General features: G+C 41.1%; 6 protein-coding genes across 10 annotated transcripts in view; all 6 read left to right on the top strand.

Moving 5' to 3' along the window:
• LOC139339993 (diacylglycerol kinase beta) overlaps positions 1-41,188 on the top strand; it is a 106,930-nt gene extending 65,742 nt beyond the window's left edge. For all 4 annotated transcript variants that reach the window (XM_070975521.1, XM_070975522.1, XM_070975519.1 and 1 more), the window contains 6 exons: positions 5,522-5,586; positions 12,522-12,612; positions 18,839-19,040; positions 38,405-38,525; positions 40,473-40,533; positions 40,971-41,188. In XM_070975521.1, the coding sequence (XP_070831622.1) occupies positions 5,522-5,586; positions 12,522-12,612; positions 18,839-19,040; positions 38,405-38,525; positions 40,473-40,533; positions 40,971-41,069 (639 nt within the window). In that variant the 3' untranslated portion in view covers positions 41,070-41,188. The remainder of the gene's footprint in view (positions 1-5,521; positions 5,587-12,521; positions 12,613-18,838; positions 19,041-38,404; positions 38,526-40,472; positions 40,534-40,970) is intronic.
• A 12,052-nt stretch (positions 41,189-53,240) lies between these two features.
• etv5a (ETS variant transcription factor 5a) lies at positions 53,241-65,075 on the top strand. 2 transcript variants are annotated; one of them, XM_070975381.1, is made up of 13 exons: positions 53,241-53,383; positions 55,129-55,266; positions 55,467-55,560; positions 55,695-55,742; positions 56,358-56,408; positions 58,268-58,391; positions 58,525-58,827; positions 58,932-59,254; positions 61,091-61,153; positions 61,595-61,663; positions 61,964-62,133; positions 62,280-62,381; positions 62,876-65,075. In XM_070975381.1, exons 2-13 carry the CDS (start codon positions 55,219-55,221, stop codon positions 63,104-63,106), a joined length of 1,626 nt encoding a protein of 541 aa, XP_070831482.1. In that variant the 5' UTR covers positions 53,241-53,383; positions 55,129-55,218; the 3' UTR covers positions 63,107-65,075. The 2 variants fall into 2 exon arrangements, with proteins under 2 accessions (XP_070831482.1, XP_070831481.1); XM_070975380.1 differs by having other exon boundaries at positions 62,280-62,387.
• Positions 65,076-77,846: 12,771 nt separating this feature from the next.
• On the top strand, positions 77,847-82,975 carry rbm44 (RNA binding motif protein 44). Its single transcript, XM_070976509.1, is given in 16 exon segments — positions 77,847-77,914; positions 78,321-78,741; positions 78,827-78,888; positions 78,986-79,095; positions 79,098-79,134; positions 79,308-79,473; positions 79,590-79,621; positions 79,741-79,807; positions 79,930-80,047; positions 80,141-80,269; positions 80,377-80,444; positions 80,622-80,695; positions 81,011-81,239; positions 81,815-82,087; positions 82,336-82,606; positions 82,770-82,975. Coding segments are annotated over 16 exon segments (2,331 nt in total).
• itgb5 (integrin, beta 5) lies at positions 82,633-130,006 on the top strand. The gene is made up of 16 exons (XM_070975632.1): positions 82,633-83,280; positions 84,238-84,323; positions 84,482-84,689; positions 84,829-85,078; positions 86,059-86,227; positions 87,645-87,806; positions 89,497-89,592; positions 89,701-89,790; positions 91,771-91,905; positions 97,230-97,404; positions 98,040-98,294; positions 116,356-116,578; positions 117,838-117,938; positions 126,628-126,747; positions 127,597-127,763; positions 129,089-130,006. The coding sequence occupies exons 1-16, from the start codon at positions 83,202-83,204 to the stop codon at positions 129,182-129,184; spliced, it is 2,412 nt and encodes an 803-aa protein (XP_070831733.1). The 5' UTR covers positions 82,633-83,201; the 3' UTR covers positions 129,185-130,006.
• A 14,472-nt stretch (positions 130,007-144,478) lies between these two features.
• tnfaip6 (tumor necrosis factor, alpha-induced protein 6) lies at positions 144,479-157,456 on the top strand. The gene is made up of 6 exons (XM_070976267.1): positions 144,479-144,638; positions 146,130-146,267; positions 147,054-147,215; positions 154,257-154,485; positions 156,028-156,068; positions 156,204-157,456. Exons 1-6 carry the CDS (start codon positions 144,539-144,541, stop codon positions 156,323-156,325), a joined length of 792 nt encoding a protein of 263 aa, XP_070832368.1. The 5' UTR covers positions 144,479-144,538; the 3' UTR covers positions 156,326-157,456.
• Positions 157,457-158,721: 1,265 nt separating this feature from the next.
• On the top strand, positions 158,722-184,072 carry rif1 (replication timing regulatory factor 1). Its single transcript, XM_070975749.1, has 35 exons — positions 158,722-158,916; positions 160,613-160,749; positions 160,862-160,940; positions 161,064-161,160; positions 161,277-161,407; positions 161,498-161,592; positions 163,891-164,080; positions 164,279-164,371; positions 164,888-165,026; positions 165,134-165,285; positions 166,268-166,334; positions 166,506-166,682; positions 167,083-167,193; positions 168,698-168,760; positions 169,529-169,629; positions 170,107-170,193; positions 170,294-170,367; positions 171,897-172,077; positions 172,657-172,764; positions 172,924-173,073; positions 173,480-173,579; positions 173,666-173,955; positions 174,053-174,255; positions 174,572-174,665; positions 174,755-174,886; positions 175,166-175,308; positions 175,401-175,490; positions 175,592-175,649; positions 177,323-180,481; positions 180,614-180,742; positions 180,860-180,946; positions 181,559-181,674; positions 181,805-181,955; positions 182,053-182,179; positions 183,061-184,072. The coding sequence occupies exons 2-35, from the start codon at positions 160,634-160,636 to the stop codon at positions 183,348-183,350; spliced, it is 7,380 nt and encodes a 2,459-aa protein (XP_070831850.1). The 5' UTR covers positions 158,722-158,916; positions 160,613-160,633; the 3' UTR covers positions 183,351-184,072.
• The last annotated feature ends 47,500 nt before the right edge of the window (positions 184,073-231,572 follow it).

Raw genomic sequence — 231,572 nt, 5'->3', positions numbered from 1 at the left:
TAAAATGTCTGTGTGTGTGTGTGTGTGTGTGTGTGTGTGTGTGTGTGTGTGTGTGTGTGTGTGTGTGTGTGTGTGTGTGTGAGAGAGAGAGAGAGAGAGAGAGAGAGAGAGAGAGAGAGAGAGAGAGAGAGAGAGAGATGGAGTAGCGCTGGCACAGACTGAAGGTCAGGGGAAGTATCAGTGACAGGAAGTAAGCGCCTGCCAGGTTCAGGCCAGGTTACCACAGTAATGAATGACCGTGCTGAGTGACACCTGGCTGGTCTTAAAGATAGGAGGAATGGCACTCAAAAACACATGCATGGTCAAACACATGGACACACAAGCCCATTCACACAAACCTAGACTGGTGTGCAAAAGTACACGACATCACCTATTTCATATTGTGCCCAATTCAAACCACCTGAAGGAGCACAGAAAAAAACATTAAATAAAAATTGTCTTTCTTATCAAAACACACTGTGTATCCTTCAGGTCTAACAAATATGTTGAATGGATATCTCTCCTCATAAAACATTTGCTACATCTTTAATATTTTGAAACAGACATGGTTTCCATCAATGTTTGCTGGCTTTGTCTCGCTGCATTTCTCTGCACTTTACCACTCCAGCTGTTGATCAGTGGAATGATGTGAATCCTTTAGCAGGTATTTCTATCATGATTCCCACATCCTCTTGCACAAACACAAGATGATATATATACAGAAGTTACATACTGGCATATATATGTACAAACAAACATAGGACCCACCCTCAAAAATCTTGCTCCACTGAGAAAAACTCCTCTTCAGACACTCTAGGATCCTTCATCTGTTCATGCATTTTCAGGCTTTACTTTTTTGAACAGACTTTAAATCTTCAAAAACAAAGGTTCATGTTATGTTCATTCCCATATACACACCGCTATATCAGCCTATTGTTATGACAAACAATCTGTTTAGCTTGCCAGTAATACAGAACCATAGCATATGAGAGATGTGAGGGTGACTGTGGCATTTCTCTTTGACGTTAAGCTCATCAAGCCCCTTACCAGAGGCCAGTGAAACATAATAGGGGTGAACTGAGAACCTATTTCTCCAGTGGGTGCTGTGGGTCCCACTGAGGTGACATTTTCCAGCCACTGTTTTTGTTGTTTTTATCGTTTGTCTCTCTCTCTCTCTCTCTCTCTCTCTCTCTCTCTCTCTCTCTCTCTTTTCCCTTCCTACTTTTCACATCACTCATCCAATAGCACCTCCTCTTGCCCCCACACAACATGTGCAAAACTTCAAACGGCAAGATCAAAACAACCTTCATCACACAGGCAACTATAGGCGATGGGAAATGTCACATATTGTTACAGCCAGATTTTTCAGGGGGACAATACATAAAAGTGGGACTGGTCAGTGATTGCCTGCAGCAGGAGACTGAGAGCAGCTTTAGTGACATGTTTTGGAAAGCTTTGTGGCCACTTTGTCATTGTTTGGCCCTGATCCACATGCTGTGTGCCACACACTGCCCATGTTGTACCTAAATTAGTGAAAATGTAACTCCCTGTTTTGCTCACACGTGACAAAGGCTCCTCAGGCAAGTTGTAAACAACTTACCCACACGGATATGTCCCATGTTTTTCTTTTATGTATGCTTGTTGTTGGGATAAGTAACCTTGCCATGAGAATCAGCTTTTTAGTTTGAGCTCTGTGGGCAAAGTCAGTCTCTTGTGTCCTGGGATCATTGAAGAAAAGTGGTTCATCTGTGATGTCTCCTCACTCCCATGGTTCCAGGATCAAGTTCTCAGCCAGTTGAAGCAGCAGATGCAGCTCTATTTTAAGATCTGATATTTGCTGATGCTGTGAGATGTCAGCACATCGCAGTAGTGTCTGGTTGAAGAGGTGTGCTGCAGCAGGCCAGTAGCACCAGTTGTTTTTTGAGGGTGACAAGTGAGGATGTGTATAATTGTCCACCTGTCTGGTCACAACCTTCCATTCTCCTTGTTGCAGAGCAGTGAAACACCTGCACAAGTAGGCAGGGTGCCAAGCTGTCATCACAGATGCTTTTGCTTGTCAAAGTTGCAAGGCTCTCTTACCTGCCCAATTCACAGGAAGTGGATATAACAGATAAACTGTCTAAGATGTCCTTGTTTTACCATGAAATGAAATAAAGCATGGGTGACATACACTACCAGGAAGTGGAAATATAGGAATAAACATTTGCCTCTTAAACAGCAGCTTGCTCATTTGCCTGTTATTTCCTATTGGCAGCTTAACACCTGATGGCGAGCCAGGTGGGTAATATTAGCATTCTGTGTGATGTCACATTGTGTCATTTATAGTTGTTGCTATTCATTTTTGGCCTTTGTACCCCTTTCACGTTCCACATTTATCTTCCCTTCATTATAAAATGTACATAACATTTTTTGCTTATAAAAGTTTGAGTATCAGTAGAGTACTCGTATCTCAAGCTTTATCTTTTATGGTGACAATAATAATTGGCTATGAATGTGTTACCTAAAATTGTCCTTAAGTGAATCAGGAGATCAGTGAACACCTAACTTGGAGGTTTGAGTGAGAGATACCTCAGAAAATAAAGGATTTTTGTGAACCCAAGCCCAATGTCGAAGTGTCACAACACCTGTGAAAAGTACAGTTTCAACCTCAGCGGCTTACTTGCTTATCTCATGAAAGCATAAATCCATCAGTTCTCTAAAATTACAGATGCATAGGCATCATTTTCTTCATCAGCTTCTGCATATTGAAGTGCTTTTGCTGAAAAAGAAGAAAACTGACAAATTCTAACATTTTGTAGATGAGTTGTATTCTGTGTGGTGTGAAAAAGTACCAGCTTGTACATGAACAGAATATAATGACCACAGCACAATGAAAGATATATTCTAGTGTCCTTGATTAAATGACATTACTTGATTTAGACCCAATTATGTATAAACCACTTGTTTGAAGTTGAAGGCTAATGCATGTTTTATTGCTGGTTATGAGAACTGCCTAGGTATTTGTATAACAAGACTCCATCATTTTCTGTCTCCACATGTAATGAGTATGGGTTTGGGACAGAAAATAGATTTTTGGTGTGGTTCTAAATCATGTCTTACTGATTTGACAATGTCTACATGTCTGTATCGTCTTAGTGCATTAACTTTTGGAAGTGAGTTGCGATGTGTCATATTTTGTCTCTGTGAAGCACTTTAAACAGAACCAGATGATGTTATAATACAATGAAACAGTGAAAGGATGAGTCCTTCACTCTGCCCTCTTACATTAACATCATTACTAACGCTACCATTAGAGTGACACTTTACTACTTTACTATGGTGCTGTCTACCATCTCCATTACATGAGCCACATATAGGAATTACATCTGCGTTAGCTACAGTATATGACTTCCTCTGACATATGGTTGATATAATCTTTATAATCTCCATTCATCTTGAACTTCTTATTTACGTACAGAGGCTGTTTATCTGTGGCAGACAGATCACATCCTCAGGCCTGAGTGGAGAAGAAGCAGCTCTGGTCAAGATCAGCCTATGCTCAAATTAAGACTGTTCTGGTTAATTGATCACAAATGTCCAGAATGCTGCTGTATGTCCTGCATAGAATACTATAGCCTGTGTAAAGGAGGCATGGAGGGATGTTAATGACATATTTTTGCTGCTGTAGCCTTTATGTTATCATAGCAGCATTCACCTGAATTATCTGCCATATCGGAAGTCTTACAGACAACAGCCCACGTTTACATAAGATAAAATAGGACTTTATTGATCCCACACTGGAGGAAAATAAATAAATAAATAAATAAATAAATAAAATGTGTGTGTGTGTGTGTGTGTGTGTGTGTGTGTGTGTGTGTGTGTGTGTGTGTGTGTGTGTGTGTGTGTGTGTGTGTATAGTCCATGCCAAAGAATCCTACTGCCATGCCTACATAAGAGAGATGCATATCTTTACATCTAGATTCTTGTCATTTATTTGACTTCTAGAATATTAATACAGTAAAAAGCACCAAAGCACAAAGGAGATGTAAAACAGATGTGAAACACTGATGATGCTGTTGTGACAGCATGGTCCCCTGGTGTTGTTTATGTTTGTCTATGAGTGAGGTCATCCTGAGGCTGCTCTTAGGTTGGCTACACTCACCTCTGCCCCAGAGGTCAGAGGTTAAACACATGGGGAGAGGAAGGCTGGCTCCAGCCTGAGCCCTGCTCAGATCAACTTGTTACCTTTCATTCAATGCTGCACTGTGTCAAACGTTAGAGCCCAATTCTATTTAGTAATTTACACCATCTTCCAACTTCACACTGAAATAGTGCAGTACAGGACAAGGAGCTATGATGACAATGACAACTGCATTTCAAGGAAAATAGACGGGCAGGGTTTACTGTGGTAGTTTGGGCCAGAATGCCATTTGGTTAGCAATAAATTGTGTACTTGTACCACTGTCAGTTTGAGATCGTGGACCTGTCAGCTTAGGTGGTAAAATCCAGTGCCACATATACATACGGTGGAAGTAGAGTTGCAAATAACAGTTATTTTAATCACTGATTCATTTGTATATTATTTTCCTGATTAGCTCATGAATCAATTTGGGTATTAAAAAGAAATACCCATGAGAATTTCCCAGAGCCTTCTTATCTAAAATCTATCTTCTAATGTTTTGTCCACACAAAAGTCAAAATTTCAAAGATTTATTATAATAATATGTAATTAATTTAATTCAGTTAATCATTCAATCATTTCAGCATCTTGGATGCAGGTAAATCAGCCTACACATAGTAGGTAACTCTTTGACGCCAAACACAGTCATTACGGAATATTAGGATACTAATATCTGATGTTTACCTTTATTGCACCTCAAAAATAAAAAAAATATTGGCCAAATCTACAACAGTAGAGGGGTACATTCAAAACTGGACTGTATGCACCAGCCAGAAACCAGAAAGCAGAAAAGAATTCATTAATTGCCAAGTATGATTTTATACATATGAGGAATTTGTTTTGGTGAAGTTGGTGCATGACACTTCCACTAAAAAAATAAGCTATTAAAGAAGTAAAAAATATAACAATATAAATATATATACACAAGTCTGTTTTTTTTTTTGTTTTGTTTTTTTTCTGGAAACACAGTCTGTTTTTTCAGAAAGAAGTCCAAGCTGAGCGTTAATGTAACGCATAGAGTTATGGCAATGTCAGTGTGACAGATGAGGCAGAGGTGAAGTGTGCACAGTGAGTACAGCTTGGAAATGGTCAGATGATAAAATTGAGGCCACACAGATCCTTGTGGTTGCTCTGCACAGATGCAGAGAATATACATTAGCTTTACAACAAAGACCATCATTTTCGTTAATAAATGTGGAAAAAGCTCTTGTTTTTTGATGTAAGGGTGTGTGCTCTAAAATTGAAGGGTTGGTTGAAATGGAAGAGTAACATCTTACACACTGGCACAACAGTGCCTTGGCATTTGACTTCCAGCAAGCTGTGATAATGTGTAGGTTTGTCTGATACTGCAGCTAATGTTGTCTCCTCTGCTCTCTCCTACAGGATGCCTCCATCGCCCATCGCTTTCATCTGATGCGGGAAAAGCACCCTGAGAAGTTCAACAGCAGGTGAGAGGATAGGATAGTTTGAGAACAGCTACAAGGAATAAAGCACACTGGCACTGAGTAGTCGATGAGAGGTATAGTTGTATTTCACATGATGCTCTGCTGGTCAAAAGGACTGGTGACCTTCCCCACCATCTTAACACCATTAGCTAACAAGCAACCTCATAACCAACAAGTGACCTCGCACTTTAATCTAGGAACCCAATACCACACTGAGCTGCAGTGGTCAGCAATCAATAACAGGACAAAACTTGCCTGCATAGCATAATCAATATATTGGCAGTGCCTTGTTTGTGTTAAAACTGAACTGAGTTATGACATGAGAGTGTGAAGCCAAAGTCCAACCAGGCTGGAGCCATGGTTTCCATCATCCAGCCACACATGTTTGCAATGCCAACAATTACTTGTCTGTTAATGTTTCTGTTTCTGTTTGTTTGTTCAGATAAGCTTCTAAACTCATGAAAAAATGAGGATTTATTTGTCAAAAAAAAACAATGCTGTGACATTGCAGGAGAACAGAATGAAGACAGTTATGACATAAATTGAGGTTCACTATCTAATAGCAGGAGGTATATTCAAAGGTCAGGCATGCTGACAAGTGCTCCGCCATCTAATTAATTGTTATACAATACTGGAAGCTGCCTCAGTCTGACCAGAAAGAGAGAGATGTCAGCAGAGAGTGACAGGGATCCGGAGCCAGATGAGGAGAAATGCCTCACGATGATGCACTGCCCACAGCAGCACAAGTGAGATAAAGCTAGCCAAGTTTCGACGTGGGGTGGTCCATTACAAGACAGGGGGTGTGAACATGCTCCTACCCAGTGGGTGGTGGTATACACATTTTTCTTTGGCCATTAACTGCCAACATGAGATACATCAAGTGGTAGAGGAATGTGTTTCTTGAGGCTGTAGTTAGGCTGATTAGCACTGCAATTAGTTATGCAAGTATGTGAACACCAAATTTCATGGGAACCCATCCAATAGTTTTTGAGACATTTCACTTTCGCAACAATATGTATCAACCGGGCAGTGGAGATCACTGAAGTCTTTGGGATTCATCCTCAGGCGACCATGAATGTCTGTACAAAGTTTCTTTACAGTCCAGAAGTTGTTGTTGTATTTGAGCCTGTATGAAAGTGGTCGACTGACTGACATTGACATTCATAGAGCAACACTGTTAGCATGGCTGAAAATACTTAAAACACATTAATGAGCTACACTGTTTGCTATGCTGCTGTTTCCTTCATTATGAGCAACATGGGCATTGTATTTGATTCAGTCAGTCCTTTCTGATATGTATGTCTTTGGGAACTAACAATTGTTAATTTTGGTCTTTTCATGAGATTTGCTGATATCATCAACAATTGCCAGCCTTGCCTTTAAAATATAAACAATAACCACCCTCGGCCCCAAAACCAATACCATACATAAATATCAGAGGTAGTGGGGGAAACAGTATTTGATGTGTCCCTGCTGTATTTACAACAGCCTTTTGCTGTGGCCACATTTGTCTCTGGCAACTCATTCAGATGGACATTTGAGAACAAACAGCAGCTGTATGCACACAGCCTCTGTAGACAGATACTGGAGCTCTGAGGTGAATCACTGGTGATGAGTACAATATATGGTGCTGCTTGGCTCGGCTCACTTCAGAGGCCAACCTGTTGTCTTTGCTGTAGCCTGAGGCTGAGGTGTGTGTGTGTGTGTGTGTGTGTGTGTGTGTGTGTGTGTGTGTGTGTGTGTGTGTGTGTGTGTGTGTGTGTGTGTGTGTGTGTGTGTGTGTGTGTGTAAAAGAGTTGGTGTGTTTATGAATGTGTTCATGCTCTCAACTGTCTCAAAGGCAACCTCTGTGCAGAGCTTTGACCGGCGTCAGCAATGCCTATGCATGCAGACTTGCACTAATCATTTGCTTAAAAGCCATTATGTGTATAATGTACACGGTGTGTATTTGTGTTTAAGTAAACACAGAACAGAGAGGGTGTGGCTCTGAATGTTTGAAATCACAAGTTAATCAAACAGCAAGAGCTTTGTGTACTTTTACTTTGTTGGACTATTCCATAAAGTGTAAAGGCTTGTTTTGAATGTCACAGAGACTTGGGAACTGGCTCTCTGAGTGGCTCTGAATGTTCAGCTGGTGTGTCAAGTTGTTTACATGATGACAACAACATGTATGCTGCTGCTTCGTCCACAGTTAGTAAGTCTACATACTGTGGAAAATCAATCTTCAACTGATCAATCAATCTCTTTTAGATTCAATAATTTAAGCTTAGGTTTCAATCCCATTTCTGTGTTGAGCATCACAGGCAGAAGGAAGACAGGATGAAAAAAGATGAAAGGAAGATACCTCTGTTCCCTGAGGGCCCTCTCTTTGATCCATTAAACAAAGGCCAGAGTTAAAAGATGTAAAGCATTTATGTGGAGAGCAGAACATATTCAGCACACACAAACTCAGCAGTAACCTATAAAGCTCTATTTCTTTTCTTCAGAATGTGCTTCACTGTTGCTCTTTGATGGCTCAAACTACTTCCTTTCTACAGATGGATGGCTCCATCTCTGTGAGAGGCACTAGTGGCTCCAATCCAACGATAGCTCCAAGTGTGCAAGTGTTCGCAAAATATGAACTGCACTGACACTCACCCCTGCACAAAATAAGAACAACAGTCTAGTGCACACTATTTACAGTAAACCAACACTGGAGGTTATTGTTCTTCTGCAGTCCTTCCAGCGAACAACAGACAGCTGATGGACAACTGCAACTGTTCTGTTGTTATCTGACTGATGTCTTGGCACACTATCTGTCCTTTTTACAGTTTGAATTGAAGGAGAACGAGCTGTTTTTCCTGTCTGGGTGAGCAGATGATAAATCACCTTTGACCTGGTGAGAGAGGCATCATGTGAGCTACATGTGCTCCATTGTCCTCCCTGCCACTCACAATCCCACATTGTCTTTATGTGTCTCTCTCAGACACTCACACCACACACCATCCCCCGTCTGTTGACTAGCACATACAGCCCCCACCCCTTAGTGCCTCCCTCCCATCACAGGCCTGTTGGACAGAGGGGATGTGTGACTCCTGACACCTCATCCTGCAGAGCTCCATGAGCACTAAACGGCCACAGTAGCTAGACCTCCAGGAGCCCAAAGTCCAGGAGCCCAGGAGAGGTGCGGGGAAAAGATAATGAATCTAGAAAGGTGTCTTCTGATTTTGGCCTCAAATCTGCATTTGTGCACATTCTATCTAGAGATATAATGCATTTCTTGAACATAGTATTTCAACGCATGATTTTCCTTTCTTGAAATGAAAAGAGTATGTTGACCCAGTAAGAATATTTCCCAAAAGTGATGGGGTGAGTGGGGGCTAGGTGGGGGCTTAGCAGTGTAGTATGACAATGTGGGGAGATGGGGGCAGAAACAGATCAACACACTGACCATCACAATTACATCAGCCACTTTTATCTTGCATGGATACTACTGACATTTCACTTTAGCACTACTTGACTTTCAGTCAGTTGTACGCCATGTGCATTTGCTTCTATCTGTCACATGTCTACCAAAACCATGTCAACAAAGATTATTACCAAATGAATGTGTATCACTCATGAATATTGAAATGGTCTTGTATGAAGGACATACAAGCATTCAAGCAGACATTCACAAGATGCCTTTCAGGGCTTCTTTTGTCATTAGGACATGCATATATATACACATGCAACTGCTCGCACATATACATGACCCTGGTCAAAGACATTTTTCCTCTGCTGCGACTCAGATGTATTTCTTATTTAGACACGTCTGACCTTATTCATTGACAGAAATCTATTGCAAAATCCACTGTTTCAGTAGTCGCAGTGCAATAATAGTAATGGTGATGATGGTAATAAAAGTAAGAAAAAGGAGAAGAAAGGTGAATAATATATGTTAAAGTACGCTGAACATTCCTTTTTCTCAAAGTAAAAACTATATTCATGCTTGGTGTTTGTAAATGTAGTCACCATTAGCTTTCTTCATAAACTGCTTTGTGAAGCCTGAAGAACAGATCACTGACACCTGGATTAACATCTATAATCTTGACCTCATGGCCAGTGTTGTCTCTCCTGTTTGGGATTCTGTTGATCAAGTTGGAGGACTGTCTTTGCAGGTGTGCTCTGTCCATTCAGCCGTGCTGTCACGCATCAGGTCTTGTTTGCAAGTGGACATCTGGTGGGTTTGCTTTGCCACTCAGCGGTGGTGATAGGGGTTGTGTTAATGCTGGTCACTTGGGTCACCCAATTTCAGAAGATTAATAAAGGGGGAGGAGGGGCAGGAAAGAGGTGGTGGGGTCACAAGGTCACTGCTCATATTAGGGATTAAAGGAGATGCTTATCTGTGAGGGAGGGGTACCAGGGTAGGAGGGACACAATGGCAGAGATAGCTACTGTAGATACAGCATACAGGCAGAGAGTTGTGGAGCCCCCGAGCTATGCTGAAGGACCTGAACAATGTTTTCATAACAACATAATTCCAACTTCCACCTTCTTACTATTTTGCCAGATTCTCAAATGGAATGTGATCCCACCAGTTCCTTGAATTCTCTTTGAAATGTTACTGTTTGAAAGTTCTCATACAAACCATCTGTACTGCGCAGCATTAATAAGCACTTTGCTCTGTTAGGATATCAGCTGTCAGCTCTTGCAAGCACAGCGTCAAACACTAAACCATCCCTTCAGCAGTGCAGCACCCTTACGGACTTAACTGGAGACAAAAAGTGTCCTCCTTGTCATAATTGGAATTTGTCGAGCCCATTTCACCAGTTTTGATGCAGAAACATGGGAATAATGCAGGAAAGGCTTATGGAAGTATTCTGTCTCCCTGTTGCACTCTCTGTCCATAAGAGAGGGGGAAAGCATGAGTTAATTGCATTTCTTACAGGCCGTCTCAAGTGGAAGCAGCTTAATGAGGTTAGGCAGCTCGCCTCATTGAGAATTGCAACTGTTCCTAATTGTGATCTCAAATATGCTCATAATCCCCTGATTTGACAGCAGCAGAGCTTTCTGGGGAGGTATTAAGGCGATAGAGAAAGAACAAGGGACAGAAAGACAATTAGCAGGAAGAAAAACATGGGAACAAGTACAGCAGCTTATGAGATTTCAGTTACAAGTAAAATAAACAGTTATGAATTAAGTTAATGCTTTGTGTGATGTCTACTGTACAGTTTAGGTTCATGTTGAGTATATGTTCTATCTGGAGTGAAAAAAGTAACAGAACAACCATGTCAGCAGTGTGATGTTTTTTAGGTTGTGTTCCATGCCCACATGATACTGAGCTGTTGTGTCAATAGCTGTGTTATCAGTATTGGCAGCATGTCTACATGCCAGTAAACTTACTGTCATATTATGAAGTTTGTTATTTCTAGAGTAATGCAGGGTGAGACATCAGTTATACTGGTTGTCAGGTTTTGGGGTTTTGGGGGGGGGGCACATCCTTTACAAAAAGGTGAAGAAAATTATTCAATTGGCTTGAGCGGGGGGGTTATAAAGGTGGAGGTTTCTTGTTCTTGAGAACACTTATTTGTGATGAAAAATTCTAAAATCATGGTTAATTTACAGTACTTGGCTTTTCCCAGATGTATTCTTGCTCAACTGTCATCACATCACCCATGCACAGGAATCTGGTCATATGATAATGCAGGAGAGCCCATGACCCCAAAGATTGTGGTGTATGAGATCACTTGCAGCAGCTGTGGTGAAGGTGACATTGAGGAAACAGCAAGGACCCTGGGAGCACCGGAGGCAGACAACATCAGCTGCCTGTGAACACCAGACTGAAAACACTAACTGCGTCAAGTTATCGAATGGAGTCAGATGACGTCTGGAGACAAACCAAGGAGGCTGTTCACATCAGATGCTGAGGACCATCTTTGAAGACAGACCGGGTCATGATTATCACCGTGCTTAAAATAGCTTCTAAAAGCTGCTAGCATGGCTGCAGACTCTTCATCTTGTTATGACATATTATGTAGTGAGGTTAGGTCTAATTTTAGTACTTTAAATCTTACAGTCATTCAGTGTGAGGTGTGGTGTAATTGCTGTCTTGATAACTTTTTCGTTTTTTTTTTTTTAAATATGTCTTTTGGTATGGTGTGTTTTTGGCAATTGTTTTGTTTTGTTTGTCTCATGGGTTACTTTGTTGGTTGTTTCATGTATGGAGTTATTTCATATGTTTTCCGAGCTTTGTGCTTGGCTTCAACCATCAATGTTTCATCAGTTTCTGTTGATATTTGCAGATTGGTCAAGGTGGACTTCACCTTGACTGTCACCTCTGTTATTCAGACACTGTCCAGTCCCAAAACTGCAACAAATCACATCAGGATGAAAACAAAACTGCATCCATCAGGTCACCTCTGACAAATCCTCTGCAGGGCAGAAATGAACTATTGCCCAGTCATTCCTGTGGGTTGCTTTGGATATTGTGAATCACAATAATATTTACCCTCATCTTATAGTCTCCACCAGCAATGTTTCCCACTGGGTCCCGTCCAGAGGCTATGTTGACTTTTCAACTCAACTCTAAGGGCACTGTTGCAACTGTGTGCGTTGTCTCAATGAAAGAGCGGACAACAGCAGAACGCCTGTGTGACAGATGGTGTGGTTAACTTTTTGTGGTTCAGTATCTGGCAAGCAATGCTGCCAGTGTCTCCACTTCAAGGCTTTAGGGTGCATTGATGGAGCTTTGACCTCTGTGGTCGCATGGCCGCGAGCTGTCATGAGCTGTCAGATTCAAAATGTGAGATGACTCAAGGCACCGGACAACTTCAATATGTGTTCAGTGCACCCTAAACAAATCATGCTGCAGGCTCACAACACTGTACTCATTTGCAAGTTAAAATTAGGTCTGGGAATCTTTTCTGTTGTGCTCGTCAAAAACATGTCTGTCCTCTGTTTCCCCTCTCACTCCTCAGAATGAAGAACAAGCTCTGGTACTTTGAGTTTGGCACCACAGAGACCATATCTGCCACCTGCAAGAAGCTCAACGAATGCATAGAAGTCGAGGTGAGTCACAGTCTTATCAAAGCTGTTTTCACAGAAGCAGAGTGGATGACTAAAAGTGATGGGTTGTTTCAGTGACAGAGATGAGGAAAGATGTCTTTAAACTCCCAATATACTGTATTTGATGAAAAAAAAAAAGAACTAAAATATGGAACATCTGGTGTACACAACATGTCAAGAAGTTAGCTTTTTATCTTTTTGCTGACAGACTTTAAAGTGCTGTTATTCTTTTATGTTTTTCTAAAAAGAATTGCAGAAATTTCCAACAAAGTAGTTTTCTCATATTAATGAGGTAGGCTATTCATAGCACATCATCAGATTAATGTTCCATAAAGTCACTGATTGCCTCATTCTGTCATACAGCACTGCATAATCTGTCACCTGGGTGCTTAAAGCACAGCAAGACTCCAAGAAAACACAAGAAACACACCTTTTCAGGAACTGTTAGGGTAACTCTTAAAACTGTTACCCATCTCAAAGGGTTCATGTTCCCTCCATGCATTAAAGTAATTTTAACAAAAAAAAAATCCAGTTTGACCATCTTTGGAATTTTGTTCATATTTATTGTCAGAAAAAGATGCCATTAGTTAGGGAATGTCTTAATTTACAACTATATTTAGATATCTTGTATTCATCTCCATATGTATTTGTCTTCTCATAAATATTGCCTTCATCAATATAGAGCTCTACTACTTTCTTTAAGGCCACAAGTCTGTTGGTTCCTACTAAAGACATAATTATTCCAGTATGGATGATACTGTGGCATGTAGCAGTGAGGTTGCAGACTGCAAAGGCACAGGCCACCATACAGAAAAAATTTGGAAAATAATGGAGCTCTATGGCGCAGAAGAATGAGATACAGGTATAACACGCAGACAGTTGTGAGATGATGATTGACAGTGTGGTTGACTCATTGTATAGAATGTCTTGAGACTTATTCATTAAGCTAAATATGCTTAATCTGCTCTCATTCAGCTCATTCATTAGCATTTCTCATATTTGTCATTGTATGGTGTGATAGTTTCCTATTGTTATCATCAGAAAAATATTTGTAATCATTGATTATGACAGGCCCTACAAGGCTTAAAAGCAACTTCGTAACATCCTCCAAAGTTACTGACTAGACTGAGGAGAGTAGAAATCACAAATAACCCCCACTAATCTGAACTACACTTTATATGTCAGTGTTTTTTTTTCATGAAAGGTACATGGGAGCCTCTTAGAAGGTATCATGTAATGTTTCCTCTCATAGGCGGTCTGTACATAAAAGCTTTTGTCTGAAGTTGTTTTGTAAAACAGCTCTTCCATGTGAATGCACATGGGGAGATGAGGACGTGTTTACCACTGAGAGGGGTTTGATTTCCACATAAGGTGACATCATGTTTAATAAGAAACTGGGGAAAATCTGTGGCAGGCAGCAAATCATAAGGGTGGTCAGGTGATGTGCACAGGCAGGACACCTTTGGGAGGTGATCTAGTGAGAGGAGCTGTACCTCAGGGTAGAAATGGCAGACACACACACGCAGAGAGAGACTGGAGAGTGGAGAGCCAAAGGCAGAAATGGACAGAAAAGGAGAGAGTGCAGGTGTCATGTTGACAGTTTTTACTGTGAAGCAGCTGTATTAATTGTTGGGCTTGTATTACTATGACCTTACAAGGGAGAACTGGAATTTTGACAAGGGAAACAGCAGAAAGCAGCAACACCAATGGGAGTGAGTGTGACAGTGTGGGAGTGTACAAACATTTTTGTATCTTAGTGGTTCAAATGTAAGACTGTATTTCTTTTCCAGAAATTACACAAAAGAAAGGTTGTTCTAAAGCTCAAGTGCAAAAGTGACAATACATGCATGTGTTTGAAGGTAGTGTACACTGCATAAAGGTAAATGAAAATATATGTACAGGATGTGAAAGCAGCATGAATGTACGTCTACTGGATTACTGGTTCAGGAAAGGTATGAACCAAAGAACAGTCTGAACACCTCTATACACACTTTACAGAGTTGTCCAGAATCTGAAGTTGCAAGTCGGGTTAGCTATCATTGTGTGTGTACGTTTTCGCATTTGCAGTACATATGTGCAGGCACAAGTATGTAGCTTAATCCAGTGTTATTTAGCTTTTCACACGCACACTTTATGTGATGGTTTGCCTGCATGTTTTGAGCACACAGTGAAGTACATTTGCGGCTGCTTTGACTCAGCATGAATCAGCCGTGCATGCTGAGTCATAGCAATATGTTGTTGACATTCTCTGGTGTGTTTGAATTATTTGATGAACCCAGATGAGGCTAGACACAATGTAATTCAAAGTTAGGCTAAGTGTGCCAAATATCATATATTTACTATATATATCCATTAGTATCATACAGTACGTATTGACATTTGGCAACTTATTTTATTGCCGTCTGTTTTGCTGCTTCACACAACTATTCACTTGGCTTTGGTCCAGGTAAAGCATCAGGCCAAAATAAATCTTACAGTCTTAAACGAATCACTGGTGTGCAAAGTAGTTCCAAGCATAGACAGTTATGTTACTCTGATACAGCAACTGATACACTGCAGCTGTAATATCTTAGCCACTTAGATGTTAGCATTAGCTTCCTCTCAGTACATTCAAATGCACACAAGAAGCTATGTTACTCAGAGAAACACTGTAGTAACCTTGTAGTAACTCTTAATCCACATTAATGCATCAGACCATTAATCTGACACCTACAACAAACACTATTTTGGACACTAATGGCGCATTTCCATTACACAGTTCCAGCTCTACACGACTCGGTTCTACTCTACTCTACTTGGTTTGGTTGAATTTCAATTACAATTGAGTACTTCATAGTACCTCCTCAACGTAGGCGGGGTCGTCATACCACGGCTGTGCGAAACTGCCATGACGTCAATTTGTACGCGACGCAAACAGAGCTGACAAACAATGGAGGACATCGAGGCGATGTTATATTCTTTCATCTGTCACCAAACCCAGAAAAGTCTGGACCTCGTCGACGGACCACGGTGATATTTTACCAGCAGCCATTTCCCTCAAGTGAGAATAAAGAATAAAGTCAGCGGTTGCTGTTGCCCGGCGTTACAATGGAGGGGGCGGGATTGTTTTTCCGGTGTTGGATGTCGCAGACCAGTGACAACACTCTCTGGCCAATCAGTGGCCGACAGGCTGTTGACGTCACACATATAGTATCCCTTCTACTTGCTTGGAACCTCGCCAGAGCAGGTACTGAAAATAGTATCAGGTACCAGGTAGTATCCCTAATGGAAAAACAAAACAACCGGGTAGAGTAGAGTCGAGTCGAGCCGCGCTAGTGGAAATGTGGCATTACTTATTTTAACTGTAGTTGACCCTGTTGATCAGATTTATTTATAGGACCAAAGCCCTTCAAAGAGTAGCAAAGGGAGCTTTGATGGGGCCTTGACACAGGTGGTGGCGAGTTAGTGGAGGGGCTAAGCTACAAAGCTGCATAGATTTCAGTGACAGTACAGAGACAAAACAAGCAAGGTGATTTAATATATTTCAGCAGGGGAGGACTAAGAATAGCCTTGAGTGAATCCCAGTAAAATCATTGGATAATAAGCCCCAGATTGATGACAAAATAGCACCAGTTTAGCTTAAACTGGACACTACCTCATGAGTTTTTCATTTTCTTGAGGACCAACACAACAGGACGGGCTCTGTTGTGAGAGCATAGCTTTTCCCTCCTGCAAGAGTACTCCAAAGCAACTCTGACTGTCAGTCCTGCCTCATCTTATGTCAATAGAACATGTAAATCCTACATTAATTACCTTAAAACTGGTTCTGAATGACCTCAAATGATCCACTTAACTTGGTAGTTTGCCAAAAATTGAAACAAAACTTTTCCACCCGACTTCTATGTATTCATCCTCATTGTTATTTTGTGACTTGCCAATGTCTGAAGATATCTGGTGAAGAAATGTTTGCCTACACAGTTGAGCTTATGGCATTTGACATTGAAAACATCAACACAGTTTCAAGGACTGACTTTGTACCACAATACATTTCTTTGTAAAGATGGACACAATGCATGATGTATCATATTAGTTTGCTTCTGTGCTTCAAATCCCAGAAAACTCTTCAAGACCTTTTTCTACCTGCTCTGGTCCCCACCTCCTACTCTTCCTTCCACACATCTCCCCAAAGAGGATTCTGCTGCTTTCTTAAAAAAAAAAAAAAGCAATATCCCTCACTACCTAAGACACTAGAGTGTACTGCTTTCAACCAACTGTCCGCTTACTGCTCATAGAACAATCTTTCAGACTAAAGGTGGCCACTCAACTGAAATGGCCCTCCTTGCAATGGCAGAAGCTCTGCATCTTGCTCCATGCCATGTGAACTCTCTTTGCTCTGACCTCAATGTTAGGCAGAACACCTGAATGATTTCTTAGGACCAAATAAAGCAGACCAGAGAGGGATTTTATCATCCCTTAACAACAATAATTTATTTTAAACAAGAACTGTGCAACAAAAAACACACTCATAAAGAGTGGACAAAAACAAACACAAAGCACACTCAAAGGAGTGGAAAAGGAACCAAATAAAGCGCACCCAAAGGTGAGTGGAAATAAACAAAGGGAGCTCCAACAAATCGGGTTTCTGAGGTAAGGCACATGCTGACAAGGCAGGCAAACAACTGAAACACAAAGCACACTGGCAGTCCAACAAAGCTAAACATTAGCACGACTCACAAGGAGAGAAGATAGCAAACGTAGTACTCACACGGAATGAACAAAGACAGCGTCAAGAATTCAGGACAGGAGAGATCTCTCCCCTTTTATCCTGTGCCTAATCATGCTTTGTCATGGTTAACAACCAAATCCCTCCTCCCACATTTTGGGCATCTCAGGCCGTGCACTCTCCCTGTTGCATCCTACCTGAAGGGTAGCAACGTCCAGGTGACAGAAAAGGATCATGTCTAAAACACAGAATGCTCTCTCCTCATCCCTCTTCTCTTCATCTTCTACACTCATATGGCTTCTCCTACCACTGCTATGCTGATGACAGCCAGCTATTTTTGTGATTCCCCCATGTGACATGTGTAGGTTTGCTTGGCTGACATCAGACATGCAGGTGGAGTGGATGTCAAGACACCACATAAAGGTCTTAAAGAGACTTGTCAGTCACCGTTGACCGTCAAGTCTGGTGGTGCCAACTAGAATAGTGATGAATCTGGGAGTTGATAATCTTTGAATCAGGATGATTCAAAGCTCTTCTTTGTTCTGACTGTAACGAGAAGTCAGGGCAGCGGGGTGGAGTGTACAGACTGCATGCAATGATGTATCAAGTCAAAGGATTCTATTAATTTTCTATGGAGAGCAGGAGACATCGCCACGCGGTGCTTGATGGATATACCGCAGTGAGTTGATGGACCGTCCGCCATATCTGTATTTGAATAAACATGACTTGACCTCAACTTTATCTAAATGAGTCTGTGGCACAACACACCAGGCTCAAGAAACTGGGATCAAACTGTCAAGCACTGAACATACTGCAGTTCCATCCATCCATCCATTATCTATACCGCCTATCCCTTTCGGGGTTGCGGGGGGCTGGAGCCTATCCCAGCTACAATGGGCGAGAGGCGGGGTACACCCTGAGCCGGTCGCCAGCCGATTGCAGGGCCACATACAAGGACAAACAAACATTCACACTCACACTCACACCTACGGACAATTTAGAGTCATCAATCAACCTAATGAGCATGTTTTTGGTCTGTGGGAGGAAGCCGGAGTACCCGGAGAGAACCCACGCATGCACGGGAAGAACATGCAAACTTCACACAGAAAGGCCCCGTCTGACCTGGGGATCGAACCGGCAACCTTCTTGCTGTGAGGCACGCGCACTACCTGCTGCGCCACCGTGCAGCCCCATACTGCAGTTATTTATTTAAAAGGGATAAACCAATTTTGAATCTTGCTTTTGCTCTTGTCGTTAGAATGTACTTATTGTAGGTTGCTTGGCATCTACCAAATTAATATAATGCAATATTACCATGGTGGCTGTCATCTCGCAGCTTCTGTCCACGTACAGGGGAATGAGGACGAAGCTTTTATGTCTTTGTCAGTCAGTGATAAGCAGAGTACTCATGTCAGATTGAATTTATTGTGTGTTCTGAGATTCTGTCTTGAATGTTTCTTCATAATTATTTGTCTTTGTCTTTCTTCTTTCTGTCTGTTTTTGTCTACTCTGTTATTTCCTCCTTAGTGTGATGGGATCATCTTGGACCTCAGCAACACCTCCTTAGAAGGCATTGCTGTGCTCAACATTCCCAGCATGCACGGTGGCTCCAACTTGTGGGGTGAGTCAAAGAAGAGGAGGAGCTACAACCGCATGAGCAAGAAGGTTCCTGACAGGATGCCTGCCAGCACCGTCACAGATGCTAAAGAACTCAAATTTTGCATGCAAGGTGAGTCAAAGGGGATGAATGAGGACACAACTTTTTTTTCTATGAAAAATCTCTTCATGCCCTTAAAAAATGGTCTGAACATGGGGCATTGTGTTGTTGAAAGAGAACAAAGATTCAATATTCAATATTCCTTTATTAGTCCCGCAAGGGGAAATTCCAGTTTACAGCAGCACCAATAAAGCGGATAGAGTAAAAACAATAAGTATATACAAAAGAGTGTAATAAAAAAAAAAAAACATCATCTTAAGAAATAATAAATAGTATTTACAGACTGTTATGTACAGGTTGGATTGCATAGATTATAGCACAGATTATTGCATAATTCACACATTACTTGGAGCAGTTTTTGTTGTGTAGTCTGACAGCTGCAGGAAGGAATGACCTACGATACCGCTCCTTCACACACTTTGTATGTAGCATCCTGTCACTGATGGAGCTCCTCAGTGCAGTGAGTGATAATGCATTTTCTTTGATAAAATCCATAACAATATCACCCAGATTAATTCAGTGGTATGCAGTGATGTCACAGTGTAATGATGTCATCAGATAAACAGAGTTGTGCAGAATTGAACAGTCTCATGGTTCCATCCCCGGCTTCTCCATGTCAAAGTGTCCTTGGCCAAGATACAGAGCTGATGCTGTGTCATCAATGTGTGAATGTGTGCGTGTGAAAGGGTGAATGTGGCATGTGTTGTGAAGGGCTTTGAATGGTCAAAGTAGTGTAGAAAAGCACCAGAAAAATGCATTCAGTCTGTGTTTTCAGCTTTATACATGCATAGGTAGCCAGCCTCTGAGTGACGCACGTTGAATTTCAGCCACAGGATGTCTGTCAGGAGGGGCAAACAGAGAGATACAGCTGCAAATCTGTGCCCATCTTTGAAATATCTCTCTGAACAGAGACCTTGGTGCAACCTAGATGGATATTAATTCAACTCAATGCTGACTCTATTCAATAAATCACTTGTCCAGCTAATGATTATCGAACATCAAACTAACTTTGGCCTAGTGTTTGACTTGCACTGCTGCTTATATGGTAACTTTTTCTTCTCTCATTCCCATCTGATAGTGACTGATTGAGCTGTTTGTGAGTATATTTACATTCATGAAAGTATAGTATATTGCTTTAGACCTTAAAGCTGCATTAGGTAAGATCGAGAAGAGAGCAGACTTAGCCTGAAAATTTGAACCAACACAAGTTCCATGTCACTAACCCCTCCCTCTCTGCTGCACTCATGCCCTGCCTCCAAGCCCCTCCTCCCTGCAGTGTCTGTACGGCTGCCATGACAACCAGTAACATTAGCCTCAGCATCGGAAACAAGCTAACTCTGCCCAGCCATTACATCACAGTAGCTAACATACCGTACACGCTGCAGAGTGTTACTGTAACAATCACCATATTAGCTTTATGGTTATTTGTTTTCTTAGCCGTATATGCGGTTGTTGGCAGCAGCGGTATGGGCAGTTTCCCCTTTGCGGGTGGCTGTTGCTCCACCATAGCTCTCACTAGCCTATTGACTCCGCTCATGGCTGGCAGCATGAGCGGAGGGAGGGGGCGATTTGCAGCATGTGTGAGTAGTGATTGACAGATGTCAGACACACCCTCAGATGCTCCTCTGGCTCTGATTGGTTGTTTTGAATGGCCCGTGTCTCAGTTTATATATTTGCTTAGTTATCTGTATATATATTTTGTTTAGTTATCTGTATATATATTTTGTGTGTGTGTGTGTGTGTGTGTGTGTGTGTGTATATATTTCTCTTTTAATTGCATATACATGTTTATATCTTCTTACATGTTTATCTCTTCTTTCTCTTCTATATCTCTTCTACCTCTTCTTCATCTCTTCTATTTCTTCTATTCTTTTAAGGAGTACTGTGACAAAAACAATTTCTTCTGGGATCAATAAAGGATATCTGATTCTGATCCTGATTCTGATTGCGTCAGGCGCGGTGGATTCTTGCAAATCGCAGTAGGAGCAGTAGGTGGGACCAATGGAGCCGGGTTTTTTCACAGATTACATGTACTGCTGTCTGGACATAGGGACAGTTTTAGAAAATATGACAAAAAAATTACTTTCATACAAGTTACCTACTGCAGCTTTAAGAGTCAGGTGGTGCACCCCCATATATAGTAATAATGCTATGGGAAACCCTGCTCTGTATTATCAGTGATATTATGCTATATCAAAGATACAATCAATGAGTTGATGACATAACACTGCCTATAATCATCTGGTCCATGGTGTCTGACCCTTTAGTGGTTGCTTGATGTGTGGCAGCAGCTTGTTCGTGGTTCATACTAAAATCGCAACAGAATAGGCTGCAACTGAATGTGGTTTACAGTGGTACATTCTTTTCATTTTTCTCAACTTCAATAATGTTTCTTGAAAATCATGTATTTGTAGATGCACTGGTAATTCCAATAGTGTTTTTCTGATTATTGCTCTGTGTAATTAGACATCCATGTACTATGTTCTACAATGTTTGGACACTGCTGCTTTCACCTTCATATCTTGGCCTTTGATTCTTAATGGTTTAGCTTTAAATTGCTGTAGCTGGTGCTCAAAAAGAGCTGCTTCTTAAGAAAGTCCAGTTTGTATAAAAAATGTTTGATATTTTGGATGCTTTGACAATTGTGACACTCTGGACGATGATATTTCAGCAGTTTGTGACACCAGTAGATAGACACTGTGCATGCTCACTACTTGAGTGTTGAGTTTATCTGCTTTCACGTAAAGTTCAGTTTACTCATCACAAGGAGTATTACTCTGCTTAGAAAACAGTTGTATAATGTCCTCTGTGGCTTTGGAGCTGTCAAGAGTAAAAGAACCAGGAGATGTCTTGCATTTTGCTTTGGGCACTGCAATTTTTAAACAGAGAGCCTGCATTACACAGATATGTGGACTTTGACAGATATGAGCATTTAACAAACTGGTCGGGTCTTGCAGAAAGATGGTTGCATTTTGGGAAATTTAACACTCAGCATTTTTGGAGCTCAAACTATATTAGGCCATGGCTGGTTGCTTCTCCAGAGCTGGTGGTGCAGCTCCTGGTGGTGGGTCCTTTGGACCAACCATGGAAGAGGTTGACTAAACATTGCATCACTTCAGCTTCTGCTTATCGAACAATGTTTTCAAAGAAAGTAACCCTCTTGCCGCACAAGCTTAAGAGTGTAATTTCTACAATTTTTTGACAGAAAGCCTGCATTACACAGATATGTGGAGTTCGACAGATGAGCATTTAACACACCAGTCAGGTCTTGCAGAAAGATGGTTGCATTTTGCAAAATGTAACACCCAGCATTTTTGGAGCTCAAACTATATTAGGGAGTGAAAGTCAGGATATACACTCCTGATCAAAATTTTAAAACCAGTTGAAAAATTGCAAGAATTTACATTTTGCACTGTTGGATCTTAAGAAGGTTCTAAGTAGAACTTCAAAATGCAAAAAGAAGAAAAAAAAAATTGAGTAAGCAATTTATTGCAAAAAGTATTAAACTAAAATAGGCAGTTCATCAGCTGATCAAAAGTTTAAGACCATATCTCAAAAAAAACCTAACCCCCCCCTAAAATAGTAATGAAATTTTCAAAAAAGGACTCAGTAATGAGTAGCTGTGCCATTGTTGTTAATCACCTCAAAAATTCGTTTTGGCATACTTGATGCTAGTGTTTCCAGGAGGCTAGTGGGAATGTTGCTCCAAGTGGTGAAGATGGCTTCACAGAGGGCATCCACTGTCTGGAACTGGTGTCCATTTTTATAAACTTCCCTTGCCATCCAACCCCAAATGTTCTCAATTGGATTTAGATCAGGGAACATGCAGGACGGTGCAAAAGAGTGATGTTATTTCTCTGGAAGAAGTCCTTTGTCAGGCGGGCACTGTGAACTGCAGCGTTGTCCTGTCGAAAAACCCAGTCATTACCACACAGACGATGGCCTTCAGTCATGAGGGATGCCCCCTGCAACATCTCCACATAGCCAGCTGCCGTTTGATGCCTCTGCACAACCTGAAGCTCCATTGTTCCATTGAAGGAAAAAGCCCCCAGATCATGATGACGCCCCCTCCACTGTGCCGTGTAGAAAACATCTCAGGTGGGATCTCCTTGTCATGCCAGTAACGTTGGAAGCCAGCAAGACTGTTAAGGTTAAATTTTTCTCATCAGAGAATAAAACTTTCTCCCACCTTTTAGTGTCCCATGTTTGGTGCTCTTGTGCAAACTCCAAACGGGCAATTTTGTGCCATTGAAGGAGACGAGGCCTTTGAAGATGTTTATTGTTCTTAAAACCCTTCTCTTGCAGATGCCTTCTGATGGTTATGGGACTGCAGTTGGCACCAGTGACAAGCTTAATTTGGGCTGAGGATTGTCCCGTGTCTTGACGGACAGCCAATTGGATCCTCCAGCTCAGGGCCGGTGAAATTTCTTTGGGTCTCCCACTTGACTCTTTTGTTCCATAACCCTCAGGATCTTTTAAGAAGTTCAAAATGACTGTCTTACTGCGTCCAACCTTAGCAGCAATGGCACGCTGCGAGCGGCCTTGCTTATGCAGCTCAACAATCTGACCGCGTTCAAAAAGAGAAAGCTTTTTTGCCTTTGCCATCAGGAGGTCATGACAGTGTGGATACCTGACAGAAAATGACACTGAACCCACATTTTTGCGAAGATTTGGGCTTTTAAATGCTGTGGTCTTAAACCTTTGATCAGCTAATGAACAGCCTATTTCAGTTTAATTTTTTTTGTCTCACTCCCATTTCTTCTTTTTGCATTTTGAAGATGTACTTAGAACCTTCTTAAGATCCAACAGTGCAAAATGTAAATTCTTGCAATTTTTCAACTGGTCTTAAAATTTTGATCAGGAGTGTATTGGCCTCTGACGCCTTGATTTTCTTTCTGAAATCTGTCTCATATGTGATCCCTGACTTCAAGGAAATAAGGATTTTATTTTACTAGCCAACTCTTGAGCAATTTTCCTATCTCTCTGTAAAGAGGAAATTATTATTTATGATGTGGGACATGTTTTTCATCACTTGTGTGTGACTTACAAGTGACATGTCCAGGAAAGGACTTTACTCACATCACCATGCCTGTTCTCTTCTTCTTCTTGTATTCCATCAGGAAGTTTTGCTATGTAAGAGCAAATCAAGAGTAGCACGAATGTCTCAAAAATTTGTCCTAAGATAAATCAGAACATTTAAATACATTACCACCAATAAAATGGATAATATTGGCAATAAAGCAAACAATGATGTTCACTCTATATTTTGAAATGTAGTTAAATGTAAATGTATACAACTGTATACAGTATTTTTGCCAATCATGAGCAAAGTGGTATCCAAAAAAGCCAATCAAATTGAGATAAGAACAAAAAAAAACCCAAAAAACCCTCAACCATTATTTATGCATATGACTGTTTGGTTTTACCAGTATACATTTTTACAATATGGTTAATCTCCAGAATGAGTTATTTCAAACCTGCTGTTTCAGCCTGTTTGATGTCCACAAACACAGAAAATAATCTATGCTTTCACCAAGGTTTTCTCGATTCATCCCACTTCTGTCTCTCTCACCTACTTTGACTCTATGTCTTTGCTGACTGAACTAAACCTTGTTTCCATGGAGACCTCAGGGCTATACTGAAGTAAAGACTAGAGGAGAGGAAAAGCTAGACACAGGAGGAATGGAAGACACAGAGTGAAGACATAGTGAAAGAAACTGTTTATAAGATAAAATATGGATGGCTTATATCAGTCACTTTCAGTCACGTGTGTTTGCAGCTGACGGACTTTATCCGGACTTCTCAAAATCTGGACCTCTGTCTGCATCCAGACACATTGGAGAGTCAATCTGGACCCAGCCCATATTGTCAAATGGCAGCCAGCAGGTCACATCTGGCCGGTAAAGGTTCCCATTCAGCTCACAGAATATTAATGAATTCAGAAAATGTGCACATTGAATGTTACTCCCCTGTTCAAGAGGCCAGGTCCATCCTGAAAGTGACCATTAATGACTTTTTCAACCACTAGCAATGAGTTTAAAAGCCCATAATTTGTAGTTTACCCGTTCTACTGAATTGGACACTCAGGGAGAATCACTAATTACATGCAAGAGGCATCATATATGTATATATATACTTAGACAAAGGCCATTCAGAGGGAGGAGTTGTGCAGTTTGATGGCCACAGGCAGGAATGATTTCCTGTGGCGTTCAGTCTTGCATTTTGGTGGGATGAGTCTCTCACTGTAAGAACTTTTGTGTTTTTATGAAGTGGGTGTCAGACATTGTCCAAGATAGTCCGTAGCTTGGTCAGCATCTTCCTCTCTGACACCACCGTCAGAGAGTCACACTCCTTCCCCACAACGTCACTGGCCTTGCGGATCAGTTTGTTGAGTCTGTTGGCATCTGCCATCCTCAGCCTACTGCCCCAGCATGCAACAGCATAGAGAATAGCACTAGCCACCACAGACTCATAGAAAATCCTGAGCATAGTCCGGTAGATGTTAAAGGACCTCAGTTGCCTCTGAGAGAGTCGACTCTGGCCCTTCCTTTAGAGAGCATCAGTGTTCTTTGCCCAGTCCAGTTTATTGTTAATATGTACCCCCCACAATGTCCACACTGACCCCCTGAATGGAAACAGGGGTCACCGGTGCCTTGGTTCTCCTCAGGTCCACTACCAGTTCCTTAGTCTTTGCCACGTTTAATTGCAGATGGTTCTGCTCACACCATGTGACAAAGTTATCCAGCCCTGTATTCATCCTCATCACCCACCCACCCTCATTGCAGAGTCATCAGAAAACTTCTGAAGGTGGCAGGTCTCTGTGCAATAGTTGAAGTCCGTGGTGTACAGGGTGAAGAGGAAGGGAGAGAGAACAGTCCCCTGCGGGGCCCCAGTGTTGCTGACCACTCTGTCTGACACACAGTGTTGCAGGCGCACATACTGTGGTCTGCCAGTCAGGTAGTCCACAATCCAGGACACTAGAGGGGTGTCCACCTGCATCGCTGTCAGCATCGTTCTAAAAATGATTATTTTGAACTTGTTAAATGTATTATGGGTGGAACTGGGACTGTTGCAATTTTAGTCCCAGAAACTGCTCTTGAAGGAACCAAAATGTTCAAAATGTTTCCACTATGGTCTATAGACTAACAATGATTAAGCAAATAGGTCCACTAATGTATGAAAAGGTGACAGCTGTTTTTACACATAATTTTTGCACAGAACTTATACAACAAAGTATATGTCACTGTATGCCATATGTTTTCTTCTCTCTATGTTGATGTATTGAAGCACAAAAAACAAATTGGTTTGTGGCTGATGATTTTTAAAAATGATGTTAGAAATAAAATGCTGCAAGTAGTCAGCCAGTCAGAAATGTTCAGCACTGCAAGCCCCATCCCAAAACCTCCTGCACTCTTGGAAAGTTCTTCACCCTGAACAGGGTTTGGAGATTGCAATAGGTTTCCCAGAGCTTATTTTCGACCTGTGTCCCTGTGGTGAAAATGTGGCTATAGTGGTTGAAACAATTATAAAAAAAAAATTGGTATAAAAATTTTAAATAGGTAAAATAGGCTATAGGTGAAAATTGTTTTATAATCCTGTTCATTAACTTTATGCAGTTTTCAAACTTATGGACTCAAACAGCCGCCTTTCACTGTGAACTGAACCTCACATCACATGCAGGTGTTGCCCAGCATTATTCAGTGGCTGAAAAGACTTTCCTCGTACAACAGAAACACAGTTGTTCTCTGCTCCACTCTGCTACATAAAAGGACTTCCAACAAAATGGAGAAAACGTTGATTGTGCAGTCACCATCTTCCCAATTCTGTATTATACAACTTTACCTGATACCTGGACTTGAATAAGTAAAATGGTCCTTGGAAACACATTGCCTTTCACTGTCCCTGTTACCAATGTCTCTCCTGTAGGAGATCCTACAGTGGCTTCTAAAATGCGAAAAACATGAAAGGCTCTTTTTAGTGCAGCTGTTTAGTGGTTTTCTGTTCATAAAAACAGTCAGTATGTGAGGGGTGTCACAGTCTGCCAGCTTCTTGTCCACTGCCACGCTCTCTCTCATCTGCACACCTGCTCAGCCAGCGCACACCTGATGCTAATCACAATCAGTGCCATACTTAAGCCGCTTCCTCCCACTCACTCTTCGCCAGATTGTTCTAGCTCTCATGCAAGACTCTCCAGCGTACACCTTCAGACAGATCCCCTGGTTTCGACCCAGCCTGCCTTCGACCTCGTCTGCTCTCCTGTTTCCTATTTCTGTGACCCTGACTACGAGTTTCGTCTTGCCCCCTCTGGACCACAGTATCGGAGAGTCTGGTCTTCAGTAATCTTAATGGTTAAATCCACCAGTTTCACTCATGAAGTCTTGAAGGCTTGAGAATTCAAACATTTAGCAGAAAGCATTTACAAACGTGTGAAATGTCAATGATGGGGGTATTTAGTAGGCAGTGAGTGTCTTACGAAATTGCATTGCATTGCATTTTGGTTAAAGGTGAAGATATTTTGGCTTTTGTTGCTTTGATTTTGACTTTAAATCAGTCTCTTGTGAGTCCCCAACTTAATGAAAGTGTAATGCTAAATTGCTAGAGTGCTCCACCAAGACATAGCATCATTTAGAAACACATTTACAGTACAATTAAAGAATTTCTAATCACCATGTGATTTGAGGCCCTTTTTTAAGACCCCACCATCCTGTTCTGCTGCCCCTGTCTCAGTTCATCTAAAGATTCTGGCTCCATGGGATCATTCAGTCTCAATGCTCAGGTATTTATAGCCACAGAACCCAGAGCAGACTTGTACACACTGCACTGTGTATACATGCACATACATACATGTACGTGTGAGAACCTTTGCAGCCACTGACTGCTTTCATGATGTAGATCATCAGCCTGGTCTTAACTCTTGACCTAAATCCAGTCTATAATTCCAAAGTAGCCTCTTAAAGAAGTGAAGACGAACAAACTGTCCTCACTTTTCCTTATCTCATTACACAGACTGACCAGAAAAAATACATAAACCCATGCACATTGCAATGTAATGTTTGTGTATACCTTGAGGTAATGTTTGAGGCTTTAGTTTGTAGAAGTGTTGCATTGGAATGTGCATGTTACGAGGTTACTTAATATTATACTTAATAATACTATCAAGAAATGGCTGAATTTGATAACTGAATATTCATTTTAGTCATTTATCAAAGGAAAAATGCTGCCCAGTACCTATTTCAGGCTTTTCCAATGTGAAAAAAGGAGACTGGGTTTTGGTCTGACAAGTATTTCATCCCCTTAGGCTGTTGGAAATTGTAGTGGTTGTTTTTTCACTTTTTGTTAATTGTTCAATCGAAAACCAATCAACTGCATCATTGATCATGAAAACAATATTTCAATTCAATATTCAATATTCCTTTATTCGTCCCGCAAGGAGAAATTCCAATAGGAACAGAATTGGAACAAAATATTTGGAAACCCCACACAGTTAAACCCCAAAACAAGCACAGAGTTCACTGTAAGAAATTCCCCTGTTAAATTACAGTAAACTACTGGCAGCTACAGTTGCCAACATGAAACTGTCATTTTACAGAGCAAAATTCGTGGTTTCTTCTAGTTGTTTCGCACATTAATATGATGCCATTGGTGCTTGAATGAGTTTGTGCTTACACTTACAGTTGAGTACGCCTTTTAATGTGGTCCAGAACACATTTGCGTACAAAATCCAAAAAGATTGTGACCATTTGCAGTGAAGACCACCTCTGAATGCAGTCTGAGTGGACAAATCTCAGTGTGTTCTTGGGTGCATTCGCACCTGTACTTTGAGCTGTCCATTTGTGATCCGATCACCCAAGATGCACATTAATCCTCGGTGTAAACACGGTCTAAAATATGGATGTTTTGATAATTTACACACATGTATACATACTGTACATTCATTTATTTTTATATGAGTCAAGAGCATAAAGTTTGGGCCACTAGCTTCATCTGTTAGAGATAGCTTTAGTAAAATATCTAAATATTTCTGTGTGAATTCATTCAGATTGTGCGTGTGATGGAATCTTTGTGCTCCAGAGTTGTCCCTCAGGATTTAACCCTTATTAAATTAGCTTCTCCTACTAATGCTATTTGGAAATAGGGCTCAGAGACAAGTGCTCTAGTTTCTGAGAGAAACTGAGTGTCTCCATGCAAGGTGTGCATTTTATGTGTCTCAGTTTCTGCGTGCCTTAGAGCGTGTTTGTGCTCGTGTGCTTCTGCCAGTGTGTATGCGTGTCTGCATGTTTATCATTCAACTAATTGTTTATGGCAGTTGCTTTCTCTGGCGCAATAAACTAAAGCTTTTAAATCCATTTGCTGCAGATAATGCAATCAGCCAGGGTTACCCAGAGTGAGTGAAAGACGCCCTGGGCACTTCTGACCTCAGTGATGAAACTTCAGTCCTCTGAGTCATTGTGTTTCTGCTCTGGTTTTTGTTCTGCATGGGCAGAAACGACAACTCAGACAGACACACAGAGAAAGCCTATAGTAATGTGTTATTGTATAAAATGTAATACAGTCAGTTGCGTCATTGAAATTTGAATGTTGCATATATTGCCCAGTTTAAACAACACTGGAAGTACCTGCTTAACTGCAGCCTCCGATGGGTCTAAAACCTCAAGATCTATTCTCTTATTTTCTTGCACACCACTTTCTTTTTCTTCTTGTCATGAATTCCCAAGATATATGTTTTTTAGAAGATAAGACACTTCCAACTGCCCAATGCATTTTAAAGAATTACTTCACACTCATTCTGAACACTAAAATTCAGTGTCAGGTCAGGTACCCATTTACAAAAAGAACTGATGCAAGTCAGGTTCAAATGGGCTCAGGTCAAATGTCAGCGCAGACATTCTGGAAGTGCCTCGTCACTAACCTAAAGCAAGGTTAGGTTAGTGGATAACATAACTCAAAAACACCATCTTTTAATGTGCTTCTCTGTGTTGTGAACTCATCTTCAAGAGCACTTTCTCTTCTAGCATCAAGCTATAAATTACACTCAATAAAAGAAAAGCCTAGAGTGGACATCAATCTTACGGATTCCAAGTATGCTGTGGTGCAAAGAAAAAGTCAACCTGTCTGAATTTGGAATTGAAGTGGGGTCAAAAGTCCAAAGACAACAGTCAGAGTAGGGGAGGAAAGCATAAAGTGGGCCAGAGCTGCTGACTGGAACAGGATTCACGTACATAGGCCCCAGTGTCAACCCATCCCATCACCATGCTCCTCCTCCTCAAATTTTATCTCTGCACCATCGCTCCCCTCCCCTGTTTATTTCCTCCCTGCTCCTGGATCAGATTTCCTCAACTTCCTCCTGTGGATTGGGCTGGAAATGATGCACATAAATAAAGTGGATGCAGTGAGCAATAGTTACAGAGATAGAAATGTGGGTATTGTACCAAGAGTATGCTGTAAAATGTGCTGGGCAGCAGTACTCATTAGCATACAATTACAAGTAGTACAAGAAATTAGAATTTGAAAGTCAGTAGTTACTAAAGTTACTAATCTCAGAAGCCCTTGTGTGATGACAGCGTGTTTTTGGTCTTATCATCTGCGGTGGGAACTAAGTACATTTACTGAAGAACATACTTCAGCACCATTATGATTCACTTCTACTTTACGTGGATATCTCCATTTTCAGCTAGATTTCACAAGGAAATGTTGTACTTTTTACATTCATCTGACAGTTGTTACTTTCCAGAATCTTACACTGAAAACCTGTAATGAGTTTCTAAAACCATACACTGTCAAGGATTGAACCACCATAATTTCCATTTACTCCAGCTCCTCAAAGATACAACAACTGAGAAGCATACCAACAACAGCTAGTTTAGCCCCAGTGACTGCATGCAACTCCCCAAGTGTTCTGTCCTCACTGATGCCGTTGGGTTAAAAAACCCTCCAACTCTGGACCAAAACCAGCTGGAATGGAGCAAACCAGTGGCCAGCCAACCAGGTGTGAACATACAACTTTGGGGTTGGCAGAAGACTTATTTTTCTCCTCTCCACATCTTTTGTCCTGTGCCAAGCTAACACCCCCCACACCTGTCTGTCCACTGATTACACAGAACTGAAGCTGACATCAGCCATCCATCAGACTCCTGGGGAAACAGCAAACAGGTAGAGAGCAAAAATGTCGATAGAACAGAGTGTTACTAAGATCAGAAACTAAAGTAATTACTGAATTTCAAATAGTAATCCTTCATCCTGTTTCTTCCTGATGAAAAGGAACCTAATCACTGGTCAATGCTAGCAGTCACATCTGTCAAGATAGCCGTTGTTGGTCAGTAGACAACCAGACTGTGGACTGTCTGGTTAACCACAATGTCTTCTTTTTTATTTCTACAAAAATGAAAATGCCTCCACCCCTGCACATCACAGAAAATGTGACGTGGGTGTAGTAGCTTTAACATCATTGGAAAGCACCTTTGATGGAGCCGAGCTAACTGATTACTTCTGATGAGTAATAAATAAAAAAAGTGATGTTAATCCTCTTTCAATCAGTAATTATTAACTAATTCTAAATTTCAAAAAAAGTTGTTCAACTCTGGCAGAACATTGGTGCTGTTTTTTTTTAGAAACCTGCTATTTCAGGTATGTTCTGACCAGGTTCCCACTGCGTCTCCCCTCCATGACTCATTTGTTTTCTTTCCCTGCTTGTCCGACTCTCTCCTCCCTCTCCTGTTCCACCCATCACACCCCCAAGCTCTTTCCCTCCCTTCACCTTGCCTTCACTTGCTCCTACTTCCTTGCTTCCTGAGGTCTACAAACGTCCCCCCACCCTCGCCACCCCCCACCCCCACCAACAGTCAAGCTGTGACACATCATGAAGGAGGCTATATTAGGCCGATCACATCCAGAGACTGCATATTGTTTTCTTCTCACGCATCAGAAACAGCAGACTATAATTACTTTGATTCACCCCCACCGGACTGTATAGCTGGAAATAGTTCCTATATGAAGCTGCTAAGCTCTCAGTGGATGGTGGGAGTGTGCATGACCTTCCAGTCAGTCATTTACTCAAAGTTAATGAATGACAAATGACTGATCCTTCAAGAGGCCAGTCACTTTCAAACAGGATGGGAATGGAAAAGATGACATGGGGCATTTCTTAAAGCTTCTTTAAACACCAAAGAGGACTAATGTGTTCTTTCCCATGATTGTTTCTCTCCCATCTGGAAAATTTTCATGACAGTTTTTTTCTGGACAAAACTGTGACAGAAATATAGAAGTAAATTTCACCATCTGGGTGCTAACAGTCCATGCAAGGGTTCAGTAACATGGTGTGTGTGTGTGTGTGAGGTGTATTTTTGTACTGCATCATAGTAACATAGTGTTCTTTGTCAAATGGCCAAGTGCTCTCCCCCATACCTTTACCTCCGTTGGTGCTGGCGAGGTGAGCTGCAGTTCCTCTTGACCATCTGCCATAACTCTGGCCACCCTCAGACAATAACAGGCCGGTCAGGGAGGGAGGGCAAGTGGGCGGTGGAAGGATACACAAATATGCCTGCTTGTAATTATAGCCCAACACCTCAAGCTATCGCACAATGAAAGCTGCAGCTAGTCCTTGCTGGGATTTATAATTCATCTTTCCACTTCTAATTGAAGGGTTTTATAAATCACTGAATCTGTATTTTTATTAATGTCAACAAATCTCATGACAAGACCAAATCAACAGGAAATGCATCCTGATAACAAGTGTTGTATGTGCAGCCAAAGGTGTACAGAAGCTTATTCGCCTCTGCTGTAGACTTCCATTGCTACTTAATGACGTTCCTTTATTACACTGATACACCAACATGATGCAGTAAATTCTCATCAGAGCACAAAAACTGTGTTCTTCTTCTGTGACTGAAAACAGTCCCAAACAAATGTACTATTTACTTATGGCTGAATAGCATTAGCTAAAAACTGCAGAGCCCACATATAGGTTGTGTCACTCACACTCCCTTTCCAAACTCCTGAAGCAGTCAGAATCATTTTCTTTGGCTGTGTCTTTTGACTTTTTGATCTCCTCATCATGACATTCATTTGCTGCTTGACAGATGATTCAGTCCAAGGTCCATTTCCATTGTTTTCACTCGTCAGGAATTAAAATCCACCGTGGTAACAAAAACACATTACACGAGCCATCATCTTTGTCTTGGAACACTGTCAGGTCTCACTAACTCTAGCAGAACTTTAGGCTTAGCAATACAACAAACTATCTGATGTGACAGTGTCGGTATCTGGCTAATTAGCTACCTAGCCTGCAACCTGACATTAGCTGTGCGTCTTTCCCCTGTGAACTCTTGTTTAGTTACTCGCTGAACAAGCTACATGTGCAGGACAAGACACATGTTGATCGATAAGATGGAGATTAAGCAGGAAAGGCAGTTCACTGACATTACTACTTTATGCAAAGTCCAGTTTGCTTTATTGAAATAAAGTCTCCATCCAAACACCAAATACCAAACAGTGTTCCAGCTTCTAGTGTTCTAGCTTCTAGCTTCTAGTTCTAGTTTTTGTTTCATAATTATATACATGTAGATTTTACATTTTAATTATGAATAAACTATGTTTCATTTATCTTAGTACATGTGTATATGATTCAACAATTCCGATCAGTCTGACATTTAGATGATATTCTGTCATAATGTATTTAGAAATATCATACCAAGTCCCTATGAAGCAGGATTTTTAAAATATGAATTTAAAAATGAATTTTAAGTGACTTCAGTTTGCCTGCACAGCAGAGAAAACAGTGCAGCACAGCAGTGACGATTCTCGCTGCCCGCTGCTGGCAAAGCAATGCCATCCCATCCCAGAATGCACTGTGGCTGCGTTATGTAAGAGGCTGTTCTATTCTATTCTTAGCTCTACCTCACTGAGAAGTAACAGTGCTGGTTGCCTGAGAGTCAAAAGCGCAGAGATCTGATGAGGCGGGAATCATCACTGAGGTGAGAACCAGCACAGTGGGCTATTCTGCCATCATGCTCTCACACTAGGACACGGGCAGGATGGCATGCCCATTTTTGGTATTTGGAGGAAGTCGAAATGTATAGGTGGGTGTGCAAAGGAGGGGGATTTATATATTTAATAGTCTAACAGGAAGAGGATACATAAATAGTACTGTTTTAAAATCCTAAAATAGGATGTCTACACTCAGTAGAATATCTTTACACTTCTTTCTTCAAACCTTGCAGTGTAAGCCTTCACACTCCCTATCTTTCAATTGCAGAAAATAACAGACTGTGTCCATCTTTACATCCAGCCTTCTTCTTAATCCCCATCTGTCATGTGTATCCATTGTATCACTAGTGTGCCCCCCCCTTCTCTTGATCCCTTAGTCTCCAACTGTCCGTTTTTTTCTTAATGGATGTCCAATCCTATTATAATTATTTCCTGGAAAGGTCTGCAGAGACAGAGATGCATATGGTGAACATGTGTCTACTCCTGTGTAACAGCATGCAGACTAAACTTGAAGCACAATGTCTGTATTTGATGCAGGATAATGAACATGTGATTAGTATTGTACAGTATTGTCATTTAGGACACTGAGATTATGTATTTTTCTGGGAATTTAAGAGTTGTAGGTAACTGGGGGTTCATTCTTTTGGATCTAAAGAAATAAATGATTCTATATCAAATTTTATCAGAGGCAATGTGGAGAAAGATTTGAAACAGCATTTAGAGCTTTATGTTGGGAATACAGTTAAAGCTGCACTTGTCAATATCTTTATATTATCAATGGGTGAAATTACTGTATGTAATGTGAAAGGGTTCACTTGTGGTGACAAATTTACAGAGAATTATTAACCAACCTCACCTCCAAGGAGCATTTTAGTGTGTTGCAACTCTTTTGTTTTTGTTTTAAGGCCTGGAAAATTTGTCTGGCTTTCAACTAGCTCTGACAAACCCACTGCACACTACTGTGCCCGCCCACCAGCAAATGGTAAACACACAAGATTAGTGGTTAGCTGGTGAAGAAAGTCAAGTTCTCAGCAGCTTAAGAAGATGTTTCCCTCAAGAGTTGATGGAGACGAAAAACTTAAAGAGCTTAAATACTGTCCAGGAAATCAGTTATTGCAGGTACTGTATAAACTCTCTAAGAAAAGCTTGTACAGTTTTCCAGATTCCAATATTTTGTAGACTCAGTGTATAAAAACAGGACCTAAACAAATACAGTGTATACAGAATTGTACCTGGACAGTGTGGAAGAAACTTTGAAACAGCATGTCAATCTTTATTTAAAACCCCTTTTTTTCACGTCATAAATGTTGCTCACAACATCTCTTATAGTGTTGTAATAATGCGATGTCAATTCTGTAGCAACTGTAAGGTAACTGTTGAAGCCTTTCACATTCGTCACACACACCTCTGTACTAATACACGTGCCTCAAGCATTTAAATCTTCAGAGGACTGAAAAAAACAAAGTGCAGCCTTTGAGTGTTTTTAAACGTTTGATCCTTAGACTGCTCTGGCATTTTCTTTTGAATTGTCATCTGAAATATTAAAGTGCCAGTGACTCAGCAACAGCAAACTTACTCCCATCTAAACCTTGATCATCTTTGAAGCTAGGCACGACATGGCAGCACTTTCTAAATGCCACACATGCAGGTCCACACTTGTGCTTTTACACATGTGAAATGAAACAAACTACATTATGATAAAACACACACCACCCGGCTGCTTTGTGTTGTTTCACTTAGAGAATAATTGATGAAGAGAAATAACCAATTTTTTAAATTAGTCAAGGGATTTGTTTACAAGTCAATATTTAATAGATGTGTTGCCTACAGTTACAGTGAATTAGCATGTAAATCTATACTTACAGTATGTCGCGATATTTAAAAATCTTTTTACTTTTTTCCAAATGTGAAAGTGACGCAGGCTTGTCCTGAGCCCTGTGTTGCATCAGGCTTTTGGAGAGCATGTTTCATCTCCAGAGCAAAGCAAAACACACATCAGTTTCTTGTTTGTAGTCTGAAACAAAGCCAACAAGGTGAGCCAGTGCGACAGCATTGGGAAATTATTAGCATTGTTTACACTGTAACAGACAGACAGAACTGCAGCGTGTGGCTCCAGTCACAACAGGCAGCACTGCCAGTCGTAGCTTGTCTGGGCTGAAGGAGTGAGACCCTCAGGAAATGGTCTGACTGTTCTCCTGCTGCACTGAAGCAAACTCTGCTAGAGCCATTACATGACATACACTCATTACCTTTATATTTATCTAGATCATCTGTACTTTTATTTATTTATTTTTTAATTTTTTTGCGTCTTGCATTAACATTTGAAGCATGTAATTATAAGGAAGCATTCACAATTTGGAGAACTGCAATTTTAATGGATCATAATAGTCGGAGAGGTCATTCTCTCTCTCTTGTAAGATGATTTTTTGACATTTGAAGTGTGAAGAGTTCTGTTTTTCTGTGCTGAACAAAGACAGAAAAACAATCAGGGGAAACCCAGTGTTTTTCATGTGCATGTGAAAGGACTGTTCAGGTATTCAGCCAGCACCAGCCTGCCTGAATAAAGTTAATCAACTCTCAGAGTGCCACACTAACCTGCATGATTAGCCGTGGAGAATGGGTTACAGAGGCAGAGACTTGTCTCAGTTCGGGTTTTTGGTTTTGTTTTGTTTTTTTGTTTTGTTTTTTGTTTTTCTGTGTGTGTGTGTGTGTGTGTGTGTGTGTGTGTGTGTGTGTGTAAGGCCAGACCACACTGTCCAATAATCAGAACAAACAGAACAAGAATAATGGAAAAATCTGACTGTTGTCTAGTAGTACTCTCTGTCAGTGTGGTCAGCTCAGGCAGCTTGGTTCCTGTTACCATGTACCAAGTAGATGATTTACCACAAACACAGTTGTATAAGCTGGTATGAGATTTGATTCTGTGGTAGCACCTCACAAATTATCACACTGGCTGTGAAGACGAAATATTTCTCAGATTTCTCTCTATTAATTCATTTCACAAAGCATTTGTAAAACCTGTGAAGTTGCTGGAGCCACACAAACACAGCATTTCTCTATCATATTAGGTTATGTATGAGCTAGTGTGTATTGAATGCAAAATGTCAAATGACATCATGGCTGACCTTTAAGATCATGTCTGTAAATATTGACTATTAGGCATCACACTTTTCCGAGAACACAAAGGAAAAAAAATCATAGAGTCGAAGATAATACGGAGGATCTGTTAAAAGGTCTGACACTCAGAATCGTAGTGAACAACTCCTCTGCTGTTTCTTTCTGTTATTTAACCATGTGAAAGTCTCTTTGAGATTGTCATGACATGCCATGCATGCAAGTAAAGTGTGTTTGGAATCTGGTGTATGGAGCTTTAGGGTGAGTCTCAGCTCATTTTTAGCTGTCCAACCACTGTCTGCCCACTGTACACTAGCTACTGAATATCATGGAGCATTTAGCAGCTACAGAGTCACACTTTTCCCTCAGGAGAGAAAAAGATGGACGGGTGGCCAGTAACATGACTCCAATTGAATGATTATGTTGTTCTCTAACTGTTGGATGGATTTTTACACTGCTCCAAAGTTGCCATAACTATCTGCATCTGTTATTGCAGGTTTAAGTGGGCCTAAGTACCTTTAAAAAAAAACAACAAAAAAAAAACCCCAAAACAATTAAATCCCCCAAATGGCAAAATGATTAATAAGTAATGCTATAATCATTTGGGAATAATGACAAAATTGGAGTATTACCATTTTTGTTTGTTTTTCTGTTGTCTGTTTGTGTTTCTCCTAAGTCCTTGCTGCTGCTACATCTCACCTATTTAGAGGGTAGATAAGGTAAACTAACCAACCAGAATGAGTCACTATTGTCCCTAAAAGAACATTTTTGTTAGTTTTGTTTTTGAAATAAATCTTGATTTTTATTTATAGAGTAGCTGGTCTGAATGACCACTCTCCCAAACACTGGACTGAAAAAATGTGATTGCCGGATTGTCCATTTAGTAAAATTCCAAAAACTGATGCAGCCCCTTGTTTTCCATATTTGCTAAGTATCATTCGGAACAGCTCCACAGACAGTTTGCGACATACAAATACAACCAGTTGTGCTTGATGGGGCCAAGCTGGTACCACAACTTCTGGATATATAATCTGGGTCTCTTCAGTTGGGGACAAGAGCAATCCACCCACACTACCACACCACCAAGGAACAACTACCTTAACTGATTTTAGTAATTTACCTTTACCTATACCTATAATCGACTTATCTGTGAAAAATGATTGTTTGTTTTTTTCAGTGGAAAAAATGACATTCTCCTCTACATATATTTTTGAGATTCTCTGTGATTCTCTGTCTCTGTCTCTGTCTCACACACTTCCTCTGTAACACTCTCCATCCAGACTTCAGTGACCAGCTGTTGGAGGTGGTTGGCCTGGAAGGGGCAATAGAGATGGGACAGATCTACACTGGACTGAAGAGTGCAGGACGCAGACTGGCTCAGTGTGCCAACGTCACCATCAGGTCAGAATCTCCCATCATTTAGCTGCTTCTTCCATCTTTTCGCTCCCTCCTGTCACCTTCTGATGTCCACTCTCCATCTTGCTCTTCATCTGTATCGTGTTCACTACCCTCCTCCCCTTTTCCATCCTGGTCAACCAACTGGAAGCTGTACTTTCTGCACAAAATGAATCCAATTCCATTCTATACATGTATGATCAAAAATGTATGTGTTTTTGTGCATTTGAAGGCTACAATCCCTGCAGTATTCAAACAATAACATGCCTGTACCTAATAAATTATATATTTCAGTTGCATGCTCTCCTAAGTGAGCTGTTGCGGCTGAGAACTGACTCACAGTCTGACTTCACTGACTTTAATCTGTCCGTAGTATTGAGTTCTGATGCCAGTTTTGGATTTGGTTCCAAGTTCGCTCAATACTTTGTTCTAAATAATTTGCAAAGCTCTGATGCTAATGAATCTCCTCTCCTTCCTTCCTCTTTGTATTAGTAAGGAACATTCGGGTTGAAGGTGTCTCATTTTTTAGCTGATGTTGTTTCTCGCTATTACTTATGGCATCATCTGGAGCTAATCAATATTAATCCTACAAGTAAAGCACAAATTATACTTTCAACATCCCCTGTAAGGGTGAAAGGGTCTGCGTCATGTGACTTTGTCATCTGCCCATGTCCACAAGAGCCTGCACAGTCAATCGACCAATCAAACAAACAGTACACGTCCGCTATTCGTGTCACTGTCCCTTTTAGAATATTTGTGGCTTCTAACTCTGACAAGATCAACAGGCCATGCCATGTACTCCATTAGAAGGGGTTCATGAAAATACTCATCTATTGCCTGCTCAACAAATTAACCAAGATGCCATTCTGACTGAATAACGACACCAAACGTTTGAGAAGCACTGTGTGGAAGCATTGTGAATTCAGCACTGCTAACTTTTAAAATGCAATTACCTTTCAGTAACGTTACTATAACAACAGTTCTACACTGTAGAAAGGATTAGGACACATGGGTTGCATTCAAATGATTTCAAACAAATTATGTTTCTATATTTTAGCTGCTGCACTATTTCATTTCTCATATTCTAATTCTATTTAACCAAGGTGAATTTTAATGCATATTTGTATTTGCCTGAGATCTAAGAATTAGATCAGAGAGTGAACATTATTTAGGGGACCACAGCGAACTGTCTTCTCAGCCAAAAACAGCTGATTAGTGAACCATGATTATTTGAGGTTTTGCTGATTACTGTATTCAGAGCTTTTAGTTACTAACAAATGCTCAAAACTGTCCTGAAGTAATTTGATAAGGAAATAGAAAGGATTGGATATAATAAGTGTATCTGATAATGGATTCAGATTCAATCAAATTCTATCACACTCAGGGGCACTGTGGCCACTTCTTGGTTCAGAGGCATTTTTTTTATTCAGAGAAAGTGACTTTAATGTAGATGTTCTTGTTGTTCTTGTAAGATTCAGTCCTTTACTTTAATTGTACAGTGAGCATATACCAAAGAAAGAAGTGACATTTACAAGTTGTGCTCTCACTTGTTCAGCAAACTGCCCCTAATATTTTCCTAGACCAGAATTAAAAGGGCATTCATCACAGTCATTCTCCCATACTGTGTTTCTGTAGCCGGAGAGGCATGCATGAAAGTCTTAAACCAACTTTTGTGTGTGTGTGTGTGTGTGTGTGTGTGTGTGTGTGTGTGTGTGTGCGTGTGAGTGTGTGTGTGTCTGTGTGTGTCTGTGTCTGTGTGTGTGCGTATATACAGTGGGTCTGTGAGTTTAAAGAGTGGGGGCCTGTCTGGGAATGGGTCTCATGGGAACAAAAGATGCAGTGTTTGACCCTGTCCTCGGACAGTGTGAACAGGCCTCCCGTGCCTCAGAGGTGTGTGTGATCTGACCTTCACAACCTCCAACCCCCCCCCCCCCCCCCCCCTTCTCTTTACAGGACGTCCCGACGGTTGCCCATGCAGATTGATGGCGAGCCCTGGATGCAAACCCCCTGCACGGTGAGAGTTACATCAGTGTCACTGCTCCCATGTTAAAAAATGTTTTAAAGTCAAAATGATTGTTTTTCAGCCTTTGTGCTTCTTGCCTCATTTCCCTGCTTTTGTTTATCTTCCTCCTCTGCACACCACTCGCCTAAACATTGTCATGTCATCAACTACCACAGACCAGCTATACTCTTCATAGAAAAGGAAGAAATCAGCTCTATTCACCCTCACAGCATTTCAGCCATTTTTCATTTTGTCAGAGTTGATCCTCATGGAGACAGAAGATAAAAAGCTAATTTTTGTGTTATGTGAGTTATTTGCATGGTCACAGTGAGTAGTTCTGTAACAATCTGTTGTAAAGAGCCAGGAAGTGATTCAAAAATGATATTGAGAACAGACTGCTGTACAAACATAACACTTTTATCATGTCCTCCTCTGTCTAATTCTTACAGATCAGGATCACGCACAAGAACCAGGTCCCCATTTTACTGGGCCCACCTCAGAAGACACCTTTCTTTTTCTTTAAGAAACACAACCGGAGCCGCGACTAGGACACAAAAAAAACAAAAAAACATTCACATGTACAGTACATATATGCACACACATGTCACCCACCATATAGGCAGCTCCATCAAATGACTGGTGCACTGTTCCCAGGTTGGAGTTTGAAAGTGGGAAGCTCATTAACAGGATCATATTAACAAGTGGAGCATTCTTTAAGTCAGGATACCTACGGATAATTCATTCGCAAAGGATCCTGCAGTGACCGCACCTGAAATGGAAAGACTCAACATACAGTGCCGACCTGTTCCTGAACCATTACCCTCTAGTCTCCAAACCCCTGTCCCTGCCCTGGATTTAGCCACAGCCACTTGCAACAGCCAACTCTCTCAGTCCAAGCCACCCCCTGCCCAAAGAATTGAGCCATATGTCAGTACTGCACTGCCTGCTAAACACAACTTTGGCTGCTGGGATTCCCTCACAGCCCTCAAATGAAGTAAAGGAAGAAATAATGAAGGGATGGAAAGGAAGGAGCAGGGTGTATGATGAGCCAGTACAGGAAGAAAGAGCCACAGAAACAATACAGTCAGAAAGAGAAGGTTAAGTGAGAGTGATGTGGCAGTAATCATTGTTGTTTACAAGGGCAGTTAGTAAATAGAGTAAGATCCACCTCTTAGTTAAAGCACTTGTATGAATAATGAAACAGCGGTTGCTTGTAAGAGTGCTCAGTCCAGGGCCTCCCCACAGATTGACAGCACGACACGGTCGAGAGGAGCAGAGTGGTGCTGGAAAAGCCGCATCCATTATTGACTTACTTTGTTTGTGGGTTGATGGCATTGGGGCGTAAGAGTGGCCTGGAATGGGTGGAAACATGCAGGGATTTTAGCGCCTTAGCATCACTGGCTTACAAGAAAAGTTCCTTCAAAGCATACTTACAGATTGTGTAGATGATCTGGCTGTAGACTTAAGGCAGAGGAAGTGCTTGTCCACTTGTGCACAGTTATCTTTAAATTGGCCAGAGTCTAAATTGAAAGTAGAGATTGCAGTTCAGGGACATTGCAGTTAATCGTTGCTTAAAACGTATTTGTCCTCTGTGGTACCACTACCATCCAAATCAAATCAGCAACAGCTCCTGTGCGCCATATGCCATAGGGCACTTGTAGTGGGTCCAGGATTGAAATAAATCCCCTGTGTAACAGCAGGGCCCCCAGGGTCTTTATTTACCAGAGCATTGACAGGGGCACTAAATTTATCTCTCTATTTCAGGGAGGGTCCATCTCTCCTCCAAGGAAACCCTACGCCTTATTACCGTGTCAAACATCAACTCACAATGTCAAGTGTGCTGTTAGAGTGCAAATCCCAGAGCCTACACCTACTGAAACATGCTGGGTGGCATTAATACATTCATAATTTAAGATGTGACGGTTACAGAGAAATTGACAGAAGTGGATGAATTGTATTTTCACCAGAGAGGATGGAAGATGGCAATCAGAGACCAGCGATTTGAGTTCAGCATTTATAAAGAATGTATCCATATTACTGTCCCCACAATATGGCAAATGATATTAAACAGAATGTGCAGAAAGAGTATATGTATATTTCTGGAAAGTAGGCGCAGCTCACTTATACTGTACACACGAATGTGTTTTTAATATATCATTGTTATTAATGTGTAAATCTTAGCATAGAGGGGTTCACAGCAGTATTCTTTACTGTATAGAGCTGCTACACTCGCTCTCTGAAGACACTTTTCCACGTTGTCTAATTCAGATTATTTTTACTTGAATTTAGTCTTCTGTCATCTCTTAACTTGGCTTGCTTGTAGGAGAAAGAAAGGAACAGCAAATGCCTCAAAATTACAGACTGTGTGACAAAATGATCTCATGGTTCACAGACTACTTTTTTCAGAGCTTTATACATGGCCTGAATGAGCCATCTCAAGTACTTGTACTGTGTATTGGTTAAAAGTAGAACTAGACCAATAATAGAGCTTATTACAGATATATCGTGTTAGTGTATATGTTGGCTGAAAAGAAACAAAAATTTACAGTACATAAAACTATCATTTTTAGGCAATTTAACAAAAAAGAGACTGCAGTCCTGCTAGCAGCTCTAGTATAGCTGAGTATAGCTGTGCTTTGAGCCAAATGCTTATGTCAGCATCCTATCATGCTTACAGACACAATGCTAGCATGTTTATACTACGCAAGTAGTGTTTACCATGTTTTCTATTTTAGTTTACCAAATTAGCATGCTAATGTTTGCTAATTAGCACTAAGCACGATGGGATGGGATGGGATGGGATGGGATGGGATGGGTGTGTCATTAGTTATGCAAGTGTTTGTATCAAAGTAGTCTTGCATAGCAAAACCAATCTCCACAGCCCGGTGTTCCCATTATCTGGTGTAAGGGAAAAACACTTGATCACAATTGTCACATCGTGCAGAGTCTAAAAAAATAGTGTTGAGGGGTATTTGTTTTGGTAGAAAATTTGCACATTGGGAGGCGAGGCCTAGCATTAAAATGGCAAAATTCCTGCAAAAGAAACATAGTGTTTGTGTGTCTTCACAAGCATTCACCAAAAGAACCAAGCCATCCAGCCTTATTGTGAATCAGACTAGTATCAGTATTGGACAAATTACAAGTTTGACAAGCTGATGGCACTAGATTATAAATTAAGGTATTATTTAAGTTTTAATAATTTTTCCAGAGAGGAACATTAATGTCTGTACTATATTTCATGGCGATCCATTGAGTAGTTGAGACATTTCACTCAAAGCCACAAATCTGAAACTCATGAAGGCACTAGAGGGGGATCACCAAAGTCAGTAGGATTTTCATTTTGTGAACATGAATATTGTTGCAGAATTTCAAGGCAATGCAACCAATAACTGATATTTCAGTCTGTGTCCAAGTGGTGGACCGAGTGACTAACAAACTGAAATTGGAAACAGTGTCTCCATTACATAGTTGGTGCTCCAAAATCATCTGTTAACTGTAAAATGTCGAATTTGAAAGTCTTGATCACAATTCTTAGAATGAAGAAATGTTTATAAAAAAAACAAAAACAAAGAACAGATATATCATATATTTGTAATTCACAAACATTGATATCAGCCCCAGAAAAAGGTTGCAGGTAAACCTAATACACAGACCTTGAGCTGAGATTATTTCGTCACACACACTCTATGGTAAAGAATTTCATGTTCAAGAAAATTGCATAAAATCTGATCTCAATCCAAACTGACTTGTGCACACTGGTAACTTCAAATGTCAAACTCAAAGAGAATGCAGATGGTATGAATGATCTCTGTGATGTGAGTTAGACGTTTGTGGAAAATTGTCTTGCACCCTGCTGGAAAAAAGTGTTTACACTGCAGGGCAGAGGGAGAGTCGTGAGATGTTCTGATGGTACAAACTGAGCTCCACCGTTGGGTCAGGCTTTAATGCCTTTAGACCCTGGTTCCCTTTAAAATACATTGAGTTGTTGCTCTGGCACCCAGGCCCCATCAAAACAGATAGTCCTATAGTGTATCCTCATACACTAAAGGTATTTACCAAACCAGATGTGATTTTGGTTCCCTCCAGACAGCAACGTCAGCTGGGAGGAAAGCCATGTAACATACCTGACATAACCTTAATACTAAGGCAACACTGTGGGAATGTCACAAGATAAGAAATTGTAGTTGTCATTGGAGCCTGGGTGCCAAGAGAGCTCAGTGGGATAAGTGTGCATGTTTACAGTTACTTTACATTTATTGAAAGAATGGTTTTAGATAGCTGTATTACTACGTGTATATATTTGTTTATAACATTTTATCTGAAGTTAACTTACATCACCGCATGCCTGCTGAAACAAAAGGAGAGTGAACAAAAAGAAGAGTGTGGATCAGACTATTCAAACTTATTTCTTGTCTTAAAAATTATCCAACATATTTATTTGTTGTGGTTTTCATTTTTTGGCAGCATGTTTATGGTCATGTGCAAGAAAAGGCAGGGAAGAAGCTATCTTGTTACATTAAAAAAAAAAAAAAAATCCCACATGAAGTTCCATTCCAACATCTATTTGTGATTTAGTGTCAAATCAAAGGGCAGCAACATGAAAGCCCACACAAATCCTGTCTGTAAATCATGTTTGTTCCTGTCCTTTGAAGTAATCAATTGCCTTAACAGATAAATGACCCAGTGTGTGCTCTACAGGGCTCACACAGAACACAGAGAAACATAGAAATCATCAAATGACATAGAAACAATGATTATTTACAGCAACATTTTCATTTATATGTTGCACTAAAAATTACCAAAGTTATTTGCTTTAGCCCTCATTGTCGACACCTGACCCACAGCATTTAGAGAGACAAAACACAGATGAATTTATCAGTATTTGGCAACCCAGCATTTTTGTGTCATCCTAACCTTCAGTTAGTAGCAGCAGTTGGCTACATCATGTTAATGGACTGGTGTTATTTGCTGCAACTGAGCTTACATTTATCAGCAAACAAGGCAGGTGATACCTGTGTCCATCTTTATCTGCAGGTTGAGTGTTCTGAAATACGTTATGTTTGAAAAAAGGCAGCAAATCCCATGAAAAAAAAGAGCTAAACCAATAATGCATCTATCTCTCAATATTCTCATCTGTGGCTACTAAACCATCAATTCTTTCTGCATTTGTTCTTACTGAATGCTCTAAAAACATATGTCTTGTTTCAAAAGGCTCAGTAATTTCATAAAAACAGCTGCGCGCTGTAGTTTTTAGCAAACATCAAATGGTAAATTTGGTGGGGACTATTTTCAGCACTATACATGTGCTGCTCTGTTGAGTATATCTGGAGGCAGGGTCACGTTTGTGGGACTGACAGTGCCCATATCAGGCCTAATGATGGAACATGCCACCCAGTGCAAAAGTGTGGCTCACTGAGGTGTTTTTAATAGTTTTTGGACAAAAAATTAAATCTGTGTCACAGTGAATGAATCTGTATAAGGCAATATTTGCTTAGTAAGATAAATTAATTGTTGTCAATTCTTATCACTGGCCTTATTCTTTAGTTCATTTTGCTACCATTGAGATATTTGATAACTGACTGGTTGTCAAGCATTCAAAAGGCACATCACCAGGTTCAGTACAACTGTAAGACAAATCCAGCCCTGGATGCTCAGATAAATCAAGCAGTGGTGCTCATTCCAGAAGCTATTTTGAGTCATTTTATCGCTTTAGCCAGCCTGGTTTACTTTGTCTTCAGTTTGAGATTCCTTGTATCCTGAGAAAGATATTCAGTAAAAGGACAACAAGCTTGTCACATTCAGACGGCTATATCTCTAGTTACCAGTAAGGTTTCCAGTTGTTAAAGGAGAGTCTAACCCCTTATGCAAAACAAATTAAAAACACATGGCTCTCTGGTCTACTCAAGCTGCTGTTGGTGGAAAAGTTGGTAACTCTGCCTCTTTGATTTCTCCTTGTGTGATCTTTGAAATGCAGATTAGCAAGTGAGGAGAGAATGTCTTGGAAACCGATCCATCGCAAACATCTGTCTCAGTCATTCTGCAGAAATATGTTTATCCATCTTCTTGCAGAGAGTTAGATGAACATATTGATGCCACTGTTATGTCAGTGCGTTTAGTACAGAGCTGGAGGTGATTAGATTAGTTTGGGACGAAGACTGGAAGCAGGTCTGATCTGGCTCTGTTAAGATTCAAAACCTGACTCCCAACAACTCTAAAGTTCACTCATTAACCTGTTGTGTTTCATTTGCTCAATCTGTACACAAACAGAAATATAGAAACAGCATGTTTTGATTTTTATGGGGAGTTATGTAGTGTAGCTATTTCTTGATGCAGCTCAGCAGTTCTCAGTTCTCATCCTCTGAGAGCTCCTGGGAAATTATGTCACAGTCAAGTGAGATTGTTCAAAACATATCTATGAGCAGCCAAATGGGAAATTTGAAGTGAACTTTGAAGAGTGGAGAAATTTTAGATTTGGGAAATTAGTAATCCTGACTGAAATATTGGGAATTTCTGACAAATAAAATATCTTGCATTCGGCACAGAGAAATTCAGAAGTGTGAAGCAATGGCTCCACAGCTACATTACATAAAATAAAGTCAGATGTTAAAACTAATGCAACCAATTCTGCTACTTTAAAACAAGCTAAAAACTGTTTATTTTCACTTGGTGACAAAAACCTATAAATACATTACACAGCAAAAGAAGCTAATTAATGATATTTGTGTGGCTGCAAGGTCAGGAGTTCATCATTTTATAATGATACATGAAAACTACCAAATGGGAACTACCGCTGTGCCATTCTTCTGCATGAATGCAGCATTACTGCTACTGGATGTTAGCCAAGAAACAGTCTCAGTGGAATAACTCCCAGTAAGACCACAAATTGTGACACTTTCACAAAGTTGTCTTTTTTTTCCTTTTTTTTAAGAGATGACGTAATAGAGATACAGTAAGTTAATTAGTGAACTTTGCAGGTGTTGATTGGTGGGTTTTTGAACTGAGCCAGCATATGTAGCTGTTCTGTCTTTATGCTAAGCTAAATCACCAACAGGCTCCTGTCTATGAAAGTGGTGTCAATCTTTTCCTCAACTGCAGCATTCATGTCATATCAAGTTATCATAGTTGTCATTAGTGTCAACATCCAAGTGTTATCATGATTGTGACAGTTGGATTTTTCTGAAAGCTCCGATATATTCATATAGATCTGAACAAACTAAACAAAGCTGTTGTTGAATACAATTTAAGCCAAAGACAATGGATGTCTTGTCATCGTGTCGAGGCTTAGTATCTTCAAGCCTCATGGGACAGCTCTGCAGTCATTTTAAGTTGTCCTGTCGTAAATCATAAACATGGGAGTTTTTTTCATCCCAACCATCCATCTGACATAAAGTGAATAAGCAAATTTACCAAGATGTTGAACTAAGTTTTTTAACGTTCCTATATAACCTTTAATATCTGGGGTCCTGTGTGATTTATTACTAGCACCACACAACTCTGTGTTCTTAATTAGCAGCGCCTTCATTAATCAACAGAATCGTAGACTTTTGTTTCCATCCGCTCCCCACGTGTGGAACTCTCTCAGGCCCCTCCCCCCACCTATTGACTTGGTCCGACCCCCTCCAAGGCAGAGGTGTCTCATACTGTCCTGACTGGTATGATCCAGTTCTCTTCCTGGGACTGATTAGCAGTGAGTGACATCAGAGGCACAGATACAGCAGAGGCCCAGCAGTGTATTGTTGCTCTACATGTACACTAAATTATTAACTCATAGAACAAGGGTTTACACAGTGGATCACAAATCAGATCCCACATATCACAGCAGCAACGTCATCACGCTGCTTCAGGGGATTATTACAGGGTAGGAAAAAGCTACTGAATGTAACCAGGACAGTTAATCATATGATCTGATTTCTGTACATCTGTGACATGAACCTTCCCCCTCAGGCTCAGTGTGGCGGGGTGGGGGACTATCAGCACACAGAGGGTCAAGGGCAGACCATCCCCCAATGTGTCCCGGACAGGATTGGATGAAAGAGGTTGAAAATCAATATGTCCAGCCTCTGCAGTCTGCCCTGTGTCTGTCTCTACAGTATGTCACCCTCACTGTTTTTCCAAATAAAGTGAGGTGATTGAATATGCATTTCTCCCTTTTTTCCTCAAACTAATGACCATACCTGGATTCCTGCTGAAGATTTGGATTGGACGGTAGCATATATTTACTCACTTGTGATCACATCAGACTGTCTCAGATACTGTCCATTAGTGCAAACTGGTAAAGACAGAAACCTGATTTTCTTTATCTTCATGGATCTTTTGAATACAAAGACATCCATCAACACCTGTGAGTCGCTTACGACATTAAACAGACTGAGAGGAAAACTGCAATGACAATGACTGAGTGAACAATGATGAGACAATGGTTTGAGGAAGGTTGCATTTTCCTTTTGGAGTCCAGAGTTCAGAGGGTTGCAAAAATAACAGTAACATCTAACAATATTAGGTAATGTCATCCTATACAACAGAATATGAACCAACTCTTCTCTGATGCAGCGTTAACAATGGTTTAATATTTTAAAGTGTAACAGGAGGAAGAAGTATTCACATCCTTTAGTTAATAGGTAAGTAGAAATCCTCTCATAAAATGGCATTTAATTATGTAAGTATGAAGAGCTAAATTAATTTAAAGCATCGAAAGTAGAAATACTTATAAGACAGAAAAACAGTCCCTGTGAGTGTTTACCATTGTGGGTGCTCTTAGGGCTTTTCCTCTCCGACCATATACATATGTAGCTAAATTTATATATTTAACAATTAGCTTTTACTAGCTAAAGTAATTAGCTAAATAACTGGCTGCTCTTGTGCACTTATCAAACAGGCAACTCAAAACTTGGTCAAGATTTAGTTGAGAATATGAGAATTTTGGAAATTTGGAATTTGGAATTTAAAAAAGTAATGCAAAATCATTTCAAACTTAAGAATCTCTGCAACGTGTCATTTTTAGGCTACCCATTGTATCAGCACAGCTATGTGGATGGTTGGTCTGCCACTTTCTTACAGACTGAAATATTTCAATAACTATGGAATGGATTGCCAAAACATTTTGTACAGAAATTCATCAAAATATTAGCATTGTCATTACATTTTGGTATGCTGATGTTAGCATTTACCTCAAAGCACTGCTGTGCTTATTACAGTCTCACAGAGTGACTAGCGTGGTTGTAGACTTGTAGTCTTGTTAAAAGTTAGATGTGCATATTGGTTTCAAGTATTTTGTGTCAGTCAGTTCAAATCTTACACCTCAAAGCAAAGAAAAGAATTACAGAGAAAAATTCTAAACTAATTGCAATAGAACAAAGGAAAGGTTAAGGAGCTCCTCGTCATTTAGATAACCTTCCAGTAGCTATCTACAGAGCAAGCAAAAGCAGAGTGAGAGAAAGAGAGTGAGGGGGAAAGACAGAGAACTGGGAAGAGAAGAGAAAATGTCAAAGAAGAAGGAGGCAGTGAATTAAGAATGGGAGCGAGACAAGAGAGATAATAAAAGAAAGCATGGTTATACAACTCAGAGCCTCAGAAGAGTCTGCCTTTGGCAAGGCTTCTTGAGTATGGCTGCTAAGATAACAAGGCAGGAATTATCTCCCAAAGTGCTATTAATAGCAGGCAAGTCACATCTTGTCCCTCAGTGAGAGAGCATCCTGCGCCCAGAGGCACTACTTTGCCATTTTGACTCTTTGAAATGTGCATTTTGACAGACATTTTCTAGCTAGGACAGACTGCTAAGTCTCTCACCAATTGCTCTCTCACCAATTTCTGCCTCTTCATCACAGGCGGTTGTTTTACTGTGATAAGACTAAAGGTCAGGTTCACTGAGCACTAAGAATAGCCTATATAAGAGTTTGAATTCTAAAAGAAAAAATCTCCATGTATATGTACATTTGTGTAATGCTAGTGACACAGTGACAGTTAACAGAGCAATCCCACCACAAGGTCCCTGGAGTAGTTGTTCTAGAGCTCTTAGTCATTTTAAATGGAAACTCTCGGGAATTTTACATATCTACATATCTACTACATATAACTACTGCATATGTAACAAAAAAAAAAGAAAAAAGTTGAATTTGAAAATCTGATAAATTGCTTCAAGTGCTGTCACTTCAGTCAGCTTCAGCTGGGTCTGACAATGAAAAAAGCTTAGCGGACCTCTGTAGCCCACTCGTTATCTCTGCTTGAATCTAGAGACTCCGTTACTCCCAAAGACACCGAAGTCTCTGACCTAACTGTCAGCAGTCAGAGTTGCATTTTGGAGAATGTAGCTACCAGGTTTTAACAAGGAAGAAGAATGTGTGGAATGGAAAACACGATATCTCTGGTATCTCACTACCACTGTTGTGATTTTGATTACTATTAAGCTTGAAACATCTACAATTCAGTGACAACTGCGTAAACTCTACCACCTGATGACAACTTTGATCAAAAGCTGTACAGTTACAAAATAAACCTTGCATTTTCCTTGGAAAGGAAGAGCTTTCAACCTCAGACCATAGGACTGTTGTAGATTGTCTACTCAGCAAATTGGCTTTACCTGCTCCTGAAGGATCAAGGTTCAGAGGCTCCAGGTGTAGTGTTTTTGTGGCATTCTCACCTGGAGGATTCTTAGCATCAGGATTAGCCCACATTACACCCAGGCAGCACTGCTGACCTGGCTGTTATGTCAGTGTCACACTAACCTACAGTAGTAGTCTCTGAGGGAACAGGAAATTGGCGGTTTAAATCTTGCCTGGCCTCCACGACGCCCACTCTCACAGTCGGAGTCATCCAGAAAGAGAAGTATGTACACAAGCAGCATGTCACCCTTTGCATATGGCACATTTATTTAAGGAAAGAGTAAGAACAGCAACACAATGTGTTCACTCTCCACACGCCTCCAAGTGACCACCCACCACATCCGCACTGTGAAGAGGTGCACCATACAGTGGACCTGCAGGCAGTTGCTTTTGAAATAGCCTCACTGAGATATGTCCTCTGCTATTTAATGCTTCACACACATGTACAATTGAATTTCACTGTGGATTTTTAAGCCCTCTCACCTCCACTTTTTTTCAGTGCTACATCTCCAAGTGGAGCCTATACCCTGAAAGACAAGCTGTTTGCCTTTGGCCTTCGTCCTCTGGGACGGCCAACAAAGATAGCACTGTATGCTATGTGTCAACTACATGTGTGTTTGCCTGTTCTTACCATTATTGCTACTGTAGCAGGCCCATAATCTCTGCATCATGGAAGAAGGGATTTGCAGTGACATAGAGTTTATATGAGGGATTCCTAATTTGGTCACTGAGGTGATAATGACAAAGTTTATTTATGTATGACCTCTAACCTTTGGGTTTCAACAGCCATTCCTTTACACACATTAGTGAGCAAACAGTCACACACAAGTCATGATATCTTTTGATAGATAGATAGATAGATAGATAGATAGATAGATAGATAGATAGATAGATAGATAGATAGATAGATAGATAGATAGATAGATAGATAGATAGATAGATAGATAGATAGATAGATAGATAGATAGAAAACACTGCTGCCTGGCTTTTAACAAGTACTAAGAAAAGTGACCACATCACTTTGTTACCTGCTTTAGAATTAAGTGATGGTATTTGTTGTAATTGTATGTATTACTTTTGGATTTTATTTTTTTTTTATGTTTACTTTGTAACTTTAAAGCACTTTGTAACTTTGGAAGTTGACCTTTTGACATTGCAGTTGTTGCTAGAAAAGAATAATGATCAAAAATGGAAATGGTTCGTCCTCTGGGCAGCTAATTCATAGCAATCTGCCATGGAAAATGTGGAAATTGGATTTCATATGTTTGGGTAAAACTGTAAATTGTACAATATCTATACATTTTAATTCAATCTGACCAGTTCTTGTCTACGCATCTTACTCTGCACCATAGTGACAGACAGATTTACTAACTCACCTTTTCACATCTCCATTTACAGTGCAAGACAGCTCTTACATAAAACTTATTAGATTATGTGCAAATATAATTACTGATACGAGTTATAATTTATATTTGTTTATAGATAAATAGAGAATTCAGGATTTTGTATTGAAAAAGCAGTGAACAAACAAATGTGAACATTTAAAAAAGGCCAGTAATACTTGTAATTGGACAGCAGGAGTTTAGATGCAGGTGCTAAGTAACATTTATGGTTTGAGGTATTTAACTTCTGTAATTCCTATAATCCATTCATTTCTATCATTTAGCCTGCTTTAACTACATTTTCTTTTTTTATGTCCATATTAACCATCCATCATTTGCGACCTTCTCCTGAAAGACATCTCTGTTGCATTACTGTCAAAATCAGCTTTACATTAAGATCATAATGATATGTTCTGTGGTGTACAGTGTAGAAACTGACGTTGCTCCAACAGCCTCTGTGTAGGTTTCCAACTTTAGTGTGTTTCCATTACAGCTGGCCCTTTAAAAACAAAACTTGGCATTGATGGTTGAAAAAAATGTGAATGAAATCCAGCCATTCATAAAAATAGGCCACTGCTGCGCTGTGATTGGCCCAACCGAGACTCATGCATAATTCATTAGCTCCGGAGAAGCTATTGGCCTCTTGCTTAATCGACAGGGTCAATCAACCAATCAGCGTGTGTCTCTGCGTGCCGCTCGAGCCCAGGGGAAAACCGACCGGGCCATTAACGAAAAGCTCAGTCAAGTTTTGTGAGTCGAAGGAGGCACATCAGTTTATCCGTGCGCAGACGACTACGCGACTATCGACACATTGTTTTTTTTATTTGTGGATATTTCCATCGCATTCTTTCGATATAGAGGAGATACATATACACAGACAAGGTAAGCTGTAGTATGTATTTGGGCGATAACTTGCTTTTATGAAGTATGACTAGATATCTTCTAACGCTCTTTAGACTACAAACAAGCGCAACGCCATCTTATTTAATGATATTTACTTTGGCAACCATTTTATATCAGCTTCGGTCTTCGTAAAATAGCCGTATGTCGTATTTAAGTCCAGCGTGTGTTGTATGTGGTCCCTGGTTTATTTGCGTGGATATTGGCTTTGGCTTATCAGCGCGGTCAGGCGACTGTTTGTGATTTTATGAATGGACGGGGCATTTTTTTTCTCCCTCTGTGTTTCCACACGGGTCGAGTTTCACCTCATTGAGAAAAACAAGGGAGGGATGGGTGGGGGAAGGGCGGGGAGGAGGAGGGGGAGGAGGAGGCAGGGGTGTCGGGTGATCGCCGTCCCCGAGCTTCGGCTGCAACACAAAAGTTTTCACAAAAATGAAGCTGTTTTTGTAACGTTGCCGCAGTGAGAAAAGTTGGCCTGAATTACGCAGGATCCAAGTTTGGGAATTTGTAGTCGAAATCACAGGATAACGGTGATGCCTGTCCGTGATAAACTTTGGCAAGTTTTTGGTGCGTTTAGGGACCATATTACACATTTCATTTATATTGTTCTCGAGGTTCAGTCTAATCTGAATATTGTACACGTCATTACTATAGTTGTTTTTGATAATACAATAACTTAAGTCCTTACACTAAAATCTCCCCTTGTGCAGTTATAGTTTCAATGTTTGACTTATTTTAAACTATGTGTAGATTGCATGCCACAGCAAGGCCTATAAAGTTGACAATGTTAACGTCCTACTTTTGATTTGATTGATGTGCTTTGTGAACATATGCCACACATGAAGGTATGTTTGAGGATTTAATGTATTAAGTGGTATCTGTGCTCCCTGCCTGTAATTATTGCCCAGCAGCTATCCTGTATTCGTCATCCATTAACAGGAGATAGAGGAGTGAGTCATATCACTCTGCTGAGGGAGACATGAGAATGGAGGGCAGTCGTCAGTGCTTGAGTGTTGTGTTGTGTTATTGCTGTTAAATGGGAACTTTTTTGTTCATAGTATTTCTAACTTTCTAGTATTGTACACAGGGGAGCAGGGAGTTTGGGTTCTGTTCTGTTGTCAGCCTCTGTAAGACACTAATCAGCTCTTTGACTGACCTTCCTTCTATCTTGTTTGGAAGGCTTTGCTGTGCACGCCATACACAGACTCTGAAGAGTCACATTTCCAAGTCGTTCACTCACGATCTGCAGGCTGATTATAGTGGAAAGTAATGCCCACAGATGGCCAGTGAGCGCTTATGTAACTGTCTCCTGTATAACTACATGTGTTCCATAATGACTGTGTGTTTGAGTTGTGCAGCATCCTCTCGCTCTGCATCACTCTGTTCAAAGGGCTGTTTGTTGGTTAAATAAAGGACTGGAAGAAGATGGTGGCCTTGTTGTAGCATCAGAATATGATGCGGAGTGCCAGTTGTGCTGCTACATAAACACATAACCATATAATGAAGCCCAGCACACAGTATGGCCTCAAAAATGAAATGATAACCAAAGTGAATCACAACCCCTTTGACACAGTCTAACAAAAAATGATCTATCATACTTACTAGTGAGATGATGTTTTTGTAAAGACTTTATTTTAATATTTTTCAAAGATGGTGTTTCTTGCTGTGAAAGTATGAGTAGCTTTGTTTCCCCTGCTTTATGTTTCCACTTTCAATCTGTTTTCCAGTGACCCACAAAGTGACCCAGGCACTGTCGCTTTAAAGCGAACACCTCCCCTCCCCCCAATATTGGAGCCCCCCCCCATCACCCAGATAACATGGACGGATTTTGTGACCAGCAAGTCCCATTTATGGTCCCACCCAGCGTAAGTGGACACATGCCAGCATCAACCATCACATCCTCGCACCCACCCATGGCTCTGTGTTATGGGTGGACCTCCTTATGGTCACTGTAGATCACTGTACATTTATAGTAGACTTGAATACCATCTGCATTGTCCATTGGGAGGGAAGTGACATCTTCTGTTGATGGCCTGACATTTCTTCATCTTCTCTTTCCCATCAGCACAAGTCTCATGTTGAGGAACCATCTCACAACAGGCCTCTAAACGACAGGAAAAGGAAATTTGTCGACACAGAGCTTGCCCAGGACACAGAAGGTAACTGGTGTGTTATGATGTGAATAAGTGTAAATGTTAGATGCCACAAACAAATGTGCGAGTATCCCTGTAAGTATTATGTTAATGGTTTGATGGGGACCCACACTCAATATCTTTCACTACTTGATTTCCAGAACTCTTTCAAGACCTCAGTCAGCTGCAAGAGATTTGGATTGCAGAAGGTGAGTTCTATATTAATTTTATGATATTTTCATCTTTCAAAGTTTCCTCCAATGTTTTCTGATGCCTTGCCCCTTTGCATAGAAAGTCCTCCATTTATTTGACACTGCAAAATCATTTCAGTGGAATCATTTGGGTTTTGTGAAAGTTCTGTTTTACGTCACTCCACTACAACCATTCACAGCGTTTTGGAGTGTGGGGAAACATCTTATCTCGTAGTTCTTTGTTTGGAAATGATGAACATGATGAAATTAGGCAAGTTTTCTGATTAAAGATTAACTTGATAAAGAATGTGAAATATTGCTGTTTTTGTGCAAGTAACTAGAGCACGAAGAGCAAAGTCCTATGCATGAGAAACTGCTGCCCAAGACCACTTTTGGATTCCCCAGAAGTTAGCTTTTATTACTTGCTCACTTTCTCCCTTTTTACATTACAATTTCTTTATATTATTGTTAGTTTTGTCTCTTTGTCTTGTTTTTCTTTCCCTTGTCTTGCCTTTTGTTCACACTTCTTGGACACATAGAAGTGTCAGTGATAGGTTGCTGGCTGTAGAGAGGTCAGAGGGGGAATGTGTTTGATTGTTCTCACATGTGCGTCATTCTCCTGTGTCTTCACAGCCCAGGTGCCCGATGACGAACAGTTTGTCCCAGATTTCCAGTCGGATAGCCGTGAGTACCTGATTTCTGTTGTTCACCTTTAATAGCTGTGAGTCTGTATGTGTTCCCTGAACAGAATCTGTAACTGCCGGTTAGATATCAGGCAAATCTGCTGATGATTAGGATCTTTTAGTTCAGCAGAGATTCAGATAGCGGTGGCAATTCAGTCTGATAATGAAGTTATTTTTTAGCAGCACTGGATCAGATATTTTTACCACTCTAAACATTGCATTCATTTATTTTTATCAACATTTCTTTATCCCGCCAAGCACAAACATCGTTCTTCATCTTCAAAACACAGCTCTGGGAACGGCTGCTCTCTTCCTTCCTCCCTCCATTTTGAGTTTAATCAGCCGATTGGCATGGGGCATCACATGAGCCAAGCTCCTAATCTGATTTCACACTTTCCCGCACTCAGGCCCTGCTGCTGAAGTGGGCTGGATTCCAGTGAATAGGGCAGCTTCAGAGCTGCCTGTTTCAGTCCTGCTCCCCAGAACTCACATCCTGAAAACTGTCTGCACCACATCCCCCAAACTGCTCCATAGAGCCTCCAGGCTGCAGCTGAGGGATACATTTAAATTATGCCCGATGGAGTGCTTTATGATCGATCCCCCCACCCCCTCTGTCTTTCTGAGTTTATGTTTTCATCTGATGCGTAGGAGGTGGAGACAGGGTGTGGTTGCTGCCTGCTTTTGGCAGGGCTGCCTTTTTAAAATCTTGGTTAATGTGGCAAACAAAGCTGCAAACTGACCACTTGCCCACAGTGCTGTGGCATGTTATTGATGTTGATGCATTGACATGTATATATTTATACAGATGGCCCCATCCAAGCTTGGTGCATATGTCGTTTTATACTGTATGTAGTTGGATGATTTGGAGGAAGTCCTTGACCTTGTACTGTGTGTGTCTCTGGGTATGTGTCAGATACAGACAAGTGAGTTTAGCAGTTGCTTCTGTTGCTAGGCCGCAGGCCACTTTCTCTCACAAACTGCCTATTCACCAAAAGCAGATTTTCTGATATGAGCTACAGTCAGTTGGACATCATGTGGGGTGAACCACTGGTGCACCAACCCAGGCCTGAACTATGTATAATTTAGCTCTTTAGTGGAGGAGCACTCTCAGTTTCTCATTTGGATGTTTCGGATGTTTTAACTGAGTTGGTGCAGGCGAGGAGTTTGCATGTTGGATGCTTGTTCTTCTACTGCCTTCCTGTCGAGAGTAAGAAAAGATGCCTAATCTCCCCATTATTTACTGTGCTCTCTGTTTGAGGAGTCTCACTCGAGCCATTAGGTTTCACAGTGCACACAAGGGAGCTCACGTGCCCATTGTTAGCCCTGCTTAGGTCCATCAGCACCATGGGTGATTTATTTGGCTCCTGCTCCTCTGTGCCCAGGGATCTAGTTTCTGCCTGGTTATTATGCGGCGCCCCGGAAACTGCAGCCAATACGCAGAAAGCTGCAGCTAGTGTCTAATGGTTACAGCACGGGAGAAGAAAATCATTCACCGCCATTAGATTACAGCCACACTGACTCATGGGTATTGGTATTGGCCTGCCCTAATGGGAATCAGATGATAAGTTTGATAGCTTTTGTGTGTATAGTGCATTTAGTATCGTGCTACCTAACAGTGGTGGATAGATGGTTGTTTTCAGAGCCCAGAGACGACCATCATTAGGACAGATGATAAATTGCTAAGTGGCTCTGTCAGTTGAGGGAATACACAGACATTGTCCATACATCCATTTGTCCATCGGTTCCAAATGTGGTTAAGATAACTGCTGCACTTCTGTTTATGCCTTCAATTAGGTGATATCTGGAGTTTATCTAATGCACTCAGTTGTGTTTCTTCTCTGTATATCTCCTCGTATCTAGTGATGTTTCATGGCCCGCCACCAGCCAAGATCAAGCGAGAGCTGACTCCCTCCAAAGAGCTTTCTCCCTGTCGCCAGGACAGGAGTCCCATGCCCTACGGAGAGAAGTGCCTTTACAGCTACAGGTATGTAGTGGGTATATACATTTGTAGTCAGCCAGTCTGCCAAGAGCAAGGCAGTAGACACTGAATACTGTACTGATTAGCTATACCTCTGTGATTTAAGTTTTTTTTGTGTGTCCCATCTCACCATCCACAGTGCCTGTGACAGGAAGCCCACTCCTGGGTTCAAGCCATTAACTCCCCCCTCAACACCAGTCTCTCCTTGTGGCCCTACCAGCACAGCAGGAACGCACCCACTGAGTGAGCAAAGCCCCCCTCCTCACCCCCATGTAGCCAATCCGACCCCAAGGCCACATCCAGTACACGTGCAACAGTCTGTAACGGCAAGCATAGGATCTCCCAACCAGCAAGTACTCCCAGTCCACAGCCACAGCCCACCCTTCGCTGTGCCCTGTGCACCCATCAACCAGGATGCCAACCACTTCACACCTGAGCACAGGTGAGCACTCACAGTTCAACATCTTAATCTTTAGCTTTCACATTTAGGTATTTCAGAAAAGAGACTTGATCACGTTCTCTTGCCATTTTCCCGTGTATCTGTAGGTTCCAGAGGCAGATGTCAGAGCCATGTCTACCTTTCCCCCCATCAGAGAGTCAAGGGCGCCCCCAGTTCTTGCCCCAGCCTGCCAGCACCAACAACAACAGTTTGCAACGTGACAGCCGGCCACCATACCACCGGCAGATGTCAGAGCCATTGGTAGCTGTGCCTCCCCAGGGTTTCAAGCAAGAGCTCATCGACCCACGATACACTGAGCAGGGTGTCCCCACCATGGGCCCTCCAGGTCCACCTCCAGGCCCTCCGCATCAGGCTTCTTTCCACCCCATGGCCATCAAGCAGGAGCCTCGAGACTTCTGCTTCGACTCTGGTGAGTAGCAGGGTTTAGAGAAGAGTTGTAGTCCACAGGAAAGAGTCCATTACCTCTCAAGATGTCCCCGTGAAGCTTTCTGCATATATTCTATTACTTCTTTGAACAAGCTCAGCATTGGTCGCTGTGTGAAAGTAACTGTCCAGGGCTATGTGCAAGTGGAGTGGGCAGAGGCTGAGGAATGTGCCTGGCCATGTTTGTTCTGGGCACTAACACATGCCTCTGACTTTTAGCATGCAGCAGAGGCCTTGGTGCACAGGTGTTCATTTCACACAAACACTCTCAGCGCGCGTGTTAGTGCCTCAAAGCCTAATCCGCATCATTCCTCCAGAGTCAATGCCAGTAAAGTAAAAGTGGGTCTTTTAGCTCAGCCTAAGCCTCCAAGGGCAAATAGTAAGTGGGTCATCCAGCCAGGTGCAAAAAACCTCTTCACGAGCCTACCTGGAATAGATCTAGGCTAGTGCCCTCAGAGGACTTTGTGACCTGCAGCACAGCAAGTTGATTGTAACAGCCCGGTAATTCTCAACTTGTATTTACAGAATACACACTCTCCAAAAAGTCTTGTCAAACAGTCATGACAGAGATGCTGTTTACTCACATGGCATAAATCAAACAAGCCAGAGCTACTGTCGGTGAATTTTTTTATCCTAACGCCCACACACCCAGCTGTTGTCCCTGCTCTGATGCATTAACATCCTCTTTTCCTGAAACTGCAACTTTTTTTAATCTTCTCTCACTCGCTCACTCTCATATTCTCTCATTCCTTTTCTGCCTGGTGGGTGACCGGCTGGCCGGGCAGTGATGTAATGACAAATCCTCTTAGCTTCTTATGGCCTTTAAATACCTACGTCACAGAGGCCCAGTACCTCTAGATAGATGGAAGAAGTGCATGTTCGGCATACCGACATAGAACATAATGTTACCACAGCATTGGTGGTCCACAGACCACAGACAGAATGACAATACCATTTATGTAGATACAAAGCCACAACTTGAATCCATGCATTGTAAGCGTTTGACACAAGTTTCCAGAGTTTTTCTTTCGTTCCATCTTTCTTCTCTGTTTCTCTTCATGCATGGTAAGACACTTCCTGCAAACTTTGCGTGTGAGAACAAGAGGAGACAGAGAGTTAAGGAAACACTTGCTCAAGATTGATCTCTGGCAGTCTTATCAATAGAAAGGAAACAAAATAATGGATTGCAGTGGAGATGGTTGGTACTCACTGCAGAGATGCTGAGAACGGAAGACAGGCCGGCCTCAACCCCTCAGGGGAAGGACTGGTGTAGCTTGATTGTCATTGAGATTTAAAACAGCAACCATAGTGCTAATCTTATTTACAAGCTTGGTGGACATGCAAGAGATGTTGTGTGTGTGTGTGTGTGTGTGTGTGTGTGTGTGTGTGTGTGTGTGTGTGTGTGTGTGTGTGTGTGTGTGTGTGTGTGTGTGTGTGTGTGTGTGTGTGTGTGTGTGTGTGTGTGTGTGTGTGTGTTTGGTGTTGGGCATTTTTCCACCCAGTCATTGGAGCTGTAGATGAACATGGTCATTGGTTGGCCAGGAAAGCAGCCGCCATGTGTCTTGACAGTTTATACCAATGCTAAATATTTATCAATGGAACATAACACACTAATCTAGCTTGGACTGAATGTCTCCTCCATAAACATAGAGCAAACCAGACAAACTGCAGTTAAGTATCAAAGCCATGTAACCATGATCACAGTGGCAGTGATCCAAATATATCTGTCAGCTGCCATGTGGATTTTGATGTATTACGCATTTGATATGACAGTGAGGATGTCTCTGGTCTAAATTTATAAATTCTTCTTCTTTGTTTACAGAAGTGCCGAACTGTCAGTCATCATTTGGAAGAGCAGGGAGCTTCTACCAAAATAGCCATGAAAGTAAGTTGAGATTATTGTCTGTTTTTGTCTTTTTACATCTCAGATGTTTGAATTATTTAATTTGTGATGTCCATTCTCTGTGACCCTGAACCTCGTGACTTATCGAGCTGCTGAGAGCTCAGCATTGGTGATAGGTGAAAGAATAGCCATCAGCAGCGCTGAAATGACAGCTCAAGTCGAAGTGAATCTATTAATGAATCCTGTGTAGCTGCTCCACACAGTGCATTTCTCGCATCAGCAGCTGGCAGGAGCTCAGCACAATACAAGCCTCCACCCTTGGGATGCTGCCCAGCTATGTATATTGCTTAGCATGCTGTTTGAATCTCTGGATTGAACATGGTCAGAGGCCTTCATGTCAGAGCGAAAGCCTGTTTCCCACACTCTATCTGCTGTCACACTTCCATCCACTTAATGTTGCATTTCCTTTCTTTTAAATTCCAGGTTTCTCCTTTGACAGGGATCCTCAGCTGTACTTTGACGATACCTGTGTGGTCCCTGAGAGATTAGAAGGTAAACTATAAAAAATGTTGAGTATAAAGCTAGGGTTAGCATAAAAGAACTCAGTATTGCATGTCCATAAAGTGGGCTACTGTGGGCATTTTCTGGGACAGAGTCCAGTTCTTTGACTGTTCATGGTGCATAATGAACAGCAAGTCCACTTCACAGTGACCATCTGGCAGGAATGTCTCACCACACTGTGGAGTACAGTCCTGACTGACATTTTTCTTTTTCTTCACTCTTTTCCCTTCTGCCTCTTTTTATTCCTCTATCCTCTCCTCTGCTGCTGTTTTCCTCCTCTTCCACTCCCAGGTAAAGTAAAGCAGGAACCTTCTGTCTATAGAGACGGGCCTCCCTACCAGCGCCGTGGCTCCCTGCAGCTCTGGCAGTTCCTGGTCACATTACTGGATGATCCAGCTAATGGCCACTTCATAGCCTGGACTGGTCGTGGCATGGAGTTCAAGCTCATTGAGCCTGAGGAGGTCAGTCCCCACTGTCCACAGCTGGACTTATGTCTTCTGCCCAGTCCTACTATTGCGTGTGGTGTGTATAGTGTGTAGTCTATGGATTCATGGTGAGCTAATAAATTACATATCAGTTCTCAGATGTGTGTCTTGTGTGGTCTCAGGTGGCTCGCCGTTGGGGCATCCAGAAGAACAGACCGGCCATGAACTATGACAAGCTTAGCCGCTCATTGCGTTACTACTATGAGAAGGGCATCATGCAGAAGGTAAAGGCACGTTTACCTTTTTGTTTTCTCTCCCTCCATCCTCTTACCTCAGCAACTTTGTGTGCTACCAGGGGGCTAAAATAGTCCAGTTAGTGCTATTTGATTAAAACAGTCGGGGGTGCTCTGATGTAGACTTTTATCACAGCCAGCAGCTAAATAGTTGCACTGAATGCTAGCCTGCTGGATACATTTCTTCTTGTACCAAATGTATTAGTCTACTTATGTTTAGTGTTTGCTGTCTCAGGTATCAGCGAGATCCAGATCAACATTTTAGTCTTGAATTTAATTTGAAAAGATAAGATGTATGGGTATGGGTGGATCAGTCAGGGAAAATGTACAGGAGTCACACAACTTAACTGTTGGGTCAAGAATCTGTAAAGAAAATGACACATTTACAATATGATGTTATGATGGTATACATTCAAAATATACAAGCAGTATTAAACAGGGGGTTTCATATGTGAGTCAATTATGTGTTTTGTCCTGTTTCTCAGGTGGCTGGTGAGAGGTATGTCTACAAGTTTGTGTGTGACCCTGAGGCTCTCTTCTCCATGGCCTTCCCTGACAACCAGAGGCCCAACCTGAAGGTTGACCCAGACAGCCTGCCGGGGCTGGACGACGACACTGTGCCCCTCACCCACTATGACGAATCTGCTCCGTACCTGCTGGACGTCGGGGAGCAGTGTGTGGCAGGCTTGCCCTTCCCAGACAGTTACAGCTACTAACAAGACGCAGGGTCCTGATGCACAGCACACATGTACACACAAACACTCTCAAAGTCTCTTGACGCCCACTCTAAAAATCCAGAGCTGGAACTGCTGAGCTGCTTGGACTGAAAACCTTGCACTCTGCTCCTTCATGGTTCCTTCTCCTGCTCCCTGGAAAACCTTCATAAAACTCTGTAAGCTCCCAAGCTAAGAATGAATGAGGGAAAAACCTGCGACAGCTCCTCTGCTACGCCATCATATGAGAGAGAGAGAGGGAAAGGGAAAGAGTTGTGAAACCAGTGAGGGTGAACTGGACTGGGAAGCTGTGCCCAACCTTACAAGCTTCCTAAAGTAAGGCAAGGGGCTGCTGTTGCTATGGAGACCAAATGAAGTGAGGCCACATGCCGCCAACTTTAAAAGAATGGACACATCCCCTTTGTACAAGACTGAAAGAGTTGTTGCATTTATGAGTTTGTGACAATCTGCTTTTCTTAAAAACAATCAAATAGCCAACAGAGTAAGAATTAAGTAAAAAATCAAATGAGATATTCTAAATGCAGCACTATTCTATAGATGCCTTTTTGGGTCCCCCTCCCCATTTCTGTCACCACATCTGAACTACAAGATCCGTGAAAGGGCTTTAATTTGCAAAGACGGATTGACGAGAAACAAAACAACACACCATATTTTACACTCACAAATCAGTTTGTTTCCTGTAGATAGGACTACATTTTTTTTAGTATGCCAGCTGTTCTACTGTTCTGTTAAAACTTTAGAGACCCAGACCTCAGGTTTCTGGGGCTTTCCTGTACTTCTGGCTAGTTGGTTGGGCTGCTTTCATGTAAATGTTACGTTCTTTCATCGTTCTGCCCATGTATGAGATTGTATCTGCTTCCCTTTAGAGACTGCACCCCATGGTAGGAGCCCTCAGTCTATACAGTACACTCCTCATGTCTGTTCACCATTGCTGGGTCTTTTTATTGCTCAAGTGTAGAGATGATTAGCACTCCATCTCCTCCATTTCAAAAGGGATACATGACGCAAGTACATATTCTCCCAGAGGGGTTGATAATTCCTAAAAGCCTAAGAAGTTATCATGTATGGTAAATGGTCACATTTTGTATTTCTGTCTGGGTGCTTACTGTTTCCTTGGCAGTGTACTAGTTTCTCTGATGCACCAGTATGGCAGGAGCATCAGGACGTTGCATGCAAAAAAAAAAAGAAGGGTGGCATTTTGACACCCTCTTTTGGACATCTCTCTGCCAATCACAAGTTGTCAACAGGGGACTTCTGCTTCTCTTTGCATGGTGTAATCAGTCAAGAGTGTGTGTCCACTAACATATCGCTTTACTGTCTTTGGACAAAGAAGATATTTGTGATATTCTCTGCATTTTTTTGTGTTCATTATATATGTTTCTGAATGGGGGCAAAGACAAACGTATATAAAGTATATATTTTTGCTATAAGGCTGCATTTGTTTTGATTTTAATGTATAAGCTGTATAGTTCTGGCTCTACTAGACATGTACCTTTTTAAAACTAACCTTGATCCTTATGATGCTACTACTGCAGACTGTTTCTTTAAGAGGCCTCTGTAATGGGTTGGAGAATGAATGAGAAGATGTTATTATCTGTGTGTGTGTGTGTGTGTGTGTGTGTGTGTGTGTGTGTGTGTGTGTGTGTGTGTGTGTGTGTGTGTGTGTGTGTGTGTGTGTGTGTGTGTGTGTGTGTGTGTGTGTGTGTGTGTGTGTGTGTGTGTGTGTGTGTGTGTGTGTGTGTGTGTGTCTCGTCTGTCTGTCTGTCTGTAAAGGCCAGAGTTCCAGCAAAGGCCTCAGTGAAGACACACATTATATCATGGGATCCAGCCCAGGCATGGGGATTGTCTGCACTTGTATAGGCTTCAGTCCCCTCCCCTCACAATGTGTTTCTTACACTGCTGAGTTTATTATAATCTGTACTGGGTACAATAAACAGTCCTTTATGCTTCACTGCCTGCAGTCCTGGTGTGTTTCATCATCCCCCCCACCCCCCCTTCTTGCACTCAGTCAGCTGACTGGCTACTGAGGTCTGGCAGTCACTGTGCTTGACCTGGCTGATTTCTGAGTCACATGCTTCTAATTTTTTCTCATACCTTTCTTGGTAGATGATTAGTCTTTTAACCTGTGGCAAATGTGTTTTAGCAAACACTCATTCCATCCATTTCATGTTCTTAATGCTGTAGTCAGTACTTAATTTTATTTAAGTGAGTGCTTTGGCAGTCTTTTTTTTTTTTATTTGTCCCCATCCCATGATGACAATGTCTAATGTACACCGGGGTGTTTCTCAGGCACAAAGTCGAAACTATATAGATCATATGTCACCGGTATTTCTGGAAATGAAACCACAATATGCGCAGTGCTTCTGTTTGCTGCCATCACGTTAAGTAACAGTGTAAGAGAACAAGACAAGGGGTAAAGAATTTATGCTGTAGTGACACTTTTATGTTCTCATGGTCAAATGTGATTCATCACTAAATAATGCACCATTTGATGCTGTAAAACCTGCAATGAGCTTCAAAAGTAGGTTGCAAAGGACATTTTTACAGTGACTAACAGTGAAGTGCAATGTGCAAGCTGAGATAACACCAGGATAAATAAATGGAGGTATAAGATGTCATACTGAACTGTTTTTGTGTCAAAAAAAAGAAAAGGCTGCCATAAATACAGGCTGCTCAACACTCATTTCCTGCCCGGCGTGACATCGTCTTTTAATGGACTGCTATCAAGCCAAAAAGAAAATCATTTTGGTATGGACACTGGATACACTGATATTTGATGTGATTGTGCCAAAAGCCAAAGGTTCAGTGTGGATGAACTGAAATTTTGTTTGGGAATATGCAGCACTGAAATAAAGCATCTACTGGCACAATAGGGGCCTGATTGTTGGCCTTGGTATTTTATCCAATCTTGGGACCCTGTGCCAAAATATAGTCTTTCAATAGATGTAGTTACATGGTATATACTGCTAAATTAATATACCCAATACATATTAATGAATTTGTATTTAATCAATTTACCACACAACAATCCCAGGGCAGATAAGAGGACCATACATGTTGCACAGAAAGGGGATGAAACAAAGGCTCAGCAGCTCATTTTTGCCCCATGGTCTCCCAGATGGGGAGTTATACATGTCTATGTCCTGATATTTTTACATTCCTATTTACCATACAGATTTATATGAGAGTGCACATCTGTATTTATGTCTGTGGACAGAGGTGGAAATACAGAAGTTTTAACAACAAAATGTACTTTAGGTTTCACATATAAAAGTACTACTAATGCTGAATGACTTCTGTCAGTGTTACATTACCCGATTCAATTATTCATGCATTAACATATAAGTGGTACTTAACCTCTGGGGTTTGTCAAGGTCCTAATTTGAAAAGCTTCATGCTGTTGGGTGGTTCTGTAATCGGCAGCAATACATCTCACTTTATAAACTGATAATATGTTTTGTATGTAAAAACTTAACCATGAAAGTAACAGGCAATTGGAGCTGTCAGACAAATGTAGTGGAGTAAAACGATGACATTTCCATCTGAAATGTAGAGGAGTGGAAGAATAAAGTAGCATTACCTGGAAGTACCACAAGAATACTTGAGTAAATGTACAATTCTGTACATTATCCAGTGGCTCATATAACTGTTGAGTGTTGTTTGAATTGATTTGATTATGTGTGAACTCTAGATGAGGCTATGTGAGTTAGATGATGTTTTACAATTACCCTGTGATGTTTTTATTTTAACATCTCATTGAATATTTCCTAACATCTGAAATGCTTCCCTCAGGCATGTGGAGTCCTTTCTAAAGTGTCTGGCTTGTAATATCACTGTGGTCTTCAATTTGTCTTGAACTGAAATACATGGCATGTTGGTATCAGATATGTGATAAAACTGTGAAGCTTCAGACTCAGACTTTGTTTTGATGGCCAGCGGCACTCTGCCTGCTTTTGAGTCAGAGCCTTATCAAACCGCAGAGTGTAAAAGCCAAGCTCTGGTCTCCAGTAACACAGCCTGGCAGACAACTTTCCATTGATTGAGAGAGCAGAGTGCCTTTGAATGCTATAAGACCTTTTAGTGTGCTCAAGGGAGGTGCCCTTCCCTGATGTGCATGCGTGAGCATAGTAGCTGCCAGCACTCATAACAAATGTATTTTTGATAAACTTTACTCTGAGCTGCTTTTGTGTTTTCTTCCTTTCTTTGAGAGCAGTTGGTGGAGCTGTATGGGGGCCCTGCAATAGAACAATTTTAGACTGACATCTATGAATGGTGGAGAAATTGTCAGTGACGTGGTTTATATGACTGCAACACTGTGGCAGAAATTAAAGCATTTCATGGCCCTAATCCACTGTGTATAACACTTTGGAAAACCATTCTTTTCTTCTCTTTTTTATTTATGAAGCAGTGCCTGATTAATGAAATAACAGTAAAAATGCATATTACTGTAGAAATTGAAATATGAATATTCACACCTTAGCTGTGAATTTTCAAAAAGACACCCACAGTCCTCTTGTCAGATGCAGATGGAATAATGCATCACAAAAACACTTTGAGACTGTCCAGCTTTTTCAGCATGAAAAGTTCCCTCTTGACCTCGTTTGACAATACGATCTTAACTAAAGTCCACTTACCAGCTTTTCCACAGTAAATGGACTTGGTATTAATTTTTTTTTTTTTGCCATATGTCCAGTTTTGTCACATCCCCATCAATCACTGTTTGTTGCAGTCCTTATTTGAAAAAGAGTCTACAGCAATGTTAGCAGTTCTGTGAGGCTGCACTAAGGGAACAGCGGCACTTTGAGATATATGCTGATGTCAGCATGCTAACATGCTCACAATGGCAATAACATTCTGATGTTTAGCAGTTATAATGGTAACCATGTTCAGCTGAGGCTGGTGGGAATCAGCAGATTGGACATGTTCAAATTTTGATCTCCTGGTGGCCCTGGATGAAAAGACATGGGTTTCACCAGTTCTTCAAATTCATCCTGTAGGGAACAATGTTGTGCCAATATTTGTAAATTTCAGGGCAATCCATCCATTCGTTGTCATGACATTTTACTTAAAACCACAAATGTCATCCTCATGGTGGAGAGGAAGAGAAAAGAAAAGGGGCTTCATCCTCTGAGAGTATCTGGCAGTAGTGAAAGTCTGTTCAAACTTGCAGAGTAATCCATTCAATAGTATTTGACATATTTCAGTCTGGAGCAAAATGATGGACCGGCAGACTGTGGCTAAAATATCCTCTTGTTTTGTATGCCCTTCCTGCCCCCACCAGAAGCCTGCTCTGCACAGTCAAGATTAAGCCATGAGCCCAATATAAGGATCCTGATCCATTTAACAGGAGCAACTGAAGCCTTGGAAATGTCCCATCACCTTGGAAACACTCCATCCCCAACACAGACTGCCTTCTCCTCTTCCTCCTACCACTTACTGACCTGCCAAAAGTTAACAGTAAGGTATGGACTGAATGTATACCTGTTGGAGAAATGATTTACAGCTCCACACATGAAACAAACAAGGCTGCATCGGGCATTATAAACATTGCAGTAAATCAATACATACACCATTACAGAGTGCTTGGCACATGGCCCTGGGCGTGAGAAAAGTGAACATACCAAATGGGTAGTTCTTCAACATACATTATACCACATGACCACTGGCTGCCTCCAAGTGAATTATTGATCCAGATACAAGACAAGGCAGTTCAGGCATAATGTGGTTTCAGATCTGAGTCTTCAGGCCATGCAAGGCACTGTCAATACACACACACACACACACACACACACACACACACACACACACACACACACACACACACACACACAAAGCCTTCATCTGCTGTAGTTTGAGAGAGCGAATCATTCTGGCTACAACCACTGAGAAACATGGGTCATGCTGCTGGGAAGGAAACAGCACAAATCTTTCACATTATTTGGCCAACACGTGTGTTCACACAATGCTAATTACCATGGTGAGAGCTTGCTCCTGAAACTCTGTTAGATAACTGATTTCTGACGAACATGCGTGTAAACACACACCACCCACAAGTCATTGCTTATTTCAAATTTTCATGAGCGAGCTATTTTTTTTTACATGAACCATGGCTGCCCTCTAGTGGATGAGTTTCTGTACTACTAGAACATGAGTACTAGGGTATCTTGCGTCTAACACAGCACAATTTAGCCTGCAACATGCAATTAAAGAACACATTGGTTGAATTTTTGCTAGGTCCAACAAGAACAGTCCACAAATGCTTTACTGCCACTAGAAACCAAAGCCTAAAATATTTTTGCGCTTGCTCTTGTTCAAGGAACATGTGACTGTGAGGTAAGATGTGGCATCCCTACTGTGTGTAGGTTGAATGGATATGGTGTTAATGGTAAGGTTAGTTGTTCAATCCCCAGCTCCTCCTGTCCCCCACTCAAAGTGTCCTTGATTGGACTGAACTTGAAACAGTTCCTAATGCGTCATGTTTAAGGCAAAGAAGTGGATGTTTCTCTGAAACACCTGTCATAACAATCCCATTTTGAGTCAAGCTGTCTTGTTCTAATAGAACAGGCTTTTGAGCTAATTCATATTTTATGTGACAGAAGGGACAGCTATGCCAAAATAATAATAATAATAATAATGAGCTGGTTTGTTGATAGCATTACCTGGTTTCATGGACACTATAACAATGAGGTGCTGTTGCTGGAAAAAACAGACATAACAACATCTTGTAAAGGCAGAGAGAAGAAAAATACATTGTAATAGTGACGTTAATGTTGAGACTAAAGGTCAGTCCCAGTCTTCCTCAGCAGATGGAGTCTGCCCATCTGTCATGGAATTGTAGAAAGTCAAATCTGAGCACTTTAAGGACTTCTCATCCATTAATGTGTGTTAAAATTGAGACTCCAAACATTTTGCATAATGACACAATCTTCCTCTTGCTCGGAACAGATAATAGATGGACCTTGTGAGACTGTTTTTATACCAGTACTTACGAGGTAATGAAGTAGTAAACAAACTGTTGGATGCCTCAGTAAGACCAGCCTCTGTCTACTTAGATGTATGTCATACTATAGATTATTTCTGACTAAATTAACTGGTCCACAAGTGGACATACTGCACTGGTCTATAAAAACTGAATAATTTCATCAGCCAAGCATGAAGGTACATAAAACACATGAAGGTGGTTGTCATTCTTTTGAATGGATTCACACATATTTCAACTTGTGACACTGTAGCATGTTGCAATGGAAAATAATCACCACTAATAATTATGATATACAACCCATTTGAGGTACATGTTTTGTTGTTTTGTGACATGGTCTTTGTGACATGTAGATGATGTTGTTGAGCGTGCGGTAGCAGATGCTGACCATCAAACTAACTCCAGTAGACAGCTAATTTGCCAGATAAACAGCAAAAAACATTAAATAGTCAAACATCTACTGCTCTGTAAGACAACTGTAAATGAGTGCAATAGATTGACAAAGTGTTCCCTGTTGCAGCTGAATTCTTCACAGGCTGCAGCTTTCTTTCTGGCTTTTTTTTTTTTTTTCTCTAAATCGTGGGTGTAGTGTGGGAGTTGTGAAGTGAAGCTGTCGTAATGTGTTTTTCACTCTGAGCTGCACACTGAGCTGAATTTCCACACCAGGACACTAAAGGTGCTGAACTGAATTGAAATGCACAAAGCAAAGTGTATCAGTCTTCAGATTGGGACATGGATAGTGTGTGTCACAACAACCGTCCCCACATTGAATCATTTAGACATACTGATATCACCAATTATGTAATTGTCTTTCTAATGGCTGTTGGACAGCCATTGGTGTTGAATGGCGTGCAGGGCTGTCACCACTAACAGCCAGTGAACAGAGAGTCACACAGGAAGTTGGGAGGTAGGAAGTGGGGAAGGGGCCACTGGCCTCCCAACATTGCCCCCCTGGCCCACATTCGTTTCAATCACTGTATGCCAGTCTCAATCATTCCACTCTAGTCTCAGACATGAAAAGTAAGTGAGCAAAACTGGAGAACATCTTGCGATGGATCACACCAACTGCAACACAAAATCAATGGTACAATGGAACTCATGAGAGGAGTGAGTTTGGTGAAACAGGTGAGATTTATTCAATCTACCTAGCCATCCTTGCATAGTCAACTTTTAACCTATTTATACATTTTTGGCGCATTTTGCTGAAATACTTCCTGCTTTGATATAAGGAACTTACCACATTGAACACATTCAGTCATTCATTTGGATCGTGTCATTAGGGTTAGGCATGATTGAATTGGTTATGGTTAAGATTAAGGTTTTTGGGGGGTTTTTTGGTGCAAAAATAAAACAGTAAAGACCTTACAGATGCAACAATGATAGAAATGGGGATGAATTATACAAGGACAGAGAGGCAAAACAGGGTGACATACAGAACTTGTCATACAACATTTAAAAGAAAACAAACAGGATGAAATACACAGTGTTGTAGTAATAGTAATATAATATCCATCCATCCATCCATCCATCCATCCATCCATTTTCTCCCGCTTTCTCCAGCAGTCTGAGCAGGGACGCCCAGACTTCCCTCTCCCCAGACACTTCCCCCAGCTCTTCCGGGGGGGATCCCGAGGCGTTCCCAGGCCAGCCGAGCGACATAGTCACCCCAGCGTGTCCTGGGTCTTCCCCGGGGTCTCCTCCCGGTGGGCCATGCCTGGAACACCTGCCTAGGGAGGCGTCCAGGGGGCATCCGATAAAGATGCCCGAGCCACCTCAGCTGACTCTTCTCGATGCGGAGGAGCAGCGACTCTACTCTGAGCTCCTCCCAGGTGACAGAGCTCCTCACACTATCTCCAAGGGAGCGCCCCGCCACCCTGCGGAGGAAACTCATTTCAGCCGCTTGTATCCGGGACCTCGTTCTTTCGGTCATGACCCAAAGTTCATGACCATAGGTGAGGGTAGGAACATAGATTGACCGGTAAATCGAGAGCTTCGCCTTTCGGCTCAGCTCCTTCTTCACCACGACAGACCGGTACAGCGACCACATTACTGCAGCCACTGCACCAATCTGCCTGTCAATCTCACGCTCCATCCTTCCCTCACTCGTGAACAGGATCCCAAGATACTTAAACTCCTCCACTTGAGGCAGGAACTCTCCCCCAACCTGAAGCGAGCAAGCCACCTTTTTCCGGTCAAGAACCATGGCCTCGGACTTGGAGGTGCTGACTCTCATCCCACTGCTTCACACTCGGCTGCGAACCGCCCCAGTGCATGCTGAAGGTCCTGGCTCGAGGGAGCCAACAAGACAACATCATCTGCAAAAAGCAGAGACGAAATCTGGCGGCTCCTGAACCGAACCCCCTCCGGCCCCTGGCTGCGCCTAGAAATTCTGTCCATAAAAATGATGAACAGAACCGGTGACAAAGGGCAGCCCTGCTGGAGTCCAACATGCACCAGGAACAGGTCCGACTTACTGCCGGCAATGCGGACCAAGCTCCTGCTCCAGTTGTACAGGGACTGTACAGCCCTCAATAGAGGGCCTCCAACCCCATACTCCTGGAGCACCTCCCACAGAATGACGCGAGGGACAGGGTCGAATGCCTTCTCCAGGTCCACAAAACACATGTGGACTGTTTGGGCAAACTCCCATGAACCCTCAAGCACCCTGTGGAGGGTATAGAGCTGGTCCAGTGTTCCACGGCCAGGACGAAAACCGCATTGTTCCTCCTGAATCCGAGGTTCGACTATCGGCCGGATCCTCTTCTCCAGTAATCTGGAATAGACTTCCCCAGGGAGGCTGAGGACTGTGATCCCCCGATAGTTGGAGCACACCCTCCGGTCCCCCTTTTTAAAAAGAGGGACCACCACCCCAGTCTGCCAGTCCAGAGGCACTGTCCTCATCTGCCATGCCATGTTGCAGAGGCGTGTCAACCAAGACAAACCTACAACATCCAGAGACTTGAGGTACTCAGGGCAGATCTCATCCACCCCCGGTGCTTTGCCACGGAGGAGCTTGCAAACTACCTCAGTGACTTCAGCCCCAGTGATCGATGAATCGACCTTCAAGTCCCCAGTCTCTGCTTCCTCTACTGAAGACATGACAGTGGGATTGAGGAGATCCTCGAAGTATTCCTTCCACCTCCCGACAATATCCCCAGTCGAGGTCAACAGCTCCCCATCTCCACTGTAAACAGTGTTGACAGAAAGCTGCTTCCCCTTCCTGAGGCGCCGAATGGTTTGCCAGAATTTCCTCAAGGCCGACCGGTAGTCCTCCTCCATGGCCTCCCTGAATTCCTCCCAGACTCGAGTTTTTGCTTCTACAACCGCCCGAGCTGCTGCGCGCTTGGCCTGCCGATACCCATCAGCTGCCTCAGGAGTCCTATGAGCCAGCCAGGCCTGATAGGACTCCTTCTTCAGCTTGACGGCATCCCTTCCGGTGTCCACCACCGGGTTCGGGGGTTGCCGCCACGACAGGCACCGCCGACTTTACGGCCACAGCTACGGATGGCTGCATCAACAATGGAAGTGGAGAACGGTCCATTCAGACTCAATGTCTCCAACCTCCCTCGGAATCTGGTCGAAGTTCTCCCGGAGGTGGGAGTTGAAAAAGTAATATAATGCTACAAAGTAATTATTATTACTTTTTTTGAGTTCTTCAGAAGGATGGGATGCATCTAAAATGTCAGCTTGCTAGGTAGTGTTGGTAGGTCCAGGTTGTTTAGAAAGGTATCTAATTCTGATTGGTTGGGTTCTTGATAGGAGGAATATTGATGAGTATAAATTTTTTGAAAGGCATTAATTATATCCTGTGGATTCTGTATGTTAGTTCCTATAGAATTATGTATGAAGGGGATGATTGCTTTCTCTTTTCTGCATTGTTGTGGATTTGCCAGATATTTACTTGATTTCTTCCTGGGTTGAAAGTTTTGACAGCATGACAGCAGTTGAATAAGGAACTGTGTTTTTGCTGACAAAAAGATTTAGTGAGGGAAGATGAGATGACTTGCTATCAAGCACAAGAACTCAACTAAGCATGTTAAGTAGCATTTTTTGTTCAAGAAAGAAGATATGATAAAATCTCACATATAATGTGTAAAAACTCAGGGATATTTTTAGAAATATCTATAGGGCAGTATAACAAAAGGGCAGTACTAAAGCAGTAAGTAAACACTAATTTCCAGTAGGATCAAATTGTAGAATGTGCTGTATGCTTAGGGTGCTTTATGAGCAGCTACGATAGCGTAGCTTGTATCGTTAGAGGCACCTACAGTAGCAGGAACTACCATTGAGGTAGTTTTCAGTACTCTCATGGGTGTTTATATGTTTGTCTGTCTGTGTGTCCACCTGTGGACAGATTTTGTCAACATGATAGTGTCACAACTGTGCAAGATGGAGTCACAAAACTGTGTAGTTCAGTTCAGATCAAAATGAAGGCTGAGTTCATAGATGGATGTGGTCCAGACCAGGAGTTCTGACTGCATATAGAATAATACAGTAATGACTAATGAGTACTCATGAATCGGAATGTCAACATCTCAATGGGTGTCACAACTGGTGTGATCCCATCGCAAGATGGTCTCTTGTGAATCATTTCCTCTTCAGTAATGTTTACATGGTTCTCTGTGTGAGCGTGAGAAACCCACAGCAGACCAGATAAAAGTATGCAGAAGAGGAAGTTTGGGTTAGACTTGAGTTATTCTCCTTCTCCTGGGCTGTGCATTCTCCACTAAATAGTGTGTTTGTGTGGAAACTGCTCTGCAGTGTCTGTTTTCATTCATCTGGGTGTATACCAAAACTCACCGTGGTGAGTCAACAATGAAAGAAAACTGCAATATTTTAGAAAGAGATAATCATGATGTCATTACAGAGGGTTTTTTTCATCCATTTTTACAATAACTAAAAAGAGCCAAACCAAAATAAAAGAACAATATTCCAGATGAAGATGGGATATAACATACTCAAACTAGTTAAATGACGTATTAGTAGAGACGGCAAAGAAGAGGCATGTAAGCCACTGTGAATGAGCAAATAGTTGTAGCAGTGCTTCTTAATGGATGAGAAATGAATGAGAAAGATATGTTATTTAAGGGGTTTATGATACAGTTGTATGATACTGGAGTGAGTTTGCTCTCATATAACAATTTCATGGAATGAAAATGTCATGTGAGAGCAACCTATTCAGCTCAGGATGGGAAGTTCCCACAAGGTAATTCCCCGAGATAAATGTTAATAGTCCTGTCCTATTTAATATTCTGTTCAGTGGTCTGTCTAGTGAAGCTGGAAGAGAGTATGGGTTTCCCCTGCTCAGTGGACAATGGGGCTGCAATGAAAGACAAAGAGCTTTAAGTCCGTCGGCTGGTGGATGGGGTTTTAATATATAATGAAGTATTTCAAATATAATGATATTATATTAAAATGATAAATAGATTATTTTGAACATGTTCATGGTTAGCTGTAAAAACAAAATTCACAAATGTATTGTACAGTACCTGAACAATGAAAGCATTCAAGTTTTTATCATTTGATGGGATGAGTACATGTGGAGGAAACAACAAATTAATGTTTGATGTTGTCTGTGGAAGTGACAGTGATGTTGTACTATGATAAGGACACGCAGGAGCAACATAAAATTTGTTTTTATGGCTGCATGGCTGAAAGGTTCACAGTAACAATATAACCATGTTTTCTACAAGTTTCTCATCAAATTTCATAATAGAGGCCAAATGTCTCAAATGTTCAGTGGTGGAATGCAACTATGTATATTTACTCAAATATTGTACTGTACAAGCACCTTGTACTTTACTTGAGTCTCCTTTTCAGGCTACTTGTCTTGCGACAGAGGACATAGCCTGTGGATGATCTGCTGTGGCCACATCCAGCTGGGTGAAGAGATGGATCTTAGGGTTTAATTTTTAATTCATGATTTCTTTTTTGTTTCTGCAAATGTTTTTGCTGTGTGTATTTACTATATTCGATTTAGAATATGTTCTGCTCTGATTTGCACGGGTGGATTGAGGGAATTAAAATATGGAGAGAAAAGTATTTTCTTCAGAGTGCAGTGCAGGTCTTTTGGTGGTGGTGGTGGTGGTGTGTTTGGTCTTACTCTAACAATATCTCTTTTTTTCATATACACTTTTATATTGTTTTGCATGCAAGCGTTTCATTCATCAAAAGACCTGAGGTTTTGTCTGTGTGGCTGTGTGAGTTGTGTTTGGTGCTTTGACAAAATAAGGCAGGTTTTCAAAATTGTACAAAAGCAATCTTGAAAAGAAAAAGTAACTTGCTTAGCTGGATGCCATTACATAGTGAGGAAATATTCTTGCTCCTATTTTTTGGACAGGCCTTGTAAACGCCACACGATCCGACACAGCTGTTGGGTATTATTGGCAGATGTGTTCAAGTACCTCGTTAGCGTGCTAGCTAACGTAGTCAACGCCACCGCCTTCAAACGAGTGACACTACACCTGAAACCAACTGAGGACCACTATTTGGTTCAGTATATTTTTCTTTTTCTTTCTTTTTTTCAAAGACGGTGGAAATGACAACGCAGCACGTAATATTTAGGTTAAATGATTAAAGGTAGTTTTTAGATGCCGTCGCCTTCTTCCGACATTTGTGTATCCTTAGCTAGCTAACGTTAGCTTGCTGTTAAGATTCATTTTCACAGGTCAGTGGAGTAACGCTGTGCCGCCAACATCGAGTCAAACGGCTGCTCATTTTCATTTGTGGAAGACTATTTCGGAAACCCAACTCGTAATTGTTTTTCAGATAGTGTGACCCGGCTTTCCAGTCGTTAAACTGCGTGATACCTGTGCTGAGGCCATCATTCTGGGCTAAGGACTATGCGGGCGATGGAAATGCAAGTGTAAGTTAGCTGACTACGCAAGCTATTGCTATTAGAAAACATGTCTGTAAATAGTATTTTCGGCGTTGAAGCAAATCTGTATTTCAGTAACTAACTAGCTAACTCTACCTACAAAGTGACAATGGTGAATGTAAAGGGTTATTGTTTGTCGGTTGGCTGAGGTTAGATTCGATTAGACTAGATTAGATTCAACTTTATTGAGGATGTCTTAACATTCACATATAAGTACGTAAAAATGACATTTGTGACTTTTAACTGTCAGACTGGCTGATCTGTGATATAAACTTTAACAGCTGTGTACAAATTAGTCTGAGTCAGAGTTAATCTGAGTTTTTATTTACAAACCATGCAGATAACAGTGGAAGCAGCGTCCAGCCCAACAATCCATGACAAGCCTATGTATGTCTCACAGTACCTGCAGTGAAGCCGTTAACACACCACATGAAATGAGTTCAGGTTTTATCATTTTAGAATGATTTATTTTTGAAACTGTTTTTTCTTAGATGGAAAATGTCAGGAGCAAAGACATGCAGATGTGGTAATGTGCAAATATTCTTTTTTTTTCTTCTTTCTTTTCATTTAAGCATTAAATATCTATTTTAATAGAAACAAACATCTTAGATTCAGATTTTGCTTTGGCATAAGTTTGTCAATGGTGTGGTATTGATGGACGGACAGGTGCTGCAGCTCATGTCGCACATCCCATGTTTGAGGATATCCTTGTTGAGTCATCAGATTGTCAAACAAATGGGGGCTACTTCCCAAAACCCCTTCAAATGACAGCACGGCACACGGAAGCTTTGTCTGGAAATATGCTAGCTTTCTGCCTGATCTTCATCCGCTGTCTTTCAGTTACCCAGCATCAATGTTACTTGTGCATGGAGCTGGAAAGATGCAGACAGTGGGGAAAGCCTGAAGTCACATATGCTGAAGGCTATCCATTAGAGTGAGTATGCATTTTATGGCCAACACAATTTGCAATTTGCAGTTCGTGCAGCTCAACCTTGCCAGTATGAGGTCTTTGTAGTTACATTTTAGATATGTGTTAATTATAAATTGTCATAGTAATTCATCAGTTTCAGAACTAGTCTAAAAGTCATACCTAGATCAACCTGGGCAAACTACATTTAGCTGCAAAAGAAATTTCACTTCACTCTGTGGAGTTAAATGGCTTTAGTTTTATTAAGGTCTTAATATGAGCAAACTTAAACGTCAGTTATTACAAGTCTGTAAAGTATTTGATCTGTTCACATGTAAGTGTGATTTATTTCTTTTTTTAATTTAATGAAACTGATTCAAGTCTGCTGTTTTGCAGTTTATACTGATATGAGCAACATTGTTTCATGTTACAGGTCAACAATTGAGAAAGTGTCTTCTTCTGTAGACACCATAGATGATGAGGCAAGGTTAAGCTTTGGAGATCAGGGTGACAACTTCCATAGCATCATGAAGGATGATAAGAGCATACTTGTGTGTGTGGCCAGCAAAGATGTGAAGGTACATAACAATGGGCTTCACTCAGGTCCAGTCAGCACTAATAGTGAAGCACTGGCAGCCAGCAGTGCGAGCTTGAAGTCTGATCAATCTGTCACCAAGAAGAACACTGCAGAAGAGTACATCTTACCAGTACCCTACATTACAACAAGCGATGTCATGGCTGGCACTGAGCTGGCACTGTGTATGTCAGCCTTCACCCAGACTGAAGATCCAAAAACATCTGACAAAAATGTCATTACTGAAGTCCACATGGCAGATCTGGACTATATTGCTGAGGTAAGGTTGAAACCAGAGAGCAATCAGTATAGTGGTCCAGCAAAACACAACACTTTTTTTTTTTTTTTTTTTTTTACTGTTTCAGGAATTGAGCAAACTCGAGGTGGCTAAAGAGGAGCTGAGAAAGCTAAAAGAGAAAACGAACAGGTAATGCATCCAGTACACAGTCCTACATTAGACTTACCCCTAAGGAATTCCTTCCACCGTAGGACTGGTAGATAGTAGAATATCTTTAATTATACAGTTTGGGTTGTAAATTGAGAGAGGAATGTGATTGTATCCAGCGTGCTCAGCAGGCAGAGCTGTGCTTCCTGGCCCTGCAGTACAGGGTGTGCAGAGAGCACTGCTGGAGAGTTTATATACCTCTGCTTAGGGAGGCCAGCTGACCCCACTGTAAGGAGACCTCAGTACTGACCAGGTTTTAACTGTGTTAACCTTGGCTTTATCTTTCACTGAGACAGTTAATGGCCATACTGTATCTATCCAGATGGATTTTTGTAAATGCAGAAGAAGGCCAACTGATTAGGGCGACTAGTATTTACATTTATTATTTCTCTCTCTTGGAGGTCAAGGAACCTTCCTGCAAATATCTTAAGTGTTCTGCAAAAACTGAAATCTGATTATTATCAGATGAGAGATAAGATCCTGTCAGGGGTTCCTCTGGAGCAACTGGAGCCTCTGTCCATTGACTCTGAGAAGACAACCTCAGGAGCAATGTATATCCCTGCACAGGTGAGACTCAGCCTGCTAAACCAGTAATCTCCAGATACTTAAGACTGTGGATGATTTCATATATTTTCATCACAGCTGTAATAGTAATGGTCTGATTCTTTGTTGTTGCTGTTTAGATCATTGATGTGCTGGGAAATGTTCCATTTTGGTATGTTAACACACACTGTACATGCATGTACATCTGATGTCATTCTTTTTCAACAGTTTTGCAGACTGTGCATTTGACTTTGACTTAGACACTGTAATACTGTATTTTCTGTTCCCAAGGAGCTCTCGGGAGCAACATAATGCATCAGGTGAATTAAATGGAAGGCAAAGCAGAAATGGCTGCCAGGTATACTTGCAGCTTGAGATGTCAAAGAAGAGCAAAAGCAAATCCTTGAATAGCTTGATCTTTTAGTCCAGCTCACTGAACCTGTTATGGCAGCTTCAGCATTTAGCTCATTTCTCTCCAAGCAGAGTCAGATAAAAGAGCAGATCAAGAACAGCAAAGCAGGGAGAGAGGTCCCTTTTGTCCCCCAGGACAGAGATCTATCTATCTATAATGCAAACAAGCAAGAAGAAAAACAGACACGTAAGCCATAGGATCCTCCTCACATTTTTAAGTTATTACCCAGACAAATAGTTAATTAAATGAAAGATGCACCATTCTTCATGTGGACGGCAGCTGTGTTCAAAGAGCTCAACACAAGTGAGGTGTGGTACGATGCTGAAGAGGACCTGGTGTCTGCAGGACCTGCAGTAGCTGTTGAAACAGTACACGATGTAACAGTGATCGCATATGATAAGACCAATGGTAAGTGGTCAATCTGTAAGTGTAACTAAACCACTGTAGCTGCAGATATAGAGATTTTGAATTCATTTTGGATAAGATCCTTAGTAGTGAATTTGTTTTAATTACAGAAGTGGCCAGTGAGGAGGCCAAGAGCTCACTACTCTGTGTTTCCAACCTACCCTGTGATGTGACAGAGGTGTGTTTGTTCATTTCTGCTGCTGACTGACTACTGTGTTACTATAGTTGTCAAATAGAATGTTGGAAATGTTAAAAACCAATTCAGATTCTGTATTTTTACTGGAATGTATTTTATAGTTCCATTGTAACCAGCAGATGGCAGCACAGGGTCGAACTAAAACTTTGTCTTTGCCAGAGTGATGTGAGACTGTGGTTTGAGAAATACCATGCATCTGAAGTCAGCATCTCTGTTTTAAAGAATAATTTGAGGTGAGCTACTGCTCGGCTATGTGGGAACACCTGTTTCAACACACATTACTTACCCTCTGTTATCCATGCAGTAGATTCATGTGCTGTTACATCTAACAGTGACAAATGTTCTTCAGCTTTAGCTTTACTGTCTGTAGGTTTTGTTACCCGTCTTGCTTAAAGTCATCATTCATCAGCATCATTCAGCAAAGTCAAACTCTTCACCCAGCTGTTGAAGCAACGAGTTCTAATACGAAAACAACAATTTGCTTCCTGAATAATGAATGATGCACATTAATGTCAGAGCAACAACTGCCTTGCTGGTTCCTTCTCTAGAGTTGCCATAGTGATGACAAGTGGATGCCAGTCTGCTGAGGCTGCAGTGAGAGAGCTTAATGGCTGCAGCATGCAAGGCCATACTTTACATGTGCAGCACATCAACAGAACCATCGGTGGTAGCCACAGTCAGGCTTCAGCCTCAGCCTCCAGCAGTGGGTGTGAGTCTTCACAGAATGCCACCAAACCACAAACCTCCAAGACTGAGTCCAGCAGCAGTGAAAGAAGGGTGAGAATATGACGATGGAAAGTCTGTTACCAAAATCTCTCCAGAAATTCAGGACCGTTTTAATAAAAGATGTTTCTGACTGTGTGTATTTCGTGAACCCATGACCCCTGACTCTCTGTGACAAACAAAATGTAACAGTAACAATCCCTAAAACGTCCATGTGCATCTACAACAGTAATTGATTGTTTTAATCGATTGTCAAGTAAAAATGCCAAACAGTCTCTGATTTGAGCTTCTCAAGTGTGACTTTGCACCTTTCCTCTTAAAGTGATCTAAGTATTTTTAGCTTTTGGACTATTAATCAGATAAAACAAAGTAATTATTACTTAGGACTATGGAAAATTGTACTATCCAGTTTTCACTGTTTTCTGACTTTTGTAGACAGAATGTTTATTTGGTTCATCAAGAAAATAGTTGTCAGATTAATAATGAAAATAATCCCTATTTGACGGCCTGAAATAGAATTGAATGGTGTAGATTAGTCTATTCATTTTACATAATCCTGACAAAATAAACAGCTGTGTGTTTTTTTTATTCTTTGGAGTGAGTCATTTTCTGCTCTTTGTCCTCTCCAGCTGATAACTCCATCACCGCTCTGCTCCAGCATCAAGTCCAGGACGGTCATCTCCATCTCCCCCACAGCAAAGGGAACCTATGTGCCCCAACACTTTGGCACCATGGACAGCTTTGATGCGTTGATGGCAGAGCTGACACAGCGCCACCCAAATGTGGGAAAGCAGAAGATTGTGGATGCTCTGATGGAGCTGAAGGCCAAACACCAGGGCATCCTCCACCGCCTGCCCCTCAGCACCATCCGGGAGATGACTTCTGAACTGCTGAGCAGGCCTGTGAGGAAGCAGGACTTTTGTTGATTTGATTGATTAGTGTTCCAAAGTTGAAAGTTTGAGGCTTCACACAATATCACCCCTGCCAGTTATTTGGTGTCAGATTACTTAAAAAAAAAAATGTTTTTCTTGTTTGTATTTGTGTCTAATGTCTTATTAATAAAAGGAAACTGGCCTTGAAATATTTTCTTCATCAGCTGTGCTCAGTGTGAACCCCTCAGTGTTTGACTTGAGGTCTTTCTTTGATTTAGAGTCCTAATTGGATGAATAAGCCTGTTAAAGTAGACACCAGCCACAGGAAGAGGAGCAAAAGGTTTGATGAGCCGGGGAAAGCTGAATTTTCTCAGAGCCCGGGGTGGGCTGGGCTGCATGTGGCCAGTCATGTCACTGTCGAATCCAGCAAGAGATCCATGACTCCTGGCAGTTCCCAGACCAGTTCTTTGGAGCCACCACTAGGTGTCCGCACCAACTGTAGCGACTCAACGGGTGTCAACCATAATATGGTGCCAAGTGTTCGACGAAGTGACGAACGGGTTAATGTAATCCTTGTTGGGGATGGGCGGAGATTCCAGCAGGGACGCAAACCGGACCAGCCGAAAACTAACAAATCTGGCAAAGAAAAGCACCGCTGGAGTTGGATACATTCATTTGTTTATCTATCGGGCCTTTTTGTTCCCTCTTCCAGTTCACCTTCGAACAGCTTTTGGACCGGGTTGGACCGAGGAGAGCCGTGAAACCGATGGAGAAGTTTCAGAGTTGCTGTCAGTTATGGGTGAAGTAGTCAAGACGTGGAAGGCAGGAGAGGCGTCCAGACAGAGACACTCGGCGGACTCGAGTTCAACAAGCAGATCAACAGGACTGAGCGGAGCGGCCGCTTTCTGCTGTCTGTGAAACCATGGAAAAATGGCTCTGCCCTTTCACGGATCCCTCATTATGAGCCGAATTTGAGCGCTTCGGTGGAGCTTAGAAGGTCTAAGCACACTTCTAAATTTGCACACATCAACAGGACTGAATCCAATGAGAGGTCTGGAGGTAAAGAAGTACGTCGGTGTCAACTGCGAATAAATCTAGAGCTCTGGTATTTGAGAAAGCGTTGATAAACACGCCGGGTGACACCATGTGGAGCCTGGGGACGTGGATGTGGCGAGCGGCGCTGTGCTGCATGCTTCTGGAAACATTTCTGCACAGTGCCGGAGGTAAGACAAAGCACGTTTGTCTGCGTTTCAAAGCCATCGGCCTGTTTTTGCAGTAACACCACAGTGAGCCAGTGTTTGGTGCGCGCACACGCGCGGGGTGTAGAGCTACTGTAGACTGGGACCACATGGAGGAGAGAGAAACAGTCAACACTGGGTTGTTTGTGTTTGTTGGCGGTTTACAATGGAGAGATATGGCTCCGAGAAGTAGCAATGATATATATATATATATATACATACATACATACATACATACATACATACATACATACACACACACACACACACACACACACACACACACACACACACACACACACATATACATATGTATGTATGTATGTATGTGTGTATGTGTGTGTGTGTGTGTGTGTGTGTGTGTGTGTGTGTGTGTGTGTGTCTTATTCAAATCCGCCTGCGTGAAAACAAAGGGATTGTATCACACAGCACACACACAGCCTTACAGGTCTCCACACGCGTCTACGTGGAAGTAAAACAGGAATTATCAAATGCCAACAGTGATGAAAGTGTCCTCATGTGTACCATAGACACGACACACTGGCTGAAGCCATGCTTCCTTCCTGCACAGTGTGGCTAGTAATCATTAGCACTGAGCCAGATCAGTGCAGCTGTTAGGTTTGTGTTTTATTGGCCTACATTTACATTGTCAGATGTCTTTAACATGTTGTCTTCCACATTTAGATGGAAATACTTGAAACATCCTACAATCTAATGCACTTCAATACAACACCATAAACTAAAGCTTCCATATAGCTGAGTAATCCCCTCTCAGACACACTGACAACAGAAGCAACAGGTATTTGGTTGCATTACTGTGCACAGGGGTTCTGTTTTTCTTGTCCCTAATTTTACGGCTTTATAGAAATACATCAGTGATTGTTTTTCCTCTTCAGTCATATAACTGTCCCTGTCTATGATTTTTTCCCCACCTCTTCTCAGGTCTCAACATGTGTATGAGTGGCAGCGCTACATCCTGTGAAGAATGCCTCCTGATTCACCCCAGTTGTGCCTGGTGCGCACAAGAGGTATAGATTACCTGCTGCATTATTTTATTATGGTGTACAGTGTTCACAGAGGTGAAATAATGATTGTAGGCCGCATTACATTGCATTTCAAGCCTTGATCATTTCCTTATGAGTTATGACAGTCAGTAATGTGAGGTTTGTGGCTTTCCATCCCTCAGGATTTTGGGAGGGGGCGGACTCTGACATCAAGGTGCGATTTTAGTCAAAACTTGCAGAAGAGAGGCTGCGATGTGCAGTTCATTGAGTACCCCACCAGCAGCATTTCTGTCCTGCAGAACATGCCCCTGAGTTCTGAAGGGTCTGCATCATCCCGGTATGACGTTATCCAGATTATGCCTCAGAAGATCTCTCTCAGCCTGCGGCCAGGTAAGTATTCTACACATAGATGGTACAGTTAAAAAAGCAAAGTTTTTTCTTGGTTAAATGACACTTGGCTTCCTTCCTCGAGTCTTACATGTTTCTGTGAGTGAAGCAGCTGTCATATTCTCTCCACCTGCCCATCCAGGAGACCAGACGTGGTTTGGGCTGCAGGTGCGGCAGGTGGAGGACTACCCAGTGGATCTCTACTACCTGATGGACCTCTCTCTTTCCATGAAAGATGATCTGGACACCATCCGTAACTTGGGCACCAAACTGGCCCTGGAGATGGGCAAGCTCACCAGCAACTTCAGGCTGGGCTTTGGTTCCTTTGTGGACAAAAACATGTCCCCCTTCTCTTACACAGCACCTAAGTATCAGGAGAATCCGTGCAATGGGTGAGTAGTTGCAGCAGGATTTAATGCATGTTTAATTGGGATGGTGCTTTGGTGATTTTTGGGTTAATATTCTCATGGGTAACATTAAAGGTATGTCAGCTCAATTTAAATGTAGCCCTACTCACAAACTGTAGATTGATACAGCACTGCATGTATGCTGAGGAACTGCTCTCTCGTGACTTGAATTTACCACAGTAGATGAAAGGGAAAAAATAACCTGCGCTAACCTACATCTTTTATTTTTGCACATTCATGAATCATGTATAGGTAGATATCCTGCAGTTGCAAGATTAAGAGATTTTTCATATTTGATAAAGCAGACTGAATAAACAGTTCTTTGAAATGGGCCCTGTCCTCAGTGTTGTTGATAAGGGCGAACTGAAAGGGAGCAGAACAGATAGAGGGTGAAAAGCTGTGGCACACGATGTTTGCCCTGGAGGTGAGACTGCAGTGCACTAACAGGGCCTGCCATCGCGCATCACTTCCTATCTAGGTTATAGCTTTGGTGTGTGTGTGTGTGTGTGTGTGTGTGTGTGTGTGTGTGTGTGTGTGTGTGTGTGTGTGTGTGTGTGTGTGTGTGTGTGTGTGTGTCACATAAACTGAAACACAGCAGGAAAATATTTCAAGGGATAGATAACATTTTGACCCCTAAGCCACCCTTCTCACTTCTGCTATTCCTCTTCCCATTTTTACAAGATGAGAAAACAGCCTGCATGTAGTTCCACTGGATCTTGAAGAATGTCTGTTTTTACATTTTAAGCCAACTGCAAGCCAACCAATGCTTAAGCCAACCATTGGTTACCCCTGCAAAAATTTATTTTAGGAATCTTGTACAAATCAAGTCAGCTTTATCATGTTTTTGTAAATGTCATGAATTAATACAGATAAATCTAGACCGACTCTTTTTGATGCTTTGAATATTGTCCTGTTGAGACTGTAAGATGAAATATCTGTAACTCCACCTCTGTCTCCCTGCACAGATACAAACTGTTCCCCAACTGTGTCCCCACCTTCGGTTTCCGCCACATCCTCTCACTGACAGATAAAGTTGACCGTTTTAACGAGGAGGTGCAGAAGCAGATGGTATCTCGCAACAGGGACGCACCAGAGGGTGGATTTGATGCCATCCTGCAGGCCGCTGTGTGTAAGGTAACAACTGTCTCATTTCTTTATCTCTTTTCTTATGTAGGCCTACATTCATCCACTGTTGAGTGATCTTATTTGGTGCCCTGCTGAGATTCTTTGAATGCTCCCTTTAAATCAGCACTGACATGGCTGCATTTAGTGGCAGCACACATTTGGTTCAGATGGAGGGGAAGCTGCTGTGAAACCACAGGGATGGCCTTGTGACAAGCGTCTATTTGTTTGTTAATTAAAAGCACCGTGGGGTATAGACAGGAAGTGCAGTCTGGTGCAGCTGGTTAAACATGAGGACAAGTCACTGGAAGACCCAGCCATAGCCCTGTTTTCCTCTCCCAATTTAATTGTTTTCTACAGGAAGAGAATGACTCCCTCCAAGTAGCTCCTGCCTTGTAATTTACTCATGCTGCACTCTTTCAAACAGTCACTTGAGGCTGGGATGGATCTGTCCAACGGCCTGATTGATCCTGGTTGTTGTTTTTTGTTTTTTCCAGTGGAAGTCATTTCAGCTAGTTAATGTAAGAGTTATCACATGAACATGTCTTAAAATACTTAAATTGAGTTAAATAATTGTGTTGTGTCTAAAAGCAAAAAGTATTTATTTATTGAGAGAAGAAGCAGTCATGCATATGTGGATCTTACAAAGGGAAATGCAGAAAGCAGACGATAAGGATTTGTCACCTTTTCCTAGTGGATAAGATTGTGTCCTCAGTTTTCTGCTGGCTGTGATTGTTTTAAAACAACTTATATGATGTGAATGTCTTGTCCATGAGTTGAACACACTTCATTTCCTTGCAACATATTTGCTTCTTCTTTCACTGTGTGTCCTCAACAACAGGATATAGCTCAACCTTCTCACACAACATATTTTCTCTTTTTATATAGTTCCTCTTCTGTGCATCCATGGCTCTTCTGTGTACTGTACAGGCCAAATAATAAACATGCTAATGAGAAATTCCCTCCTCTCAGTGTTTAAATATTATCTTTCTTTTGTGTCATGTATTAGTCAGCACTCTGTTAAATGCTCACTTTGCTGTTGCGTGTTGTGTCCTGTTGATAAAGGCCAGGCCAGGACTGTGCCCGTGGCAGAAAGCTCTGGCTGCTGTTGCATTCTCATTGTATTGTGTGTGTTTGGATCAGTGGTTGTCAGGCTTGTGGAAAGTGATAAGCATCCATAATGAGTTTTTAGTTAAATGACAATGCCTATAGAACCCAGGATCTAAAGCCATTTACTCATCTGTTAACATGTTGTTCTGTCATCTGTAATGGAAGAGGCTTTATATATACTGGCTCTGATAACTTTTTCAAATTGTTCTTTGGTTTAATCCTAATAACCAAACCAAATAACAGTGACACTAGATTTCACCCTCAAGCAAAATACAAAAAGCATCTCTCCTGGTCCTAATCTGCTGTTTGCTGTAAACAGGAGGAGATAGGTTGGAGAAAGGAGGCCTACCACCTGCTAGTGTTCGCCACAGACGATGTACCTCACCTTGCTCTGGACGGCAGGCTGGGAGGCCTCGTCCAGCCCCATGATGGACAGTGTCACCTCAATGACAAGAATGAGTACAGTGCTTCCACAAAGATGGTAAGAAGAGCTGCCTCTTCTGTTGTTTCTGAGTTTCCAGCTGTGTGGGTGACACGGTTTGAAATAGAGACCCCTCCACTGTCATTACTGCCATCTCAAAGCAACATTATGGAACTATTTTACCATAAAATAAGAGCTTCAGAATCATTTTGATGGTACACTGACTTGTGATAGGGATAATGGTGCCTCTGTCATTCCCACTCTGTGCCCACAATGCCTGTCCATGCACCATGTAACTTTAAATGAACGGGTACAAGAAGTGTGTGATGCTGTACAGCACTGCATCACACACCACCAACTCTGTCAGCAAAACTAGATCATATTTCATGGAGAAAATGTTTTTCTGGTTTTATCTGTGATTTCCTCTGCAGGCTCTGCCTCAGCTCTCTGTGATTTAAGGTTTCCTGATGGACAGATAGCTTTGCTTGTTCCTAAAGTAACCCTGGAACTGTCTTAGGTTTATAGCAGCACATTCACTCTGCAGCGTTAAAGAAACTTGAACCTTACTGGAACACACATTGCTATTGTTCAGTAAACCTTGTAATTTTCCTTACAAAATCCAGCAGTGAATGGACATTATGATGTCTGTGTGTACTCAGAGGAATGGTTAAAATACACATTATGTATGATATACTGAGTCTACTACCTTTGATGACAGAGGTTTTTGATGATAATATGCTATTCTAGGATTTCTGGCTCCACTTGGCTCTTATCCAAGCCTGCATTACTGGGACATTGGATATATTATGTCATTTTATGTCCATTATGTTTTCAAGTTTTTCTTTATTCCAAAGAAAATGTTGAGTTAATTCAGGCATTTTTTGAATTCTTATGTAACCTGACAAGTTGAGTGCTGCATGCTTATTTGCAACAGTGTGTGGTGGTAATTGCAGAGGGAAAGGCCAATATGCACGTCGACACCTGGATAGGCTGCTAGTAAAACAAAAGAATAGACTGTTGACTTGTAAATACGCTGCGAGGAGGTGCAAGTATTTCTCTTTGAAAACTGTGGCCCACATTTTCAACCAGACTTTTCCAACCGGCACATGGAGACTGTGGAGCAGTTGACATTAGTATAGTTATAATGAGGTGCATCAGGTGGCAGTGGATTGTTTTTGTTAGCCGTAGCAGAAGCACACAAAGAAAGTCTTTCATGCAAGCTTATTTTTCTAATGTGTAATGTGTAAAGTGGACTAATGTTATAAAATGTATGAATATCATGTGGAGGACACTGTGCTCCCATTTATTCGGATTTTTCAAATTTGTTTTTGTTGTTTCTTCTAAAATAATTTCAAAAGACAGATAGCAAGAGCTACAGTAGAAGAATTATGTTGTAAAAGGAGATCATCTATCTCGAATAACGGTTTATCTTTGGCTTCAATCCAAATAATGCTTAAACAAGCTGCATTGATTCTGTTTGTGGGCCGCATTGTTCCACATTTCTGCTTTATTGATGGTTGATCTGAATCACTGGCGTTTTTTTTTTTTGTCAGTCTGGAATAGAAATGTGAGCAGAAATTGAACTGCATAGAATGAAAATAACCACATCTGAAAGTTTATTTCTTTCTGATACTGAAATGTGATAAACATGAGCCCTCTAAAAGAAGAAACCACATCTTTGGGAAGTCTATACTGTCTATGGTATGTGTGCACAGAAATGCCCATAATACTTATTTCCATCTCTCTACAGGACTATCCCTCTCTGGCTCTTCTTGGGGAGAAACTAGCAGAAAATAACATCTTCCTCATTTTTGCAGTGACAAAACGGCTGTACGTTATTTATAAGGTACTTTGATTTTAACGTTTTATCTTAAAGCACATAGGATTATTTACAAGTATTTGTTCATTTATATTTGGGCCACTAATGCTGTCCCTTATGTCCTCTCTTACTAAGAATTTTACTGCACTCATACCTGGAACTACAGTAGAAATCCTGGACCAGGACTCGAAGAATGTAATTCAGCTTATCATTACAGCTTACAATGTGAGTAAAGAAAAAAAAATGTCTGCTGGTATGACTGTCTATCTGTGTGTGTGTGTGTGTGTGTGTGTGTGTGTGTGTGTGTGTGTGTGTGTGTGTGTGTGTGTGTGTGTGTGTGTGTCTGTCTGTGTGTCTGTCTGTCTGTCTGTCTGTCTGTCTGTCTGTCTGTCAGTCAGAGAGAGAGAGAGAGAGAGAGAGAGAGAGAGAGAGAGAGAGAGAGAGAGAGAGAGAGAGAGAGAGAGAGAGAGAGAGAGAGAGAGAGAGAGAGAGAGAGAGAGAGAGAGAGATAAGAGGAGGGGGAGGAAAATAGAGGCAAATTCTTTCAAGTCTTCCTACTACTGTGACACAGTTAATGAGCCTCCAGCTGACATGGGTGGTTGCACACAGGCTGGATGTCTGATTTTGATGGAGGAGCTGGGGTGGTTAAGTGGTTTTGATTTTATAGCAAATTAGATTCTTTTCACAGAGATACTTTTCAAAGGGATAGAAGTCGTTAGTCAATTAACCTATGAGACGATCCACAGAAAAGTAATGAACATTTCTGATCACAGAGTAATTATTTAAGTCACAAACCAAGCAAAATGCCATGCACTTAAGTTATTTCTCCAATGTGAAGATTTGTTGGAAGTTGAATATCGTAGGTTTTGGACTGTTAGCTTCTGATGCCACATCAGCGCTGAGAAATTGTGATTGACGATTTTTACTATTTTCTAGCATTTTATAGAATAAACCAGTGGTGCCCAGCCTAGGATTTGCGCTTGATTACAAGATAGGAACCAGAAAAGGCAGATTTCTGCTCCGCAAACGTATTTTCCTGTACTTTGTCAGACTTTTCTCTATTCCATTTTTTGCAAATTGCTGCTAAGGTTAACCACAGCTGTAAAAATAAAAGCAAACAAAGGCTTAACTGGTCACAACTGGTGATGAGGGGCAATAGATATTGTGTAAGCAATTGACAGATGATGATGAATTAATTGATAATGAAAATAGTTATTAGAAGCAGCCCTATTGCAGAGAGGTCTTGAGGAATACAAATAATTTGTTTTTGTGTGTTTTTTGAAACCTAAGGTCTGTACTCCATGCAGTCAACCTTTCCCTGAATGTTTTCCTGTGTGGGTGTACAGATTTTTCCTTGCCTTCGCAGTGACTGCATCTTGTTTTGGCCCACGGCAGTGTATTCTGTGCGACACAAACTTGTGTCAAACACAGACTTGACATACTGAGTGTGTGGGAGTGAGCTTGAATGAAGTGCTTTGACTCACAGCCTTATTAACATTCCAGCTGCCACATTATATTCACCACTCTAGGGTTGTTGGCTAGATAGGCTTTGCCAAACACTGTGAGGTTACATTGTGTAACCAGCTCATTTTTCTTCAAGTTTGACTGAGGCACAAAGCTGCTCCTTGCTGTGTTTGTGTGAAGGGTCAGAAAAGTCTAAGCGTGTGTGAGGGAGAGCGAATGAGGGCACGATTATCCATGTGTACCAAGTATGATTCTGATTATCCTTGGCACAGTTGTGTTGCAGTAGATTTACATGACTGACTACAGATTACGTCTGCACATGTTGCACAGAGCCAGATGCAGCTGGCATTGCAAACAGCCATGGTATTTCACATCCACACACATACAACCTGCGTCCATGTACAGCACTTGTGGTTTTGGTACGATTGACTATAAAAATGTGCCTAACCAAGGCGATACATTCCCCATGTTTCACTCTTTTCCACAGTGTTACTCAGAGTTACAGCCCTGAAAAGATAGCCTGAGGTGGATGTAATAGAAACATCTGTGTGGAAGGCATCATTAATGTGGTTCTAGTTTCAGGACACAGGAAAATGTTTATGTGCTCAATGACTGCTAGAAATCCTCTCTTCACTGTTGCAGAGAAGCCTGGAAGAATTTATTTTACCATGTAACAAAAGTCATCTGAGTCACTACCATGTGCCCACCAACTCTGTATCCTTCTGGATGTGTTCTCCTCAGAACATTCGCTCTAAAGTGGAGCTGTCAGTGTGGGATCACCCAGAGGATATCAGCCTTTCTTTCACCGCCACCTGCCAGGATGGAAAGCCACTGCCAGGCCTCAGGAAGTGTGCCGACTTGAAGATAGGAGACACTGTGAGTCCATGTCCACGCTACCTTCTCCAACTCATCCCACATTTTAAATCTTTTATGCATCCTGTGTTCCCTGACTAGGTATTGTAGCAGCCTGACTGTCCTCACCTGAGCCACTCGATTCTTTTGGGTTGTGAAAACTTTATCAGTGGCTTTAAGAGCTTAAGGAGATGGTTTACTTTGTTGTCATTGAATGAAAACAGATTTTCTGATGCTGCATTTTGTGCAATGAAATGATTGTCTGAACACAGTGGCCCTGCCTTGTGACTTTTTATGTGAATAACAATGGTGTTGTGTGTGAAAAAGGTTGCATGTAGTATTGTCAGTACATACAAATACATAGCAGCTGTTCTATGAAGGTGTTTTTGCAGCAGACCTAAGCATTAGAGCTGTGGAGTTTGAAGAATGAATTCATTAAGGTGGTTACTTTCACTTCATATATTTCCATGCAGACTTACAATACATTTATCATTACAATGATAGATGGACAATTTCTTTCTAATATTGATTTTAGATCATATAGCCCAGCTGTAATCCTTCTGCTTTGTGCCAAGTGATATTCAGAATCATAGTCAATGACTGAAAGGAGCAGGTTGTGACTTCAGGTCAATGCTGTGTGACCTTTCAGTCCTTCTGAAAATGAGTTCCTCTCTGATGAAATGTAACTGGTGGGTGGCTAAAAGACAGCTGGCAAAGACACGGTATTGGCACGTGTGAAGAAACGTAGCCACAGTAATGAAACTCAATGACTGCCTGAGGACAGGACACACATTCTCTAACTCTCTCCTTAACTGAACCAGTGGCCTTGTCTTTCCCATAGCTGTGGACCTCTGCTTCTCAACATTTTAACTGCTTGATAGTGTTTGTCTGCTGTATCTAGTAGAAGGAAAGACCCACTTATCATCACACAGCTCTGTTGGCAGGTACTGTTCATTCCAAAGGGAATAGTTGCTCTTTCGCCTGTCAGCTGGATTCAGTCAATAGCAGATACAGCTATGGGAAAGTGTTAAAGTGTCATTCACTGTCTTTAGACTGCACTCAGACCAATAACTGCACCACTGCAACAGAATATTCATGTTCTTCTAGTAAAAATATTGAACCTGGCTGACCTTTTGCCTCAGAATCATCAGCACTGAGGATGAAGTCGATGGCTGTGAGTATTTTCCATTCTGAGAGTGAAAACATCACATGGTGTTATGTGTTGCTGTGCTCGTTTTTGTTTTCAAGCTCATAAATCAAGATGTCTCAAACTGGACTTTCTGGATCTTTTGCCACCACCTGTAGCAACATCAATTTAGAAGTTCAGGGATCCTGTTGTCCTGCATTTAGATGCTAGAAACCAGAAGTCTGTATCACTATCTGTCTTGCTTTTCACCTGGGTAGATGACCATACTAGTCAATGCTGCATGGAAAATCCTAACATCCTCACTGCCAGCCAATCTTTCACATTACATTCATTCAGTAGATGCTTTTCTCCTGCCTTTTTCCTCACTACATCCATATAGTGGCAACATGTCCTGCTCAAGGAATAGATGTGTATATGAAAATTCAAACCCCCCCATCCTGTGGATGAGATGCACAGGAGCAGTAAGAGTGTGTCTCGTACATGGGAAAAATATATTGAATGTTTGAATGGCTGTCAGCCTTAGCTGCATTCACCACGGTTGGAATGCTTTCTCAGGTCCTGCCTCTCTGAACAAAAGCAGAAGTCAGCTGACAAAGGATGATGGTACATCTTAATTGCTTTGAATTTTGCCCAGCCTTCTCTCTGGTGGTCACTTTATAGTCTATACAGGCCTCAATTAAGATTTGTATTGAGTCCTGGTTCCATTGAAAATGCTAGCAAAGGGCAGTTTCATACACACTGTCACACAGTGAGCTTCAGTGTGGTGGAATTCTTCTCCCCAATCCCCCTGCGCTCTTCTCTCAGCTGCTTTATTTTCTTGGTTTTGGGTTGGGAACGGCAGCTGGAGGAGTTGATGGTGATTGAGGCAGAATAACACCAGTGAATGGAAGGGGGCTCTCGGGTGACAGGCCTTGCTCAGGTCTTTTATCCTCTGCAGTGAAAGGAGATGGAGTTCAGTCCGCTAGGTGCCAAGCTTCCCTGTCTTTGCTGAGGATATGACCCAGTCCATGGCCCAGATGTCAGTCACTGTGTCTGTGCGAGCTTGCCATGGAGCCTGATGCTGCATCTCAATGACCTCACACAAAAGTAGGCAGGAGGAGGCCTGTGAAACTGCAAGCCATGAAAGAAGTGATTTGGCAGGGGGAGAAATGCTAATTGGAGTGTATATAGTTAAGCCTGCATCCTTTTCACTGTAACACTACAGAAGTGTATGGCCGCTTAATAGGTTCATGCATAGGAATGAAACCAAATCTGCGCTAACATGCTACAGGTCTTTTCTTTTTTAAAGAATATTTGTCCAAACAAACCAGACACATTTGAATCAGGTTATGTGTTGCTTTGTTTGACCCCATGTGTGGGGTTTGTCCCACTTAATTCAGTATTAAACTGTCATAAGTATTCCATCATCCAAAAAAAAATTTCTATGGTAACACAGCTCCTTTGTTAAAGTCTTGTTCAGATGTTTCAATGTTTCTATCATTAATGTTATTCTACTGTCAACATGTGCTTCAGTTGTCCTGCCCCTATACTGTAATCACCACAACATACTGTCTATATGATAATGCATTTTCTCAATGAGTTTAGTCTCAGTGTATGCCCCCCCCCCAACTACAACTCTCTCTCAAGTTTTTGCCCCCTGTGTGTCTCCACAATGAGCCACATGATTGGGTGAACTGGCCTCCTCGCGACTCACATTTACAGTAAATTTAATTCAGTCCCTTGTTAGCTTGTTAAGCTTCCGCATGCAGGGAGAGTCCGGATAACATGTGACGTAGGCTCTCCTTGAATCACCTTGTGTTGGATGCTGGGGCTGAAGTGAAAACAAATGCTCCACTGGAATTCCCTGCCTCTTGCTACTGAGCTAAAATAGCGCTGTCTTTCTTTTGAGAAGAGAATGGTGGGTGCTAAGGTTCAGAGTTTGGGATGGTGCTGGGATGTTGTTCTGTCCAAATTGCTTCTCCTGAAGAGGTGTGACATGACAACCTGTTAGAAAAACCAGAGTCATGAGTAAAACATCAATGGTGTGAGTGCATGTTTGGGAAGTGTGGTGTTGAAGAGTAGTAACTGAGACACCTGTTTATTTATCTAGCACCTCTCTAGAGTCAGTGTCACAAAGTACTTAACGTGTCAGTAGAAACAGTACAAGAAGTAAGACACAATACAACACAACACAGCAGCTAATACTAATAAACAATATACTTCAGCCACATCAATGAGAAAGGCCGGACTGTACAGAAAGCTCTTCAAGTGACGTTTCAAACAGTCCACACTGATTGATCTACTGTCTGTAACTGAAAGCTTCTGTTCCATAGCATTGGGGCCACCACTGCAAAAGCAGGTCACCCCTGGCTTTGAGTGACAGACAGTAAGCCCGGCAGAATACCACTGAGACCCATCTGAAGAGGAGTGGCTTCATGAATATATCTGGGCCAAGATAGTGCTGAGCCTTCTAATAATGAGAAGAAGTATATCACTTGCAGACGGTGAAGTGAAGTCATGGGGGTGGGGGATGTGAGTCTTGCTGTAGCATGATGGACCAGCTGCATTTTTGTCAGTGATGATATACTTAAACAGGTAAACAATGAAGTACAGTCAGGATGAGACATAGAATAATAAGGTGTTGTGTCATAGTTTAATGAGCAGTTCTGACCAAAACTGTTGTCTGTGTTTGCTACCAGGAAATTTTGCAGTGAGACAGTGATATAAACCAGTGATAAAGTCAAACAAGGTTTATGATACCAGACTTTAAAATGTGCGCTGTGATGTTTTACATCGATATATGATTGACAACAGACCAACAGTGTATTTATCTCCCCTTTCTAAAAATTGGGTGTTCCAACTGTTTAAACAGCCTGTAACAATGGAGTTTATGTGTCCATTATTTCCACCTTGCGGTGGCTTGACCCAGTTTCTATAATGTATTTACAGTGTAGTTTCGTAAATTAACTTGATGATGAAAATTTGGAACACCGATGGCAGATGACATTTGTACGGGACAGGCTTTGCTCAGGTTGTGACGTGTTAAGTCCTGACTTTGAGCAGAACACAGAGGGAAATGGGTTGCCCTTTACTAAGGAGATCCAGATCTTAATACACAGATGTTCTTACTAAGAACAGCAGGTGCTGCAGGGGTGGAATATTTGCTTTTGGTTTAAGTTTGTCTTCAGATTGTCAAGTGCTTCTAGTCAGAGCTTCAAAGCAGAGAATATTGACTTCCTGCTGTAACAGTATTGATCTCTGAACCAAAATATATGAGAATATGCAACCTTAGCACACTCATTTTTATAGCTTTGTGTTTGTCTGTCTATCTCTGTCTTTCTGTATTTGCTGTCAAACAGCTGGGAAGCCATGTATAAAAAGAGCTACAGTAACTACACAGGATATCTAAAATGGCTGTAAACACCCTCAAATTAAAGTTGGAATCTGGCACGTAACCCTCACAGTCAGTGCTCTATTTCTGATCCAAGGAGCCAAACCAGTAGAAGCTTTCCACTCTGTCCTTTTGTAGCACTTTGTCATACTCTTATCTGTTTTGTTTACCATTTCAGCAGTCACTTATGCAAATTTGTTGCAGCATAATTTCATCAGTTAAAATCAAGGCAGCTACGCTGAGTTGTATATTAAATAGATAGCACTGAGGATACTTGCTGTGATTGAGTAAATTTGAGGAAAGTACCAGAAGGACATGCTCATGGTGGAGGAGAAAAAACAGCTGAAACAACAGTTTCTCCTTCTTTCCAGACTTCCTTCCTCAGAGCAATCAAATGGGTGTAGTGTTGTGTCTTTTCGTGCAGGCTAAGCCACATCAGCTGCATGCTGTAAACTCTTCTTTGGGTGAAATAAGTCCACTGGTGTAAACATAACAACACAGGGTCATATGTAGTTCATGTCTGCACACAGGCTAGCTGGCAGCTGCCAAGTGTTTGTATGGTGGCTTGGTTGCTTAAGTGAAAAGATGGTGGGTTGGATCAGGTCACGGAGAAATATGGCAACTGAAGGTGATCATCGAAGATGTCGGGGTCTAGAGGCTGTGTGATGTTGCTGTTGTATAAAACTCTTCTCTTGTGTCTCTCAAATTATCTGAAATTGACCTGAACCCCTCTCAATCCACAAACAGGAAGTCACTTTCCTCTCTCCATCAGTGCCAGTATTTGTGTATTTTCTTTCTAATTACACCGCTTCCTTTTTTTCTTCTTTGTAGGTATCGTTCAACGTGAGTGTGGAGGCGAGGGGCTGCCCTCCCCGTGGCACTGACCAGAGCTTCACCATCAAGCCAGTGGGGTTCAAAGACCGCCTGGAGGTAGCTGTGGATTATCAGTGTGACTGTGGCTGCAGTCGGACAGCACAAAGCAACAGCAGCATCTGCAGCTCCATTGGTACTTCATCTTGCATTACAGTGTTCCATTGATTTTAGTTCTCTTTTGTTAGGAGCTAAATGTTAAAACAGTAATAGGAATAATAGCCCAATCAGATTAGATACATTTACATTTGCATTTATTTGATTTTAAGAGTGGCATGAAGGCATTCAAAGGAGGAAAGGAGTAAGTGCTTATTGGATGAAATAGCATTGCATCACCAGGTCCCATCATATTCTGTTTTTATTTATCACTCAGGAATCCACAAATGCATCTGGATTGACATTAACTATTCGAAATGTGATTTTGCAAAGATCATTTCCATCAAAAATGTTCTGCAGTTTACTGCTCATTGTTTTATTTTATGAACTTAGACTCTGGTATTATCACATCTTTTAATGCTCATTAAACTGCAGAGATCTCCTTGCAGGAGCAGATGCAACAATTTTGAAGTGGACATATAAATGTGAAAATCAGCTCCTGCAAAAATCTTGTGCTTGTAAAAATAGTTAAAACCAAGAACCATGAGGCTTCTCAATCACACAAAACAGAACATGCAAATGATAGGTGTGGCTGAATAATCCTGCAGAATCAATTAAGAGGTCAGTTATGCACCTAAGTCAGTCAGTGGAATAAAGTAACTCTTGCCCTTTCAGGCACTTATAATTGTGGGTCTTGTCACTGTGAGCCGGGCTACCTGGGCGCCCGCTGCGAGTGCCAGGAGGGTGAGGCCAGCAGCATGTACCTCAGTGCCTGCCGAGAAGCCGAGGGCAAGCAGATCTGCAGTGGCCGAGGAGAGTGCAGCTGCAACCAGTGTCTGTGCTTTGAGTCTGAATTTGGCAAGATTTACGGCAGCTTCTGCGAGTGTGACGACTTCTCCTGTGCTCGACACAAAGGCATCCTCTGCTCAGGTAGGAATATCTTCCACAGGCAGTCCATATGTTCACTGAAGCTGATTTCATCTGAGTTATGGATTCAAACTCTGCTGTCAGGGTGATGTTAAGAGAATTGTTTTATTTGATTACATTGAGTTGCTGTGTTTGTGGTGAGGTGATGGTTTGAAGTACAGCTGTTTAGAGACCACACCTTCCTGCATCGAACTTAACGAGAATATAAGCTGACATCAAACCTGCTGTGAACTCTTTAGATCTGCTTCTAGTTGTGAGTTATAATTAAAGATAATGCGCATTGATGATGTTGAGTCACGTTCCATACCTGCTCTGGGTGTGTCTTAGTGGTTTGGCCCTCTCATGACTCAACAAAGACTAACCCAGCTTTTATTTTCTCTGTGAGCCAAAACAGTCACCTGCAGGGCTGCTGGCTTTGCTCCCAGAAGAAGCTCAGAGGAGCAGCTGCAATAGTAGTTGTTCAGATGTCAAGCTTACATTTTGTTTTGCTTCAGCCTTGAGGGGGCTTGTTTTTATTTAACAAGTTGTAGAGTGATCGAGGACCTTCAGGAGGTGGAGATACTTGTTTGCTGGAATGGAGAGTGAAATAAATACGGGACCGAATGAGCACAAGAGACATTGAGATTTTATAATGACTGTCAAAGTTTCAAGCTGAAGCACTGAGGCCTTCAATTATCTCCATTTTGTCATCCTGAGACATGAATATGCTCTGTTAATCAGCGATTCATATGCTGATGCCAACTTGAAATCCTTTTCCTCTTGCTGAGCCGTCCCTGCTTCACTCTGATGTCCAAAGAGACTCAGTATGAAAGGGCAGGTTTGGCTCAGTGTATCTGCCCAGCTATACCAAACAGACCGAGGCTGTTGTGTTCCCAGAACATCGGGTCCAAGACTCTGCTTTCTGGCTCATCCCCAAGCCAACGGCTGTTCCTGTGAAACCACAGAGTGTGCTTTGTGACAGTGGGGCCAGCTTTGGCACAATATCCTAACACAATGCCTGCCCCTATTTATCTATATCCAGTAGAAACAGAAGTCCTTGGCTTAGTCAGCAGCAGCCTGGGAACACTGAATGCACAGAAGTGCCAATCATCCATAACCAGTCATTAAATCTTAACAGTCCACTACCTTCTGCTGCTCTTCTTTCCTCCTTTCTCACTGTGGTTGCCCAGTGTGGAGCCATAATGAGTTCCTAATGATACCAAACGATACGCCTCCTCCACACTTTCCTTCCCTCACTCCTCTGAATCTGACAGTTAATTGTGGACTGCCCTGTGTAAGGCGTGCTGCTGTAAAAACTGTTCTGTACACGTTACTGAAAGCCTACTAGAAATGCTTTTAAGGTCTGTTTTTGAGCCCCCCAGCATGCAAAAATATCCTGTAAACTATATTGTGCTGCACCTGGATTGGCCACACTCCACTGAGAGCTGCCCATTTGTAGTCCTATGTCTGGGGAAATCTGGGGTGTTCAGACTGATAAACCACCTAAAGGCACAGCAGGTTTTATTAAAGAGAAAATCAGCTGGCATGGTATCCTCAGTGGGTTTTTTTCTTTGTCTCCTTGAATGTCTAAAAGTAGTTTTCCCATGGAGCTCACTGTGGTACAGCTATCTGCCTGTGAATCTGAAATGCTGCCGGTTGGAGAGTGTTTGGTATCAGTTGTTGAACTTGCCAAGACAAGTATTCTTGTCTTGGCAATATCACAATATCACATGAGCTGCTGTGCAGGTGCACTAGTATGGATTATATAAATCCCTCTCCATTCACTGGTACAGCTCAGCTTGTTTTCAGATGATCACAGTGATCAGTTCACCAAAGGCTGAAGGCATGCATTTGTCCAGCTGGTTTGATACGTGACTGGCTCCCGTGTTCACTTGTCTGTATGTTTAAAATGCTCAGACTTGGCACTTTATCTCAACGTCTTCTCTTCATCCTTTTAGGCAATATTTTCTTTTCCCTGTTAGTGCATGTCAACACTCCATCATGTTTTTCAGTGAAGTCCAATGTAGTTGTTTCTGTTTCGGTTATTCTGTTGTTTCTGTCAGTACTTTGAGTTCTTCTGCTATCTCTCAGCCTGTTTTTTCTGTTTGTGCCTGGTCCTTCTTTGTCTTCCTGAACATAGACCATGTTACTTTGTGTGATGGAGTTTTCTCAATTGGAGATGGATGTGTTGACATGCAAGGTCTGTGACTGTCCAATTTTCACTTTTAGGACCCTTCCTCTGTGTTAGCTTCAAAGTGAATGCGTAAAGAGGACACAGGACACAGGGACAGATGCAGGCAGCACTCCACACCCAACAACAAACACACCTGCTGGGCAGACTGCTTTTTGGCTTGGGCTGTAATTTTGTGTGTATGTGTGCACGCATTAAATGGATGTGTATGGGTTGCGGTGACACTAAGCAGCCGAATCAGCCAAAACCACTAGAATGCACAGTTCCCCAGTGTGCCTTTTTATGCTGGTGTACCAGGAACATTACTGCAAGACTCAGCAAATGCTGGTTTGGTGGAAGTAACAGCCAAAAAAGATGCCGACATTTTAGATTTACTAGCTGTCTTTTGTCCTCTTCCCACTGAAATGTGTCATAGTAGTTGCTAGTTGCTAGTTATAAGCTTCGACAATGGCCACTTGCCATGAGTGACTCAAAAATAGTTTTCTTCCTCTTATCCAGCATACTGAAGCTTGCTTTTGTGATGCTTGGCTGTGATAAGATATCTCTGTGGCAGATCAGGTAAACTCACTTTTGGGCTGGTGAATAGACGAGCTTGTTGGGTTTCATTAGAAAGCCCTCGCAGACGTCACGTAGCTGTTGTAGATCTGTGTGAAGTTTACGCGGTAGTTCCAGCTAATCTGACTCACTGGGTGTCCTACACACTTATCTATGCTGAAAATGGCAATTTACCTCAATCCTAACATGGTCTCTAATGGTCAGAACGTTGCACGCTAGCAGGTGTTAGTTTTTCTTTAACAGATTCTCCACAGTGCTGTGGAGATAGGTCTGGATATGTGGGACTGTGAAACTGCTCGGTACAAGTGATTGGTGTTGATGAGACATATTAAATGAATCTCTGGCATCCTGAACCACTGAGTGTGATATTTGAGAGATTTGACAATCAAACAATCAAACAAGCTTCTAGTTAATCAAATATTGTATCATGTCAGTCAGTAATGCAGAGCAGCTAGTCCAACATGTGGTAGTGTTGTTGTTTCTATCATCATATGGCCATAGACATTATCATGTAGGATTTTGGTTATCCCCTGCAAGAGAAGGGATGGAGGGTTAGAGGAGATTGTGGACTCCGGCAATGTGAATTTTTGTATTTTGAATGTTGAGTTATTTCTCAACCAAATCGATAAACAGTGGATTATAAAAACTTTCATGTGTAAAAGCAGCAATGACAGAAATTGAAGTATTTTCTTAAATTGCTGATGTGCAGAGAAAAACAGAAGCATCTGGAGACAAACAACGAATGATTCTAATGTCGTGCAGCTCACTGCAGCAATAGCTCATTCTTGTCCAGTCCTGAGTTTTTGAGTCAAAAATATTCTAAATGTTTTGTTTGTCAGTCTGCTCTTTGAAGGAGATGTAGTGAGATGCAGGAAACTCGGGGTAGGATGTACTGTATCTGGGCTCAGATGACATCTGTTGACTGATGACTGTCCGTGTCCAAATGTTCAGTAATTTTATACTCACTATCTGTACAGCCATCAGTCCTTCTGTTTACATCTGCATCTGTCTTTAGAACTCCATCGTTCTCTGAAGAGTTTTCCTCAAGGCGATCAACGTGTAGACAGACGAGTGCAGTATGGACACTCAAGATTTGCATAATGTACACCTGAATGACCTGATTCAGTGTTTAATGTGGGTCAGTTTGCTGATATACCAATATCTGTCTGTGTGTATTATTTTTCTTCTATAGTAGAAACTCACGCATGGATAAGTCACTCGCTCTTTTTAGAGCCTGACCGATAAATCTACAAATCTTATGTTACGTGTAGGTTGAGGAGTATCAGCTGGCATATCTTTATCCCATGTCTTTTTACTCTTGACATCGTTATCTGCCTCAGAAGTGCTGTGTTGCTTGGGCTCTTCTCTCCTGTCTGCTTTTTAACAAGGCTCGAGTAAGTCTTGGCTGCCTAGTCCTCCTGCCCCCTTGACCTACATCTCTGCTGCCGACTGCAGCTGGTTCTAAATAATGATGTAAGCACTCAGCAGCCTCCAGTTGCCAGAAATAATGTGGCTCTTTTTTCCCGACACAAACCCTCTGTTCCCCCATAAATAAAGCCACTGTCCCAAAGCTGCATCTTTACATACACACTGTGTGAGCACACCATCTGTATGCATGCATGTGTGTGTCTCTTAATAGAGTAAACAGGAGCATATGTGTTTATTCTTGTTGGTGCCAAGCAGCACTCGAAATATGCTTCACTGAAGGAAACGGCTCTCTTCAGACCCCAAGTGCCTTTTGGCTTAATTGGTCTCTTTGTTTAGTCAGAGGACCCATCAGTTAGACAGAGATGATCTTTTCTTGCGTTAGGTTTAAAACAGTCCAGTCTGACAGGAACAGACAGCGCAGGGGGGATACAGAGACTCAAGGTGTTCTCCTAGTCATAGTAAAATACCTGCTAAAACACAGGTAATATTCCTGAAAGTCATTTTCACCATTAAGAAAATATGTGCAGCCTCAGCCTCAGCAGCTCTGGCCTGAAACTGAAGTACAAGAACTCCTGTTTCTTTGATTATTTGGAGAATCAAGTCATAAGCCAGTGTCTCGTTGTTAGAAGCAAAATTTCCCACTCCAGGAAAAATATCAGTACTTTGTTAAAAGCAGAAAATGTGTAGTTCAAAGCTCGTTAGTAAACTGATTAGGTCTTACTTCCTTTAGCAGGTCTCACTTAAGTCTAATTATTAAATATTCTGCACTTCAGTTAACCAAAGTGACACTAAGATGTTGTAATATTCCATTTTGGGAAGTTTACTCTCAGTCATCTTTGTTCTGCATTCTTTTTCTGAGCTCTCATTGTCGTCTGAGCTATAGATGACGTCTTATAATGGAAGTATCTTGTTTGTCCTTGTCAAAACTAGCGACTGTCTTGTTTGTACCCCCTGGCTTCAATGAGGTAATGTGTGGAGTTCTTCCACTGTGGCAGCTCTGCTCCTCTGTAGTTTGTCAATTAGACGGAGGTTGGAATACCATTTTGAAACATGTTGCAATGCACATTAAATCATTTACTTAGAAGAAACAAATCCTTATGTTCTCCAGTCAAGCCTAGTTAAATGTCAGCAGCTGTTTTCAGACCAGTAGCAATTGTGATGTCATGATGTACCCATGCTGTAAATTCCAAATAATGAAACTTGTATCCACATATTGCTGAAACGTTGAGCACACTCCTGATTGTTCTATAGTTCTGGGAGAGGGCGAATTTAGGTGCACTTTATATAATTGCAATGTTTCTGACTTAACAAAGCTACCTGAGCACCTGGCACTGAGTCCTCAGACCCTGAGGTAAAACAAACACTGGATGAGTCCTCCCTCTGCTCTCAGCTCTTTTAGACTTGACTGAACTTGACCACTGTAGACAAAGACCTCGGGTTTCTGTGGTGAAATGCTGCAGATACAAGGCCACACCCTGATCCTATCACTGTATGTAGACTAATAAAGTTGTGGTATGTTTGGGATGTCAGTATCACTTTATTTGCGTGTACTTGGTGCTAAAGTTGCCAACAAAAGTGCTTAATATTTAAAATAATGGGGCTGTGGATAAAGCAAAAAAAAAAAAAAAAAATAGGAAATGTCCTTTATAAATTAGAAGATCCCATGTTTTAACAAAGCCGTCAAATAATCACATGCAAACGTCACCATGTATGCACCTGACAGATGCATTTACACAATCAAGTGAAAAGTGTTGGAAATGTCGGGTGTCATGTTGTGGCTCAGCATCTGTTTTCAGGGCTAATTTTGATGTCTGTCAGGCTTTTGGCCAGTTCAGCCTTCTGGGTGATTCTTCAGCATTAAGAGCCCCCAGAGGTCCCCAGGATTTAGACCCTTCAAGTGAAACAGCTGACTGTGATTGTTTCAGTGGGGCAGAACAGCTGCCTGCTCGATGTAAGATGCATGCTGCGTGGTCCACAGTGTGCTGGATCAGGGTGCTGATGGGAAAATAAATAAAGGACAGCTCCTGAATTGAGCTTTTTGTAGAGCAGATTTCAGAGAATGGAAACTTTTCTTACATTGTTTGCTCGCAGAGAGATTTGCCATAGACTTATAAATCTATGGCTAACCTGCTCCTCAGTATCAGTTCCAGGACTGGCATGCTGAGGCCTGGAGAAAGTGCTAGAATATCCTATGGAAGTGAAACTATCATTACTTTACTATTTTTACTTCAAGCTGCTGCAATTAATGTTTTTATGTGAACAATGATTCAAATGATTATTGCATTCACAGGGTTGAAACATGTCTACAGATGAATACTAACAAGATGTATTGTGGCTTTATGGACTTTGATTCAAGGCACAACCATACATCTACATTTTTGATGACATAATCATTCCCCCAGCACTACATGGAGTGTCAACAAACAAAATGCTTGCACAGCAAATGTCAGCATTTACCACATAGCTGATTTCCTCAGACTTCTGAAACTCAGGTCACAGAGATAATCATGGTGTCTTCAGGGTTCTCCTCTGTTATTCCTTTTGTAGGCTTATAGGTCTTCTGCTCACTGTGAGTAATGTCAGTGGATGTTGAGGTATCCTATGACTCTGCGACTGAGGGGAATCTAGAAGTAAACACTCTAGTCATGGCTGGTAATGACTGTTGTCTGTCAAACACATGATGTTATCCATGTAAAAATCACACAGGACTGCTCGCCTGTCATTGCGCCCAGTTTGATGCAGCTGCATTTTCTTTAAGTCACAGTGAACTCTGCAGGCGGATTATTTTGGAGGTGGCATTATTCCTCTTCTACAGGCAGACAAACACAAACATAACCCAAGAAGAAGTTTTTTCTCTTTGAAGGCTTTTACTCCTCACATCTCATGCAGACCAGATATTGACTGTCTGTTATTTCTGGTGACGAACAGCTTGGCTCAGCACACAAAAGAGAGCTTGTCTTGGCCTGCACATTTTAACGGCCCACATTTTTCAGCTGTTTTACCCTGACAGACACACACACACACACACACACACACACACACACACACACACACACACACACACACACACACACACAGATAGGGTGGTAATATTGTTTTAACAGCCCTTTAAACAGTAACACGTGAGCTTAAAATTGTGCAGTATATAGAAAACATACATCACAGGAGTTCCAAATTGAATTTTAAGTGTAGTGAATGGAATTGGTTTCAAAAATATACTAAATGGGTGAGTACAAATGGAAGAGAATAATATACTATACTACAATACACCACCACATTTTCTGTGGCCTTCATATCTTTCAAAGCTCATTTTGATGGCTTTGAGGATGGTTATACCAGAGTTTTGCAGCACTCTCATTCTGTGTGTTAAGGAGGAATTTTGGAATTTCATTGCTGGAAAGCTGCAAATATTTTTGAAAGTGGCACTAGATGACCTGAGAAAATAGAGAAAAAGGGGCTGTGGTATTCCCTTCTGCTCTCAAAAGCTAAAAAAAACTGAAACAACCAGAATGCACTGTGTTCCTTGCCTTCCATGGCCACTCTCAGGCCGTCCTTATTGGATAGTCTTGCCCAGAGCTTCCAGACTGCACCAAGTCTTACCCCAGCCTGCACTGCACCAATGTCTAGACCTTCAAAGGGAGCTGCACTAACCCAAATCCAAAGCTGTGTCTGAAGCAGACACACTAATAGGTGTGAGGGTGGACTGTGCAATAATGTGCAGTACCTATTGATTTTGCTGATTCACATTCAGATCTCCTCATTGGCACATTTCCAGTCTGCTTTTTAAACTAATTTAAGAAAATAAGTACTTTTGGAATGAGTCCTGCATAGGATTGCTAATTTATTTATTCATTTTTGCACTTGATGTCTTGTGACTGTGAGAAATTGTGTGAGACGTATTAAAATCAGTAGCTTGCCATTTCTTGGGTTTGTTATCAAACTTTTCCCACAGTGAAAAAATAGTATTTCTTTGTTTAATACAGTACTCTAGTGTAATAGCACTGGCTATTGAAATTCGCTGCAGCATAGTGACTCCTCTTTTTCCATTGGTTCACGTTTACCACAGTGCCACCACCAATTGGTACCCGCTACAGGGCGGCCCTGCGTCACTATCCTTATCAGCGTGACTGTTGGCCTCTTTCTCCTACATACCACATAATGCCACGTTGTATTCTTCCTTATGTAAGTAGCCCTGAATATCTGATAATTACACTATTAAAAGAGAAACTCCTGCTTTTACGTGGATATCCTTAACAAACATGGCAAGTAGGAAGATTTGTTTGTGAGTAGCATCTAGAGCACGCCCCCTGGATCTCCAGCCTGCTTTTATGTTGTGCACTGTGCTGCTGGCAGCTGCAGTAACACTGGGGGAGCAGTATGTAGATGCTGTGTGCTGCGGCCATCTAAATTTGACAGTACTATCTAGATGAACAATTATACTATGAACAATTTATTGATGAATCATAGGCCTTTTTATTAGGACAACATAGGATTTAAGCCCTCATAATCTATTGGTTCTATCTGACTTTAATTTTTCTGGGATTCTTGAAATGCAGTTAATTTCTAGGAGTATTTACGCCCACAAATTAGATGACATTTAGCCCCACTCCCCCTGCATCAAGTTTGCTTCTTCTCCTTCCTGGGTAGCAAAGGTCTGAGTTTGGAGAGGCAAACAGAAAAGCCACTGTGTTTTGTCTCCCTCTTAATATATCAGAACAGTATGTCCACCACCTTTGAGCCCTGAAGGAGGATAAGTAATCATTCCTCATGAATGACAGAATGTGACTGACCTGTTACTGTGTCTAAACTTTGACAGTGCCTCTAGTAATGCTAAAGAACCCTTACTGCTTGGGAAAATTATACAAACATGTTTTTGGTAGTGCTTGGTGAGACACAAGAACTGAATTTGAATGTTATTCTCACGGTGGAGAGTTGACTGTTGTCCGGCTCATTGACTGCCCTTGTTTGCAGAAGCCACTGTCACTCCAGAGGCTTGACAGGGATCACTTAGAGGGTTTCTCTGCTGGTTGTTTTTGTGGTTCTTCCTGCTGTCATGGAAGTATCACTTCTGTTTCCAATGCTGTTGTGGCAATTTGTGTCTGGTGGGAAGAGCTTTGCTGTTGCATTGTTGGGAGACTGAAATGATAGTTGACAACAAATGGGTTTGATTTTCTCTACCAGTCCTGAAGTTACAAATGCGTGCATACATTGGACAGTTAAATATGTTCAAAATGTGTCATGGAGCTTGAAGTAAGTCCAATCAAGCGTGTGTCACACACTGATACATTGGACTGAGTTTGAAGGCAAAGCATGATCAGAGCAGCTTCTCCTTTTTCTCTGTATGTTTTTTTTCTCAAACATGCAAAAAAGAAATGCTCTCAAGCCAGTGTGAGCCTATGACCAAACCATAATCATATCCCACAGCCTACTATGTAATTAGGTTGAGTGGCTTTGCTGATATTGTTCTGCTGTCAGAGCTCTCATTTAAAGTCATGCAGTCATATTCTGCGTTCCTTCCCAGGGTCAGGGAGGGGCTGCATGCTATGGTAAAGCTGTCTAGCCGAACTTCTCTGAAATTAATGCACCAAGCACTCTGTCATTTGACATATTTGCTTTTTTAAGTCTGACAGAGAAGCCACACCAGACACACTAGATGTGGTAGTATTAACTGGAATGCTTAAGCTGTGCATTGATTTAGATACTTTTTTTAGAATAAACTGTGGTGGTTGTTTATACTTTGAGCTTTGGTCTGACCACCACCACCGTGGCTGTGGTTCAGTTATCCCAGCTACAATGGATTCTAATGGTAACATATGTATTATCAAATTGTCTTAATGAAGCAGTTTGGTGATCGACACACAATTAATCACAGTAGTCTAATAAACAATTCAGTTCTTAAATTGTTATATTTTATCATATGCATAAGAACATCAACATGATATTGGCATTATATATCGTCCATTGCCCGTCCTGCTCTCTAAATATCAGCGTCAGCCATTGAAAAACCTATAGGAAATTGTAGTCATGATTTTTCACCATGGCAAGTTCAGCTGATAATGCAAATAATCATTATTTGCGGCCCTAGTCCACAGAAACTGGATCAACAGCTGATCCATTGCTGGTTGAAGACATGGTTATTAACCGACACCTGCCAACAAAAAAACGCCAACGTCAAAGCTGAGGAAGTTGTACCCTTTAGTTTTAAAGAATATGAAAATGCTGTTGCTGGCAACATTATTTGAAAGATTATATGGTATGTCAATAATGTACTGTAGGATTTCTCACAAGAGTTCTGCATTTTCCATCCTCCCTGGAGAAGAAGAAGAAACGTACTTTATTGATCACATCACACAGAGTTAGTTACACGCCATGCTTCCTGTGAAATAATTTTTCTCCGCATTTATCCCATCCTCGGTCTGTCGATCCTCCGTGGCAGACCAGGAGCGGTGGGCTGCCAGCTGCCAGCCGATGCCGGTGCCCGCGCCCATCTTTTTTTGTCACCATTGGTCAGGTGGTGATCTTCTTGCATGTTTTTAGTGGGGGTTATTACGGAGGAAACCCCGGGGAGAATATGCAAACTCCACACAGGCCCCCTTTTTTCCTCGAAAAAAGCAGCACCAGAGGCATGGTGGAGGTGGAGGACACGCCACCAGCGCCACAGCGGGATTCGAACCGGGGACCTTCTAGCTGTGAGGCGACAGTGTTACCAACTGAGCCACCGTGCTACCTGGAGACAGACTTGTTACCTTTTTACTTCCTTTTTTCAAATGTATGAATGCTTTGTGATGCAGGCGACCCAGGGTGCACCACAAGTATTTCAAATTTTCAGTGAAGCTTTTCATCAGACTTAGAGCAGAAAATCGGACATTTACACACAACAGACATACATACACAAACACAGTACAACCTCTGGGACACAGGCAGCTCTTTGACCACCACTGCAGGAAGTGACTGTTTCTCTCTTTGCGTCAACAGTTGATAGGAGAGGGAGCATTTCCACCCTCTATCCAGTCTCTCTGCATCATATCAAGACACTGCATTCCTAATGAGGGTCACTGAGTTTGTTGTGACGACCCATTTAGCTTTGTAGGAGATGATTCCTCCAGACCAAAAGAAGATCTTGGCTGGATGCAAAACTGGTCTTATGCTTCAAATCTGAGAGAAGCCTATTGCACTTTGTGTAATCACTGTTTGGTTGAGTGTTAAATATGATCTGTTTGGTTTCATTTGTGCAAGCCTCAGCCTCGATTAGATATTTGGAAAAATTGGCAAAATAAGCTTTATAATTGTAGGTTTAAATCCAAAAAGGGTCAAATAACTCCAAATCACAAGCCCCAGCTGCTCTAAAACAACTGGGTCTAGCTTTGTAGACGTCTGACGGATTACACATCTGTGTCCAGTGCATTTCATCCTCCCTCTGTTGTTTTTCCCCAACAAAACATGCCAGAGAGAGGATGATTGGTAAAACGCTTCTTTGTTCATTCTATCACTGCAGACAGGAAATATTTGGATATGCACAAAGGTCTGTTGCTTTCAGATGTCAGATATAATTTGCTCTGGGAACATTTTGTTTACTTTGAGTGCTTTAATGAAAAGGGCAGCATTACTGGTGCTCCTGTTTGTTTTTAAAGCCCAAGCACTCACTGTCTGGCACATTGACACGATAAAGTGCAACAGCTATCCCTCTAAAAATGACCCAGCAGTCCATTTCCTCTTTTATAATCTCTAAATATTCACCTAAGCCTGTTTAAATATGATGTTGAAATCCAGCATGTCTCCAGGCAGAAAATGTGGAAATGCATTTCCAATCTGCCTCTGAATTCTATCTGCCTTGGTTTAGTGAAAATATTCCTGATCCCATAATTGTAACTTTTCCTCAGTAAATTTACTGGCATTTAACTGGTGTGACAATCAGTAATCGTACATGCACATATGGGCATTTATTATATTGTATATTATTGCATATTGTATATTCAAATTATGTTCATGGAGCTTTTGATCATATATCACATGATCTTCATCAGTGGATGGAATTTGCTCAGTTGTCCTGGAAATTCAGATAATTTCCTTTGAGCTCTGTAATGGCTCCTCATCCACAAGTTGAGTTTCAGAGTCCATTCTTGAAAAACACTTGACAAATTAGTCTCACCTCAAGATTCATTTAATAGCGGTGCTGGAAATTTCAGTCAAGTCGATACATATTTTCGATACACTTTTTCTTCGCTACTGAGTCAATGAGGATTTGAGCTTTATTCATTTATGTGGTCTTTATACTCTGTGGTGTATTGTGAAGAGCTGAAAGGCAAGGCAATGGAGGAGCTAGACCATTCTCACTGTTGTATTTCTTTTTAATCCTGCTCAGCAGTAGCAATGCAAGATGTGAATTAGCTCAGTGAACTGAAATGTGCTCAGCAGAGGAAGCGAGCAACATGGGGGAGACCCCGCTGCACCAGACTGAGTACTCTTGACAGCCTGGTTTCCAGATTTGATTTGCTCTTTCTCTTTTACACTATGGAAGTATATTGATGACAAAATATTTGACAGTGCTAGTCTGTCTGCAAGTCAACCTTTGAGAGTGCACAGGCATGGATTTGTAAGGGAAGAATCAGATTTGAGCGTGCAAACCCAGTGCACGCAATTATTTCTGAGTTCAGCTGCTTTTGCAGCTTTTGGAAATTTGAGGTTGCAAGTGGTTGCTGCATCTGGATGTCAGGTTCATGTCTTTTTCAAAATTTAAGTCCACAGAAGGAAAAAGTCCGCTTTTGAATCCATTGGTTCTCAGTAATAAGTGATTGGCGAACATTTGGCTATTTAGGACAGCGTGATTGACACATTTTATGCCCGTATGCTTCTATCGTTTAGCCCACTATTTTAGATACGGTTGGTGGTCCAACTCATCGCCCACTGTCGCCTAGTTTATTCATACTGGTATGTTGGATTTTCAACATGCCTATTCTGAAAATGCTAAATGTAACCACATCCCATAATTCATTGAGCTCAGGAGTGACAATGAGCCTCATTCATAAATGTGTTTCTTCATGAAAACATTAAGAGAAACCCCTACATCTGGTTCAGAAAATCACACAAATAGAAGGTCATGGTCATTATGGTATACAGCCAGTAACTACTTCTAAATAAATGTTAACTTGCCGGAATGGATGCGAACAAGATTCTGAATGTAAAGTTTAGTTTTAAAAAGTTGCCAGATGGGTCGACTGACAAGATAACAAGTTATCTGTGTGTGTTGTCGGTGTGAACTAAATTATCACCGCAGCACATTTAGTCTGAAATACCACTTGATGGCCAAACACACAGTGAATGCAAATTCTCCGCCGCCTCCTTGTCGAAACCAGGCGACAATGGATGGGTTTCAACAGAGGGATATGGATACCGCAACTAAGAACAAGCTTACTGCAGGCATTAGGCAAGTAATGTTCATTCGTTCTGGAGAGAAATGAGAGGCTGGGCTGATAAGCCTCTGGTGAATAAATAGAAGAGCATTATAGTCTGACTGCTTGTATGTTGAAAGGAAACTTAATAAAGGAAAGTTTAAGCCATGGTTTAACTGCAGTTTACAATGATGTGCACTTTGTAACTTTATCTTGTGTCACCCTGTTTTGATCCCTTAGAAAGGATTGTTGAAGGAGCTTTTTTTAACCAAGTATTTATTTTTTGTCATCTGTTTATTGACAGTGTTAAATTGTGTGAGATTTTGCTTCAAATGTGAATGACTGCTCAAAGTGAGAATGTTAGTGTGAAATATAACACTACACGTTGTTTTCAATAAAAAACATTTGCACAAAGCAAGCCTATCCACTTTTCCATGTTGATAACAGTATTAAAATGATAATTAATGGGACACTTAGAATAGATAAAAATGTCGGATTTATTTTGCGATTAATCGCGAGTTAACTATGACATTCATGAGATTAATTGTGATTAAATATTTTAATCGATTGACAGCACTGTTATTTAGTGTTGATACTTTTGGATTTTTAAAATAATACAGAAACTAAATACTGCTCTTTGTCTCCATCTGCTGGTTAAAAAAGCCACTGTGCCAGCTGTTATTTTGAAAGTAGAAGGTCAGTTTGAACAGGATGACCTTTCACTTCCAGGTCAGATTGAACAAGTGACCCTCTCCTCTCACTTTGTCTTTGTGCTCAGGGGAATCAGACTGCCATCAGTCATTATGAGTATCAGAATCAATAGTGCCTGCTCAAATGTAGTTATACAATTCCCCATGCAACCTCAAATCAACTGATCCACTCATGGCTTGAATCCTAATGCACAATTGCTTTCTCAATTATTTTGTCATCAATAAACTTCCATATCACTCTCACTTTCACTCATCTGATGGAATGCTGGAACCGTCAGCACATACTGTATCTGAAATACAGAAATGAATAATATGAAAAGATGTATCATTCAGGAAAGAGAAAGTAGCCTGCTGTCTGAGGACAAAGTCTCAGTTTGGTTTGTCTTTAGCAGCTACTTCTTGTGTCATTTTGACTCAACTTGGCTGCTTGTCCAGGCTGACTGAATGTCTAGAGAAACGTCATGGAAAAGTTGCAAGCAAAAGAGGAAGGTCACAGCTCTGAAGGATCTGAAGACATTCCACATCTCCTCCTCCTCTGACACAGCTGTGTTTATCATGAGCAGTGTTTTATCTCACTGTTGAGCAGCAAATCAAAATGGCGTGGCAAAACAGCCAAAAGACATGTAATAACTAAGCAGCTTGGTAACTAAAGGAATGGTGGAATAAAGAGCCTATGCACATGCTCCAAATATTTGTTTTCAGACATAGTGATGGTTATCGTATGAGGGCTTGTTTATTGTTGAGTGCTGGTATTCTTTTCTGTCAGCATGCCAGTTAGCTCAAGAGTGGTGAACTGGCTATCAGTATCTAGATAAAGAGACAGCACCTTGGTGACAGTTTGACAAGGCAGTGACAACTCTAACTCATGGTCTGATGAAATCTAAGATAGCTCTTATTTAGGTAGATTTAGGGAAGAACATGCAAACTTCACACAGAAAGGCCCTGCCTGATCCGGGGATCGAACCGGCGACCTTCTTGCTGTGAGGCATGCGCACTACCTACTTGCGCTACTGTGCCGCCCGTATTTTAAATCACTTTTAAATATTGCAGAAAACAGCATCAGAGAACACCAGTCGATTCCTTCTCATACTAAAGGACTGTATAAACACAATGAGCAGAGGAGAATGTTTGTCGACCGCCGTCCTGCTAGCAGCTCGTCCGCACTTGTTGAACAAAGCTGATGTCAAAGCATCTGCACTTGGAACCTTTATTCTTACCAAACTCTCTCACAAAAAAAGAGCAAGCTTCTATGCCCTCTGAATGCCTGAGCAGCAGTGCTGTCGTTTCAGGACACGTTCCCAGGGTTGGTACCATGAGTCAACCACATGCCACTCGTCATGCTGGCCTCCTCTGCTGAGGTTTGGGAGTGGTGCTCCAGACTCTTACCCGCAAAAAAAAAGGATTAATTTGATCAGTCTCAGTTTTTCCACCTTAAAATGTGTTGTTCTGCAGCCCACTGTATGCTGAATAATTAAGAGTGCAGACATCAGTACAAAAATAGCAAGCATTTATTGCATGTCTGTGAGTCCAGACAGCATGTTGCACAACCCTGACCACCCTGTTGATGATCAGACGAAATGTTTCATGTTGGTTTCGAGAAGTCTCCAAAACCTTTTTGAGGATCTGGATTTAATCATAGACTGCTTTTGTTCTCCACTGTGTCTGAGTTTAAGTGTGAGCATAATCTGATTGTTCTCATCCCCGACTGTCATGGGTGCATGTTGGACAGAAGGAGCACCCACTCCTCGATGGATATCAGTGATTTCATACGATAATGACAGATTTTCTCCTCAATCTTCACTCCTTTGTGAGATCATAGTTCTGTTTTCACTATTTTTCTATGTGAATTGCTTAGAAGAGGAAATGGCAGCTATTTGAAAAATAACTGTTACTTTCAAAACAAAAATGTTTGATATAACAAATGTATGGCTCAGAGACACACCTTATTAATAAGTTTCTGTGACCATAGTGCCTCCCAACCCCTGAAACACATGACTTACCTGTCTGAAAGTCAGACTGATGGAGAGCTACAACTAACACATATTTTGATTGTCAGTTAAGTACATGATTATTTTCTCATTTCATTGATTAATTGTCAATAAAATGTCAGAAACTTGTGAGAAATCCCCATCACAAGTTACTAAAATTTGAGATGATGTCCTCAGATTGCTTCTTTTGTCCAGCCAACAGTCCAAAACTCAAAGGTATTTGCTATACTATCACTTAACACAAAGAAAAATTTCAGGATCATCACCAAAGCATAGCTGATGCCCTTGTAGGTCTGACACACGGTACTGCTATTGTTCTGCACATGTCTTCTGATACAGACCACGAATTCTTGGATTTGACCTGCCTGTAGCCTGTCTTGATAAAGTGTGACTTAAGTAAACTGTTTTCTGTCCACTCTCTATCCATCTCAGATAGAAGCACAATGAATGTGGTCTTTGTGGAGGGTCTTGGAACAGCTAGTGTGAAATAAGCTTGTCAAATAATGCTTCCCTGATTACAGCTGCTGTCCTCCCCCCATCAAAGATTCCTCTTGTCTTAGTGCAGGGTGCAGTTGAGGGAGCGTGGTCACAAAGACCATTGAGACAAATCAGAGCTTCAACATGGCCCCACAGCTCTCTCCCGAAGGCTCGCCTCCTGTTCCATTTATTCCAGTGCATGTTATGATGGGGCAGTTTGCTCAGTCCTGGTAGTAGATGTGGACTAGGCCAGCTCTGTAAACCTCCAGCTGCTCCAGTTGTTCACTGTTGCAAAGGAGGGTCAAATTGTTCTCTCGGGAAGAGGAAACTGTGAGCTTGATTCCTTTGTGTCTGTTTTCTTCCTGAAGGGAAGTTCATCCCAAAATCACAAAAAAAAAAAAAAAAAAAAGCAATGTTTTACAAGTGCTATTTAGCATTCTAGACTGTTATGTGTGAGTTGGCTGAGTTCTGGAGAAGTCGATTGTAGAGATGTCATCCTTCTCTTAAACGTAGTGCAGCTAGATGGCACTTGGCTTGTATGGCCCAGAGTGCCAAAAAGATGAATTTGAAAAACCCAGAAATCATGACCCTGTTACTCAAGATAAACAGTTAGTAAGCTAACAGTGTCACTAAGTTATAATTAATGTCCACAAGATAACGATGTCAGACTAGAAATAGGGTAGTATTGTTCAACTTCCTTCTGGACAGTGATATCAATATTAAAAAATTTAAGCATTTTACAGGAAGTCCTGACCTTAACCCTATCCAAAACCTTTAGGATTTATTGAAATGTTGACTGCCAACAAGTGTAGGACCCCCCTAAAGCTCTTGTGTCTGAATTAGAGCAAATTCCTGCAGCCAGCCTCCAAAACTTAGTGGAATGCCTGAATGGAGCTGTTATATCATTAAAAAAAAATTCATTTGTGCCCACACACTTTTGGCCATTGTAGTGTACTCCTTTACACAATACTCGTGTTTTATCAGGTTTGTGGTGTTTCATCTTCTAATTCTAATTCCAGCCTTTATAACTCTTAGTATACATTCTGCCTTTTTATTTTTTATCCCATCAGCATAAAAGAAATCCCCACAGCTGCCAACATCAGGCAGCTGCCCTCAGCTGGTATGGGATTGGCTTCTGGCATTATTACATGATGTTTCCAAAAATTTTTCAATGCTAAGTTGCTAAAATGTGAATGTCTAAGTGTTTACTTGTATTTTCCGCCAGTATTTGCTGTTTGTAGATGGCATCACACAATGAATGCGGTCAGATCAGATCTACCTTGCTATGTATTATGACTCTCCCATAGAGTGACCAAAGCACTTCCTTGTTGTTCTTCTCCTGTCCAGGTCATGGAGAATGCCACTGTGGGGAGTGTAAATGCCACGCTGGTTACATTGGCGACAACTGTATCTGCTCCACAGAGACGTCGTCCTGCATTTCAGATGATGGGAAGATGTGCAGTGGGCGGGGGAGCTGTGTGTGCGGCCGCTGTCAGTGTGCTGAGCCAGGGGCCTTTGGAGATACATGTGAAAAATGCCCCACCTGCCCTGATGCCTGTGGCACTAAAAGGTACAGACTATTTTAGGAACAAACCATACTGTAACGAGCACTTCACAACACTGATGGATGTGTAACAACCGATTGGGCATCACATGTATTTCTGTGACGCTTTTATGACTTGATCATTATATGAGATGGAAGGTGGAAAATCGAAACAAGGTGCAGCAATTTGGCCTCAGAAATCTGCTTTAGTGATGAGATGCAGTCAGCCGAACAGGGACAAGGTCAAACCATCAAACACATCAAGTTTAAAACTTGAGTCAAAACCTGCACATAACTCACTCACCTGTGGACTTGTCTGAGCTTTGATGAAGAAGTCATGAGAGAGTTGTCCAGATAACACTCATTCCATTTGTGACCCAAAGAAATGAAACCGTTGCCCCGTTCTTTGAACTTGCATCATGCAGTGTGACAGCTCAGCCTCTTTGAGGTTGCCGTTATATGGCCATCAGACATCTAGTAAAGAGAATAGTCATCTTGAGCCGAATAACTGCTGTGCCCTGTTAGCGGGCCTCCTTACATACACATGGCTCCAGTTTTCCAAGGCAATGGAAGTCTTTATGGAACAACCTTTCACCCTGGACCAGACATGAGTTTAGAGACAGGTCATTGCTGCTCTGTCTGCTGTGTGTGCTACAATTATATGACCAATGAGATGGTATTTGAAAGATGCAACACTTGCACTAATAGCACTAACACACTAATAGAGTTACACATGCTTCTGCACCATGTTTCATTAGCAGGATATGGAAAAGACAGATGTTAGGCCATAGGCTTTATTTTGGAGGTGTTGACTCAACTGTATGACCATTTGGAGGCTGCAGTTTAAGGTGCTGTTACACTGTATTATATCATAATAACCACACCTGTACCAATAATGAATTTCAAATTCAGGTTTTAACAAACTTGATGCATCTGTAATATATTACTGAAAACCAAAGGGACTGTTTCAGTCTGATGCACGCAAAAGCATTAGTAATTGAAGTCACTGGCTGCAGTTTATTTTGTTTCTGTGGTTCACGGTTCACCCACTGTGCAGTTGCTTACAGTTTGCTGCAGAGAAACTTCCAGTGTTTTGAAGAATGCAGTGGGGCATTTGTGATAGCTGACGTATCCAGAGTAAAATAATAAACAGCGTTGAAATGACAAATTTAAGAGGTTGGGCAACCTTATGTAGATTTGTGCTCTCTGAATGCTTCTTGGCTCATGGCAAAAGATAATAGAGGCCCCTCTTAGGTTTGAATATAAGTTGTACTTTTCTGCTTCAGAGAGTGTATCGAGTGCCGGCTTTTCAACTCAGGACGGCTTGCAGACAACCAGACTTGCCAGCGCCTGTGCAAAGATGAAATCATCACTGTGGAGACCCTCAGTGAGTAAACACACATGTACATACACACGTACGCATGTACTATAGGCACGCACACAGACCAGCTGGCTGGCAGAGGAAAAGTATTGACATCTGTTACATCTGCAACAGTTTCACTTTTCACATGACATACTTCGTTCACTGTCACTTTTTATTGGCCTTTTTATGCTGTTATTGTGGGGCCCTGCTAAAGTACAGTGAGTCGACCAGTGATTTCTAATGTGACTCATTTAACACCTCTGATGTGATAAAGTACATACAAACACAACAGCTTAACACCGTGCTTGAGCACTGTCCTTCCAAGAATAGGTGTGTTTTAAACATTTACTGTCACTGACAATGGAATCATATTAAGATGGAGTTTACATAAAAATGGCTAAATGTGTTATAAGGTGACATGATACCGGAGGTGACAAGAGAACCAGAATATAATAATAATAATAATAATAATAATAATAATAATAATAATAATAATAATAATAATAAACCTTACTTTTATAGCACCTTTCATACAGGAGTTGCATCTCAAAGTGCTTTAAGGGAATCACATGCACCAAGTGGTTGCTTTACATTAAGAAGACAGAATGGACATGAAAACAGATAAAAATGAATGTCAAATAAGATTGAAATAAGGCTGAAAATAAAAATATATCTAGTGATATATCATGGTACTGTTAAATTAAAGAACACCTTTAGCCTACAGCTGGATTCAGAGTCAAGCCAACAACACGACCCTGATGTCCAAACCGATAATAGATTCCATTTGCATAGACAAATTTGCAATCAATTAGATAGATAGATAGATAGATAGATAGATAGATAGATAGATAGATAGATAGATAGATAGATAGATAGATAGATAGATAGATAGATAGATAGGAGTTTATTGATCCTGCACCAGGGAAATTTAGTTGTTATAGCAAGCAGGTTACAAAAAGCAGGCACAGTGGCATAAGAGGTCAAAAAATAAATGGATACAGCAGTCTGCTACTGAAGGAGCTGCTTAAGCCCCCCACCCTCTCATGCAGGGGGTGGGATGGGTTCTAATATAATAAATGTACAATTGAAACAAATACAGCATCATCAAACACACATATTGCAGTTTTTCTCCATTGGTTTGGCTCATTTCTTGAAACAGAAATTACATTCTTAAAACTTTAAGATCATTTGGCAAAACAGTCTTACAGTTCAGCACAACACTGTAGCTCACTTGCAAAAGCTCATATCTCTCCCAAAACTGTTCACTCATGCTTCAAAACTAAATTCCTTTCCCATATAAATAGTCAGTGCCACCAAAATACAAAGATCCTTCTCAATTGCTTTGGCTCATGTCTTGAAACAGACCGGACGTTCTCAACACTCTTGCTGCTTTTGCCAAAATAACCTGGATGGTTCAGTACAACACCATGGTTCACCCGCAAAAGCTCAAATCTCTCCCAAAACAGTTCACTCATGTGTCAAAACTAAATTCCTTTCTCATATAAATAGTCAGTGTCCCCAAAATGCACCATCCCTTTGGCATTGTGTAAGCACTGAAAGTCAAAATGATGTTTTGTCACTATGGCAGAGGACCATTGAAATATCCCTCATGTCCACCTCTCAGTCTTAGCCCAGTCCGTCATTGATAATGGTTACTGTACTAGTTTTTTTGTCCAGCTAACAGAATACAATTGTGCATAAAACTGGAAAAAAAAAAATAGGATTTTACTGTAAGAGTAGCCTCCAAGGTTTGACATCACACATTGCCCTGATACTGCCAAGGATATTGTAACCATTATTATTCACACACATCAAGTAACTTCTATACATCAGACTAAAAAGAAAATGTATACAGCATAATATACTGTAATATAAACACATAAACAAAAAACAAGGAAAATTATGTGTAGCCTACAGTGCTGTAAATAAAGCTGGAGTTTCACAACTAACACTTCTTCACTGGTCGCTGTCCTCATCCTTCCTCTCCTGGCCACTGTCCTTGCTCTCCCGGCCGTCCTCCTCACCCTCCTGGCCACACTGCTGTCTGTCTGGCCACAGATTCTCGTCCACATCACAGCATATATACTCCCTTGCAATGCAACGAGGGAAGAAACGGCCTACAAATCCCCTACAAATTGTAAGGGATTGTACTGGTCCTGGTCAAGCTCTATATATACATATATATAGATATATATATACATGGACAGCACCTGTCAGGTAACTAAACATACTGTTTGATTGGTCATCTGAGACTACTTTGTTAGTCAAAAGCCTCTGGAAGATTCTGCATCGAGAGATTCTTGAGACTGAAGAGACACCAGCAGCTTCAAATACCTGTTTGCTGCTCAACAGTGTTTTTTTGTAGCTGCCCTTGAAACACTATTAATTTGCCCAACAAAACCATTTCTTAATTAGTCTTAATCTGAATTTATTTGTGCTCTGAATCTTTTCATCACCTGAAAGATCTCTCTTCCTCCACATATTGTGTGAGAACTGAGACTTAATAATGTGGAGCAACCTCTTTTTTTTTTGTCATTCAAATTTTTTTATTTGTTTTAACATAATAGCTTTACAGACATTTTCAAATGACACAGATGTGGCATAAACAAATTAATTGTCTGTTTAAGAAAATAAACGGAGAAACAGATAGGATATGAGAAAAAAAATGTAATTAAATTAAATTTTTTAAAAAATGAAAAAAAAAAAACCCCTCATCTAACAGCTTAAATACAGCTCCCACCCCCAGCACCCCTCATGATTCATACCCATTCAAAGCATATATAGACACAATTACAGGCATAATAATACCTATCCTTCCCACCATTCCTTGCACCCCTCTATGTTGTCACATCCTTTATGTAGTCCACAAAGACATCCCATATCTGACTCGTCTTACTCTGAATATTATTAACCCTGGCAATCATCTTTTCAAAGGCAGAAGTCTCTGTCATAAGTTTAAACCATTCGACAAACTCTGGTTTATGTGGGCTTTTCCAGTTGCGTAGTATAAGCCGAGCTGCAACAATAAAATCGGTTACTGTCAGCTGGAGCTCTGCTTTGGTAAGGCCCGGTGGCATTAGAGTCTTATCCGCCAACAGACATAGTTGTGGGGACTCTGGTAGAGGTCATTTAAGCCATCCCTCAAGCTTTTTCAACACCACCTTCCTAAAGGGCAGTACCATCGGGTAGTCCCATATGGCATGAAGGAATGTGCCCAACTCTTTATGACATTTCCAGCATGTACTGCCCTGAGTTAATCCCATTTTAAACTATTTCAGTGGTGTAAAATAATATCTGTGTACAATCTTATAGTGGATGAACTTACTCCTTGCATCCCTTGTAGCCCAGCCTACATTTGAAATCACTTCTTGCCATACATCTTCACTAATCTCACCACTGAGATCCTTTTGCCATATTAGTCTCAAGCTTTCACACATTCTTGTTTGAATATTTGGCATTTTCCTATAAAATAGTGAGGCGGAGTGCAGAGTATGACGACAATTGAGAAATTCTTGAACCTTGTTTTCTCCTTCTTTTGTCTATTCTAATCCAAAAGTAGAACTCACACTACTCCTTAACTTTAAGTACTTCCAGAAATCCCCTTTATCTGTTAAATCATATTGTTCTTTAAGGTCCTAAAATGATATAAATGACTGGTATCTGTAGATGTTATTAACAACACGTATCCCTTTTGTCAACCATGCACCCAAGAAGCATGTCTTTTTCCCTATACAAATTGAAGGGTTATTCCATATAGAAGAATAACCCTGCTTATACCATGAAATCCCCAAGATCTTATGTGCTCTTGCCCAAGCCCACCGAGAGTGTTGTAAGGTTTTCCTCTCCCGTCTGTCTGCCTATTTTCTTCTGTGATAACAATTCTACAATATTAAATGGAGCTGCAAGTTCCTTCTCAATCTTAACCTAACTAGGGCTTGACCCATAATCTGTCCAGTGATTTGTTAGTTTGTTCATTTCAAATGATATACTATATAATTCCATATTTGGAAGAGCCAGTCCTCCAATATCTCTTGAGGTACAGAGACATGCCTGTGAATATTCCCATTCATCCAGGTCACTGTAAGCTTCAGGGCATTCAATCGATCGCGACTGGACTTTGTCAGTTTGTCTTGGAAGATGTTTGGCCTCTCATCCGAGCAGGCTTCATCAGTTCATGCGCACCAGACTAGATAGAACAGCTCTAGTCTAATGAAATGGTGTTAGGTTCAAGTATTTATCCTCTGAGTGAGGCCAACCCCCGATACCAAGGATGGTATCACTCTATTGTGAGGCAAACGATCCCCCATTAAGGCGGGGTAGGGTGCGACCCTTGGGTGTCAACGACAGTCGTCTGCCTCGTTAGTGTCCCATTCTTGTCATTGGGAGGCTCCTTGAGCCATGTGTGAATGGCTTTGTTGTTTATTTTCAGAGTCTAAATTTTTGAATCTTTGGAAGAGATGAAAGGACAGCATTGTATGTGGGAGATAGGTGGTGTCTCAGACCTCCCCCTCTGTTCAGAGATGGTTTTTCAACCTTGACATGGATGGCTTCTCTCACTCCTCTTTCAAACCATCTGTCTTCTCTGTCCAGAATATGCACATTTTTATCCTCAAAGGAGTGCGCTTCCTCCTGAGATGCAGGTAAACAGCTGAGTCTAGACCTGAAGAGTTAGCCCTTCTGTGTTGTGCCATGCGTCTGCTCAGTGGCTGTTTTGTTTCCCCAATATATAAGTCTGTGCATTCCTCACTGCACTGGACTGCATACACCAGATTGTTCTTCTGAGTATGAGGTGTCCGGTCTTTGGGGTGCACCAGCCTTTGTCTGAGAGTGTTCCCAGGTTTGAAATGTACGGGGATGTTGTGTTTGTTAAAGATTCGCCTGAGTTTCTCCGATACACCGGACACATATGGAATGACAATGTTATGCCGTCTGTCTCTCTTTTCTTCCTCTGTCACCCTGTTCTTTCTGGAAACAGCTGAACTTTTCACAAAAGACCAGCTGGGATAACCACAAGTTTTGAGGGCATCCCTCAGGTGTTTGTGTTCCTTGTCTCTGGTCTGTTGGCTGGTTGGAACATTATCAGCTCTGTGTTGGAGAGTTCTGATAACACCTAGTTTGTGTTCCAGTGGGTGATGTGAGTCAAAAAGGAGGTACTGGTCTGTGTGAGTAGGTTTTCTGTAAACCCCAATATGGAGGCTCCTGTTCTCTCCAATGTGGACATCACAGTCCAAAAAAGGCAAACTCATGTCCTTGACATCTTCTTGAGTGAATTTGATGTTCTTGTCCACTGAGTTAATGTGCTCGGTGAAGGCTTGCACTTCTTGGCTTAGGATTTTTACCCATGTGTCATCCACATATCTGTACCAATGACTTGGTGTTGTTCCTTTGAAAGAGTTCAGGGCCGTGCTTTCCATGTTCTCCATGTACAGATTAGCCACAATGGGGGATACTGGTGAACCCATCGCACACCCATGTTTTTGCCTGTAAAACCTCCCCCTAAATTGAAAATAGGTGGTTTTTAAGATGGGCTTTTTCCCATTCCTTAAAAAGTCTGTAATCATACGATTATATTGTTTGAAGGTCCCATCAGAGATGGTTACTGGTATTATCATAGAGATATAATTAAATTGTGGAGCAACTGCCATTTAAATAATATTAATTTTTCCCCACAGAGTGAGGTTTATCAATTTCCATTTGTCCAGATTTATCTTTAATTAAAGCAGTTGTATTAAGAGGGATTATATTTTCTAGATCTGAGCATAATCTAATCCCTAGATATTTCATTCCAGATGGGATAACTTTAAACTGGAATGTAGAGATTACTGATTTATTGCAACCTCTTGATATTGGCATACCTTCGGATTTTTGCCAATTTATTTTATAGCCTGATAATTTTGAGAATGATTCAATTGTTGACAGAACACTAGGGATGGACACTATAGGCTCTTTGATAAGTAATAAAATGTCATCTGCATACAGAAACATTTTGTGTTCCTCCCCCCCTTGTAACACTCCTTTAATACCAGTTTCTGTCCTAATTGCAATGGCCAGGGGCTCAAGGAACAGCGTAAAAAGTAGAGGACTAAGAGGGTCTCCCTGTTTGGTCCCACGTGTTAGGCCAAAGAAGGGCGAGGTCAGTCTATTTGTTATTATTGTTGCCTTGGGATCTGAATCGATCACATTAACCCATTTGATAAAACCTTCACCAAACCCAAACGTTCCAAGTGTATGCTGCAAAAAGCCCCACTCTGGAACAAACTCTTTAAGTAGGTTTCCCTTTAATTAAGATCACCTGGCAAAGTAATTGACACACCTTAGGTTGATACCAGTTATCTAAAGAGACAGGATGAATAAAACAGGCAAAAGCTGTCATTGAAAATGAAAAAATGATGCCTAGTCCCCACAGTATTTTATTAAAAACCTTTTTCTACGTGGTTTGGTCTTTCGCCCACACACAACCACAGTTTTCAGAATAGTTTGCAACATTACCTCCTTTGTTCACATAATGTGACTTGGCATAATGGCATGGTAAAAGTAATGCTGATGCTAAACTTGCTAACAGGACTTCTTGCAGTGTAGTTCTGGACAACACCAAACAAAGAAAAAAAAAAAGAAAAGAAAAAAAGCTATTAGGCTATCTGCAACCAGAGATCCAGTCCTACTATGGTGAAGGTGGGGCATGCCTTGGCTACCATACTAGGATTGGACCTCTGGTTGCAGGTAGCCTAATAGCTTTTTTTTTTCTTTTTTCTTTTTTCTCAGGCTTCTGATTGGCCAACATGCCTTTAGGGTTACGGTTGAGCAAATTCCACAAGCAACCTGTGGAAGTGCTCACTGTGAAACCAAGTCTTTGGCCAACTGTTGGAAAATGAACCTTGTCCTGTTGTGGATAATGTAAGTATACCTCCGTGCCCACTGTACAGAAAATACTGTGTTTTTGTTTAAAAAAAAAAAAAAAAAAATCCCTCTGCCATTTTGGCATGGTGCTCCTATAATATTGTCTGATTGATAATTGATCAGTGGATAATTAAAAAAAAAAAAAAAGAATCAACATTTTTAGTTCCAGTGAGGACTGAGCCACTATGCCTCAGTACAACCTCACAGAGCGTCTAGCAGACTCGAGGTGTTGTTAATGCACGGCTCTCTGTGGTTAGTTGGGGCTTTGCTGCTTCACATCATTTCATGTTTAAGGCCTCACACACCTCTATGATTAGTAATGAAAGCACACCGGTGAGCACCCGTCAGACCTTGCCTGATGTTTATGTTACTATGTGGCAGGTGTCGTTCTGGGCCTCTCACAGCTCCACGGACACCTTCACTCTACACTGCAGGAAACAGCAGCCACCCCCAACTACACCCCCTCATTTGGTTCAAAGAGTTCAATCCATACAAGTATAAAATCCTTCAAACGACTCCTCTGTCCTGCTCACTCCAGAAAGAATCCACCCACTAAACAAACATGTACCTGTACAAAGAATTGCCTCCCCCATGTGTCATTTAAAAAGTAGGAAGCTGGAGTTTGAGGTCTGACTGTGCAGGCAGAGTTCACTGTGTTCACTTTAAGTGCTGCTCTCTGTAATGGTTTTTTTTACATCCCTCACAGCCTGGAGGAAAACAGTAGAGAGATGTTTAGGAATGTATTAATAAATGCACAGTGATTTATGGCCTTTAATCCACTGCTTTGCTGCATGGCACAGAGGAGAAAGAGGACACTGATGCTTGTGTGTTTAGTTTTAGAGACTATTATAAGACCATTCCATGCCCAGCATGGCCCTGGCCCAGATCTGATGTGTTTCATAGCATTCCCTGCTAGTTCAGCCATCTGACTGGCCTAATGGACTCCACATGTACATTCCAGATACTTTGTGCATGAAATAGAGGAGGAGAGGTTGATGGGGGGAGCAAGCGCAGAGAGGCTTGGCCCAGGGCAGCGTGACCTCACCCTCCCTCATGAGCTTTTGAGTCTTTTTGGGTGATGAAGATTGACTGAAAACAAGAATATCAGGCACAATATCAGCATCTCAATCAGCTATGATTTCACAGCAAAGACATTCAGGCTATGTGAGGATCGCTGACAAATGTTTTTTATTATTCCCTCACCATGACATTTCTCTTCAGTTTACCTCATCTTTTCCCTTTGTTTCTCTTTCTTCCTGAATCTGAAGCCAAACCTTGATGGATATTGATGATACTAATGTTATAATACCTCCTTCAAAACACCAAGAAAATTAGATCCTACAGAATGAAGAAAAGAACAAAATTGACAAGTGTAGATAGATCCTTGTCCAATGAGAAGACTTTTTTCCCTAAATAAACATAGAGCAAAGAAGCTCAATGGCAGCTGATAAAAACAAGTTAATACAAGTGAAGAAGAAGAATAGAAGAAGAGGATAATTCCTTCATGAATTCCCCTTTGGGAAATTCATCTTTGCACTATACTTCCTACTTTATTACACACAGATACACCAGCACAAGTTTCATCAAGAAACATTGTTTAGGAGGTTGTTGTTGTTTTTCATTTGTTGATATTTTCACTAAGATAGAACTAAGAATCTAGTTTATTTCCTTGCCTATTTTCCACCTCATTTTGTTTATTTTAGTCCTTTGGTGGTGAAAAGCTGTTTAAAGCTAAAATCTTTTTTTGAACTGATTGAAACTCAGTTTGTTTCTTTGTTTTTCTCTCCTGTCTCCTGTCCTCCTCTCTCCCTTTCAGAAACGGAGGACCCAGCCGCTGTGCTTTGTCTCTATAAGACAGACAACGACTGTGTCATGAAGTTCACATATTCTGAGCACGCCAGCGGACAGTCCATCCTCACAGCTCTAAAGGAGCCAGGTCAGTGCTGCTAATAACAACATATTAGGTATTTTTTCCTTTTAACCACACTGGTTTGTAGGTCAGAATCTGACAGCTGCTAAGAACCAAGTGCTTTTTACATTGTATTTGTGCTGCATAAAGCAACAAGGTTCTCCACAACAACTTTTAAAGACTGTACAGTCTTTGCTCATGAGGTGACCTCTGACTTTTTTCCATGTAGGCTGCTGCCTGCAGCCTGTCACATCATAGCATAGACTCAGACGGCTTTGACTGACTTAAACAGGCACAAATTTCTAGCTACGTTTCTGAACATGCGTCTCAAAGGAGCTGAGTGGAGTGAAATATAAATCAGAGCCGATCACATCAGTGGTCTCCACGTTCTGAAACAGCTCAGCCAATCACAGTGATTAATGATTACAATAGGTCAACAAATGAACAATGGGCTTCTTCAGGAAATCCTGTTGTTGACTGGATAATGCAGAGCAGCACTATGTGAACACACAGGTGTTTTTTTTAACAGTTAATTAGTACAATGATGATAGCAATAAGTAAGTAAAAACTATTCTGCATTAATTCTACTCCATCTCATGTTGCAGATTGTTGCATCATATTGTAAAATTTCATAATTTTTTGCACTGTAATACAGTTAAAAACAGAATGCCAAAAAAAACTGCTTCATTCCAATGAAACTCCCTCCTCCAAGTGCTCTGTACTGGGCAGCAAAACACAAGACAGACAGGCAAGGCCAAGGTCAAGGTCAGAGAAAAGCCAAAGTGTCAGAGTCCTGCTTGCACTGGTTGTTGTGCCTCTATAAATATTTCACCCTCAATGTCTATCCAAGTCTAAATTTGCTGTTTCCCATGTCAGAGTGTGGTGGTGGGCCAGATGCTCTGATGGTGCTGCTTGCAGTGGTTGGCAGCATCCTACTGGTGGGAGTGGTCCTGCTTGCTGCCTGGAAGTTGGTCATCACTGTTCATGATCGGCGAGAGTTTGCACGCTTTCAGAGCGCACGTTCACGAGCCCGATACGAAATGGTAAGGATGATCCCCCTCACCAGCAAAAGTTTGTTTTGGTATAGCTTACAGTATCAACTATCACCAAACTTCGCAATAGCCACAAATGTCAAGTAGAAAACGAGGCTCGTAGTCATAGATTATAGAAAACACCACAAATTACAGCCTCAGAAGTGACCGTAGACTTGAATCAGAGCCTCTCTCTCGCATAAATAGTGAGAGAGGAAATACCAGCACCATTTCTCTCAGCCACTAAAAGCCTGCCAAAAATGCTAAAACAAAATGAATGTGTTATTTTCCTTATTAAACAAAAAAACAAACCGTACACCTTCTGCATTCAAGTTTTTCTCTTTTACCAAACTAAGACTATCATAAAAAACTCTTCACTCAACTCGACAGAAACTCAATAAAACTCTGGTTTGTTCAAAATAAACCCTTAATTCACTGAGTTAAATGTGAAAATGTTCTTGCTCTACACACTGTTCTTCCTTGCTGCATGTCTCTCTGATGCCCAACCGTCCTCGCACTCCTCCCCCCTTCGCGTACCCGTCCTGAACCCACCATGCATCCTTCATCCCCTCAGTTAGAGTCCTGGTTGGATGCACTGTGGATCACCTCTGTACTGTATTCTCTGTTGTCGAGGTTGTATTTGGTCTCAGTCCAGCCGTGTCCTGGTTCCATTGCTGGCTCACACAGCTGTTGTTCTGGTGCTCACTCCAGCACTGCTCACCGGCAGCTCAGCTGGGTCCCCGCTGGGTCCCAGCCTGAAAACCTCATCCTGGTGGCTCCTGTGCTGGCTGTGTAAACAGCACAGGTGATATGCTGTCCCCCATTTGTTTGGAGTATGAATTCAACAGATGACCATTTATTTCATGTTGTACCTTTTCAAGAAAGGCCAGGGATCAAACCACCAACCTCCTGATAGGTGGACGACCACTCTACCTCCTGAGCCACAGCTGCAGCCACAGTAATGATGATCAGCCGATGATGTTTTTAAGATTACATTTTGGGCATGTTTGCCTTTCTTTGATGCACAGTAGTACAGAATCATGAAGAATACATGAGAGAAATGAAATGCGACAAAGATCATCTGGGAATGTTGCAGTTGTGTGGTGTGTGTTTGACCACTGAGCCACCATGACGCCTCAATATTCTTTTTGGCATAAAAAAAAAATAAACAAATAAACAACAAGCTCTCTGGTGGACAAGCTATGTAATGGGGACATGAGCAAAACCAGTTTATTAGAACCCTGAACACTCTCAATTAGAGTTCAAAGCTCTCATCTACTAACGACCTTACCTTGTGCCATTGTGTATCTTTCTGTTTGTTTCTCTAACACCCACAGGCCTCCAACCCTCTGTACAAGCAGCCTGTCTCAACACATTTTGTGGAAACAGATTTCAACATGTATGGGAAGTCTTACAACGGAGGGGTCCACTGATCCCTCTGTACAGGGGGCGGCAGGACCGGTCCAACACACAGATCTCTGGAGGACGGGGCCGAGGCGGACGGTGGACTGCGGACTGAACTCACTCATCCCTCTGCATGGTCACATCTGAAAGTGGACGTGAAATGAGCTGGACTGTGTTCATGGGGGAATCTGCGGCCATTTAATCTTTACAGAGGAGATTCAAGCCTACCACAGAGATGTGATGTGACTTTTTTTTCTCCATCTGTGTGTTTCACTGACAGTGGTGGAGGAGCAATGAAGCATGAACTCCTTGGTCTTATTTAGAGAGAGAGAGAGTAGAGTTAGCAGTGAGTTTCTCTGCAGTTATACAAGATAAATAAACTCTCTCATGAAACCATAACTCCCACCACATAAAACCACACATTCATTCTTTGTACAGAGCAGGCAGGACATTGGCTTATATTTGTATATTTTTATAAACACTAAAATGCCTTTTTAGTAAACTATGCACCCAGCAGGACTCTGAACTATTTGAGTATCACTCTGCAATAGATAACTTCAAATTTCCAGGATTATTAAAAAGCACACATTTCTGAAGGTGGCTATGATGATCTTGTGGTACTACTAACATTTACTAAGCAATAGACTTCTTACCTTCATTTTGCACAGAGAATATTAAGAATCAAGTCTTGTAAAGAGTTACATTTTCTTTTGTGTGGTGTGTACGTGTGTGTGTGTTGTTGTATGCTCCAATTGCACTCCCTTCTCTTGATCTGAATTGCAGAGAACCAGCGTGCCCCCCAGCCTCTCAACCCTTAAAGGATAAGGCCGGTGTTACTCTAGTTGTCTTTTTTGTTGACAGATCCCATGTAAAGACCAAAACCAGCAACTTCTTTACCGTGTCTGTGGCACCAAGCTCATTTGTTACTAGTGAAGAAATAAATCTTAAAAATGTGTCAAAAATGTAAAGTTTCAGTTTTCTAAGAGATTGAGCAGTTTCCTAAAGCCGCTGGGCACCTTGGTTTTGAGCAAACATTGCTTAAATAGGAGGAAGTACTGAGTTTGTTGGGACTATTTTCAGCAGTGGGTGGATATGCATTTGGCGCCTGATAAATTTACAGTAAAGCTGAAATTGTTGATTCCCTGATTAGTCTTTTGACAGATAATTGATCTGCAACTGTTTTTGATAATGGATTAATCGTTTAGAGCAGCTATTGATTTTGGCGGCCCCTGTGGACAAAAGCAGTGTTTCCACCACTTTGTGTTGTAAAGATCTTGATCATTTGCATACATTTTTCTTTCGCTATAGTAAAAATTTGTTGACCAAATTAATGATGAAAATACCAAGTAGAAATAAGGGAATGAAAATAATCATTAGTTGCAATACAAGATGTTTTTAATAGCTTTAGGACAACAATAACACAGAGAAGTGACTTATATCAAGTTTTGGATACACAAGAAATACTTGTTGGATCGGTTCATTGTTGGTTTTGGTCCAAACATTTGTTGACTGTAAGAGTCTCTGAACCTTCACAATCAGAGACAATTTCACATGATAAATACTGTATATTCTGCACTGTGGTAACTGCCTTAAAACATTCTCCTGCTAAAGTAGATTTGGTACATTTAGGATCTGTAGAGATGCAGAGTAGATCACCTCTAACTTGGAATACAGACCCATGCAGTACTTTGAGTTAATGTACAGTAGGTTTGGGCATACAACATGACTGGCTGCTACATTTTAAAGTCCTTGTGACAGTGTGTCCACCCCGTCTGCACTGGGAGTGGTTGGAAACTTTGAGACGTCTCAGAGGATAGTGTCCAGAGTCATAAATCTACCACCACTGTTCCTGCAGGAAGAGGTGGAGTATGAACTCTCACAGGGAAGTCTGACAGTGAGAAATACTGGATGGGTTGAGCCTGGGTGACAAAGAAGGGTGCTCTGTTGTCTTTTTTTGTGATGGTTGTACAGTAAAAGTGGCAGGGATTGGAGTTTGTATGTGTGTGTTTCAGTGCAAAGAGTGTATGTAAAAAAATATTACATGGGTATGTATGTACATACAGTGCCAAATGAAATTGTTTTTTTTTTTTTGTTGTTTGTTTTTTTCAGCTGTGGAGTTTTGGCTTGGCTTGGCTGTGTGCCTTGGCACAGTTTACTAAAACTCACCCACACCACTTTCAGCTCAAACATAAATTGTTAGTATAAAGCTCTTTCTGTACAGTAGTGAACATTTTCACATGGATGAACAGTCCACAAATGGACTCATACCACTACATGTTTATGTAATACTACACACAGAGCAGGAACAATAAATCTGATTATCTGAAAAGCCAGTGAGTGTGTTGTGTTTGGCTCAGTCATACATTACATATTCACAAAGGGTACATTGGAAGGAGTGGCATAAGTCTGAGCTCTAATTTAAAGCATCACACGCGACTGCCTGAGTGTGTATATGTATATGCATGCTTTAAAGTTTAGGAAACCATCTGTTTGCACCACCAGCCATGCTCTTACATGTTTGATGTGTGACACAGGCAGGAAGGCTGGTCTAATGTGTCCTCTGATGCTGTAATTTACACTTCCTGGTTAGACCCCTCCTAGAAATGATGATAATTATGATACTGAAGCTTATACAAAATGACCCCTGTATTACATATTCAGTCACTTGTTTCAAATTAACATATTGCTTCGGTATTTTTAAGTACCATACCTCTATGGTACCATTATTGGAGTAGTATGCACAAATGTGTGTGGAAAAAACCAACTCAATCAGTGCATTCACTGATTTGTGAACGTGTTGATGTTGAGGCACTTGATGAATGTGTTAATGTACACAGGTTTTTGAGTGTGTAAACAAATCTAAATGTGTACACAGTTTTGTGAATATGTACGCAAAAATGTAAAAACGTACATGAATGTGTGTGTGCTTGTGCTTGCTTGCTTCTTCCTGTGCATGCTGTATGGACAGGCAGCTGAAGCCACACTTTCTCCTCCCTCTCCTCTCACACTTCACACCCATCTAACAAAAGCTTCTCTGCTTGTGATGCTATTTCTGACTTTTGAATGTTTTTATTTCAGTTCCTTTTTTGGCTTCTTCCCTTCTTCCCTTTTGTCCTTCTGCCATCCTTCTGCTTTATTTTCTCTACACAGCATCTTTCCATACACCCTGCATTTTCAGTATCATTTCTCTTTTTCTGGTCTTCCTACCCAACCCCTCTGCTACTGATGAATTGAAAATGAGGCTATACTTTGCCATGTGCTGAGTATATACAGCTACTGTACTCTCATTAGCTGTTTGCACTGGAAATTCAAGAATTGACAATCATCCCTTTGCTGAACAATGTCCACGGTGAGAACAGGAGGCAATAAAAGGTAGTGCAACGGTAGTTAGAATACAGATGACAACTATAATTGGCAGACTGGCTCTGTGATGTCAGTTACATAGTTATTCAGTTTGCTAATTGCTTAGCTATCAATCCCACCAGATCAAGAAAGGAGTAGCAAACTCCTGAGTCAATCAAGTGAAAGGCTTTGTTTATTTAATTAAACATTAATTGTTTAATACAAGAATTCTACTTTTCATTTGTTAGAGGAAGATTAGGTAAAAATACATAGTGGCACTTCAAGTAGCTTAAAAATACAAATATCACAACAGTAAAATGCTACAGTACAGTTTAAAATCCAGTATTTTACATAAGTAATTTCACATAACTAAAATTTTTAGTATTTAAGTATTGTAATGCATTTCCTTTGTCCTTCCTACCTTGTGCATTGCTATGTTTCATGGCCCATAACCACCAACTGTAAGTCAGTGGAATAGTGTGAATCCATTGGCTGTGCTGTGTAGTGCATCACACACCTGTTTTTCACATCAACATTATAACAAGTGGATGGAGCTTCCGGGTCTGGAAAGTGAAGCCAATTGCGTTAAACCTGCATGTTTTCTAATGGCCAGCAGGGGGCGACGCCACTGGTTGTAATATCGTCAGACTGTATGTAAGCTTATGAGAAAATGACCCTGCTTCTCACTTGATTTATTACCTCAGTAAACAGTTTCCTAATGAGTTTATGGTCTTAAACGCTAGTTTCAAGTATTCTTGAAGCATGATGTTCATTTAATAAATTATACACTAAAATATTTATTTTACAAAATAGAAAAACAGACAACAAAGCAGCGTATGCTTTAGGGCATGGCTACCTGGTTGTTGACAAGTCTTTGGTTTTTCATGGGAGTCCTTGTGCACAACACAAAAATGCTAATTGTGGAGAAGACCCCTGTCAGTGTTAAAAGATCAGTGTGTAGGATTTGGTGGAGGTTTCAGAATGCAACGAACTGAATACCCCTTGCCTCACCTCCCCGTCCAAGCATAGGAGAACCTACAGTGGCCTACAATGTGAAAGGTGCCCTCAAGAGCCAGTGTCTGATTTCTTCATTCTGGGCCACTATAGAAACATGGCGATACAACATGGAAGAGGAACTGCTCTCTTAGTAAAGGGCTCATTCTAAGGTAACAAAAACAAGACTAATCTAATTTTCAGATAATACAGTAATGAAAACATACGCTTGGAGTAGGTTGCACAGTTTGGATGGATCAAGCACAGGACTTTCACACAGGAGACCATGGTTTGAGTCCCATGTGAAACCGAATGTGAACACTGATTTCCTTTGGAAGTGAAATAATTCACCATACCAAACTTAACGTATGTAACTGAAATACTTGTTGTCTAAGCCTATCCAAGTAGTTTTGTTTTTTTAGTAGTAGTTTTTTTTTCAGCAATCTTTATTTTGAAAGTGTTACATTGCTAATAAGACCATGAATATTTATTATTGCTAACTTGAACACAGAGCCTGCATGTGCAGAACTGATGCTAGAGAGGTACTCAGAGTGCCATAGTTTGAAGCGTACGGCCACTGACCAAGCATCCGTATGTGACAAGTTGGGAATGAGAACATCTTGCGTATTCCATTGCTGGCAGTGGGTCCCCCTAAACCCTGCACACTGAACTTTAAAAAGTATTCATCAATCTGTACTTGTTTAATTTTTTGGGTCTTATATCAACCTCTACAGGTTGTGTTAAAAGTCAAGTATTATTAAGGTAAGGTTTAGAAAGGCATTCTGTAATCCACATGAAACAAAGCTGCTTCTCTAAGTCCTTCAAAATATTTGCAGATGTAACATTTATACCTGACAGCACCAATGCTTATTGTCACTTAAAGTATTTTTCAATGTCTTTGGATGCAATAATGAGAGATGGCAGGAAATGAGGGGAAAGGGAGGAGGCATGACAAAGGTCCAAGGGTTAAACCACAAGGCTTCCAGGGTGCGCCAAATGTAGCTGCAATCATAGCTGTCAGATAAAGTCAGTGGATTTAAATGTGCATAATTTCTTCTGGAATAGAAAATCTCCTAAAACCAAAATATCCATGCAAAGTACCAACACTTCAAAATTGTACTGAAGTAAATGAAGTGAGTAAAAATACCCCTGTTTTCATCTCCTATTTTGCTTCAACAAATATTTAACTCCTACATTATAAATCCAACAATACTTTGTAATCCCACATCAATCTTTGTAAACTACTCACACACACACACACACACACACACACACACACACACACACACACACACACACACACACACACACACACACACACACACACACACACACCACCAGTAGAAGATCTCAAAACTTCTTCCTCAACTATTCCAGAGTTTTAGAATAATCCACTCTTGCCCACTGTATGAGATGCCCCTCTGAACTTCTTCTCACTGTGCACAGTCCTCACTGTGAAGTGTTGCTCTCACAGAAAGCACAGACGCCTGTTTCAAAAGGATCTGCAGCTCTGTTTTTTGAGGAGCATTAACCTTCTTTGTCATGCAAATGTTTTATGTAAACTGCAGTTCCGTTCCCAGGTCTGAATGCAGAGATATCTCAGGGAATGAGACATTTCACATGAACCCCAGTGTGTGTGGCAGCAGCTCAGCCGTCACTTGTCCTCTCTGTTTGAGACCACATGCTTTCATGAACACAACAATGATGTGCTCTGACCTCATATGCCTGCTCTCACAGCACCAACACATTCAGGCTGTGTGCGTCACAAAAGCTCTGTGAACCATGTAAAATAACATTGTCAGAAAGTCACAGTGTTTTGCCCTTTGACCTGCTGTTGCTGAATCTGAAATGTTTGCTGTGAAATGCATGTGGTGGACAGAGACACTGTCATAGCGCCAGTGTCCTTCATTCATCTCTTCACTTTAGTTTGAAATCTGACCTCAAAGAAATAAGTGAATTACAGGGAGTGGACAAAAAAAAAAGGAGACACCTACTACATGTTGCAGTTTTTAGGTAATATCATTACTGCTTAGAGAATTAGGAAATTATTTTCACTGCCATCCCCTGTAAACTCTATTTCCACTGAGTGGTTGACTAGTATCCTATATTTTAGACTTGGCAAGTTTGGGGAAGACCCTTTCCTGTTTCAACATGACGATCATGCCTGTGCACAAAGCCAGGTGTATAAAGACCTTGTTCACTAAACAATATATTGACCTTGTCCACTTTGAGCCAGGAATTGGCCAGCCTTGCCAACGCTCTTTTGTCTGTCAATCTGGTGGAAAGCCTGAAACCACAGTGGAAACTGTTACAACAGCAGGTTAGTGTCCATATCCTTCAAATGAGATGTTAAATCAAACATGGCTGAAATGTGTAATTGTGTATATATTCCTGGATATTTAGCCTATCTGTATTCATGTATTCATGCCAATAACTGAACTACTGATTTGTTGTTTATGAGAAGCCTGATTGCTCTCCAGTATCCTGCCTTCTGCTGCCATCTAGTGAATGAAAAGATGTCAGTGAAGCATTCATGTTTACCTACACAATCTTTTAGGCTCCCATGCAAAACAATGTACTGTTGTAAGCAACATATATGGACAAGGAATGTTTGGCTTGTTAATTATCATATCAAATACTTGCAAGTTGCCAGTAGGCTTGCTTGGGACAGTAATGACAAAAAGTAAATTCTTTCTTGCCATAGTAATCTTCATTAGTCTTGTCTTTCATGTCAGTATGGCAGTAGTATTATCAAAAGGTATTTACTTTAACTCTGACAACATTAACAGACACAGGAGCTGAGTAGCAACTGTCTTAGACACAAAGAAGATATTCCTGCATAAGAACAGCCGGACTCTGTGTTTTCAGTTTAATCTGTGAACACCAGGAGGCACCATCAGCTGCTCCAGCACTTCATCATGGCATGCCACTGGTCATGGCAGAGAGAGGGGCAGGATGAACCGCTGAGTTTAGCACAGGGCTATAAAGATAGCAATGTGTATAAGGTTCAAAAGCCTCCACTGGTTGACACCCTGGCTGCTGGTGGTCTGCACGGGCTGTAAAAGCAATGGGAGAAAATCATTTTGAAGGATTTCTCGGTGGATCCATTGGCTAAAGACTTTTTACATCGTACTTGTAACACTGTGGATATGAAAGCAGTCGGCACACCTTAACAATCCCCACTTTTTCTGCTAACTCCTGAGAATTGTGCAAAATAAAGATAGGATTTTTGACATATGTTAATATTAGTAAATTATGTAACACCGTTTAATGATAGACACATAGTGGTATTCAGTAAATTGCACTAATCAATCAATGAAAGTCAGTGTTGAACTCTTTTGGCTTTGAGTACAGTGGCTGAGAGCCAAACTTTGAAAAACATACTACAAATACAGAAAAGTAAACCCTAAGACATCTGTGTTGTGTTGAAATTACATGGCCAAAAGCACATGGACACCCTATCATTACATCCATATGTCATTGTTGAACAATGGACATTAATCTGCTGCTATGACAGCCTCCACTCCTTTGTGAAGTCTTTTGGCCAGATGTAGGAACCTGGCAGCAGAAATTTGCTTCCATTCAGCACGAAGGACATTAGTAGGATTGAGCGCTGATGTTTGTCAGTAAGGCCTGGCTTGTACAGTAGTCAGCATTTCACATCATCCCAAAAGGTGCTGGATACAGCAGTCTAGTCATGTTCTTCCACAGCAACTCCATAGGTCTGTGAGAAAGTTATTGTCCTTATGGACGCAGCTTTGTGCATAGAGACACACATCGTCATGTTGAAACAGAAAACAGTCTTCACCAATCCGTTGCCACAGATTTCCATTACATGCCCTGCTGACCTTTTCTAGTTATATTTCGCAAACAGAGAATCTGGACCCAAACGCTGTAACTCAGAACATGGAGACAGAAGTGGAGTAAAAAAAAGTAACATTTAATGAATCTTCAAGATCTTCAGTCTTCAAGCAGAGTGAATAGGCTGGAGAGGTATCCAAATCTGGAGATGCTAACAAAATCTGCTTCCTACTATCAGGGTTTTACCACATTTGAATCAGAATCTGATGACAGTCGTGGGGGTAGTTTACATGTGTTCCAGAGTTTTGACTATTAAACACTTAATAAATTGTACCTCTGTATTTTCATGCTTATTTAAGCATAGATTTCTAATGTTATAGTGAGAAGCTTAATTAAAAATTTTCAAAAGCTTTAATTAGTGTTAAGGGATCTCAACCAAACCATAAAAACTAACCTCAGAGGAGGATTCCTCATGACACTGACGATCCCCTTACTTTTCCTCTCTGTTTGTTCAACCAAGTTCATACACGTGTTTTATTTACCCATGCACTTTCCTACCTAAGTGTTTTATAACTTTTCAGTTGATTTTCTGGAAATAAAGTAAAACAAGAAGATATTTTTATTCATTGAAAAGAGTCATTAATATTTTTCATTAAAATCCCTTCAAGAATTATAATTATAAAAAAGCATGTTTTTCAGGTCTGATGCCTACAGATGCATAAATAAGGTAACTAACAGAAAAAATACGTGATAGTTTATTCTGGAGGTGACAGGATCTTCTGAAGAAGCTGAATTTGAAGAGGGTGTTTTTGTATATGTATGAGTGTGCATGCATGAGCATGTGTGTCATAGACCACCAGAACGAGCAACACCACCACCAGCTCCAGTGTGACACATGCCAGTGCCAGGATGTCATGGAAGTCAGTCAGTACAGCTGTAAGAATTAAAGTGAAAAAAAAAAACAACAAAAAACAGTCCAGAAACAAAGACACTATTATCCTCTGCATCCCGCTCCATCCATCCATCCTTTCCCTGTTGTATTTGGCGTGCATGTGGAGGTTCACAGCATAAGAGAGAGCTCTGCTCCAGAAACATGTTTTGCATGTGTGGAGAGGATGTCACGTCATTTCAGGGCAGTAATTACCAACCACATGCTGCTCCCAGTGCTCGGGGATATTCAGAAGAAATTTCCTGGTACTGCTGAGGATTTCCAAAGAGTTCAAGCTCACTGGAGCTTTACTGACCAAACTAAAACAAACTAAACTTCATCTTAATCCTCAATTATATGTTTTATATTGAGATTAAGGCAAACTCAGCACAATGAGCTAAATGATGTGAAAACACTTCATAGGGGAAATACAGACTTGACTGCAGCTTTACTCTTTTGCTTCACTCTCACTGCTCTCATCATCCTCATTCTCAGCTCAGCAGGCAGCTGTTTCCAACAAGCCTGAAAAAGCTTCAATAAACAATAAACCAATCAATAAACTCACTGGCACAGCAGCTTTTTAGCAGCAAACAGCAGACCGACACAGTTAGCGACTATCTAGTGAACCTAGTGGAGAATTTAGCAGCTGAAGAGAAATTTTTCTTAGGAGTAGACCAAACTAGAGCTAAAAGAGAGTCAATATTGGACTGACATTTGTTAGCTGGACACAAACATGAATGCTAATGTTACTGCATGTCTGCTGTATGAGTCAATGGTTTGCTAACAGACTAGCCATAATAGTGATAAAATGAACATTCATTTCTACTTGATGTGGAGTTCTGGCCCTAAGAGCCCAAATAAACTGATTAATGCTGCTTTCATTAAATTTAAGCAAAGTAAGGGACAGTTATGCCATTACATTCATACTGTACATTTAAGAGATGCTGAGTTTTAAGAAAAGGGTGTGTGCATACAATAGACATGAATGAGATCATTTATCTTGTCTCATTTCTTATCAAATATAAGTCTGAACTATAAATACGACTGTAATATGACTGATGAATCATTTCATGGCAGTGGTCTTCTTTTCAGTAGTTAGACAAGTTAAACTATATTATTGATGCTATGTCACAAAGTGCATGATATAACGTAGTTCAGGTGTATAATTAAAGCATGACATGTCTTGATGACATCTGTAAAGACGGTCAATGGGTCAAATCCTATGCTTAACTAAAAATCAGTTCCCCTACTGAAGCATTGAGCCAGAAGCATAAATCCAGCTTGTCAGGGTTATAAAACTTGCTTTTGAAAAGTAATTTACCGTGTGAATCACACATACACAGTGACTATATGTTAAAGTTTTGCACGCACACTGTCTTCTCTCTCAGTCTATGACAATGTCTTCTCACAACGCCAACACCTTTCTTTTGCTTTGTAACTTACATTTTTAAACCTTCATGTCATTTTGCATTTATTGTTGTCCTGTCCATTCAAACCCTATTAACTTAGAAACAGTGACATCAGTCAGATTTAGTTTTAAATCAGTGTCTCTTGTATGAGCTCTTTCAACATTATGCTGTCTCTCTTCCAATTTCTGAGCACATTTAAAACGTTTATTGCATTTGGTGCCCTCATGTCAGACATTATGTCAGTAGTATAAATAATTTAGTGTACTTTTATTGTTGTTTAATCATAACACAGATGAGTTGCTCCAAGCTGTGTCACCAGTTTACCCTCTGGTAGTTGTAGGACACATGGAAATGATGATGAATCTCCTATTCATATGCAGCAGTAATATACAGTATTTCAAAATGACTGCGTCTGAGATGGGCTTTCCATGTGTGGGTTTGAATGGGAGAGGCGCACTGAGAATTAAGAGGGTACAGATCATTTCCTCCCAGATCTGGAATCAATTCAGGTATGTGTGTCCTCTCACATTAACCTGTGATTCTGAGAAAAGGGGATATCACACTGCAAATTGAGGTATCAGGGCCATGCTCTTAAAAATGTATTGTAGCAACTTCAAATTCATTGTCTGAATATTTAAATGTGGTTTCCTGTATTTAAAAGGCTAATATATTTTAATCAGTGAGATATGCATTACCTCATTGTCCAACACAAAATATATTGTATACATGCTGCCTCTGGGTTTCCAACCGCTATTGTGTAGCAATGATAGACACCCTTTTCATAAGACTCCACCCAAAGAACTCAGACTGAGCAGACAATTTATTGGATATGACATCCGTGATAGTTTGTGGTTCCACATTCAGGTACCAGGATATTATATTATTTTGACACAATCAGACCAAAATGTATTTTGAGACAAGTGGCTTATTAAAAAAAACAAACAAACAAAAAAACAATAGGAGCCACACAAGTCTTTAAAAAACAGAGCTAATAGAGCCTACAAGCCTGATCTCATTCATGCTCCACTGTAAACCCAGGAGATGAGAAATTGTCAGATGGATGGAGCAGTTGCTCTGGACATCTAATATTGCTGCAGATGGGTTTACATTAGAGTTAACTGAAAGCCTGGAACGTCTCATACAGACTTAAGGGTACCTTGTGTGTCTGTATGAGACGCTGAGGGGGGTGACAAACGTCACCATTTGATGATATGGGAATGAGAACAGTTAGGCTCAGTAGCTACCAGGCAACCCTTTGGTTTCAATTCTTTTCAATTTTAATTTCAAACAATGTTGATGAGAATGGTGAGACTGAGCCAAATCAGTGAAGTTGTGGGCCAGAAAAACAAACTAATAAAGCAAAAAATGGTTGGGTAACAGTTGGGTGATTCTCTGTGGGTTCGTCACCACAAGCAACTTATTTCACATTGTAGATAGTCATTTTATCCTTTGTTAATATAAAAATACTGTTTAGAGCAGCGTTAAGTTCTAAGTAGGTCTAATAGTAACAGTCCTGACTTCAACTCAGAGTGTGTTCTTGGTGGTGTTTGACATTATCAAAGCTGTGGAGGACACGTAACATCTGGAAAAGCCTCACACATGGTGCTGTGCAGAGTTGCCCTTACTCAGCAATACTGGCCCCCTTTTGGTCTGTGTTGTTGAGCAACTGTGCTGACAGGACTCTGCAGGGGAGCCGGGCTGAGGAACTCCAATCCCTTTCCTTTGTTAAAAACATAAACACAAGAAACAACATAGGACATGATTCTACATTCAAAACAATGCCCTAATTCTGATGCATTATCAATATTATCACAACAACATTTAATGACTGCATGTAATGCAAAAGGGTTCGCTCGAAGTTATGACCCCCACAGAAAATTGGCACCCAACTCCACAACCCCACAACTCCCCAACTCTACAGGGCGTTTTCTTTTAGCTCACTGGTTTGGTTTTATGACACATTTAGTGCTTTGCTCTCACTGCTCTCATCAACCCCATGTCCAGCAGGCGCAGGCTGCTAAACATAAGTCAAATCGAGTTGTATCTGATGAGCCCCAATATAACAAATCACAAATTTGCAATCTGTACAGTAAACGACGTCCACTGTCACTAGACCCTTGATTCAGATAAGGAAAAACTCCCACAAAAACCCCTTTTACAGGAAAAAAACTGAAGAAACCTTGGGAAGAGCATCTCAGGAGAGATCCCTCCCCCAGGATGGAATGACATGCAACATATGCCATATATACAGACCAACATGGTAAAAGTACAGTATGGTTGACAAAAGCTATGAAGAATCAGAATCAGAAAAGCCCCTTTATTGCCAAGTACGGTTTTACACATACGAGGAATTTGCTTCGGTGAAGTTGGTGCATTTTTTTATTTTATTTTATTTTTTTTAAACACAGACTGTTTTTTTCAGAAAGTCCAAGCAGAGCGTTAATGTAACGCATAGAGTTATGACAATATCAATGTGACAGATGAGGCAGAGGTGTGAAGAGTGTTGTGGTGGTTCCGGGCCTTGTTAATAAGGCTGACAGCAGATGGGAAAAAACTGTTCTTGTGGCGTGAGGTTTTGGTCCTGATGGACCGCAGCCTCCTGCCAGAGGGGAGTGTCTCAAAGAGTTTGTGTCCGGGGTGGGAGGGATCAGTCGCAATCTTTCCTGCACGCCTCAGGGTCCTGGAGGCGTGCAGGTCCTGGAGAGACGGGAGATTGCAGCCGATCACCTTCTCTGCAGTCCTAAAGACACGCTGCAGTCTGCCCTTGTCCTTGGCGGTGGCAGCAGCGTACCAGATGGTGATGGAGGAGCTAAGGATGGACTCGATGATGGCTGTGCAGAAGTGCACCATCATTGTCTTTGGCAGATTGAATTTCCTCAGCTGCCGTAGGAAGTACATCCTCTGCTGTGCTTTCTTGATGAGGGAGCTGATGTTCGGCTCCCACTTGAGGTCCTGGGAGATGACAGTTCCCAGTAAGCGGAAAGACTCCACAGTGTCAATAGTGGAGTCACAGAGGGTGATGGGGGCAGGTGAGGCTGAGTTCTCCCTGTAGTCCACAACCATCTCCACCGTCTTTAGAGCGCTGAGCTCTAGGTTGTTGCACCAGGTCACCAGATGGTCAACCTCCCACCTGTAGGTGGACTCGTCACCATCAGAGATGAGTCCGATGAGGGTGGTGTCATCTGCAAACTTCAGGAGCTTGACGGACTGGTGACTGGAGGTGCAGCTGTTCGTGTACAGGGAGCAGAGCAGAGGAGAAAGAACACAGCCCTGGGGGGATCCGGTGCTGATGGTCTTTGCATCGGAGATGTGTTTCCCCAGCGTCACACACTGTTTCCTGTCAGACAGGAAGTCTGTAATCCACCTGCAGGTGGAGTCAGGCACGCTCAGCTGGGAGAGCTTCTCCTGAAGCAGGGTTGGGATGATGGTATTAAAGGCAGAGCTGAAGTCCACAAACAGGATCCTGGCGTAGGTTCCTGTGGAGTCCAGGTGCTGGAGGATGAAGTAGAGGGCCAAGTTGACTGCGTCGTCTACAGACCTGTTGGCTCTGTAGTCAAACTGCAGGGGGTCCAGGAGAGGGTCAGTAATGTCTTTAAGGTGTGAGAGCACAATGCGCTCAAAGGATTTCATGACCACAGAGGTCAGGGCAACGGATCTGTGGTCATTAAGTCCTGTGGTCCTTGGCTTCTTGGGAACTGGGATGATGATTGAAGACTAAAAGCAGACTGGCACGTGACATGTCTCCAATGAGGTGTTAAAAATGTCTGTGAACACTGGAGACTTAAGCAACTTCAGGTGTCATCAAACAGGTAATACCAGAACCACCCAACCTCCTCTCTACTATGGAGATCTGGAACAAGGACAGATATTCACATATTCGCACAGGTAGGAGAAAGGAAACAAACACACACACAGGGAGAGAGAGACAGGAGAAAGAGGCTGAAATTCCTGGAAGACGAAGCTCTAGATCCAAAACATCTGGAATGAGGCCCAGATAGCAAGGAAGAGAGAGGGGTCCCAGGACGGCTGATGGTCCAGCACAGAGATGCCTGAGTGAAAAGAGAAGGCAAGGAGGAGAAACTAAGTTGTTTTTCATCCTTTCAATAAATAAAGGAACCTTGAACTTTGAGAGGGGGAGAAGCACACAGTGGGAGTGAATATTAGGCAGTAAGAGTTACATTCACCACTGAAGAGTGTGTCTTGCAACACACTCCAGTGTCTTCAGAGCTACTTGCATTTGCCTCATTGAATGGGTCTCAGTACCTCAGTGATTTAGTACTGCATATCCAACAAACTGGGGAACTGGCAAGAGACAGGTTAAGAATGTCCTCGATCTGGATTTTAAATGTTAATTACAGCAACTTTATGGTGTGAGTCATTTAGTCTAATAAAAAAATAACCCAGATGACATCATCAGGGTTATTTTAAAACGTGTTTGATGACTAAACATGGAAAATCGATCAATTCAGCTTTAGTTACAGAAAATAAGTATAAGCATTAGTACAAGCATTAATTAACCTCTGTTAATTCGTGTTATCTCGTGTTAACATGCTCCTCAAGTGTTTGCCAAATGTCTCCAACATCGTTCTCTTTCTAAAGCTCTAAAGTGGCCTAAAGCTCAGTTTGTCATAAAAACAAGATCCTGAAAAGTTGACAGAATCAGACAAAAAAAGACAAGATGCCAGCGCATCTTACGCTGATTTATCTGTGAAATATAACGTAAACAGCCTACAGAAAGACGTGACCAGCAGTTGGACTGAATGAACCTACAGTGAGTCATAAAGTCAGTAGATTCCCATGTGTGTTGGTCGGAGCAGCCGTATAAAGGCAGCAGCAGCGGCAGCGGACGGGCAAAGGACACAGCTTCTGGTCATATCTGCACAGAGCAGCTGCTCACTGAGAGCTGCAGGATGCGCGTCTTCACGCTCTTTTTGACACTCGGGTTCCTGCTGAAGGAAGCGAGGGCATGGGGCTTCAAAAACGGAATATTTCATAATTCAATTTGGCTGGGTAAATAACCTTTTTCTTCTTGTCGTAGTCGTTTGCAGCTCAGAAAAATGTCGGTTCCGCATGGATCTAGGACCACTTTGTTATGAAGTTCAAAGAAGTGACTGTGAGGAATTTAAAACCCCAATCGCTTACAAATGTTCGAGTTGTGAGTTACCAGTTATGTCGTAATCAATGTCGTATAACTATGAGTACAGATGATGCCTTCCTTTGGTAGTTATCAAAACCAGTATGATCAGCAGTTTAACCTTATTAGCCAGCGTCCTCAGTGCCAGCAGTCATGACACTTTCACTTCTTTCACATGTAATCGGTTACTGTTACCTGAGATTGTTTTATGTTGTTTTTCACAAACAGCAAACATGTGCTTCCATACAGGCATATTTTTAGAGTAACAAGGATTAACAGGGAAAACACCAGCAGCTTTCTCTTGTGCCAAACTGCATATTTATGACCTGGCTGAGTGCTGCATGAGGCCAGTAAACACGGGGAAATGACTTCATCTTAAGGCCTTCCAAAATGCAAGCGCATGAGATTCTTAAGAAAATATAGTTAAACTCATTTCTATTTCTTGGACTTTGGGAATAGACAGTTTGTCATGCTTCTGAAATGATGTTGACACCACAGCCTTGAGTCTGTCCTTATGTATATTGAGACATACATGTATGTGCTGATATGTTGCTGCCTTTCTCATACACCTTTGACTCACTGTTTTAACCACATTGTGTACACTTTTACGAGGTGAGAGGCAAAGTAACAAAACAGTGTTCATCGTGCTAATGAGTTTGTGTCACGTGAATCACATGCACAACATTTTCTACCATTATTTCATGCAACATCTGTCCTCTGTTACATTTGTTTTCTAACTTTGGGAAGTGTTCAGGTTTGGCATATTTAGTTGCACTGATTCTCAGTTCCATCTCTCTTCTTTTGAAAAGTTGGTCACTGTCTCAGAAAGTTACTGGTGAACATTATTCATGCAAAATGTGTGCCATTCAAAGCAAGAAGGCAATGCCTCCCTGTAGCAGTGAGAATGAGAGTTGATTAATGTGAAAACATTCATCAAACAGGTTAAAAAGGTGAAAATATCAACTTGCAGCTAATTTCTGAGGGCGCTCTGCCTAGTTTTGCAGTCATGCATGCATAAAGCCAAAACAGGATCAGAGGACTCCCCACTGAGGAGGCCAGGGAGCAAGTGATCCAACTGTCGGTGAACATCCAAAATGGGGAAAAATTCTGGGGAAAAATTCTTCAGATCACGGATTAAATCCTTCCCATAAGTTGTTTTATAGGCTGCAACCATTGGAGCCCTCTGTTTGTCACCCTTTCTTGTTCATGTTTTGCTTAGCTCAGTTTAACCTTCACCTTCTCACTAAAATCACTGCCACTTGCTTGGCTATAGCCCCATGAATGTATTTTAGACCACAAAAGCACTGACAGCTCTCTTGGCTTTAAACAGTGGTGGTAGCTTTTCTGGTTGTCTTTTTCTTTGACAGAACAAGCAGCTGGAGTTTACCACCGGGAATCGCGCAAAGGGAGGTACCAGCTAACATATAAAGAGGCCAAGGCTGTCTGCAAATACGAAGGAGGGAAGCTGGCCACTTATGAGCAGCTGGAGGCAGCTCGTCTAATAGGTCTGCAGCAGCTTACACACAAACTCAGCAATACACATGCAGAGCTTCAGCCATAGAAGAGTGACTCCAGAAGTGTCTGGATCATACATCCAATAACGTGATGCTATTTTATAAGAAGTTTACATTCTCAATTCATGTCACCACCTGGAGGCAGGGAGAGCTGTGTTTGCCTTTTCTTTCCCCCATGAACTGCATGAAGTGTGTCTAAGGACAGGTCTCTGGTAACAGCAGTGATACATCTCCCAGGCCACTAGAATGTTTTTAACATGTAGGAAAGGAGGTTCATATTTTCAAAGGGTAAAGGTCAGTGGAGAGCAATGGGTTAAACACTTCTTTCCACGAGTGCTCTGCTGTTACATGATTCTGTGCGAAAGGGTTTTAAACAACCTCAAGAGCATTATAAAAGCCTGGTCACACCTTCTTGGCTGGGGAATATCACTGTTCCCTTGGAACAGAGATTGAGTCCAGCCACTGGCTCTGGCATTACGATCTACCTCCCTGTCAACTATTACAGCTGAGTTTCTACACAGCAGTCTACCTAGGGGGTCCCTCTTTTATCTGGGCTGTTCTGGCTGGAGTCTGCTTCTTGTAACTCTAAGCTAAGCTCTGAGGCCCCCTCTGTCTCCACAGATAAAAAAAAATCATGTAATGGCCACCAGAAGGCTCTGATTTCATCTTTTCTCTTGAGGTTGCCCTGTTGGCAGAGTTGAAAGACTTTCTGTGGTTGGAAGAACACAGTATCAGTGTATTGTTGTAGAAAACCAATATTTTTCTGCTCTTGTTCAGGTTTCCATGTGTGTGCAGCTGGATGGTTCGACAAAGGACGTGTTGGTTACCCCATTGTAAAAGCTGGCGCCAACTGTGGTTTTGGGAAGATTGGCATTATTGACTACGGATACAGGCTGAACAAAAGTGAGAGATGGGATGTGTACTGCTACAACCCAAACTGTGAGTACATGTTTATACATAGTGATAAATGGTGGTTTAAAGTTGCACTCTTTAATTGTATTATAAATGAATGAATGAATGAATTGTGAAATGTGAAAAGTTCTTTTGAGCTTTCTATTGATTGTTTTAGTTTTCTGGCCTACAAATTACTCGTACTTCATTCCTATCAACCAACAACACACAGACACAGTTAACGGCAAGCTGGTGAATAAAAGTGAACATTTAGCAGGTAATTACCTCCATTTGTCAGGTAGCTAGATAACCAACTTCATGTTATTGTCAAATCTAATGTGAATATGCTGCTGTATATGTAAATAAGACATTCTGATTTTATACTGTGAGAATATAATAATAACAATAATAATAATTGTATAGTGCTTTTCATACATAAGAAAATGTAGCACAGAGTGCTTTACAATGAAAGATGAATAAAATAAAGTAAAGACCCCCCCCTCGCCTTTACCCTGCCCACACACACCCACACATAACATCACAATCACACACAATCAACACTCAACTTACATCATGATGAAGTACATACTGAGGAAAGGCCGTCTTGAATAAAAAAATAAATAAAATGAGGAAACACAGGAGATAAATTTGAAATATTAAAAATATATTATTAATAATAATAATAAATTAAATAAAATTGGAAATAAAATAATAAAATCTCATCTAATCTCTTAAAATGAGATAAAATACCTACAATTGATTAAACTAAAAATTTAGTTAAAAGCCGGACTAAAAAGGTGGGTCTTAAGGCTCTGCTGGGTCCATATGGTAAAAGCAAGTTTGATAAATAACTTAATATGTCAATCTTGACTATACTATACTATACTATACTATACTATACTATACTATATAACTTTTTTTCCATCAAGTGGAGGTCATTGGTTATAAAGCTAAAGCAAAGAGCTAAAAAAGGACAAAAAGATTCTCTTTTGTTCAATTCAAGCTATTGATTTGTGGTAGCATTCGTACTGATACTATCACTAAAGTGAAATATCTTAATGGCTTAATAGAACATGTGTGGTTTAAAGAGTAAGTGATGACTGCATTGCCGTGGTTAAGTGCCAGAGTCATAAGTCCCAGTGGGGGAGACCCAGACCCACGGGTTAAGAAGAGTCATCAAGTCTGAGGCTGCACAGACTCACCCAGGATGTCGTCATCACCGCTGTGATGGATGGTACAGAGAACTTGTGGAAAAGAGGACTTCTTTTTTTTTTTGCTTTGACTCAAAGCCACATTCTCAGTCCCACCCTGTGAGTTATCATGGTCAGACCAAGAATAAATCTGGAGGAAGTAAGAACATATCAGTCTGGATAAGATGTGGAATAACTGACTAAGTGATAATAAACACAGGCTGGTCTGTGAGTTAGAAATTTTAACGACCAGCATGTCTGACCAAATCACTGGAGTCTGGAAGAATGAATGACACATTAATGCCTTTGTGTTAAAATTTCACCATCTACCAGATTCATGAGTCAAAGAATATTCACACATATTCTCAAGTCCATTTTAGAAGATCTGAAAAACATTTAAATGCATTATGTTGAGAATGAACACCCAACCACACTGCCTGTGGCATTAGTAATGGTTAAAAACTGTTTTGAACATATCTTGTTTGGCCACTCTGCCTCCATTGAGTAAAACAAAATAAAAAGAAAACAACAGTTCAGCATGAGAAAAACTTTATTGTCCATCACAAGGTAATGGTAATGTGTCTTTTATATGGCTTACAAATAAAAATACACAGGACAGATGAAGCGAAAACAGTGAATACAGAAGATAATGGTGGTACTAGAACTGGTCAACTGGCCATGTCTACAGGTAATGTCAAGTCTGTCACAGCTTGTTGGCACAGTTAATAGCAGTTAAAATGAATAGTAAATGTTGACACTGAAAGAAGAAGAAGAAACTGTACTTTATTTATCACACATTACATGCACACACTACATGCACATGCCATGCTTGTTGTGAAATTAATTGTCCGCATTTGACCCATCTTGGCCTGTCGTTCCTCCATGACAGACCAGGAGCAGTGGGCTGCCAGCCGACAGTGGCGCCCGGTAACCAATCCTTTTCGTCACCATTGGTCAGGTAGTGATCTTCTTGTGTGTTTTTAGTGGGGGTTATTTAAAGAGTAAACCCCGGGTGAACACAGGGGAGAACATGCAAACTCCATGCAGAAAGGCCCTTTTTCCTCGAGCAGCAGGCACCGAAGGCGTGGTGGAGGACATGCCACCAGCGCCCACAGCGGGATTCGAACCGGGACCTTCTAGCTGTAAAGCGATAGTGTTACCACTTGTTCTAAATCAGGCGTCTCAAACTCATTCCACAAAGGGCCGTGTGGCTGCAGGTTTTTCCTCCAACCAATCAAGAGCATGCAGTCTGACCAATCAGCTGTCTGAAGACTGAGATCAGCTGATGAAATGAGTCAAGTCTGGTGTGCTGCTGCTTGGTTGGAAAGAAAACTTTGTGGAATGAGTTTGAGACCTGTGTTCTAAATCTCACTCTACACATCTACAGCTGTCAAGTAAATATAGTGGAGTAGAAGTATAAAGGTTCAAGGTGCAAGGTTTATTTGTCATTCTACAATGAGGATTCCATAACAAAATCCTTTATGCAACTGGCTCCTAATCTTTGGGTTCCTTAGGGAGGGATTGCAAAACCGATATCTCAGCATTTCATTCATTTCTGTGAAGAAAACTAAATTCAATTATTTCTAAAGATTTGAGTAGTATATGAGAGATAAACTTTAACACAAATCTCACAGGATAAGGGAACGGTGACGACCTGAAGACAAGCTATATGAACAGAGTATGCAATTAAAACAACTAAAGCTAGAAGCTAACAGAACAATGGCCAAGCATCAGAGAGAAGAAAACATAGATATTGTGAAAACATTATCTTATTAAGTATGTATGGTTGTTAAAAAATAAACAATGCAGAATACTATAAAAAAGTTTATAAAAATCTCAGGACAACTAATTTTTGATGAATATTTGAAGGAAATCATTTTACACAAGCTTTGTGCAGTTATTGCGTTCATGAATTGGTTTAATTGTACAATTTATCAGTATCTGTACTGTTAGTGTTACACATTATATATATTATGTATTATCCATAAAATAATATCCACTTAGTCAGGACTCATCTGTTTACACTGATAAAATAGCGGTCCCTCAGGGGAAAAGGTTGGGAACCACAGCCCACTGCCCTGTACTTGGATGCTATGGCAGTGGACACTTCTGTATCACCTGCCAGATGGCAACAGGCTGTGCCTGGGGTGGGTTTTGTCTTTAGTATCCTTTTGGCTCAGCAGGCTCTTCATCTCACCAATATCAATGATGCTCGGTTGATGGGTACCACTGTTGCTTGAGGTAGTTTTAATCACCTGCTGCAGAGCACCCCTGTCCTGGGCTGTGCACATCTCATGCCAATCTGTAATGTTTCCAATGTCAGGGTGATTTCCATTGCTCGTCTGCAAAAGGTAACAAGAACGTGGAATGGGAATGCTGCTGGGCTTCTTTACCAAGGTGGAGATGTGTGATGTCCTTGACAGGTTCTCTGTGATGCTGATTGCCAGGAACCTAAAACTGTTTACCTGCTCCACCTCAGCTCCACTGGTGTAGACAGGGGTGTGTGTCATTGCCTCTGTATTTCTAAATTCAGCAGTCAGCTCCTTGGTTTTGTTGACATCGAGCAGTAGGTTTTTCTCTGTACACTGCTCCTGATATGAATCACTGTGTGTAATCTGCCTGATGAGGGTGGTGGTGTCTGCAAACAGTGTTCTCTCCATTTCAAGGATTGCAGTCATGGGTGTACAGTGTGAACAGAAACACACAGCTTGTGTGCTCTGATGTTCAGCACAAGAGAAGAGGATATGTAACCTCCATTCCAAACTGTCTGGGGTCTCTTTTTGAGGAAGTCCAATATCCAGCTACAGAGTGTTGTACTCAATGCTGCTAAGTTTGCTGATCAGTTTCATGGGGGAGATTGTGTTGAATGCTAAACTGAAATCAACAAACAACTTTCCGATGCAGGTGTTGTTCCTTTTAATGTTGTGGAAACTGAGTGAAGGGCAGTGGAGATTCTCTGTCGATCTGTTGGTTCTGAAAAACATTGATGTCTGTGATGACATCAGCCAGCTGTTTGGCACAAGTTACTTAGTACACAGCCAGAGATGTTGAAAGGCCCAGCAGCTTGGCTCATATTTACTCTCAGCATGATACGTCTCACATTCACTGTGGATATGAGCAATGGTCGGTCCTGTGGAGGCAGAGTAGACTTTACAGCTTACTCTTTAAGCTCATCTGATTAGATGGCCTCATGCATGATGGCTGAGGCTTTTGTGGCCTGTGAAGCTCTGCATCACGTGGCACATATTGTATTGTTGGTTTTGAAGTCTCAGTCCAGGTGGAATGGTTTGGGTTGAAGAGAAGGCTGAAAAGAGGTCAAGTGAATGGGTCTGAACTGGGGCTGAAACAGTGTCTTTTTTGAGTGACTAGGAACAGGGGTTGAGGCTTGGGGTTCGGCACATCTCGACAAGCTTTGTGCTTCATCGTTCCCTTGTGGATCATATAATAGAAGCTGAAGAATTACTTGGATGGAAGTATTAACCCTAATATGCATGTCCTTTATGGTTGGAGGAACCATAGTATAGTGTGGTCTTGCTCCTGAACCTTAGTTATAACAACTCCTTTTCTGGTTGGGGACTGATTTTATTGTCCTTGTGATCACCATCAACACACCTGCTGATGTACGATGGCACTGATGATGTGTATTGTGTATTCCTCAAAATTGATATGGTTCTCCTGGGTGGTGGCATCTCTGAGCATGTGTCAGTCTGTGCACACAGTCTGTGCAACAGTCCAAACGTTAAAAGTTTTTTCTTATGGTTTGACCCTTTTAGCTGGGCAGGAGGGGCAGGGAAATATTGTCTGATAGACCAATGGGATCAGGGGAGGACTTTTTAGCTGTCAGGAATGTAAACACGGTCCATGGTATTGCTTCCCCTCTTCAGGATGCACACATGCTGATAGAATTTAGGTGAAACAGTTCTGAGGTCTGTTTGATTAAAATCACCAGCTACAATAAAAATAGCACCCATTTTTTTGGTATGTGACTGACAATGACCACATGCAGCTTTTTTGGTACATTCTTTGAATTTCCATCTGGAGGAACAGCAGCAACAAACACTGGTGAATTCTCTGAGTAGATAATATAGTGGCAATCTTAACATTAAAAACTTGACAACATTGTTCATCCACTCTGACTATGTTTGAGCACCAAGCATCACTGAATGTAATCAGTCTGCCTCCCTTCATCTAACGGGAGTCTTGCGTTCTGTCGGCATAAAACACAGTCCACTTGTCGTGTACAATGGAGCCAGGTTTCTATAAAGATGTGGTCACAACAATTTGTGACCCATTGCTGAGTTAGCCAGAGTCTAATTTTATCCATTACATTTTCCTGCGACCGGACTTTAGCCAGGACTAGGCTGGGTAGTGGAATAGCCTGAAGTCCAAGCTGGGTTATCTTGATTCTTATAGCGGCTCTCTTCTCTGTCTTCCAAGGGGGGGTCACACTGCTTGTGACTTCATTTGGTCTGGCTGGGTGGTTGCAAGATCCCTGTGCTTCCTTACCTGAGGTTGATGAGAGTATCTCTGTTATAGGGAATACATGCTTCAATAATAAAGGAGAAAAGATGAAAAATTTAAGCAAAAATGTAGCAAAGTTTATGGGAGCTACTGGCCACCATATGTGCATGTGCTACCATGACCAGTTGTCACTTGACAGCAGCAAATGATGTAAACACAATATTGATGTATATTCACCTCATAAAATTGTTAAGGGAAAATGTATATGAAATTTACTGTACCAAACAATGAAATGTACCAAACCATTACTTTTGTACACATCCTGCAGATACGGAACAATGTTAGTTATGCATTTGAAGTTGTGTTTCTGGCCACCCGATGATTGTGAGGGTGGGGTTGCTGACTCCGTAACTGCTAAATGTTCCACTACATTCACCAGCTAGCTAGTTTCCAACTGGGTCAGGGTGGTGTTAGCTGCTGAGCCAGAGTGGTACACTGGGTTTGAGAGCATTTTCTCTGAAACCAGCTATGTGCTGCAGCCAAAAAAATGCTATAAGAGCGATGAGTGTGAACCAATACACTAAAGTTGTGGGCTGTAAAATCCAACACAATGAGCTGAAAGATGCTACAAAGCTCAATGGAGCTGAGGGGAGTTGCATAATTTCTTTCATTTCCTAACAATTTACATTTCTTGTGGTTATGAGGTCAACTCATCCAACAGATGTATGATGACACATGAATTTCATTATTCTATAACTGTATGCTAAATAAAGTTTCCAGTTTTAGTAATCTCACTGTATACATCAGACATTTTGGTTTTTATTTAATGATCTGCAAATGAAATATTCTGTTAAGCTACATTAAATTCCTTCTCCCTCCAGGACATCTAGTGGCTTTTGATGCCATTGTCACCAGTCCCAACATGTGTATTTGATTTCCTTTACTCAACAGACTTTTTATTTCTTATTCTGAATTCATTTGACACTCACACGCCAGACATAGACCCCCAAGACCCCCTCACATGAACAGATGCACAGTCCCACCGGCCAATTAAAGAAATACACTGTGGCGAGTTTAAGTAGTCATCTCTCTGAGAAGACACCAAATTTATCCACTTGTCCTCAGCTAAATTAATACTGTATGTTAAATGGTATGTTTTATGTGTAAAACATGTATGCAGTGTGAACGTTGCTGTGGCCATCTTGTTAAATATATGGATGTCATACACCGGGTATAGAAAGGAAAGATGCTGCCAGGTTTATTTATAATTTTTGTCAACCAGCTCACCTCTGGAGCACTGCAGAAATGCCCTTGAGCAAAGCACCTAACCCCTCACTGTGTGGGGTGCTGCACTGTGGTGACTCACTCTGACATCTCTCCACAGATAAACATGTATTTAAGAGGACTAATCACTACATGTCATTCATGTATCTTACAGCCAAGGAGTGTGGTGGAGTTCTGACAGATCAGCAGAGGATCATTCAGTCTCCTGGCTTCCCTGAGGAGTATCAGGATGAACAGATCTGCTATTGGCACATCCGTGTGCGCCTGGGCCAGAGGATCCGCCTCCACTTCTCGGAGTTTGATGTGGAGGATGACACTGCGTGTCTAGCAGATTATTTGGAAGTGTACGACAGCTACGATGATGTCTCAGGCTTTGCTGGGAGGTGAGGATTATTGAGGGGAAAAGTTGGAAGTGTCCAGACTGGTAGTTCCCAAAACTTTATAGAACTGAAACCATATATAAGCATGAAACTGATTATATGATGCTGATGTGATACTGATGTGTTTGATACTCAAACAAGAAAACAAAGCAACATGTACAATAAGACATTCAAGATACATGATCAAAAATCAGATAGTTGCAAAAGATTCATATAATTTGAAAATTGAAAAATGTTTTTAAAGAGGCATATTATGATATATATGAATGAATGAATGAATGAATGAATGAATGAATGAATGAATGAATGAATGAATTTATTTATTTAAGTGTCGTGCACTCATGGTGCCCAGCCCTCATGGGTACTGGATAATATCTCAACGAATCTAAAACATCCAGAGTCAAAGATTCATGTCCATTTCAATTTCAAGACGAGAGGCTTAGAAGAATGAGTCGATATCAAAATCTTCATAGAAAACACTGGGATACAGTATTGAGTATTGAGGAAATAAATGCAGAAGCTGAGGATTATTGGTAACACAAAGCACCCACTGGCAGCTCACTCTCGGGACAGTTTCTATCTTACAGTTGGCTCAAGAACAGATTCTAAAAATTCTGAAAGGCTGAAGTCTGTTTAGCTGCTTCCGTTTCAGGGTCCTGGTATTGTTCATACTGCTCACTGTCATGCTGTCATGACTTTGAGAGACGTGATAACACACTATGATAACTCTATATAAGTCAAATGGTCTGCTGTGCTACTTGAACACTGCCTCAATTTTCCCTATAATATTATTAAATTACATACTTATTTCCATGAACATTGGTGGAAATGGGTCTGAAGTCACAAAATAACTAAACTCAAAATAAACATGACCAGCTTAAGAACTGTATATTAAACTGTATTACCCATAGCAACAATGCAAATGCTTCACACTATATTACCACTCACTCAGAAAAGTAAATCAAGCCTCAGTACAACAGACTTCAGAGTTGCCAGAACTGAGGGAAATTGTTAATGAAATTTGCTTCACCTGTGCTTTTTCTGCTACATGACAAGTCAAACTGTCTGCTGTCAACAAGGTTTGTCAGACTGTATATGAAAACAAATGGTGCCAGTATAAACACATCAGTCACCTCCCATTATTTTCCTGCATGAGGACACATCCATTAGTACATAGTTGGCAGAAAAGGTCACTGACATTTAGCACCTCTCATGGTCAAGCAAAATTTAATCTATGTGTTTTCACCAACACTGAAGATAATTATTATTTTCATTAGTGGTCCATCTGTTGATTTCTCTCAATTAGTTAAGCCAGAATTGTTTGTGATTCATTTTGTGTTGTTTGGTGAAATGATTGATTGACTGCTTCAACATTGTAGTGCTTACAATGAATGCTTGCAGTGATCAAACAGTACAAAGCTCAAGCTGTGTTAGACATCCAAGAGGCAGAAAGTAAATGAAAATGGAGATTCCTTTTCCTTCCCTTTTCCTGAAATAACAAGCAGTAGTTGTGGCGGTTTAATGTGAACACCTGTCTGTTTACAGATTCTGCGGAGATTATTTACCTGACGATATCGTTAGTACAGGTGAGATGTCCTAATATGTCAAACATATATTGTTCCTGTGTTGTCACGATGTGGATTTGACTTTTGCACACTGATGGACCTCTGGATCACCAAAATACTAAATGATTATATTTGTCTTTGATGCGTATTTTACAGGAAATGTGATGACGCTTAAGTTCCTCTCTGATGCTTCAGTGACGGCTGGGGGCTTCCAGTTACAATACAGTGCCTTCAATGCATCTCTGTTTTCACAGAATTCCACCCACTATATTCACTGACCAATGATGTAATCCTGTTGCAGTATTTATGTTACTGGTTAGCTCATGTACTATAATTGATACGTCTTTATAGCCAAATTAATATGATAATAAATAATTCAAGTCAAACAACAAGGTAATTAAATTGTGTTGCAGTTTCTGACATTGTTCTTTCATTCTAGAATAAGCATTCACCCATCCTGAGGATTACTTTGTAGAAAACCTGGTTTCCAGTTATTGCAATTTTATTCTCATAGACTTTCACACTGCAGAGCCTACCATGGTATTTACCGTGATATTTTTTGGACAGGTATTTGGGTTAACATTGTTGCTTCTTTGTCTTTAGACATATTGTCCCAGAGGGAGATTTGTTTTCACAGACACTACACACAGAAACATACAGATAGATAACACATGGAATCTTCATGCCTACACTCTTAATATGCCAACTCACCACAGTGCCAGTGAAGCTGCAAAGGACAGAACTGCTGAGGCCAGCTTTTCTCCATTTTAAAGTCGGTAACTCCAGCCAGATGGCAGTAATGTGAAGTGTTGATTGAGGAGGTGATCGGTGTCATTTGCTACAGTGAGTGCTAGGCATGATGGCTCTGCAGTTCATATCTGGGTGTGGGAAGGCAGGTGATTTTAGTGAGCAGTATGTATGATGCCAGTAAGATTGCAAGTATTTTAAAGAGGCATGGCAAACAGCAAAATGAGTTGAATTATTTGAGTCGGTTTTGTTGTTGAAGAAGTCAAAGAGGATTGAAAGGGAAATGTTTTGCACTTTTTGCATTTTGTCATGTAGTGATGAAGAGGTGATAATGCAAATTTTCTTTAAATCCACATGGCCTGACCTAAAATATATCCATGAGTGAAAGACATTCGCCCTTTGCAGATCAACATCCACATTAAGAACCATTAAGATGCTGGTCTTGTTTTGATTACTAATAAACACAGTTTAGAATGAAATTACAGTCAAATTATAAGACTAAATTCTTGATTACAAGTAGGGCTGCAGACGTTAATCAGTTGATTGGCAGAAAATTATGAACTATTTTGCTAATCAACTAATTGTTGAAGTCTTGTTTTCATCAAAACCTTCCCTCATTCTTTTGTAGCACCAAATAAATAAAGTGCCATATCTCATAACTGACTGCACCTGATCTGTATTTTTCTATTCCTCTTTTTATTCTATTTTTCACATCATTCCTTTTTTCCCGAATGATATCTTTATTGGGATTTTCCGTAATGCAACACAGAAAACAAACACATATTAAAAAAACAAAACAAAAACAAAGGATGAAACAAAGAAAATAATGTGTTACACTGATGCATTACCAGTACAACACACCTTAACACAAGGTGGATGGCACACTATGGATTTTGTAAAGGTGATCCAGAAATGGTTGCCAAATATCTGAAAATGTATTAAGATGCCCATCATGCCATATTCACCAGTGAATTCAATGACTGGTCTCAAACTGAGGCACAGTATGTGACTTCCAGAGCTGTCAAATTACTCTCTTTGCAATTATCATTCCGTACTAGTGCCTTGGATGGAGACACTGGTTTAGTAGGGAAAGAGAAAACCCAAACAGTGTGGATCAGGTTCAAACACACAGCCATACATGCCAGAGAAACACTTGAATATGTCACATCTCAAATGCTTGCCCAGTTTTGGCCATGTCCATAAAAGGTGTTCCAGAGTGCGTTCTGCAGACATACATCAATCACATGGAGATGAAATGGTAGGAAAGATTCTGTGTAATGTAGTTTTTGAATAAAGAAGCCTGTGCATCATCTTCAAATGGATAAACTGATGTCTGGCGTTAACAAAAGAAGCCCTCCTCCCAAACATCATCCCCAATCTATATACCCAGTTCCCCCTTGTTCAGCAAATATATGTACAAAGAATGAGACCAGTTTTTAAGATTCAGGTGGGCCCAACTAAAGCTTATAAACCATTCTTTCTTCAGGAAGAGACTCAAAGTCAGCGCACACTGACAAAGATGATTCGTAATCTGCAAGGATCTGGTACATTATGGGAAGAGAGAAATTGTTTTAGAACTGATCAAACGAGGCAAATTGTTTTTTGCTGTACAAATCTTTCGAAGTAACTATACCTTTTAGTCTCCAACTGTTAAAAGAAGCATCTAAGAGGAATGAGGGGAATGCATGATTGTGATATACTTTTTTATTCCAATTTATTCTTCTGTTGCATTTAATATATTTCTTACTGCCTTTATTGTCCTATGTAAAACACTTTGACTTTGACTTGTTATTAGTTTCATTATTATTAACAGTGATAGTACTATATGACAGTTTAGACACGGTATCCGTGTTTTCCTCAAAAGGTAAAATGGGCGGAGCCGCGTGGCGTCAGCAGGGTCAAAGGTAATTTTGTACGTCGGCGTGGTGGTTTGGCGCCAGCAGTTTCGCGGGGTAACAGCGCGAGTGAAAGCGCAACAGGACAAGGTAGCGAAAATACTGAGCATAAACAGTGGGTACAGAGTTACCGACATCTCAGGTGGAGTGCACGGACGGTGCGTTTGCTGACTTTGATGGTGTGTCTGTGACATTACTGCTTCTTGCATTTCGCCCTGAACTCCGAGGTGAGCAGTTAGTGTGGCCAGTGTCGGATGCTGTGTGTTGGGTCAAACAAGCAAGTGTAAATATCTGTTCGCTAGCTTTGTTTCTTTGCTTGTTGGTTAGTCTGAAGAAGCACCTTGTCGCGGACAGGTGAGCCCGGGGTTGAGGTTGTGTCACCGCGGTAGTAGCAGTCGTGGAGTCCACCTTGTAGGCAGGAAACCTTCCTCGCTGCAGACTCGGAACGCGTCCTGCTAGCGCTGCTAACTTGTGAAAGCTATGTAACGTTAGCAGGATGCTTGCAGTGTCTCCGCACGAGGTTCAGTGCAGTCTAACAAGATGCTTTCAATGATTTGGTCCCGGATTGGTTACATTTCTGATATGATCATGAGTCGAGTGTTTTCTGTTCACTGGTCTTATTGACAAAGATTGACTTGTTTTGATCCCTCTTGGGTGTCCGAGACGAAGCTGCTAACTGGGACTCCTGGCCTCTTAGCATTCAGCATACACAGTAATCACATCATATCAGTCTCAGAGACGGTGTTTACATCGGCCGCTAATCTTACCTGTTTATACACCTCTGTGCAGTCACAACCTTTTGTACAATCTTTAGCTACCCTGTGTTTACAGCTGGGGGTTAACGCAGCCTAGCATGTCACTCCATGCGTCTGTTTATCTGCTTATTCCGAGTCATTATGACTGATGCAAACTACTGGCTAGTTTAAGGAGATAAAATCATGCTTAACTTAATCACAAAATATAGGCTACACACATCGGTGTTTGCATTAGAACTGCAAAAGTCCATACCCAAAATCAGGGTGTGCCACAGTGCTAATCTGATACCAGTGAGTTTCTTTTCTCAAATCCACAATCATCTGTGTGTCTGAGTAAGATATTATTTCAATGTGTGCAAGGTAATGTGACTTTTCAACAGTAAGTGAACACAATCATACACCAACATCTATTCATGTTCGTGCAAGTTGCTAAACGTAGATTTAATGCAGCCCTCGCTCTCCTTTTTATGAGGTTTAGTCAAACATGTGAGGTGTCTGTGCCTTTTTCTGTCCATGCAGTTCACAAGCTCAGAATCTGAGACTTCAGTGGATCTTTGGTAATGTTAGTTAACAGCAAATGCCACTGTCAACACTTATTTATTAATATCAGCAGTACCGTGACGTATGTTAGTTCACCTCATGAAAATAAATGGAACAGCACAGGAAGCTTTTTTCATGTATACTGTGGATTAGTTCCGAGACCATTAGTTGATTAGTCAGTTGACAAAAAAAATCTGCAACTGTTTTAGCAACCAATTAATTGTCATGTTTCAAGCAATAAGGCCAGTCTGCCTGATCAGTTCACTAGTTAACATCCTGTTAAACTATGAAGCTGTCCATGACTCCACACTTTATGACCATCAGCAGCTGCATAGATGTACTACTTTTTAAGGCACATTTCTCTGCCAGTTTATTGTTGTTTTCAGTTTTTATAAGCCTGCTGTTAAAGTAACACTCACCCTGCATCTTGAAAAAGTTAAAGCTCTCTTTAAGCATTGTTCCTCTCTATACTGGCTGTGACGACATTCCCCTCAGCTTGATTCTACAGCAAGAAGCAGGACAGAGTGACCTGGTTCAGCCTCTTCCTCCTCTTTCCCCCCTTTCTTTCAACATGGCTTCTGTACTCCCTTTTCTTAACTCCCCCCTGCTTTTGTCCCTTTTTTTGAAGGCCTTGAGGAGGTGAGTAATAATGATGGCGACAGCGGGGCCTCCAAGCAGCTCCAGCTTCCTCACCCTGCTGGAGGCACTGGAGGACAGCGCTGCTGGACAGTCTGAGCAGATAGATGCCTACCTCACCATTGCAAAGTACGTTACTAGTGCTAGCCTCTGACCATCCTCTGGATATGTCAGAGGATGTGACAGAAGTTTTGCCTCAACTAGAAGATGAGTAGGAAAATCATATCTTTTTCCTTTCCAGTCGACTCAGTGGAGAAGAAGGCCGGCAGTTCCTCCCTGCAGTTGAAAAGCACTTTTCTCGTTTGGGTAAAGCCACATTGGTGAGTCTTTTGCACATCATTAATACATATAAAGCTGAAGGAGCCTCTAAATCTCCCATATTTATATGAAAGTTCTGCATATCTATAATGCCTAATTCTGTTCTTGTCTCATGTTGTGTCCAGGGTCACATGAACAGTCCAAATGCGGAGCTGAGCCAAGCTGCCTTGCAAGCTTTAGGGTTTTGTGTGTACCATTCTCGCATTGTCTCTGGAGTGCCTGGTACATTGATTTACATGTTTTATGCATCATCATCATGTCACACTTGACCTGGTGGGTTTCATTTCTGTGGGAATGTAATAGCTGCTGATTGTGATTGTGTTTTGTTTGTCATCTAGAAACCTTTGCTGCAGAAATACTCTCAGCACTCTGCTCTCTGGTGGTAAAGTCATCAGATAAGAACACATGCACCAGAGCATTGTGGGTCATCTCCAAACAGAGCTTTCCTCCAGACGTGGTTTCCAACAAAGTGAGCGAAAATGGGGCACTGGTGGTTTTTTTTAGGGTTGACAGGGGTCACGATGCTGGAGTACTGATCCTTGTTGCTTCACTCCCTCAGGTGTTGTCTATACTGAGTACGCTGGAGAGTGTGTGGAGCAGAGAGGACGTCCAGTCTGTGGTCATGGAGCATGAGGCCTTGAACGTTGTTATCAGGTAAAAGAACAATAGTTCACATTAATGCGTTATTAGATTGGAATATTTAGATTTGCAAACAAGACATGAATCAGATCATCCTTGGATGATGATTTCAAGTTTCGTGTTTGTGATCGACAAATAAACGTGCAAAATAGTACACATCCGACATACTGAACTAGTTTTCCATTGAGGTATATATATTTTTAGCAGGAATTGTGTTTCTGCAATACATAAGACAGTATTAAAGGCTCATTCTGCCGCTTTTTGACCAGGACTGTTCACATGTAATAGTAGAAAATATGTGTTTTGTTTTTTACAAAAGGCCTTTTTACTCGTATTTACTAGCATTATGGATGTAAACATGGCCTGAAGTGGATCAGAAATCAGTCATAACTTGGAGTTGATTGTTGTCTAGTGTCTGTCTTAAGATGAGAAAATGCGTCACTGAGTTTGGTAGCGATGGCAAGAGTCAGTCCTGAGGTTTTAACTGTCAGCGTGAGACTGAGAAATATTCGTCAACCTGTCACGTAGGTGTGTCATGGTATTGAATGTCTCCTTTTAAAGGCTCAAGTCTGAAGCAGTGTAGTGTCTTTAACAAGCTGGAATGCTTAGTCTGTTTCTGCATGATAGTCTGGTTGGATAGCACCATTGGATAATCTTCTGTTTCATAGAAGTATACTTATTAAACTTGAGTGGTGTTTTTTCCACAGAGGCCCACTTCTGCTTTAAAATGCTGCAGATGACCCTGTGTTGGAACAATTTCTGCTCTCCATAATATTTATTTTGGAACCAAAATGGTCCCAAATCACAGATCTCATTTTTTCTCTCTCAGCCAGATTCATTTTTTGGTATTTTCTGTTGTCTTCATTCATTGTATCATCATATATAAAAATCAGCAGGGGATTGTCCACTATGACTCGATTTAGTACGTCCGTGTCTTTAAAACTACTGTACATGTGTGTATATTGTGATGTCCATGCTAGGATTGGGCGGTAATCCGGTAATAAGGTATCCCGCGATATCTAAAAATAGCAACGGTATCAGTTTCATTACCGTCATTAAAAAAATGCTGCGCATATACTGTAGGTCTATAGGGGTCTAACATAATTGTAGCATCGTCATAACAAAAATGAAGTCCACTCCATTCAATGTATCTGGTTTAATTTTTGCTCGAGAAAAAGGTGACTGTGCAAAAGTACATGCTACAAAAAGAACCTGAGCAGTTTTACAGGTGTTTTAAAACAGGTATGTCCAGGCGCTTATATGGGCGCGTCTGGACAGAGTACCATTATCTCGTCCAAGCACACAGAGAAACTCCTCTGTTGAAAACACTTTTTCAGCCTTTTTTCTGCTTGCTATTGTTCTTATCTCTTGTAAAAGGATGAAATGCCAATAAAACCGTAAAATAACACTTCGGGCTGCTCAGCAGAGTCCTATGTGAGTGCTCAGCTCTTTCATGAGACAGAGCACTGAAACTAACTGCGTGGTTACACCGGTCAATAGCTCAGCGACCCGCCCAAATTCACCATAGAAACACCAATGACGATCCAGAAGGAAGTAACCCCAGAGATAGGTTATTGCATGAAGAGCGCTCCCTCCACTCTAGAAACCCTCTCCTTTTTATGTAAACAAACAGGACTTCGTGATTGATCTCAAACTAACGCAGAGTCATTGGAGGAGACATAAGCAACATTTTTTCGGGCTGGAATATAACTTTTGACCACAAAAAAGCAAAGGTAAAACAGACTTTACAATTTAGCGAAGTTTTTTTTTGTTAATCTTTGGCTGCAAGCCTGCCGAGTTTTCGTCGCACAGTGTGGAGGCAGACATCTTTGTGATCATCAGACTCTCTGCTTTCATGTGATACCGGGCTTTTGTGGTCTGCGTGAAGTGGTGAAATCAGCAGATGCCGTACCTTTGACGTGCGCTATTTTCGTGCTTTTGTTACATGCACATATAATTACACATATTGCACATATTTCGTGGGGTATGAATTATGTTTCGTTTGGGTGGCAGTGCTTGGTAGAGGCTTTTAACTGAGTTTCTCCCCGTCATTCTGGTATGCTCCAAGTTTGGACTGGTGCGTCTTAGCGTGAGCATTGACCGTCTGAACTGCGCACATGTCACGCTGCCCTGCAAAGTGATTTTTAATTAGTCATGGTAATACCGTATACCCCGGGAAAATGTGGAGAAAGTTTGACGGTATCAAAATTTGGATACCCCCCAACTCTAGTCCATGCTGAAAAAAAGATGTCATTTTCAAGTATATTGATTGTGATTAGAAGAGTTAGTTGTACTTTTTCCCGGTATGCATAGGATGCTGGAGCAAGTGCCAGCCCAAATGGGTGATAGAGTGGTATGGTGGGCGAAGCTAGTCATCCCACTGGTGGTCCACTCTGCCTCCAAGGTGCGTCTACGGGCCGCAGCAGCCATGGAGATGGGCATGCCTCTTCTCCTGGAAAAACAGATGGAGGTGGCTGCCATCATTGAACCGATGATGTCCTCAGTGAGTATCTCTGTGTGTCAAAGTGCATGCAGTGCTTTATGATGCTCAAAGGAATGGAAACATTCAGCCCTTGTATTTAGACAAAATCAGTTGATATTCATAATTATGTATTGATAGTTATATACAGAAAAAGACAAGACAAAAAGGAACTGAGCAGTGTAAGCAGCTCTACTGACATACCTCTCCTTGTCCTCATAGAAATTGATCCCAGAACTCCAGAAACTTTTCATGTCCAAGAATGAAACCAATGTCCTGAAGCTTTGGCCCTTATTTGTGAAACTGCTCGGGAAGGTAAAGTGTGTGCATGTGCGTGCGCTTGTTCTGTCTCTGAAGTATTTGTTGATGAATGTATGACTGAACATGCATCATATAGAAACCAGGCCTTTTCCTCCACAAATCAATAATGTCAGTAAAGAATTGTAATGTGCAGTGAGGCAGAGTAACATCACTACAAAGTCACTGTGTAGTTAAAAGTGATGCAGAGGAGCATCAGAAACATTTAATCTTATATTTAGTACTTGCTTGTATTAGAATTAGATGGAGCTATGCAGCTGTCTAACACGTATATCTAAATACATCTAAATCTAAAAAGTGTGCACCCAAAGAGGAACTTCAGTCCAGACTGCGATGTGCTCTCCAAAATATTTAGAGATAAATTTTTTTGTCAATCCACTAATCGATTAATTGTTTCAGTGCTAGTAGAGCGCATTCATATTCCTCATAACATGCAGAGCAGTTTGCTTAAGAGAACCAAGACCTTCGTTTTGGATGGATGTAAAAGTCTTTATTTGCATAATTCTGACACAGTTACTGCACAGAGGAGGTCCTTTCATCAATTCTCTGCTGCATCTGGAGGAACTTGGTTTCCGCAGCTCCTCTCCTACCATCAAGAAGATTGCTTTCATTGCCTGGAAGAGCCTCATAGATAACTTTGCCCTCAATCCAGGTGAGCCACTGCTCCCAGTTTTTTTTCTCTCAGACTAATCCTGTTTTTCAGCATAGATTTAGCTACATACAGTGACTGCCTTTTAATTTCTTACATCTCTTTTGAAGACATACTGTGCAGTGGCAAACGTATGAAGCTCCTGATGCAGCCCCTCACATCAATCCATGTCAGGACAGAGGCCCTACTGCTCACCAAGGTGGAGGTCTGGTGGTACCTGGTGGTCCAACTTGGGCCCAACCTGTCACCCAACTTTGATCAGGTGAGACATTCACCTCTTGCTCTCTCTGCTGATGTCTCATTCACCTATCCCAGCCAGTCTGCACCAGCAAAACAACACACAGTTCCCACATCATGTGGAGTATCTTTAGGACTAAAAAATATAAAGGAACTGAACCCTTCTGTAATTGAAAGAGCTGCTGCCCCCTGTCATCATGGGGATGATGGATTTCCCCTTTGTTTATGATAAATTGGTCTTCAATTGAAAAGGCCTTAAAAGGGCTCACATTTGACCTCCATGAAACCCTCAGATAGCCAGTTTATGCTAGCATGTGTGGCAAATAAGTATTCATCATGTCAACGTATTTTTCATTGAAATGATTTCCAGTGCAGTTATTCACATGGCATTGAGACCAGACATTGGTATTAACTCAATAAAGCTACACAGACAAAGAAATCGTAACATTCCAATCCATAAAACAGGTTATGTACAATGAAGTGGAATGACCAAGCTGTTGCGCAAAAAATATCTCATTTTGGATAGACGCAAAGGGCTTTTCCATGACCTTCGCAATGGTGTTGCTGTGCAACATAGCGGTGGCACTAGTTACTGATGAATTACTCAACTAAATGTTCCTTTCAGCACCATTGGGACTATTTCTGTAAGTGAAAGGAACATCTCTGAATAATCAACTGACCACACACAGGGGCTGCTGCAGGATTTCAAACCAGGCAGAGAGGAAGTTGGTCAGAGTAGTGCAAGAGCAAGATTCAAGATTCATAGACTGTCTGTGGGGAAGAATGGGCCTAAATCCCTCCTGAACACTGAGAGAGATTAGTTTCTTCATACAGAAAGGATCTTGAATAAATATTTTTCAATTGCTGTCTTCAGTACTTGCTTGCTGTGTCATTTGACTTTATTACATGCACATACACAGATAGATATGCTGCACTGGCAGTTTTTCTGACGTGTTCTGCAGGGTGAAACATTGTGGGCTGAGTGAACAGTATTTGTTTCTCTCCAGGTGTCTGTTCCTCTGCTCCAGTGTACCAGTCAAAGTGGTGCAGTTACACCAGCCTCATCCAAGACTGGTATGTTTGTACACCCACCTCCCTCCTGCCAGGGCTGTCAATCTCCTACAATAAATGATGCATTTGACCACCTAACACACAAACTAAAGTTTCATCAGAGCAAAGACATTTACAGAGCCTTTAATCCTTAGTTTTTTCTTTTGTTTAGTTTTTCTTCCCTTCCTGTTTCAGGCACTCCAGGCTTCAACAGCCCAGCTAATACGTCTCGGATGAGTCTGAACTCCAGCATCCACATCCCCTCCACCTTTGCCTCCATCCAGCTGCTGGGCCTGGAGATGTTGCTTCACTATTTTGTGGGACCAGAGGTTGTTGCCACAGCAACAAAGAACAAACTCATCCTAAATCTTGGTGAGAGTCAGAGCCACACATTACATACCTGTGCACCGCAAGACTAAAGTTTGGACAAACATTCTCTCTCATCCAGTGAGTTTTTCTTTATATTTATTGTTTTCAACATTGTAGATCAATACTGAAGAAATCAAAACTATGGATGTTGAATTGTATCAGCTACCACAATGACTGAAAATTAAGTTGGAGGGAGGAACATATTGCTTTTAATGGACTGGGCAGAAATTGATGCCTGAACACAATGTCCTACTGAGTAATGAAGTGAAAAGAATAGGAAATTCTGTCCCACCATGCAATGGTTGTGATTGGTCAAAATGTTCATGTTGGGTAGATGAATAGAAAAACTTTACTTTAATTCCAACATGTTTCTCATATGAGCAAAATTCTCTTTTCTTCACAGAGCCTTTGACCCACCCACTCCTCTCTGGTGCTTCCTCTTTCACTAAACATGCAGCTGTGCTCACCTCCAGCATCAAGGATGGATTCACCAATATTGGCAAAGATGCTCCAGGTAAATGTCAGTTTTCTAAAACTGAATTGATTGAAATTCACCATTGATTCTTCTCTGTTGTGTAATTTCCTTTGTCTGAAGGAGTCCAGGCTGCGTAGTTTCTAAACAGAAATACCCTCTACAGCTCCATTTTTATTGATAAGACCTCCAGATAAACTGCAGGAGGTCAAGCTTGCAGAAATACTCAGAGTTCACAAATATTTAAAGGGCTGTTCTTGACTGTACTGAAAAATTGTCTTTGAGTTACTTCACAACAGTAAAGAATTAGTGAAAAATGTGATTGATAAGAAGAATGGTGTTGGAAGCAAGTGGGTTGATTTTAAGTGAATGAAACTGCTTTTAACATACACTAAAATAACCTTGTTGTGGGCTTCCTGGAGTAATTTTATGATTTAGCAGACAGACAAATTAGATCCAGGAAGTCCAGTTAGAGTAACACATGAATGCATTCAAAGCCTCAGACTCCAAAACATTGCACAGCGGCTTTACAATCCTCATACAGGCTTTTACAAATGTGGTTATCATGGCAGCAATTGTTTTATGTTTTGTCACAGTTGTGGTGTGGTCTATGGTGGAAACACAGCGTTCATGTTACAAAGTAATCCACCAGGAAAGTGTTGCATGCAGTCAACTGGACAATGCAGCAGTGTTTTTTTGTTATTGTTTTTTTCCTTTTTTATTTCATTTGCATTTTTTCACACAGGGCTCAGGTTGGTCTCAATGGGACTGTATGCCTAAAGTATATGAGGAAGTTTTTTTTTTTAAGGATAAAGGTTTAAGGCAGGGCTGCACGGTGGCGCAGCAGGTAGCGCGTGTGCCTCACAGCAAGAAGGTTGCCGGTTCGATCCCCGGGTCGGGCCTTTCTGTGTGAAGTTTGCATGTTCTTCCCGTGCATGCGTGGGTTCTCTCCGGGTACTCCGGCTTCCTCCCACAGACCAAAAACATGCTCATTAGGTTAATTGGTGACTCTAAATTGTCCGTAGGTGTGAGTGTGAATGTTTGTTTGTCCTTTCATGTGGCCCTGCAATCGGCTGGCGACCGGTTCAGGGTGTACCCCGCCTCTCGCCCATTGTAGCTGGGATAGGCTCCAGCCCCCCGCAACCCCGAAAGGGATAGGTGGTATAGATAATGGATGGATGGATGGTTTAAGGCAAACTAAGTGTCTTTGTGACAAGGCTGCGGAGGGCTGACAGGAAAGATCATGGCTCATAGCTACTTGTTTTTACATCCAAACCAATTGTGTTCATAGTCTGACAGCAGCTGAAATGTTCAGGTACAAGTGTGTTCATTTCCATTAAAGACCTTTTCATGTCACTGATAGTATGCACGCCTGGGTTAAGAAATGAGATTACTGATTGCTGATCAGCTGCAGCTGCATGTAAAAAGTGTTTTGCAGTGGTGTCTGTAGGGCACGTTCTCTGATTTCCTGCCCTAAACAGCTCTATCCCAAAACGTGCTGTTTTGAGTGCATGTAGTTACTGTTCCACTTGTTCTACTCCTGCAGATTCTCTTTTGGCTGTCATATGGACGAGTCTTGTCCGCTTCGTCAACTTAACTATGGAGTCTGGTAAGTACTTGGATGTTGAGTCATCTTGTTTAGCAATTGGCAAAAATCTGAGCACTCCAAAAGAAATGCAAATTAACATTATGCTCTTCCATCTTCTATCAAATGCAAACAATTTTATTTATTCTGCCAGTCCACTCATTAAACACACAGTACTATGTTGCATCTTTATAAATGGCTTATTAGAACTCCAAAGATAGCTGTAGAGTCAGACTCATCATTGAACTTTGCAATACATTTTTGAAAATGTTTGTCATTAGCAGGATGCTGCTATTTACTAATTATCAGCTATGAAATGAAGGGACAAATAAAATTGGTCCTAATGAATGATATTGCCACTGCTTTATGTTACCTTCTTAATAGATAACATTTCATCTGTTATTGTGGCTGCTGCTCAGCAGGGTGGGATTTTAAAGTTGTATTTCCCACCTTGTAGCTCCACATAGAGCACTGTGAATGGGTCTGGGTTCTGTCATTTGGGCGAGGGACTGTGAAACCTCATCCTTGCCTCCTCTCCGACTCACTCTCACTGTCATCAGTTTAAGTCTGAATGTTCAGAACCTCATGGTCTGGACTGCTGTGAAGAGAAAAAAAGCACTGAGGGGTCTGTCCCCAATGATGATGCGTCTGTTGAGTTTGACACATTTCCTACTCTAAAGCAAAACCTACAGAGATTTTTTTCAAAAGTTTCCTCTTTTTTGTTCTTCAAGAATTTGTTTCCAATGTTGGCATTTTCTTTTTGAGATGACTCTCACCCCTGACTGTCAGTAGGCAGTAAGAAGGATCGTCAGGGCTGTGAAGTTCTGACACTGATGCTTCAGGCTCTGCAGAGCATCGTCACCTCAGAGGCTGTGCCTGCAGACAAAGTCCTGGTAAGACCCATCCAAAACCCTCAAGTGTCATGTGCTTTGCCTCATCGTTCATGTACTTTACTTACTGTAGATACACACAGAATAAATCTATTTATTCTTTTTTATATCTCACCTCATTTTAAGTTTCATATTTTGTCACATTTCATTGTGCCTTTGGAAAACCCAAAGTAGAAAAAAGTAATAGTTGGCAAATACAGGAAAACTCATATACACTCAACATATCAGGCATTTTTAACACAATATCAAACATCTTATTGTCTTTGTTAAAGTTGCAGCTTTTGCAAAACTTGCGTCTCAGAAGTCATTTTCTTTGTCCCCTAAACACCAAAAATATTCCTAGAACAAAATGTCTGTTATGTTCCTGTTTCAGTGACTCTTTGAATTTTAATGTTCTGTTTCAGTTTTTAGAAGTTGTGGGTAAAATGGCTAAAACCCAAATATCTCTTCTTGATTTGACTGTAAAATCTTTTCCCTCAGATTCTGTTTGAGGCCACAGTCAAAGGTCTTCCTCAGAGAGTTCTTGGCTCTGCCTCCTATCAAGTGGGCAAGATGGATGTGCTAAATGTGAGTGCTTCTTGGTCCACTGTTTTGCACATACTCATATTCAGTATTTGAGGAAATGCTCATTAACAGGATTGGTTAAACTTTGTGTTTCATTCGTCAGGGAACACCGGCTCTGTTCCTCATTCTTCTCCTCTACAACAGCAGCATGCTCTCAGCCTACATAGAGGATGAGAGGTTGGTCTGTTTGTTACCTCTGCCAAGGACCTTATCTTTTCTGTCACGTTTGTTTTTTCTTTATCTGCAAGATTATTGTAAAACTACCAGCCTAATTTCCATGAAACTTGTAGGAAGGGTGTAGCATTTTTCCCTTTCATAAACATTGTATGATAGGGCATTTGGACTTGGCTGAATAAATGACATACATCTTTAAATCCAGTTGATGATGATAATAAATTTCAATGGCAAGAAAATATAGCCAATTGTAGAAATATGATGACCCCATATCACAGTCCACATTCAAGGGTACCAGTAATTGTCTGGGACAACCGACACACAGTTTCTCAAACTTCATAGAGAAAGTCTTTATGGAGCACTCAGGGACAGAGGTTTAAAGGGAGAACTGGTAGATCTGTAACAACACTTTTTCCTCAAAGAGAGCTGTGGCTATGGAAACCTACATACAGACATATACAATTAATTATACTCTAACACCCAAAGGTGAATTGTCTGCAATAAACTTGCCCACCATGCCCTCGGTGCCTGCTACTCGAGGAAAAAAGGGGCCTGTCTGTGTGGAGTTTGCATGTTCTCCCCGTATTCACCTGGGGTATCCTCCATAATAAAACCCGCCACTAAAAACATGCAAGAAGATCACCACCTGACCAATGGTGACAAAGAGCAACTGGTCCCCGGGTGTCGCCATCAATAATATTGACTGTGAAGTCTGTGCTTGCAGATTTGCATATAATTGAAGAGTAATTTAAAAAGATTCATGTTTACCTTTTAGTTTTAGTCTGAAGAGTACACACAGAGGAGTAAACATGAAGCCCCATGGGCTGACAGCTAACGCATTCATGATGCAGTTGTGCTTAACGATTGACCTGCAGGATCACTGCTATGGACCTGCAGGTGAAAAGCACAAACTTTGGTTGAGTGACTGGCAGGAAGTCGTATGACTGTACTGATTTTAGATATGCAAGTTTACATATTTTAGTTTCAACTTACCATGGTTACAAGAAAAGTCCTTTTGAAAGGGCTGCTAATGTGGTATTTACATTTTCCCAATTAAGTTATCAGTTTTCACTTGTGACTAAGACTGAAGCCTGGTTGCCTCTTAATCTAGTGTAGTTATCATAGCTTCCATTGCTTAAGTGTTCAAGCACTTTTAAATGTCATGACTATTGCTTCTGAGAATAATTGAGTGATGCTTAAATATACCGGTTGATGTGGAGTAGTAGCACATTTAACCTGGGTAGAGTGTTGTCATGATGATAGTTTAATGCCCCCTGGTAGCGTAGATGTAGATGAATCCACCAATACATGTGTTTTTTTTCTGATTTTAAAAGAAAAAGTTTTTATTCGTTCAAGACTAATTTATTAAATACTGCCCCATCCCAAAAAATGACAAACTTCATACACCTTTAAATTATATAAAATATTTCCCATGTTTTTTGTTCATTGGAGGTATTTGGATTTATGGATGTGGTTCATACTCTGTGTATTTCTTAATATATACAATGTTGTTTGTTGCCTTTTGTCTGCAGGTTTTTTCAGTGCCTTCAAACGCTGGTGGAGTGCGGTTTGTCGGGCCCCACTTCCCCTCTGGCGTTTGGGGAGGCGGTGCTGGGGGCCATCGGACGCAGTGCTGGATCTCTGCAGAGCAAGGAGCAGCTGTGGAGGATGTGGAGTGTGATGGTCAGCCCGCTCACTGACACCATCATACAGGTAGGCAGAGAAGCAGTGGCATCACTCATGACAGTGACAGTGATTACCACTGTTGTTATTTAGAGAAAAAAATTCTGTCAGCACCTCTGCTGAGGACAGAAGAGGACAAGATGTGATTAAAATGAAGTGGGGTCAGGATAATTGCTGAATATCTGTAGTTTATTTTGGATTTTAGGCTTACTCATGCTGATCATCAAGTTAAGTGTCCCGGCTAAGTCATTTTGTAGCTGTAGCACAACTGATAACTGAATTCTGAAAAGAAGTTCGTGGTGGCAAGGACTGCCTTACATAAGGAATGTGGAATTCCAGTTTGGAAGAAATACAGGGAAATACTCTCAAGTCACTTAAGTATTTTTTCAGCACAAACATTTACACAAAATATAAACTAATCTGTAACTAGACGATATACCTAACCTGATGGAAAGGAGAAATAATATTACACTTAGAATAAAATTCTGATCACAGAGCATGAGGCTGTGATCACAGAAGTGATCACAGGTACTTACAGCAGAGGAATGTTGTTAGTGAGCACTAAATAAATCTCACACGAGTAACCTTTTCTCTTACTTCTTTTTACAGTCTAATGAAGTCAACCAAGGTGATGCTCTGGAGCACAACTTTAGTGCCATGCACTCTGCCTTGTTGTTCCCCATAACACATCTGCTTCATGGCACACCACTACAGCAGGTCTGTTTATCTTAAGATTTTATTTTACCTATATGACCATCATATTTTGAATCAGTGTTTGCCCTTAAAGACAATGAAGCAGCCCCACTGGACCAAAATCCTGGCTTCCCTTTGACGAAAGGGAATGGCTTAATTGTGATCGTTTTTAATTTTCTTCAGGCGGCCCAGAAATCGATGCTGTCCACATGGTCCAAGCTGTACAGAGTGTTTGCCCGCTGCTCTGCGCTGGTTGTCACAGCTGAGGAGAATGTCTGCTGCGAGGAGCTCTGTGCCAAGATGACAGCTACAATAGACAAAGATGCCCTAATGGTAAGTTGAGTAGAGCAAAACTGCCTTCACAGTGAAGCAGCAACAACAATGATATTTAAACATCTAAACAAAGATTTATTTTCCTATACTGGTGAAATAGTACTAAAGCCAACAGTTCTTTGGAAAAGATATTGAAGGAAATAGAATTATTTTTTATCCTGTGGTTTGTAATTTTTTGTATTTTATCAGTACTTGCTTTTTAATTTGAGGAAATTCATCCTCATTGAGGACTTTTCAAAATAATAATGTTTGAAAATTATGATGGTTGCTACTGTGTCATCATTAGAAAAAATGTTCCAACGATTAAATCTACATCTGCAGGCACTTAAGTGTTTAACATGCACAAAGAAACAATTGTTTTAAAAACAACCCTGGCGTGACATGTCACTGCCTTCTAATCTTCCAGGTTCTGTCAACATTGAATGCCTTTGCCAGTATCCTCCAAGTCATGGTGGAGTGTGTGGACTTCTCCCCTTACACTCCTCAGTTTCAGCAAAAGCTGAAGTGTAAGAGATCTTCGGTTCACCTTATTCCAGTCTTCATACTAAGATTAAATGGAGAATTCATTTTTTTCCACTCTTGTTTCTTCCAGCGCCTCATACTCCAGTAAACTGGATGAGAAAGAGAAATAAGTTGCTAGGGAATCTATCCACCTTCCAGTCCCTGCTGGTACAATGTCTAGAGCTCTATCTGGAGGGCCCCGAGGCTTCAGCTGAGGCCACAGGATTGGCCCTGGTCTCCATCCTGTCTGCTCTCTTCAGCAACCTTGCTCTCGCTGACACTGTCAAGGAATCCTTGACTTCTCTGATTCAACCTCTCACCCTCTTCTACAAACAAGCAGCCAGTGAGCCTCCCAGATTCACCTCGCAGCTTCTGGGGAAGGTGGGTTAAATGTGTAAAGTGTTTTTAAGTATTTTACTTTTTTGTAGAATTTTAAAGCAATAACTGTCTGCTTTTTTCCCCCTTCTGCCTCCTGTAGTTGGAGAAGCTTCTCAGTGACATTCTCGGCTGCCTGCAGACCCGCTCAGCTTTGGCTTACAATGCAGAACTCCTGGCTCTGCTTTGTCCTCTGCTTTGTGTGTTGTTTCCTCACAAGAACAAGCAGCTCCGTATGTCAGTCACCCAGTTCTGGAACTCCACCTTTGCCAACTCAGTCAGCCTTACTTACCCTGATGAGATCAGGTGAGAATCTTCAGGTCATATATAATGCTATGTTCACATTTTGGGCAAGTGGAAAAGGCCAAATGTGTATTCATTTTGATGAGATGATGCACATGGTACAAGGAAGCATAGAATTTCACTGAAGTCAGATGTCAGTTTTTTCTGCATGTAGGGCTTTATGGCTCTCTGTAAATTCATAATGGTAACATTTCACTACAATGCGAATACAACTCTATAAAAGTTTTTATTTTATGACAAACCAAACAATACAGGGAATTAGATCCGTTTAGGTGGCCTTAAAGTGATTTTATCAATCTTTTGCATTTTCTTTGTGCAGGCCAATTCTGAGTCAAGTGAAGCAGAAGACCCCAATCATTCTTCCTGGTTTTGAGGCTGTCTGTGTTCCTGATGAGCTTAGTGGGCAGTATTCAGTGAGTTGTATCAAACTCTCCAGTGTTCAGCTGTATTCACCGTTCTCTCTGTCATTGTCATTTGTGGCTCATCTTGTTTTTATGTTCAGAGTGAAAGTTCCCAGTTGGAGACCAAGCTTAGTGGGATGCCGGTTTCATCTGTGGGGAAGAGAGACTCACTGCTGGGAAAGACTGCTGAGCTGAAAGACAAGAGCTCCATGAAGACCTCTAAGCCAGTTTCTGTAAGCTTAGTGCAGTACCAGTACCTCATATCGCTCTCTCTCTCTCTCTCTTTCTCTCTCTCTCTCTCTCTCTCTCTCTCTCTCTCTCTCTCTCTCTCTCTCTCAGGACAGCTATTATATTATATTATATTATATTATATTATATTATATTATATTATATTATATTATATTATATTATATTATAGATTTCTCCTCAGACTTGTTTGGGTTTTTCTTTGTTTTTAATTGCTCACCATCCCACCATTGCATATCTGGTTTCCATTGTTGTCCCTTCATCAGACAAAACTGGACTTTGGCTCTCCAAAGCCTCCTCAGAGAGAAGTTTTGGAGGAAGAGGCCTCCATCGGCTTTGTCTTCATTCCTCCTGAGACAAAGGAACGAGTTCTGACGGAGCACCAGAAGGAGGTGAAAAGGACTAAAAGGTCAGATTTCTCCTTTTGTCTGTTTGCAAAATGCATTTTGTACACATCCATGTTGTCAGTCTTATGTAGAGCTATTGTTTTCTTTGGCACAGGGTTGACATCCCTGCCATGTACAACAATCTCGATGCTTCTCTCGATACAACAATTTTCTCCCAGTACACACAGAGCCAAGAAGATTCTTTGTAAGTTCTGATTGTCTGCTACCAGAATCAAAATAAATCCTCTCTTTCTCTCCCAAAAAAACAAAAAACGTCATCATATAATAAACCTTTTTTTTCTACAGGGACAAACAACTGACAACTGAACAAGCTGACAGTGTTATCAAAGAGGCTTCTTGCAAGGTAATAAAATCCATATCTCCATCACAGGCATAAAAAGTAGGGAATAATTAATCATGCCCAAAAAGATTCCGCTGGGAGCTTGTATGTCCTGTTTTCATTCTGCCAAAGTGAGTATGAATAAAACAAAAACTCCTTGTATGTTGTTACTAACAACACTATGCAGACACCTCAAAAAGAGTTTCAGTGCTAAATTAACAGTAAGATTTCCAAGTTAAAAAGTTTTACTACAGAAATAGTTAGGAGCACTAATTCAAGGCAGGATTGTGCTGGCTCTTCAGAATCAGACATTTGTCAGTATTGCACAACCTGATGACCTTAGCAGAGGTCTGTACATTCCAAAGGACTTTTTCAGGACATGCTGGGAAAATTAGTATCAGACATGGAATTATTCACAATTTAATAATAATCAACATCCAGAAAAGTTACTGTACAGTGGCAAAATACTTATACTCTCCAACCATGCCCTGCAGCTCTTCTGTAGGATCCTGAGCTGTTCAAGGCCTGATATGTAATCTCTGCTCCAGTGTTGCTTTGCAGCTGGACATGCCCAGAATATGTGCTTCGCCATGACCCATCCAGGAAACATCCTGGTCAGATAGGTTTTATGAAGTTTGCCTACAATTTAAATGGATTCCAATGCAAGACAATAAAGCATCAGCACATTAGCTTGATAGTGTGCTCTTTCACACAGATTCGAAATGAAGTTATACTGGGTTCTGATAGTCCCTGTCTGTCTTTAGAAAAAGACTAAAGACCAAGCTCTTTGCTGAACACCTTCTTTCTTAAAGAAAAAACAAAACAAAACAAAACACTCTGCTCACTCTGTGCAGTACTTCATAGCACTGCCTCGTAGCACCTATGTCCAGAATTGGACCAGAAAGTTGCATCAGGGCACTTACTGTTGTTGTTCTCTCCTGTCTAGAACCTTGCTTGTGATGTATGAAAATCTCATATGTACATTGCTTTGGATAAAAGCGTCTGCCAAATGACAAATTGTAATTGTATGCTGTAACTTTTCATGGAGCTGCAGGTTTTTGCATAATTAATATGATGACCTCTGCTTAGGGGTTGACAAAGTCTTGACCTTTGGGACTTAAATGGTAGCTACTGCTGTAACTCTAAACTGTCACAAAGTGAAACCAGACTGCACATGGTTAAAGGAAAAGAAGAAAACACATCTACTTCATTATAAGAAGATAACCGACTGCAGTAGTGGCACTAGTGTATTTATGTATAATAAGACCATATCCATGGTATATTGCCTTATTATTTCTCACCCTACAAGGCTTCACTCTTTCATACCAGTTTCCATTGCTGAGAATATTCTTTTTTTTTTTTTTTTTCTTCAATGATTTTGGAAGCACTGAAACATCTTCATCCATAAATGCCTGTGTGGATTTGAAATAATTTGAGCCATTTAAGACTAGTTCTTGTTTTAAAAGAAAATAGAAATCATCTCTTTGTCACTATAACTGAAAATGTATAAAGAAGCATTCACTAATGCTTTGCAATGAGATTTCTCCATTTTCTTGTAAAGTGTAATTTTACAGGGCACTGAACTTGCATTTTCTACATAATTCACCCTTGGACAGCATCTTTTGTTTGCCTTTATCGAACATCTTTCTATTTATCTTTGCAGATAGATTTAGTTACTTGCATTTGGTTTCCTCCAGGTTCCTCAGGAAGATGTGGAAAAAGAGGAAGAGACTGAAGTTCTAACAAAAGAGACTGAAGACAATGCCAGCCCACAAGCACTAGAGAACATGACAGGAAACCATGAGCAGGAAGAGATGGTCCCTGAATCAGCAGATGTTTCTATGGAGGATGATGCCAAGAGTGATGATGAGGCAGAAGTCTTGGACGTGCAGTCTAAAGGCACAAGTCCTAACACATCTTGCACTTCAGATTTGGTCTCAGGGACTCCCCAGAAACCCAACAGTCGCCGTCAGTCCTTTATCACTCTGGAGAAGTATGCTGAGGGAAAGCCTGCCAGCCCCAGCAGTGTGTCTACATTCACAGGTCCCCTCATAAAGACCTCCAACAGCCAAGACCAGTCTAACACACCTTCCCAGACATCCATTTGTCCAATCTATCAGGATTCCCAGTCCTCTCAGTCAGGAAAACTTAACTTGCAGTCTCCTGTGAACAGTGCCCCTGAGTCCCCTTTGAGACCAAAGGACTCAGGGACAAAATGCAGGCCAGTAAGGCTGACTAAAAGAATGCCAAGTGACACAACAGAGGATGAAGATGTTATCCCTGACTCCCAGTCTGAAGTGGAGGAAAAGCAGAGTAAAAAAATGGCTTCCACATTAGAGGAACTGAAACCATCATGCCAAGAAGGTGAATCAGAACAGAGCCTGGATGATTCTCAGTCCTCTCTGACCCAGACCTCTCCAGGTGAACCCAGACGTTCTGGACGCAGCAGAGTCAGACCTCTGCGTCCTGGAGAAGACCCTGAGCCACGGGAAGACAAATACATGATGCACAAAAGGAGACGTTCTCAAGAGGAACCTAAAAGTGATTCTCCGAAATCAGACTCAATGCAAAGCAGACCTACTAGGAGAAGTAAGCAGGCTGCTGAAGAGGACAGTGGCAGTGACAGATTGCGAACGAGGGCTCAGAGGGACAAGAGTGAGTCAAGCCAAACCAACACTAAGGGTAGACCACACAAGAAGGTCAGACAAACATGCAGCATTTCAGAGGTGTCCCTTGATAAACCTGAACACAGAAGGAGAAGCACCAGAGAGCTTGAGTCCAGCCAAACTGACTTGCTGTCAGGCACACAATCTGATTCTGAAAGCCAGTCACAGGGTAGGCACAGTCGGCGGAGCAGATCATCACTGGAGACCAAGGAGGAAAGTAGAATGAAGAAAAGGGTTTTGCTTGACAAAGAAGAGTCCAGCCAAACTCCCAAACATGAGCTTAAGCTTGTAGAACAGGCAGAAAAGGAGGGTGATAAGCCAGAGAACGGTTCTCAAATGATCACTCCTTCCTCTCAAATTGATGGCACATCCCAAGAGTTTGAGCTTGCAGAACATATTGAAAAGGATAATGATGAGCCAAAGAATGATTCTCAAATGGTCACTTGTTCTCCTCAAACTGGTGGCCAGTCTCAAGAGTTTGAGCATATAGAAAATACCAAAAAAGAAAAAGATTCTCTGATTGTTGTTTCTTTAACTAATGTAGAGTCCCAAGATAGAACAACCATAACAAACAAGTTGATGAATGACTCAGAGGTCAAAGATAAACACAAGACAGGAGAAAGTACAGATGATGACTTTATTCAAGAGGACTCTCAAATTATTACACCCTCGTCTTCTGATAGTCAGTCTCTGCGTAGATCCAGAAGAAGCAAAGCATCTTCTGAGGCAGCAGAGTCTGAAAATAAAGGTGAAAATAAGGGTTCATTACAAAGGCAGAGTAGGTCCAATGCCCAGGCAGCTGTCAGTCATGCAGAGGCCACAATTGGAGGTAGGAAAAGGAGGAGCAAGGTCCAAGAGGAGCAGTTGAAGTCAACCCCAGAGAGTTCTCAGTCACTAAATATTGCAGGATCAACAGAGTCCTCCCAAGGCAGGGGCAGGTACTCAAGACGAAGATCTTCTCAAGCATTAGTAGCCAATATAGAGTTTTCAGAGTCTGAATCCTCGGAGGTCAAAGAAATTTCTCCAATGCCAAAAAAGAGAGGGAGGAAACCTCGGTCATCTCTTCAAAGTCCTCTCACCCTCGAATCTAAAGAAAACAAAATGAATAATGATGTGGTGAAGAATGATTTAGATTCTTCTCAAAAGGCACATACACAAAGCATAGAAGGTGAAAATGCAACAGATTTAGAGAACTCACAGAAAACCCAAGATTTGCAGGGTTCTGAATCACTCCAGGTGACGCCAAACATTGAGGAGCAAAGTAACAAGGAATCACCAATGGAAATAGAGGCTGATGTAGAGAAAACTGACACAGAAAACACAAAGAAGAGTGAAGTGCTCAGGGTGTCACCCTGCAAGGAGGAGCAAACACAAGAGGAGTCTAAAACAAATGTTGGTAATACATCTTTACAAAGAAGTGACACTGGGGAGTTGCAATCTGCTGAAATGCTTGAAACCGTGGAGATCAGCACTGAACAGACTCATGAGAAGTTGCCCTATGACTCGTCTGTGTTATCTGCTGTGGACACGCCTTCATCTCCTGATGAGACAACGGAGAAACTGCAGGTCTCAGAGTCTTCAGAGGAGAAAGCTGAAGAAGTGTCTGAGCCTGGTGAAACTGTTAAAGAAAAGCAAAGCAATGATTCAGATTCAAACCTCGAAGAGCATCCAGTTATTCCAGTGGAGGACCTGGCTGAACACAGTCACAGTATCTCTTTTGAACAAAACCAGATGGAGTGTCCAAATGTCATAAATGGTTTTTCAAAGGAGGAGGAAAGCTCTGCCTCCACTGAAGAAGACACATCACCAAACCAGCACACAGAGACCAGTGCCAGAGATGACATCACACCTCTGCAAGAGAACAGTAAAGAAGGCAAAATCCAGATCATGGAGTGTTGGGATGAAAAGGAAACTCATACCACCAATTCTGAGAAAAATTTGGAAGCTGATCTGCCTGATGCTGGTAATGCTTCAGTGTTATCAGAATCGACAAGCAAAGATGTTGTGTTCCAAGGTTCTCCAGCAAAGCAGAAGGACCTGGAGTCTGTAATGGGGCCAGATGTTGGCCAAAGCCCCAGCAGTGGCAGGACCAGAGGAAACTGGTCTCCTTCAGCCTCCCCATCAACCAGTATTCTTAAGAAGAGCCAGAAGAGGCCACTAGAGGATGACACCCCCTCACCTCTTGTCAAAGTAAGTGACCAAGCACTTGTAAAATCTACTTGGCCAAAATGCAAAATAAACAGGATCCACTACCAAAACTGGAACTTATATTTGTTTGTAACGCAGGTGAAAGTAACTTCAGTTTCTCCGTTAACTTTGCAGTCCAGGCGTGTATCTTTTGCTGATCCAATCCAGCAGCAGGAAACAGCAGACGACATCGATCGTCGCAGCCCTGCTATCAGAACCAGCTCCCCCAGAAGATCCAAAATTAGCAGCATCTCACAGCCAAAGGTATCAGTGAGGCCAGCATTGTTCTTAATTGCCATATTTCTGATTAACATGATCCGAAGTGCTTATTCAACTGGTCTGCTTTGATCTAACATGGCATCCTTCTGCCACTTATTCTAGTATGTCACCACTCCTACAAAGGGCTTGGTGATCCTGAGTCCCAGAAATCTACACAGTCCAGGTTACAAGAGCTCCAAGAAATGCCTGGTATGCACACAAATGAGAAGTGGACATTCATTATCACTGTATTTTTTCTTGGCATGGTGCAAGAGGAATCAAACAAGCTGACAGGCAAAGTCCTGGCTAACATTTTAGCAAAGAATACACAAGAATGATGGACTGAAATGGTTATGGAAATTACTTGAAGAGTAACTGATTCAGCATTTCACTCCTATAACACTGACAGACTCACAATGTACAGTTAAAAAAAAAAACCATAACCCAGTGCAGCACAACCAGACTCCCTAATGCTTAGACTAGTGCAGCTCCCTCTGGACCCATGAAAGGCTTCTACAGCCTCTCACATTTATACAAGAACCCACCAAGACTGACTTTGATGTGTAAAATTGCAGCACTTTCCTGTTTAATGTGCTGTAAACTCATAATTGTGAGTGGGTGGCTAAAATCCTTCAGAGCTACAGAGTTGGATGATAATTTTCTGTAGGTACATCATTGCGAGGAACACTGTTCACTATACACGTTGCCATTTGATTCTGTTTTAATATAAACATGTTGATTAATTGTAACCCAAACTGAAATCATTAAAAGCTGCACTACAGGCTATTAGGCCTAATTGTAGATGCAACACTTTTTTCCCAGATTTCTGAAATGAACCAGGAGCCACGGCCTGTCTCCAGAGACTGTATCTACCCTGCCCTGGTTGGCTGCTCCGCACCTGTAGAAGCTGTGCTGCCTCAAATATCATCCAACATGTGGTGAGTACAGCACAGTGTTCATGAAAAGAACAAATGTCATGTAGTTGGTCATTTTAGTCTCTAAATGAAAACATTTTGGATTGTCTAACTAGGTGCTTCTAGTTTTTACTACTGCTGATTCTCCTCGTAGGTCTCGTGGTTTCGGGCAGCTTGTTCGAGCAAGAAACATCAAAACAGTCGGTGACCTCAGTGCTCTTACTCCCAGTGAAATCAAGACTCTGCCAATTCGCTCCCCAAAAATCTCCAATGTCAAAAAGGCACTTAAAATCTATGAACAACAGGTATGCACGGCAAAGAGCATGGAATAAATAACATCGATTTCACACAAATATATGAAAGCGAATGTCTTTATGTTACATCTGAACAATTCTCTTCTAGCGTAAAGGACGAGGTGGCGATGAGTTGAAGAGTTTTGATGAAACGGAGATGATGACCTCTGAACTGGAGGAGACCAGTGCTCATCAAAACCAGGATGAGGAGGATAAGACCTCCGGCGAGACACTCGGTGTGTAAAATCTCGGTGTAATAAAGCAGGGTTTTTTTGTTGTTTTTTTCTCTGCTTGCAAAAGTGATTAAAAATTCCACCATATTCAGTGCTGCTGGGTTTGCATGCTGTGACTCAAATTGTAAATCAATATAAAAAATAAATGTGAAACTTTAAGAGAGAAGTGCCCGTTGAATTGCTAGAAAGGCAAATCAGATTCAGTGCAGCGACGTCTGCACAAATATGACCTTCATTTAAGAGTTGTCAGGAGAAAATGTTTCCTGTGTCCTTACTTCAACATTCAGCCTCAGACATTTCCAAAAGAACCTCCAAAGATGCCTGCTGCATTTTAAAAAGTTAAAATAGAACTTTTTGGCCAGAATGGACAAAGGTATGTTTGGAGAAAAAAGTGCAGAATTTGATGAAAGGAACACTTGTCCAACTGTACAGCATAAGGCTTATCACTTAATCTCAGCTGGTTGCATTTTCCCCTTGTGTTTCTGGAAAGACCAAACAAATTAAATATAATGTGCTGATTAGTGAGTTTGAGGTGCTTGTAGGTAGATTTTGTCATCTTTGAACAGAAACAAGCTAGCTGTTTGCTCTTGTTTCAGTTTTATTTATATCGTGCCAACTCACAACAGAAGTAGTCTCAGGACTTTTTCCATATAGAGCAGGTCAGAACCAGACTCAGTCTACAGAGATCCATTAATTCCCCCATGAGGAAGCAGTGGGTGACTTGGTTTCCAGTCACTGTCTCCTTGCTTCGTATTTGCTGCATAGATATAAAAGTGGTATTGATGCTGTTATCCAACTCCATGAGTAAATGTATTTCTCAAAATAACTTTTCCTTTTAAATATCATCTTGTCATCATCAATGTCATCTTTCTGTCTGTCTGCAGCAACAGAGCTGGTGGACGAGTCTGGTCCTGCAGATGGGAAACTGGAGCAAAACGATTCTGGGAGTCAGCCCGCTGATACACTGACTGTAGAGCAGAAACCTGAAGGACAGCTGCACCCTGAAGGGCTGCTGTCACAGGTGGAGGCCCTGACCTGCAGGATGACGCCATTAGAACTCAGCTACTCCTCACCACAGCAGCTCATTCAGATGCACGATCAGTTAGGAGGCATGATGAGACGTGTGGCAGTAGAGCTGCAGACGCGCCTCTGCCAGACAGATGGCAAACCCTGAAGAGACTTCTGCCTGTCCTGGATAAGACCACTGCTCAAAGACCGATCCATTTGAGTAGAATTTGAGAGAAAGAATACTTCAGTTTTTTTACCCACCCAGGCTTTGTATAGATAGAAGTATGAAATGAACAGATTTTACCAAGGAGGATTTTATGGTTGTAATGCCTTGGTCTTGTCTCACATTTGATTGCATAAAGGTTTTTTTTTTTTTTCCCCCATGATTCCTAGCAGCACTTTTTTTTTCATTTCTATCTTGAGCTGTTGCTTAGTTTATGCAGTTTTAAGAAACACTCAAAGGGAAGCACAGTCACATTAAACTGTGGTATGGAACAATTTTTAATAGTTGTAGTGTTGACATGGACGGTTTCCTCCATCTGTAGGCTTTTTAATAAAGGACTGATGTAAGACCACAAATGTATGTGGAAGAAAAATAACATTTTTCTCAACACGCTGTTGACACCTTTCATTTTTGTACATATTCTTTCACATCACTTATTTCATACATGTGCCTGTTTTTAGACTGTTTACAATGAACTCATCAGTCCTTTTGTATATTTTGTCAGATTTCCTGGTTTGGTTTCCTGGTAAACTTTTTGTTGTTTCATTTTAACATCTTATCACATTTTTAAAGTCATGAAGCATATTCTAGATGATAGTCTGAACTTCAGTCTTTATTTGTGGTTTTAAATATTTCAATAAAAGATGGAATTGACCAATGCACATAAACATATCTATTGATTTTTAACTTTTAACACATCTCTTTTACAGCATACAGCATGGTATTGTGGGTCACCCTTGAACAACAACCCCCCCCACCTATGTATTCTGATGGTAATTAACAAAACAATAATAGTTAACAAATGGTAATACCAATAATGACAGTATATTACTAGTCTACATCCATGTGCGTAGATGTATGATACATATAAAAGAAAAACAAACAACAACATAAAAATACATTGGAAAGAAAAGAAGGAAGAAAAAAGGGGGAGGAGAAAAGGTATGGTCTCACTTTGTAAAAGCTACAGCTTAATTTGATGGGATATCAGGTCTTGATTCCAAAGATTTGAGGAATGAATCCCATATCTTATAGAAGATATGACTTTCTTTTAATTGTGTATGTAAGCCTTTCCACAGCTATGCAGGAGGAGAGTTCGGCCAACCATAAATTCAATGATGCACAATGAACACTTTTCCAACGTCTAGCAATAAGACACTTCGTATGTATGAGACAGAGGTTCAACAGCATACTTTCATGAGTTGTGAGGACCACTGTTTCTGGAATAAGTCCCAGAATACAGATGTCAGGACGCATCGGGATTTCTTTGTCTATAATATTGGAGACTGTGTTAATTTTCCTTCTCCAAATTCTTGTATATGGTTACATTTCCAAATGCAATGGTACAATGTACCTTTCTTCGTTCCACATTTTATACAGGTGTCTGGGATATTAGAGTTAAATTTGTTAAGTTTTTCAGGAGTTTCTCATAAGCCAGTTATATTGAATCAATTTAAATCTGCTATTAATAGATATTGTTTGCGCTTGGTAACAAGCTGTCTCCCATTCCTGTTCTGTAATATCTGTTTGAAGGTCCTCTATCCAGATATTTGCATTTTAACGAGCAATAATATACTGATATACTGTATAATACATGAATCACTTTTGAATTTTGTATTTTTAAAGAACAGATGATTTTCTTTTTGTATGGTACAGAATCAGGCAAGGAGCTCAACAAATTGTATGTTTTAACCTGATTTCTAAATATATGATGCTTTGGCTAAGGTCATCAGATAAAATGGTTGTCTTCCATAGTTAGTTCCCTCTGGCTTTATGCACAGTGTTTCCATGTTGATCCGCACTGGAATCATGGTAACAAAAAGAGGAAAATTCACACCATGAAAGTCTAACTTTGGAAAATATCCACTTGATTTTCCTAGCACAAGAAATCTGGGTAGGATATTATGGAATGCTGATTTTTTTTTCCCACTTGAGAATCTAATAACTGACAATCTTCTGTCCTGAACTATACAACCTGCATCACAAATATGTGATCAGATTTCCCATTCTGGGTTGACTATCCTTTAGGAAAACACTGAAATACCTGCCTGAGCTCATTGTTTTGTTCACTCATACCAGGGAAAGCTACAGTGTTCATAGGACTGCAGATAGTGTAATTGCACAGAAATGGCAAAGCTGAGAACTGATTAAGGTTTTTATTCAGGAAACCTTTAAATTCATGTTTTCACATTTTTTAATTGTTGGCACAAAGACTACAGTGTATTTTGAATGTGGATTCAGCACTCTAAGCCATTTAAAATGTGTGTATTAGCTGTGACTTGTGTGCTAAATTCAGTTGCAAATGTCAAATAGTTCAAGGAGACAACATGTCAGTTCTGTTTAAAATTGCAGCCTGTTGACCTCACACCCCACCTGATAGTGATGTCACAATGTATGGACACACCATGAAGTAACTTTACATCACTGCAGCAAGGTGAGAGGTTAAACTGCTGAAGGTCAGCAAAAAGGGTTGTCTGCTGGTTTCTCTTCTATTTGTGTAAGACATGTGAAGTGGAGTGAGTTTGGTGATGTATTTTTCAGTATTTTACTGCTTTTTATCAGCTGATCTGTATTACAGTTATCTTCATTTAATACATAAGCACCAGAAAAGTATGATTAACTGCCTCTACAACCTCGATTTCCAAAAAGTTAGGAAGCTGTGTTAAACATGAATAAAACAAAAAGTGTTAACTTGCTAATTAGATAGTGTAATGGTTTGACCTAATTCATTTCATTGATTTTTCTAACTATATTTTTATTCTGAATTTGATGCAGCAACACATTTCAAGCAAGGTGGGATAGGACCATGATTGGGGATGAAAGAAGCATCCTCGAGAGGCTAAGTCATTCACAAGCAAGGATAGAGCGAGGTTCCCCACTTTGTGAACACATGATTGTATAAAGGAGATTACTTCATGAGCTCAGGAACATGTAAAACCGTTGTCTGTAAGCACAGGTTGTTTGCAAATGTTTGCATTCTGATTGTATTTATGTTTTAAACAGTGTACCAAATTTTGACTGACATTTGACAACATTTTTCCTCCTTGTGGCTTGTCAGAGCTTTTTCTACCTCACTGTGAGGTCTCTCTGAATCTGAGAATCACTTAGCTTTATAGAATTAGATTAAGTTGTATGACTGCTGTGAGGAACTTGGCCAAAAGCCTAAAAAGTAAGTGGAAATACAGTAATGATAATATAATACAATATGACAGAAGGTGCCACTGACTGCTTTCACTGTTTCGTCCTCTATGGCCTGAGAAGCAGGTCTCTCTTTGGCTCAGTGTTGAAGTAATTATCTGATTATGTCTGCAGAGTGCTGCCAGAGGCTGCGTTGCATTTCCACCGTTTATTGAGATAAGTTAGACTCAGCGTGCAAGCTTAGCAGTTTGGGCTGTGCTGGACAATGACCAGGAAGAGAAGCGTCTCTGACAGACATCTCCACTGCAGGACGAGGGCTTCCACACAGTGCTGTGAAGAGGAGGCAACACTGAGGTAAGACAAACAACACAATTTACATTTACAATGCATGTGAACACAGTGTCAGTTTTACCTCCTCTGATATTTGAATGATGAGAGGCATCAGCATCTGTGTCAGAGTGAGCAAACAAAACAGTTACATTTCTTATGCATCAGGCATCTTGAGATGCACCATCACCTTTTTTGATGGTTTTGATTTGAAATGATCTCCTCCCCACTGCAGATTTACAGTATTTTAACTTGTAACCAGAACAATTTTAATTTAAACATCAGATAGAAGAGTTGGAGTATGTGTTTTGCAGAGCAGGTGTGTTCTCCACAAGAAAGCTTACATTGCACTGAAAGATGTAAGAATTAGAAATTAAGGTTGCAGGAGCCTTATTTATCAAAGCATGAATGGACCAAATTAGAAATCTCGCTTCCAGAACTGCCAATCTCACATAAAATTTGTAATTTATCAAGCATGCATATGCACAGCTGTATGCAATGAGAAATGATAAATCTCACATGTTCTGTGTCCACTTGTTGTTTGTCGACCAGGAATACTGTATGTTTGGATGTATCGTCAGGTCTAGCTATAAATATATGCGCATGTGTAGAAATGGGACCCCAGATCGTTTGACATAATATAATATTAGAGAAAGGGAATCTGAGTAAATACATAAAAAAAAAACTCTTACTTTTTATCATTAAGTGAAACTTTGTTTATGTCATTTATACTTGCCTGTATTCCTGTGATGTATTATATAGATATACACACTTTTCAGATGTTTAACATGCAGTTGTTGCAGGAAGAGAGGAGATGCTGACTCAGCTGGTTTTGGGATGGGCTGCCTTGTTCAGTGGCCTCCAGCTGGCTGCTCCCTCTGTCACAACCAGTGAGTACAAACATGAGACAGAGGCAACCAGAACTGCCCATCAAACACAGGTGCAGCTGTCATCTGCTCTGAGGTTGTTGCTCAGGTGTCAGACACACAGTTAGCTCACGCAGAGGAGGAGGACCATTCACTGGCTCTGTTCTCTGAACATTACTGAGCACAGCAAAACCTGATTTTGATGGACGGTGGGATTAAAAAGTGTTACAATCTTGAGTTTGCCACTCCCTAAAGTCCACCCAGCTGAAGAGAGCAAGCACAATCACTGCTTCAACTTCCTTGTGTCCAAAAACTAGGTTGAATGAGAACCATCATTTGGAGAAAAGAGCACAGTTACAGTAGAATGCTGGCTTTTCTCTTCTTGGTTTGTTATTTTTCTGTGTGTCCTGGATGTGTTTGGTGGTTGTGATTCAAATGTTGATGTTACTGTCTAAGACTGGGGGCTCACAGGTTTTACCTACACCAGCTGAAGAAAACACTGACTATTCTCAGAGCTAAGTCCATGTTACACAGTCATTAAACATCCTGATTGTGGAGTAGAGCGTGTGCATGAGAACAGGGTGTTAACTAAGGGTGTCTGCTCAACTAGCATGATCATGGCTGTGGTTGCTAACTTTGCATCTAACAGACGGTAACTTACATGACTTGTGCAAAAGTTAAAACTTGGAGGAACATTAACAGGTTACTTCAGAGTTTCAGAAAATGTGTTAAATCTGTCTGTCTGTCTGTCTGTCTGTCTGTCTGTCTGTCTGTCTGTCTGTCTGTCTGTCTGTGTAGGACTTCTGTCCAGCAGAAACAGCAGGTGGTCACCTCAGAAATGTGAAGTCTTCATCCCCCCTCCTCTTCCACCACCTGTGTTTCCTCCAATCAAGCGGAAATCAGAGCTGATGGTGATGATGCACACACACAAATGCACTCACTGTTTTTTAGTGTCTTTTGGATTTGGATAATGGCTCTAAGGAAAGGCCAGTATCTTAACTTATAAAATCCTAAAACATTAACAAACCAATTCTGAAAATCCAAATGTGTCGATGGATAAAACACATGCAGGGCTCCAAACTAAATCATGCTGATTTGCATTTAACTCTTCAGGTCGATATAACAGAACGAATCACAGGAGTGACAGGGGAAAAGGTACGTCAGACCTTGGTCATGAATCAGACAAGAAATGTGTACTTTAATGATTTACATGTGTAGTTTAAAGGAGTGAAATTCTGAAATGTAAGGCTTGCATTTTCCATACTCATTCCCTGTACCTGTTTTTCGTATAATCACTGTGTTTTATAAGCACATTACCGTACATTTTAATGGTGTCTATGCTTAAAGGGCTGTAGAGGACCCAGAGGACCGCAGGTATGGTGTAACATGTTAATACTCATGCACAGACACAAGCAAATAGGCATACAAATGCATTTATTCCCATTTTACTGTATATATATAACATAAGCATGAGCTTCTCTTACGAAATTCTGTCTTTTAGACTGATAAAGATGACTGTATAGTAAAAGGTCATAAAAGAAGAAGTCATAGTGTGTCAAACTGTGATGTGTATTTTAGGGCCAACCTGGCGTGACAGGTCCAGAGGGAGAACCCGGAACACAAGGAGCCATGGGACAGCCAGGTCAAAAGGTCACTGAAAGACTATCTATGTCTATCAGCTCACCAAATATCACATACAGATGTACAGTGCTCCCACATCTAAAAGATAGCTGTGTTTTGGATATCTACTGTACTCTGAAAAAGATCTTTGTTGAATCATCTTGTGTATCACTGAGATTGTTACACTTTGTTTGTTTGTTGTGATCTTAATTTGTCCTGTTTCAAGATACTGCCGAATTACTAACATTTAGAACTCTCTTTTACTTTTACTTGCATTGTGATTAGTATTGTAAACATTAAATGTGGCAAAAAATTAATTAATTACTCATTGCATTAGTAACTGTTTAATCATAAGATAACAACATGCAGTGATTTGATGTTTCCACAGGGAGAGAAGGGGGGCAGAGGATGGAGGGGTCTGTATGGAGACATAGGAACTCCTGGCATGATAAAGGTACTTTGTATCTTGGATTAATGCTGTATTCATTCAGCCCCTGATGACTCATAAATTAGGCAAATGATCATGTTTCCACAGCGTATATTATGTGCTATAGTCTATATCACATGAACTGTACTTATGCAGACAGAGGCAAATTGTAAATGATGAAAGTAAGGCACCAAATGACTACTGCCACTGCCTGGACATGTTAGTCATGACCACATATATTCTGTTCTTTACACACATGATAACAGAGAAATGAAAGTTTGGTATATGGATGAATTTACCATTGACTGATCATCTGTTCAAATCATGCCAAAGAATATGTAAAATCAAGTATCACATCATCAACACATCAATTTACCATTAATATTCACTACCCTTGTTCAAGTGCAACTTAGAAATGTTTGACATAATAACCTGATCAAGGCAATCTGAATTCTAACTGCTTACAAAGTGACCACAGCTGGAAAGAAGATGTGCTTGTCCCCTGGCTTTAGCAACAAAAATGGGTAATGTGATAAAATAGTAGCAGTGTTGATAAGAATCCAGTGGTGCAGTGTTGTGCAGCTGCTCTACATTGTGTGCCAACTGTTTCGGGTAAAGAGAGATTAGATTATGAACAAGGCCCACCAACAGCACAGTGTTAGAAACAATACAACTAAGACATTGTGTACATTTGTTTTTAAAATGAACGAAAAACACAGAATAGTCTAACCACATCACTTGTTGTTGCATCTTTTCCTCCATCCCTCTCTTTCAACTGTTTACTAGTTAGCACACAAAAAAGTGACAAAAATGTTCAAAACCTACATGAAGATGCTTTTGACCCTGGTGGTTAGCAAGCCTATTTTACTAGAGGTCAGTATGGTCATCCTTTGAAGAGGAAATACACATTACTGCAACCTGGTCTACAACAATAGTTGTGGGAAAATAACACAACTAATTACACTCGTTTGTATTCGCAGGGCAGTAAAGGGCGTAAGGGATTTAGGGTAAGTCACTACTATGCTGCATGTCCCCTTTTTGGTTTTACACTTTACACTTGCAATTTCCACTTATTCCTTACCTTCTTTGCATATTTTTGTCTTTGCTTTAGGGCAATAAAGGCACGCAAGGAAGAATAGGACCCAGTGGAGAAAATGTGAGTAAAAACTTCCTTTCTTTCATTTGCTGTTTACAGAAATGTGACATCATTATATGAATTAATGACATGTTTATACTAATCTGTGTGTCTTGTTAGGGCAAGCGTGGCATCACTGGAGCATCAGGAGAGAAGGTAGAAGACTGGCTGACATAATTAAAATCAGGTTAAAAATAAAAGGCATTATGAATGTAACTAAAGCTGTAAAAGCATGGCATTCTGTGTTGTTCTGCTGCAGGGTGCTTCAGGTCCATGGGGTGATGCAGGGCTGAGGGGTGAGCTAGGGACCAGAGGAGAGCCTGGAGGCAGAGGAACCATGGTAGGCAAACACAGTGGATGCATTCATATAGTATATGTATGGATGACTGACATGAGCAATTGTTTCTGGCAAGGGATTGACAATTTAATCACTGATCGATCAATACTGTCACCACGTTAGCAATCTAAGCATCATTACTGGAAGGAAAGAGGAGAAAAATGCAAAACAAACCTGCCAGTCTGTCACTGATAACTCAAGACTTGCTAAATGATGCATGCCTATACCGTTACATACAAATATTTAGATTGAGAAAGGGTAGTTATGACCAACTGCACATTAATGAGTTGATTGTGTCTGCTTCCAAATGTTTATCCACATTATCCATTATAACTTTATAATGGACTATTCTACTTGCCGTGGTTGAGACAGGAATCCCCACATCATGAACTTGCAGATTCAAATACAAATAGGAGTAATATCTACTTGGCTACTGTGTGCAGGGGTTGAAAGGATCTTGTGGACCTACAGGAAAGCTGGGTCATCCTGGTCCTGCAGGACTGCCTGGTCTTACTGGAGAGCCTGGACTTACTGGACAAGGTGTGTGACAGCAAGAAGGTTATAGATTACCGAGCAACTTCGCATGATGGAAGGTAGTAACAAATATGACTTTGAATACGACTCTGCTTCTATGTGTAAAGTGGGGCCAAATAAGAAAAGTTTCTCAGTCTGGAATGACCAGCTCCCTATTCACCACAGTCTTGGTCATGGCTGACTCCTAACCCCTAACTGGAAGACTGAAAATTCACACTACTTGGACCACTTCCATGTCCCGCTCCATGCACCAAGACCAATAAGTTAGAATCACTGGTCCAACATCAATATCAAACACAAACAAATCAGAGCTGTGCTCTATCAAAATTACTCTTAATCATGGTGCAGGTAAGGTTTGGTCAGATGTTGGATCATGGACATCATGTTTTACACTGAAAGCCAGAGACCAAACAAGCAGTTCAGGGGAAATAATCCCTCCACTTTCCTGGTTAACTTTTAAAAAGTGTTGTCATACTGGTGTACAGATCAGCTCTGTTGACCTTGTGTTGTAGTGTACATCCTACCTGGCCTGCAGGGAGATGAAGGAAATCGAGGTCCTTCTGCCAAATGCAACTGCTCGCAAGTTCAAACCTCAGACAGAGTCAAGGCGGTCAGTGTCACTCACAGTGCTGTTTAAAATGATAAATTCTACAAATAACCAACAGTGCATGTTTTATAGCCACAAGCCACAATTTTATTTCATTCTAATTAACAGCCTGTACAAGTGTAGAAGAAAAAGAAGCACACATGCACAAAGCAATGGTGACAAAAACAACAACAACAACAACAACAACAACAAAACTGCAGCTTTGACACATTGGCAGCAGGTGGCTCAGTTGCTGTAAACTGAACAGCTCCTCCTTGTGAAGAATCTGCAGACTGCTAAATATGAGTCTGACTTAGAGACCACTTCCATGAGATGCTTCACATCTAACAATGCTGGTTGGCCACTTAAGAATGAGAACAAACATTTTCAAACGTTCAGTGTATAAGACAGGCTTATATCTGTCTCCCTACAGATCTTTATTGCAGATGGGGAGAAACAGATGAGGAGGCTGCGGGGGGAGAACGTGATGGTGCTGCGGACAGACAGGAAAGCTCTGTACATCTACGCTGGATCTCAGTGGATCAACGTACTGGTAACTGTGACAGAACATGATACACCAGGATGGAATCATCACAAAAAACACAAAAATATACAGGTATATATACAAACATGTATATTTAATAGATGCCTTATCAGTAAGTGCTGGTGGAAAAGACATTATGATTTAATAATGACAGTGTTTCTCTCTTAATGATACACAAAAACAGTGAATGGGAAGCAGAAATAAATTCTTATGATACACCAGAGTTCAAATAAGTTACTGGCACTGAATTATACAATCTCATTCACAATGGGCTTGAAGTAATGTGAGTGATACAGTGTCTATGTGAGGCTGTAATAACAGCAGGACTGAGAGGACAGTTTTCAGACTGATTGCTGAAACTGAGTGAGAGAATTAAGACATATTTTTATTTTTTGCTGAATTTATACAAATTTCCATCAAATTTAAAAAATCACAATACAGACATACCAAAGCTATTGTAAGAGAAATCAAACAGAGGTTGTACATGTTACCAAAGTAATAAAAAGTAAAAAAACAAGACAGATGTTTCCTTCATTCTCCAGCATGTGCAGTTCCATTTCACAGTAGTAAAGTTCAATCCATAAGTGAAAACGCAACAATTACTTTGAGTAGCCCTTCATATGGTTAACTCTTCACACTAACACACCACTGAAGGTGGAGTGGACAGGGTGACAGGATAGAATGAGACTGAAAGACAGATGTTAACTGCAATGTTCTCTTAATCAGAATTTGTATCTCTTTCTGTTTTCATGCTGCTTCCTGTTTGGACCAGAAGGACCCCAGACACTGACCCCACTACATTCAACACAAGCTGAAATGCCCATGAACAAGACCTTCAACCCCAACTGCTCCACTTGAGGTGATAAGTGGCCAGCTGTTCTTCATGAGTGTGATTAGATTATTTGTTCATGCCAAACAAATCTTCCCATGTTAAATAAAGGTTGGCCTGTCCTTTGTACAGCTCCTCTAAGATTTGTTACTTCACTGTAGTTACATATTTCATTGAGTCTTAAATTCAGCATTCAGACACGTGTATGTGCATTGTTATCCTATTTAAACAATTCTCATCCAAAGTGTTTCCATTTCCAGTGTTTCCTCAGATGAACCTTAGCTGTAACTTTCATTGGAATGTTTTCCTCTTGTGAATAGTTTTATTCCATTAATCTAGGACAGAAAGATAAATAAAAATCAGATTACTGTCTCTTACATTAATATCAGACTGTCATATTGAAGTTGTACTTCTTGGGTTTTCCATTATTCAATCTCCATCTTTAGTGCTCAGTGATCTACAGACTAATTGGAGTAGTCTCTCAGATTGGTAATTACTATACACCCATACAACATTCTTGCTTGGTCTTAGATTAGATTAGATTCAACTTTATTGTCATCGTCAGAGTGCAACACAGAGACAATGAAATGCAGAGTATGCAGATAAGAAAATGTATTAGTTTCATCTGTGCATTTACAATAAGGAATCAGGTCGTAGTTTGTGGCAGAAAGAATTTTACTATTAAGTTAGTCAGCACTCGCTTGACCACAGTGCTGCATTTTACACTTCAAACAAAGATAGACAGCTTTTTACATGACTTACTGTAAGCGCCATGACAAACAGCCTGCCAGTTCAGAACCCAAGTCTGCTGTTTGCCCATGTCGGTGTTTTGTCATTGACAACATCACTGAGCAGTCTTGGTATGGAAACACACAACGCACTTATTTGAAGAACACCAGGGTTCTGGACAAGCACTGTGGGACTAACTCACATATAAGATGCTGTGTGCATCATGCGTACTGATGAACTGATGGCTCACCAGTCATCTCAAAGGAGATTCCTATAGAACACTGCTTCTGCTGGACAGGCGATGGAGGATGTGTTACATTAGAGAATGAACCATAGCACCAGCTGGAACTTCAACCAAATGTTTGCAATGGTTTACTGATTAGCATAAATGTAGGTTAACAGGTGTTGAATCACACCAGTAAGACAATCTTTAATATATAGTGTTGATTTTCATCTGTGAACGCAATACTTCAGAATTTCACTCCAACCTTATTAACAGCTGCTTTGAGACACATGGACAGGTGACCCAGGCATTCCATTGGCTCTGTTGGACAGTTGGCAGGAACTTTAATGGTCATGTTCTGGAGATTCTGTTCTGCTGTAGTCTGGTTCCAGACCTTGTCTCTGGGAAAACACTTCTGCAACTCTCAAAATGCATTGGGGACTTGATGTGGACACATTAAACAGGTTTCCTTTTACAATGTTATACATTTAGCACAGTTTGGCCTAAATGGCATAGTATCAGCTCTAATTTCAGATAATGTCTGACAAGTTCTTTGTCCCACGGAGGAAATGAAGTCCATATAGCAAATGCAGTCCGTAAACAAAGTCTGTGAACCCTGATTGTAAGATAACATGTGACACAGACTAGTTCTAGGCAGGAAGAGCATATGACTGCACTTAAAAAACATGGGAAAGAGAGAAATGTATCTGGTGGTACTGTCGTGGACCAAACAATCAAGGCACCAGGACACAGGTTCTTAGTTGGGAAATGCTAGATTTATTTCTCTGAAAATAAATCTAAAAATTTAACAAAGGCAAATGAAGACCACTAAATTAAAAGAGTTACGGGGCCCTTTAAAGTAGTAATGGGTCGTACTGTGCTGACACTTCGTTGCGTGTGTCAAGAAATCCCGGAAGTATGGCAAGCCAACTCTGTCAGAAATACACCACATTCAGTCATGTTTCAACTTCATTACAGATTTTACACTGTAATGAAGTCCTCCAAGAATGCATGTAAAAAAACATTGTTTTGTGCATCGAAATGCCCGTAAAATATGTGCATTGTATGGCAAGCCACCTCTGCCAGAAATATGCCACATTCAGTCACGTTTTAACTTCATTACGCCGTAAAAAAAATGCTGTTTTTTCAGATTTTGTGGCATTTTTTTGCCATAATGCGCAAAAAAGCTGTTTTTTATTGCACATCACCACCACCATCAGTTCAGCACAGATCTCCTTTGTTGGCAAAGTTTGTCCTAACTTACCTTGTAGTTTCTCGTAGGTTCATATTTTGGGTGATAGGCAAGAAAATATCCCACAAATTAACTTTGTCTTTTTAAAATTCCTCTTCCATGCATCATTTCATTTAATTTTCACTGGTTTAGTCCATGTGGGATGAAGTGATGAAGTGGTACAGTGGGTAGAGGTGCCCCTTTTAAACCTTTTCAACTTGCAGGTTTGAATCCCATGAATGGCATTGTTTACTTGGACCCTTTGCAGTTTTTTTTGTTTTGTTTTGTTTTGCTTTTTTAAACTTTGTCATGCACCATGTTGCTATATTGTGAGGTATTTGTTTGGGTTAGGGTTAGGGATATCAACCCACTGACTTTGCAGCCCTGTGTTAGTAAACAAGATGGCAGAAACCTGTGTGTGCTTTTAGTGTACAATTTATATATACAAATTATATATACAAATTATATATATATATATATATATATATATATATATATATATATATATATATATATATATATATATATATATATATATATATATATATATATATATATATATATATATAAGCTTTCCGGTACAATGCTTTACCTATCTGCAATTAAGGCACCACGCAACTAACCAGTACTGGATCGATCCTGTTAGATCTGTTCCTGTTAGAACAGTTGAAAACATTAACTTCCCTTGTAGTTTATTTTAATTATCCTAGCTAACTGAAAACCAGTTGCTTTTAGTCAGGGGGCCAAAACTGATTTTAAAAGTTTGTTGGACATTTTTTTGTTACAAGCATACAACCTATCCAGTGTTGATATTTAACTCCTTAACATGTTCTAGCCAGGTTGTCAGCTTAGAATTATTATTTTTTTTGTCCATTTTAACACTATATTTTTGAATGTGGTAAAATCAGATTTCTTCTCCGAAAAGCCTCCTCTTTCTTCCATGCTACCTTCTATAATATAATCCAATTTATGTGCAAGTATGATCCTGATAATACTCAATAACTATCACAAGAGTGTAACACCACAAGGGACACTGTTGTGTCAGCACAGCTGTTTGGCATGAGGCAGCAGATCCAGTGAAGATGATCACAGCAGGTGTCAACAGTCTGAACAAAACTTTATAAAGGAGTGAATTTCACAAAACAGATTAACCTGGTCTATTTGTCTACAATAGGTGGCCAAACTTTTTTTGCTCGCAGGCCACATACAGAAAAATTTAAGACATCAGGGGCCAATATAAAATCAAGATCGCGAGTTTTCAACCTGTTAAAAGTGAAAGGGCAATAGTGTTTGTAAACCAGAAAACCCCTCTGATTTCCGAAGCATTCTATAATACTATAGTAGTCAATCCCACTATTACATTTTTTAATTGTTGAGATCAATGAGCAATCTTGTAACTTTCTGAGTAAAATGTACATAGAGAATATAAGAATGGGCCACATTACATTTTATGTAGAGATTTCATGGCGGGCAACTGAAAAGAGACCAACGGGCTGTATTTGGCCCCCAGGCCTTAGTTTGGCCACCCCTGGTCTACAAAAAACATTTACCTAGGGCTGGGCGATATGGCTGAAAACTCTATTGCGATATAAGTGTTTTATATTGGTCGGTATCGATAATTATTGATATTTTTTATGACCTATTTAAAATAAGGACCGGGAGAAAAATACATTCAATTTAAACATTTTTATTTTAAATTGAACCTCTGATTATAATCCCCTCAGCTATCAAGTCAGAAAGGGAAATGTCAACACAACCATGGAAAACACTCAAATAATAAATAAAAAGTGTAAAAATGTAAACAGAGAGAAACCTGAGAACTTTTTTTCTGCAGGTTTAGTGCAGGAAGTTCACAACCTGATTCACCTTCTGCTGAATAAAATGTTTTCAGATATGTGCAGTGTTTTGGAAACATAGCAGAAACTGAGGTAGACTTGATTGAACTATAAAACCAGCCTAGACATATGAACAACTTTAGTCACTCTTACTCTAAACCTACATGAACTATTCAATTATATTTTTATTGCAAGTGTGTTTAAAAAAAAAAAAAAAAACTACGTGTAAGAGATGTTTATAACCTGGCTTCTCCTCGGTGCTCAGTGAAGCATGTCTTTAGCTATTTGATATGCCGCTGCCTCCGTTATGTCTTCGTGCCTTTTAGATGATTTGTCATCAGGCACTGAAGCAGATACCTCTGCGTGGTGGTCTGCTGCATAGATATACATAGAAAGGCTAGATAGCTTACAGACGCTGTGAGCCAATGAGGGCTGACGTCGCTACGCAGCGGCCATCTTACCTAGGGGCTGCTGGTTCACTGATAACATTAATGCCTATGGAGCATGTACTATTTAATTAACCATAACTTGCTCAATTTTCAACCGATTTTTAAACGGTTTGATTTGTTATAAATGCCAGAGATGTAGTTATGTTATTGCATATTTACGGATAATTATAACCATGGACTTTCATATTAAATTAAAAAAGTAGATAGTAGACCATTACCTGCCATAGCTGCACACATATACAGTGAAATTAAATCGTCAGTGTTTATGTTAAACATTTAATAGTTTGTTATTTTATATTTCTAATTAATACATATATTAAATATAAAGGGGTAAGTTGACCCACATGATATTTCAAACTTCAAAGATCAAGGGGATGGTTTGTTCATCTTACCTGTTCTAGCCTACATATATTTTATTATAAATTTTTAAATAAACACATTCATTAACATGACATCAAGGTTTCTTTTATTAACAGGTGTGCACAATTACAAAACAATTTAAAATTCACTCCAAACCAACAGTAACACTAAACCATGCAACATTCACTCCAAACCAACATGCACCCAAAGTTCCCATTGCCTCCTCTTCTCTGCGTTTTGGGGAAACCTTAAAAACATGAGGAGATACCAAGATATATGAATTATTGACAACATTTTACACCCTTCTTACCTGTAACATTAATGGTAAGGACAAAAATGCTGAGCTAAATTATGATATTGTTGGGGTAACTCATGTAGCCTATGCTGAATGCCATTATGAAAACCTAAATAACAGTAACATGTTAAAAGAAATGTGAAAAAGAAATATTCAATGATTATTATGTAAACAAATGGTAGAAACATTTCTAAAACGTCAGGGTCAAAATAACTTGTATTATACAAGTACAAATCCACTAAGTTAGCAACAATTATCCTAAATATGTCCCTCAAGTCATTTCTTACGAGTGAAAAGTGATTCCACGGGCTCTTGTTTTGAAGGAACGTTCGTTTGAGCATCCATATGCTGCACAAAAGTGTGGCATCTTGTACTGTAGGGGGGTATTTCTGCAAACACAAAGCCAGCCAGTTACTGTATCACAATAAATCTAAATCGAGGATATATTTCACTAATGAAACAGCTTGGAAATCATGTTAAAGCGAAGGAGTAATTATGCCTTTCCCACCTGTATAGAATTAAGTCCAGGTTACTTTGTAATAGTCCAAGTGGCTCACATGTCTCATTCACAACCTCTTGTTTCTTTGCTAGCTAATACCCAACTGCATCCACACAAATTGTCATTTAGACAAAATATGTTGTTGTCATACAATTATTATTGGTCTCACGGAAACCTATATAATAATTGAAACTCCCAGATTGCAGCCTTGCAAATGGCTGTAACAAACACACAACTATGCAGCGATTTTCGAAAAGAAAAACTGCAATTTCAACAGGTCTGCGCGGCCTGAATCATAGCCACGTTAATAAGGTTTTTAGTAAACCAAACCGTTTGTAAATCCGTCAAGAATTCAGCAAGTTAAGGGTACTTTTGTTTGTGTAAGTCGCTCACCTTCCATCGACTACGAGAGAGCGCTCCGGAAAAGTCCCCACAGGTAAGATGGCCGACCGGTGACGACGCCGGCGAAAGTCCCATCAGCCATCTAGCCTTTCTATGTATATCTATGGTCTGCTGCTTGTGCGGTGGTGCTGCAGTTGGCGGACATTGGCGAACACGGCTGCGCTCTAAAGAGTGAGCGCGGCTAAGGTGGTTAAACAAGTTTGTGGTATTACCGGTCTTGGTGGGGACGAAAGTCTTGCATAAGTTACAGACCACATTGGTCTGACTACGGTCCGACTTATAAAATCCAAAAAACTGCCATACTGGCGAGCTGACTTTCCCTGTTTTATCGACAATTTCTTCGCTCACTGCACCCCTCACTTTCTATTTCTCATCTCACTCCTCGCAAAGCATCAAACATGTGACAATGAGATGGCGCAACCGAACTTGATACTGTTACATGATTGGCGTGTCTCTCTCACTGATACGATTACTCCCTACATTGCTCGGTTACCTGAGAGCGGGTGCCTTTGTTCATGCAACCAACCTCACTTCGCAACTTCAGGTTTCTTCCAACTAAGAAAAAAAATTATCGAATGTTTTATCAAACGCATTTTTTATTGATATTGATGATGCGTCTATCGCGAGACATATCGCTATCGTTTTTATCGCCCAGCCCTACATTTACCTCAAGATTCTACCATCAACAGGTAGTCTAAACTGTTTTCCAACTAGCTATACTTCCCAGACAGATAGCTCAGCTAATGTACTTTCATTCCTACTTGTCTACTTTTTGTGCGGATGTGTAATGGAAATATTATGTTCGATCCAAGTCCAATAATTCCATATCTTAATTGCAGAATGGTGGAGCATTATAATGATCTTAGCTGTGTTTCCTCCCCTCCTGATTCTACCAGAAGGCTTACCAGAGCAAAAAAAAAAAAAAAGTATATGTAGCCAAAATATATGTCTATATATCCTAACAATGCTTGGAAGGAGAGTTTAAATAATCTCAAAATGACAGAAATGAGAGGAAAAATTGAAAGTACACACAGGTTTCTGCCATCTTGTTTGCTAACACATGGCTGCAACGTCAGTGGGTTTATATACAAACAAATACATCACAATGTAGCAACATGGGGCCCGTTGCACAAAACTAGGATAAGGGATTAAGCCAGGATATGTTGGTTATCCTGGCTCAACTTATCCGTGATCTGGTTGCACAAAAGCAGGATAGTGGAAAGTGGGATATGTTATGGGATAAGTTACCATGGAGATTTATAGCCCAAGCCATCGGCACCCTCCACCTCCTGTCTTCGCCCCCCGGAGTGGCAGTGGTCCATCAGGGAGGATGGAGTGGCGGCTCCAGCACCGGTGAGCTCAACGCCACTCAAGCCGAGGGAATCCTGGTCAGTGGTGACCAGAGGCACTGGGTCCCGTCCATCTCCCCCTCCTCCGCCTCCGGATCTACCGCTGGAGAACAGGTTTAACAGTTTTAGCTTCTATACCTATTATCTTATTTTACTGTTCTAGCCCCTCATTTTCCAGTGTTTCCTCCTGGGGGCCTACCACACCAGGATTTGATTCTGATTCACCGATGGGGGTGCTGTTCCATGGATGGCCCTGGCCCGGGTAGCTAGAGAGCTTTACACCTTGGTGTGGAGCCTCCTGCCTGCTTGGGCTGGGGTGGTCCCTGTGTCAGCGCCCCCGCAGTCATGGACCATGATTCCTCTCAGTGTGCATGGCCCCCAAAGGCAGCTTCTTCCTCACCTCGGTTCTCGGTGCCCAGCCATGTCTCCTCAGTGACAGTTAGTGTATGTATGTGGGTGTGTGTATGTTTGTGTGTGTGGGTATGTATGTCTGTCCGTATGTCTATGTATGTGCGTGAGTGTGTATGTAATTGTGTATCTGTGTGTATATTTGGGGGGGTGGGAGGTTTGGGGTCACAATGTTCTGTATTGTTCTGTTTTTTGTTTTTACCCCCTGTGAGGCACTTTGTATGAAAAGTGTGAAAAGTGCCATATAAATAAAGTTGATTTGATTTGATTTGATCATTAATTTAAATTTTAATTCATTTCAATCATTGTAGATAAATGATGATTTTAGATGTGTTGCAATCATCAGATAAACTGTTTCCCATAGACTATATATAAAATACACATTCAATATAAATATAAATACGGGGGAGCACGTGATGTATTGTGGAGGGTAGACACACCGCGGTCGGTCTCCGCACTGGATTTAAATTAAATTTAAAAAAAGCAATGGAGAAACTCGAGAATTTTGAGAACCAGAGTCGATGACAAAACGTCAGAATTACTGGGCTGAAAGAAGGCACCGAAGGCAAAAATCCACCCATGTTCTTTGAGAAATGGATACCAGAGGTCTTGAACATGGACATGCAAGGGGAGCGGCTGAAAATAGAACGAGCTCACCGCGTGGGACCTCCTGTGGAGTCCACCGATAGACGCGGACCCCGAGCGGTCCTGGTGAGGCTTCACGACTACACGGACAAGCAGAGGATCCTGCGCGCAGCAAGAGACAAGGGCAGAGTTTCCATCGACGGCCAAGTAGTGTCTTTCTACCAGGACTTTTCTGCGGAGATCGTAAAACGGAGGCAAGAATCCGCAGACGCGCGCAGAAGGCTCCGGGAAGCAGGGATCAAATATGCCTTTGCGTATCCAGCTGTAATTAAGGTTCTCCCTCCAAATGGGAAACCTATCTCTCTTCCCACAACGAAGGAAATTAACGACTACCTGAAGACACTCTCGACTCAGTGACTCTATCAGTTCATCAGTAATCAGGGAAACAATGTCGTCCGCATCTATATCTTATCGTAGATAAGCGCAGAGAACAGACTCTATAAGGGACAGTGAGTACTATATAAAACAATAAGTTAATCTTTGTTCACTGTTAATTTAAACGCCCTTATACATGCAAACTTTTCAGTTTATTTGAATCATTGTATATCACTATTATTTACACAGTCGTCGATGAGCTGGCATTATGGTGAAGACATAATCCAGATTGAGAGACTTGACATACCTTCTTTTTTTTCTCTCTCACTTAGTTTCATTTGCCCCTCAGCTGTACTACTACAGCTAGTCAGACAAGGGTTTTTTTTTTCTTTTTTCTCTTTCTTGGTTTGTTTGTTTTCTTGGCTTTGTTTTTAGCCATGTTAGGTAGATAGTATCCAAGCTTTAGTTGGTTGTTGCTTGGATTGTTCTGGTGTTTTGTGTTTCAGATCCAGATCCAGGCAGAATATCGGGTTAAAAGCATATCCAGAATATGTTATGAAGTAAATATGACCAGGCAGCATCATATAATGTTACTTTACTATGAATATTAAGTTCTGTACCTGGAATATAAAGGGCTCCAATAATGTTGTAAAAAGGAAAGCGGTTCTAAACTATCTTAAAAAGGAAAATGTCCAGGTCGCATTCCTCCAAGAAACCCATTTGAATGAGGAGGAGCACAAAAAATATCTCAGGGAATGGGTCGGACAGATATATTTTACATCTTATTCTACAAACAAAAGGGGTGCAATAATATTAATTCATCGATTTTTGCCATTTACAGCTAAAGATAGTTACCAAGATACAAATGGAAGGATAGTTCTAGTAGAAGGAGAATTATATGGGGAAACGGTACTGTTAGGGAATGTTTATGCTCCTAATGTATATGATGAGGATTTTTTTGCCCTCCTACTGAGTAAAATTGCCGAAATGGACTGTACAAATATGATAATAGGTGGTGACTTTAACTGTTATCTCTCTCCCTCTTTAGATAAAGCCCCCCCTCATAAAGATCAGTCAAAGTCTGGTAGAACACTACAAAATTTTCTTGAAATATTGAACTTGGTAGATGGTTGGAGATACAGGAATCCTAGAATCAAAAATTACACATTTTACTCTCCACCTCATTTATCATTCTCACGAATTGACTATATATTTATATCTGGACACCTAACCCACTTAGTTGAACAGTCTGACATTGGTCCCATTGCCCTGTCAGATCATGCTCCTGTCACTTTGGAAATGCAGCCTCTTAGGCCAGCAGAGCGATCATTCTCTTGGAAAATTAATGCTTCACTGTTTCATGATGATAACTTTATCAAGTTCTTGGAAACACAAACAGATCTATATTTAGATATAAATGATCGCAATGACACTGATCCAAGATTGGTGTGGGAGGCTTATAAAGCTTACATGCGAGGCATGATCATATCATACTCAAGCAAGAAGAAAAAAGAACGTATGCAGGAACAATCACGAATTGAGGATAGAATCAAAAAATTAGAGGAAGATTTTCACAGATCCAAATCAGATGGGGTGCTCAGAGAACTAAAGGAGACAAGACTACTGTTGACTAGCTTATTAACAAAGAAGGCTGAGTCTGATATCCTGTTTGCTAGACAAAGAATGTTTGAATTTGGTAATAAGCCAAATAAGTTCTTAGCTCGTCTTGCAAGAAACTCTCCCCAAAAGACTTTTATTTCTGCAATATCTGATGAGGGTCAAGTTCGTCAAACAAATAATACAAAGATTAATGAATGTTTTCAAAAATTTTATGAGAAGTTGTATATATACGAAAATAGTGGCTAATAGATTAGAAGGAGTTGTGACTGATATAGTAAATGCAGACCAAACAGGGTTTATAGGAGGCCGCACTTCGTCTAATAACACAAGACGTTTGATTGACATTATTTACTACCTTAGTCTTCATCAAACCCCTAGTGCTATAGTAATGATGGATGCAGAGAAAGCATTTGATTGTATTGAGCGTAAGTACATGGTAGAGGTGTTGAGAAGATTTGGCTTTAAATCGGATTTTGTCCGATGGGTACGACTTTTATATAAAATACCCACTGCCTCAGTTTTAACAAATGGTTTAATTTCTGCCCAGTTTGAACTTAACAGAGGTACAGCTCAAGGATCACCACTATCACCTCTGCTGTTTTCCTTAGCTATAGAGCCGTTAGCAATTGCTGTCCGGCAAAACCCCAATATCCAAGGAACGATGATCGGCGCAACACAACACAAAATTCTGCTGTACGCGGATGATATCCTCTTGACATTAACAGACCCACAAAATTCAGTACCGGCACTAATCCAATGTGTGAAAGAGTTCAATCAAATTTCTGGATACATGGTTAATTTTACAAAATCTGAAATCATGCCTCTCGGTTTTTCATGTGAATATGAACCTGACTTTGTAAAACCCTCCCGATGGGCACCAGATGGATTCACATACCTGGGGGATAAAATAACACCTAAAATTAGTCAACTATATACGGAAAATGTTAACCCCATGATAAAACACATTAAAGAGAAGATGTTGAGCTGGAAGAGGCTTCCTGTAACCTTTCTTGGCAGAGTCAATCTTATCAAAATGACAATTCTCCCCAAAATTATTTACCCTCTATCTATGCTTTTCATATCTTTGAAGAGAAATAACATTAAAGACATAAATAAAGCTCTCTCTGATTTTATATGGGCTGGCAGGAAACCTAAAATTAAATTAGATACTTTGCAGCTACCAAAAGAGCAAGGCGGATGGGGCCTCCCCAACATTACAAACTACACAATTGCAATGCAAGCCAGAATTATCTCAATATGGGCAAATACCAAACCGAAGCCGCCATGGTTTGAAATCGAAGCAACCTTCACTGAACCGTATTCTCCTGTCAACCTGCTTGATAAACAGAGGAGCGAATTACCAATTATGGCAAAGAACAACTTTTTAATTACTAATGTGTGTAATACTTGGAAGTCCTGACGAAGATTATTTGGGTCTACACATAAATTGAGTTGTTTAACAACATTGACTGATAATCCTGAATTAACAAGGGGAGGCAATGGACCTTACTTGGACAACTGGTATGAAGCAGGAATTTACCATATTTATGACCTTTGGGATAGAGGAAAATTTAAAACATTTGAAGCAATACAGGCTACATACAAACTACCAACAAAAAAATTTTACAAATACCTACAGGTCAGACACTATGTCTACAACAAAATGGAAACTCTCAACCTTGCAGATGACTTCAACTTACTAGAAAAGACTCTTTTAGATCTTAAACAATGTCACTTTGTCTCCAAACTTTACTCCAGATTGCAATATTTGAAAACAGACAGACTATCATTCCTACGGAGAATGTGGGAGACCCAGTTGGAAATGACGATAGACATTGAAATATGGGAGGAAATTCTACTTCTGCCATCCAAAATTTCCATATGTAATAGATTCAGAGAAATGCAATATAATATTTTACAAAATGTTTATATATCTCCATACATATATAGTAAATACACAGCAGGGGCCTCTCCAAACTGCCCAAAGTGTAAGACTATGTTAGGGACAAGAATTCACTGCCTCTGGGAATGTGGAAAGATTCAACGGTTTTGGCAAAGTATATGTGATGAGGTTAGTGTGATCATTAAACAGCAACTACAGCCTAATCCAATATTATGCTTATTGGGATATATCCATGATTCATTCAGATCCCATAAGAATACTATATATTTTTTGCTTATGTTGGGCCGAAAGGCTGTTATGAATAAATGGGTAGGAGAGGAACCCCCATCACTACATCTGTGGAGATCTTTGATAGCAGACTATATCTCTCTGGAAAAATTAAGATTTCGTATTAATGGTCAGAATGACCTATTTGCAGTAAAGTTTGACAAAGTGCAAAGATACCTGGAAACTCAGACTACAACTGCCTAAAGAGCAAGGCCTAACAAGGACTTTTGAGATAATTGCTGTGGATGTATTATGGATTTGCTGCATCTGTTTTATAATCTGTATGTACTGTACTGGACTGTTATAATTCTGAAAATGTTCAATAAAAAGAATGTGCAAAAAAAAAATAAAAATAAATAAATACACATAAAAGAGTAACATGATAAATCAAAGCATCAGTTCTTTCCAAACTGAAGTCACACAGTGACTCTACAAGATAGAAAGCACAGAATCAAAGCATATTATACAACACAAGAATAAATACATATTCAAAGGTCTGTATATAATACACCCTACATGTCTGCACACTGAAATAAATGCAGGACAAATCCGTACACAACAAATGAACAGACAAATGAATGGATGCAGTAGGCTGCAAGCTTGTATACGGCACAAACATAAGAGTCTAACTTGATGAGATAAGATCAACTTTATTTATCCCAAAGGGAAATTATAAGGGATAATGCCCGACGAGGTGTCCATTATCAGAAATGAATGGACGACGCAGAGGCGTGAACCGTCCAACACGAAGCTCCGCTTATACCATGGTCACTTACGAAATAAATAAATATTAAGTCACTTATTAATACATTAATGAGACAAGTTTTTCCACAAGTGGACTATTTAATATCTCTCGTTGCCAAGGTAACCGGCTCTGGCCACAGAACCTGCAGCTCGGTCAGCCGCAGCTGTTATATTAGGCCTAATCAGCGGAGGGAAGTGAGATGACTGCTTAATGTTATGTTACGTGATACAAAGTATCATTTCAGAGGGCAAGTGCACCTCTTACCGCTTGTGTGTGTCCAGAGGATGATGCGACATTTTGTTTCAAAGAATCAAAGTCCACAGATAGTTTCCTAAATTGTTTTTATTGCAAGAAATATTATCCACCATTGACTCTGATCATTAAATATGTATCAAGCAAGTAAGTCTATCCTAAATCGTTTTTATAAATATTATCCACCATTCACCCTGTATCAAGCAAGCAAGTAAGTAAGTAAGGTAAGCAAGACAGTTTCTGTGGCCAACTAGCGTTTGAGCCAGCGCAATGATTTAGAACAATCAGGCTATTTGACCGGAACTTTTTTATAGGTGTCCTACAACACTTTTTAACGGACACCCTGCATCCAATCAGAATCGAGTATTCATCCAGACCATGATAACAAGGAGTTATACAGTCTGATGGAGTTACATTTACACAATTTCACTTACAATTTCAACTGATTCATAATCAGAGTACAACTACGTTTTCGGAGATGTTAATCAACTATTTGGATTGTAACTGTGATATTTTCTTTGGAGCAGTGAGTGAGTATTTGTGCGCTACTTACGCATTCAGGCAGTCCGCAATACTTTGCTACACTTTCTCTCGTTGTTTTATAACTGTGGCGGTGTTGCCTTTCTTTTTTATTTGGTCCTTTGCCTCCTCGTAAGCCTCCATGAGGACTTTTGCCTCCGACGGGGAAAGTACGCCGCTCTGGTTGCCATGGTGAATCGGTGAATCTGTGATCGATGGCAGGGTCTATTTGAGGAAGCCGTGTGCTCATAATGTCTGCTCATCCTGGCTTGGTCTTTGTGCAACCGATCAAGCCTGGACGCTCATGTTTTGGATTGGTTGAACTCAGCTCAGTCACTTATCCTGGATGTCTTAATCCTACTTTTGTGCAACAGGCCCCTGGTGCATGACAGAGTAAAAAAAAAAAAAATTGCAAAGGGTCCAAGTAAACAATGCCACTCATGGGATTTGAACCTGCAAGTTGAAAGGTCTCCATTTAGAAGAGGGGAGCTCTACCCACTATACCACTACTTCATTTTACTCAGGGACTAAAGCAGTCAAAATCAATAATGAGATAGACATATAAACAAAAAATAAAAATTAAATAAATAAAAATTAAATGATGCATGGAACTTAAAATAACGACAAAGTTTATTCGTGGGATATTTTCCTGCCTATCACCCAAAATATTAACCTATGAGAAACTACAAGATAAGTTAGGGCAAACTTTGCCACAAAAGAGATCTGTGCTGAACTGATTTGGTCCGCTTGTCTTGATCAGCGATTGGGCGCAGACACTTCAAACTCCGTGGCTGAGAGAAAAAAAGGTGGAGATTATTATCATACTAGAAAAACACAGTTTTTTCCACGCGTGGTGATATATACACGCATATTTTATGTGCATTTTGATGCACATAAAATATAAATGAATGTTATGAATGAATGTTATGCGCGTTCTTGGAGGACTGCATTATGGCGGAAAAAGCGGCATTTTTTGCGCATTACGGCGAAAAAAAAAAGCTTTTTTTTTTTCAGATTTCGCTGTTTTTTTTGTAATGAAGTTGAAACGTTACTGAATGTGGTGTATTTCTGACAGAGTTGGCTTGCCATACAGAAGTGTTTTGTGAAGCGCTTATCAACGCTTGTGTTGTTTAGGGCGAGTGATGTCTCGTGACATGAAGCCTTGCTGAGTCAGGAATTGGTGTTGGTGCGGTTTATGAACATATACATAGGCTACCGCAACGGATCTGCTCACACTTCATGGGTTAGTGTTGATTTGTTGGTTTGTGTGTGACTTTTGCTGGAGCCTGTGAGAAAGAGAAAGTTTTCCCTGTGTGGGAACATCTTGACCTGATCTCCCCCCAATAAAATAAGTACACTTTCGGTAACATTATTACATGTGTTTTATGGTTGTTATGTAATGTACTAATGTATTTCACTGTCTTTTCTTTTAATCCAAGGTGAAGTGTTGTGTACTAAAGAATTGGGGTACAACAACAACACCTCATCCATGCTGAAGCATTAATGAGGGGAATGTGCTTGGACCCAGTCCATATTTTGTTTCTGAATATAAATGAATAAAGTCCTTAAGTTGCACAATCAAATTCACTGCCCTCTTCATGTTCACAAGCACATCCACCGCCCCTTACCTTGTTAAAACTCTGCAACAGTTTGAAAACAAGTGTTTCCCTTACATTATGAGTTACTCAAACGTTGACAAAATGATTTACTGATAAAGCATTTGAATCAGGTGTGTCAGAGTAGGAAACATCTAAAACATGCAGGGCAGGGGGGCCCGAGGACTCGAATTGAGAAACACTGAGTTAAGCAAGAGGGCAGTGATGATCTTGGGCCAGTTGTTCAAAAAATTTAATATGTATCAAAATGATCCAGATTTTGAAATCCCATTTTTTGCTATCCAGGATCATGTAATCCGTCTTACTTTTATGCCGGTTTTTCAAAGCAACATTGGATTGGACCCTAAATTTTCAAGATTACCAAATCGGGATTACCAGTGCTCTAAATGGGACAACAGGTAGGAGAGCCAACATGGGGTCACTTTAAATGTTTTTTATTTTGAGACAAAACACAAAAATAACATAAACACCCACTTCTATTTATGATTTCTTTTATGACCACTCATCTGAGCCACAACAAATAACAAATATACATAAACAAATACATTGTGGATATTTTGAAAAAGTCTTAAATTAAAAAAAAAAAAAAAAAAGGCTAAATGTCCAATAGTTAACAAAATAAAGAATGTCCAGGATTCTTCATCCGAGTAGGAGAGACCAGCATTTTCAAGCCCTGCTTTTAGGAGGCAGATCTGAAGTTTTGCCCTGGTTTACTGCAGTTTGTCCAGCTTGATTTGTTCCTCTACCAGGAGTATCTGCGCTTCTGCTCTTTCAGTTTCTCATTTAAGGAGTAATTCATAGGCATCATTATTATTTGGCAAAGGACGCTCTAAGCCTCTTTTCTGAGCTCCTGTGACTGGTGGCTCTACCAGTGAGGATCCAGGTTGTTTTTCGGTAATAGGGCTGAGATCCAGATGTTTGAAAGAAATGTTTCCTCTGCATTAGGAGGAACTGGCTCACTTTGCTCTACAATCGTAGGCTCACCATCCCCAACAACACCTTGAATCCCATGCAGAGCTTTAGAGTTCTCACCTCCAATAATGTCCAGAACCGCATGTGTGTATTCACCTTTCTTAAAGGGTTTGTTGCCTGTTTGGGTGTTTTTTGCTTCAGCAAGGTCCTTTGTGGCTCTGGCCCACAGATTCTTCCATCTAAATTTCACCTGCTCCAAGGCCCTCTTCTTGCCAGACCCCATTGCATTAACATTCTGGGTGATTTTAACCCAAATGTCTTTCTTCCTTTTTGTTCGTCACCATTCCACCCACAACAGAACTTCCTACTATTGAGGCATAATGGCACTTTACACCCTCCAGGAGTGCATGGGTTTCTGCAACAGTGAAATTAGGTCCTTTTGGGTCTATGGTTCCACCTCATCTGTTGTAGTGAGTATTTATAGGCCTTGGGCGTGATTGACTTAATTGATCACAAGCCAAAACATGTCAGCTGATGAGTGGGTGGGTTTTTGACAGCCATCTTATATTAAGCCTTTCTCAGAGGACTTAGAGAGGCACTGACATGGCAGGTATTGTCCATCGCTACCACCATTTTGGTGGAAGAGGATACTGTCAAAGAGTATATGTTGAGTGCGCAAAACCACTGGAGCAGTACACTAATGAAGAACTGTACACTCACCTTTGCTTTAGGAATGCTGATATTAACTTCACTGCAGACCTTGTCAGGCCAAAACTTCAACGGAGAACCCAAAGGAGTCACAGTCTGTCTGTGGAAGAACAGGTCCTCATTGCTCTGCGCTTCTACAGGTATGCATCTGGGACTTTCTACCAAGTTGTTGGTGACAATATTAGAGTGGACAAATCAACTGTGAGTGATGTAGTGAAAGCTGTGTCAATTGCATTGGCCAGCCTGGTCAATCAGTTTGTTTCACTTTCAAAGGATGAACAGATTGCCCAGACCAAGCACAAGCTTTTTCTTTTGGGGAATATGCCCAATACTATTGGGGTTATTGACTGCACTCATGTATATATCCAAGCACCTCATGAGAGGGATTGGGAGTACATCAACTGAAAGGGGAGGCGCAGCATCAACATCCAACTTGTGGACGATGCTGACCTCATCATCACAAACTGTGTCGTGAAGTGGCCTGGGTCTGTTCATGACGCACGTATCCTGAGGGAGAGTGCTTTATACAGAGAGCTTCAAACCAACCGACAGGATGGCATAATATTAGGAGACAGTGCCTATCCACTCCTACCATGGCTGATAACTCCTTGTCTTGCAGCAACCACACCTGCACAGGCACGCTTCAACACTGCTCATTGCAAAATAAGATGTGCAATTGAGCGTTTAAATGGAGTTCTGAAGAGATGCTTTGCATGCCTTAATTACTTGCGAGTGGAACCACAGGAAGCATGCAACATAATACTTGCGTAATGTCCCTCTCTGTGATGATGTCTATTATGTTACTGAGCCTGTTGAAGAACCAGACCAACCTCTGGCGTTCTGTCTGGATGAGGAACTGACTGGACGTGTAGTAAAAGATGCAATTGTTAGAAATTATTTTTGACAGGTTCATCTCTGATGATTGTTGAAATTAATATACAGTGATGAATGACAGAAATATTGAATATATCATTTATGTTTGTTATTCAAATCTGTTTGGGGGTTTATTTCATGGGGACAAGACCATTTTCATTTGTATTTTATTTTTACTTTACTATACTGAAAGGCTTAATTGGTAGCCTATGTCTACTTTATCTACTTCATCACTGTAACAGTTGAACAAATCAAGTGCAAAATATAAATAATAGTATATACACAAAATGATATAAATTGATTATTTGACCAATTTTAAAGTTTTGCTACATTTTCTTCCTGAAATCCACCTTGAAATCCTGCCCCCTGTTTGGATCAGGATAATCCTGTTTTTTTGGATCAAAGTTATCCAGATCTTACTGAAATGTTTTGAACAACACAAAGTGAAGGTTTGATCCAGATTAAAACTAGGATTGGATTACATGATCTAATCCGATTTCAGAATCCATCTTTCCCTTTTGAACAACCCATTTTCAAGATTTGATCCGATCCGATAACCAAAATCCAATCAGATTACCTTTGAACAACTGGCCCCTTATGATGTATGTTACCTGTGTGTGTGTGTGTGTGTGTGTGTGTGTGTGTGTGTGTGACGTCAAGAGTTACGCGATCACATGTGTGTGTGTCTGTATGAAGAAGAAGAACTTTAACTGATACTTGTGTGTTGGTGTTTGTGTGTGTCTCTCAGAGGTTGCCACAGCAACTTGAGGTGGATGGAATTTTTTAGACTCTCTCCCACTCAGACACAGGTGCAGACACACACACACGCCCACTCTCAGCCACACATGCATTCAGACGGAGAAAAAGAGCCATTTTCTACCTCTGCACTGGCCTCACATTTGGGCTTATGCTGACAAAATGGTTGCTCCTATCAGAAAAAAACACAGACCGTCATCGCTGTCAGGACTTCCTGAACAATTCGGTGTGATTTCGGTGTTTCTACAGTCAATATTTTATAGACACTTGCGGGTTTAAAACAGGGGTCCGTTCTGCTTCTCTCAATCTTTGTATTGGAGTCAATGAGGAGCAGAGACAGACGTGGCCGCACTTAGAAGCTGCTAATTCAAATTCTGTACGTCTCTCTGATTTTTTGAGAACATTGTGAGAGACAGAACAAATTTGTCTACAAATTTTTAAAAAATCATGCATGTAGAGCGTAAATTGTGGCTTGGAGTAGTGTGTAAAGAGAAAAAATCTGGAGTTTTTTTAGGCTCTTTCCCACTCTGACCGATGACATCACCCACTCTGACAGGAACATTCTGTGCAATACACACCCATTATAATCTCAAAATTTCTCCAAAAATGAGCATAGTCATTGAACAGTGATTGATCACAAACTATATGACCTATCAAAACGTGGAATAATACACCAATGCACAAGACTTGCGTCTACAGTTTAAAGTTTAAATGGAGTCTCTAGGTGAAAGTATGCCGGAGCAGTAGGCAGTAGGAAAAGTCCAATGATTTGCCAGTTTTTTGACCTCCTCCCATTCATTCTTTATGGGAAATTGCCCCGTGGCCCTAATAAAAAAAAACAAACAAACAAAAAAAAAAAACATGCAGTATAACAATAGGACTCGGGGCTTCGCTATTTCATAGCTGCAGTGACCTGTGCTCGGTGCAATTGCCCCATGGCCCTAAAAACACTAAAATAATACTAGCTGAGAAGTTAGAGGTAGGTCAGACATCTGATTCACCATCAGTCAGGTTATGCACCCTGTTGGTCAATACAACAGAAATGAGCTTTTGAAACCATTATATTCATGGTTCAGGAGCTAAGCAGAGATCCAATAATATTGGAGATGATGGTTTGCGCAACACAGCACACACCTAGGGGCAATTTAGAGTCACCAATCAACCTAATGAGCATGTTTTTGGTCTGTGGGAGAAAGCCAGAGTACCCAGGGAGAACCCACGCATGCACGGGAAGAACATGCAAACTTCACAAAGAAAGGCTGGACCCGGGAATTGAACCACTGATCTTCTTGCTGTGAGGCAGTTTGTAAAAACTCAAGAGCCTGCACAATTGAGGGTGACCAACAATAGATGACAGTGTCATCTGCATAAAAATGGTAAGAGGCATTTGACAGGTTATCACATATTTTGTTTATATAAATAGAAAATAAAATAGGCCCCAAGACTGAACCTTGGGGCACACCTTTGGAGACCTCAGAAAATGACGAGGTGCAACCAGCCATCTGAACAAGGCTTGGCAAACCACAAGGCTGTATTTTTAGACAGGCCAATCTGATATAGCATGTTTATCAGTAAACCGTGATCTACTGTGTCAAAAGCCTTTGACAAGTCAATAAAAAGTGCAACACAGTATTTCTTGCAGTCCAAAGCATAGTTAAAATCATTCAGAACCTTAAGAGTGGCTGTGACTGTGCTGTGTTGCTTTCTGAAACCAGATTGGAAAGTTGATCAAATATTATTTCAAGAAAATCTTTGAGCTGATCACTGACCAGTCGTTCGAACACTTTGGAGGGCACACAAAGTTTGGATATCGTACGGTAATTATTTACATCCAAAGGTCCCCCCCCCCTTCCATGATACTTGCTCTGTTCTTGTAATCCAGCCATTTAACCAGTAATCAAGTGGGGGACAGTTTATGCTATAACGACTCCAGTGATCCTAATTAAAAGGTATAACAGCAGATACAATCCACACGTTGCAGCAGTTCCAGAAGTTCACACGAATTAAGTGGACACAATAAGGGATCCAAACAATTTATTGGTGGTCTGTTAACAGCAGTTGTTGCCTTCGACACTCTTTTCAGCATCAGACTCTCGTCAGATAATGCAGTTGGTTGAATACGGTCAATTGATCTGTAGACGAACTTCAATCTGTAAAAAAAAAATATATATATATATATTTTTGTTCTTCTCTCTTTTCTGTAGTGCAGGTTGACTACGCTCACACACAATTAGTTGACATATTATTGTTGGGTGTGTTGTGTGACATTGGATCCTCAGTGGACAGTTTAGCTGCAAGTAGGATTCCCCCATATCTCTAGGTTACCTGTAAACTTTTAGAATCACGTTTTTGTTTATTTTTTCTTTCTCTTCAAGTGTACCCTAAGCTCATAATGTAAAGTCACCAAATGTAGTCCCTGCAATTCTAGAATTTGTGCAATAATTTTTCAGCGATCCGATGTTCCCTGGATAGCGACCATCGAATCGAGTGTGAAGAACTGTATGTAGCAGATGTAATGTAATGTAATGTAATGTAATGTAGCAGAACTGGCCTCTAACTGACCTCTTCTTTCCCTCCTTTTCACTGCAATACTCAAGAGAAACGGAGTTATAAACCAGTCTAACTGATTGACTTATAGACCATCCAGTTTGCTTATAAGGAGATGTGATTTTGGAGAGAGACAGGATGTCTGGTTCAGTGGACTCTCCCCCACACTCTTTCAGGGGGGAGAGCGGAAAGGTCAATGCCTTTACCTCATGGGCTATCTCCTACCCAGGATGTCCCATGTCAATGCTCATTCTTCCCCAATAGCCCCTAAGGGCTCAAGACAATAAAACTGTCTGGAGGGACAAGTGCCATGCCTCATAGGAATCCACAAATCAGATAACGCTGATGGGTTGTAAATTGGACAATCCTGAAGCAACTTGTGCTGTATGTTTGTGTGCTTTTCCCACTACACCAGGATAACCAAATCTCCATGTTGAACTTAACTTTTGATGTTCTCACCTTACAGGACTCACAATATGTATAACATGGATGTTTTTCCAGTTCCTCCAACTTGAAGGATGACAAAGTTGTGATTTTAACTGTTTTATAAAGTTTGTCTGAATTTTTACCGTGGATCTATACTACCATCTCGGGGTTCGTAGCAGTTAGGCCAAATATGCCTGATAAAGCATTATTGATACGTAGTTGTACTAGTAATAATCCCTTTGGACATGTATAAGTGTCTGTCTCTCAACTCTTTTATTTTGGGAAAATTATATCTTCTGCCCTTTCATATGTTTAGAACGAGTAGTAGAAATTGTTATTTTGATTATTGTTGAATGTCACCATCTAGTCATAATACTTGTCTAATACACGTTGTGAACAATGTTGGAATGCTGTTGAAAACTTGTCATTTAAAATATATGTGGTTGACCATAGTGAGAAGCAGATGAGCCCCTCGTATGAGTCATTAACTAATTCTAGCTCCATGAGGCAAGATTACATTGCGCGCCGCAAACCGTCTCACGTGTGCGATGGCCTGCCCATTAGACACGCCCCGAAGCGACCTTTAAAAACTGCGTGTAGACTGCAGCAGTTCAGTTCTGTTCAGTTCTGTTTTTATTTTCTTCTTTCTAACACCTAGTTACTCACAGCTGAGTTTTCTTTTCCATTCTTCTTTGTCTTAGTCTTGCACGGTCGTTTTTCGTCTTCAAGCTACTCAAAAGCCATATTGAGTAGCGTAAATTATTTTCCAGAAGACGTATTTCTATAGTTTACCGTAAGCTTTCCATTTTTTTTAAGCCAAACGTTTTGTTTTAGCATCAGTATTTTTTAGTCAAATAATAGCAATTTTGTAGCTTTTTCGATCGGCTATCGAAGAGACTATCAATTTTGTTACTATCAGTCTAAAATAATTCTTCACGGACTCAACCGAACCAAACTCTGCATCCAGCTGTTGATTCTTGGTCTGACTAACGACCATCCGGAGCCGTCACTCGTCTGTAACCGACACCGTAGAACCAGTTCCAGAGACGTCACCGTCCAACCTCAGCTCTTCACCTTGGTGTGTCTGGGCCTTCCACCGGACCACCGACCAGATCAAGTCACGGACGAATATCTGGAACATCTTCGAGTTAGTTCGGAGCAGAACTCACCGGGATGCCATCAATCAAGTAGGCATGCTAAGCGGGTTTGAATAATATTCATGATATCATCATTCATTCATTCAATCATTCATTATCCATGATTCTGCTTAATAAATGAGATTTTGATTGATTTTTGAAGTCCTGGTTAAACGGTGTCCTTTTGAGCTGAATATATACGATCCCTGTATCCAGAGTTTACACTTCAGATTATCAGACTGTTTTAACGTTAGTTCATTTGTTAGTATTTTATCAGCGTTATAGCAGTTAATTTTTGCAGTCCTTCTTAGCTGAGGAAGGTGGCACTTTTATCAATGAATGCAACCTCAAATTAAGTTAGTTCCCCTACACAAGCAGTGAACAGATGTTTGGCCTACTCCAGCCAGTGCCTCCAATCTTCCAGGGAGACCTTGATGGACAGTTGTTCTCTGTTGCCAACACTATAGTTTCTTCGCTGGATACAAACAGTGTGAATAGAAGGTGCGAGGATGAAGCTTATGGTACAGCTGTGTAAATTAGCAAAGCCAAGGAACTGCTGGAGCTGGTTCACTGACTTGAGTTTGGGCCAACTAGCAACTACGTCGATCTTTTTGGGCTATGTCCTCACTTGTCTGCTTTTAATGATGTACCAGGAAGGAAATAGAGCTGACAAGAAACTGACATATTTATGCTTTCACAAAGAGCTTGTTCTCCAGGAGCAGGAGGTGCCACACATGCACAACATGCTCCTTCAGGTTGTGGGAGACAACCAGGATCTCATTCAGGTAAAAGTGAGAAGCTTAGATGATCTCGCACTAGTTACATTGCTGGCTTGTGAATCTGCAGTTTCTGTGCCAAGAATGATCTACTAAACTGCAGGAAATCTGCCTGTGTGAAAGGAGGCATTCAGCAGCATCCCTCCTAGCCCCAGACAAGGTGATCAAACACTTTAGTCCTCTCAGCCACAAAACAACCCACTAAGACAAAGCGAGAGGGCTGAGCAGAGAGGTGCCAAGCCGGTACTACAGGGCTGGCAAGTTTCTAGATTCCACAATTTCAACTTAGACTTAGACTGAGACATAGACTTAGACTTAGATTAGGCTGTTACTTTATTGACCCCAATTTGGGAAATTATTCCCTTGCAGCAGCAGTTTAACAATGGACAGTTTAATCAGACAAATACAAAATATATACAACAAAGAAGAATAAGGATGAGAATGAAAAAATCAAAGAAAACAATGTTCTCAAAAAATATAACTAAGCATATAAACATGGAATAGCAGTAATTCGTAAAATATAACTAAGTATGACTAAATACATAATTATATAATATGTATTAAAATATATAATAATATTTGTTAAGATGGTGAGTGGGAAGAAAAGGAAGGCACAGGCTGGTGCAGGCTGTATTATTCCCCCGTGGTCGTTTATTGTGCAGAAACCAGAACTATTTACAAGTAATTCGAAAAAATATACAAAAAGGCTTTCCAAAAAAAAAAAAAAAAAAGATAAGAAAAGAAAATTAATTAATTAAATAATAGCTCAAGCAAACTACATAAACCATCCATCCACCCATTATCTATACCGCCTATCCCTTTCAGGGTTGCGGGGGACTGGAGCCTATCCCAGCTACAATGGGCGAGAGGCGGGGTACACCCTGAACCGGTTGCCAGCCGATTGCAGGGCCACATACAAGGACAAACAAACATTCACACTCGCACTCACACCTACGGACAATTTAGAGTCACCAATTAACCTAATGAGCATGTTTTTGGTCTGTGGGAGGAAGCCGGAGTACCCGGAGAGAACCCACGCATGCACGGGAAGAACATGCAAACTTCACACAGAAAGGCCCCGTCTGACCTGGGGATCGAACCGGCAACCTTCTTGCTGTGAGGCACACGCACTACCTGCTGCGTGGAATGGTCAGTCAGACAGTCAGTCCATGTAATGATTGCTGGCATTACTATAGGGCCCCAGGCATCCCTGTGACACTATTACATAATATTATAATAAAAATACAATGTTACTAAGAATAGAATAGAAAGTATTAACAGCAGTTCCTAAGAGAGAGAGAGTGAGCCAGCACTATAAACTATATACCAGAAAACATTTGTGCAAGTTGCAGATGACAAATAAATGTAAACAATAAATAGTATATGCTATATTGCAGTAGTGCAATTAATATGTAACACTGAAATATTGGGGTTTGTGAGGTTGGTGGATTAACTGTTTAAGTTACTATTGTACATTGTGATGACTTGTGGCAATGATTTCCTGAAGCCATCCTTGTGACAGCGGAACTGGAGCAGTATATTAGAGAAAGGAGCTCTTGTCCAGCACCTCTTCAAAAGTGTCTAATGTGCAGCCAATAATGGAGCTGGCCTTCCTGATCAGTTTGTTCAGTCTGTTGGTGTCGTCAGCTCCAATGCTGCTCCTCCAGCACACTGCAGCAAAGAAGAGCAGTGCAGTCTGTTGTCAAGGTGCACTCCGAGGTATTTGTAATCCTCCACCACTGTGACATTCCCCCCCAGAATACACAGTGATTCTGTGGTTATCCTGTTCCCACTGAAATCAATAGCCATCTCCTTGGTCTTGGCCACGTTAAGCAGCAGGTGATTTCTACCAGACCATTGCACAAAATCGTCCACCACTGATCTGTATTCCTCTTCCTCTCGTCCATCCTTTATACACCCCACCACCAGGGTGGAGATGTCCGAAAACGTCTGCTGCTGCTAAAATCCAGGTGGGAGTGAGTCTGCTGCAGCAGGTGTATGATGGCATTATCCACACCCAGATGGGGTTGGTGGGCAAACTGTAGAGTTAGGTGATGATTTCACCTACGGATGGACGTGGGCCAGGACCAGCCTCTCCAGCACCTTCATCATGAGTGATGTAGTCGTCGGGTTGGTAGTCGTTCAGGCCAGATGGAAACTTCTTCAGAACAGGAACCACGCAGGACGTCTTCCACAGCACTGGGACTCTCAGCAGGCTCAGGCTTAGGCTCAGGTTGAAGAGGTGTCCCAGGATCACAGACTGCTGGCTGGCACAACTCCCCAGGACTCTGGAAATAAAGCCATCAGGGCCAGCAGCCTTGACCGGGGTGCATCATCTCCGTCTTAGTCGAGGGGGTGCTGTGGGGGATGGTGGGGGATGTGGGAGTTTAGTACAAAGGAGGGATCACCACAGGGGGGTGAGGGTTGGAAAGAGAAAGCTTGGGCAGAGGGGGTTATGGAGGCTGTCATGGATAGTGGTGAGGTGTGAAGGTGTGGGGGGATGCACGGCTACTCCTGGCTGTGAGCTAAACCTGTTCAAAAAGAGGTTTAGCTCATTGGCCCTCTCAAGGCTACTGGCTGATGGTCTGTCTCTTCCCTTGAGTCCCGTGATCTCCTTTCTTCCTGTGTTAGCCTCGATTCTTTTGTTGGAAGCCCAAGAACAGACCGGAGAAATCTTCAGTTCACAGCTGAAGTATTTATTGAGGTCACAGGTAAAGTATAGCAGTGCTGAGCTCAGAATGACAGAGCTCTCGCATGAACTCTGTCAGAGTGATCACAGATCTCTGATAAAAGTTCACATTCATCTTCTTGGTTTGAGGCAGCCCTGTACAGAATTTGGACTTACGCGACCGAATGTAATTGGCCAGTTTCCAAGACGTGGACACGCCAACCACTGTCCACATCTTGTCCTTGGAATGTGATAGGCAACCAGCCAGGGGCTCAGGAATACAAACATCGGTCTTCTTTGTCTTCCATATCGGTTTCCGCTTCAGTCTCTTCCTCTCCAAGCTCAGAGAGGGAGACCAGAGGAATCATCACCTCCAGGAGCACAGATTGCTTCAACCATATTTCAAGTGCAATGTTTAGTCCAGCGTTTGCCAAAAAAAACCCAACCCCGTTCAAATGTTCCTCAGTAACAAGGCGCTGTTTATGTTGTGACCGAGACAAGAATATTCCCCCCAAAATAAAGAGTAATCCAGTGCAGACCTCAGTGTTTCTCATGTTGTGCCCATTTGTGACTTGACGGTTCCTCGTTGCTGTAAGTGTTTATATTGATATCTGAATATAATACACTTTGATCATAAAGTTCATAGGACGTGTTTGATATTGGGTTTTGAACATCAAGAGGTATTTTTGTAAAGCCATGAATTGTTGTACTAATTGTACTAATTGATAAGGAGGTGGTGGTGGAAATTTATCATTAATAGCCGTAGTGAAACACTTTTGACAGAGGTGCCTGATGCATGTGTGGCAAGTTGGAGGCAAGCAATATACCAAGGGATGGTAGTGCATTGTCGACAATGCCACCTAGGGGAATGTCACCCCCAGGAAGTAGTGATTTCACCCTTACCAGGGACACCCAGAATAAGGCTCACAGGTCCGCTAACACACTGACAGAGACAGGAATCCAAAATAGACATACCAAAGTTTATTGCAAACAATATAGATATAAAAGGACTAAGAAACTACGATCACAACATCTACTGTACGTAGGGACCAGAGGAGCAAAGTAGAAGGGAGCTTATCATGGAGGACGGACCAAAAGGAAACAAGGACAGGTCCAGAGAAAAAGAAACGCACCACATGTGAAGTCTAACTAAATCAAACAAAACACGGCAAACAATAAGAAGAGTGAGGGGGCACCACCACCAGGAGGTCCGCAATCCACCGCTCTAGCCCAACAGAGAGAGCACAGTTAGTGTTGGCCCATATAGGTGCCACAAACTAAAGAAAACAGCCAATTTGACCACACACACACAACGTCAATAAAACACACTCACGCCACACCTGCACACACCCAATTGACCAAAAGCAATATAGAAAATAAATCAAAACTCAACCCTTTTAAATAAATCCCAACAAAAACCCCTGACAATTAACAAAGAAAAAAATGATAAACAATTCAATTAAATCAATAAACCAAAAGGAAATTTAATATACTTTCCCCAGGAGTTGGAGGTCATGCAATGACATAGGCCAACCAACCCCAAGGGGGAAAAGTACAAAAGAAAGAAACACACACAGCTTAAACAAATCAACACTAAATCAGAAAATCAAGTACAAATCACTAAATTAATTTGAATAAACAAAACACAGTTACACCGGTTTTAGAATCGCTGCATTGGCTCCCCGTGTGTTTCAGGATCGACTTTAAGGTGCTTTTATTAGTTTTTAAGTGTCTTAACGGTCTTGGGCCATCTTATTTATCTGACCTGTTTCTATCATATCAGCCCTTGCGGATCCTGAGGTCCTCTGGCACAGGCCTTTTGATTGTTCCAAGGGTTCGGACCAAAGCCCACGGGGAGGCGGCATTCAGCCACTATGGTCCAAAGCTTTGGAACAGCCTGCCAGAGTGCATCAGGACTGCAGAGACCGTTTGTGGTTTTTTTAAAAGAAGGCTCAAGACTCACCTTTTTAGTTTGGCTTTCAATTGATTTCTTATACTCTTTTAACTCAGACATGTTTTATCCGAGCACTTTGTCTTTTAGCTCTTAGGTCCTTTTATTTTATTCAATTTTAGGTTTTAGGTCCTTTATTCTATTGTCTTTTAGCTTCTAGGTCTTTTAATTCTATTGTCTTTTAGGTTTTAGCTCCAGTGCTTCCTCATGGTGGGCCTCCGCGCTGGGAGGGGTGTCTGGTCTGCCTGCCAGGGCGTCGTCCTGGGGACCCTTCGGGTCCAGAGGACTGGGGGGCTGTGCCCTGCGCGTGGAGTCCACCCCGGTTTGTCTGGGTTGGGGGTCTCAGGTTGGTGATCCTTCGCAGTGCGGATGAGCTCCCCGTAGGTGGTTTTCTTTTCCTTTTTCCTCTCATGATGCCTCAGTGCCCTGCCATTTTCGTTGGGGTGGGTGTGTGTGGGTACGTGTGTGTGTGGTTGTGTGCGGGTGGGTGTGTGCATGATGTATGTCTGCGGGTGTGTTGGGAGGGGTAGTTGCTTTTATATTGCTATGTTATGTTTTTATCTTTTGTCAAGCACCTTGTGCTGCATTTTTATGTATGAAAGGTGCTATAGAAATAAAGTTTGATTGAAGTTTGATTGAGTGGGCACCCCATAGCGCACTGATAAAGTCCACTTGTAAGTAATAAAAATGATTTTAAAAAAATAAGCGGGGAACAGTTTTCAGACAGCGTAATGGAGAGACGAGGATGCACGGCTGTTGCGCACTGTGCCAACTCACAGCACCAAGTTGCATAAAGCCAGAGCTCAGAGCTGGAAACTATTGTACTGGGCTGTATTCACCGCCAAAGGGGAGAGACAAAAGCAGCCACACTTAGGCATGCAGCCAACACGTCAAAAAGCCACGGAGGGCACACTAAAACACACCCAGCTCACACAGACGGCAGACCCTGAAGGTTAGGAAGAGACCCAGAGCAGTGTTAACACACCTAGATATAAAGGTTAGCAGCACCGCCTTGCAATCAGTGTGATGGCCATTCTGTTTGGTAAGTCATCAATGAAGTAGCAGCTAATTATTCATGTAGACCCGCTATGGTATCCCTGGTCATGTTATTTCATCTTTAGACATTAAAAGAACGTAGTTTATTCTATCCACATTCTTATTTATGGTCACCCACCAAAACAGGGATGATTCAAATCCTGCTGCAATCTGGTCAACCAATTTATATTCATCAGGTACACCTCTGGGGACTCCAATTGCATCTATATAGGTCAGAGAGTTTTGGTATGTGTGGCTTCTACCCACCTAGAGAATGGATCTACACAAACTAGAAGTTATCTTTTACCTTCGGTTCTTAATCTGCTCCCATATTAGTAAAGTCAATTACTGTTTCTTTCCATAGGGCATCAGGTGCTGGGAAACTACCCACTTCAGCCTTAAGTGAGACCTCTGGATTAAATTGATTGCATATCTCACAAGACTGTACAAAATATTTTGTGATAACTTTGAGGTGGGGATGCCACCAATGTTGTGAAATGAGAGCTGTTACTTTTGAGCTAGCAAAGTGACCTCTACTGTGTGCTTCTTGGCATAATAGCAGCAGTCCAGCCGGAGCTACTATTTTGCATTCGTGATTTCTCCAGAGCCCTTTAGAATATTTTGTGGCTCATTTTTCTTTCCAGGCCTGTTTTTCGGAGACAGGACTTATGAAAATCAAAACGCAGTTTATTAACAAAAAGGCAAACTAAAAGTGCACTCAACGAGCAGACAAAAACAAATGAAAGGCGCACTCAAAATGAGTGGATAAACAAGAGGAACTCCGACGAAGCGGGTATGACAAACGAGGCACGCGTGGAAGCGGCAGGTAGGCACTGGAACAAAAGAAAAGAGCACACTGTCAGTGGCTGGAACAAAACAGTGGAACACTAGCAATTTCTCGGGAAGGAGAGGAAGACAAAGAGACTTAGTGCTTACAACCAATAGACCAGACACCGTCATGGAAGGATGAGGAATAATCCAGCAAGGAAGAGAAGACCGCTCACTCCTTAAATACTTCACACAAAGAGGAAGTGTGCTCACAGGTGAGTGATGGAGGCGGAGCTGGCTGCAGGTAAGGGGATGCCCAGCCACGCCAACAGGGATGAACAGACAGACACACACACAGGGAAAAAGGGCAAGGAGACACAAAAGGAGAGACAGGAAGGCAGGATCCTAACACTTTTGGGACATTTGTTTATATACATTTGTACACTGCTATTGCTTTTGCTGCCATATCTGCTGCATTATTGCCTCTTGATACTCTGCCATCTCCTTTTTGATGTCCTCTGCACTTGACTATAGGGACTTGATTTGGTCCAGGACATAATAAATGAATGTGAAGTTCGTTAAGCAGCTGTTGTAGGCCTTGGATTCTATGTGCTGATAGCGTGAATGAATTGGAGTCAAGAAATGCTTTCACTCCATCTGTAGTGTGCACAATGGTCTGGTTATGCATGGTGATGTGGGATGGTTTTTTTGTACTGCTTTCCTTATAGCTGCTACGTGTCTGACACATGTAGGATGTCCTATTTCCACATTATCTAATTTAGAGCTATAGTACATCAACACTTTCCTGTCTGTCGTACTCCTACTCTTCCCCTTTTGAAAAAGAATGGCATTTACAAAACCGTTCTTCTCATCAACATCCAAATGAAAAGGCTGAGCAGTTTTAATGTCAATGAAAACTTTGTCATTTGATGTTTTGGCAAGGGTGTGTTATCTTTTGGCTCAGTACATTGTGTCTCTGGAGGAGTCAAGATCTTAACCTGTATTTGATGTTTTGGTTGTGCAGAGGACTGTATGTGAATAAAGTGTTTGACTTCTCCTACACACTGACAATTTATCAGTGTTTTTTTTGCTTCTCTTCTCTTCTCTTCTCTTCTCTTCTCTTCTCTTCTCTTCTCTTCTCTTCTCTTCTCTTCTCTTCTCTTCTTCTCTGCCTTTCCTTTTTGCAATCTGCTTGCCTCCTGCAGCTTCGCTGTCGCCTGCTCCAAACTGCCTGTTGCTTGCTTAAAAAAAAACAAAAAAACAAAAACAACCTGCTGAAATCGTTCAGTTTTGGTGAAGTACTTTCACATCCTCCAAACATTCCCCTCATTTGCATTTTCCTAGTCCAAGCTACAAATGCCACCCCACATTTGCATGAAAAATAACAAACGTATCCCACAGGGATAATTGACACTTCTGATCAGGAAGTCTTCACCTAACGTGGCATTGCCTTACGCAGGTTCAGGCATCCCTGGCATCACCTAACATGGCATTGCCTTACCTAGCATTCAGGACAATCTCTATTCTCCCGGCGTTAGGTTTCCCTGGAATCAAAAATGTCCTTTAATAATTTACAATACAAAGTGTCTTTTTATTCTAGCCTGTTTAAGTAACACAAGGACACTTACTCACTTTCCCTCACTTGAGACTATGTGTTTATACTTTACATGTGACCTTTCAGAAGAGAAAAACAAATCAGACAAAACACTTTTCCCAAATTTACTATAGTTTTAGTGATCAGACAATAATCTTGTTCAGATCATTTCTTTTGGTATGGCCAATGTGCAGAAATTTTGAGTAGAAAGAGGTTTTCTGCTTATTTGTTGTTTCAGACATGCCTGGAATTGTCTGAAAAAGTCTCCTCCAACCGACTCCAGCGGTCATCAATCAGACACGGTCTCAGAGCCAACCAATCTGGGTCACGGCACCAAATTTGTTAGCTTTGATTCTTTTGTTGGAAGCCCAAGAACAGACCGGAGAAATCTTCAGTTCACAGCCAAAGTATTTATTTAGGTCACAGGTAATGTAGCAGCGCTGAGCTCTCACACAAGCAGAGTGAGCACAGATACAAGTTCACATGTATCTTCTTGGGTTGAGCCCACCCCGTACAGAAGTTGTAATTGGCCTGTTACCAAGACGTGGACACGCCAACCACTGTCCACATCTTGTCCTTGGAATGTGATAAGCAACCTGTGTGAGTGTTGTTCAGGCGTGTATCTAATGGAACAGACCTCACTGACAGAAAAGAGAAGTGTCATCTACCTTCTGTTATCCAAACTGGCTATCACCAGTCATGTTATCTCACAGCTCTGAACAGTACAAGGACATTCATTAGGTTACAGAAGTGCAGTAAGAAAGTACAGAATAAGAACACATAAAATCACTCGACTGAGCCAAATTTTTACACTTGTCCTCACGTCTTTCACTCTGTTCTGCTTGAGTTCGGTCTCCAGCTTCCTCCTGTAGGCATCTCTGCTCTGCCTCAGCTTCTCCCTCAGCTCCTGTCAAACACTCCTCAGTTCTTTTTATCCCCTGACCTGAAGGCTTGTTTCTTCCTGTTTAGCAGACTTTTCAGTTCACTGGTGATCCAGGGCTTGTTGTTGGGAAAGCAGCGTACAGTCTGGGTTGGCAATATGGTCTTGTAACGTAAACACTTTGGTCCTTTAAAGCAATCTCATGATCCTTATTGCACTTGCATGTTCTTTATTGCACTTGCATATCCTGGAACGAATGTCCTCCACAGCCTAGAGTCATAAAGATAATGTGACTGGTGAAGACCAGTTCTGATAACAAACACATACTTTTGTCTCCTCTCTTCTCTGTTCATGATGCTCGTTACATTCCACGCCTCAAGACAACACACACACACACACACACACACACACACACACACACACACACACACACACACACACACATACAGGTTGTTTATCACATGTCTAGGACAAAGATATGGTACATCTATGTCTTGGAAACCAGCCAATTATGTTTTGTAATGTATGTCTGTTTATTGTATGGGGCTTGGTCAAACCCAACAACATAAATGTGAACTTTTGTCTTAAACCTGTGCTCATTCTTGCTGAAATCCTGCAGGAACTCTGTCAATTCTGAGCTTTATATGTGGCCTCAATAAATACTTTGGCTGTGAACTAAAGATTTCTCCAGATCGTTCTTGGGCTTCCAACAAAAGAATCAGGCTAACAGTCTCTTCACAGAATTTGTGTACTCTGTGATACACTGTGTCAGGCTGTTGATGTCCTTCCCATATGGCTCACACAACACATTCCAGTCTGTTGTCTCAAAGCAGTCCTGCAGTGACTCATTAGTGTCCTGAGTCCACTCTTCTCGTGGACACAGGCTGCTCTGGACAAGAGGGACATACTGAGGTGTTAACAACACCAGGCTTTGATCAGCTCTGCCTAGGGGGCAAAGGGCTGTGGCACTTGTGATGACCCCTCCTCCCTGCACCAGCTTCTCTTGTTCCCCCTGCTGCTGCTCTCTCTCCTGTCTGCAGGAGGGTTGTTAGTGGGATGGGCCACACCTGGGCCCAGTGTGCTCTTCCCCTTCAAATAGCTGCCTCAGCCTGCAGTCTTTGTCTTCTCCTGCCATCACCAGAACAGACCGCACCTCAGCAGCATGACACCCTCTTGAAGTTCTTTTTGTTTCTTTCACACACACACCCACATTCACATGCACCCCCACATGCATTACGCCACTGATCCAATGATCCTCAGACCTTCCCTTAATTTGCTTGTTTTGCTAAATAAATTAAGTTCTTTAGCCCGCCAAGTCGTGTCGGTCTCCCTTTATGTTGCAGCCGGTGAGCCAGGCTGAAACACACTGTATGCATCCTCCTCATTAGCATACAGTAAGTCTAGTGTGGTGTTGTCTCTGGTGGTACAGTTAATAAATTGGTGGAATGTTGGCAGAGTTTTTGTCCAAAGTGTTGTGATTTAAGTCTCCAGTAGTGACTACAAACGTACAAAGGTTGCTATTGTTATGGATGTAAACAGTGAACACAATGGCGGATGTGAACTCCCGAGGCAAGTAATAAGTCTGCATCATCACAGCTACCAGTTCAATTCAATTCAGTTCGATTTAATTTATTTGTATAGCGCCAAATCACAACAGAAGTTGTCTCAGGACACTTTCCATATAGAGCTGGTACAGACCGAGCTCTTTTATCTACAGAGAACCAACAATTCCCTCATGAGCAAGCACTTGGCGACAGTGGTGAGGAAAAACTTCCTTTTAACAGGCAGAAATTTTTAACAGGCAGAAACCTCAGGCAGAACCAGACTCTGGGTGGGCGGCCATCTGCCTCGACCGGTTGGGTTAGAGAGGGAGAGCAAGAGAGGGAGAGTGAGACAGACAGACAGACAGACAGACAGACAGACAGACAGACAGACAGACAGACAGACAGACAGACAGACAGAGACAGAAATGCAGTCAGAGAGAAAGAGAGACAGAGAAACAGACATGCAATCACAGTAACAGTGACAGTGGATGTAATAATAGCAGTAGCAGTTGCAGTGGATGTCAGGCAGGGCCTGTCAATGTCCAGGCTACAGAAATGTTCCTTAACGGTAACATGTTTGGGATTACGCCACCTCTCATTTACAAACAGCATTTACAAACAGCTTCTCCCTTCTGGACGTGCTGATGTGCTAAAGTAAGCGTATCGTCTCACTTCCTGTTTTCCGGTTGTTGTGTTAGTAGTAGTGTACGTCTGTCGCGCTTGCTCGTCTAAATGTAATTTGTAGTGCTGTCAGGCGATTAAAAAAATTAATCTAATTAATTACAGGATTTGTAATTAATTAATCTAATTAATCGCATTTTAATCTCATATCTGCTAAAGGTCCCCAAATAAAGAATTTGAATTCTAGGACATTACAATTCACTGACATTCACATTACAGCTGGTGAATTCTTTTCATCACTGTAGTTCTCGACGGTAGCTGGAAATTAGAGTCAGATGACGCTATCTGAAACGCCTCTTTTAGGCCCTCGTCTTCCACGATTGAAATCGGCCTGCAATCTAAGCAGCAACCCACTTTGCGATTGAGTTTGTCAGTTTTTCTGTCGTGGCTTTGCTCATTCGTTTTCCTAACTCAGCAAGTGTGGGTTGGTGGAGTGAGCTCACGGTAGCACTAGCGGCACTAGCAGCAACTACATGTTAATGTTAATGATAATTCAGGCTGGAGCTGCTACGGTGATAGGAAAATTCTTTTTTACACAAGGTACAAATCACCGCATTCTTGTTAATAGTCCCGTCTTTGTTCTTTTTATAAATAAACTTGCCGTTCAAAGGTCTAAGTAGGCTTACCTCACTCTCCGGTGTCGCATCCACGTCCGTTGTCACCCTGCTTTTGACTAGTGGCGCAGGTAGGATGCAGCCTACGGGTCACTCAAAGGGCCAAATTTAAAATGCTTGCGCATTGACTTGCCACTCATGATTAATTGCGTTATTTTTTATAGTGCGTTAATTTGCAGCATAATTAATTAATCTAATTAACGCGTTAAACTGACAGCCCTAGTTATTTGGTCTGTCTTTTGTTACAGGGGCTTATTACCCACTATTTAAAGTAACATTCTGCTCAAGCACCCATAAGTCTGTCTATTTAGTGACCGCTAATTTCACTCATATACATGCTTGTCTGCTCTGCTAACTACACCAGTTTAGCCTAGCAGCTAGCGATGGCTTCCCTCTGTCCCTCTCCAGCTCTCTCCTGCTTGGTGTGTCAGATGTTTAGCTACTCCTCTGCCTCCTTTAGTGATACTGGTACATGTAATAAATGTAGTTAATTTGATGAGCTGAGTTCTGCTGAGATATCAGATATCTTCAGCTGAGATATCTGAGTTCTCTGAGTTTTTATCCGGTTTAGTCATTAAAACTGATAAGTTAATTATTGTAAGTGACTTTAATGTACAAGTCAACATTGATAATGACAGCCTTAGCACTGTGTTTATCTCAGTATTAGACTCATTTGGCTTCTGTCAGAATGTACATGAACCTTCTCACTGTTTTAACCACACCCTCGTCCTTGTTCTGACATATGGCATTGAAATTGAAGACTTAATAGTCTCCTCACAGAATCCTTTTTATCGGACCATCATTTAATAACTTGAGAATTCATATTACTGGACTACCTGCCAGTACGCAAAAATCCCTATACCAGACACCTGTCTTGACAGCACTGTAGCTAAATTTAAGGATATAATCCCATCTGCATTGAGTTCAATGCCATGTCTCAATACAACAGAGGACTCCTGCACTAACCTTAGTCCCTCCCAAAATGACTACCTGGTTGATAGTGCTACAGGTTCATTGTGTATGACACTTGACTCTGTTGCCCCCTAAAATAGAAGATAATAAAACAGAGGAGGTTATCTCCATGAGGAGAAAAATCAGGCACATCCTGTCTCAATATGATGCAGAAAAACTAGTCCATGCATTTGTAACTTCCAGGTTGGATTATTGCAATTCCTTACTACCAGGCTGCCCAAATTTGTTCCTGAATGTTCTCCAGTTGCTCCAGAACGCTGCAGCACGTCCAGACAAAAACGAGGAAGCGAGATCATATTTTGCCGATATTAGCCGCTCTGCACTGGCTCCCTTTAAAGTTTAGAATAGAATTTAAAATCCTCCTCCTTACTTACAAAGCCATAAATGGTCAGGCACCATCTTATCTTAAAGAGATCATACCTCGTACCTTATTACCCCACTAGAACACTGTGTTCCCAGAATGCAATTTAGAATGAGTTGTGATTAGCTATTTCCACCCTCGAAAGCCTCGAATTTACTTTAATGGACCATTTACCTACACAGGCAGGAGACAAGAGAGGAGAGTCTTTGTTGTATAGGAAGAGAAAAATGAGAATGAGTGTGTCACTCCTCTTTCCCACTGCAGCCCAGGGTGGATATACTATGTACCCCAGTTACTTTCTGGGGTACATAAAGCTGTGATGGAGAGGACTGCAGAGCTAGAGAGACTGACACATGGCCAGGCCAGAATGAAACTCAGCCTTGTGTAATTTGATTTGATTACTCTCCCAACCGCCATGAGAGGAAGCCCTTTCTCTTTCTCTTGTTGGGTCACTCTTGCCCAGATCCTTGTTGTATGGATGTTCTTCAGGTGGTCTGGTGTATGTTGATGTTATACTTGTGCCACTTGCCAGACCCTATCATGTAGAGACACACTAAAGGTGTGTGGGGTCATTTACTTCCAATGTCAAAATTTCGCTCCTCCCACTGGACTCTATAGAAATAAAACTAAAAATCAGGATAGACCAAAAACTTGAACTAATTGCCTCATTTCCCCCATCGGATCACAAGTTCCCTTCACCCTTCTCTCCACTTACTTTTGATGTTTCTGTGCCCTCTCCCCTCCAAAAATCTAACTTTTCTAACTTTTCTTGCCACACTCACTTTCTTTTGTCTGTGTGCTTTGGCAGAGTGAGTGATGTTGATCATTACTAGGCTCTGATGGCTCTGTATCAGATTAAATCCTCATCAGCACTCTGCCAATGTCGCCAAGACACCATTCTGAGGCTGATGGTCTAGCTCCAGCTCCAGAATCTTTGTGGAACTTCAGACTAAAAGTA

The sequence above is a fragment of the Chaetodon trifascialis genome, chromosome 12 (assembly GCF_039877785.1).
Source record: "Chaetodon trifascialis isolate fChaTrf1 chromosome 12, fChaTrf1.hap1, whole genome shotgun sequence".
Classification (NCBI taxonomy): domain Eukaryota; kingdom Metazoa; phylum Chordata; class Actinopteri; order Chaetodontiformes; family Chaetodontidae; genus Chaetodon; species Chaetodon trifascialis.
This window is presented reverse-complemented; position numbering and strand designations above follow the sequence as displayed.

Bases quoted from the DNA above. Each gene is read 5' to 3' on its own strand.
- etv5a (XM_070975380.1), top strand. From the start codon at position 55,219: ATGGACGGATTTTGTGACCAGCAAGTCCCATTTATGGTCCCACCCAGC. The intron at 55,267-55,466 runs GTAAGTGGACAC...CTTTCCCATCAG, and splicing joins CATTTATGGTCCCACCCAGC to CACAAGTCTCATGTTGAGGA. The intron at 61,154-61,594 runs GTAAGTTGAGAT...TTTAAATTCCAG, and splicing joins CTACCAAAATAGCCATGAAA to GTTTCTCCTTTGACAGGGAT.
- tnfaip6 (XM_070976267.1), top strand. From the start codon at position 144,539: ATGCGCGTCTTCACGCTCTTTTTGACACTCGGGTTCCTGCTGAAGGAA. The intron at 146,268-147,053 runs GTCTGCAGCAGC...GCTCTTGTTCAG, and splicing joins GGAGGCAGCTCGTCTAATAG to GTTTCCATGTGTGTGCAGCT. The intron at 154,486-156,027 runs GTGAGGATTATT...GTCTGTTTACAG, and splicing joins GTCTCAGGCTTTGCTGGGAG to ATTCTGCGGAGATTATTTAC.
- itgb5 (XM_070975632.1), top strand. From the start codon at position 83,202: ATGTGGAGCCTGGGGACGTGGATGTGGCGAGCGGCGCTGTGCTGCATG. The intron at 116,579-117,837 runs GTACAGACTATT...TTTCTGCTTCAG, and splicing joins GATGCCTGTGGCACTAAAAG to AGAGTGTATCGAGTGCCGGC. The intron at 127,764-129,088 runs GTAAGGATGATC...TAACACCCACAG, and splicing joins CACGAGCCCGATACGAAATG to GCCTCCAACCCTCTGTACAA.
- rif1 (XM_070975749.1), top strand. From the start codon at position 160,634: ATGATGGCGACAGCGGGGCCTCCAAGCAGCTCCAGCTTCCTCACCCTG. The intron at 174,887-175,165 runs GTAAGCTTAGTG...TCCCTTCATCAG, and splicing joins AGACCTCTAAGCCAGTTTCT to ACAAAACTGGACTTTGGCTC. The intron at 182,180-183,060 runs GTGTGTAAAATC...GTCTGTCTGCAG, and splicing joins GACCTCCGGCGAGACACTCG to CAACAGAGCTGGTGGACGAG.